Source organism: Callionymus lyra, chromosome 11, assembly GCF_982586985.1.
Source record: "Callionymus lyra chromosome 11, fCalLyr1.hap1.1, whole genome shotgun sequence".
Lineage (NCBI taxonomy): Eukaryota > Metazoa > Chordata > Actinopteri > Syngnathiformes > Callionymidae > Callionymus > Callionymus lyra.
In genome coordinates this window covers 19,804,832-20,076,808 of record NC_141828.1, presented here as the reverse complement: position 1 = coordinate 20,076,808, position 271,977 = coordinate 19,804,832, and the positions used below count along the sequence as shown (strand labels likewise).

The 271,977-nt window shown below is 37.9% G+C and overlaps 12 protein-coding genes across 23 annotated transcripts; 8 read left to right on the top strand and 4 right to left on the bottom strand.

The window, feature by feature from the left end:
* Positions 1-7,451: 7,451 nt before the first annotated feature.
* minpp1a (multiple inositol-polyphosphate phosphatase 1a) lies at positions 7,452-13,466 on the top strand. The gene is made up of 5 exons (XM_087803155.1): positions 7,452-8,121; positions 9,056-9,250; positions 10,687-10,784; positions 11,427-11,557; positions 12,863-13,466. Exons 1-5 carry the CDS (start codon positions 7,533-7,535, stop codon positions 13,224-13,226), a joined length of 1,377 nt encoding a protein of 458 aa, XP_087659281.1. The 5' UTR covers positions 7,452-7,532; the 3' UTR covers positions 13,227-13,466.
* Positions 13,467-15,029: 1,563 nt separating this feature from the next.
* Positions 15,030-28,931, top strand: LOC148069566 (bifunctional 3'-phosphoadenosine 5'-phosphosulfate synthase 2-like). The gene is made up of 12 exons (XM_087803154.1): positions 15,030-15,291; positions 18,400-18,514; positions 19,940-20,175; positions 21,256-21,394; positions 21,543-21,661; positions 25,294-25,407; positions 25,487-25,598; positions 25,676-25,881; positions 26,031-26,166; positions 26,354-26,622; positions 28,090-28,319; positions 28,396-28,931. The coding sequence occupies exons 1-12, from the start codon at positions 15,265-15,267 to the stop codon at positions 28,535-28,537; spliced, it is 1,845 nt and encodes a 614-aa protein (XP_087659280.1). The 5' UTR covers positions 15,030-15,264; the 3' UTR covers positions 28,538-28,931.
* Positions 28,932-30,941: 2,010 nt separating this feature from the next.
* On the top strand, positions 30,942-42,445 carry LOC148069565 (phosphatidylinositol 3,4,5-trisphosphate 3-phosphatase and dual-specificity protein phosphatase PTEN). Of its 2 annotated transcripts, XM_087803152.1 has the most exons (10): positions 30,942-31,690; positions 35,321-35,405; positions 35,526-35,570; positions 35,650-35,693; positions 35,911-36,149; positions 36,987-37,128; positions 39,012-39,080; positions 39,596-39,762; positions 40,963-41,232; positions 41,307-42,445. In XM_087803152.1, the coding sequence occupies exons 1-10, from the start codon at positions 31,612-31,614 to the stop codon at positions 41,490-41,492; spliced, it is 1,326 nt and encodes a 441-aa protein (XP_087659278.1). In that variant the 5' UTR covers positions 30,942-31,611; the 3' UTR covers positions 41,493-42,445. The 2 variants fall into 2 exon arrangements, with proteins under 2 accessions (XP_087659278.1, XP_087659279.1); XM_087803153.1 differs by lacking the exon at positions 39,012-39,080.
* Positions 42,446-66,793: 24,348 nt separating this feature from the next.
* fas (Fas cell surface death receptor) lies at positions 66,794-71,743 on the top strand. The gene is made up of 9 exons (XM_087803147.1): positions 66,794-66,951; positions 67,098-67,204; positions 68,070-68,204; positions 69,533-69,653; positions 69,720-69,790; positions 69,856-69,951; positions 70,361-70,407; positions 70,545-70,563; positions 70,848-71,743. Exons 1-9 carry the CDS (start codon positions 66,881-66,883, stop codon positions 71,123-71,125), a joined length of 945 nt encoding a protein of 314 aa, XP_087659273.1. The 5' UTR covers positions 66,794-66,880; the 3' UTR covers positions 71,126-71,743.
* A 204-nt stretch (positions 71,744-71,947) lies between these two features.
* On the top strand, positions 71,948-76,925 carry itprip (inositol 1,4,5-trisphosphate receptor interacting protein). Its single transcript, XM_087802169.1, has 2 exons — positions 71,948-72,038; positions 74,579-76,925. The coding sequence occupies exon 2, from the start codon at positions 74,638-74,640 to the stop codon at positions 76,234-76,236; it is 1,599 nt and encodes a 532-aa protein (XP_087658295.1). The 5' UTR covers positions 71,948-72,038; positions 74,579-74,637; the 3' UTR covers positions 76,237-76,925.
* Positions 76,926-77,066: 141 nt separating this feature from the next.
* LOC148069562 (glutathione S-transferase omega-1-like) lies at positions 77,067-79,975 on the bottom strand. The gene is made up of 6 exons (XM_087802170.1): positions 79,842-79,975; positions 79,011-79,119; positions 78,709-78,931; positions 78,528-78,629; positions 77,544-77,650; positions 77,067-77,375 (listed from the first exon to the last, which is right to left on the bottom strand). Exons 1-6 carry the CDS (start codon positions 79,867-79,869, stop codon positions 77,225-77,227), a joined length of 720 nt encoding a protein of 239 aa, XP_087658296.1. The 5' UTR covers positions 79,870-79,975; the 3' UTR covers positions 77,067-77,224.
* Positions 79,976-79,977: 2 nt separating this feature from the next.
* Positions 79,978-96,270, top strand: cfap43 (cilia and flagella associated protein 43). 3 transcript variants are annotated; one of them, XM_087802167.1, is made up of 38 exons: positions 79,978-80,164; positions 80,242-80,495; positions 81,356-81,452; positions 81,602-81,769; positions 82,659-82,809; positions 82,882-83,026; positions 83,386-83,468; positions 83,562-83,693; positions 83,765-83,878; positions 83,951-84,028; positions 84,105-84,253; positions 84,692-84,795; positions 84,915-85,064; positions 86,626-86,786; positions 86,872-87,030; positions 87,097-87,227; positions 87,409-87,535; positions 88,194-88,289; positions 88,458-88,535; positions 88,782-88,907; positions 89,219-89,323; positions 89,404-89,520; positions 89,766-89,951; positions 90,237-90,443; positions 90,534-90,623; positions 90,742-90,822; positions 91,662-91,790; positions 91,857-91,976; positions 92,060-92,161; positions 92,311-92,397; positions 92,585-92,673; positions 92,736-92,940; positions 93,113-93,225; positions 93,786-93,945; positions 94,146-94,310; positions 95,701-95,781; positions 95,843-95,996; positions 96,119-96,270. In XM_087802167.1, the coding sequence occupies exons 1-38, from the start codon at positions 80,136-80,138 to the stop codon at positions 96,253-96,255; spliced, it is 4,860 nt and encodes a 1,619-aa protein (XP_087658293.1). In that variant the 5' UTR covers positions 79,978-80,135; the 3' UTR covers positions 96,256-96,270. The 3 variants fall into 3 exon arrangements, with proteins under 3 accessions (XP_087658293.1, XP_087658294.1, XP_087658292.1); XM_087802168.1 differs by having other exon boundaries at positions 79,979-80,164; positions 88,467-88,535; positions 92,054-92,161; XM_087802166.1 differs by having other exon boundaries at positions 79,979-80,164; positions 92,054-92,161.
* A 128-nt stretch (positions 96,271-96,398) lies between these two features.
* Positions 96,399-97,355, bottom strand: sfr1 (SWI5-dependent homologous recombination repair protein 1). The gene is made up of 4 exons (XM_087802171.1): positions 97,235-97,355; positions 97,076-97,175; positions 96,681-96,998; positions 96,399-96,600 (listed from the first exon to the last, which is right to left on the bottom strand). The coding sequence occupies exons 1-4, from the start codon at positions 97,240-97,242 to the stop codon at positions 96,412-96,414; spliced, it is 615 nt and encodes a 204-aa protein (XP_087658297.1). The 5' UTR covers positions 97,243-97,355; the 3' UTR covers positions 96,399-96,411.
* A 4,814-nt stretch (positions 97,356-102,169) lies between these two features.
* col17a1b (collagen, type XVII, alpha 1b) lies at positions 102,170-127,631 on the top strand. Of its 4 annotated transcripts, none has more exons than XM_087803057.1 (53): positions 102,170-102,843; positions 104,785-104,849; positions 108,219-108,266; positions 108,390-108,497; positions 109,961-110,254; positions 110,335-110,391; positions 110,504-110,539; positions 110,633-110,683; positions 112,642-112,779; positions 114,147-114,776; positions 115,917-116,000; positions 116,073-116,135; positions 116,213-116,365; positions 117,578-117,664; positions 117,734-117,778; positions 117,843-117,986; positions 119,249-119,995; positions 120,794-120,832; positions 120,905-120,994; positions 121,064-121,168; positions 121,232-121,294; positions 121,486-121,521; positions 121,580-121,633; positions 121,700-121,735; positions 121,810-121,845; positions 122,142-122,195; positions 122,980-123,042; positions 123,112-123,138; positions 123,220-123,255; positions 123,329-123,364; positions 123,564-123,644; positions 123,720-123,755; positions 123,815-123,889; positions 123,973-124,035; positions 124,110-124,160; positions 124,216-124,275; positions 124,341-124,394; positions 124,460-124,486; positions 124,557-124,601; positions 124,667-124,729; positions 124,789-124,818; positions 124,994-125,098; positions 125,160-125,267; positions 125,335-125,439; positions 125,509-125,634; positions 125,694-125,804; positions 125,869-126,048; positions 126,118-126,255; positions 126,330-126,542; positions 126,600-126,764; positions 126,826-126,906; positions 127,008-127,091; positions 127,157-127,631. In XM_087803057.1, the coding sequence occupies exons 2-53, from the start codon at positions 104,795-104,797 to the stop codon at positions 127,201-127,203; spliced, it is 5,463 nt and encodes a 1,820-aa protein (XP_087659183.1). In that variant the 5' UTR covers positions 102,170-102,843; positions 104,785-104,794; the 3' UTR covers positions 127,204-127,631. The 4 variants fall into 4 exon arrangements, with proteins under 4 accessions (XP_087659183.1, XP_087659182.1, XP_087659184.1 ...); XM_087803056.1 differs by having other exon boundaries at positions 108,219-108,308; XM_087803058.1 differs by lacking the exon at positions 104,785-104,849 and having other exon boundaries at positions 102,171-102,843.
* Positions 127,632-127,642: 11 nt separating this feature from the next.
* On the bottom strand, positions 127,643-146,731 carry slka (STE20-like kinase a). Of its 5 annotated transcripts, none has more exons than XR_015713021.1 (20): positions 146,220-146,731; positions 144,092-144,256; positions 142,939-142,987; positions 141,891-142,040; positions 141,311-141,383; positions 141,038-141,232; positions 140,244-140,325; positions 139,915-140,046; positions 138,724-139,845; positions 138,513-138,643; positions 138,070-138,193; positions 137,566-137,745; positions 134,335-134,427; positions 132,084-132,213; positions 130,993-131,117; positions 130,730-130,924; positions 130,533-130,658; positions 129,446-129,559; positions 128,691-129,384; positions 127,643-128,043 (listed from the first exon to the last, which is right to left on the bottom strand). XR_015713021.1 is itself a non-coding variant. In XM_087803063.1 (20 exons), exons 1-20 carry the CDS (start codon positions 146,367-146,369, stop codon positions 129,238-129,240), a joined length of 3,555 nt encoding a protein of 1,184 aa, XP_087659189.1. In that variant the 5' UTR covers positions 146,370-146,731; the 3' UTR covers positions 127,643-129,237. The 5 variants fall into 5 exon arrangements, 4 of the variants coding, with proteins under 4 accessions (XP_087659189.1, XP_087659186.1, XP_087659187.1 ...); XM_087803063.1 differs by adding an exon at positions 133,925-133,996 and having other exon boundaries at positions 127,643-129,384; XM_087803060.1 differs by having other exon boundaries at positions 127,643-129,384.
* Positions 146,732-147,654: 923 nt separating this feature from the next.
* LOC148069557 (SH3 and PX domain-containing protein 2A-like) lies at positions 147,655-200,744 on the top strand. Of its 2 annotated transcripts, XM_087802265.1 has the most exons (14): positions 147,655-147,851; positions 152,394-152,474; positions 159,628-159,703; positions 160,404-160,480; positions 162,728-162,819; positions 165,759-165,790; positions 176,568-176,696; positions 189,070-189,183; positions 192,485-192,568; positions 195,951-196,068; positions 196,134-196,453; positions 196,623-196,672; positions 196,770-196,889; positions 196,946-200,744. In XM_087802265.1, exons 1-14 carry the CDS (start codon positions 147,780-147,782, stop codon positions 198,842-198,844), a joined length of 3,264 nt encoding a protein of 1,087 aa, XP_087658391.1. In that variant the 5' UTR covers positions 147,655-147,779; the 3' UTR covers positions 198,845-200,744. The 2 variants fall into 2 exon arrangements, with proteins under 2 accessions (XP_087658391.1, XP_087658392.1); XM_087802266.1 differs by lacking the exon at positions 192,485-192,568.
* Positions 200,745-205,856: 5,112 nt separating this feature from the next.
* LOC148069556 (E3 ubiquitin-protein ligase NEURL1-like) lies at positions 205,857-251,794 on the bottom strand. The gene is made up of 6 exons (XM_087802322.1): positions 251,528-251,794; positions 241,047-241,288; positions 239,332-239,653; positions 215,126-215,836; positions 210,541-210,690; positions 205,857-210,425 (listed from the first exon to the last, which is right to left on the bottom strand). The coding sequence occupies exons 1-6, from the start codon at positions 251,559-251,561 to the stop codon at positions 210,181-210,183; spliced, it is 1,704 nt and encodes a 567-aa protein (XP_087658448.1). The 5' UTR covers positions 251,562-251,794; the 3' UTR covers positions 205,857-210,180.
* Positions 251,795-271,977: the final 20,183 nt, after the last annotated feature.

Below are 271,977 nucleotides of genomic sequence, written 5' to 3'. Positions count from 1 at the left end.
TTCCACACATTGTTATCTGGTAGTAAGGGCAGCAGCCAAATGACAACGGATGCATGCACAGCATTATTCTGAAAGGATTTAGAAATTAGATTATTTGTCAAGGGAAACATTCTTTTATTTTTCACTCAATCATGTTTAATTCTATTATAGTACAGTAATTAATTCCTCTGTAATAGTTTTCCGAGAAAAAAGGATGACAGTTACGAACCTGTGAATTCAAGATGGTTGGAAGAAAACCAAACCCAGTATTTAACTTATATCTTTTTAGCCATTGGACCTTTTTGATAAACAGTGATAAGAGCAAAATGATGTGTTCTCTTAAGTGGGGTAATAGAGTGATAGGGTAAGTCTTATCGGGTTGTTCTGATAAATTGGTTGGTTCATTGTTTGCTTAACGCATTGTTGAGATTTTTCACTGACAAAATTAAATTGATCAAAGATAAAATCTCTCCCCTTTTGTGTGGAACCCCTGCTGTCACTGAGCCTGTCTCCACCAAGTGGGCCTTCTTCAAGCCTGTAACTCTGGCTGATATTTCAGCACTTGTGACCAAGATGAAACCCTCCTCTTTCTCGTCCGACGTCCTTCCGTGTAGGCTCTTTATTAAAGTGTTCGTTGTAATTAGCCCCTAGGTAACCTTAATGGTAAACTTCTCCCTTTCCACAGGGGTTTTTCCCTATGCATTTAAACATGCCATTGTGAAGCCTTTACTCAAAAAGCCAGGTTTAGACCCGACTGACCTCAGTCATTTCTGAATCAGAGGACTGTTGTGTGGAGTCCTTCAAGGTTCTGTTTGGTTCTCTATTATTTTGGCTGTACTTGATTCCTCTGGGTCAAATCATTCAGAGATTTACTGAAGTTTCTTACCACATTTTTGCTGATGACATACAGCTCTACTGCTCATTTGATCCAACCGAGCCCCAAAAGCTGAACAGCTTAGTCAATTGTTTGCTAGAAATCAAACAATGGCTGAATGAAAACACTTTGCATCTAAATGTGGACAAAACTGAAACTCTGGTGATTGCTCCTGATGATAAGGTTCCAGGGTTGAGTCAGTACTTGGGTGACTTAGGCCAGTCTGTCAAACTTAGCCTGAGAAACCTGGGTGTTCTATTAGACAAAGACATGTCTCTAGTATAACACTGCAGAAAACTGACCAGAAACTGTTTCCATCATCTGAAAATAATCTCTTAATTTAGGAAAATGATGTCACAACACGATCTGGATTTTATAATCCATGTGTTTGTGTCTTCTCGTTTGGACTATTGTAACAGTTTATTTTCGTGTCTAAACAAGAAGGAGCTGCCTCGCCTGCAGTTGATACAAAACTCTGCAGCGAGAATTCTGACCCTTTCTAGTAGAATTAGTCACTTATTTCCCGATCCTTAAAACTCTTCACTGGCTGCCAGTTTATGTCAGGATAAATTTTAAAATTCTGGTTCTTACTTTCAGAGCTATTCATGGTCAGGCTCCTCCTCAGTGATCTGATCCAGCCTTACACCCCAGCTCGGGCTCTGAGGTCTGTGGATCAGAATCTACTGATGGTTCCTGAACACGCTTCCGGACCAGAGGAGAGAAATCCTTCCAGGCTGTTGCTCCTAAACTTTGGAACGATCTTCCTCTCCCTCTGTGTTTGATGGATCTACTGACTCATTCAAGAAACATCTTAAGACATTGTTATTTGTGCTTTTCCCTGGTTTTCCTGGGACTCCTGTGTTTGTCTTATGTGTCTTGGCCTTTTAAAGTATATATTTTAGCTGTATATTGTTTTTGATTGTTAAAGCGCTTTGTGGTCCTGTCTAGAAAGGCGCTTTAGAAATAACCTTTACTTACTTACTTACTTACTTATTATTCCCTGTGACTTTTGAATGACCTGTTTAGCTATATCTACTCAGCCCTTAGAGGTGTAATGAATATGAATTTTAATCAATCTTGTGCTATCAGTATCTCGAATGATGGAGGTGACATGAGTTATGAGTTATTATTATCGCCAGTTAATGTTAAAAAGCACATTCATGTCACCTCTGTACGTGTCAGTATATAACCCCAAAATAAAAAAAATAAAAAAGATATCCAATGACATGATTACAATTACACTTTAAAAGTTGGTTATCTACATGATGTTAGCATTAACAACATATTGTATAGCTAGTACTTTAAAATATAGCTTTAAAAGTACCCTGACAATGTCGACACTATATTTTGGCTTGTGAGAGGAGAAACAGCTAAATTCGTATTGAATACTATAGTTTTAATTACATACAAAACCTTTTGAACGAGGAAGGCTTGGGTTCAGATTTATTTAGGCTCAAAGGAACAGCATACTGCCCCCTGCTGACCCTTCTGCCTAAACAAGCTCTGAGAGAGAAGCCCCAATCCCTGGCACTGGTTGCTTCCGAGGCATCTGTAGTATCCGCCCCTTCAGAGGATGCCAGTAAATGTTGGCAGTTATCCGGAAATAAAAAAAAAACAGATCTCAACTCCTTTTCTACTGTGCCGCTCCGCTCTGACCCCCTGAGAGTTCACTGATAACGAATTTCCTATCAATGACCACTTCCTTCTAAGTTTCACAACTGTTCTCTGCCTCGTCATTATCAAGCCCTCAAGCCTTAGTTCAGTTTGTGATATCAAAAACATCAATATTGACCAACATTGTAATACTCGCCATCTATAAGAACATATACAGTTCTCAGCTATAAGAACCCCAAACCCTCTCAGCAAACACTCTTTTTCACTCATGAACAAAACACTACAACCACCATCCCTAGTTTTAAACTTCCCCCTAATGTAAAATCTTCGACATCATCCACAAATCCAAACCCATTCACTCTTCACTTTCCTCCGGTATTGTATCATTGTATCTTCGATCTTGGGCCTCTGTTGTACTCATCAGTACATTATGTCACAATAGACTCCGCTTTTGTAACCTCTCGTTCGCTAAAATGTCGTACTTTATAAAGTAATAAGTTCAAAACATGGTCATGATGATTTCAACATTTGAATGAGCGAGGAAAGGTGTTTTTTAAAATGAGTTGCCCTTCAAAAACAGTTAAAAAAATACTTCAATTTAATTTTAATATGTAGCTTAATCTATTTTTAAAGTTTGTAGGTTAACAGAACTATGAGCTTTGGGAAGAATGCTTATAATGTTAGGAAATTCAGGTCAACAATTTCAACTGGACTTTGCTCCACATCTAACTATCGGACAAACAAGGATTTCTAATGTTGGGAAATGAGTATCACTGTTGCTTTTTAGCTCATTCTCTGTCCCGGCAATGCCTTAATTTCTTTTTCCAAGTGTTCCCGTTCCTCATCGACTACTGTTGGTTACTGGATCAAATGACAACCGCTTAAATGTGAAACCACGACTAAAAAACTTAAATCTACATCTCAAATTGCCAAGAAATACATATTTTCAAGATCAAGTTCTTTTATTTGTCAAATATAAATGTATCAAGACATACAGCATAGATGAAATTGTGGTCCTCTCAGACCCACGATCCAAAACATGAAGTAGACAATTAATGCAAAATATGAATTAGACAATGAATTTGACGGCTTTTAAAAGACATGGAACAAGATAAGTAGTCAAGAGGATACAGGGGATATATGAGCAAGTCAAAGTAAGATCCAGACTAAGTGGATAAGATTGTTCAAAAAGGTGTAGCCGTTAACAAACATCTGGCTGTCAGACTGCCCTAGGGGTTCACTCGTGGCTTTCTGAGGAGAATCTTGACTCTGGACTTATAAACTTCATCACTAGCTCCAAACACAGATGCATTATCCGTATATTGTCCTTTCAAGCAGGACTGATGGACCTCTGGAATGTCAAAGGTACACTCTATATGATACTGACTTGTAGATAAAGATCTTAGTCACGCAGTAGATGATAACCGGATGAGTTTTTTGACTCAAGTTTATGCAGCAAGTTCTCACAACCAGTCAGCTGTGGCAGAAGTGGACAAGTTCAAACATGGACCAGCTATTCCCGAAATCCCGAACAACGTTATCTCATATGGTTAGTCAATATCAAAGACTCCCTTATCTAAAGCTATAACACATATGAAGGAGACAAGTTATTGTCAATGGTTACACTTCACTAAGAATCTGATGATAGAATCTATGATAATTTTAGAAAAATGGCTCCTAAAATTCATTAAAAACAAAATATATGAACTGAAAACTAATAGACTCAAGGACTCATTCATTCCTTGGGCTATTAGATCGTACAATTCTGAGTTTGGGGGCAGGAGTGGAGCGAAAGTATCTTGACATTCTGTTCTATGTTAATCTTTGTATCCTTTGTCTTTGTTGTTTTTCTATGATCTATGTTCTTTATCTTTAGACTTAGATTGTGTCATCTTTTAAGGATCGGAGAAATGTGAGTTCTTCTACTAGAGCGGGTCAGAATTCTTCTATGTCTGCCTATGAGCTTGCTATCAAGAGTTTGAACTCACCCTGATCCTGATTTATTGACGTATTGGATGCTCAGGAATTGATTGATGTGACAGACAGACAGACAGACAGACAGACATACAGACAGACAGAGATTTGATGTGGCCATCTGCCTCAGTTTTAAACTAGTTGAGGCAGGTTCATGATAGACTTCAGATTTAACTCAAACCCCATTAAACATTTTTATCATCACAACGATAATATCGTTCGTAACCAGCTTTTGGTGTGATACATTTGTGTCCTCCGCTTCAGTCTGTTCCATGGCGTGTTTAATCCAGTGAGCAAAGCAGCAGAAAGAAGCCTCTGAGTGAACTTTAACAAACCTTTCCACTGTTGTATCAGTTAGCTATCATGTGCTCTTTTCAACTTAGAGGGATTTTTCAAATCTGTCGATAGCTAATGTTTACAGTGGTGATAAGATTACAGGGAATGAGATTTCGCTGGAAAGTGTTGTATCTTTTCTAAAAAACAAATCAAATTTAAGTTAAAAATAGAATTGTTATAATGTTCTCTCGTGAACTAGATCATATTCAAAACTAAAAGTCATCTGTGTTGGCGTAAAGATGGTACTTTCATTGTAAATAGCATGTTTTTTCTACAAACGATGTGTTATGACGTTGAGTGATGTTAGGTGATAAGATTTCTGGAATAAATATTCTAATTAAATATATTTTATCTTTTTATTTGCTTCTGACTGTGAATAGAGTAAGATGTTAGACAGGTTATTAACTATATTTGATATTTTTTCTTTGAAATACAACTTTTGCTGGTTATTTCAATAATCTAAAAATAGGTAAAAGAAATAAAACAACAAAAATGATACAAATAGACAGTAACCTACACAAGGGGTGTGACCACAATAATAATAAAAAAAATCATGTTGTCACAAGACATTTGTCAGGGAGCAGTAATGCACATTTAATGCCCCTTCAAGAATTTGTTTTTTCTGTGACAGTGTTTTGGTTTAAAATAAAATGAGGCAACCAAGACAAATCTGTTCCTTGTATGTGGATACTGATTGAGGGTGGTCACTGAGACGCTGACATTTAGTATCAGGATGTTCTGTTCTATGTTAATCCTTGTATCCTTTGTCTTTGTTATTTTTCTTTGATCTATGTTCAACGAAAATCCTACACAAGTTATATCTAACCATAATCTGCCAACTTTCTTCCGGTTCTCTACAGTTGAGGGGGTGAAGACCTAGGATTGCAATAAGAAATCAACAAGCTTCCCTGAAAAAAGTTGTCAACGTGCTACAATGCCCCTCGTAGATGTGACTTTGAGAGAGAGAGTGTAGCTAAAACCTCAGGAGACCTCCTGAGGGATCAATAAAGTTTTACCTTATCTTACCTTTACCTTAAAACTCTTACTTGTAATAACAGTGCTTCAGATACTGGATATTTTTGATTTTATAAAATAAACAATTGACTATTTAACATTTTTTTATTTAATAATTTATTTTGAGAAATTGTATGTTCGTTAATAAAGAGATAAAATGGTATATTTTGTCGACCAATGGAAATAAATGAATTTAATTTATAGTTCAAAAATGAATGTTCTAAATTCCGTAGCCCTTTAAATATAAAAAATGTTGGTATAACATTGCCACCAGACAATAAACGAGTCCCAAGCTACTTGAACTTTCAGACGATCATCATCACATGACGAAAACCGAAGCCCTGGCCCGTCAATTTAGGTATTGTCCAGTTATATACAGACAATGAGTCAACTCTGTTTCAACATCTGGGCTCTCAAAAACCTCACATTACATCTTAAATTGTACAATTCTGAGTTTGGGGGCAGGAGTCGAGTAAAAGTATCAGGATGTTCTGTTCTATGTTAATCTTTGTATCCTTTGTTTTTGTTATTTTTCATTGATCTATGTTCTTTATCTTTAGACTTAGATTGTATCATCTTGTTATTTCTCTTTATTTCTCTCTCTTATTTTATTTGTATTTATTTTCATGAATAATTGCTCTACTGCTGTGGCTAATTGGAAAAAAAAACAATTTCCCGAAGGAGACCTCTTGAGGGATCAATAAAGTTCTACCTACCTACCTTGAATCCAACCTGTGGTTGCTAATGTCAGCAAAAATGCTGTCTTCCTCTGAAGGCCAAATCAAAACGGCCTGTTTGCCCGGAGTGCTACCCACAAAGTTTGTATATCTCAGATGGCAAAGACATACATCTTATCTTAAGGTGCCTTTCACAGAACAAGCTTCTTAAACAGGCCGTCTCCCCAAGGACGAGCTTACACTGACTCATGATACTCCTGAAAAAAAGCATTTTCTCCGGTAAACGTTCAAAAACCTGTTGTTCTGACCGTCTGAGCATGACAGCATTCCTTTTGAAATCCTGCGACACCAGAAATAACAGTTTGAAAGATTAATGTACGTTTTTTGAGACCCCAGACGTGATCGACAAGATTGGTAAAAAAGTTCAAGTAGTAGTAAATTCAACCTTGAGATATAAGTATATATTATTTAGTTCAAATATATATATATATAAAAAAACGTTAAAAATGCTTCACTGTCTGACCTGACATTACATCCTATAAACTCTTTAAAAAAAATCATTGGTTTGTAAATCATTTTTCATTTGAAAAACCAATTGTTTCCAATTTGCTGTTGTCCACTGGTATTTATTTAAAAACACTTAAATGAGTTTCACATCCACCAAGCACTTAAGTTGATTTTACTTTTATATGTATGCTTCACCAATTGAAAAAGGGACAAATGATTGAACAAATAAGGGAATGACGCTGTTTTCCTAAAAACACAGGCAGAAAAATGACTTTGTTTTTGCTGTTAAATTAATTATTACTGATGTAAAAAAGCACAAGGCTTTAATCCAAATGCCTATTTTCTTATGACAGACACTCTTCAACCTTATATAAATAATAAATGAATAAGGAATAACTACATTATCAACACTTTCAGATTCGGATCGGAATAACATTTGTTACACGGATATAGCGGCGCTTGTTTTTTTTCCTCGTCATCGGACCGCGTCTGTGTAAAACAAAAGCTTTCGGTCCCACATTGGTGACGTCACACACGACGAAAAACAACAACCAAACATGGCCACCTTTTTACGGATTCTCTACTTTGTTTGTTTTGCTTCCGTGGCCGAATCCTCGTTTTGTTTTCGCCAAGATGCGTGTCTCAACGACGATTTTAACATTCCAAAAATCGCTGCACGCTTCAGCACCAAAGTCAGGTACGAGGAAGTCAACCCGTGGCTTTTAACCGACATCCTCGCAGTGAACCGATCCGTCCTGCGTCCGCCATCTGCGCAGTGTCGAGAGATCCATCTGACCGCCGTCATAAGACATGGAACGAGATACCCGACGACCAAAAACGTCGTGAAGATGCAGAATGTGTACGATCTGGTCAAAAATAGCCCCACTGGAAAAGAGAGCTGGCAGCGTGAGATCCAGACGCAGTGGAAGATGTGGTACACCGAAGACATGGACGGTCGCCTGGTCCAGAAGGGTGTGGACGATCACAAACATCTGGCTGTCAGGCTGACCAAGTGGTTCCCCACGCTGCTGTCAGAAGAGAATCTTCGAGCTGGACTCGTCAAATTCATCACCAGCTCCAAACACAGATGCGTCAACAGCACGTTGTCTTTCCAAGCTGGCCTGGTCCAGCTGTGGGATGTCAAAGGTAACTTCTAGATGTTAGGTTAAATTGTTTCTTTTCCAAGTGATCCACAGCAAATAAAGCAATTTTTCAAACAAAGACAAAGGATACAAAGATTAACATAGAACAGAACATCATGATACTTTTACTCCACTCAAGTATTAGACAAAAATTCTCATAAAATACCTGAATATGACTCAGAAGACCTAAACTAAGACGCACGGTTGGATGTTTCGATATTAAAAATGTTACTTTGTTTTGGATTCACATTTTTAGTAACATCTTTTTTTTATTTCATTGTTAGTTTTTTTTTAATATATTTATTTTCACTAACCAATTTAAAATAGTTTTTTATATATAGTTTGTTATAGATTGTTGCTGTGGTGTGTTGAGGTGAGAATGTGTCCAGGAGGAGTTTGAACTCTTTTGTTGGCATGAAGCTGCACTCACTGGTGACAGTTTCTGAGAGGAGATCACTGAACAAACTACTGTCAGTCATGGATGATGACAGTCATCCTCTGAACACTGTCGTCAGTGAGCAGAGAAGCAGAATGTGTGCACGAATGCTCCTTCCCGGGTGCAACACTAATAGACTCAAGGACTCATTCATTCCTAGGGCTATTAAATTGTACAATTCTGAGTTTGGGGGCAGGAGTGGAGTGAAAGTATCAGGATGTTCTGTTCTGTTAGTCTTTGTATCCTTTGTCTTTGTTATTTTTCTATGATCTATGTTCTTTATCTTTAGACTTAGATTGTATCATCTTGTTCTTTCTCTATATTTCTCTTTGTTCTTGTTCTTATTTTTATTTTTATGAATAATTGCTGTATTGCTGTGTCTAATTGGAAAAAAACTATTACATTTTTATCAATAAATTTCCTAACCTAACCTATAAATGTATATAGAATACATGGTCTTAATAATGGTTTATCAATGACGATACAATCTTTTCATCTGCAGATATGGAACTTAACTACACGGTAAATAATGCCCTCATGAGGTTTTTTGAAAAGTGCCCGAAGTTTCTGGAGGAAGTTGACAACAACCCGGCAGCTTTTGAAGAAGTAGAGAAGTTCAAGAAGGGACCTGAGATGACGAGGGTGCTGGAGAAGATTGCTGACCGCCTCAACGTGCCATACAGCAACGTAACTGCTGGTTAGTAGTGTTATTTTTAGATTCAATAAGTTAAAGTAATAAATAAAATACATTTCCCTAATTTTTCACTTCACTCATGTTGACTAAGGGTTGGGATTATTTTCAGAGCAGCTGTTTTTTTTTGTTGACAATAATTTAATCACTTTAAATGTAGTTATAATCGTCTTCATCTTCGTTATAAATTACGCACTTAAAAACATCCAAATACCTCCATACTGCTCTTCTTTAACGACCATCTTGAATCGAAGCATCAACATGAGTATTGTTCGGAAAAACTAAAATAAGCCTATATTTTAATCCTCATGTCGAGGCTTCTATACAAGATGGTCGTTACAGACGAGCAGTATGGAGGTATTTGGATATTTTTTAAGTGTCTTTTTGGGCAAAGTCAACTGAGCTCCAGTCACTACATTAAAATGAACATACATTTTTTTTGTCTATAACTCTTAAAAGGAACAGATTAATCTGAAAATAATCCCAACCATTAGTCGACCTCAAGGTCTGTAGAAAATTAGTGAAATTTGATTTATAAATGGACATTATTATTATTATTTTGAGTGAACTATCTCTTTAAGGAAGAATGATATATGTGCAACACCAGATAACTTTGAAATAAGTCATTGCATCGGTTGTCCAGCAGGGTGCGCCATTACTTAATTTATTTTAAATATTCTGCAAGCAGAAGCAAAGCAGCATTTGTCCAAAAAAATCGTGCGTGTCGTCATCAGTCTCGGTTAATATCAAAACGATGATTATATTAAAAACATTTTTATTCCGTTGTGGTATCCTAGTAAGTTTCAACAAAGAATACATTTTTCTTGTCCTGTTATTCTCTAAACTCGCATATTCATTTATTTATTTTACTTGATTCTAAACCTTTAAAAAAACATGTAGCTGGAACACAAAAACTATCTGTCCTCCCTACACTATGATGATGTGTTTACATTGCCGTTAAAGTACAATAATAAGGTTTCAGTAGGAGTCCATGTAATGTAACGCTTAAAATGTGATTTATTAGGTTTGGAATTAAACCTTACCTTAGGGTGCTCCCTGGTGTCATTTATGTATTCATTTTCTATGCCACTGAATCCCTTATGGGGATTGCGTGAGGGGCTTGGGCCTATCCCAGCTTTGGGCAAGCGGTGGGGGACACCCTGGACAGAACAACAGTCTGTCACAGTGCACACAAAGACACACAACCAAACACAATCACAATCATACCTATGGACAATTTCCCAAAGTTCCCAATCAACCTCTGTATGTTTTCGGACTGTGGGAGGAAATCGGAGTGCCTGGAGTAAACACTCACAACACAGGAGGAACTTATAAACTTTGACCTTCATAAAAAAAGGAATTTATTCTATAATGCTTATTATTAGAGGTTAAAAGAGGTTAACCCTTTTTTTTTTATAACCTTTGATCCTTATATCCTACAGATATGGCTGAAGCTGCATTTTACACCTGTGCTTACGAGTTGGCCATCAAGAATTTGAACTCTCCGTGGTGTCAACTCATTGATGAGGTTGACGCTGAGGTAGGTGCTAATGCTGAAGCTAATCATTGATTATTATTTATTTGAGTTTAGAACGTAAGAGAAATTTAATTCTACTAGAGGAACAGTTATATGGGATTTTCGATTTGTTTGAAAGCCTAATCACAATTCAAGCAGTATGGGAATCATAATGGCTACTATTGTGATGATTTCGCTAGCATAAAGCTATTTTTAATGTGAATGTTTTATTACCATCAATTAACCTGAAGGATTATTTGACCAACATAAAAGTAAGTAAGTAAGTAATTTATATTTATAGAGTGCCTTTCCAGACCAGGGTCACAAAGCGCTTAAACAATCAAAACAATACTCAATAAAATATATACTTAAAAGGTCAAGATAACACCAAGAATAACACAGGAGTTCCAGAAAATCAAGGAAAAGCCTGCACAAATAAAATAAAATAAAAACTGTATTAGTCCTAATGCGCTAAAGGTAGGAAGGTAAAATGTTATTTTGTCTCTTAGTTGGATTCATATTTCAAGCTAAATTCAGGTTAGATGTCTATCTGGAAAAGGGACAATATATATGACCTCTTAACAAAAGGTCTCTGAGGTGCCTTGAAATGTTATACTACAGTAGATGAAAGATAACTTCAGACAAAAAATGTTTTTCATTCAACAGGTAATCGAGTTTGCAAATGACCTAAAACACTTTTGGAAACGGGGTTATGGCCACGAGATCAACAGCAAGTCAAGTTGCATCCTGTTCCACGATATATTCGCTCGTCTGGAGCAGGCCGCGAAAGAAAACAAGTGAGTAATCCTGATTATAAACAAGTATTATGTCTGTATTTTCTGCCTTTTGAATTTCAATTTAGAGTAAAAGATAACAATAGCCATTTCTAATTGCAGATGTAATCTTGTTTAGTTATTGCTAAGGTTTGATTATTATCAAACCTTAGCAATCATGCCACCACAAAACTTCCTCATGTTGTGTTTACAACACTGGCAATAAAGGTTACTGATTCTGATATAGCGTGTCTAGCCTACGGAAATCATTTGCTTTCCTATGAATAAACATTAGATATTAAAGAGGCTTTATTTAAGGGTTAAATGAAAAACTAAATCCACAACTATTTAGAATACAATAGAAGAATAATTTCATACAATGTTTTTTATTAAGGATCAAAAGTGAAATCATTCCATGACATTATAAAAGGTATCTAAAATTGTCTTTATCGTATATTGTTTATTCTGATACAATGTTTAAAGATTCTGAATATAAGTCATAAAAAAACAATATATACATTATTAAAGACACTTATAAATAATGTTTTTGAATGTTCTTTTACAGTGGTCCCTTGTTTGTCGTGGGGTATACGTTCTAAAAATGACCCGCGATAGACGAAATCAGCTCTATTTTATTACAATTTATTACAAATATTATACATGTTTTAAGGCCGTAAAACCCCTAACCACACACTTTAATATAGACTTTTCTCAGACGGGCATTAACTTTTTCTCACAGTTGTCTCTTATTTAAACACTCGTTCAAACAAGTTCAAACTTTCGCAGATTTAAAAAAAAAAAAAAAAACTTTGCTGCGGCAACCCCTCCTTTGTTGAAGTTCTCTGCGGCGTCGCCGACTCCTTTATGCGAGGATAACACGGCGTGCGATGTCCTCCGAAATATTGTTGATGTGGAGAAACTGGTGAGACAACATTCCCTCGATCCATTGCCCAATAGATAAAATATCCAGACGGTTATAGTTGTACAATCAGGACATCGAACACAATGCGCGTACAGGCTGTAAATAAGAAGCATTCAAAATGAAACTAAAAATATATATATATATTCAGTTAACCTGGTGTGTCATGCACTTGCTAGCAATCTTTAAAATAATCTTCTGACTTATTAGCTGAGCAATGATTTGGGTTTCAAGGTTGCAAGTTCATAGCACATTTTTCAAAATTGTCATGATTCACTTCACCTCAAAATACTTAATTTCATATATACCAGTTAAGCAGCTTTTGTGAACCTAATTAAACAAAGCATTTTTCATCAGCAAATGTTGAACTTTCGTTCTTAATCTCATCCGGATGTTTTTGTGTATTTCAGGCTGAATGAGCGCACCAGTGAGGCCGTGACTATCCAGGTCGGTCACGCAGAGACGGTGCTGCCCCTCCTCACCCTCCTCGGATTCTTCAAGGATCGAAACCCTCTCATATCCACCAACTTCGCCACGGAGCGAGATCGTACCTTTCGCTCCAGCTTCATGCTACCATATGCAGCAAACTTGGTATTCGTCCTGTACGACTGTGGAGATGGAGATTTGAGGATACAGGCGATGCTAAACGAGAAGCCCATTCCCTTCCCCGGCTTGGACAGCAGTCTGACAGCCATGCCGACTTTCAGCGATGTCAAAGGTCACTACAGGGAACTGCTAAAGGGTTGTGACTTTGAAACCGTGTGCAAGCTTTGAGAAGGCAAATTTGACCTTAAATTCTTTGATTAAATACCTCTTTAAATAGTTCAACAAAGAGATATGAGATGATAAGTGCCAATTCCTTCAAGCCAAAGATAATGTTGATATTTTAAAAAATTGATGTGTCCACTATTTTCAATTGGATATAATTTAAGCCTTAAATATTTTTCTATTTTTAAATGCTGTTTATGACTTGATAACTACACCTTGTTATCAATAAATCTATTCTAATAAAAACTTTTGTCTATTGTCATCATTTTTTACATTATTCATTAATCTGTCAGATACACCGAATCAATATTACAACAGATCAATGGACCACTTTGGACAGAACGTCGTGGGCTTAAAATGATGTTCATATCTTTTTTTCTGATTTATTTAATGAATTTCTATTCTGAATGGGTTTTTATAAGATTGAGTAAAATAGTGAAGAGAAGAAATTGGCAAAAATCAAGAACTTCATTATTAAATACCTTACAAAAATGTATTATTTGGTTTATAAATATCTTAAGAAAACATAAGAATATCTTAATTTTTTTTGGAAAGCATTTGTTGAACGTAGATAATGAAGGTTAACAGTAGTCTGTTGAATGTGAGAACCTTGGCACCAAAAAGGTATTTCCCACAGTTCACACACTAAGACATAACATCACATCCCTTAAAACCTGTATTATTCAGACATTGTATTTCAGATTATCTCTCATTTGTTTTGTACCGAGTACATAAGCATGCTGTAAACTGAATTGATGCATCTGAATATTTCAAATAAGCCCTAACCATTTATATACTAAGAATAAGAATAGGAGTAACGTGTTTTAAATATAATATGATGATATGATAACGTTTAAATATCGACATCGGATTCTAGATGTATTTTTAGAATTGCACATGTTGTGATAAAAAAAAATTTTTGGTCATTACATGTTGTAAACATGTTATTATCAATAACAAAATAAACAGAAAATAAAATATAATTACATTATTAAAAAGCTAAGGTCATTCAAAATCAAGACAGGATTCCAAATGGATATTATATTTTTGTTGTTTATTTATGATTTATTAAAGTAAAAACATGTTTAATAAAAACATAATAACAACAGCATTAGCTAATAACAATGTTAAGTGTGTAAGGGAAGAATGTAATGGAAGAGACCGCAGTTCACAATTATTATTTTTTTTAAAGAAAGAATTGAATTGATTGTGTAGTTAAAATAGTATCACTATATATCTACAAATAGGGTTGGTCAGATTTGGTTTTTAACTCTTGAGAGAAAGGCTTATACATGTAATTTAAAATATTTTTTCCATGCAAATAATATCCGATCAGAAATTATTATGAGTCAAACTGTTTAAATATCACACTTGTGGCACTTTTTGTACATTGTTTGACAAAAAAAGGGAAGCTATTACTGCTACTATACCTGGGGCAACAAACTAACTGGCCATATCTGAACACTAAACACACACACGTACAAACAAGGGGAGGAAACCTGAGTGCGAAAGTCAACATAACTTAATAAAATTGACTGTAAAACCTCAGTAAAAGCTTCCTTATTGTCATGCTAACTCAATGCTAGCTTGCTAGCTAGTCTTAAGTAACCTTAGGCGAGTAAAATGGAACAGAACTTGCGTGACAGAAGTGATAACAGAGCGAAAAATAAAGGAGAAAGTTTAATAAAAAACTCCCTGAACGCCGCAAAAGTTTTGGCTGGAACGACGTTCGTGTCTCCTCCTCCTCCTCGGGTTCTGCCGGGTTCTCTGCTCGGCCCCGCGGTTTCGTGATGCTCCAGCATTGGCTGGTCCAGTTTATGCAGATCCGCGGGTGTCGGGGGAGGACGGGGGCCGGGTCACAAGAATGCTACGTGTCTTGGAAGTCCCTTTTTAAACCCCCCTTACTCCTGTACACTTTTACCCGAAAGTTTTTTTTTTTTTCAAACTACCATTCAAGCGGCGGAGAGTCCTCCATCCAGAGCCGGCGTTTTGCAGCGGTCAGAGTCCGGAATTCAGCGGTGCAACCGGGGTAGTCTTCGAAAGAATGTCCGGGGTGAAAAAACTTCGCACGGTAAGTAGATGAGGAGATATGAGGAAAAAAGTAGTTGTCATCAGATTGTACACGAATGTTTGACAAGTTTTTCTAACAACAATAACAAGACTATTATGATCAGGGGGAACAAAAACTCATGAAAGATTTGTGATAGAAAGACAAGAAAAGCTTTTTAAAATCTTGACAACTCAACCCAGAACATTTCTTGGGTGTAACCTTATTTTTCTTATACTGTACAAGTTAAACATTCAATGTATATTTAAATACTGAACTAAGTCCAGAGTTCATGTAAGGCAAGAGCACTGGTTTATGCATTATATAAGTTGTTTGTTTTTTAAATACATTACTGGACAAATTGCTTGTTGTGTTTTATCTTATTTCAATCTTTTATTCTGTACTGCCACCACAAAAAAAATCCTATGAAAAGTTTCTAAATCCTAATTCTAAAAGAGTAATTGTACTATAATGTGGTGAAAACCAATGTAAGTGGATCATACCAAACTAGTGAGACACCTTAAAGCAATACATCACAGATAAACCATTGGAATTTTATTGAATAGTTTGTGGAATTGTGAGGAAGAAATTGTTGCTTCATTATTAGACAAGTCTTTCTGGAGAGTTTGTTAACAGTTTAACTATATAATTGGATAGATACTTGAAAGAAATTGTCAACAGATAGAAAACACCCACAAATAAAAGTATCAATTGTTGTTCGTGGCAGGTATGGAACTACACAAAACTATTTCCATAATTTACCAAATTATCCGACATTAAACATTAATATAATAAGCGATATGTTGTTAATTAATTGTATGTATATAAAATTCAATGTAAATGTTAATACTGTAGTAATTAAACTAAGTTACGTTATATTTAAATGGGATTACAGGACAAAAGTAATTTGTCCCATAATGTGGTGAAAACAAAAAACTTTTAGTGGATCATAATCACTGTCTTTGTTAAAACTATTGAAACACATATTAAATATACGCATAGATCATGAATAAACCATTAATTAAGGATGTTCTATTCAAACCTTTGTGATATTGTGATAAAAAATGTATTCTGTACAGCACACATAAAATGTTGTCAAAGTTGTTTTACTAGTGTACTTCTATAGAAAGAAGTTCTTACATTTCAGTACATGGAAAGTCTCACATGAATGAATTCACTAAACTTAAGCTGAATCTGAAACGTTCCTTTTAACATTCATTTGACTCGAACCTGTGTGCCCTGATCCAGGTGTGATGGTTAAAATGTTCTGAATAGATGGGTTGTGTAGTAACTCAGTCGCGTCAATCTTTCTCATTCATTACTTTTCTGCTGGAGGAGAGAAAGAAGTCACTGTTAACTGTGAACAGACTGAAGTTCTGCTGAGCAAGAGCTGGAATAAACTTTTATGGCTGTACTACTGCGTTCCTTATTCTGTTCAGAGGTGAAGTACTGCATTTGCAGAGTCACTTATTGATTCAAAGCCTTCTGTGTAACATTAGTTAGATATTAAATAGTTTGAGTGATTTATTAATCAGACATCAAACACTATTCGACAATAACTATGAATCAGACACACAATCAGAAACAATAAATGAATAAAGCTATAAACGAAGAGTATATCTGTTACATACCATAATAAATGGTATATGATGAGTGAAAACTAGTTGTGTTTGTTTGGAACAGATTCAAATTTTAGTATGAGGACAGGACAAGCCAGAACTAGTTGAGCTATAAACAATTTAACTTTTTGATAAAGTTTTTTGTAACATTTCATATAACTCAGTTTAACTCTACTTTTTTACATGTTTTCTTTAATGATGATAAAAAAAGAGTGTTAACTAATAAAATATTGATAATATTTAGTGTATTAAGAGATGAAACTCCAGCTTTCTCTTGATTTTAAAAAAAGCTTTCGAGCGAAAAAGGATGAAATAGCTGCACTGAGTGGTCATGAAAAAATTCAAATGCCAATAGACTCTTCTTTCTTTTGTACGAGTTGATGAACCAGATAGGACAGAGACTTTTAATAGTTCAAAACTGTCTTTGGATTTGGAGTTAAAAAATAAGACAAATAATAGAAATGAAAATTTCAAATGAAATTAACAATCTGTTACATCATCAGTCCGTCTTGAAGTAGAGCATATTTTGGAGTCGTTTCTAAATCCTAAGTTCTGACATGATCAAAAAAGCCATAGTCCAATATAAAGCTTTTACAAAAGTCACTGATAGTGCCTTAAGGAAGTTTAATTGATCATAGACTTGTAATAGAGCTGCAGTCACACTGTAGAAAAAGGTCAGATCTGTCCTGTGGAAGAATGTTGGACCCGTTGAAAATCATTTTATATATTTTTATAAGGAAACGACATCTACGCACTATCAATAAAGTTATACTAGTTGAACTTTACTCAAATACTGGTGTGCCAAAGTGAGTGAAACGTCTGTGGGTGAAAGTTGGATGTGTTCAAAGAGAAGGGAGTGGATTATCAGGCGTGTAGCACTGTTTAGTCTCTCTATCAATCCCACTAATCCATTTCCAAGAGCTAGTTGAGCCATTTTTATGAAGACATTTCTAACAAGACAAACCCTTTATTTCAATTACATATATTTTTTATAAACCATCTTACAAGATAACGGAGACAGCAGAGAGAAAATGAGAGGGTCTGGCACATGGAATGACTGAAGAGGAATGTTGAGATGAAGGGAGACTGGGTGCAACAGGAGACACCAGCAGCAGCAGTGCCACATCATCCCTGGTCAGCACACTGGCCACATTGTCCAGTCAATCCCGTCCCTTGCTTCATTCCTTCCCAGCCCTCCTTCGCCCGCCCTTCTAAAAGTGAACACAGGCCCTCTTACACTAGCCCACAAATCCTTAGCTTGCTCACTGAGGTAAAAAGATAACTTCAAGGAAACTGAATGGACTCTTCTTGAATTATTTGGGTTTGTAAAATATAGGTTTTAGGAAGTTAGGATCTCAAAGTGTACGGCGTTGATAATTATTTAGTGAAATGCCTTCAGTGGATTGAGCAGGAATAAAGATGTAGCTTCTAGAAGGTCACACCTACAATCTCTTTTTGCGGTTGTCTGGGAGCGCCACTCTCTAGTTTCTAACCTTGCTTTATTGTGTCCCAGGATCTTAACAGGTCCACCAATGTGGTCTATCAGGCCCACCATGTCAGCAGAAGCAAGAGAGGACAGGTCGTGGGCACCAGGGGAGGATTCAGAGGCTGCACCATTTGGCTCACTGGTAAACTTCATCAGACCTTATACTCACCACTGTTTCCGTTTTAATAATGGCTTCTGATTTTGTTGGAGTAAATGGATGAAGGTGCAGATATGTACATTAAACTATTAAAATTAAAGGGCTAGCCTGGTGGATTAGCGACCTGTGCCACAGCCTCACAGAAACATGTTTGTTTCCAGCTTGTGGAAAACCTTGGAGAGAACCTGTCACTGTGTAAATTGAATTAGTGCTTACATGGTCTTTATCTAGTTCTCCCGATTTCCTCTCCCTTTTTTTGCTAACCTCTGAGGAGAGCGCTGGACCCATGAATCAATCATACCATGGGTGGAAATCTTTAAGTAAACAACTTAAAGGGAGGATCAAACTGTCAATAACTGGAGGTTCAAGTCTGATATTGTCATTCTAAGGCTCAAGCTATCTTAATTATCTCTGTGTTTGTCCTCCTTCACCAAACACTCAAATACCTATCATTCATCATCAGCTTTCATTTGTTTTGGAAAAGTCTCTGTATAATTGTTTAGATTTATAATCCCTTTTCTTTATGTTATTTTGAACAATAGCATCTTTATAGGTTTTTCAATCGCTAAAAAGCACTTACCCATACTTCAGATACTTTTCCTAAACTCACAGCGCAGAATGAAATATAACTAGAATAACTAACAAAACACTGGAAATCTGACTCAAAATGAAATCATTTAGTCAAACAATAACACTTGTTCTCACTTCACAAGGTACATGCAAGTCAATCAAAGTACACCAGGTTTCAAAATAGTGACTATTTTTGACATTAAACAAACTGAATAGACTTTCATGTTTTAGTTTTCCAGCTTTTTGCATGCAAAAAAATGCCATCCACCGTTTTAACACTACATTTATTGGTTGGGAACTGTATGTCCACATGTAATGTTCATATTCAAAAGCTTTCCAGTACTAGCAAATCTGTTTTTTTTTGCCTTTACTGTTTACTACAGGAGGTACTGTAGAAATACTGGTTAAAATATAAAAGAACAGAAAAAGCTTAAACCTTCCACCTCCATGCAGAAAATAACTCCTCTATGGGGTTGAGGAAAGGTGAATAGGGTGGAAGGAAGAGACGTACCAGGGTTGGGTGGACTTCAAACCATGTTGTCATAGTTTGCGAATGATGGTAAGCCACATTGTCCCAGGTGATCACGAAGGTCTTCATATTTTCACCCTCCTGATCCTGCTCCTTAACCAGGAGCTGGTGGAGATCATTGAGAAAGGCAAGGAGGCGCTCGGTATATCCCTTTTTCCTCTTACATTCCGTCCACGTCGACGCCAGATGAAATCCTTCCTCATCTATGTATATGAATTCATGAGACGCCTGGTTGGCCCCCGATTCCATAACTCTCTGAAACAAAGTTTATGTCAATCTCATTTTTCTCGCGTCCATTTTCACTCTGTCAGGTCTGTCCGGCGCTGGTAAGACCACCATCGGCTTCGCCCTGGAGGAGTTCCTGGTTTCTCATGCCATTCCCTGCTACTCACTGGATGGAGACAACATCCGACACGGGCTGAACAAGAACTTGGGCTTTTCTGCTGAAGATCGTGAGGAGAACATTCGGCGTATAGCTGAGGTGGCCAAACTGTTTGCAGATGCTGGACTGGTGTGCGTCACCAGTTTCATCTCGCCTTTCAGCAAGGTCAGATCCTAAATGTGATTCTTAGATAGATAGGTAGATAAACTTTAGATCATTTTACTAACTTACTTTAATTTACTGTAAACTCTAGAAAGAATTTAGTAGAGTTTTATACCTGTCAGAAACAACAATTGATACTTGTGTCTATATAATTATAAACTATGTCTTACTGCAATATATAGTAATGGCTGATTGGTTGCTACAATACTGTCTTTAAATAGTACGTCTATGTTTCTATGTCATGAGTCATTGCCAGCCTTGCCTGGGCTGAAAATCATTATGGGGGCTGTTAAGGTCACCATCACTGAGAGGGTTGTTAAGAGGGATGGCGTATCTTATTCATTACAGTTTAAAAGCTTATATAAATGTTGTTAAAGTGATTGTTCACCCCCAAAAAATCACTCATTTTCTACTCACCCTCATGTCGACTAAGGATTGGTCTTATTTTTAGAGTAATGAATTATTTTTAGAGTTAAAGACAAAAAGGTTTGTTCATTTTAATGTAGTGACTTGTGCTCAGTTACCTTCTTCTTCATCTTTGTCCAAAAAACATCTAAATACCTCCATACTGCTCGTCTGTCCCTCTTGTATTTAAGTGCCGACATTGGAAATTGTTCCAAGAAAAATTAAACAAATATATTTTGTTTGTAGCAGAAGCTAAAATCGCTAACATGCTACACAGACAGCATACCTTCCAGGTAACTATCGCGAGCCTTGGTCGACATGAGGGTGAATAGAAAATAAGTGTGATACGAATTTTGGGTGAACTATCCCGTAAAATGAATGGTTGCTGCTTTATGGATTTTGATTAGTTATAAACAAGGGACCACTGTATATATTGTAATTTATTTCATTTAAGTTTTAGTTTGGAAAGGGTTTATTCATTTTCCGATACATAAACGTTACTTAAAAATCAGTTTTTCTGTACTGACCTTGAGCTGCAGTGACTTATCATGTCACATACTATACATCTATTGCCAAACAAAATGTATTTTAAATGGTTGACAAACATTGAAAGTAATGATAAACAAATGGTAAAAGCGAATATGCACGACAACTAACTAATGTGTTGTTTTACTTCAGGACCGGACTGAAGCTCGAACAATCCATGCACGTGCTGGACTTCCATTTTTTGAAGTGTTTGTTCACGCTTCTCTTGAAGTGTGTGAGAGCAGAGACGTGAAAGGACTTTACAAGAAGGCCCGTGCTGGAGAGATCAAAGGTCTGCATCGTTTTTCTTATACATCTGTTCCGTTCTCTAAGTAATGTTAGTCGTGACAAGCCCTTTACTGTTGTCTCGACAATGAAGAGGAAATCTTACACCACGTCAAAGACAATAACGCTTTACCTTGTTGTTGTTGTTGTTGCAGGGTTTACTGGGATCGACTCAGATTACGAGCGCCCTGAGGTTCCTGATCTGGTGCTCAAAACTGGTGAACTCACTGTGAACGAATGTCTTCAACAAGTGTTGGAGCTTCTTCAGGAACAGGTAACCACTCGCATTATGTCCACACAAAGTTCTTCTCTCAAACAGACCCGTGCTAGTTTCCCTTTCATCACATATAGATTAGGAAAAAAAAGAAATGTATGGCACCGTTAGACTTAAGTTTGTATTAATAATCCCTTTTTAAACAACTTGTTGAGGGTGTAAAATCGTTGTGTATTTTAAGGGTTGTAGTGTCTTTTGTGCAACATTAGTAAAGCATAATAAACATCCTGGAGGCAGATTACTACTAGGATGCTGGAGCAGCTCCTTGCCCAGTAAACCATGAGCATATATATGGAGCTGATTGTGTCCAACTACATTTGACATTATTTCATCATTAAAATACAAATTTAAAATATCTAAATCATCAGGTTTGGGAATTTAGATAATTTAGATAAGAGTATTGTTTTTGATTGTTTAAGCGCTTTGTGACCCTGGTCTGGAAAAGAGATCTACAAATAACCTTAACTTATTTACTTAAAAAACAGTTAAATAGAAAACAGAGGCAGGTTAAGTCTTGTTACAGACTAACTACAGATCAAAGTCAATACGAACAATGACGTCAAAAAGCAGTTTCATCAGCTCCACTGCTCACTTCCGTGGAAACTTTTCAACATTTCAAAACTACTGTATATCATAACAGGATCAGTAAGAGTGATGTCACTCTGATCATTGCATCATTCGGACATCTGCTCTCACAAATGGAAGTAAAGCCTTTAGGCAAAACATGTTAGTCTTTGTCATGACAGGCTCTGTGCCACTAAAATGCTTGTCGGTTTTGTTTAATCTGTGTGAGCGTAATTGTTTTTGCTTTCAATGAAATGTCACTAAATAAATAAGTAATAACTTAACTGGATGGTGAATAAAGCTTGTTGTTATAGATATAAATAAATATTTTTATTATGTCAGTGCTGCTCAGTTCTAGGGTCTGGACCCAAAAGGGAGTTTCTGCCCTTTCAAACATTAAGAAAGCTTTTATTTTGAAAGTCATACCTTCTTGTTTTCTTTGTAAAAGCTTGTCATTACAGACAAATAATAAATAAATAAGTAAGTAAAGGTTATTTGTAAAGCGCCTTTCTAGTCCAGGGTCACAAAGCGCTTTAACAATCAAAAACAAAACACAGCTAAAATATATACTTTAAAAGGCCAAGATACATAAGACAAACATGGGAGTCCCAGAAAATCAGGGAAAAGCCTGCAAAAATAAGAATGTCTTAAGATGTTTCTTGAAGGAGTCAGTAGATCCATCAAACACAGAGGGAGAGGAAGATCATTCCAAAGCTTAGGAGAAACAACCTGAAAGGATTTCTCTCCTCTGGTCTGGAACCGTGTTCAGGAACCATCAGTAGATTCTGATCCACAGAACTAAGAGCCCGAGCTGAGGTGTAAGGCTGGATCAGATCACTTACGTAAGGAGGAGCTTGACCATGAATAGATCTGAAAGTAAGAACCAGAATTTTAAAATTGATCCTGAAAGAAACTGGAAGCCAGTGGAGATGTTTTAAGGATCAGAGAAATGTGGGTTATTCTACTAGAGCGGGTCAGAATTCTTACTGCAGAGTTTTGTATTAACTACAGGCGAGACAGCTACTTATTTTTTAGACACGAAAATAAACTTCTAAACGAGAAGACACAAACGCATCGATTATAAACTTCAGCTCGTGTTGCGACATCATTTTCCTAAATTTAGAGATTTTTCTCAGTTGAAGTAAACAGCTTCTGGTCAGTTTTCTGCTGTGTTGAACTAGAGACATGTCTTTATCAAATACAACACCCAGGTTTTTCAAAAGTTCCAAAGAGTGATTGAGAACCCACTGAGCTAGATGCTATCCCTCTATTTGTGGTACTTATTATAACTCAAAATAAAGAGAAAGCTCCAGCAGAGATGAGATTAAAAATGAATAATTCATCTCATGACATTCAGCGTCGGGTGGATCAAACCCGGGATTTCAACACCATCATGCATCAAACCAACACCAGCAGCCCAACACTGACCATGTAAGTGGTCTCTGAACAGATGACGCGAGCCCCTGAAATCACCTGTCATCAATAATTTATTTCCACTAATGAGAAATAAATTTAATATTGATTTCCACTACATGCTTCATGAACATGTAATGGTCTGAGTGCCGAACACAAATCTATATCGTTGCCGGGACGAAGTCAAAGACGGTCAATCATGAATATTTTTCCTGGCAAATGTGTCGATAAAAGGATTGAAAGAAGACGTTTAAATGTGACTTTTTACACCTTTCATTTATTCTTTTCCAATATAAAGATACTCTTTATGTATAAGAAACGTTGTTGCACGTCCTGTATGTTTGTGTTAAACCGTTTAATTGGAGAGAAAAATTGTACAAATAAAGCCTGAATGATTCAACATACTGAGTGCAAACGCCACACGTATAAAGATACATCTGATTTTCGCTGCTCACCGCCAGAAGGCTTTAAAGGCAGCTTTATATGACTGTAAACTTCTCACTGTGTGCTGTAGATAGGGACATCATGTTTGTAGGTCCAAGGAGGTGTTGCCCCTTTCATTGACTTATTTAAAAAATATATTGAACACTGCACATGCATTTCTTAGCTAATGTAAATATCAACACGAAGCATATATATTTTTTTCCATCAATTTCTTTTATTCTTTTCAAACAACAATATACAGACACATACAGTTTCACAATAAAGTCACAAACTAAAAATTAAAATACAAAACAAAAGATTTACAAAAAATTAAAATAAAAACATATATCAAAAATAAAATAAAATGAGGGTGAAATAACATTTACATGAATAGATTCAAGCCCCAGAATATGATGTATCCATCATTTTTGTCCCAATTAACATAAAAAGGAAAATTAATGCTGTCCATTCGAATTATCCCAGGTCACGAAACCTCTTGCTCAGGTACTTCCATCATGTGAGAAATGTCTTTATTAATAAGGAAACTACAGAAGGGGCCCCACACATCATCAAAACATTGCTGTTTACCCTTGATGGTGTATTTGTATATTTTTTCCAGTGGCAGAGTTGATGTTAATTCTAACAACCATCTTCCAATATTTGGCTTGTCCACCTCCTTCCATGCTACTGCAATCACTCTTTTTGCCAACAATAGAGAAATATCAATGAATATTCTGTGTTTCTTTAGGATTGGACAACCAACAGGGTACAAACCTAATAGTAAAAGGTTTAGGTTCCAGATTTAATTTAATTCCCAACATTCCTTCGAGACTCAGTTGTACTTCCTTCCAAAATGTTTCTATTTTGGAGCATTGCCACAAACAGTGGAAGAGTGTGCCTTTTTCAGTTCCACACTTGACACAAACATCTGGGACAGTGCTGTTGAATGTATTAAGTTTGACTGGTGTCAAATAAGTACGCATTAGCCAGTTATATTGCAATTATTTAAGGCGTGTGTTGACCGTTTGTGACTGAGCTTTTGTGCAGGCCCGTTCCCATTCCACATCCGAGATAATGGCCTGTAGGTCTTCTCTCCAAGAATTTAGTCTGCTTGTTGAAGATTCTGGTGACTGAGCAACCAGTTAACACAAAGCATATTTACAGTCAGTTTGAAGAGGAACCATAACAAATTTGCTTTAAAAAAGGACGTCAATATGTGTTATTTTATCTAGAATATTGTGCCGAACGAGATCATGGAGGAGTTGAATGAACTTTTGGTACCAGTGAACAAGCTGGGTCTCGCTGTGGCCGATGCTAAAACTCTGCCCATCATCAGCATTAACAAGGTAACGTTCAGCAAGTTTTATTTTAACCTGATTTATTCATTCATGATGTTCATGTTCTTCCATGTACTTCCTGCCACAGCTGGATCTCCAGTGGGTCCAGGTGTTGTCCGAGGGCTGGGCCAGTCCTCTGAAGGGCTTCATGCGGGAGCGAGAGTACCTGCAGGTCCTACACTTTAATAACCTCTTGGATGGTGAGATAAAGCATATTGGCACATTATTTTAAGACACGTTTGTAACCATTTATATCCCCTTTTTTTAATGACCTAAGATGGAGCCATCAACTTGTCCGTTCCCATCGTTCTGCCTGTGAGCTCTGAGGTAAAGCAGGAGCTGGACGGCTGTGCTGCCGTTGCTCTGGAGTACCAGGGTTCCCGCGTGGCCATCCTTAGGAACCCCGAGTTTTTCCCACATCGCAAGGAGGAGAGATGTGCCAGACAGTGGGGCACCAACTGCCCTCAACATCCATATATCAAGGTATGATCCGAATCAAAGTCATGACCCGATCAACCCAAAGCAAATGTAATCGACTAACATAAGAAAACATATTTCACGTCAAGATATGTAATGACTTCTAACTAGGATAAGCAATTAAACTTAAAATAAATAACTTTAATTTACCACAGATGGTTATGGAAGGAGGCGACTGGCTCGTCGGTGGTGACTTGGAAGTCTTGGAGCGGATCAAGTGGGATGATGGACTGGACCAGTACCGTTTGACTCCTAAAGAACTCAAGCAGAAGTTCAAAGAGATGAATGCAGGTAGAATTACATTTGTTAATGCCAATAAATTAATAAAAATAATTTGAAAATCTGTCTTTAAACGATTTACAATTGGAATTCAATTATAGTCAAAAAAAAATGTTTGAAATATCGGATGAAAATACATTTTTAGACGATGATATTGTGACTTATTTAATGACGGATGTCAATTTCTTTTGTTCCACAGATGCCATATTTGCCTTTCAGCTGCGTAACCCTGTGCACAACGGCCACGCTCTGCTGATGAAAGACACCAAGCGTCGCCTGCTGGAGCGAGGTTACAAGAACCCCGTGCTCCTGCTGCACCCGCTCGGAGGCTGGACCAAAGACGACGACGTTCCTCTCGACTGGAGGATGAAGCAACACGCTGCGGTGCTGGAGGAAGGCGTCCTGGATCCAAAGAACACCCTCGTCGCCATATTTCCCTCGCCTATGATGTACGCGGGACCCACTGAGGCAAGTATCGGAGCCGATCAAAGATGATGAAATCAAGATGAGTTATAACCAGTGGTCGGAGTAACGCGTTGTTAAGTAACACATTACAGTAACTACGTTAGTTTTTGCAGTAACAAGTGCTGATACTAATTACTTTGTCACAAACTGTGATTTGAACAGATTTTACTTCAGCCTTCGTCTTACAGTTCAAATGTCTCACTTGTCAGAGCTACGTATCGAGGTTGATGGTGATCGTGACCTGCTTTGGTTGATCTTTATCATTTTTTATCCATACATTATGATAGATAGATAAACAACTTTCTTTGCACCTCTTTGACATCAATGATGCATTCAATGACAATGGTTTTGCTATGGTGCGTTCAAAAACGTATCATATTTAAAAACCGAAACAATAACACAACTATAACTGAACATTATCACTTTGAAAAAAATGAACACACTGAAAACTGACTTTCTGTCTGTCAGCCCCACAAGCTCTTTTTGTGAAGTTTGTTCGATTAGTTCACTGTTGTCAGCACTTTTACTTTTTTATTTCACAAGTTAGTTATTTTATATAAAACTTTTAGTTTTGTATTGTTTGTTATAATCCTTTAAATGTTGTTAAGTTTTACAGTGTTACTACATTTTATTGTCTTTATTTAATAGGTTTATGGTGAAATAAAAGTGGTGATTTTGTGTGTGTTAAAGTTCCTAGGCAAAAATCTGTATCTGTAATCTGTATTTGCCAAAAAAATGTGATCAATGCAACCTTATTTATTTTGTTTTATTTGTTTTTGTTTATTTCATTTATTGTTCTTACCTTTTCACTGGATTCACTAATAACAGCATCTAAACACTGGCCCGTACACTTGTTTAATTCACTTTGAAAACTAATGAGTAAATTGAAGTTACTGAGTTACTTTTTGTGGTAAATAGTCACTTTGAAAACTAATGAGTAAATTGAAGTTACTGAGTTACTTTTTGTGGTAAATAGTTACTTTGAAAACTATTGAGTAATTTAAAGTAACCGAATGTATTTTCCTAGGAACTTGTTATTTTGAAAAGTAGTAAGTAACTTGGATAATTTCCAAAGAAGTAACTAGTGATGTAACTGAGTTACTTTTTTTAAAAAGTAACTTACCCAACACTGGTATAATTTGTTATAGATATATAGATAGATAAATTTACCAGTAATAATAATAACTTGTTAACTTGTTTCAAAGATATTTCTGAACTGAACTGAACTGAACTGAACTGAACTGAATTAACCTAAGTAGGTGGTAGCAAAAACAATTGAATTTTTTAAACCAAAACACTGCCTAAATTTCATCACTTCCTGTCATAAAGTGACGTTAATTAGAGTTTGCTGGTACATGACCTATGAGAATTAGTTTGAAGATGCAGTAATAACATATTAACATGTCTGACGATCCTTCTACCAAAAGCAATAATACTCCAATAATCACATTTTAACATGGATGGTTGCAGGTTCAGTGGCACTGCAGGGCAAGAATGGTTGCCGGAGCCAACTTCTACATCGTCGGTAGGGACCCAGCTGGCATGCCTCATCCAGAGACCAAACAGGATCTGTATGATCCGACACATGGTAGGAAAGTCCTCACGATGGCCCCCGGGCTCACGTCTGTGGAGATCATCCCCTTCAGGGTCGCCGCGTACAACAAGTCCAAGCAGGCCATGGACTTTTATGAAAAAGAAAAGTGAGCCCTTAATTCAAAATCTTAAAAGAATCATGTTGGTCCTTTTCATAACTCAAGATATTTTTCTTCTTGTCAGACACGACGAGTTCGAGTTCATCTCTGGAACCAAAATGCGAAACATGGCGCGCAGCGGTGAAAACCCTCCGGATGGTTTCATGGCTCCCAAGGCCTGGAGGGTGCTGGTGGATTACTACAGCTCATTGCAGAAGGACAAATAATCTACATGAGAAAACATCAAGTATAGAATCACCTGAAGGAGGATTTTACATAATTTCCTGATTTTCTTTTCCTAGAATTGATTTACATTCTTTACTATGAAAAAGGTTAACACTGTTTTTAAACCTTGTCAAAATTGTGCCTTATCTAATCATTCCACACAAATAAATTGTATAATGCATATTAACTTAATGTATAGTTCTGCAATCAAGCATTGAATTGTTTTTTTCTGTTGATCATTTCAAAGGACATCCCATAAAAGGGAAATCATCTTTATATTTATTTCTCATTTCTATAGGAGGCATAAATACTTAAATGTATACTTTTTATTTGCTTTTCTATGACAACGCAGCCAGTATAGTTCCTGTAACGATGAAATAAAGTAATATACTGTAATACTTCTGTGTCTGTCTGATCAGCCAACAGCTCATTATTTTGATGGACATCTTTTCTAATGTATACAAAGAAATCATTTTCAGGGTCAAGTCGCAAACTACAGAATTAAAAGTGAGTTATTAATTAGTGATTGATTTATAACCCCATTCTGTGTAATGAGTTTGTTATTTTAATGCATTAACCTTTAGATTGTTATATAAAAGGTTGTCTTATTTTTGGCAGAGTTGTGCGGTTGTGCAATGACTCATATTATCTTTTGTCTGTGCAAGGTTCATTCTCAACCACAGGAGGTTAAAAGTTGACAGATTTAGCATTGCAGAGCTTCAATGAGAGATTAATGATGGACTTCCTCTCTAATGTTGGTATAGCCAAAGTAATAACAGATCAACTAGAAATATACATTAAACAATTGAATTAAGAAAAATCACAACTATATTACTGATTGCCATGGTTACACTTTTTCTATTTGTGACCAATACACATTAGATACAAATAAATACAATACAGATGATAACTTGATTAAGTACATTTAAGTAATGCATTTAATTAGTTTTAAGTAAACTATGTCGAGGTAATAAAATGAATACAGGACTATTGGAACATATAAATAAGTGAGCTAGCGTTAATATGTTAATACAGCTTCAATTTAAATAAAAAAATGATTAAATTACAAAAGTATTGTTAAATTAGATACAAAGTTATAAAATATTAAAACGTTATTACTCTAACAAATAAAATGACTAAATACTTAATTTAATTAAATCGTATAAGTAATTTAAAATCGTATCTGAATAATGTTTATATTATGTTTTAATACATCTACACAAAAAAAGCCCTCTATCAATATAAATATCAATTAAATAAATACATGTTGATGAAAGGTTTAGGTCTTACTGTGAGAGGTGAATTAAAAACACGGGATCCAGCGACCTCTAGTGCTGCATTGAGAGGTGTGGACTCAATAATGTTTCAAAACTGTTTAGATTTTTCTTGCTACGATTAAAACGTTTCACTTATTCCTTCGAATTGAAAAAAATACTTAGAAAAATACTTTTAAAAAAACACAAGTAATACTGTATTTACTTTTCATTTAAAATAAAATGTACTATACAACTATTATAATTATAATTATTATAACTGGATATTGAGTCTTTTACAACATAAATCTTCAAAATGTATTAAAAAAATGATTAAATAATCATTTTTACGCAATAATTAATACTTTAATTCGCTTTTGTCATGAAATCGTGAGTCATAGGCGCATTATCAGGTGACTAACAGTTAAAGTCATGATCGATTTTAAGATTCCTATTATGTAATATTTTTTCTTAAAGTCAAATGGATTCAAATCTTTCAATACTTTTTAATTCATATTAGTTTAAAGCTTAAGAAAAACATTAAGAATAGTTCCAACATTAACGTTAATATTACTAAATGTTCAACTACATATTTCAATCATAATCATATGTTTGTGTAATTTAAAGCTTCATTCTAATATGTTTTGTCTAAATATAAGTTGATTTAGTGTCACAATTAACACGAGTGCAATTGAACTAATTACGTCATTTAAATGTGAATGAACGGAGACATGGCGGAGACAATGTGAAAAAATATTAATAATGTATATTTTGTGTAATTGTTTAGATCATCAAATATATTTTTTTGCATTTTGAAAATAATGCGTGTTTGGATATCATTTCACGTTTTTAAAACCGCGTAAAGTGACATGATGTCAGAAACTTCCCTAATTACAGTCACACGTGATCATTTTGACAGAAGGGAGCGACGCATGCAGACTCACATTATCCTTCCGCTGGAAGCAAGAAATACCGCAGGTTCGTACGTTTACGCGCGTCGATCGCAAACAAAACCAACCCGGTGCCGACGACGATGTTAAATAAAATAATCTAAAGGTGCTCGGAGGTTCGCGACGCCCTCGGTTCGGACGAACGGGAGGGACTATATTCTCGCGGCGGCGGGATATTTGTTCTAAAAATCCTAGACTGCTCTACCTTCTTTTTTCCTTCGGTGGAGGCCATGATGGGAGCCTGAGAGTTCAGCTGGAGCGACGGCAGCAAGAAAAGATGATTCCCCGGGACGGAGCTGTCAAACGAATCCACGCATTCCTTTCCTTTGTATAGACCATATACATGTCGGTGGAGCCTGTCACTCTTCAAATGTGTTCTTGGCAATCAGTCGATGACAATGTTGAATCGTTAAGAGGCTTTTGGGTCGAAAACGGAGCTAGCACTAGCTTAGCTAGCGGGGCTAGCCTGGGTTGAAGTGACTTGGATACGAGAGGGGGTTCTGGAACCGGTGAGTTTTCACTTCTCTTTCGGCTGCGACTCCCACCACCGTCCTTTTTTTTTTTTTGGACCGCATTTGACATCGGGGGAGTTTTTAATTTTTTTTATTTTTGACGGGGCGACTGCATGAGTGGGGTTTTTTTGCGAAGCTCTTGGCAAGACCTGAATTGCAGGATTTGGAAAGTGGGGCCTGCACGGAGGAGCGGAGCAAAAAGGCCCGTCTTTATGTTTCAGAGTCTAATCCTGCCCGTCAGTGAGGACCCGACGACTGCGACACACGGCACCGGACAGTCGATATAGACTCGATAACCGTTTTTTTTTTTTTTTTTTTTTTTTTTTTTGGTCCACCTTAAAGACTCCCGTCGCCTGCTGCAATGGCTGCGATTATAAAAGAAATGGTCAGCCGGAACAAAAGGAGATATCAGGAGGATGGCTTCGACCTGGACTTAACATGTATCCTTCCATATTTCAACGTATTTTCTTTCTTTTTTTCAAATCCATTGATCGAATGCATCGATCCCTGGATTCTAAGAGCCGTACAACGGGAGTCATAGACGGAGCATGTTTGAAAAGATGCTGGATCTGTCAAATCACTTCGCTTGAAAATGTCGAATTACAGCTTCCTTTTTTCTCTCACAATGCATAACTAAATATAGCCGTTCCTTTTGTTGCATATCGTTTAAATCAATGGGTGACATTAATACCAGCAAGTGATGACGTCTTACAGCACATGAAAAGAGCATGTTCAATGGTAGAGCCTTGGTGTCCCTATTATTTGAATTGTATGCTTTTGTTGCTACTATTTTCAAATGCACATCTTAGAACTGCCCTATGGTATGGTGCTTAAAATCTTCTGTTGTGTCACTGACAGTTAAATTGGGGGGGAGGCATTCTAATTATTAAATATTTATAATTCTAAATGCTTATCTACAAAATAAGTTCTCATACGCTGCTAGGATGTTGCTAAATAATTTGTCTAAGGTCGTGCAAATATGTTCAGTTCCCTGAGGTAAGCTTGTGTAAGTGCTAAGTATGTAAATACAAGCTATGCTAGTTTATTAAATATGCACGTCTCCCAAAGTTAGCATGTGAATCCAAAATTGAAAGTGGTTTCTAACTGGCGCTTTTTTTTTTTTAAGTCACCCATTTGGTTATCATCTGATGCCGGTAATGGTGGACCTAGATCAATCTTTGTGTGATACTCGCTTGAATTGAAGTGTACTTGTGTATCGAGACAGGTAAACCCAATGTACCGGGAAGGAGAAAAAAAAAAAAGATAAACGTGTGACATCACAGTGTCGACATGTTGCATCAGGATGTGAAACTTCCTTTCCCAGATCATTCGTTTGTGATATTACGATCACAAAAGTGTGTCAGAGAAGAAAATGACAATGCAGTGAAATCCTTATCCTATGGAGAATTTAGCACAAATGGTGCCTTGAATGCATCTATCGAAGTGTTTAAGCTAATACCTTTTTATTTCTGCCGTGTATTAATGCCTAATTTATAGATTTTTCTTCGGTTGCTTCTCAAACTTTTTGGTTACGCACATTTTATTATGTGCGTTTGACTTGTGGATGCTGAAAAGGCATCACTAACATGATCAAATGCTACCAACTTGGTTAACATGTGGTACTTTCTGAGGGCTCTGTGTAGGAAGTTGACAAAGCATTTTCAGGTCTCTGATCTCTTCATGCTTGGGTTGGAAAATCTTGATGAACGTTTTTTGATCATCTGGCAAGATGTCTAAAAACAATATGGTCTTTCTACCGTTATGTAATCCAGTATCTTAGTTCTGGGAATTGCCCTTAAAATAGAGTTGCCCGTGATCTGGTATCGGTGTCGCTGTCTGAGAGCTCCCTCTCCTTCCCTGTCACTACCTCTCGTTTGCTGTTTTTCTTGACTACTCCCACTCTTAATTCTGCCTCCTTTGGCTTGCCCCCTTTCCTCTGCTCCTTTCCTGTCCTCCCCACCCCCTCCTTGCAAGGCACTCGCAGGTTCTCACTCACCCACTTTCCCCCCGCTCTTGCACTCAGTTGTGGATTTGGCGTATGCACAGAGCTGAGGCAGGACTGGCTTTAAAGAAAAAGGCGTTCCTGAAACGGCATTTTTCCCCCCCCCCCTCCTACTTGGACTTCCGTCCGGGGTCTTGAATGTGTATTTCCTCCCAGCTGCAGAGACCAAGCCCCCTATGCCCTGGACTTGGTCTCTCCTGGGACCATTGGAGCTTATAAAAAAAAAAAAAGCTTAGGCCACGTTTGCAGTCCTCTGTTCTAAATTTCTTTTTAATGATCATTTTTGGATTCCATCTACATGTCGGAGGTTAGAACTGTAAAGGTTTTCCGTTCCTCTGTGACGGTTGCTTATTTAGCTAGCTCTTTGTGCAGTTGGTTAATCTTTGCATAACTTAAATGCAGATGTAGCTTTCACCAATAACAGGATGTATGTCGTTGAACTTGTAATCAAAAGCTTCATATCTGACAAAACGTTTGCAACTTCCAATATTTCACAAGCTTGCTCATGACTCGAGTGCACCCAGATCTCCTGTATTTCCATTCTTTGTCTCTTCTTGAGCTGCGTTTTATTTGAGTGTCTCACTTTGATAGAATATTAAGGAAAATACCAACTCGTATGATTGAGGCTACGAAGAAATATAAATATTATTTGAGGCAGATGCTGTTAGACGTTATCAGATTATTACAATTTGGCCCTCAGTTGCTTGACATAACATGTTATTGATCTTTTATGTATATTATTGGCTAGCATGACTAACAATCACAAGCTAAGTAACATTTGCCCTGTGCATCTTGTGACTAGACTTGAATTGTTCCGTGAAGGCCAAGTCTAATGGATTGCAATACTGTTGTATGGAAAGTTTGTGGTGCTACTGAATTGTGTGTCACTTGAGTTATTGGTCACTATGAGACACAAATTTGTCCTTCGAGGGTTTGATGAGTGTTTAGTCTTTGATGTCTCAGAGCTGAGACACATGTGAATACACATGGTCTTGGTACAGTGCACATGCTTTTTTTAAATATTTAATTTGCATTGTCTTACCCCACGCCCGATTTGATTCTAAAGGTTATATAGATGTGTGTAGAAACTTGTGCATTCTGGCAATTGTTCTTGGCTTTTAAATAAGTACCAAATAATTGTCATTTCAAACCTTGAAGTTTGGATTTTAGACATAAAAATTGATTTGACTTCACAAAAGGCTGCTTGGAACCAAACTGCTAAATTAGATCTCACTATTGTTTGAATCTGTGGCGGACGTGTAACAAAGGTCGCCCTTTAGTCAGTGGTTAAAGTGTGAAATCTTGTTCGATGTAAGATACAGGTAGGCGGTTTCATGCGAGCAAGTCTCGAACAACCATTTCATTATTCTTTTTAACCTGCAACATGACGCTTATATTTGCCTTTAAGATCGCAAGACTTGACTGTGTGTAATTGGCTGTTGCACTTAAAAGCAGAAAGAAATGCAGACAATATTGTCCGGCTGGAGATTCTTTTATAGAGGGATCTGGTGGATCAAGCAACTGTTGCATTTAATATGCTGCAGTCATTCAACTTAATTAAAGCTCCATGCATTGGCTCCATAAAGAAAACTATCCAAAACATGTCTCCACTAGAATGAGGGATAATCTGAACATTTTTTTAATTTTTTTTTAATCTTCCTGATCAAACTTTTAGCTCTAAAAATACACCCAGGGCAGGGTGCAGCGACTCTCCTCGCTCAGCCACATGTGGGCCGGCTCGAGCAGGAGCACAGTTACTCTTGTCCTTTCTTCTCACTGTCAAGGCCATCTGTCACAACAACCAATCGCACACACATAAATCAGCCCTCTCTCTTCTGCGCTCTTGTCCACCCACTACTATAACGACACCCTCATATTGACATTGGCAAAAAAAACGTGTTCTCTATCCGCAGCGTACCTCCAAACTTCACGTACTTCCTGTGTCCTGTAATATTTTTGCTAATTTTAGATGTATTTTTTCCAAGGTTCATCTGTTCTTTATAAATGCACAACTTGTTAAATCTTTCTTTGTCCCTGCTGTGTGAATCCTTGACCCTGGTCCCAACAGATATATACCCCAACATCATAGCAATGGGCTTTCCAGCAGAGAGACTTGAGGGAGTGTACAGAAACAATATAGATGATGTAGTACGGTGAGTAAATTTCAGAATTTTGCTCTTATTTGAGCACAAATCAAATTGAAAAAACGTACTAAAAACTTGCCTCAAACTTCCTTCTAATGTTCGTTTTCTCCATTTTTTTCTCTCAACCAGGTTTTTGGATTCAAAACATAAAAACCATTACAAAATCTACAACCTGTAAGTGTTTTCTTTTTCCCTCACTCTGTCCACCAGCTTCCTCTGCTCATCACTGACCACTTTGTTCTTCCCGTTTCAGCTGTGCAGAAAGACACTACGATGCTGCCAAATTTAACTGCAGAGGTACGCCACTTCACACACTCACCAGTTCCTCTGGTGAAAAGTTTTTGTCTGAGTCAAAACACCTGATGACTCACTCCTGTCGTTAAAAAAAAAAATCTGACCAAATGTCCACTTTGTCCTTCTCCCCCGCCCTTCTGTCTGCTGACCCGCTGCCGGCGCCGTCTTCCTGTCGTCGTCTCCTTCCATCTCTGCACGTCTGCATGGCGTCACGCATCAGTTGCACAGTACCCCTTCGAAGACCACAACCCTCCTCAGCTGGAGCTAATTAAACCCTTTTGTGAAGACCTGGACCAGTGGCTCAGCGAGGACGACAATCACGTGGCGGCCATCCACTGTAAGGCGGGGAAGGGCCGCACCGGAGTCATGATCTGCGCTTATCTGCTTCATCGCGGCAAATTCCAGGAGGCCCAAGAAGCACTTGACTTTTACGGTGAAGTCAGGACAAGGGACAAGAAGGTGAGATGCTCTTAGATTGTCTTGTCATATTCTGGAGGTCAGGTTTGAGTTGAATCCAAAGTCGATGCAAAACCTGCGGATAGTTATGACCAATACCTAATGCACTAAACTGTTTGAAAAGAAACCAACTGCAGTCAAATCGACCTCATGGGACGCATTTGAAATGAATTATCCTGCCCCGCTTTGTTTATGTAAGGAGTACCTTGGAGGTGGAGACTTCCGGGATCGATGATGTGTGGTGACAAACCTAAATGCTTGACCAATCACAGCAGAGTGGGCGTGTTATGGTCAACAATATTTCATCTCCAGAAAAACGGTGGTTTTAATGGGCAGGGCTTAAGTACATTTTCTAATGTAAATATTTCAATAAAAACAAAAAGACACATACTGATGAGTACAATAGAGGTCCAAGTTCAGTTTAAGACACACTTAAATCATTACATTAGTTGCCCTTTAAACAAAGGTTATCGGAGGCCAGTATTTCTCAATGAAGTCTGTATTTCCCAGTTATATTTGGCTTTTAAAGAGAGCTTCATAAGTAAAAAAAAAAAACTATAGAAAGACTTGTGTGTTTTAAAGATGCCTTTGTCATAAAGTGTGATCACATACACAAGTTGGTTTTTGTCAAATTTACCTCTTTACCTCCACAGACGGCTTTTGATGCAAGACATTTATCAGAGTGGGTCGGCTCATTGTTAGTCATTACTGTTGTCTCCTAGCAGCTTTTTGTATGTTCTTGTTTGTTAGTTCATAGGTCTTGATGTGAAGTTATCTTCAGAACGGAGCAGCACAGAAGTTGAATCTCTCTAAGATGCTCTGTCTGTGTTTTCTTTCCAGGGAGTAACAATTCCCAGCCAGCGCCGCTATGTCTACTACTACAGCTACCTACTGAAGAACCAGCTTGAATACAAGCCTGTGGCGCTCCTCTTCCACAAAATGGTGTTTGAGACTCTCCCAATGTTCAGCGGGGGCACCTGCAGTGAGTCACTCTCCTGTTCAATTTCAACTTTACTTTTGGACGTAGGCATGTGCAGGAGCTCACTTTCAGCAAGAGTATAGGATGTGCTGTGCAGCGAGGTCGCTCTCTCCCACGCTACAGATCTGTAGAACACAGAAGGTCAAGCTGGTGGAGCTGCTTCGTCCTCAGTTAAAACCCATGTTTTCGCTGTAATATAGAAGGACCTTTTAACTGATATTCTGCTGCTTTCCATTAAGTAATTTGTCAATATTTCTCAAAATAAGGTCGAGCATGCAGTGTAAACAGAATTGGGTTTGTCCTGTGCCACCTGAACATCGTTTCTAAATATGAAGATCACAGAAGTTGCCTCGTGCGAATGAAAAGCACAAGACTACAGCATTTCTAAAGAGTTTTCTAATCTCATGAGGTTAGAGACACTGCAAAGTCAAAGAGGTTATTTGAGTATTTCTTGTGATTATTAGCTTCTGCAGGAGTGTTGCTAGAGCTGACTCACACCACAGAGTAATTACGTGCAGTTCAGACGGTAGAGGACTATGAACCCAGCATTAGGAAAGTGAACAGGAAATGACCATGTCTTTTTTTTGTTCTACTTCCCTGTCAGTTGGACACATGTTTAAGTTGTAACCTTAAATTGCAAACCTAAAATTAAACCTAAAGGTCTTTATTTATTTATTTTCCACATTATTGTGACGGTTGTTTTAATTTTTTCATCATCTTAAATCCATATTGTTTTTAAGTGTGAAATGTACCATAACTTCACTCTTCTGGTATTATTTCTGTGGCTTCTTTTACTTCTAACACCTAACTTTGCTGAATGATCTTTACTCTATTGATTCTTCTCTCTTTCTAACTTCCCCAAAACAGCCCTATTCTGAGTTTGACAACACACACACACACACACACACACACACTGGTCAATATGACGAAAAACAAATGCAATGTCTTTTCCTGACTGATGTACTTGACTAAGTGTTTTAAGGTGACAGTAAGATAATTAAACCATAGTAATCATTTAAGGAGTCCATACAAGTGGAAGGAACATCCAAATCTTTTCAGATTACAAACTGTCCAACAAAGCAAAAACGGCTGACATTTTATGTCCGAGTCAATGGCGACAAATGTTCCTTAATTGTTTTATAGGCCAATATTGGGAAAGTCTTGATGCGTAAAGGTCTTATTTATGTGTTTTCGTTCGCTCTAAAGGTCAAGGACAGCCAAGCTGGAGTTTCACATTCACATTGAGTCTGACCACCGATCTAAAGAAAATGTTTCTAATATTGAACCTTTTTAAAGTGGTTCTGATGTGTCACACACTGCTTAATGAAGACTTAAGTTGTCTCAGGTTGCTAATGCTAACTAAAAAGAATTTGATAAAAGCTCTACCTCAACACTAGTCGTATCTACTATATCTGTGTGTTATCTTGTGTTGGCGTTTAGAGTAGATGAGTAACGGCAACGTCATTTATGTTCCAGTGCAGTAAAATACCTCTACGATGTAGGTTTTTATCCAGGTTTGGCAATGATTCCAGGGAGTGGTAACGGTTATGACTTCCTCTCTTTATTTTGAAGCGTCGGTCATACTCGCTTCTTTATTGTGAAGGGCAACTTAATCACAAGAGCGGCCATTATTTACCCATAATAACCTCACCATAATCCATTAGTTGAGGTCTCGAGCTAAATCAAAGGCAAGGAATAATTTGCAACAACTCGACACACTATTTTATTTAATCCATTACATCCTACATTTCTCAACACAGGTCCATGTCTGCTTAAAACAATGTTTTATAAGATGTTGCGTTCTTGTGTTTGCCTGTCGTGCTGTCAACCCATAGACAGTCCAGCGAAAGACCGTGTTTGTGATCATCTGCTTCTTTCTCTCTAAGGGGACAGTACCGTTAAAAACAGGAGCGAGCCAACCCCTCAGGGCTTCAAGAAAGGGAATTGGCATTGGGGTAAATGAGCTTTTTAATCCTTAATATTTCACACGTTGTTTTGTACACGGTCCCCGAGACCCAGCGGGCAGGAGCCCCATGGCAGGGTTAGGACTAGTTCCTAGGTCTGTGGAGTCACGACCCCACACCACCCACCCTGACGGGAAGAACAAGAAAATGCTAAAAAAGAAAAAGTTTTGGAATGTTACACCGTTTCCAGTGCGTTTTTAGACTGTCTATCAGAATAGGGTCCTTTGGTTCTGGGTGTCTTTGGGTGTTTTTTAATTGTGTGGCCTGCTACCCCCCCCCCTCTAATTCTTAAATTTAATATCCAATGTCTCATTTTAAGGTTTCTAATGCTGCAGTGGAATGTAGTGCTGTTCCTTCGTGTAATAACGCTGGTGTTCTTTCTTTCTTTGTACTTACTCCCTCCTCACACACTCATCTCCTCATGTTGCCCTCCCACAACTTCTCACGCCATCACCCACCCTCCTTTCCCCTCTTTTGTGCAACGTCATGACCCTTTTTTTGAACAGATCCCCAGTTTTTCGTGTACCAACTGAAAGTGAAGATTCACACGTCGAACCCCACTCACACCCGGCGCGAGGACAAGCACATGTTTTTTGAATTCCCTCAGCCGCTGCCGGTTTGTGGAGACATCAAAGTGGAGTTCTTCCATAAACAGAATAAGATGATGAAGAAGGTCAGTTCACTTCTTTTTTCCACAATGCTGTTGTCCATTTCCTGTCGAAATCCAAACACTCGCCACATATTTTACTCTTATTTATTCCCTTGACTAGAACATTTGGTTATTTTAGATCACGGCACCGCAGCAATATACACGAAAATGGCAAATGTATTTGCAGCTATTCATCAGATCTGAGTTCTTAAGGGAGGAAATGTATTACTAATGTTAAGCAAAATGAATTTAATCTCTAAACTGTGCTCTGAAAATTGAGGAACCGGTTGTTATGAATTCACACTTACAAGATCCCATCTTTGGAAACTTCTTGTGTTTTTCATTTTGTGACAAACCGTAGTAATAAAAGGAACACGAGTTGTTCCAATTCTGCACAGGAAGATGCTAAAATAATCGTGTGTTCCTCATAACGACTCGGTTATCTTCTGCCGAACATGTTTTCTCACCATGTGCTGCAGAAAATCAATGTGGTAGTAAGATGTGTCCAGTATTTTTTTGAGAAGTCACTGAGCAGCCAAAACAAAAACTCTGTGGACTTAACAGGGTTCTTTGTAGTTCTCCAAGTGAAAAATAATCAAAAAATGTAAACATTAAAATGTATAAAATTAAAAGTGGTAAAGCTTTTGCAGTATGTGATGGGAGGTGAGCAGTAGGAGTGATTTTCACAAACTAGCACATTTTAATAGACAATATAAAATTATTTCGCTTGTTGACTATGCAAATTCAAACAGTCTGAGGTTGGAATATTTGACTATTGCCACTGATGCATCAGTGTCCCTGTTTGCATTGTTTTATTAGTTATTTTGTTAAGTTAAAATTATCACTACTCAAATCAGCCATAACATAATGACCTGTTAATTCTGAACATCCTCTTTCTGCAACTGAACCTGCTTCTGTTGTTTGTTTTTTTTGGACAAAGAATGAGGAAAATTGTCAATGGGATAATGGAAACGCCAGTAGATGTGTGAGGACGATTGTTATTGTGCTCATCTAACACTTGTTTCACACGGGATGCCATCTGCTGTATCATTTATCCAATTGTTTTCAAATGCTAAAAAAAGATATTGAACATTTAGATCAAGTAAAAGCCAGGCAATGATATTGTGTTAAAATAAAGTATAGGTGGAAATGGGGCCCTTGGCAGAGGTGTGTGCCGTCTGAGTGCTTTTCCAGTGCTTATTGTTTCCTGCTTTCCCCGACCAGGACAAGATGTTCCACTTCTGGGTCAACACCTTCTTCATCCCTGGACCAGAGGAGAGTGCAGACAAGATGGAAAATGGAGCGGTGAACAATGTGGAGAGCCAGCAGGGGGGTCCAGGCCAGGGCCAGCTGCAGAGCGCCGAGTGCAGGGACAGCTGCAGGGAGAGCGGCAGGGAAAGCGACAGGGACTACCTCATCCTGACGCTCACTAAGAACGACCTGGACAAGGCCAACAAAGATAAAGCTAACCGCTACTTCTCGCCAAACTTCAAGGTAAACGTTTCACTGTGGGAATGATGTGATGGGATGGTTGGGCTGGTAGTTGACTTTTTTTTTTTCTATTCCAGGTGAAGTTGTATTTTACGAAAACGGTGGAGGAGCCTTCGAATTCAGAGGCAAGCACTTCGACATCCGTCACCCCGGACGTTAGCGACAATGAGCCAGACCATTACAGATACTCTGACACCACTGACTCTGATCCGGAAAATGAACCTTTTGATGAAGAGCAGCACACACAAATTACAAAAGTGTGAACTCTTTTTAAAGAGGAAGAGAAGAAATTATTCACGAGAAAGAAAAAAGGAGAAAACTTGAATATAAAACTCAAAAGAAGAACCTTTGTCCCTTCCCTCCCCCAGACGGCAATAGAATATCATCATGTCAAATGCCAATTTTAGGGAAAAAAGATAAATATCCTGACCAATATATTGTTTTTTTTCTTTCTTTGTTTTTTTTTTTTTTTTCTTTGGCACGGCCATTTACCATGTGCAAAAGTATTGACACTCTTGCCCCATGGGAGAAGGTGCTGTAGCTATAAAAGGTGTTTTTATATATATATATATACATATGTATATGTATATACATATATACATCCATATATAAACAACTTTGTGTCAAAGACAATGGAAAGAGTACCACAATCAGGAGACGGGAGTTGAAGTGTGGGAGAAGTTAGAATGATACTAGGACTATGCTGCTCCTTCTCCTGTCTAAACCAAGGCCAGTGCTGCAGTCACTTTGTTTCACTCCCTCTCTTCTCCTCTTCCTCCTCCTCTCCCCCCCTCCCCCCTCTTTTCTCTCATCTTTTACTCTCCTATCCCCTCCATCCTCTCCTCCTTTACTGTGAATGCTTCTTGTGCTCTTTGCAGGCTGTCTCACGTGACTTTTGGCCTTTGTGCAGTGCAAACTGCATGCGGGCAGTGGGTTGGGGGTGGGCGGGGTTATGAAGAGGCTGTGATGATGTCTAAAGCATTGCCATTCCTGTTCCCACTGTGTATACGTTAAATTATGCAGAACAAGACACCCCATGTAATTGTTAATGTTTTTTTTATCCTAAGATAATAAAAATATAATACACAAAACAGCAGGGAGACAAGTGTTTGCAATAATGTCAACACTACATTTAAAGGACAATGGTGATTTGCATGTATTGGAATTGGCATCCATCCCTAATAAATGTATGCAATGTTGTCTTTTCTTAAGTAAACTAGCAATCTGTCTCATGCGTGGGGGCGTGTGGGGGGGGATCCCTAGTACATTGAGTCATGTTCTGAAATTACATCAGAGTATTATGTAATATAAGCGCAGCGAGAGAATATAAACGCTCACATTTTCCCTCTCGCCTCATATTTGTGCGGGTCTTTGAATCGTGAACCCATCCTTCCACGCCTTTTCTCACCGAAATTGTTTTCTGCTTTTGGACTTTTTTTGGCTGTCAGGGTTGCATCTTTTGACCAGCCTGGGCTAGAGTTTTTTTTTAAATTGTTTAGTGGCGAGAGGAAAGATGTGCATCGCCTTCTTCAAACCTGACACGGCCTTGAGTTTTTTACACCCGTGAGACGCACATGAGAACGAAGCCACGATGTGGTCGGCTCGAAAAAAACGGCCTGGAGATTGCTTGTGTGAAGAGAAGGTTGTTTGAAGGATGTAAGGGTGGATGTGGAACTGCTGTTCTTCAGTTTATGCTGATGTGGTCGGACTGAAAGTTGTTGAAACTGCTGCCTTTTTGTAGCAAATGTTTCTGCAACTTACTCTTATATGAAAGCTTCATGTGTAGTTGGTAAAAATGGCTGTAGTCGGGGAAGAAATTCAAACCTATAATAATAATTGTGCCTATTTACGTTTTTTAAAATTTAATCGTCCTCGACCAATCTAAGCATTCTCTGCTTGAAGTCAATGTTACTCTGATTTCTCTATGGCTGCTCTTGGGTTTCTCCTGGATTTTTCAACAAGGTAACACAATGTTTATTATGCACTCTGAGCTGTTTCTTGTTTCTTAAAAAAACAAAAAGTCCTGGCACATTATACCCATTGGTTGTGTGTGTTGAAAATGTTAAGGAAAGTCCATTCAAACCCATTTTCTCGCTGTAGAGAAGCATGTGGTGAATTCGCTGTTGCATGTTCTACCACATACTGTATGATTCCAGTGCTGCAGTGGAGGGTCAACATTTGTCTGGAGCTACACTCATCCATACGGCAACAATGATCGGAATTATCAACAGTCTAGGTGACAAATAGGTTTTCGGATCATGAAGACAAATGGATGGTTTGTACTTTGTGATCTGAAACCCATTCGTCACCTAAACTGTGGATAATTCTGACTTTGATCTTATTTCAGCCTACAAAGGATTGTTTTGTCACATTTTGCTGATTCCTTGGATTCTGGTGTTATGGTTATAAAGAGAATTTCGCAAAATTAAATTGGTTTGAGTGCCCAACTTAAGGCCCGGGGCCCAAATCCTGCCCTGCCAATTTACTATATCTGCCAAGTAAGAGATTAAGTGTTTCAGGTTTTTACATGTATACAAGTGCTATATAAAAATGGGACCTGGTACAACGGATATTAATTGGGATTCATGTCTGACGTGGTTTTATATTTTTGCCTGTCATATACAATGTAAATTGCTTAAAGGGCAACTAATGTGAAAATCCAACTTGTGACTCGCTCACATGTTTCAATGTTGAAGTCTTCCTCTCCAAGATGCAGTAAGTCCCTCATCATGACCATGTTTTGAACTTATTACTTTATTAAGTTCTCCCATATCTGAAATTTCGGTGAATGAGAGGTTACGAGAGTGGAGTCTATTAATAAGTAATGATGCCTTCACTCCTTCAGCCAGCTGTAATCCCGCCCACTTTGTTTGTACGAGTCTCTTAGAGGTTGAGACTTCTTGGATTAATGACATGCATTGACAAACCTTGACGTTTGACCAATCACAGAGTGGCTGTGGTTATGGTAAACAAGATTTCATCTCCCAAAATAAAAAGAGTTTTCAGTGGGCGGGGCTTAAGCACATTTTCTAAATTAATATTTCAATGAAAAGAGTTTTGTACAAACAGACACATACTGATGAGTACAATAGAGTCCAACATCTATTATTGACAGACTTAAATCAACACATTAGTTGCCCTTTGACTATTATAGGAAGACTGTGTAATTGTTGACATCTGTGATCTGTGTACCTTATCTTACTTGAGCACCGGCATCTTTAAAGGTCACCACTTCGACATGAACATTGGTCGACTTATGTCCAGACACAGGTGGCTATTGTTTCTTAGAATCACCTATTTTGTAACCCTTCTTGCTGTCATTCTTTGCTCTTCACTCAAACAACCCAAACAGGATTTTTTTGACGGGGAGTGTTTGATGAGGGGGTGAGCTGGGGGGGGTGAAATGTGGTGAAGCAGGTTGTCCTCACGTCTGTGTCGACCGCAGAACTTCCTGCTCTAAAAGGTCAGCCCTCCAAAATAGCAGGTGGATCCTGAGGTAAGGATTGTTATTGAAGGTTCAGCTGAGGGCCCTGAGCCGACTTCAAACAAATGGCAGCGGCTCAGCCGGGTGAGCCCACAGAAGTCAAGAGAGCTAAAATATCTGGCCATTAAGGAGCAAGTGAGGGACTTGCAGCAGCAGGTTCAGGAAGTAGCTGCGCTCTCGCAGGAAGTAACAGGATTAACCAGCATGTCACTGTGATATAGGCTGCGGCTCATCCCAGAGTCTCCTGATAAAGTATGAATTCGTTTTTAAATGTACGGACCATTTTTTTTCCTACAGCAGTTCCACCCCCAGTGGCAGCCCCATCACATAATCCCCTTCTGCTCTATTAAGAGCGTTGCCGTCTCTCTGGTGTTGATAGAGACATCAAAGCGGCGACGAATGAGACGGGCGGCGGTCGCTGGGGCCTCGGCTGTAATTGGCTGAGCTGGAGGAGGAGGAGGGGAGAGGCTGCAGGATGAATAATGAATGCACCGAGCAAAGGCAGCCAGACCCGGAGAGATGCCGGAGCTCTCCCAGGCCTTCGGTGGTGCTCCGCGAGTCTCTCGCCTCAGATCGCCCTCTTTCGCCTCCATCGCATCTAGAATGTTGAATATAAATGCACAGATTTGAGTCCAGGCTGGAGGTTTTCGAGAGACAGCTTTATGCCTCGACGCTTGGATTCTTTTAAAAGTCACTGATGTATTATAAATGCTCTCAAGTACTTCGTCTCGACTTCTTAACTTTTTTTTTGCTTTGATATGAACTTCTTTTTTTGTGGTTTCAAAGCCATATTTGAGTCACTTTATGGGTTTTTTCAAACTTGATATGGGTTTTAATGGTTCATCCATTTGTAGCAGGAGCGAGTGTCAAACTCTGTCACACAACAGTCGGAAATACAATCCAAGGTTTTTCTTTACAACAGGAAATATATGGTCTTATTACAATATCCATTTAGTTCAGACATGTGGGGGCTACATTTGGCGGTTTTGACTATTAATTTGGCCCTCATGGGGTCAACAATTATTTAGAAACTAACAATTTTAATTTGGAATTATTCCTTTTATTAATTATTAGTCTCTAAATATGCAACTTTTGTCCTCTGCCTTTGGTATTTATTGCCCTTAAAAAGAAGTGAACAATAATTTGCTTTTACGTGAGAGTTAAACAATATTAATAAACCTTTATAAAAAAAGAATACAATCATAATTTCAGGGTAATTAGATTGATTTACTTTTCTCTTCTTTTTTCCCTTGATGGCCCCTCAAAAAGTCCACTGTATAAAATGTAGCCACCACTTATTTAGTTCCTGGAGGTGCTAGCTAGCATAACAACATAGCACTTGTTAAACCAAAGCAAAAATTATATTTGGGGAAAAAAAAACTTTTATCTGAGACTAAAATTAAAATAAAATAATTCATAAAAAAATTAACAAGAATAATTGTAGCATATTTAGCATGAATTTTTTACTTTACTGTATAAAATGTAGCCACCACTTATTTAGTTCCTGCAGGCGCTAGCTAGCATAACAACATAGCACTTGTTAAGCCAAAGCAAAAATGATATTTGGGGGAAAAAAAGCTTTTATTTGAGACTAAAATTTAAATAAAAAAACTTTATAAAGTACTATCCAATAATAATTGTAGCATATTAAGCATGAATCTATTACTTTACTGTATAAAATGTAGCCACCACTTATTTAGTTCCTGGAGGTGCTAGCTAGCATAACAACATAGCACTTGTTAAACCAACGCAAAAATTATATTTGGGGAAAAAAAAACTTTTATCTGAGACTAAAATTAAAATAAAATAATTCATAAAAAAATGAACAAGAATAATTGTAGCATATTTAGCATGAATTTTTTACTTTACTGTATAAAATGTAGCCACCACTTATTTAGTTCCTGCAGGCGCTAGCTAGCATAACAACATAGCACTTGTTAAGCCAAAGCAAAAATGATATTTGGGGGAAAAAAAGCTTTTATTTGAGACTAAAATTTAAATAAAAAAACTTTATAAAGTACTATCCAATAATAATTGTAGCATATTAAGCATGAAACTATTACTTTACTGTATAAAATGTAGCCACCACTTATTTAGTTCCTGGAGGCGCTAGCTAGCATAACAACATAGTACTTGTTAAACCAAAGCAAAAATAGATATTTGGGGGGAAAAAATATATTTTTGAGACTAAAATGTACATGCTCAGCAGCAAATTTGAAAAGTTGTTTCACCAACTTCAACGTTTTTTAAAGATTCCCTAAATGTATGTTTCATCTCTGTTGGCTCATCGATTCTTCGGGCCCCTTGACTTTGATTCATCCAGGAACTCTTTGATTTGATGTATTTATAACGGCGAGAAATTGCCTAAATCCAAATGAGTACGTTTTTGTTCTGTAAATCCTTCTGATGGTCCACTTTAAAAAAAAAAAAAAAAAAAGATTTAAGAACAGCATTATGACGGTGTGGGGGGCTCGAGCAGGGGGGTCAGTCTGGCCTACAAAGAGAAGATAAACCCAAGCTGGTAACCCCATTTTCCTTCCATCTGTTGGTAGCAGTAGATCACGACTGCACTCACCAGAACCTGGCAACCCATCCCCCCTTTTTCTCTCCTCCACCCCCCCACACACAGCCCTGGTTCTCTGGCTGACTGCACAGCTGTGTTGCGTTTGGATTAGGCCAAGAATAAAACAGGAAGTAGAAATTAAACAAAAGCTTAAACACACACAAACACACACTCTCGCAGGCACTGTAAGATTCTGACGCTCGCCTCGACACACACACACAAATATGTGTGTACAAAGTCATGGGCTGCCTCCCACAGACTCACAAAAAAGCCAGCGAAGACCACAGGCGAATTATTTCTGTGTGCCTACACTGGAGCTGCACATATGGTGGTTTAACACGCCTCTCTGGTGGTCCGCTCGGTGCCTGATTTGAGGAAAAGCAGCAAATATTCCCGATCTGTTGAACAGCTGGACGGCTTCTGTCACAACACCAGTGGTACAATCATGGAACATGAGAATCTCTCTATCTGTCATCCATCCATCCATCCGTCTGTCTGGCATCCTATCATCCCTCCATCCGTCCACCCATTCATCGGTCTCTCTGTCTATCTATCTTCCCTCTATCCAACTCTATATTCGTCTATCTGGCTGTCTTTCTATCTTCCATCCAACAACTCATCTGTCTTCATATCACCACTCCATCCAACCATACATCCGTCTATCTTTCTGTCTTCCTATCTTCCATCCAATCATTCATCTTTCTCTATATCATCCCTCTATCTAGCCTTACATCCATCTATATGTCTTTCAGTCATTAATCTAACCATCCATTCATCTATCTGTCTTTCTATCATTCCTCCAATCATCCAACCATCTTTCTATCTGTCTTTCTATCATTCATCCAACCATCCATCCATCCATCCATCTATCTGTCTTTCTATCATTCATCTAAACAACCATCCATCTATCTATCTGTCTTTATATCATTCATCCAATCATCCAACCATTTTTCTGCCTTTCTATCATCCATCCATCCATCCATCCATCCATCCATCCATCCATCCATCCATCCATCCATCCATCCATCCATCCATCCATCCATCCATCCATCCATTCATCCATTCATCCATTCATCCATCTGTCTTTCTATCATTCATCCAACCAACCATCCATCTATCTATCTGTCTTTCTATCATTCATCCATCCATCCATCCATCCATCTATCTGTCTTTCTATCATTCATCTAAACAACCATCCATCCATCTATCTGTCTTTCTATCATTCATCAAATCATCCAACCATCTATCTGTCTTTCTATCATTCATCAAATCATCCAACCATCTATCTGTCTTTCTATCATTCATCAAATCATCCAACCATCTATCTGTCTTTCTATCAGTCATCAACCCATCCATCCATCTATCTGTCTTTCTATCATTCATCCAACCATCCATCCATCTATCTGTCTTTCGATCATACACCCAACTCTTTTTGTCTGTCTTTATACCATTCATCCAACCATCCATCCCTCTCTTAGTTCTTTGATCATCCATCCATATCTATTTGTCTATCTGTCTTTCTATCATTCATCCAACCATCCATCCATCTATCTGTCTTTCGATCATCCATCCAACTCTATTTTTCTGTCTTTCTATCATTCATTCATCCATCCATCCATCCATCTCTTAGTTCTTTGATCATCCATCCATATCTTTTTGTCTATCTGTCTTTCTATCAGTCATCCAACCTTTTCTCTGTTCGTCCGTCTGTCTTTCTATCATCCATTAAACCATCTAGTTGTCTATATACCTCCCCCCAATGACCAACCACCCGTCTACCTGTCTGTCCTTCTATCATTTTTCCAACCATCCATCCATCTCTTAGTCTTTCGATCATACACCCAACTCTATTTGTCTGTCTTTATACCATTCATCCAACCATCCATCCATCTCTTAGTTCTTTGATCATCCATCCATATCTATTTGTCTATCTGTCTTTCTATCATTCATCCAACCATCCATCCATCTATCTGTCTTTCTATCATTCATCCAACCACCCATTCATCGCTCTGTATGTCCATCTGTTTTTCAATCATCCATCAAACCATCTATTTGTCTTCATATCATCCCTCCATCGACCAACCATCTGTCGGCCTTTCATCTTTCATATATCGATTTGTTTGTTTTACCCTTTAGTGTTCAACACAACTATAATTTGACATATATTTTCCCAACAATTTTCCATTTTATCATATTCGTATTCCAAATGTTCATACTCATTGTACTCATTGGACTCAATATTTATTTATTTAAATTGCCCTTTGGCTTTCATCTTAACTACTTTCCCAAAATCAAGTTTTATAATATTTATATAATATTTTTTACAACTTACCTCATACATCTTACCTCATATAGGCATCCATTCATTCAGTTCATTCAAATGTTTTATACATGTATAAAAAAATGTTTTTTGTTGACCCAAACTGAAAGTAAAACTCATAAGGAGGGTCTATCTTGGTGGGGAAAAAAACACACTTTAGGGCTTCTCGTCATGAGCTGGACGGACTGTTAGAGAATCTTCGGTAAATGTTTTCAGATGTTTACTGTCAGAACTTGACTCACCTAATGAGTCACACACACTCCTCGCCTGTGTGTTTTTGTTGACATGGGGCATGCGCCGCAGTCTGCTGTGTTTATGTGTGTCCTCGTGAACACGATACACACATGGAAACAGTTACTGTTATGCTGTCACCACCAGCCCCTCCCCGCGTGCAACACACACACACACACACACACACCCACACACACACACACCTACACACACATCAATGCTATATATTGTATTGGAAGGCTGTCAAAATATCTGAAAGCACTAAAAACCAAAGCAAAAAGTCATCTGGTCGCCTCCTGTTGTATGTTATATATAGATTATATGGTTGTATGTTAATGAGCAACATCAATGTGCAGCACATGGAAGTGTGCAGTGGAAATACGCTGCAGGTTATTTGATCAGGTGCAAGAAACCTGAAGAGGATTTTAACCATCTGTCCTAAACTTCATGCAGTCCTAACGTGGAACTTTAAATATATAATTTAGACTTTTTTATTTCTTTTCTCAATAACAATACAATATAATCGTTCATGACAACCACTGCAGATGAATGTACAGGTTTATTTTAGGTTAACAAGCGTCTATTAGACTGTTTATTGGTTGAGCTGAGTGTGTGTGAATCAAATTATGATAAAAAAAAGGTGATGTTACAGACGGGTGTGACGACCAGGATGGTATCAAGCTTTAAAATTTCTGCCCGTATGTGTGTGTGTGTTGGGTGTGCGGCAATCTCGTTTTCAAATTACAACATATTTCATGAGGAAAAACCTGAGTTCCTATTGAAACATCATGTTTGTTGTGTTTGCATAATTGTGTGTTACACAATAGAAGCTACACTTTTTTTTACATACTGTGTAACAAGTGAAGGTTAATCAGATGGATCGTGACTCATACCTTTCGGATCGATGCTACTGATATAAACAACAGATACAAAAATAAATTGAAGCTCACATGTCTGTTTCTTGATTGTTGCCCATCATGTAAAATTGGATTTAAGATGTGAAACAAATCATTGCACATCTTTCATTACTCAAATTCAAAGTTTCCAAAAATAATATTTATAATTGTCTTTTTTGGATTCTTTTTGTGTCAAAAAGTCCACATTTCCTTTGAATATATTTATATTTTCTTTGGTGCTTTTTGTTTTTTTACTTTTTTCACTGAAAAATACTTTATAATAATTATTTATATAATTGTTTTTAGGGCAAACCATCATTGTGTTACATGCATTATATCAAGCTGTTCTTTCCTCTTTTTTTTTTAAATGGTCTCAAAAGGCGTTTCTGAGAAAAATAAACAACCAAAGTAGCAAAAAGAGTGAACTGTATACTTATATTTATTTTATTTGTGGCCTTAATGTGACACAGAAGCACCACAAACCCTAAAATGATTTAATTTCTGCAACTTAACGTGATGATGAGCTCAAGATGTGTGAAGGCTTCCAGGCTTTTTAATATGAAAGGATGTAAAAATTTGCGCCGCTTTAATACAATAAAATGACTATTTTCTCCAGTTTGAGTCAGCGGTGGGTTTGGAAGAGAGCCGGGAAAAGGCGGCGTGCGAAAGTGTCAGGGCGTGTCACAACCATTCACAGATGATTACGGGAAAAGATTCAGTGCACACACACTTTGACACGTATGAGGACAGAAACGTGCAGGAATATTCCTGACAGCTTGAGCCGAGCATCCATGCGTATAGGGTCTGTGGCCCCTATATCCTGCCGGAGCCTGAATGGAGCGTGCACACTTATCAGACTTTACTTTGACAGGCTTTGTTCCCTACCTGACTTTTACTGTGAAATCTTGAAGCTGGCGTAATCCTTCTCCTGAGCCTCCTCCTCACAGTGTCATCAGGAGGGTAATATGAGGCATACGGAGGCTGATGACAGTCCCTAATCCTCGCACTGATAACTGATACCCGTGCACTCCCTCATCCACGTCTCCCCACGAACACGCCGGGAACATGTAAGAAGCTCCGCTCAGCTGAGACTCATTATCCGGAAGACGGATGTAAATATTCTGATGGACAGATATCAGTGTTCGTGGTGATTTTCAGAGGAGGAAAAAGATGGTAAATCACATATTTAAGTTGAGGACTGAAGGCCAGATCTTGTCAGAAACACTTCTTTATTTTATGGCCCTTCGAAGTTAAAGTTGGTTGTTATAGTCAATAGTTTGTTGTACATTGAATGGAAACTTCATCTTTGTAGACCCACGAGTTGTGGTCCAGCTACTAGACCACGCTGTTTTGGTGGTAAACTTGTGCGCCGACATAGTAACCCATGTTGTTTATTTCTCCTAGCAACTTTTAAAAACAAAATTAAATTAAATAGTTGAAATATTTTTATCTCAATCCTAAATTTAAAGGGTAACTAATGTGTTGATTTAAGTGTGTCTTAAATAGATCTTGGACTCTATTGTACTCATCAGTATTGTCTGTTTGTACAAAACTGTCTTTTAATTTAAATATTTACATTAGAAAATGTGTTTAATCTCCGCCCACTGAAAAAAATTTCTGGAGATGAAATCTTGTTTACCATAACCACACCCACTCCGCTGAGATTAGTCAAGCATGGAGGTTTGTCACCACACGTCATCAATCCAGGACGTCTCCACATCCAAAGGGCTCATTGTATAAACAAAGCGGGGCGTGAATACAGGTGGCTGGAGGAGGAGTGAAGTTATTATTACGTCATCGTAACCTCGTAACCTCTCATTTGCCGAGATTTCATATGTGGGAGAACTTTAGAAAGTAACATGTTCAAAACATGGTCATGATGACGAACTTACTGCAACTTCTACATTTAAAATATGTGAGTGAGTCAGGAGAGTTGGGTTTTGACATTAGTTGCCCTTTAACATTTGTCAGCGTAAATGTAAAGTTTATGTTAAATGTTAAATTATCTTTATAACTACCAGTTGACAGTTCCTTTCGTGACCAGCACAAACTATAAATTTCATTCTGACATGAATTTATTCTGTCTATTTGGGTTGGAAAAGTAGGACTTGAAAGGTTTTCGATGGAAGAAAAACAGCTTCGGGGATGCACAAGCAGCTTCAGAAGTGCGAATAGAAAAGTTTTGGCTGAAGAATTTCATCTTCAGGGAATGCCACACAGAGGTACCTTGGTGCTCTAGGAAGCTCGGTGAATTCAATTATTAAACATGTTGTCGAGTACTTTTTTGGGGGAATCTGCCACAGAACAGGACAGTCCACTGAGCTGGCCACATTAATGTGCATTTTCCCAGCATGACCAGCAATAACAACACAAGCATTACCTAATCCTGAGAATGTGTACACACTCCACGGCCTGTTGCCTGTGCTCATCCTGGGAAATTAAAAAATCCTGAAACTTGTGTATGAAGAGTGAAGCACTCGTCTCATCATTCATCCAGGAACTTCTTCTTGACCTTGACGTCACACAACACAAAGCAATTGTCAGAAAGTATTGAAAGATAGATAGATAGATAGATAGATAGATAGATAGATAGATAGATAGATAGATAGATAGATAGATAGATAGATAGATAGATAGATAGATAGATAGATAGATAGATAGATAGATAGATAGATAGATAGATAGATAGATAGATAGATAGATAAATAGATAGATAGATAGATAGATAGATAGATAGATAGATAGATAGATAGATAGATAGATAGATAGATTGAAGTTATAAGAGTCAAAATGGTGGATTGGAGACGCCAAAAGTAGCCTTTTAATCAAGTTAAGTTACAATAAATAAACAGGTGTAAGTTAATGTATTGACTCATGATATTGTGAACTCAGCTATTCCACATCAGGATTTCTCAGTTTAACCATGAATAGTTGTTTTGGAAACTCTCTTGAGATCTCTTTTATAAGTGTACTTCAGACCTGATGTGTAATTGTTGTTATGTTGCGTTTGGATTGTGCATTTTTCATTGCATTTCAATATCTAACTTTCTGAAAAACCTCCTTCATGTTAGGGTAAAAACTTGTTTTTAGAGTTTGAGTCTCTGTAGGAGTGACAGAAGGTGCAAAGAGGAGAACATCACTCTTGTTTTTGCAATGATGCAGAACAAAAGGAAGGTGCAGGGAGAACAGGTAGAAGAATTTAGCTCCTTTATTTTCAGATAAGAGAGATGAAGAAGAGAGTGCATGCAGGGTGGAACAGAACAGAAGCAACCTCTGATGATAAATCCTGAAATACAAAGAATTATTGAGACAGAACACCAGGAAATTAGATTTAAAATGACAATTCTCAGGTAGTTTCAGAAGCAAATAGCTGTCATTAGGTTAAAAGAAAAACATCACGTGCATAAGTAATAATGTCTCCAACTCTACAAAGATTAATCTGTCAATATTTGTCACCAGAGACTTCATAGCCGAGCCCCGAAAAAACCCTCCGATTCAATTGAATTGAGCAATGGTCCGTTTTATTGCCTTTTTTTGCTTTCAAGTTCAACTTCTCATTTGCAAGAGGAAGTGCTCTCGCTTTATTTCTCCTTTCACAAGGGTGCAGTTGAGCTTTTTGGAATGTTTCAGCCCTCAGACTACTTCAATTTATATTGAGATGCTAAAAGCATCAAAGCAGACAATGATTCTGATTAAAGGAGCGAAGGGATGTAGTCCTTCATTTTAATTTGGCTTGTATAAATGATGCTCTTCAACAAACACCCTCGGATAAAGGAAGTAACGCTCCTTCTCAAGGGGTTTGTTAGAAACCCCCACTATCCAGGTACACACAAGCAGAAAGGGGGTTTAAACATTTTCAATATTCTTTAAATTATTACTCGACAAAAACATTTACATAATTTAACAAGATTACGTAATGTTGATAAACTGATCAAAAGTTTTCCAGTTTTGAGTTCATAGATGCATCTGTTTCTACCCATCCAGATTTTTTAGAGACTTTTAATCTTCTTAATGATCCGCATCAGTTTCACACTCTTCTGGCATCCAGTAGATGTTCATATATATGACCTTCTTCTGGCTGATCGTTCTCTGGCGCTCCTAGGTTCTTGTCACCGGGGTAACCTGGTGAAGGTGTGAACAAACAGCAGCTTTTGTCCTGGGACCAAACACAGTTGTCCGTTGTTTATTGAACATGCAAATAAACATTGCGTAAGAGGTGCCATCCCTTTTAACATCCCTCTCAGAAATGGTGACCGGGGTAGTTCCCATAGTACTTTGCTGCCCAGCCAACAAATCAAAGCCGTCAAATTCAAATCTCGCATCATTTTTGCAAAATGCAAATGGCGTATTGTAGCGACCAATCGTTCCTTTATTCATTCATTTTCTACCGCCTTATCTTATCGGGGTCGCGGTGAGACTGGAGCCTATCCCAGTTTCATTGGGCGAGAGGCAGGGGACACCCTGGACAGGACGCCAGTTTGTTTGCAGGGCACACAAAGACAGACAACCATTCACACACACATATACCTATACGGATACGATTTCCCTAAGTTCTGAATCAACCTCTGTATGTTTTTGGACTGTGGGAGGAAACCGCCATCACTAAATAGAGCAGTATGTAGAAAGGCATCATGGGAGTGTTTTGTTTGTACCATAAGTAAGGTGGCTGCGGTAATTACTGCCTCCCACTGAGTTCTTTGGTTGTGTTTAAGATGATCTGCCTCTAAAATAAATGACACGTTTTTTTAAAGTGTTTACATGACACGGAGCTTTGCCTTTCCTGACTATATATTGTGTCAATGTATCGAAACAACACACAACACTTTTTGCAAAAAGAAACTGAAAAGTCAACTGCGACACAGCGTCGTGGAAAACTAGACTCCCTACTTTACTATGTCTTTCTCAGGACCCCACATATCTCCATCATTGGTTCATTTTTTCACACCAAAGTAGGTCTATTTTTAGGTTAAACCCTCAAGAATCCAGATTTCTGGTATTACAGACCATGTGGATTTCAGCGAAGGTGGCGGGTTAGCATGGTCCATCCTCTCATTTAGAGCCTGCCAGTCAACCAGCCACTCAAGCAGCCCCTGAAACCAGCCGGCGAGAGCATTTTAAAGGGCCTGTGATTTGACAGACTCCCGTGAGGGGAGATTGGAGGGGTGGTGGTGGTGGTGGGGGGGATTAGGATTAGCAGCTGTTTCCCCTCAAACACTGGAGAAGATTCGCTCTAGCAGCACCACGCTGATGGCAAATTAATAGATGAATAGAACATGCGAGCGTCGTCTCAGATAATGTGCTAAAGCTCCCACTTTCACGAATAGCAAGGAAGGTGTCCTCTTCCTGAACCCGGCAGAGTGGATCTCCTGTCACACACATACTGAGTAGCAGCGAAGGGAATCGGCGGCATATTGTGGCTGTGAGAAAGGTTTAAAACATCATCACTTTAATCTGGGAGCACAAAGCCAGCTACAGATTACGCCGCTGCCTCTCAAGCGACTCTGATGCAGATCCGGTTTAGATGACCCCTGCTAACACCCTCAGAGACAGGGGCTTTTAACCCCAAACAAACACATGATAGCAAGCAGTCGCCCAAATGACGACAGACGTCGGCGCCCGTGAAACGCACATGCCGGGCCTCGCGGCGAAGACAATAGAGGTTGAGCACATCGGTTTATGTCGGTTCCACTCCCTCTTTAGCCTTTTGAGCCAGAAACCTATCGCCTAAACTGTTGCGTGGCTAACAGGTTTTGGGGGCAGAAGTGACAGTTGCTGGTGTGAGGAGACACACACACAGTCACATGGACGACCCGGAGCGAGGATGATGGAATAAAGGCTGTTTGTAAATCTGACAGATTTATTCACTTCCAAATTCAGTCACTGCAGAACACGTCGTCTTTGGTTATATCGCTGCCTTTCTTTCTTTTTTAACCTTTCCCTTATTGATTGTGTATTGAGAAATAATTATTCTATAATAATATCATAATTATATGAATCAAAATTGACTTTTATTTGTGTGCTATTATTTATATATTTCCATTCAAATATTCATTTTCTGCCTCTTGTTCCCTTGTGGGGGTCGCAGGAGAGCCTATCCCAGTTTCTTCGGGCGAGAGGTTGGGGACACCCTGGACAGGACGTCAGTTTGTCGGTAGGCACGCAAAGACATACACCCACTTATATCTACGGACAATTTCCCCGAGTTCCTAATCCCTCCTAGCGAGGAAGCAAACCTGCAACCTTTTTGCTGTGATGTGATTGCGCTAACAACTGAGCCACCGTGCAGCTAATGTTATTCGACTATTCTAAATTTTAGATCGGACAAAACCAAAAATACACTTGCGGTCAACAAGTATTAACAAATGTATTAAAAGTATTATTGATTATCATTCTTAATAATTAAACTACTTATCTTATCTACTGTTGCACTGCATAATTAGACTTGAGTCGTATTTCCAGTGGGAATCTGAACTTACTTTCACTGATAAGGTTAAAGTGATAGTTCGACCAAAGTTTAAAATGTTTTAGAGTTATAAAAGTACAAACAAATACTTCCGTACTGCTCGTCTGTAAATTGGAATTGTTTTGTCTATATTTTAAGACCATTTTTAGAGGAAGATCCCAGGGTATCAGCATAAATCTTGTGCGTTGATACATGCTATGTGTATCAATGAGGAAATACTTCAGGCAGGAGCTGAGAAAATGAGAGCTTCTTTTAAAAAAAAGAAAAAAAAATGTAGACTTATTTAAGAACATTTCCTCTTATTGATGCCTCGATACAAGATGGACGTCACAGACGTGCAGTCCCCTATAACTAAACCATGAACCCGATGTGGGCCACGAGGCCTTGAGTTTGATTTACATGGTTCGTTCCATTCTCACCATCTATCTTCCTCTCAGTGTTATATAAACAGTTTTAAATTAAATGGGTTAAAACTAGAAATTTTAGTTCAATCTCAAATCATACTGTGTGTGTCAAACTTTCGGTCTGGGAGACAAATCTGACCCACCAACTCATCTCGAGTGGCACCGAGTGATAACATTTTTGTTGTTGTTTTAAAATATCAACACAAGATAAATAAAAAACAAGTCGATACCATTAAGTAACATGACAAAATAATTTTTTGGTTTTAGCTGACATCAAGAATTTGCTGCTGATAGTGAATGTTTTCATTGAACTTTAATGAACTCTTGTTTAAAGCACATTGTTCTGGTTTCTTTTTTACTATCAGGTACTCGATTAATCCTCAATTTCTTGAAGTAAAACAGTGTCTAAAAGTGTCAATGTGTCCATGTGTTTATTTTTTATTGTATGAAGGGAAACATCAACCTAATTTCCTGGTGAGCGAACAAACACTAAACGGTGTAAATGCAAACTAGTCTGGTCTGAAATTGAGCTATTTAGAGTCAGCTTGTGGGTGGATTCTTATATAATTTGCACTCTGGTTGATTTATTTTTAATTACAGACGCTAGATTATTTAACGTTATCGACTGAACTTGAACTCAACCTTTGCGTAAGTGAGGGGTGGACGAGAATAGGAGGAGGGGAGGAATGCGGGGAGAAAAAAAAAGGATGTTAAAGAAGAGCGAGTTGGACAGTGGTTGGCCACAATACACTAGAGGCCGGAAGGATGAGTCAGAGAGGAGTCGCAAAAGGTTGAAGGAAGAAGGTAAAAAATTATGCGCCAGATCTGGAAACTCCTCGCCCAGTTTTTCGCCCCAATGTTTTATAGAGCCGCAAACTAATTGCCCCCCGCACCCCCCGCACTCCACTTAAATCATTTGTGTCTGTATGTGTCGAGCAGATCTTGCAGATTGCTTGTGCTTGACACACTTTACAATGGAAACCACTGAGACCGCACGGAAAATGTCCCCACACCCTTGAGTAACGGTATAAAAGTGTGCGAGTTGGTGAAAGGTGAAGAGAGAAAGAGTGAGCACACCCACGTGTTTCCTGTCTCCAAATAAAGACAAATGCCTCATGCTTGAATTGTTTGCTTGAGAAATCACACCGCGGCCGTCTTCTCATGGTGACTAACATTTCGGAGGCTCAAGCTTGATCGATACCATGCTTGTGCGGAAAAACACAACAGAGAAAAGGGAAATATATACAGTAAAACAGTAGAAATGCACCAGTTTACCATCACAGCTGCACTTAACAAAAGTAAGCTTCACACTTGAAGCTAATTTTACATTCTGTCTCGTTTTTTTTTATCTTGTAACTTCCTCTATATGTTCCACCGTGATGCTGGCTTGTGTTTCAAAACTAACCAAATGTGAATCATCACTTCCTTCCTTTTAATGCACAATGCAACTGCCACGTCTAAACAAAAAAGAAGATGTCTCGCCTGCAGTTAATACAAAACTCTGCAGCGAGAATTCTGACCTGACCTAGTAGAAGAACTCACATTTCTCCGATCCTTAAAACTCTAGCATTGGTTGCCAGTTTCTTTCAGGATCAATTAAAAAAATGCTGGTTCTTATTTTCAGAGTTATTCATGGTCAGGCTTCTCCTTACATCAGTGATCTGATCCAGCCTTACACCCCAGCTCGGGCTCTGAGGTCTGTGGATCAGAATCTACTGATGGTTCCGCGCACACGGTTCAGGACCAGAGGAGAGAAATCCTTCCAGGATGTTGCTCATAAGCTTTGGAACGATATTCTTCTCCCTCTGTGTTTGATGGATCTACTGATTCCTTTAAGAAGCATCTTAAGACATTCTTATTTCTGCAGGCTTTCCCCTGATTTTCTGGGACTCCTGGGTTTTTCTTATGTTGTCTTGGCCTTTTAGAGTTTTAAAATGTTTAGGTATTTTTAAATGTGTATTGCTTTTGATTGTTCAAGAGCCTTGTGACCCTGGTCCAGAGAGGCGCTTCACAAGTAACTATTACTTACTTACTTACGTCAGGAAGTGAGTGCACTTCGCTCTGCGGCCTGCTCGGGTCATGTACACGAGTGTGTGTGTTGGAGGCCCCTGGAAAAAAAAAAAAGCCCTCAACCTTTGGTGCCATCTGTCCGTGACAAGGCAGAAATGCAAATCAGAGGCAGTCAGATAATATGCCACGCTCGCTCTCTCCATTAGAGCAGCCTACAGAAATAAAGTAGGTCAGACAGACCAGCAGCCAGCTGTGTGTGTGTGTGTGTGTGTGTGTGTGTGTGTGTGTAATAAGGCACATGCGCTTCTCTTTGTGTGGGGAGACAGCTATACATGCCAGTGTGTTGGGGGATGGGTTTTCTAGTTAGAGTGTTCATAATATCCTTACTTGTGATGCTGCTCTAGTAACGTCTATGAGAAGAACGGCTTCACTCAGAGGTAAGTGACACGGCCAAGACGCCAGTGACAGAGAAAGGCTCTTATCTGAGGCTGGAATTAGACCACAGTCGCAGCACCGGCGATGGAGAGCGTATTAAACTCTGGAAAAAAACGAACCACCTGGGAGGGTGATGCAACGCAAAGGCAACACTGGCATAATGCAGACAGACGCGTCTTCCTCGCTCGTATCGCTGCGACGCCTCTGAATTATGAATGAAGACGCTCGCACCTCTTCGCGAGAAAAATGAAATTCTTTCTCTTCATGTTCACAATTAAACATTCGTTTCCTCAACGCCTTCAACCAAAGTCACGGTGCTGCCAAAAAAAACACATCATGGGAGAATGCCATTGAACTTCCTCGTGTCTGTGGTTTTGAAGGTGTGCTAGCATATGCTGCACTTTTGACCTCTATTTGGGTTCTTATCGTTGTCTGAACCTCTATTTTACACTAGCTAAAAGGTGAAAATGACTTAAATGTTCAGCGTCCAGGTGGTTTGTTTCCACCAGCGCTGAAATAACCAACCAATTTAGGGTGTGTATTTGCAAGAATCTGGCTATATGATACGTACCACGATTCATGGGCAACGATACAATGAATTGTGATACTGTAGAGACAACCATTTATGTGTAGTAGTGTCCAATAATTTCTTCTGGTATTGCAGAATTTACAGACCACATGACTCTTGACCAAGTCGTAAGTGCTTAAATTTGTTTTGAGACAAACATATGTATAAAAAACTGCTTTAAAGTCGGCTGCATCCTCAGTCAACGACGGGACCTCACGGGATTTCAATGTTCATTTAGCTCCGCTAATCATTTAGTGTCTGTAAGTTGAATTGCAACACAAAAATGAAACAAAAAAACCACATGAATATTTGAATATTTATCGTAAATAAATCAAATTATTCTGAACAATATACACATTATTGAACTATACACCATATTGATAAAGTATTGTGGAAAATAAACATTGCAATATATCTTCATATCAATATTTTCAAATTAATAAAATAAAATAAAAAATAAACTAATAAGTTTTTGGTAAGAGCCACCACAGTATCCATACATTACTGAGTAGCTATTGGAAACGTACTTCCTATAAAAGAGCTAACTGGGAACTCATAAGTCCCTTGTATGGATTTCAAAGGCTTCTGCACACTCGGCAGTAAGTATTGATGAAGGGCTGATGAAGCTTCATAAAGCAGTGTCTTATTACTTTGATAGCATTGTTGTTCAAGACTATTGATTATAGAGATCATAGCGCAGGCTGTGCCATCTAGTGGGCTTTGAAGAGAAGGACAGCGCTTCATGAAGTTTGACTAACCAATCGCTACCGGTAAGAACAAGCAGAAACCAGTAAAAAACGTACGAAACACAACATGCAATGATAACTGAATTTTGGGTCTTCATTTTTTTTGACTGTCTTGTTTCTACAGAACTAAAGTGGAAACCAAAGTCTCCTGACTTACTCCAAATGTTGAATCCTTTCTCTCCAAGATGGAGTAAGTTCCTCATCATGACCATGTTTTGAACTTATTACTTTATAAAGTTGTGCCCCATCTGAAATCTCAGCGAACAAGAGGTTACAAGAGCGTATTTCAACGAGTCCTTTGGAGGTGTATACTTCTGGGATTGATGACTCGTCGTGCAAACCGTTATGTTTGACTAATCCCAGCAGAGTGGGTGTGGTTATGGTAAACAAGATTTTAATCTACAGAAAAATGAAGAGTTTTTAGTGGGCGGGGCTAAAGCTAATTTTCTAACGTAAAAATTTGAATGAAGAGAGAGTTTTGTACACACAGACACATACTGATGAGTACAATAGAGGTCCATTCAAGACACACTCAAATCAACACATAAGTCGTCTTTTAATGTCAGTGTTATTAGCATATATACTACAAATCCCATGACGCACTGCAACAGTTGAGTTCTATAGAAGTCCTGGTTAAACACGGTCAGTTTGTAGAGCTGCCGTAGCTCATCATAAAGTGAAACATACAAAGCTCTGCCATCGTTTGTGAATCCGACCTTCGATGTATTCTCTTTGATAAAAGTCAGGCAAACGACGCTGAATAATGTATCACAGCACATCGTTCTATTTATAATGTTCAAACGCTTCCTTCTGCAGCGAACATTCTCCAGTTTATTTACTCTTCTGACTCATATCGGGCCCAGATCACGGCTCCGGTCACAAGGGACGGTCGATGGTTCTCATTTCCTGCACTTTGCTCCTCATTAACTGGACGACTCCACTCCAAAGAGACCGGCTGTCCTCCTGAGATGTCTGCGGAGCCTCTGCTGTTGTTTTCCCGTCCATGTATACCAACATTCTAGCGCGAGGCCTGTGTCCGCGCTCATGCGAGCGTGAGGCATGAAGCCGAGCTGGAAAGGGGACCTGAAAGAAAAGGTTACGATTTTCCAGGCTGGTGGGCGAGAGATTATAGTGTGTGTTGTTGTTGTTGTGTGCTTTGTTTAGTGTCAAAGTTTGAAACCGTCTGCAGCACAATTACCGCTGTGAGACTGAAGCGGTTTTAAAATGTTCCAAAGGGTGTTCTCAGGTTAAGTTGTAAACTCAGAATGAACGACTCAGATTTGGTCTCTGATGCTAATGTTGAAGTATAAACACATTTATGGGAGTCTATCGTGAAATGATTTGTTTCTCAGAAGCTTAATTTAGGAATGTTTGTTTAATAATAACGTCTTCCTTCAAGCAGCCTGTTGCACAAAATCATCGTGTAACAAGGTAAATCCAACTTTCATTCAAGTATTGCATTTTTAAAAGTATATATTTCTCAAGGAAAAAGAAGTTTCTAATAAAAAATGAACTTTGGCGTCTCCGTAAGACAACAGTTTATTACCAGGATTATTATCTTTTATCCTATTCGCATTTTTTCTCTTTGTTAATTGCTATATGAAACAAAATATTTAGAAATAAAGACTCACACGCACACACACACACACACACACACACACACACACACACACACACACACACACACACACACACACACACACACACACACACACACACACACACACACACACACACACACACACACACACACAGATCTTCATATAAAAGCATTTTTCCACTAGTTTATTGGTTTATTTTTTGAGTAAACTTGTCGGAAACGAGTGTCTTGACAAGAGTCACAGGAAAACGTTTCTTCAGAGAAAATACCATACATTTTCAATACAAAACATCTTTAAGATAGTAATTATCAATAGAACAGAAATCATATAAAATATAATAATTATTTTCATAATTATTTTTACAATATTAATGTATATATATAAAATAATCACAATTATTTTTTATTGTCAGTGATGTGTTCTACCAACTACGAATTTTCTTTGGTAAAGTAGTGGATCATTTTTTAAATATTTATATATTTACTTATATTATATGTATTATAACATTATTATTATTATCTTATTTGAGGCCCGGTAATAATTTCCTTGTGGGGTTGGCGATGACTGCAGTAGTACAAACATGAAACCATTATTTTTTTTCATCCTGAACATAGACAAACATACATTTTAAATATTTACATACTGCAGAAAGTGTGTAACATATGGCTAGTAATCTTTTGTTTTTGAGTCTTATCGTTACTATGAGGCGAAGAAACTGTTGTTGTAGCGGGAAGTTCTTGTTCGGATTGACTGTAGTCTCCTGCCCAAGGGGAGAAGAGAAGACCAGGGTAACAAGGGTGAGATATAATAATGGTTTAGCCTTTCATAAGGTTGCTGCTGACATTAGTGTCTCTAAATACCGCTAATGGCTACATTTATAAATATTGATCTTTAGCCTTTATTTTTAAATGTAATGTAGTATTATGTCCTTGTATATGACTGCATATATTTTTTTAATCACTTTCAATCATATATTTTTGACTAATTAAAAAGAGCTGAATAGAAAAATAGATATTTTGAGTACTTTATCAGAATATTCATAAAAACCGAGTCTCAAAAACTTATTTAGGTACATTCCCAGAAGATGGAATTTCTATAATAAAATACTTTAATACTTTTAATTAGTGAAGATTTAAAGCAATAGTTCCCCCATAATTCAAATTTCAATCATTTTCTACTCACCCTCATGTCGACTAAGGGTTGGGATTATTTTCAGAGTAATTTGTTTCTTTTTATAATTAAAATGTTTGTTCATTTTAATGTAGTGACTGGAATTCAGTCGTCTTCGTCTTTATCTTCGTCCAAAAAGACACTTATAAACAATCCAAATACCTCCATACTGCTCGACTGTAAGAACATGGGGGTATTTGGATGAGCAGGATCTCACTCGGAGTCGTAGGAGGACTGGATTCAGAGAAGACAATAGACGAGAAGTTGCACTGCTTAAGACACAAAAACATGTCAAATCCACTTTCCTTCAACAATCCTGTCATCTGCTTGTTTTCTTTCGAGGGATTTATTCGGTCCCTTCACTCCGTGTCTTACTCAACATAAATGTTCTCCAAAACACTTTGCTTTATTAAATTAACGACCTTGGCCGATGTTTGCACTTTGTAGAAGTCAAATGTGAATCACAGCTCTGGTTTTATGAGAGAAGTTGGGCGGATGACAGCCATAGAAAAGTGACACGTACTGCACAACTTCACCCACAGAGAGTGATGTCATTGAGCGAAAGACGTGTTTTTCATCTGATGAGTTTCAGAATACACTGGATTCATGGGACAGGTAGAGGACAAGACGAGGTGGGTCTATTTCTCATGGAACACAAAGAAGAAACCACGACTACTCTTCCCTTTATATAACTGGGATTCTCGTCAAAATGTTTTGAGAAAAGATTACGATGAACGTATTATGAACATGTTTTATTGATATTTAATTTACTCTGCCAAGGAGTGGCAGATTATTTATTTGGGTACTCGTTAAAAATAGACCTAAAGTAGAAGTCATTAAAATGTTAGTGCCGTTCTGTCATTCTATGTGGATTCACAAAGGATTTAGCATTGGCACTGAATGCTTATTTTTTTCCTGGAAACAGAATCTTGTTTACCATAATCACACCCACTCTGCTGTGATTGGTCAAGCAATAAGGTTTGTCACCGTGGGTCATCAATCCCGGAAGTCTCCACCTCCAAGGGACTTCATGGAGGAGTGAAGCCATTATTACATCATAATGCACTCCGCTTTTGTAACCTCTTGTTCGCTGAGATTTGAGACAGGGGAGAACTTTATAAAGTTCAAACCGTGGTCGTGATGAGGGACTTACTGCATCTTAGAGAGGAAGACTTCAACATTTGAAACATTACAAGTGAGTCAGCGAAGTTTAAAAAACTTAGTTCCCTATCAATATTTGTTTCTATAATTTCACTGTACTGTTCCTCATTTCTGAATTATTTAAGGGGCTCAGTCATCCACGAAGACTCGGTGTAGAGCTGCTTAAAGTAGTTGTGCTGCTTGTGTACGTCGCCGATATTATATCTTCCTCAACATTCTGCAGAGGAAACATCTTGTTAGTAAACGCTGACTGATGTGACTGGGTTTCAATACAGCCTGAGCTCAACTTCCTGTTTTGTAGAGAGCATTTTTGAAGTGTATCGGGGTGAGGTGAGGTAAACCTCCTGACACTGTCAGAACTGGATAAATCAATCCTGTATAAATAAAAACTTTTTCTCCTCCTTTGAGCACTTCAACTTGACGTGTCAGCATTTGCAGATTTTCACTTTCTTTAGTGAGACTTGTCACAGGGCTTGCATTGAAACGTCTACGCTACAGAAGTGAAGCGATTTCTGACTTGAAAGAGCAAAACAAATCGCTTTAGTAAAGCACTTTTAGCCGTCGCATTGGTCCATGATTATGGCCCGAAGGTCCTCATACTTTGGCTCTGTACAGTACAGAAGTGAGGAAGATGACACATTTTCTAAATTACCTGGAATGTTGGCATGCAGTAAAATCGTACCTTTGACCTCATTCAAGTCAACAATGCATCATATTCAAACAAATAAAACCGTGTTCCACCTATATATTTAAGAGACAAGACGTTTCTATTTGTTCAGGCTTTTCCTTGATTTTCTGGAACTCCTTATGTTGTGTTATCAGTTTTATCTTGCCCTTCAAAGTATATGCTTTATTGAATATTGCTTTGATTTTTTAAGCGCCTTGTGACCCTGGTCTGGAAAAGCACTATAAAAATAAAAATTAACTTAAAAACTTACTTACTTACTTACTTACTTACTTACTGTGTCACACCATCTTTATTGTTGCCTCAGTCTGGGTTTCAACCAACTGACTAATGGTAAGAAGAAGGTTAAGATAGTAAAAAAATAGCTTTAATATATTGTTGCGTAAACAAACAAACAAGAAACTACAGTATGTAACAGTATGTAGTCACTAAATATGTTATGAAAATAATGAAATAAACAAATGAAATTGGCGCCAATTTTTAAAAATTTTTAATTGATAGGAATTTTAATTTAAAAAAAATGTATTTACATTTATTCATTTAAGAATCCGTCACAGTGGGGTTGTTTTACATATCGGACAATGGCACCACCTGCTGGGCTTAATAGGAAGAGCGCTTAAATAATTTTATGTTCATAATAAATATACTTCAATAAATAATAAAGTTTCAGCTATAACGTTAATTATAAAGTATGTCTATTAAGTATTAAAATACGTTTTAGATTCAGTAAATTAGTTTTCGTTTCACAGAGAAGCTTAAAAGTTATTTTAACTATTTTACCGGCAGCCAATAGCGACCTCTCTTACTAAGGCCGAGGGAGTTAACATTTTTTGACGTGACCTTCATCGTATCGCTCGTCAGAGATAAGAATTTTCTTCTTAAACTTGAGACATTTACGGGAACAAACTACCTCGATGGCTTCTGATTTTGAAACATCTACACAGTTTTCTTCTGTTTTTGTTGCCTGCTTCTTCCTAACTTCATCGTAAGTCAAGTTTGGTTTCGGTTTCTCTATTTTTGAAGACAGTGAAGTCGCCTTCACCGATGACATTCGTTATATATTCTGTATAAACGCCATTTTCTTCTGTTCGGAGTGAAATAAAAGCAGAATTGTGACGTCGATCTTCTCAGGTGCTGTTGGACGACAGTGTCAGGGAACGAACACGTATGTTTGGACGGAGTTTACCAGATTGAACAGAACATCAATGGCCTCGAGACTTGTTGTCAATGTGCCCCAGGTGAGTGTGGGTGAGGGTTATATCCAATTGATATAGAGTGGATAATTTCTATAATATATATTTATTTAATTCAATATCAGTTAACATCAGTTTTAATATATATGTATGATTTGAATACAATCGTACTCAAAGTTTTAATTCAAGTATAGCACACACAATAAGAGATAAAAAATAAATGGAATTCTGTTTTATATCCTGAAATTTCTAAAGTATATATTTTATTTTTTTGTTAGTTACGTTTTTTTTATTACTGCTATTTTAGTTTCTGGTGTCATTATGTTGTCCTGATATTGTTGTTTTGTTACTGACTTCTACTTATCATTACTATTGTTATTATGGTCATTGATATTGTTGTTGTTGTAGTAGGTGTTGTTGTATAGTGTCATTTTTTAAATTCTGTTAAATATCCAATGTTTTTAGTAAGTAAGTAATTTTTATTTATATAGCGCTTTTCCAGACCAGGGTCACAAAGCGCTTAAACAATCAAAACAATATTCAATAAAGTATATACTTTAAAGGGCAAGATAAAACTGATAACACAACAGGAGTTCCAGATTGTAGTTCTACAAATTGTAGTCAGTTATTGATTCTAAAATGAAGTCTAATGTCTCAGTTTCTGTGACTAATACTCGAAGAGCTTCACATCCTCACAGTTGCCTGGAGTCCACCAGATGTACATACTTAGAGATTAATAATGAACACAGAGGAAGAAAGTCCTCCACATCAAAGAGTAGAAGATGAATAAGTAGATGACTGATGATTGTGATGTTTTAGCTCATTCATAAACAATGACTGTAGTTATAACTTTGTGATATAAATGGTTAATGGTCTTATCATTGTTGTCTGTGACTAAATGTTTGTGTAGGACAGCATCTGATATCTGACTGTACCAAAAGTGCAGCAGATCGTGAGTGTCAAATCTGTGATCGTGGATATTTCAACCCTTTCCCCAATCATGAGCTCAACTGCCATCGCTGTTCTTCCTGCTCTCACCCTAACGGTATTAAATCATCATCATCAACACTATTATCGTGGTCATTATCATGGTCATCATTATTATCGTGGTCATTATCATGGTCATCATTATTATCGTAGTCATTATCATGGTCATCATTATTATCGTGGTCATTATCATGGTCATCATTATTATCGTGGTCATTATCATGGTCATCATCCTCATAATTATCATCGTCATCATCATCATCATCATGACCATCATTATCATTGTGGTCATTATCATTATCACCGTCGCCATCATCGTCATCATTATCATCCTCATCATCGTCATCATCATCATCCTCGTCATTATCATCGTCATCATCATCGTCATCATCATCATCATCATCATCATCACCATGGCCATCATTATTATTGTGGTCACTATCATGGTCATCATCATCATCATTCTCATCGTTATCATCATCATCATCATCGTCATCATCATCATCATCATGGCCATCATTATTATTGTGGTCACTATCATGGTCATCATCATCATCATCCTCATCGTTATCATCATCATCATCATCATGGCCATCATTATTATTGTGGTCACTATCATGGTCATCATCAACATCATCCTCGTCATTATCATCATCATCATCATTATCATCCTCGTCATTATCATCATCATCATAGCCATCATTATTATTGTGTTCATTATCATCTCATCATCATCACTTTCCTCATCATCATCATAATTCTCACCATCATCCTCACCATCATTCTCACCATTCTCATCATCATCCTCCTCTTCCTTATCCTCTTCCTCATCATCATTCTCACCATCATAATCACTATTATAATCATCATCATCCTCATCATCACCATTATTCTCACCATCCGCATCATCATAATCCTCCCCATCATTCTCACATTAATTATCATCATCACCATCATCATTATCATCATCATCATAGCTATTGTTATTATTGTGGTTATTATCATGTCATCATTATCACTGCACATTGTCCTTTTAAAATAAACTGAACCTCATCATCACCATCGTTCTCATCATGGTCATCATCATCATCACCATCATCATCATCATCATCATCATCATCATCATCATCATCATCATCATCATCATCATCATCATCATCATCATCATCATCATCATCACCATCTTTCTCATCATCGTAATCATCATCCTCCTCTTCCTTATCCTCTTCCTCCTCATCATTCTCACCATTATAATCATCACCATCATCATCATCTTTATCTTTATTATCACCATCTTCTTCATCATCATAACCATCCTCATCCTCATCGTCTTCACCATCATCACACCAACATCATCATAATCACTAATATATTTTGATATTTCAGAAAACTTAGAGGAGGAAACCCCCTGCACTCCTGCAAAAGATGCGACGTGTCGCTGTAAGCAGAACCACTTTTGCCGCAGCAAAAAGGAAGAAAAATGTCTTCTCTGTCACCCATGCACAGAGTAGGTTAAACTTTTTCATTCATCTTTTAACTTGGTAAAATGGGTTTTGACCTTCTCTGTGCTCAGGTGTGGATCTGAAGGCATCAAACACAAGTGTTCTTTCCATAATGACACCATTTGCAATGAAAATGCTGGAGGTAATAAAGCAATATTGATTATTTGGATGGTTTCATGAATATCTTAACCCTTTTTTTTTCCACAGGAAGTAACACAACGATTATTGTAGCCGTACTGTTATCTCTTATTGTTGTAGGTGTTTTGGCTTTTGTTGCATACTGGTTGTGGAAGAAAAGACAGAGTAAGTACCACACAAGCGTCACTTTGTATTGGATCAGTCAGATATGATTGACAGTTCTCCAGTGCTTCGATTGCAAGTCCTCAAAACTGACATCACCTGCCTCAACATTCACTTTCGGACTAAATACTGACACATTAATGTTACACACACACATATATAATATCCATGAAATTATCTATAATCACACATGAAAGTAATTGCTGTTCTTGTTTCCCTTTTTGCGTTTCAAAATTCATAATAGAATGGACGAAGGTACATCGGTCCTATCATTTAGCTAAACTAGCATGTCTGCTAGTCAGTTTATTATGTCTATCATTTACATTTACACATACATATTTTGGTTCACATTTATCATGATCCATATTGAGCATGTCTTCTTGTTCATTCTAATCTTTGTTTCTTTCTTCAGTGAAAGGAAAATCTACGTCAAGTCATCCAGAAAGTGGCAATGAAACGGTACACTTTTGTTCAACTTCATTGATAAGGCTAATTCAAACGATCCACTGCATCCACAGAAAGCTAATCCAGATGCCAACTGTTGTATTTTTTAAGTCGTTTTATCTCTAAAATTTGTTCTTGCTCTGTTTTTGTAGGAGATGGAGACATTTATAAGTAAGTAACAAATGTTTACTCAAACTATATTATACATTTTAAAAGGGTCTAAGTCAACAGACTTAAGAAAGTTGAAACAAAACTAAAATTAAGTAATTAAAATGTATTTCACAAGTTATATTTAGAATTGAGACATTAATAATTTATAAAAAAGATATTGGTTAGTTCTCTGAAACCAACTGTTGGTTTAAACATTTTACCTTTTTTCTTCCACCTCTAGATCATATAATTATAAAGTAATAACCTCCAGTAGCAAGAATGATATTTGACATTTTCTATTCCAGATGTGGATCTGAGGAGACACTTACAGGACATCGTGGATGTGCTGGGATGGAGTGACATGCAAGACGTAGCACTGAAGTCTTCTGTCAATCAAACCGTTATCGATTTCTGTAAGAAGGACCACCAAGGTGACAGTCGAGAGCAGACCCGTGAGCTTCTGAAGACCTGGATCGAGCATCAGGGCATGGCAGCGTCGCAGAACCTGATCGAAACTCTTGAGAAGATGAATAAAAGGGGAAAAGTAGAGAAAATAAAAGTGCTGTTGAAGCCCCAGGATTAACTTTGACTTAGAACATTGTGAGGGAATATGTTTACATGGAGGTTCATGAGAAAATCTGAATAGACTAAATAGTCTAAAATACTCTCTTTAAAAATGATGTATTTTGCAAAATGATTTTAATATTGAGTAGCTTTGTGTAAAAAATAAATTGATGGAGGGGTTGTTGTATTTTATAGGAAGTTAATCTTAAATCATTTATTGTGATGATCATCATCAACTTTTTCTTATGTATGTTGGACAATAATTTTGACAGCATTTTAATTAGTATTCAGTATTACAACTGGGCCAAATGGACAAGCTTCTGACTTTGGTATTTTATATTTTTGTATAGCTAGATATTATATATTTGAATTGAAGGTATATTGATGTTTACTTAAACTAGATAGAAGCACAGTCACAACACTTTCAAATCAGACATCAGTATATCACATCAGCTTTTATACAATGACAAAACTGAGCAGTATTTTGACAGTGTGTGTTCAGTTATTAATTTAGGTTCAAAACGCTTTGTTATAAACCACTTATCCTTCCGTTCCTGTATTGATTTGTCTGTTTTCAGTGTTAAAAATGATGCAATAAATGTCATTGTATTCTCATTTTCAAAATAATACAAAACAACTTTTTTTCAATAATTTCCTCACGTACTTAAAGTCCCACGTGGATTGTTCCCCTCACCTACTTCTTTTACTCTTTAATACGTTATTTTATGAACCTTATTGCACAAAGCCTTAAAGGCAAGAATAGGGGTTCCAAGAAGGGGCGTGGTCTGTATCTATGGGCGGGGTTACATAGTCAGGAAGTGACGCTCAACTTTTCCTCGATGTTCCCCCTCGAGTTTGGCAGAGCAATGTTTGAGCACGGATCGACGACATGAAGTTTGTAAAAATGCACGGGATAGCTGGTTCACTTCAAGGTATATATATTTTCAACTTATTCCAGACTGTTATTTATTATTCTAGAGACGATGACGTTTACAAGCGCGCGGGACTCACGACGTCAGAGGTGATGCTCTGTGTTTACGACACGTTCTCATCTGGTTTTCTCCAAAATACTTCGAGAATACAGTATATATTGTCTTATAATGTGGCCAAGATTATGTGTATGAGTTATATATAATGTTTGTTGAGGACAACTTTCCACCAAAACTATTTTGTTGCCAGGGCAACTAAGACGATGACACATCACTCACGTTGAACTACACTAGAGTGTGTTTTCCCATTTAGTCGTTTTATTTTTTATTATATTTAAGATTGTGAAAAAAAAACTCTTATAAAAAGCTTTTAATTATGTTAGCTGTAATTAATCCAAGGGATTTTTTTTCATGACCATTACTCATTTTATTAATTCCGTTGTATATATATATATATATATATATATATATATATATATATATATATTTTTTTTTTAAGTAATCGTAGTACTTTTTAAACAATTTTAGATTTGTGAGTAAATAAATGTATTTTATATATCCAAATTAAAGTAAATGAGTTGTACTATTGCTGCCCGAGAGCCGCCATTACCGTTGGAATTTATTTTATTATTATTATTATTATTATTTAGTTGTTAATTATTTCCTAAAAAATAGAATAGTAATTATTTTTGGAACGCTGTATTTAATTGCACATTTAATTGCACAAATCAATTATTACATGTTTTGTATTATGAATTTGTCAAAATGATTGGTTAAAATATCATCAAAAAAACCCGAAATGACTTGTTGTTTTTTTGTGTTTGTTGATAGAAAATAATGAATCATTTACTCCATGTTGACAGCTTGTCATAAGGTCTAATAATTGACGAGTGTCTGCGTGTTTGCTTGGAAGTGAAACATACTGGAGAAGGTCCAGCTGAGTAAGTCATGGGACATTTTCCTGGCTCCTTCACCAACACTGTGCTCCTGGCACGTGCAATTTTGGTTTCATTTATTCCCCTGAAGACATTCTGAAACATTACCAGAGCTTTCCGCTGTAGCCACAGTCTTACGTGATTTCCCCTTTTTTCAAACTCTTCAATCTGCTGCAACAACAGACTTTCTTTAAACCAGAGGAGTTTTCTCAATCAACATGTATAATAACTGTTTTACTTTTTTAATGGTTAGGAAAGTCAAATCTAGTCTTTTGCTTCCTTCCTGATGTGTTGCAGAGTCTGATACTGGGTGTGTGCGTCATTCAGTGGAGCGCCAAATATAGAATGACACCCTGCTTCCTCTGATGGGTGGAGTGCTTTAAGAACAAGAGCTTACATACGTGCTATATTTCCATACTGACCAGAGGCTTCAACCTTCACTGAGTCAGAATGAAAATATTTTAATCATCTATGAGCACATAGTCTGCAGAAGTAAAAGTTTGTTCAAGTTTTAGTTCGACTTTCCAGTGTTCTTTAGGTGTTTCCGGGATTCTCTGAAAGGAAGATGCATTGTTCAGAAGCCCAAGGTTGCAAAAGAAGGATGTAGTTCTGTTTTTTTGACAATTGGATAAACAGTCTTACTTTTAAGGTCCATAGTGAAGAGGACAGTATTGGACTTTTAGCAGATGAAACACTCCTTTTTCCTACAACAGGTTCAGACTTTCCGCTCCAATGGGCTCTCTGGAAGATTTTGCCACCTAGTGTGAAACACAGTGTTTCGAAAACCCAGGTTTTCTTTGTAGTTGTTGTTAAAAATGGATGCACACTATTTTTTACTGATCATTTCTGCTTTAACTATAATCAATCATAAATAAACTATGGTCTTCAATGCGCAACTTTGAGTTGGCAAAGACTGAAGACTACAGTTGCGTTTATTTCCATAATGTAGAGTACTCTGAGTACTTTTTGAAGCTTCTAGGACAGAGCTAGGCGAAGTGTGTTTTGGCCCTTTGACTATATTTATGTGGCCCTCATGAGCTGAAAGATTAGGCGTAAATTTACTATTTAATTTTGTGTTTATTTCTATAATTCATTACTAGTCTCAAAATATGTCTTTAGGGTTTAATTCTTTCAGACTATTGCCCTATTGTAATTTTTATATACTAGAGTATTTTTTGGCCCTCAAAATATTTTGTGAATAAAAAATGGAATCAGATTCCTTTTTTTTTTATAAAGAAGGGATTTAAAGATAATGTATCAATTTCAGCATGCTCAGCCTCCTTTTTTTTTCACTCCTTTATTTTCGCTTGATGGCCCCTGAAAACGGCCATTGTATAAAATGAGGCCCCTAAGAAAATGGAATTGTACATCACAGTTGAATGAAAAACAGACACAACAAGAGCCTTGTTTGTTAACTTATGCATATGTGTACTGCGGCGTGACAGTAATTTTACGAGTTAAATTTTACACTGTTGCAATAACACTATACTAACTGTAGGGGGAACCTGAAGCGATTATTTAAAATCTCCCATAGTGCATTAGACTACAAGATATTTTTTCTTGACACATTCTTGACTAATATTATAATATGTTTTTTTCTTGTTTCAGGTTTTGTACTGCCATGTACATCTTCAACGTTTTTAAGCACAGAGGCCTGAAGACCCACAATGCAGGGGGCCATCGCCCGGGTGGGCATGGTCGTGGTTGCCGCCATACTCAACCATCCACTTCTCTTCCCAAACGAGAACACCACACTTCAGGACCAGGACGAGGAGCTGATCTCTCGCATGCAGGAGTACGAGGAGCGGCTGGAGCATCAGCATGCCAAGCTGGAGTCGGAGCTTCTACAGTTGGAGGCCAAACAGGTCCATGACGACGACGACGACGACGACGACTATAGTTGGTACCTTTGGAGCGCCGTGTCCTTCGTCATATTTTTCCTCATTGAAATGTGCCGGGTGGAGATCGCAGACGCGGAGGTCCAGACGTCCGAGGACGACGACTTGTTTACAGTTTGCGGGAGTGACGGCACAATGGTGCTCGATAAGAACATCCTGAGCACCTTCTTCGACGACTGCTCGTACACCTCGGGCCAGAGAGCTCAGGAGTTCGTCGAAGGGTTCGCAGATGACATGCTGGAGTCCATGAGGAGCGTGTGCGACCGAGACACGGACATGGAGGTCGGGGATTTTCTAGGCATCGGCAGCGTCTTCGAGTCACGGACGGTGTCCAAGTCCCTGACCTTTGATCTCATCGTGCCGTTCTGGCCCCCCGACGGGTTCGGCTTTCAGTTCCACCTGTGGTCCGATCCAACCCGGGACACTCCCCGCGACCTGCCGGCCTGCGGCGTGATCGAAGTGACCAGCGAAGAGGAGTGTCTCTGCGGTTCTGCCGACATGGGTGATGACATGCTGTGTCTTCTGCACAAGGAGAAAAAACCCGGTCCCCTGGTGGACCCCAGTCCCGATAAACTCCTTTGTACCAAGAACACTGCGTACCTGTCCAAGGACCAGGTCCTGAAGTGGTTTCAGATCTCCATCACAAAAGCCTGGGGGCGCATCTCGCACAAATACGACTTCGAGGTGTCCTTTAGAAACCTGGATGCAGCCGGCGCTTTAACGATCCGGTTTCCTTTAGGGAAGGTGGTCATGATGAACGTCATCCCTGCCGTGCAGTTGGAGGATACGGACGCCTTCTTCGTCTGCCATTTCCCTTCGGATTGTAGCTCTTTACCAGACCCTTACTGGCCCGTCTCCTTCGGCATCTACGAGAGGAATTTGCTCAATCATTTTGCCAAACATTTGCCACAACATTCCTGTCACCTGCACTGTCTTCAGATTCTCACGTTCCTTCACAGAAAACAAACTGGACTCACCGGCGAATGCCCTTTGACCAGCTACCACTGGAAAACCGCGGTTATGCACCTTCTGCTAAGTCGTCAACCATCCAACTGGGACCTTAACAACACGGAGCGACGTCTGCGGGATGTTCTCTCCTTTATGTGGCGGAGTCTTCGTGAGAAAAAACTCCATCATGTTCTGATCGGGAACCGAAAAGTGCCGGAAGATCTCCGGGTCCCTGAGGCGATTCAAAAGGCTCAGCCTGTGAATCTGTTCCGGTCTCTGGTGCTTCATGGAGACCTTCACGCCGCAGCGCTGAGGCACCTACAGGAGATGGTGAAGAACTCGACCGTGCTTCTTCAGGAGTTTGCTCCTCTGTACTCGAGTGTGAGTTTACGACATCGTCTGGATCAGAATCTAGATTAATCGGACACTTCCTGGACCAAATCCCAGCTTCCTGTTTCCTGGCGAAGCAAGTAATCATATTCTTCAGCCACTAACATGACTTTTAATTATATTTAAAATTATTTTACTATTTCGTTGGTGTGATTATGACAAAATGCAAAACATCACAATGTTCAATTACTTCAGGTTAGTAAGCAAGTAAGTAAGTAATTTTTATTTATATAGCGCTTTTCCAGACCAGGGTCACAAAGCGCTTAAACAATCAAAACAATATTCAATAAAGTATATACTTTAAAGGTCAAGATAAAACTGAGAACACAACAGGAGTAGACAGATTTACGAGTATGACGATTGATGCCTAAATTATATGACATTTATTAATAGCATATCAAGTACTTATAACTATTTGTATCTCAATAGTTGTCCCAAATATATTTTTTCATTAGGATTTACTGTATGTTACATTAGGAAACCATTGACATGCTGTTGAACTCATTAGCAGTGCAACAGAAACAGAAATGTCTTTAAATAGCTTTAAAGTATTTAATTTGTTTATGTTCCCATTTCTCCTCCTATTACTTCCCGAAACAGACGTTGCACTTTTCTTAATGTGCTGTTACGGATAAATGGCAGCTATTTCTATGCCTTTGATATTGAAATATTTAAGTGTTACATTTTGACAAGAACGTGGGAGATCAGGTATTATATATATATTTTTAAATTAAAACGCCTCAAGTGTTAAACACAATATCCAAAGCACTGATTTTTGTATGAACCCAATACTATGGTATTATTTCAAATATTAAATATTTTTTGTATTATTAAGTGTTATGGGAAATGAAAAAGACAACTAGGTCTTAGATGTTTTATTTTGACAAGGTCACAATGAACCACATTTATATTCTTTTAAGACACAAAAGCAGTAACTCAAAGTTTTTCCCCTTACATTTACGTTGCTGAATGTTTAAAATTGCCAGAAAGAAATTCAGTGTACAAGGGTGATGTGTCTCTACAGGCCGTAGTCGTAGTCGGCCTTTCCACCGAGCCAGCTGTCGACGAACCCCTGGAGAAGCTCGTCGGAGTGCATGGTGTCTTTGACGGCAGGCACTTCCTTCATGCTCTTGATCCACTTTCTCAGCCCAGGAGTTTTAACCAGGAATCTGCCATGACAAAGGGAATCAAACTGCTCAACACGTTTGTTTTCAATGACTCCCTGCAGTGTATTGTACAGCTCAACAAATTAAACATTGTATTTTTTATCTTGACCTTATGATAAGGAAGTCATTAATAAAGTATTATTTTTTTAATGTCCATCTTTGTCTACTCACTGTGTAAGTCCAAAGGATTTTTCTCTTTCAAACCAAGGCCACATCATGTAATCGATCATGCCCACGCGGTCTCCTGCAAAGAACTCCGTCTTCTTTTCCACCAGGTCCTGAAAAGCAAAACGGAGTTTAACCTGTGTTCGACAGAGCACTTTTTTTCAGGGTTCTCATAATTTAATCTTACGTTTTTGGTACCATTTCCTACGTTTAGGGACAATTTTTACCAAAAGGAAATACCGTTTCCTGCACAAAGTACACCCTGGTTTATACTGCATTTAGCCATCAAGAACAATATTGGCAATACAATTGTTTTATTAATTAACACTTATTAATTAAACTGAATTATGTTTTTCTTTATTTCATTTAATAATTCAATCTTTATTTATCCACATCTGTCTGTACATTTTTTGAATAACAGTAAATCAATTTTAATAAAAGTTTTGGGATTTGAAATTAATGTAAAATCTCAAGTATGATGAAAATTTAATTAAACAAAGAAAAAACAAAACAATTAAGGCCTAATTTATAGATTAGGGAATTCAATACTTTTTAAATATTCTGACTTAAGGTACGTGAGAACTAGATTTATGGCATGATCATTCTGACAGTTCATTTTTTAACCTAATAAAGAGAAAAACAACGATCATGTGATTAAAAAGGGAACGTTTTTCTACATGTTAGTCTTAAAAAATGAGATAATCCTAGGCCTAAGGTATTTTCTTCATCTCGCCACATCGATATTATTAATTCTTACTAATATTTATATTTATACTTTTTCTATACATCTCTCTGCTGTATTTTTTAACAGTTGCCGAGTAACGGAATTTCGTTGCCAGTTTCACTGCTGTGTTTTCTGTGCAATGACAATAAAAGCAAGTCTAAAGTCTAAAGTCTAAATGGAGGACATACTGTATATACCATTTTCCTTCTTGACGTCAATTTATAGCTTAAAGTGACAGGTTTGGGAGAGACATTGCACTAACCAACCTTTTCGAACGCCTCTAACTTCTTCTCCAGATCCACCTCCATTTCAGAAACATTGTCACCCTTTTTCCGGCCCATTGCAATCTTGTAGAACAACTGGACCACCTGGTATTAAAAGATACAAATGCTTGTCACAATAAAAATTCTACTTTTATATTTGTGTAAAAGCAGAACGTCGATATACCTTTGAGTAGTGCTCCAGCATCATCTTCTGCAATGCTTTCCCCAGTGGACAGGTGGGATAGAGGTTTTCACCTCCATACTGCTCGTCCAGGTACTCACAGGTGATTGGAGATTCATATATGATGTCTTCATTGTCCGTCTCCAGAACTGGTACCATTCCCAAAGGATTCTTCTTCAAAAACCATTCTGGTTTTTCGGCCAAATTAATGTTGATGACTTCGTGCCTAGATAAAAGACATCAATACAATGAACCACCAGAAAGTAACAAGCTCAGAGAGATGTGATAGAAAAATGTTACTGTACTTGATTCCCTTGGCTTTCAGCACCAATCTTGCTCTTTCAGCGTAAGGACAGAACCTCATGCTGTAGACTCGGATGAGACCTTTAGGAACACGGCAAGGTGCAGGTGAACCTAAAAAAAACATGAACAATTTATATATTATTATATACACACTACCTGGTCAATCTGCCGGTCATGTTACTTTTGCATATAAATATAAACTAACATATTTTAAAGCCATTTATGTTTAGCAATTTCTCCTCCTTTACCAATATATGTTGGCGGTAAATGCTGCTTTGATTCATATGCAAGTTGTTGTATTTTAGATTATTTATATATTTATTTGATTCGTTTTTCAGTGTCGGGCCAAAATGAGAGATTTTAAGTAAAGATATTATATATATATATACTGTATATATATAAATTAGAAACAAAGAAAAAACGACTCCTAACGTATTCATTGTCGAATAAATCCATACAGTATGTACAGTAATTCAAATAATTCAAACTTTATTTACAAATCGATCCCAACAAAAATATTTTATCAAATGCACAAATTAAAATATATCGAATCATTAAATATTTGAAATAAAAATAAAAACAAATATATTTAATGATAAATTCGGGATACAATTAAATAAGGATTTTTCTTTTTAGCGCGAGTTTATAACCTTCAGCTTCCGGTTTGACGACGACGGCGCAGGTGAGGAAAAGGTTCAACATTTTTTTTTTTTCTCGACGAATTACTTTAAAATATTAAATAAAACAAGTTTTAAAAGCCAGACATGCACAGTAACAGCTGCGTCGCTGACAGGAGACGATATGTATATTATAAAAAATAAGTAACATTTTACCTTTGGCGAGGCACTTCTCTGAAGCCATCTCTGCAGTGACGTCTTTTACGAGTCGTTGAGAAAAGAGAAAAGTCGAAGTGACTCTAGAAACGCCTTGTGCTTCATATAAGTATCTTTTTTTTTATTATTTCCGGAATCAAACCTTCGCTCAAGTCGACCAATGAAATTGAAACAGGCGGAGTCTGGAGAGTGTTGTGGTCTCCAAGGAGACAAACAACCCCCTCCTCCATCTCTTCTCTAACGCTCTATTTACTGTTTAAAAACGTCGTTAAATGTCAGTTTTGTTTGATAAAAATGGAAAAGACTGGAAGTTTAGAAATAAGGTATGACATTTTTCATGATTTTATGATACCCCTGAGATGCAAACACGACTTAAATATGTTCTTATTATCATTTCCAGGTGGATACAAGGCTCTACGAATCAAAAAATTGAGTTTGTTGACGACAAAACTATATGTTATTTATGTGGAAGTCACGTTTGTTTTCTCAATTTGGAGACGAGGCAGCGGAGTGTGCTTGAGAGCCCTGGAAGAGGTGCTGGTGCTTTGACTACAAGTGGCATCAGTGGTATCTTTGCTTTTGCTGAGTTAAAATTCCAGCCCTGCATCTTCATCTATTCATTCCACGATCTCAAACTCAAACAACAACTGAAAGGTAAAACAACGATCTTCCTCTCTCTTTGCGCTTGATGGATCTACTGAGTCCTTCAAGAAACATCTTAAGACATTTTTATTTGTGCAGGCTTTTCCTTGATTTTCTGGAACTCCTGTGTTGTTCTCGGTGTTATCTTGACCTTTAAAATATACATTTTATTAAATATAGTTTTGATTGTTTAAGCGCTTTGTGACCCTGGTCTGGAAAAGCGCTATATAAATACAAATGACTTACTTACTTACTTACAATGTTATTGATGGCAAGTTTAAACAACTACAAGTGTCAAATCAAATTTAAGATTTTATTAAAAAAAAACTTTAATATATTAATAAATAATGTTAGATTGGGTTAAGTTTTATTATACTTAATAAAATAAATGTTGGACAAGCAAAGTGCTAAATGAGGATGAAAAGAAGGTATAACAAGGTGCTCAAGACCAAGGAGACTTGCAGAGACTATCAGTGCATATAAAAAAAGATGAACAATGAGAACAATACTAACACCAAATAGATAAAACAATTATCATCCATCATACAAAATCCATAGAGACCAAATAGAAATTCTCAAATTTAAATCCAAACAAAACAGAAATAGATTTGTTCATGCAAGTTAAGTCAAGTAACTTTCCCATTATACATATTAAACATACTCTAAACATACATTTAGAACCATAAAGACATTTACAACTTAATATATACAAGTATTAGCATATTAAAATATAAAATATATTGTCAAAATTAAATATTTTTCAAGAAACAAAACACTCTTACTTAGAGCTTTCAGTAGATTGTCATTTGTGACATTTTTCTTCTTTAAAGAAAGTGTAAACATTTATTAAAAGCAAATTTTCTACTTCTCAGGAGGCGCCATATTGAATTACTCATTGTTAGCTTTAAGTGATGGAGGACCTTATCTGGCTGCTTGTTCCTCAGCGCCTGACTTTACAGTCACTATATGGTAAGAAGCTTCAACATATTACTGTGAAAATATATATGTATTAATAGTAATGTATTACTTTTAATAAATATATTTGTGTCAAGTTAAAATTCCAATGTTGAGTTTACTAATGTTCTGATTACTAATGTCACGATGACTTTGCATTATAGGAACTGGGAAAATGCAGAGTCACTATGCAGGCACACACAAAGCGGCAGCGACATCGTGTCATTGGTGTTCAACCCTTTGAACTGGTTTCAGTTCTGTGTTCTGGGCGCGTCGTTCATCACAGTCTGGAATATTGAAAAGAGTGTAAACACCCACATACTCAAACCCAGGTAGAACAAACATCGGAAAACTGAGATAAAAGGTGTTGATTACAGTCGACTGCCATCCAACCTTATTGTCGAAACCATTGTAGAGAAATAAACATTTATATCTCCTCCTTGAAAAGACATCCCATTAGAAACTAACATTTAAATGTAAATAGCAAGAGCTGTTAAGAGGTAAAAACATAAGGCAGAAACAAGTTGGGAAGTTAGATTCCCACATCTACTGTGACTGTTCATCAAGCCAAAAGTGAGAAGGGACTTATAAATGATTTTATATTATCGGAAAACTTAACATTAAGCAATAAAGAAGGACATTTTAAATTAAGCTTAAGCTATAATTTATATATAATTCCCCATTTTTTTTATTTAAATATCCTCTAGAAAGAGAAAACCTCTTTAAAATCTAATTTGTTTAACAAAAATGCTGTACTGAAACCCCCAAAAATCCCATGTTGTGTTTAGAACACTGGCAATAGAAGTTTCTGATTCTGGAAAAAAAAAAAATCTAATGCAAACAATGTTAAGTAGATAAAATAAATCTGAGTAAGCTATTGTTTGTTTATTGTATATTATTTAGTTTTAAATACATTCATTTTAGAAAAATGGGGTGGGGGTCCTTAAACAAAGTGATTTAATGACCATAATTTCCCTGTATCAGCCTTAAAAGGTTAAAGATACTTACTTCAACACAGCGAGGGAGATTTATGTTTGAACCCTGGGTATGTAAATCCAGCAAACCTCTATGTAAATATTGTGCTATTTCCATAAGTGTTTACATGTCTGCTAAACATTTGAAAATATTTCATCTGATATCTTGTAGGGATCAAAATGATCGGTCAAATCAGTATTTACACTAAGAATTACATAACCTGTTATTTCACGTGTCATCTCGCAGTGTTGTACAACTTCCTGAGGCAGATGGATCGTTTGTTGAAAGCAAGTTTCCTTCCTCTCGAAACGACAACATGGACTTCACCTACTTTGGACCAGACATGTCACCATCATCCATAGCAGGGGTTTCTAGAGATGACTCACAGAGTATTTGTGTACGTTTTTTAAAACAATATCATTTGACGTCTTTTGGAGGGAAATAATTGCTGTGTCATGTGTTTGCCTAGACCGAGCTCTCCTCCAAGTCCAGACTCACTCCTGTCTCCATCTGCTGGACAGCCTCGTCTGAGCTGTACGTGGGATGCATGGAAGGTTTCCTGCTGCTTGTTGATTCAGAATTCCTCACTGTGTCCCTCATCTTTAACCCCTCGAGTAAGCACACCTTCTCATTTAAATGCAGTGTTTTGATTGGAAGATGAGGGAAATAAATATTTTAATCTCATCTGGTCCATCTAACACAATCATACACAAACAATTAGATTTTTTCCTCATGTATAAAAACAAGATTTAGGAGATAGAAGACTGTTCTTATCATCTGTGCATCCATTTTCAGACTTTCTCAAACAAATATTTTCTTTCAATTAATTTAATTTAAAACAATTGTTTTGGTTCTTGATTGACTTTATTGTTGCGATGAGTAAAAATATTATTGTTGTCAATTTCTGGTAATTTATATTTTGGTTTACTGAATAAAGTTGTAGTTAATCTTTAATATTATTCTCATTATTTAGGTCCCGATGTAAATCCTGAATTGAAGCAGTGCAGTTTCCAAGCCTTATCTCTGCACAGAAATGGTTTAATTTCTCTTGGGAAGGTAAGTCAACAGAGAGATTGATATTATTTGATGATAAGAGGTTGGGATGCAGCTTGAGATATTTCTTATTTGCAAACTAAATGCGTCTTTCAGGACAACAAGGTGCACCGTCTGACCATTAAAGGATCTCAGGTTACTATCGCACAAACATGGGAGTTTGAAACTCCTATCTCGACCCTTGCCTTCTCCCCTGATTATGAAACTCTGCTCTTGGCTTCCAGCTTGGTGAGAAAATAAATGATTTGTGATTATAAGGCAGTAAATTATTAAACAATATGCAAACCTCTCGTCCACAGGGACAAATATACACAACCAACACAGGCCAGTCGGAGGTTGTGAAAGTGCTGGATGTTCTCAGAGGAAACTTTTTGGCAGCTGCTTTTTTGCAGTCCAATGAGAATATTTGTGTGGTAACTTATTTTTATCACTTGACATTTATATCTCAACCATAATTTACTCTCATATAAAGTTTATGCTCATAGTCGGTGAGGAAAGTGGGACGACTTCAGCTGTGGTCTGCAGATGGAATTTGTCTAAGTTCTCTGTCGCTCAATGTTCAGGTCAAAACATCCTTCATTATTTTTTTTTAAATATGTCCTTGAAATATTAAGATATTAAAAGTCTACTTGTCTTCAGGTGACAAGTCTAGCATGTTGTCCTATCGCAACATATGCAGCAGTGGGTACTGCTTCAGGACACGTCTTGCTGATAGACCTCAATGACCTTCAGCGGCCACGTTTGGTTCACAAGATTCGTTTGTATATTTCTCCAGTGCATCACATAATGCAAGTATTCTCCATCACTTGTTCATCAAAAGCAATGGTCAAGTCGTTACTGCCGTGTCATGTGACTAACAGGTAGAAAAGAAAACATGGAATCCCTAAAAGCACTTCGCTAGTAAATGTCATAGCTATTAATAACTTAAGAAGTGATTATTAAGAAAAGATGGAATCTATATATCGGCTCTTGAATGAAACTCTTATGAGCCTTTTTTTCTTCTTTATATTTGTCAAAACAAATTAACTACAAGTTTTACCACACATTCAAATCAACAAGAAACTAAAGTAAAAAGCTGCTATAATCCCTCCTTGTTGATGTGTTTTAAATGTATATTTAACCTCAACTCAAGTGGAATCTTCAAAGGAAATGTAGCTTTGTTAGAAAGTTTGGTGGTTAAAATATCTTAGTAGGTTTTTAAATAGGATTTCATTTCATATTTGCAGCTTTGATCAAACAGGCCACTTCCTGCTGACTGCAGCCAAGGAGCCAAATGTTTTTGTGCTAAATGCAAAAGCATCACGTACGTTTTCAGTCATCGGATATGCAGGTACACGGCACGAAACTCTTTCAAAGCTGTTCTCAAAGTATGAGAAAGTGCACCATTTTGATGCAAAGATAAAAGAAGGATAAATTATGTTGTTAACTACATGATTTATGTGCTTCTAGTTGTTGCCGGACCAGTTCTGTCATTGTCTGCTCGATGCTTTCCTGAGCATGGGCGGGTAGAAGTTCTCACTCTATGTAGTGGAGAGGAAAGCAAAACTCAGGAGAGCAGCTTTCTTACATTGTTCACTCTGTCAACCAGAGTCATTTCAGGTAAATATTAAAACTTCTTTCAGTTTAATAAAGGTCTGACTCATATCTCATTCAAAATACAAATTTACATCTACAGTTATCTTTATTATAACTTTGTATTATGCATGTTGGAGATTGATTATTATTCAACATATGTCATGAAATATTATAGTTCATAGTTCAATACTTCCTTGCATCTTTAAGGATTAATTAAAGTGTTTTAGTAAGTAAGTAAGTAATAGTTTTTTGTAAAGCGCCTTTCTAGACCAGGTTCACAAAGCGCTTTAACAATCATAATACAATTCACAGTTAAATTATATACTTTAAAAGATCAAGATACATAAGACAAACACAGGAGTTCCAGAAAATCATGGAAAAGCCTGCACAAATAAGGTTTGGTCAAGAATTTTGTAGATCTATATCTATAAAGGGCACTTGAGTCAGCTTGGTTACGCTTGGTTACGCTCTCAAAGGTGCTACATTGAGCTTATATGACAGCAATGAACGGCTCTGTGACAGATTCTTTGTTTTTGGCCTTATTTGTTCGCCAAAAACGGTCATGACCATACTACTTAACTGTTATTAGTGCTACAATAGCATCATCTTCTTCAACTCATTCCAAGGAAGATTTGAAACTATTACGAGCTCTGTAGTTCAAAATGTAAGCATTAAGCCATTTAGAAGTCAGAGGTCCTCCAAAGTTTTTGTCCTTCTTTTGGCCCTTAACAACTTCTATGTAACTTTTCCTAATCCATCGCACTTGGCAGAAAATCGACCCTAGCATGTTTAATGAAAGAAAAATATATTAAATATTATATACTTATATACAGTACTTTGCCTAGTAATGTAGTTCATTTCTGCCTTCTATTATTTAATATTACAATCAGATCTTGAATATATAAGGGGCATCATTTATCAGATTAAATGCCAATAAATAAATGGCAAAACCTTTAAATACGAGTCTTATAATTCTCCCTTTCCTGTCTATACTAAAGCTTAGACAATTATTTGACCGTTTACATGATACAATACAACAGAGACAATTATGTTGACAGTGACAAAGAAAGTGCACTGTCATCATTTATCTTCAAGGGTTGCTTCTTTTATCATGATGAATGGTTTTAACGACGCTTCACAAAAAAGCCAGTAGAACCTGAAAAGATTGCAACGGTTGAGATGTTGCCTCCCCTGCAAGTCACGCGTGATCAGATGACAACTAGACATGACTTGGCACAAAAATATGAAATGGCATCGGAGATGCATGGTGAAATAATAGATCGCACTCTCTTCCATGCTCCCTTGTTTTAAGGCCATCTATATTTCTCCTCCACTTTTAGATCAACAGCCAATAAAATATTTTGACATGTGTATATATATATATATATATATATATATATATATATATACACAGTTTAATTTATATTCAAGCCATATTATATTTATTAACTTGTTGATCTCCTTAATGACAATATTTATATATTGTAAGTATTTATATTGTTTAATAAACCTACACAAGGTGTAAACCATACCTGCTGTCATTCCAACATGCAAACCTTTGAGCTTCTTCTCTTCTTCCATGCAGGCTCTGTTAGAGTAGATCGACATGGTCGCCTTCCTGATGACGTATTGAACGTGTCGAACTACGAACTACCTCATCCTGTTTGCTCCTGTGTCCTTGGAGTCAATTCAGTTTTTGCTTATTGTCACTGTAGGAGAACACTTCAGTTTTTTCAGCTTCCACAGGTTTGGTTCTTGTCAGCTCAATTATCAATTCATTAAATTAAACTAGAGGTTGAAGTGTTGTGACGCTCTGCATTTACTTTCCCAGGAAACACAAAGCAGCGATCAGACGGTTGTGCTGGAGCTAACAAAGGAAGTGAAAGGTCAACCCCTGGGCCCAGCCACACTTGTACTTTCCCATGACCATGTGTGGTTAGCCTCGTTGGGCAGAGACGGCCTGCTGCAAATCAGCGAAACCTCCTCACTGGTATCTTTTAATAAGGGATCTTTAACTTTATTCAAGACTTTCATTTTGACATGTTTACATTTACAGGATCATCATGTGGACAAGCAGTGTCACTCCAGTCATCTCGAAGGGATTCAAAGTGTTTGTTTTTCAATGGATAGTCAGTCACTTCTCACTGCTGGCTTTAAAGATGGTTGCCTCGTCTGCTCTGAGTTCAGGTATTACACAGTGTGCAGAGATGAGCAGTAGAGGGCGCTGTTACTTTCACTATGACTCACGTCTGATTTAGTCCTGAAAACAAATGATTGTTATGACATTTTTCTCAAACATACAGTATGTCAAGTGATCAGTCATTTTTCTGATCTCCCTTTGTTTCCTGTTATCAAATGTTATGTTTAGATTTAACGAAGAACAAGCAGATGAAAAAAAATCCAACAAATTGAAAGAGCAATTCAGCGCAGAAGACTCTGTGATCATTGGTCTGCCTGAGTGGAAGTCTTTAGTTAATATGCAAGACAGCAGTCGGGTGAGTTTAAATATGTTCTCATATCATATTCCATTCAACACTGTCCCTACTTTACAAGCTCATCCGCAGCTCAATGTAATACACAAGAGATGCTGTTGTGTGGTTGAAGATGAGTCAGTGTCACATACTTCAGATTAGTCGAGTGTTTGTATAATGTAGCTCAGGAGAAAACAAGTTTATTTAGAGCCTTTTTGTTGATCTGAAATAAACACATGCCGAACTTCACGTGGCATCAATTTAATCACATTCAATTTAATTAATAAATATACAAATTATTTATTATTTAATTTTGATTTTGGTGCACTCAGGTTTCTTCCATTGCATTGTAAGATTGAGGGTTTTATCTGCTCCTAAAAAAGTGTTTATTATTGTAGCATTAAAATGAACAGCTTGATTTTTTTCTATTTTCATCTATAAAATAACTTAAACAGATAAAACTTAAACTTTAATATTACTAAAATAATTACACAAATAATGACGTTTTGCTTTTTTGGCTTTAAATTTTCACTAATTTATAATTTCCTCTTTTTTTAAAGCACATGGGCCAAATCTTAATTGAATGCAAATTCATTTTTTGCAGTCCACAACTTGGTTGAATGAGAATCAGAGTAGATTACTGTACTTGTTGATGTGGTGACCTATAAAGATTTCATCATAGATGCGCAAGAAAGAAGTGAGTGTGGATGTTACAGAGCATGACGACAGCGGTGATTCACATTCAAACCTCACCTGGCTGGAAAGTAGACACAATCTGGTCAGTACATTTAAAAAACAATGTCTTGAAAATTATTTTGTTTGTCAGTTAAATGATTGAACCTTAAAAACAAGTTAACTACTGTAAAAATGTCACAATTTCTCATTCTCAAAAACTATGACACGGTTCAGTAAGTAGAGGAAGCTTTAATCTTCTTGTTGACTTTAGATCTTACAGGAGGAGGATCAAAATTATTCCCTGAAAAAGGAAAACCTCAGGGAAAGACTCCAAGAGTTGCATGACGCAGTAAGTTGAAATAATTTGATTTAACAATGTTTACTTGGAAATATCCTGCAGAGAAACTGAATTTCCAGAGACAGAAAGATCGTCACAAACATTCTAACAAACCAACATCCCAATGTAAACACATGTTTCATAAATGAGTGTGACTCACATAATTACACCTTGCATGACCAGAGTCAGCCTTTTTTAGCTTAGATTTTTTAGCTTGATTTTGGACAATTTATTTAAAGCACTCATCTGAACTTGCAGGTCCAGGATATGATCAGTGAAAATGAGAATGTTCCTCAAATGGAAAGAATGGATCTTCTGCAGTTCAACTTAGATGTCAATGGTCAGAAGAAGGTGGAAGCACTTTTGGAAGAAGAAGTCGATCAGGTAGTTCTTACTAATGATAAGGTTGATGAGGTGAGTGAAGACATTGTATCATGAAACAGTGTTTACATTTTAAAAGGCCACTAGATGGCACTACATTTGAAAATAATGCCAGGTTTTTTATTGAATTAGGGGATAAGAGCCCAAGATTAAAAAGTAGAAAGTTACAAAAAAGATACACTGTATCATGATACGTGATGTGTAGTATTCACTACACAGTTGTTTAATGAGGCCTCATCAAGCCATCACTATTTCTTACGTTTGTAAGGGAAATAATGTTTAATGTTCATAAAAACACCGTTGATATATTGCAGGTGAAAACTAATATAAAGCAGCAAATTCAAGAAAGAGATAATCTGTGTGCAGACCTGAAGCGAGAACTCTGGGATTCCATGATGGTGAAACGTCGAGCTGTCAGGGTACAATGACACACTTAAAATCTGAAATGATATTTGATGAATATGAATTAAAATGAATTATTGTTAATGAAACCCTGCAGTCTTTTCACTCTGATCACGAAGTGAAGAACTTTGCTCTCAGAGAGCCAACAAAGGCAGAGTTGGAGGATCTTCGTCGAGTTGAAGTTATGAGATCGCTAGAAAAAGCTTACATTACGGTAAGAAACTACACTTAAAGTCTTTATTCAGTTTTATTGCAACGCCAAATTTAGTTGATTAATGTTTTAGATTAGACACCTACATGGCTTCTTAAAATATTAGTTATATTAAAGCTTGTATAGATTATATTATATTACAAGTAAAACAAACATTGAGTCATTGAAGCTGTGCCCAGAAAAAGTAAAAGTGATGTTATTAGTGAGATGGAAATTACAATTTCAACTTTTTATTTTTCGACTTTCAGAAACGGAAGAGTCACCAACAGAAAAATGACAACACCACCGACGAGAGTTCTAAAAAACAAGAAGAAAGAAGAGACGTGTTCGCGAGCAGCTACTCTGCTCAGCTGGAATGTTCTCACCCGGACTTGTATGATCAGTTCAGCGTATTAACCACAGACCAGAAGATCAATCAGATGGTTCTGCTGCAGGTGGGAACAACTGATCAGAGGTGTCAGTCCAAATGATTTATTGGACTGATATGTGTTTATTTAGTTATATGTAAAAATAGAATGTTAAGTTGTTCATACTAACGCAAAGTGATGGTTTATCTTCTTACAGATTTAGCTACAGTCTGTCCCGTAGATCTGACTACACCAATATACAAATATTTTAAATGTTTTCATTCATAGAAAAAGCTCAGACTGCTTGTTTTCCCTCCCTCGCAACAACAAGACAATGTCTTAGTGAAAATATTTTTCAACTTTCATTTGCAGGATGTGATACACAAAGTTAAGACAGCTTTCAACAATGAATTTGAATGCGTGCACAGACAGAAGGTGCAGCAAATCAACCATGTTAGAGACAGGAACAGGCAAATTAGGGAGATCATGGCGGAACTGGAGTTAAAAGAGGACCTTTGGGAGCCTGTGTTGACCGTCAGTGAGATTCCCGAGAGATTGTTCACTGTGGAGGATTCTGAGGTAACAACTGTCTCATAATGGCTACATAAGCAAACACATGATTGGAAAGAAAAAATGTTAAATTGTATTAACTTTTTTTATTTTGTTTAGATAGAAACAGTAAAGATTCTGAGCCCTGAGGAGCAAAGACAGGAAGAGGAGAGGAAGAGGCAGGAGGAGCAGAAACGTTTGACTGCAGAGGTTTGCTGATAATGGGCCTTCCTTTTTTTTTTTGCGTCTGTTTTTTTTAAACCTCCAAACAAAGTTGTATCCTGTGGATACAAAGCACAAGTCAAATGAACCATAATGTTTCTTTCAGAGTGATGGGTCCAGAGATAGGGCTCTTGAAGTCATGATGGCTGGAGTTCTGGAAGTTAAAACGCAGGGTTTCCTTAAACTGGTGAGTCAAAATTAAAAAATCTGAAGGAAATTAACTACTTAACTTCCCATAAGAACACATACATAGAAGAAATAAAGTTCAACTACCATCAAAGTTATTCACTTTCACAACTTCTTCTGAAGAACGTGAAAAAAACTTGGAAAGATAATCATTTTCTCTTTTTTTTTTAATCTATATTCCAGGTAGTAACTATAGAGTCTGTTTATGTTTCTTATTATTTATGATTTATTAAACAATCGTTACTGACTATACTATGGAGACATTAACTGTGAAAAGTAACTATTATAATAATCAAAACTGTATATAAAATGTGAATCTTTTTTTATCTTTAAAATGTAGGTAATAAATGTAAACTAATTGAGAAAGAATAGGTTCAGTGCATTGATTAAATAATAAGTAATAATTAAATCGTAATACTCATTCAATTAAGAGATAAAAACTTGATTCCATGTAATATAATCTTAAATTTATCAAATTTCTCAGATTAATTTAGAGCTAAAACAAGATTAAGTATTTAGATGGGAACCCAATTTGTGAACACAAATTAATTATATATAAAATAAAGTTAATATAAATTTGTGAAAAGATTAAGTGTCAAAGCTAAAATAAATGTTAATGTTAATGTTAAAGAAAAAAGAAAAAGGGGACAAAAAATCTCATTGTTTTTATTTTAATTTGAAGAAAAACTATTCTTTGACCTTGTTAAGTGTAAAAATTAATGAATTTGTCAACTTCCCTTCAATTTCATCCCGAGCTAAATTCTTTCACATTTTCCGTGTCAATTAAATTGTAGGAGCCATTGTGACGGCTCCATAGTTTCTTTTGAATCTACTCCACAGGAAATACCTCCGCCTGAGTTTGTTTTGACCAAACCTGACGTCCACTGGAGTGAAGAGGAGAAAAAGGTCTATAAAGAGTTTGAAAGGAAAACTCAAGTACTGTGCGAAGAGAAGGAGAAATACAAAAAGGTAGAGCAGCAAACTGATAGAACATGAATGAAAAAAACTAATTAATGAATGTGTGTGTCATTGCAGTGTCTTGAGACGGAGATGAAGAAGCTTCAGGCATCCACCGCTGACGCCGCTGAGAAGTTTGACAGAAGCTTGAAAAAGCTCTTTGAGATGAAAATTAAATGTCAAATGGCTGTTTATCAGGTGAGCTGGTGAAAGTACGTAACAACGCTCTTTTGTTAATAACAGCTAAGACACCTGTATCCTGTTTAACTTGGCAGGAGCAGCTCAAAATAATATGTCTCAAGCATTCAATCTATATTGATGGAGTGATGAGAGCATATGAAGTGGAGCTCACGCAGAAACTGGAACAAGTTCTGGCACAAAAGGTTAAAAAGACAACTTCTAATTATCTATGACACATAAGTGAATATTGTATTTAATTTGATTGCTTAAACAAGAATAAACACGTTCAACACAAATTTGGCTTCTGTAAAATATTATATAAAATCCTATAAATCAAAATATCTTCTGCCAGGAAAAATTGGGAAGCATCCTGAGTAAACACCAAGAAGAAGTGGAATTGTTTCGTGAATCATATGAAAGCCTGCTGGCTGAGGACAGGGTGAGTCAAATGGGGGATTATTTTGTGTGTTATCTTATATCATTCTTCTATTCTGTACTGCTACTACAAACGATTCATCTTTTAAAATCTATCCCCTTGTTTGGAGTTGGACAACTTTGGGGCAAGTACTGAAATTCAGTTGTGAGATCAGATTTTAAGATGATTTTACTCTAATCTTTCTTTTAAGATCCTTGACAAAGACTTTAGAAAAGAGTTTTTGGATTTGCCAAGACTTGTTGTCGACCATCTTTATAAACTGTTCAAAAAGAGACCGAGGTTTGTCAAAGATACTGGTACAAACTGTTAGGATAAACTGACAATGTTCCATCTCTGCACAGGGTTCAGAAATTAAGGACTGAAAACTGCTCCAAACCACTCAGAGAGCCGACTCTGTGTGCATCTCAAGGCCCTGATGCATTCGACAAAATTCTAAAGGCGATGGATGAGCTGGATGCTAAGGAGAATATGCCAGAAGGCTTGAACCCGTCAATCTGGGAGAGATTTTGTCTTGTGCGCCGGGCTAAAGCAGCCAGTGAGCAAAAGGTAACTTGAGGACAAAGACAGTTCAACACTGAAGATCTTACATTTGTAGGAGTGAAACGGCAACAGACAAAGTCTTTTACTCCAGTCCACGCACATGCTAACTAAATAAAAGCATTCCATTGAATCTGAGCTTTTGTTTTCCCTTTTGATGTTGTTTTTTGGATCCTGGCAGGTCAGAGTAAACGCTCTAACGATGGCAGAGATGCAAGCGTTCCTGCAAAAGAGGAATGAAGAAAATGTGATTGCTCAGCAACAGATCCAAACACTTAACAGTGAGCTTGAAAGGTAATAACGCTTCAAATTGTTTTGATGTTTTTGCTTTGTTGCAAGTAAGAATACAGTAGTAAGTATCGAATAAAAGGTTGAAACAACATCAAAATAGCATTAGCTTTAATAATTAAATATAAAGAAAACACATCTACATGGTTTCATGAAACAATCTGCATTATTATATCACTACAGAAATAATGCATAGTTGTAGACCTTATAACCCTTGTGTTATCTCAGGGTCAAGGTGACCCAAAGGCCTGAAATGTGTTTGTGGTATCCCCTGTGTTGTCTCTGGGCCTTGTGAACATATCTTCTAAAGATGAGACCAATCAGTTATTTTAAAGTAATACAACCTTCAAATGGTTTGTCAATTACATTTTTTTGCCCCATTACTTCGCATTTTTTAATGTTAGAATACTATTTGTGTTTTATAAGTTACAATTGTATCCTTTAAAATAAATATGTGTATGTATATGTATATGTATGTATATATATATATATATATATATATATATATAAAGAAGATAAATAGACGGCTGGATGCATACATGTTGTTCAACTTAACTTTCTTGCAGTTTACAAAAGACAAGAAATGTGCTCCAGATGGACACAATGGTCCAGGCCTTACTTAAACAAGGCCAGGTGGAGGTCTCCATCACAGAACTGGCCCCGGACTACAGAGATGCTGTTCTTCTCCACAGGAGTGTTGTTGAGGACCTCAACAGAAGCATCCAGGTCAGCTTGAGTCATTTTCAAATCAAATCATTAAGAACATTCAGGAGTGAAAAACTAGAACATTAGTGATGTAAATATGAAAATAATACACATATATGAGCAGATTCATGTGACATTAGGTTATGTACTGAGAATGATGTTTCAGTTTGATCCTAAATCTCGTTGTGTTTAATGAAAAAGTGTGTATTCATCACAATCAGACACTAGGTGAACAGAAAATTGCCACCATGGAGGAAACTAAAGAACTCCGCAAAGGCCTGATCAAAATGGAGTGGGAAAACAAGAAGAGGAGGATGCAGATAGAGGATTTGAAGAACAAGTCGAGGGACATTCAGATGCTTCGCCTCACAGAAGACCAAAAAGAGGTGATTGTCTCTACACCGTCCTTTGCGTGCAGAGAGCAGGTAACATCTGCTTTCAGGTTAACAGGGTGAACTTGTCATCATTTCAAGACGGTAGTACAGGTATTTCACTTTGGCAGCGTCAGGTGTTTTTCAGGCAGATAATTGAAGCCAGAGTTTAAAGAAAAAAAACCTCAAGCAAATAACTCCAAACACATTTTCCAAACAGACGCAACACTAAAATAATACAAGTGTTTCATGCAGTCATTATATATTGCCTGTCAGATCCAAGGCCCGGGGGTCAAATCCAGACTTTTGAGTCATGTAATGAGACCTGTGAGATTAAAGAATGTAAATCAACGAAGATTTATGTTCTTGTTGACCAATGAAGATCATGCTGTAAAATATAACCAAATGACAGATAATTCATGTAATCGATTATAATAATATATAATAATACATAAGGAACCCCATTATAATTGAATACTTGATGGAGGAAAACAATAAAACAATTGGGAAATGTTTGTGCTTCAGCTTTTTTTTATAATGAGGCAACATGTTTGCAAACAAACACTCAGATAATTACTCAAGTTTTATCAGGCTCTCGTTGAGTGTGTCAATTTTAGCAGGTTCGCTAAAAATTATATAGTCTGTTCTATAACCAGGGACTCAATAGGTTAAAATGCTTGAACTTCTTTTTTTCTGTGAACCACCACACTGGAAAACAACTTAATAGTTTCTTTATCTACAGTACATCTTAAACCTAATTCTACATCTACTACAGTTCTGGATTTATTTTTACAAGGAGTGGTTAGATGAAGTTTCCAGGTATTGTTTCAGATTTCTATTGGCAAAGGAAAATGGGAAGATCCAGTGCCAAGGATATAAACAGTATTATTAGTCATGAAATGTTTATGCCAAGTTTCCTTTTTTTTTAACATCTTTTTTACTTATCTTCATCGTAGTCATGTTAAAGGTGTAATCTGTGAGCTGGTTGCTGAAGGACCCATTAAGAAGATTTTGAAATAAAAGTTTGAACCCTCATCCAATGAGACATTTACGATCAGAAACTCCTGTGTTGATCCACAAAACATCTTTCTGAGGCACAGATGTTTCTTCAGCAAATATGCTATAACTTACTGGTGGAATTTGTGAAACAACTGCTCCTAGAGTAAAATCTTCCCGCATCGAAGTGTATTTATATACCCAACTGGAAACAAGGGGTACTTGTGATTAGAACGTTTCATCAAGTTGCATTCCACAAAAAAAAGAAAAAAAGTAGAGTAGCATGTACAAACTAGTTAAACTGTACTAATAAAACATTTACTACTAGAAGCTGGGGAAAAGAAACTGCCATGTTAAATGGAACAACAGCAAACATTTATTTCACACGCTCTTCTCTTTCTTTTTCCAGTATCTCAACAAAATTGACCGTGACAGTCGAGTGTCTAAGCAAGTCTCCACGCTGAAAAAAACCATAGAGTTCCACAAAAAGGTGAAATAAGACTCTAACCAAAACATTTATTGTATTTAATGTCAATGTTTGCTCATTTCAGGCTCATTTGAAAGCGGTTGACAAACGCCGACTGAGAATCAAAAAGCTCAACATGCAGGCAAGGAAGAAAGCCGAGGAGAACGCAGAGTTAGATCAACAGATACAAAACATGGAGGCGACTCTTTCAGAACTGAATCACGTCTGTGAAATGACAGGTATGTATATGGGGAACATATATTCTTTAACTTTACAGTAACCAAAATCTCATAATAGTAGCAAACTTTGGTTGTATTCTTAAATAACAGACTGATTATTTCTCCTTCGCATGTTTTGTCAGCTTTTGATGACGTCAATTCTACTGGAAAAAAAGAGCCATCAAGACAGACACTGAAGGGGATTCCCAAGGTTCAGATGGCGAAACTGCCTTTTCAGATTGGAATGGTGGACGCCAGCATGAATTTTCATTTGCTTTAACAACACATCTTTAGTTTTTTAACATAACAATAATGAACTGTGCATTCAACATGAACTTTCACTCTTAAATAAACTGTCACACAAAACAATGTGCTCAGTAAAAGTGCCGTTTTAAAATGTTTTTTTCCCCCTCAAACTTAAAGATATGTTTGAAGGTTATGTAGTGAAGTCCCCCGACGCTCGGTCAAAGTGCAGAAAATGGGGATCCAAACCAAAAAGATCCAAGAGGTCAGACAGCTCGGCTTTTTCTCCATTTATCGGGACGTGTGATTGCAGCTCGTACATGGCAGCCTGTGCACAACTTCGCCACTTGTCAATCAAGGTTTGCAGCTGCGTTAAATCATTCTAGAGGGAGAGAGAGAAGAGAAAATAAAATGTATTGCCTCAGAAATGTTTTCACTCGTCAGCATTTTCTCTTGAAATACCTTCGATCGGTACATTTTAACCATCTTGAGTCTGCGCAGAGTCTCCGTCTTGTCCTTGACCTCACGGTGGAGCTGCTCACGTCGACAAGTTGAGTTTTGTTCTTGAGGAATCTCCACAGATGACCCTTCTTTACTTGACTGTGCCATGTTGCTTTCTGCATCCTCAAGAGACATGATCGATGAAGACTTGTTGCCGTTCTCCGACTCTTTGGTATCCTGTCCATCTAATTCATCGACACAAAGACGCTTGGCCACAGAGGATGGAGCGATAAAGGAGCGCCTGGTTCTCTTCAGTCTTTCCTTTAGTGAGTTACTTAGCTACAAAATATTGAGACACACGTTTTAAATTATAAGATTACAAATATATACGTTTTAAATAGAGATAAACACATTACCTTCTCTTTATGTTCACGTTGACTTTGTTGCTCAGGTGAAAAACACACATTCTTTACTTTGGCATCAGGTGTGACCTCCATTATTTCACTCGTGTATTGACTGTAAACGCAACATTAGCTTAACATCGCATCACTGTTTGTAAACGTAAATCGACGCACCCACGCATAGACTCTACAGAAAAGTGAAGAAACGGTCTTGAAAGGCTATAAATTGTTTAACATGTAAGAAGAAAAATGGTTTTGTCGTGAAAACTTATCTGCAGCGAGGACAAAGTTTTGTTTTTCCGCATTCGGTGAGTCAAGAACCCCTCCAAAGCCTGTGATTGGATGCGAGGCGTGTGACGTCACCGGTAGAGCATGATGGGAGTCGCTGTTTTTGCAACTATACTACAGTTTTAAACTGCAGGTATGTGTTAAAAATGTATATAATTATATATTTAGTTTAAAATGTCTTTTCGCGAATATTTAGTATATTAATTTAGTGTTTTATTATTTTTACTGAGGCTTGGACGGTTAATTAAATATAACTTTATTTAGAGATTAATTGTATAACATTTTTCTAAATTATCTTTTTTATCTTTACACTTAGTGAGCGTTTTAGCGCGGGGCCCTCACATACATATTAAATATGTCCAATACTATAGTTTACTTACTTACTTACAATGTAACTCTATTTTACACATTTGACAAAACCTTGTCCATTTTTAAGGCCCATCAATATTTGAAAAAACCTCTGGTTAGAATCTCATTATTTTTGTACTATCTATGTGACATTGTTAAAGGGGTCTAGCCGTGGTATTTTTGTTTGTTGATATCCAATTTCAGCAGAGAATCTCTTTCAGTGACTGGTGTTTGTCCAGCTGGGTAACTGTTTTACTCTTGTTACCAGGGTTGAGTCATATCAGGAAGATGACTCACTTTTATTTTTATACCTTCCCGACTCATTTTTTTTGGGAAGTTAGTCTCGTGGTTAGTGCTGATATGACACAATTTAAAAATGCGGTTTGCAAAGAGAAAGTGGCGAAATAGCGCTGACTGACCAGACGTGAATTTGTCGGTCTGATGTTACACACTCAGGTGGAGATTGTGCTGCTGGGTGGTGGAAATTCAACGTGGTTAACTGGGGTAATTACTACATATGAGTCAGCAAAGGCTTTTTTTTTACTGCAATTGCTAAAGTAATTTTTGTTTGGATACATACAGTATGCTCTCTTAAAAAAAAACAGCTGCGGTTATGAGAGTGTGTGAAATCGTTGCCCACACACAAAGGTACCTCCTGTTCTGTTTTCTGAGATTCCAGCCGAACACATGTGTGATCAGGGCCGGGTCTAGACAGGCATGTATGAGGGGGCAGCCACAGATCTTGAGGGGGCATTGTGCTGTTACTTACTTACGTACATGTAAGTTTGAGGGGGCACAACATTTATTTGAGGGGGCCAGGCCCCCTCTTGCCCCTGCCTAGACCCGGCCCTGTGTGTGATGCCCATCTTGGCTTCGTTTCTCAGTGGAACTAGTTCAAAAATTCCAACGTTTTATAACCAAAGTGTCAAGTTATTTTTTTTCCAACCGTATGGTGCGCCACTTTGAAACACCCTGTACAATAAATACAGCTCTACTTTCGTTAAGAGTTCCAACAGAGCTGTAACAGGCCAGTTTATGACCTTTAAGAGCATTTTTACACACGGAGTTCCTTCTTTGGGAAGCTTTATTTTCTCGTCGGAAAAACTGAAGGGCACTGAGATGATACGTCTGTACAAGGACGAAGACACGAAGGCTCTAACACCACCCTTATTTAGACATAAAGAGGTCGCGTTGTTTTCAATGTTGAAAATTTTCATTCTCATTGTATTGTATCTATTTCTGCATCTATATTACCTGGTGCTTGACCATGAAGCAAAAGCGGAAGAAACAAATGAATAGTTATCATTATTTCCCTCAAGGCCAGTTACTCCCCTTGTCTTTTAGCTTCTTTTTCGTTCATGGGCCAAGAACAGATCATCCAAAAGAAATATCCTGTGAGTGTACGCAGTGTTCATAAACAGCCCAGAGATAAAGTAAAAACAGGAAATGACTACAATAAAAAGACTGAGAAAAGTTCAGATTCTTTTTGTTAGACTAGAAGATGAATTCAAGTGGTATGCTTTGTAAACAAATTGAGTTTATTATTGTAAAGTTAAATACTTCTGATCAAATGCTGATCCAGATGTTTGCTGAAGAATTTGAGATGTCAAAGCTTTCACTGATGTGTTTAGACGTCACTTAATCTCCATGAAGTCATGAGTAGGAGTCGAGATGATTAGATGATTTCAAAACGGCGGCTGTCTTGTTTACACACATCATGGGATTATCAGTGGGAACGACGTTCGGAGCTGGGCGAGGGGAAAGCCCATAAAGCCAGTCAACATTTCTCACAATCCGTTATTCACTCTTTGCACAGGGATGTGAGCGCAGCTATTTCTTCTCCCTCCTCGGAGCCATTTGCTTTCCATAATCTTGGCAGATCAGAGTCATGAGTCACATCGGGTGGGTGGATGTCTTGGCTGGGGCGTGGTGGGTGAGGGATCGGACTGCCACTTAAGTCTGCCAGAGACTGAATAAAAGCGTCTAATTTGGTTAAATACAGCATCTCGTCAAACGACTGGATCGCCAATTTCTAGCTTGTGTTTTAGCATTGTGCAACGTCGATGTTCCTCTATTCAAGGCCTGTTTGCATGTCGAGGACAATATTGGGAGCCTACTTTACGACCACCTATCGCTCAGCGTCTAGCGTTCATAAATTGACAGCATCTATCTTGGATCTTGGTCTAGAGTGAAGGGACAGTTCTGAAAATCTGTTGTTGTTAGCCAGTAGGTAGGGCTGTCATATTTAATTTTATCTTTGAAGGAAGTCCAGTAAAGAAGGGGGTTCCGGACAGACTTTAAACTATGCAGACGGAGATAAGAATCAAGAATCTTCATTCTGATTCATCCAGGCATGAGTCAGTCAGATCAGGGGTCCAAAACATTTTTTCACTGGTTTAACGTCGGCATTATATTTATGATGAACTTTAAGATAAAAACGCTTAAAATAAAATGGCAAAAGTTAATTAAAATTACATCTCAGCTTAATGCTGACTCAACAGGTGCCTGCACCGGTTTCCCTCCAACAAGATAATGTCGTATAACATTTGTGTGTCACTCATTTTTACTAGTTAACAGGTTTACTTTATAGTAAACTTGACTGAAACAAGCATCGTGTTGTTTCAATAGTCACAGGTTAACGTTACTTTAGAGAAAAGCTCGTCTTTTTTCAGAATAAAACACATTTCAGACATCAATCCAACAGAAATTATATATTTTATATATATTAAACTGTAGATCCCAGGGGCCCCATTTAATCTTTGTATTTTTAAGTCCCATATTAGTTCACAATGAAACATACATTTTAAAGATATTTTTACAAGCAAATGTATTAATATACTTTACATAAATAATATTTAACAATAGATGTTTCTACAGATATTAACATTTACAAAGAATATTTCAATATGTTGTAGTTAAAATTCGATGATATTAAATGATTGTAACGAAATACACTTTGTCTTCTTTATATATATATATATATATATATATATATATATATATATATCATGCTTTGGCTTAATTAGACTTGTTGAAATCTGTTTTCTGATCTTGTTTTTGCTCATATTGCTTTAAATTTTATTTTCAAATTATTTTCTTCATCTTTTCTTTGTACTCATAATGTGGTTAACTTCTGTAGTAATGTCACTTTTCACTGTGCAGTTATAACCATTTTACTCACAACTTAAAACCCACCTGTTGAAACTAGCTTAACCATTGTTATCTGATCAATATCTGATTATTTTTGAATCTGTGTCATTGTGTTTTATAATAAATCAAAGTATTGTTACTTGTACTTTGCTGTTAAAATCTAGCTATTTCATCTCCTCATCTTCATCTCCTCATCTTTAATCCTTTACTCAATCAAGCCAGTAAATCTTCTCATGATAAATATCTTGTGACACATATTTGGGCTGCTCTGTTCTGTAATATGGTAATAATGAAGCTTTTGGCCAAAAGACGAGAGATAACCTTGAAGCCCTTTTTTTTCATCACCTGACTGCATTTATCTCAAATTAGTTGTCAGACATCATTGTAGAGATATTCTCCTGAGCAAAGATACATTAATGTGTGTTGTACAAAACGAACTTTGTTCCTGACTCACTCACATATGAATCTTTCTCTCCAAGATATAGTAAGTCTCTCATGATGTTTTGAACTTTATAAAGTTCTCCCCCGTTTGAAATCTCGGCAAACGAGAGGTTACAAGAGCAGAGTCCATTATGACGTATTAATGGATTCACTCCTCCCCCAGCCAGCTGTAATCATGCCGTGCTTTGTTTATACAATGAGTCCCTTGGATTGATGATGTGAGGTTATAGATTTCGATGCTTGACCAATCGCAGCGGAGTGGGCGTGGTTATGATAAACAAGATTTAATCTCCAGAAAAGAAAGTGTTTTCAGTGGGCGGGAAGGTGCAGGCTTTTCCCTGATTTTCTGGGACTCCTGTGTTTGTCTTATGTGTCCTTGACCTTTTAAAGTATATATTTTAACTGTGTATTGTTTTTGAATGTTAAAGCACTTTATGTCCCTGGTCCAGAAAGGAGCTTTGTAAATTACTTACTTACTTACTGACTCCTTCAAGAAACATCTTAAGACATTTTTATTTGTTCAGGCTTTTCCTTGATTTTCTGGAACTCCTGTTGTGTTATCAGTTTTATCTTGATCTTTAAAGTATATACTTTATTGAATATTGTTTTAATTGTTTAAGCGCTTTGTGACCCTGGTCTGGAAAAGCGCTATATAAATAAAAATTACTTACTTACTTACTTAAAATAGAGGCCCAAGATCTATTCAAATCAACACATTAGTTTGCCTTTAAACAGAGGATTGCACAATCCTGCTGTTATTTAAATCTTCATTTTAAAACAACACTTTTATTTAAATTCATAAATACAGTGGAAGTTTCCTTCATCATACAATTAATTTATTTTCATTTATGGATTTCAATGCATAAAAAAATGACCAGAAATATGATTAGAAAAAGAAGAAGAAAAAAACATTGTTCAAAAGCACGTGTAGTTTGCTGGAAATAGATTGTTTAAAATCCCTGATTTAAAGTTCTAACATGTCAAACTGTCCACTACTCCCTCAAACAGTAGGTGGTTTTAAAAACGCCTCATAAAAACAGCAGCAGGATAGGTTGGAGGTGAGGCGTTCGAGTGTAACGTCCAGATGTGTTCCAACTGCTGCAGAATACTCCCCTGCACAGGAGGGGAAAGTACATTAAAAAAATAGCTAAAAAAATAAAACAGTTTAAAGGAGGCAAAACAAAAGAAAATCCCTCCTCCTAGATCGACCCACCACTTCCCAAACACTTTGGAGTGACTCCAGCAGTGCCAGAGCTCATCCCACCCCCGCCGTCGACAGATCAGACTTTTTTTTTCTTCCTCTATCTCCTTCAAACTTTCTTCTCCTCCACCTGTGGACCATCCACGGTTCTGGTGGGCGCGGCTCGGGCGGAAGCCCACACCTCTGACTTGACTTTCTGAGAGAAAGTTTAGAGATTCGGCACAAAGGGAGCGAGGAGTTTTTGGTAAATCCCACCGCGCAGCGTCACTTGAACGCATCACTCTCCCCCGCGGACGGAGATCACTTCAGTCCATCTCTGGAGTTTTTAAACTTCTGGTCGCCTTCTTAAAAACAGGTATGGATCTCTTAAAAGTTACATTTACTTTGTTTTTAAATGTAATGTTGATATCTGATCTCATGTGTACCTCTTTCTCTATGGATTTTTTGAAGACGGTGTGTTTGGGGTTGTTATGGGAAATAACTTTATTTCTTATTTCAATGTGTCAAATACTAAAGTGCTGTTATAAAGTCAGTGTGTTACCGGGATCTGTGGGTAGTTTTACATGCTGGGCTATTTACAACAGTCTAAATATACAGCAGGACCTGACCTAGCTGTCTGCTTTAGGTGACATCAGGCTTTTAAGTTATATTTACTTTTCAGATCAGTTGCTATGATGGGGAACCTTGAGAAACTTCGGGTCAAACTAACCCTACTTTTTTTTTTTTTTCAAATCAATGCAGACAAAACTTCTGCTGTACAGTGATGTTGAACGTCTGGCTGTAAGGGTGTGGTGACAAGATGATGTTCAAAAGCTTTGTTGTGATTGTGTATCCGCTTTTGTTCCCAAGAGAAGACCAAGTCTATTGATCTGAGCTGCTGGGATTTTATAATTTGTGTGCTTGCCTTTTGTGTATTTTCACTTGAACACAGGACTTTTGAATTCAACCAGGAGACAAATGGCTGCACAGTTAAAACACCGAAGAAAGAAGTACTTCTAAATAAAGTTCATTCAAAAAGTTTAACGGAAAATAAACAGCAGGGTTTTGCTAAATTTCCTTATTACTATTTGAATATGTCCTTCATAAGCATATACATAGTGATTTAAAATAATAATAATAAATCATTTAATAACTCTCAAAGTTGTTTTAGTTTCAAAGTAAAAACTCCAGTTTAATATAACTATAATAGAATAGAATAGAATAGAAAATGTTTATTCATCCCCAGAGGGGAAACACACTTTTACAACAGCAGCACAATTGAAAAGAAAGTGCAAGGAAAAAAAGAAATAATAAAAGAGATAATAAAATAAAACTATCTTAAAAATATACAAATTATGTACAATATCAGAAAATGAACACTATTAACAAAATAAAATAAAATAAAATAAAATAAAATAAAAATAAAATAAGAACAAAAAATAAAAACACACGAGAAGAAAAAACTAATAATAATCTTATTTTTATGATCGTGTATTTTTTTATTCTATTTATATTTATTTATATTATATAAGATGACTTGTCAAAAAGCGGTCATGTCCAGGAAGAAAACATTAAATATAAAGCAAACTAGATGATTAATACCAAATGTATTTTACAATATTATTATTTAAATAAAAATGTTATAGTTTATATATGATATATTTAAAACAAATTCAGTTAGTTTCCTCATAATCGTCCGCTGGTAACATTTTTGATGTATTAATCTTAACTATATTTTAAAAGGAGTAAATTTATTATTTTCTTAAAAAACGTTTTTTATCTTAAATGTTATTGTGTAATAAATGTGGATCAAGGATCAAGTTTGGAAAAAGAGGAACTCTGAGAAAATGGTTCTGTGGTGCAATCAGAATCTCGGACATTAAAAACATTTGCTAATAATGTTAAAATTAAATTAAAGCTGTTTATAAACAAGTAACAACTTTGTTTTGTTTTTATATGTCCTCCACTGACGCACTGGGGGAAATCGTTTTCCAAATGAAACCCCTTATTCTTCTGGTTTATCCCAAAAACCTTTAATTATAAAATGTAATTTTATAAAACTATAAATCAAAGCTATTTAATCATGTTTTCTGTCACGATTCTGTTGATAAACATTGAGCGTGTTTGTCTCATGCATTATTTCCTGTCGTCTGCTTCTGAAAACTACTCAAGGGAAATTAATCCGTTAAATGTAATCATGTGATATTTTCAGACTCTTTGGTATGAGATTGATGATGAGTCATGTATCCAGACAACAATTTGAATGTTTTTGGTTTGAGTGGAGACACACACGACCAACTGTTTATCATCTCGGCAGATAAGATGGTATGGACGAGTTAACAAGAGAGATGGACTTCTCACAAACCTTCTCAGAGCAAAAGGGTGAGACCTCTGTGTTTGTGTGTCTAAAATAATGTTTGTAGTGGGCAGTGATGACCTGATTCTAATCCACCATTTTTTTGAATTTCTAAGTATTTCATTGTGAATAGACTTGAAATCAGAAATAAAAAATATGATCCGCCAGCCGTTCCATGTCACATGATACTGTCTATTAGTGGTGTTAGAAAGTATTGATATGAAGTTATATCACAATATTCTTTTTCACGATACTGTATTGATATTCCACAGCACTGTATCAATTGTTAAAAAGTATATTTTATATATATATATATATATATATATATATATTTCATTATTAATACTTTTTAAAACATCTTGTTTTCGTTCTGGGCTTGCAAATCATATTTAATGTCTTACCATAGTTTGTTAATGGTTTACAGATCAATAATGTGTCTGTAAAATAGAATCTTTCCATAATTTACAATTATCATGAAAATTTTCACGGCGTTTGTTCATTTTTCTGTTGCAATTACGCTTCCAGCCGCTAGCAGTCAATCTGTCCTACTTTGCTTAATGAATATTGAAATTCCGCGAGATCCCGGCAATGACTGAGGACGAGAGGATACAGTGGACTCCACCAGCTTTTTTAAAGCTAATGTTTTGGACATATTTTGATTTGTGGTCTGTAAATTCTGCAACACCAGATTCAAGCGCTCGGACAATACTACAAATATATACCCTTGTTCCTACAATATTTTTTAATGTTACCCCAGTATCATGATACGTGTCGTATCACCAATCTCTTGCCAACACACACCCCTACCCTCTATATCTGATTATTGTTATTCATCAGCAGGTTAACTTCCACATTCAGACGTGGATATATTTACAAGATAACAAGACATGATTTGCTTTTCCTTGGTCGTGCTTGGCTCTCCTCCGCAGGGGCTTTCTCACCCACTAATGACACAGCATGCCTTGACCAGTCCTCACGTCTATTTCTGTATACAATTCTGAGCTTTACTTCCAGGTGTCACAATAAGTCACCCTCTGGTTTTAACGCCATCTGCCAAATCTGAATTTAACTTGAACATGTCTTGAGTGGTTCAGTGGCACAGGAGGGAGAAGTGTCTATAACCAGCTTTAAACTGTTGATAGAAAATTAAATATTAACGTAAAATCCTCTTTAAGACTCTTAGCGGTTCAGCTTGTTTTGTTGTTAGGAAACATTGGGAGCTGATCCAAAGTGAAATCCCCCCCATTAACTTAAGTCGCACCCATGAAGACACAGAAGTCCATAAAAGTATTGGTGGCCCAGAGGAAGTGGGGGAGTAGATCACTGTTACTGGATGATGACCTGCGTGTCAAGGAAAGAAGCGATGAGTAGTTCTGCAAACATCTATGCCGTACTTCTGTTCTGTCTGCTTAAATCATCTTGTGGTCCTGCTGTGAGGGCCTCGTTCTTTATTCAATAGTCCAGGATGTTGTTGGCAGCAGCCACTGTCACAAGTTCACATCTCTGGACAATTTAGTCAAATATCTTGAGGTGTTGACACTTGACGACTTGTTCAGATACTGTTGCTGTATTTAGAAGATGTGCCGAAAGGCTTCAGAAGTATGTGTCTGGAATTTATTATCAGACTTTTTAAACAATGCTCTGATGCTGTTATATATCAAAACAGAAAATATGTATTGTTGTCCAGATTACAACTGGATTTAAAAGTATTTTAGATGTATGTGAGATGTCAGTGAAATGAGGATCTTAAACCTCTGACAAGAATGTTGATGTTGACCTATAATTAAAAGATAAGAAACAGAAGTAATGGAAGTGGATCAAACGATTAACAAGTCAAACTGATGAAGGACATTTTTTTCCCACATGCTGTTCACATGGCAGGAGTAAAAGAACACTCAACACACATCATGTGGACATGACATGCATAAGTAAACACATGAAACATATAAATGAACACATTACGATCACATAAATGATCAGTTATTTAAGGTAAGTATTAACAAATAATAATGATAACATAATAGGTTATCATACGTTCACGTGACAAACATGTCTACATGTCTACATACTGTACATAAATGATCAAAGGACATAGCTTAAAAAAACATAAATAATAATAAGGTCATTGATAAATAAATAATATAATTTTAAATAGGCAGTACATATTCTTCTCAGTGAAATATCAAAGTATGAAAAAGGGGAAGATTTAAAAAGAACTGAAGGTACCAGCAAACTTTTATATTTATCCTCCATTGTTTTCTACAATTCCACATTTGTACATGTATGACGCATACAAAACTAAAACTTTGTATAAGTCGAAGTGTTCGAAAATTCACTACAGCTAAAAAATTTGATTGTAGTTGAAATTCTAAGATTCTACATGAATGATTATACAGAGCAAACATGTTTTAAATGGGTAGTTTTTTTAGCTATATATAAACGAATAGATATACTGAGACTAAAGGACAAGATGAGATTCAAACAAATAAATACATAATAGTAATTTTCTTTTTAAAAGGTGTTAAAACATTTTGGTCAATATTATCGTTGAATTTCAAAATTCACTCATTTACTCATCCCCATGTCGACTAAGGGTTGGGATTATTTTCAGAGTAATCCATATGTTTTGTGAGATATAGGACTGCATGACGGTCACAAAAGCACTCATTTACTTTGTCTAAAAAGACAGTGAAAAACATCCAAATACCTCCATACTGCTCGTCTGTAACGTCCCTCTTGTATTGAAGCCTTGACATGATGAATTAATTCGAAAAAAAACAACCAAGTCTATATCTTAAACTTGTTTTTAGCAGAAACTAAAAGGCTAACATGCTACACAGACAGGAAAAACTCTGGTTAAATATTTTATTTCAGTTCATGATCATCAAATGAACACACTTTTTTGTCTATAACTCCAAAAATAAACAGACTACTTATAATCCCAACTGGTCGACATGAGGGTGAGTAGAAAATGAGTGAATTTGAAATTTGGGTGAGCTATCGCTTAAGGAGGAGGAACCGACCAGTTATTGACAGATCGGTTTCAATCTCTTCAGGGGCATTAAAACATCCCATAATGAAGAAAGGTCAAACTGTGCACTTAAGAGTCCCTAGGTAAGGCCCTCTAAATAGACTGAACAAGAATGTTTCTGGGGGATCGACACCATCCTGATGGTATTTAAACAACCTGGCAACCCAGCCAGTTTATTATCTATGTATTTATCATGATGTCGGTGTACTGTAAATCAGTAAAATCATCAGTGCACGTTTCACTCACCACTCCAATGTCGCAGCTGTTTAGAAGCCTTAGACGGCATTAACACTGGAGTGATATCAAGGCACAGTTGCTGCATCACATCCATGAGACGATTAATGATTTCCATCTCGTCCATCAGTTGTGACAGAGACGAGGTCCTCGGGAAGGCTGGCTTCTCTACCACCAAGTGAGTCTGCTGCTATTGTCCCTCCGACCAAACCACCCCGCGGTAATTACAGCCCCGCGATCGCGGAGAAAGCATGAGTAACAACTTCTGTTTGTTTTGTCTTGTGTGTCTTCTGGTTGCTAGAGGGAACCGCCGGATCAAATCACAGGAATATGTCCAGTGGTGCCGGAGGGCTGGGCCTGGAGAAGAATGTCTTAACCCAGAGCAGCGGAGGAACTTACTTCTCCTCATGTGAGGGCAAATTTCCACTTCAACACATCTGCTGAGGTTTAGGCTCCTAATGTTGTAAATGAGTTCCAGACTCGCAAAAGGAACATTCCATCGCCACCATAGTGATAATCTCATTTTATAATCTTTTAAAATGAATCAACTCATTTTTACTGTTGTTTAGTTGATCAAATACTACCTGAAACACACACTGTTCCCTTGTATCATCTCTGAATGTTTCATATTTAAACTTAATATAAAGTAAATCTTATCAGATATTTAATTGTCATTATTAGTTCGTCATATATACGTATATAGATTAAGATGGAAGGCAAAAAAAGTTAATTTTATTTATTTTAAGATATTACCGAAACACTAGCGGTATCTTTTAAACTAATTTTGAAAAGTTCATGACTCATTATGTAAGAGAAATATTTTCTTTTATTCAGATACATGGAGAATTTGTCTATAATAAACAAATCATGTTTTTTACAACATGGAAAGAAATTTATTTTTAAAAAAGCAATTCAATAAAAACCCGCTTTAGCCGTGGATTTCATTGTGATCTGTTAAGTGTAAGACATAATTGAAGCGTTTATTGGTACAGTCAAAACAAGGTTGTGGGTTAGAATCCTGTCTTGGATGCTCTGACTGAGGGATATTTTTGACCGTGGGAAGATTTCTTCACACTGTGAAATGGATACGCTTCACATTAAGTTGTATATATGAAAATAGACTATCTGAAAATAAAAGAGCAAATTAAATTGATACGTTAGAATTCATCTTATATTAGATTTGTCATTATATAGCATATTTATTTTATTCTACAGTGTTGACATCAATCTGTTTAGAGCATTAAATTATAAATTAATAAGATAAATATATATATATATATATATTTATATTCAAGGATATAAAGATGAGTCGGCAAAATCTTTTTTAACCCTTGATGCCCGAAAACAAATGTGTTTGTGGTATCCCTTGTGTTGTCTCTGTTTCAAGGTGAACAACCTCCAACAAGGGATACCACAAACACAATTGTTTTCAGGCCTCTGGGTCACTTTGAACCTGAAAAATAGATTTCCTCGAGATATTTTTACAATCGTTATATAATCGTTACAATCTGAAATTTTGAAACAATGTTCATTCTATTATTACATTCATCTACAAAGTTCAAAGTTGTCACAACTTGCACCAGTTTGTTGTGACTTCCTTTGCACCATCTGACAATTATTATTCTGTTTTTCTGGACCAAAAGCTTCTTCGTTCATCAGCCAGAACCAAACACCACCCAAATCTCACTAATTCCCCTACCATCGAATTCAAAGAGCGGAAATAGACTCATAAAACCGGACTCGTGATTTTTGGCTCCTTCTGACTCACACACCCTCATTGTTGTCTTTGGATCACAGCTTGAAATGCAGAATTAAGGTTTTTTTTCGGAAAAACAGGAAAATGGACCAAAAAAAAGATGTTTTTGACCCCAGCTTCTGTAGGTGTGAACACCAGCAGCTACAGCTCGTCCTCCGGGGTGTACGTTGGCGGGGAGTCGTCGGGGGGAGGCGATGGCGGCGGGGGCAGCAGCTACTTGGACGCAGAAGGCTACGGCAGCGGGAGCGGCGCCGGAGGCGGCATCAGTTACGTGGCCAGCTCCGTGTCCAAGGTCAAGTCCGCCTCGTCGGGCGGCGCCAGGAGAACGCAGGCCTCGGGCTCGTCGGGAGGCCTTTCGCCAGGGTTCCGGGATCGGAAGCAGATAACCAGTCGTTCTGGAGGCTACGAGGGTGAGCTGATGAAAACCTGTGCCAGGAACAGAAGGTACCAGCCCGACGTTTATATTTCCATTGTCTTCTCCTCTTTCCAGGGAGTTCCAGTGCAAATTCCTCCCCAGAATTCTCACGCAAAGATTATGGAAACTATTGTAAGGCTGAAATTTATTGCATTATTCAGTCTTTGCTCCATAAAAACGCTCATTGTGTGTGTGTGTGTGTGTGTGCACGTGTTTCCCTTCTTCTTTGTCTGTTTCCTCTCAGGCTCCAGCAGCAGCCGAGGGCGGAGCGAGAGCAGAGGTATCAACTCATTTCCCGCCTCTGCCTTTTGTCCTCCCCTTTTGAAAACATCTTTTTTTTATTAATTAACCCATTTTCTCTCCTCGTTCTCAGACAGCGACATTCGAGTGCGGCTTCAGAGCGCCTCCCCTTCGGCTTCCAGATGTAAGAACCCCCGATTGTTACGCAATCTCCTCGTAAAAAGAAACAAAAGCACCTTTATTTGAGTCGACTGCTGCCAGAATCTTTTCAGATCCAGAAGCAGCTTCAGCCTCTATTTACAATCTACCATCTTCTGTCACATGACCTTTTTATGAAATCCTGATTTGAAACATGTGTTTCCCAGAGAGAAGAAGGAACTCTGAGAGTTGTGTTCAGTGGCTGGTTTGAGAGGGAAAAAAAAAAAGTCCTGGTCTGTGGTGGCACGTATGACTCATAGTTGTTGGCCAAAGTGTTCAACAGGTTTAAATGTCGCGCACTCATGTGCGCCCCCTGCTGAAACAAATCAGTAACTCAAGTTCAATTCAAAAAAACAACCCAAAAAAATGTTTTTGAAGTTTTGCTCTTTGTTGTGGTGGGAGGATGTGTTTAATGGGGGAATTTAATTCTAGCTGCGACAGAAACATCAGAGGCAATTTGGGGTTCAGAGTCTTACTCATGGACGACACAACACGACTCCGCAGGTATTCTGAAGTTTGAGCTGCATTGGCAACTGCAACCCTTTACTAAACATGCGTTACATGGCAGCTGTCTTTTGTTACTAGGGATAAAGAAAAAAAAAACTACATTCCTCTTGTAATCCCAACTCGGCTGGTGTCAGATAACCAGGATCATAAATGGATTAAGGACTATATATCCTCCTAAAACTCAATGGAAGTCCAATTACCAGCAACAATACATATGTCTATACAACATGCTAACAACTTGAACGTTTAAAGATGAATAATCCAAACTAGCCAGCATTTTATCATCTAGGATTATCTACTCAAAAGAAAACAAAAGTTGAGGATTACGCTAGTATGTTTGTTCAAGATCTAAATGAATGAAGCTACTAACTGTGGAGTACTCCTGTAGCAATATCACAGATTTTTTTCCACACAAAGTGTAAGAATGTTCAGCAGCATCAGAGACATTCGTCTGTTTTGCAGTTATTTAAATGATTACTCTATTACTTAACATCCTAAAAATAAAAATTTAAATAGCAGCAGCTGCCCCACTTGGCTCAAATAATTTCACGGTAACTGGGTGTCAGATTACTGAATTTAAGAAAGGATTAAGTATGTTTGTAGCTGAGAATATAAGTAAGTAAGTAAGTAATTTTTATTTGTTATTGTTATTTATATAGCACTTTTCCAGACCAGGGTCACAAAGCGCTTAAATAATCAAAACAATATTCAATAAAGTATATACTTTAAAGATGAAGATAAAACTGATACACAACAGGATAATATACTGATAACAATCCTGTAAGAATTCTAAACTATTTCAGGAAATGTATCTTGAGAATCATAGTTGGAGTAAATGTATAATAACAATTATATATTGAAATTGTACCAGATTATTTATTACGCTCAAGTAGTTTTTAATAAAATATTATCTAACCATGAGTCAAGTTTAACAAGCTATGTTTGCTGTGCATGAAAAGAGTGAGCAGGCCTTGTGGTGATATTTTTGTAAAGGTGTTGTTTGAAGTGTTGCTGATGGTTTTCTTTGTGGGATTTTGATCTTGAGGAATGAGATTAAGGATTAAGAAGATTAATGGGACGCACCCTTGGTCTCACCTTTAAAAACTATAATAGTGTTTTCCCAACGTGGCCGTTTGTATTGTTATTGTATTGTATTTATATTGTATAGTACGTTTTAAATAAATAATTTGAATACATATATAAATATAAGATGATTTCTAATTTGAATTTGGCAGCTAACATATTATTGAAATGAATGAATGAAAGGCGTCTGTTATCTGCATGTTTTCTGGTGTGCAGTGGGAAACCAGACACCTCTTGAACTTGCCATGGCCATGAAATGTGAACCCTAAAACTTAAAGGGGACAGTACAGGAAGTGACCTTTGACCCCCCCGGGCTTGTGGAGAAATGGCAGCATTGACTTTGACTCTGCTCAGGGGCCGAGCTGGAAGATGTGAAGAAGCTTCTGAAAGGACGATCAAACAGCGTCAGTCCCACCCGCTCCTCCGCCTCACTGCCGGTTCCAAAGAAGATCAGCGTGGAACCCAAAACCATCTCTGTGGGCACCCAGTCAGGTAGTCATGTTACAAGCACACACACACAGATACACACACACAGACACACAGTGTACATGCGCAGACTTGTTGTCTCCCCTCAGTGATATACGGGTCGGAGTGACATGAGCTACTACTGCATGGAAAGGCATCCACACTCCATGGTGGATTTTTTTTTTTCAACGATGCCCAGCACATTCCATCATCAATCTGCTTTATATCGTACCAGAATTACACATCTGGCAACACATCTGTTTGGCTGTTTGGTGTTTGCGTTCCCAGATGTAGAACGGAATCGTACATCTTTTATATCACGCAGAGGGTTTGGCTTTTCTGCTCCCAGGAAATGTGAGGAGTTATGTTCCTCTGGTCTGTGAGTCACATGTTTTTATCATGTGCTGGATGGTATTCAGAGCGTCTTTTCATCTCCGCCTGGTATCAGATAGAAGCTGGCAAAGATTTCAATTGTGTGCGAGCAAAAACTAATGTAAAAACCCAACTCTCCTGACTCACTCGCATGTTTCAAATGTTGAAGTCTTTCTCTAAAAAATTCAGTAAGTCCCTCATCATGACCATGTTTTAAACTTATTACTTTATAAAGTTCTCCCCCGTCTGAAATCCTGGCGAACGAAAGGTTACGAGTGTGGAGTCCATATTGACGTAATAATGGCTGTAATCACGCCCTGCTTTGTTTATACAACGAGTCCCTTGGCGGTGTAGACTTCCAGGATTGATGACGGGCGGTGACAAACCTTGTTGTTTGACCAATCACAGGAGAGAGGATGTGGTTATTGATCACGATTCATTCTCAGTAAAAAAACAAGTTTTTTTCAGTGATGGAGGTTATTTTCTAATGTAAATATTTCAATGAATAGAGAGTTTTGTACAAACAGACACATACTGATGAGTACAATAGAGTCCAACATCTATTTAAGACACACTTAAATCAACACATTAGTTTTCCTTTAAATAACAAGGACAAACACACACAAATATTTTATTATTAATATTTCAACGTTTTGCAATCATATTATATTGAACTTGTATTATATTATATCAATGAAGTTTTATTTAATCTAATATAAGTAAAATATATATGACAGAAAAATGTCGAAATAATAATAAAACATTTAAACGCATGTGTCAAAAGCAAGATTTATCGTCCTTCAATATTCTGATGTTACAGTGTCAGCATGTATTAAACTTGATTTTATGTTTGATTTGCGTTAACTTCAATGTAAATGTGAATATTGTGTTACAGTTTAGCATTTTCATCTTGTAGCAATTAGCTTCTTGGAAGCCGTAGGTTCGAACTCACTCATGTCACAATGTTTCTCAAGATTTTCCAGAGAGAGCAAAAACATAACATTCTCTCTCTCTGTCTGCAGTGACTTCAGCGTTTGACACTGGTACCAGATCAGCTGGTTTCAACACCATCGACTCGTACGGCGTCTACGATAACACTGGCCCAGTACAGTTTGATGCCGGAACCAAAGGCACCCAGTATGGTGGTGTCATCATCACGTCGGTGCAGCACGGCGTCAAGTCGGGCCCGTACGGCGGCAGCCTTAAGGCCGGACAGTACAGCACTGGACTGAGCCCGGGTCAGTACGATACTGGTCTCAGGTCTGGACAGTACAGCACCAGTTTGGGCTCAAGCCACTACGATATGGGAGCCAGGTCCGTGCAGTACGGCACTGGCGTGGGCTCAAGTCAGTACGATGGCACCGTCAAGTCCGGCCAGTATGAGACCGGGATGAAGTCGGGCCAATATGGAGGAAGTCTGAAAGTGGGGCAGTACAGCAGCGGCTTGACTTCTGGAGTCCAGGCTGCCAGTCTCAGATCAGTCCAGTTGGACTCTGCGCACGATGCTATGCTTCCAAACTTCTCGTGGTCCACGCTGCCGTCCAACTCCAACACTGTCGTGGCCGGCAACACCGGCAGCAGCTACACATACCAGAGCAACAACATGGGGACTTCAGTGCATCCTGGCCCAGGCTCACCCCCGTCCCTGTCAGGTGAGGTTTGAGCTGAAAAAATGTTATATACATACATCAAACAAATGTTTAATATCAGTTGTTTGATGCTGTATCATGATACAGTGTCTTCATTTTGAAAGGCCACTAGATGGCACTCTCTGCATTATAATCTTTTTCTCTACTGATTCTATCAAACCTGGCATCATTTTCAAACGGAGAGTGCCATCTAGTGGCCTTTAAAAATGAAGACACATCATGATACAGTGATGGGTTGATGATGCAGGTAATGATCGAGTCGTAAAAACAAACAACAGGGGACATCTGGGGCCCTTTGACCATATTTATGTGGCCCTCATGAACCCAGAGTGAAGCTGTGATCGTATATTCTTGAGAACAAGCAGTTTAAAAAAAAAAGTATATTTATTTATCTGTAATTATTTTACCTTTTTTCCATTATGAGGACATAAACAATTGTCATTCAGTACTTATTAATCTCTAAATATATAACTTTTTTTGTTTTAAAATAATATGAAAGAATATCGTCATCATTTATATTAATTTTGAATACAGTTTTTATTTTATTTCACACATCCATGTTTTGCCAATTATTTTTTAATGTAAATGTTTAAAGTATTAACAATGGAATATTATACAATGAAATACTAATTTTGTTGTATAATTTCGTAATAACAATTTAATTTATCCTTTAATCCTTGAATTCAATTGTTTCTATATTGAAAGGTAACATTTTCTACTTGTTTTTTTTTTTTAAATATTATAGAATTATTTTTCTAAATAATAGTTAAAAGGCTATGAATTGAAAAAAACATTTAGAATATTTATTTAACAATTATTGGAGTTCGATTTCAAAACTAAGTAACATTTATATACATACATTTGTTATATTATTTTTCAATAAAAGTGTTATGCTTAAAAAAAAAGAAAAAGTATTGATATTTTTTATTCAAAAATTCAATATTCTGATGACGGTGATATAATAGTCATAGTAATACTACTATAATACTATAGCTTCTTGTTGCTTTAAAAACTACTACAATACAATATTTAATATATTTTTGTTTTCCATATTTTATCCTTTTACTACTGAATCTTTTAAAATAATTTCTCTTCATCAAGTTTTACGGTGGTCCTTAACCAGTTCATGATCTCTTTCTGCAGTTTACGGCTTCCAGAACAATCTGGCGCCCGTCTCTGGTCAGCTGTTAGGCAGCAGTGGAGCCGGGGCTCAAACACAATCGGGAGGTGAGTCTCATGATGGTTTAAGAGAGTGAATGCATCCATCATAGATATGTCACAGCTGTCTTGGAATTCCAGCTTTCGGAGTTCAGAAAAACACGTCCAGTGCGGTCGGAGTCAGCGCCTCAGCAGTGTCCACAGGTGCGCAGCATGAGGGGCCACGATGTTTTACCTTATTCTGGATCCAGCCGTGATGAACAGACTTTGTGTGTCGACAGCCACCAGATCTCAAGCAGACGAGGGGTACAAGAAGGACTACATGTACGTGAGCTCGGACAAGGAGAACGTCTCCACCAGGAGGGAAGGAGAAGGCTTCATCTTAGCCAAGGACAGCGGCAAGCAGTTCAGCGGCGGCGTTCAACTGGGATCAGGTACTGAACACAGGATCTCTGGACAATCTTCTAACAGTGACCTGAACAGCTCCTGTGATGCTTTGCCGCCCAGCCAACCAATCACGTTTGTCAATCACTTTTGACTTGGCAACAAAGGCATAGAAAATAAAATACAGTATCGTAGCGAGCAATCAGCCGCCGCCTTACTTACCTACCAAATAGAGCAGTGTGTAGAAAGGCATCATGGGAGTTCACTGTTTTGTCACAGAGGTGCAGTTATTACATCCTAACACTCATTTCTGTGGTTGCGCTGTACAATAAACAACTTTTTTGTAACAGAGTGAACAATGACAAGGAATTTTGCTTAAAACAATATAGTCCAATATACAGTATAATGTCCAAATAAAAAATCTCCAAGGCCACTGAAGGTGAAAATATTACATAATTGGATTAAAAGTGTCTTAGGTGAACCCCTTATAGATCAGACATTGTACCCTCGGGTACCATCAAAGTATTCTGTGGGCGTGTTCTGAAAATATTTTGTGTTAAATAAACCATCGAATGACGCTTTCAATCTGGCAAAATCATTGGTAATAAACAAACAAAATCACCAAAATGGTAGGTCACCCCTGACATACAGTAGATGCCTATATTTTATTTAATATACAGACCTGAAATAATTTAGAGACAAACTGATGTATGTCATCTTTTTTCAGAGGAGACTAGTTATTGACTAGTTAACATATATACGTTACCTTTTTACCTGGCATTTGACCCACGTGACGATTAACATTTTAAACTTATTTTATTAATGTTTTTAAATATTATTATTAATGTTTTATTATTATTAATTATTTATATGACATTTCATGGCAATGTATCTTTTTTATTTGCATTTATTGTATTTTATTTAAAAAACCTTGTGTTATGACCCACAGACAACACAAGAGTTAATCTTTTTTATTATTTGATTTCTTTATTCTGCACTGACACCACAACAAATCCCTGTGTTGCGTTTACAACACTGGCAATACAAGTTTCTGATTATAAAATGGAGCGAATACTTACAAAGGGAGTCATTAAATTAGTCATTAAAACACAGATATTCAAGCCATAAAAATAAAATGGACAAATAGTGTATGTGTATTTTACGGGGAAAAGGTTTATAGTTCTCTATCAAATTGTCAGAACCTAAATCCATTAAATGAGACAATAGCAAACATGTTTTCCTAAATACGATGATATTCCCAGGCTCAGTATCCGGAGACTCCATCAAGAAGGAGAAGCTGATCTCGGCCTACACTGAGGCGTCGCAGCTGAAGACGGGCGGCGGTTACTGTGAGTGAGGAGACGTGATCAGACTTGGATTCAGGAACCTCTAAAATAATGAATCTGACTTTTTTCTAGATGGATCTTCAGGAGTCATGATGAAAGACAAAGCCACTTACGCAGGTATTTCTAGATCCTTCTAAATGTTTGTGATTAAATGGTTCACTGTGTTTCTCTCTGTGCTCAGAGATACACAGAGACAGTGGATTGTTCGGCGGAGGAGGATTCTGCTGCTGCTCCGATGCCTGTTGCTCCTGGTGGAAGTGGCTTCTGGGACTTCTGCTGCTCGGTCTTCTGCTGCTCGGACTCTTGTTCGGACTCATCGCGTTAGGTGAGTCTTTGTACTGGGAAACAAAAGTATGTTTTTGCTGGTACAGGACACGTCATTGCAGTTCCTGGAGGTGTTGTTGACCCTTATCTTCGCTCCACTCCCAAGAAACCTGATACTGAACGCTTTTCATTCACCGTCACCCAGACATTTTTACTTGCTGACATCATAGACCTCCGAGTGTGTTGTTCTCACAGCAAGAGTCTTGTCCCAGTGGCTTCATTAAATACATCGTTTTCTTGTCCATTTAACTCAAAGCTGCCGGGGGACAAATCTGGCTGCCAACTCATTTTGCAAGAGCATAAAAAATGTATAACTTGTATAACCATTTTTTTTTGCCAGCAGATACACAATAGATTTCTTTTATATCAAGCAGAGACAACAAATGTGAAAGTTTTCATCTAGAAGCCACATGAATGCTACAATTAAGATCATATTTATGATAAAAATGTACCTGAAATTGGACTAAATAACATAAATATTTGATTGTGTATGGATTACTTCATTCTGTCTTCTGTTAAACAAGCCACGTCTGTTACAAATGTAACTTATCCCAGATATGTCGTTTTTTAGAGGATGACTCGCTCATTGATAAGGAAAGAAATATAAGTTTCATTTTGTTCAGCCTGTGAATCAGATTGTTGTGAACATTTTCTCTCCCTGTGAGTTTTTCAATCTTGATCCGGTATAGCTAAAGGTACATTTGTTTAAAGATTAGAAAAATAAATGGTTATGAGTTTAATTTAAGAGCGGATGTTTGTTATCGTTTGTCCATGTTTTTAAATAATAGCCTCTTAAGTTCTTATAACAATAGCTATGACATTCTACTGACAAAAACTATGCTTTTAGGCATTCCATGCATCAGCTGAAACGTTTCAGGACATGACTCATGACATTAATTTGAGCAAGAAAAGACTAATTTCAGTCATATAAAAGCGTTACTATGAACGATGGAACATATTAGGATCTGGCTCCTCCTACTGTTAGAACAGCGCAATTACAACAGTGTGGTGAAATCCATAATATCTCCAGCCACTGTCAGCATTACTGAAGGAGAGAAACGCTCTTTATTGGTTGTTGTTCTCTTGCTGGAAACTTCTAAAAAGTTCTCAAGCCATAATGGAAATGAATAAAACCGCCGTCTCCAACTTGCTGCAGAAGAGATTATCTGGTCTAGAAAGGCGCTATATAAATAGAGATTATTATTATTATTATTATTATTATAAACGGGAGGTTTTGACTGTGAAATGTTCCTTCTGTTCCAGCTGAAGACGTGAGAAGTCTGAAAAAGCGTGTGGCCTCTCTGGAGTCCACGTCCTCCGTCTACTCTGCTGTATCTTCTGAAAGGAACTTCTACATGGGCGGAAAAGGAAACGGGGGCACTGATATAAACCTGATCACTGGCGGAGGCGGCACTGCGGGAACAGGTACAGGAGTAATCTTGGCTGGTGGAGGAGGCACGGGTTCCAGTGGAGGCGCAGGAACAGGATTCGTGGCAGGCGGTGGTGGTGGTGGTGCCGGTGGTGCCGGTGGTGCCGGGGGCTCAGATTCCAGAGCTGGAGCCGGAACTGGGGTTTTCGTAGCCGGTGGTGGAGGATCTTATGGAACGAACAACATCGACATCATTACTGGCACAGGAGCGGGTGGTGCCACAGATGTGGGTCTTGGGGTCGCTGGTGCAGGTGGCGGTGGCGCTGGCGGTACCAGCAGTGGTGGTACCAGCAGTGGCGGCACCAGCAGTGGTGGCAGCAGCAGCACCAGTGGAGGATCTAGTAGTGGGTCAAGCAGCACCAGCATTCGGACCAGCAGCTCAGAAAGTACCAGTTTCAGTGGTAGTGCTGGATCTGCTGGTGCCGGAGGGTCTAGAGGTGCCAGTGGGTCTGGTGGTACCACGTTCATCAGTGTAACTGGTCATGGGACAGATGGAAGTGGAGGATACATAAACACGGCGGACCTTCAAGTATTCCTTCACCGGATGATGAAATCAGAAATGCAGTCTCAGGCATTCAGAGGTAAAAACAAACTTACAGATATATGAAGTATAATCTAAAGTATCTATTGACACTGTTTACAAAAGACAACGTGTCAGGAGGTATAATGTGTAGCCATCTGTAGCCAGGAATTCCAATCTGTACTAGTATGATTACAGATCCTACTAGTACGGATTGGAATTCCAATCTGTACTAGTAGGATCTGTAATCATACTAGTACATTGTATGTACTAGTACAATCTAGTACAATCTAGCACATATTTGAATTCCAATCTGTACTAGAGTGTACTAGATTGTACTAGTACAGATTGCAATTCCTATCATAGATTTGAATTCCAATCTGTACTAGTATGATTCCAGATCATACTAGTTACCGAAATCAAAATGTTATGTTACGTTATTAAAAAGAACACTTTTAATACAAATCACAGAAATTACATTTTAATTAAATCATTAAATTATATTTAATTAATACAAAAAAGTCTTAATTTAATAAACGAGAGTTAATGTAACTGGTTACTTTTCCACCTCTAAAAGAAGACTAATAACTGTCCAATTCAATGACAAATATTATCTAACATGAATATTCCAGCAGAGGGCGACAAAGCTAAATTGAATCAGAACAGCGGTGCCTTCAAGTGCACGTGTATCTCAGGTTGAGAAACACACAACTGAATCAAACCTTTAATTTGATCCCACACATTAAACTTAAGAAGTTTTCTAAGGAAATATATCTGTAAAAGATAAAACTTAAATGGACATAAACTCACTCACAGTAAATAACTTGATTTAAGCCAATTTAATTTTTTGTTTCAACAGCATTTCTAGCATCTGAACGAGGACTACCTGGACCTAAAGGTACGGTTTACTATTTGTTTATCAAATCAGAAATATTCGCTTGTTATAAAACAAAATATTTACCTGTCTCAGGTGATAATGGACATCCGGGAACAGCAGGTCCTCCTGGTCCGATCGGGCATGAAGGCCCTGAAGGTCAAAAGGGTCAAAAGGGCAGTCAAGGTAAAAAAGAAAACGACTAAATTGATGTGAAATTAAGACAAAGAAGTTGACAAGATATTTTCCAAACAGGTGATCACGGACGGGAGGGACCACCAGGTCTCCGAGGTCGTGAGGGGACCACGGGTCCCAGAGGTGACCCGGGACCCTCGGGTGTTGGAATCAAAGGAGACAGAGGTGCCAGGGTTTAAAAAATCTGCAGCAGTAGGTCCTCATTTTATTGAATGATTTTCTGTCCAGGATCTCAAGGAGATGTCGGACCTCAAGGTTCTATCGGACCCGTCGGTCTCGCCGGCCAAAAAGGTAAATACAAAGATTTTTTTTATGAATGATTTTGCACAGTCAGCACTTTCCCTTTATTGATGAGGAAGAAAACATCCCATAATACTCCCACCACAATCCTACAATGTGAGGGTGTCTTGGTTGAAACTCAATAAAGGGATTAAGGGCAAGAAACTGAAAGAATATCTTTCATCCGTTTTGTTTTTTTCCAGGTGAACCCGGAGTCGCCGGAGTCTCAGGAACACCAGGTGAGTTGGTGTCGTCCGTGGAGTAGAAATAAAGTGTTTCAACCTCGTATCATTCCAGGTCAACCAGGATCTCAGGGTTTCCGCGGCGAAGCCGGAGCGCCGGGACAGAAAGGTCAGTGATGATGATTCTTCACTCGTGGTGATGCATGACTCAGATGTCCGCGACTGTTCCCTGCAGGTGACCGAGGACTGGCCGGAGCTCATGGCGTTAAAGGTTTATATTTTCATTCAAGCGCTAGTTAACGTGCTCCTGCGTGATTATAAACGACTGTGGCTCGTTTTTTTTAGGTGAAGCAGGGGATAAAGGGCTCAGAGGAGGCCCAGGTTTGTCATCAATATGTCACTATCTTCTTTCAGCACGTGAACCTCCTCAATATATCTTTCCCTATAACCAGCTTTGAGTTCTCTACCTTAACCTTAGCTACTGCTATCTTCACCCATGGCTATACTCCGGGTACTCCTTTCTTCTTCTCCCTCCACATAGCCCACATTTCCTTCCTTCTTTTTCCTGATGCACTCCAACTGACCACCTTTTTTTTTTCCTTTTCCGTCAGCACTTTTCTTCTACTCTTATTTCCTTCTTCAATATGTCACAATTTAACACCTGTGTTACTATTCAGGTGATCCTGGATCACCTGGTCCTGCTGGAGAGAAAGGATCAAAGGGGTCGACAGGTGAGTGACAAGATACAATGTACGCAAATATATATATATGTATTTATATATATCAACGGGTTTGGACAGAATCCAACTGTGACCAAACATGTCATCAGCCAGAAAGTAGTGATGATCTGGTAAAGCTTCATGAAACAGTGTCATGTTGTTTAGAGGTCAGTAGGTGGCGCCATCAGTTTAAAAAGTATGTGATGTTTCATTAGAACAGCTGTTCAAAACAAAGGAAAATAGTGCAGACGCCGCCATCTAGTGGGCTCTGAAAATAATGACTGAATTATTGTTATTTAAATATATTTAAATAGTTTGTTTTTAGTTTGGGGATTTAACGCTGAGTTTCTGGACATGGATTTAACTCAAGGAATTAAACAGAGACAGATTAGTAGTTCACAACTTTCAGTAACCCCCCATTTTATAGATACAAACATGAATATATAATCATCATGTTTATGTTAATGATTTATTATATTGATTAAGATACACAAAATCAAATAATTCGTAAAATAAATTATTGTTTTAAGTAATAGCAATTTTTTTTTTTTCATCAAAATTACGACGACTCAGTTGGATCGTTATGATTCTTCAGCACCATCTTGCGGTAGTTAAAGAGAATGACACAAAATGGCGGAAAATTGGCTCATATTAGAGTCAGACAGGAACAATTAAAGGTTTACCGTAAATTAAATATCATGTAATTTAAAGGAATAATGCATGAAAATGGATTAAAAAATGGCCTTTTATCACACCAAATAAAATATTGTTTTTTTTCAACTTCAATCAAATTAAGGTGATCAAGGACCTCTTGGAATTCGGGGTCCGCCCGGCACACATGGAGACACTGGAATTCCAGGTAAAGCTTTGCCAACATTCCCGCCTTGTTCTACGCAAACAGGAATCTGAGTTAACTTGTGTTTAACAGGGAAAGCTGGGCTTCAAGGGCCTCCAGGTAAAACCACTTTTTTTTGGTCTTGTCAATAAAGTCTGATTTATTTCTACTGTATTAATCTCTTTGACTTTACGATTGAAGGAATTCCTGGCAATCCTGGACAACCTGGTCCTAAAGGTACTGTCTTCTCATATCAGGTTCATCACTGATCGAATGAAATAAACTCATCATAAAACTACATTTTTCTCAGGTGAGATGGGCCAGGCCGGTCGAATCATCAACGCAGGTAATTCAGAAATAAAATGAATATTGAGATCTCACTAACGGCTGTGTTGCCTTGGCAACGTGGGATTTTCCAACTACCATTAAATATAATGTTAGAAGCTCCCATTTTAGCAGCTGTTCCTGCCTGTTTTGTCTTAATTTCTGCTTTTTTTTACATTCAAATCTTTTAGTCTTTAACCGTTTATTCTTTTGTTTTTCAGCCGGTCTTTCTAGTGTTGGAATCCCAGGACCACCAGGGCCGTCAGGACCTCCGGGACCTGCAGGACCTCCAGGTCTATCAGGTCAGATCTTCGTCCACTCATTTCATTGAGTTGGGAAGTCGTTAGTTTTTTTTTCTCACCTGGTTCTCTCCTCAGGTCCCATCGGTCCTGCAGGTCACCCCGGCCAGCCAGGTGAGTTGTCATTACTCAACTCGGTCCCGTCCAGACTCATCAAGCTTTTCTGTTCGAAGGTCTTAAAGGGGACCAGGGCGACTCGGGAATATCATCGTCCACGTCCGAGCGCTTCAGCTCCACCAGTGCTCAGAGTGAGTTTCAATCGTTCGTGTTCGACATCACTTCTTCTAGATCCATACAGGTCAATGAAACCTTCTTGATTCTTCTACTGCAGGGTATGGTTCCGGGGTAGGAGTAGCAGGTCCACCAGGCCCGCCCGGTCCACCTGGACGTCCAGGTAAGTGAAGAAAATCTTAAATCTGACTCAAAATTTTAGATTAAAAACGCAATCCTAACTGAAGAACATTTTAGGAGATTCAAGACAAGGACCGCCTGGACCTCCAGGGCCCCCCGGTCAGACCGGTAAGATTTATTTTACCACGAAATATCAAACACACGCCTCACTGTCCCGTTCTAGGTTATGGAAGACCAGGACCTAAAGGAGATAAGGGAGACTCTAGCTTCACATCTAGTTCCGGTATAACTAAAAAAAAATGGTTGAACCGATTGTTGAACCAGATTTTAAAACCTTGTCCTTCTTAGGCAGCACCGTCTACACTGGACCTCCGGGACCACCAGGGCCACAGGGACCTACAGGTATTTCGACTTCGAGGTCAATGTATATCTTTCGAATAATCACGTTAAAATCATGGCTGTTTCAGGTTCTCAAGGACCAAGAGGTTACCAAGGTAACGACTCCTACACAACTGACCGACCCTGACGACAATCACGGTTTATTAAGTTTTCCGTTTGTTTTAGGTGAACAAGGTCCGCCCGGAACACCAGGAAGATTGACAGGCTCTGGTACATTTGAATCCAACATCTTTCCTAAGAAATATTACTTCTTTGACCGTCTTTCTCTCCAATAGTTTCAACATATTCTGGAGGAGTTCAAGGACCTCCAGGACCCCCCGGACCACCAGGAGTCAAAGGTAACTACAAATCAGGAAATGCATTGTTTGTCAAAACTAATATTTTTTTCATTCATCAGGAGATCCTGGTATTCCCGGCTCTTCCCGAGGTAATTTCAAATCAAAATATAAATTTGTGCAAATGAGGGTTGGGGGCCCTTAAATTGTATTTATGTGGCCCTTTTTACTGATGACATTGTCTCATTAAAACCTACTAAAATTGGAGTATAAAAGGAAATTGAAATCACCCACCCCTGAATCAGAACATAACTTTCTTCTCTTCAGTGATCTCAGGTCCACCAGGCCCTCAGGGACCCCCTGGTCTTCCAGGTCAGACGGGTTCCTTCTCCTCCTCGACTGAGATGCGCCAGTATATCACAGACTACATCAGTGAGTCTCACTAGAAAGGTTGAAACTCGGGAACGATTGTTTTAAAACCGGATTTCCACAGGTAGAAGCAGACAAGGATTACCCGGACCTCCGGGACCACCCGGCCCACCAGGAACCCTCTCGGGCTCCATTGATGAAATCTCTGTTCGGGTCGTTGCGTACCTGCAGCGTGAGTCGATAGATACTGAACCACAGGACGCTTGACTTGTTCTGAACTATCTTTTCTTCTATTTTAGGCTCTGGTTCAAGCTTGAACCTCGGCATCCAGGGACCCCCCGGACCACCTGGTCCTCCTGGTTCTGGAGCCATGACCATCAACGCCCTCATCACCATGCTGCAGAGTCAGTCTACGAACAACTTTCTGTCCTCAAATGACTTTACGTGCTCATGTCTGTTGCCATGTTGTCCAGGAGATGACGTGAGGAGATACTTGACGGGACCACCAGGACCGCCCGGACCTCCTGGGGCTTCAGGGTCAATCTCAAGGACCTACAATGTGGAGGAAGTCGCAACTTACGTCTTCAAGATCATGACTGGTAGGACCCTAACTTGAAGATTTAAGAGGCCGTTAATCCAACCTTTGTTTCATTTGTAGACAGGGGAATAGCCCGAGGTCCACCAGGGCCACCTGGACTTCCTGGAACACCTGGTTCTGGAGGCAGTGCTCATGCCACGGCTGTGATCGACTACACGGTGCTGATAAGAAGTGAGATGTTATCTCAACACTGCGCTCCGAGATGGATTCACTAAGTCACCAATCTCTCCATCAGATCCAGAATTCCAATCCTGGATGACTTCTGCCGTTCAACAAGGCCACCAGGGTCCTCCAGGAGTACCCGGACAAGCAGGCCCACCTGGACCTCCTGGGCCCCCGGGGGCGTCTACAGCCACCGTTATTGGATCCGGAGGTCGCGGCTACAGTCTAGAGGAGGTCCAGCGTTACCTGCAGAGTAAGTTGTGACGTCATAGCTCTGCTCGATATCCAAGCTTTGCCATGTTGACGCTGCCATGTCTTCCAGGTTCCAGCTTCAGGGGCCTGCAAGGACCTCCCGGCCCTCCTGGACCACAGGGACCATCAGGTGGTTACGGTGGAACGATCACATACACGGGAAGCTCTCGTGACGCCATCCGAGCCGAACTCCACGACTACTTGAGCAGTAAGCCGGGGCCGGAGTCGTGGGATCGTCGCCCCTTTACTGGACCAGAACTGACGGACTTCTCTGTACGTCAGGTGACAGTGTTCGGAGAGTCTTCACGGGACCCCAGGGACCGCAAGGACAGAAAGGAGAGCCCGGTGAGTCGGGGTCGATCCAGACCTACACCCAGAGCCGAAGCTACTCGCAAGGCGACTCTCAGTCCAGCAGTCAGCGGATCAACGCTGGCGAGTTCTCTGGGACGCTGGACTTCTCCAGCGTGGCTCTGAAGGTCACAGACTACATCAAGAGTGAGTCCCCAGCTCCGGAAACCAACCGAACACCACATTAATTAAACTCTCCTCTAGACCAAGGCCTCTTGCAAGACTACTTAATCGATGGTCCGTGGCGGGATCAAGTCCGCGCAGTCCAAGGTCCGGCTGGTCCACCAGGACCCCCGGGGCCGCCCGGCTACAACAGAGTCATCGGCTCTTATGGCAACGTGACCGCTGACCTCATGCAGTTCTTCAAACGTGAGTCGTTCTGCTCTTGTTGACCACATTCCTTCACTCACACTCACGTCCTGCTCTACAGTCCACGGGACAGTCATCGGGCCTCCAGGAATACCAGGACAAAAAGGCGACAGAGGATACCCAGGACCCAGAGGAGAGAAAGGTACTCAACTATCTCACTTATCGGCAATCTATTGCAAAAAAATGTAAAGGACCCAGATTTGACCCCTGAGGAACGCCACTCAAATGTTTTTAATGATTCAGGTGATCCAGGAAGTCCGGGACTACCAGGTCTGCCTGGATCCTACACCATCCAAATACCCCAGCGAGTGCAGAAGAGAGACACAGGTAAGGCACTGGTCTAGTCTGTCATGACATAGACTAACTCTTTCACCGTTTGTGTCCTTTTGCAGGAAGAAAAAGTCTACGGCACCAGCAGAACCAGAACAGTGGCGGCTAATGTGCTCTATAGTCCGACTTCAACAAGCTTGTATGAAATATAAGCAGCTTTACATGCATCAGTCTTTACCTAACCAGCTTCAATAGACTTCTTTTTAGCTGCTGGTCAGTTCAAGACCGACTTTCAGTGTCAAACCTTTCTCACGAGACGCTTTAACGGAGAGAAAGTTTGTCCACAATTTGTTTTTTAAGAAGATGAGATTTTAAATGTCCTTTTAAAAGTCTGGTGTATTTTTTAATGATATTGTCGTGTCGTGTTGTGAGTCCAAAGCTGCAAAACCGTCATCGAAAAAGAGAAATTATCGAAAATATAATCCAGTTTTATCATTTGAAAGTGCACTTAAGTGTTTGTGTGTTTGTGTTCCTGGAAATTGTGTCACACTTTTTGAAAGAAATAAAACAAATCTATTTTTTTTGGACCCAAGAGTACAGACGAGTAATACGGTTGATGTTTTTATTGAAGTACAAGACAGCGTTTCATACATGTATCATGGAGTTGAGACTAAAACAGGAAGTGATAACGTAATAAAAATATGTTCAATCTTGAGTGTCGACAAATAAAAATAAAAAAAACGGCGTCTGTGAGAAGCTTGGACACGGACACAGCAGGAAATCATCATCTTACAGCATGTGGTTCCAAACAGCATCAGAAATATACATTTATAAAATCATCTTAAAATATCTGTAAATAAAGCTAAAATTTATTTTTCAAAATGCATCAGCTGCATATTCGTGTTAGCGCGCGTAAACTAAAACGGTCGCAAGGTTTATGTACAACACTGAATTATGTAATAACACAATCATTGTGTAGACATGCAGCTGCAGAGTTTGTATTAAACACCTTTTCACTGTGTGTTGATATGCGAGTGGTTTCTGAGAATCGCGAGTCATGAAGCTGCTTATGTGCGATTGTAGCCGTTAAACCTAAACACTGAACCACCTCAGTGTCGTTACTACACAACGTCATTATTGGAGTGTTTACAAGAAGTGTGTTATTACACAATGCATTGTCGCCTTTGTTGTGTTTCTTTTCATTGTTTTGTGTTGGTGTAACTGTGTTTCTCTTTGGGTTGGTATGTTTCTCTGTTAGGGTGACGTGTGTGTTCTTATGTGATTCTGTGTTGGGGTGGTATAAGTGTGTATCTATTTGGGTTGGCATTCATCTGTGTTGGGGTTGTGTTTTGCTTTTTTGGAGTGTTTTTCCGTGTTCGGTTTTCTGTGTGTGTGTCTCTATTGGGGTGGTGTGAGTGACTTTTTGTATTGGGGTGTTGTGAGTGCATTTTGTGTTGGGGTGGCGTGAGTGTGTTTCTATTTGGGTTGGCATACATCTGTGTTGGGGTTGTGTTTTGCTTTTTTGGAGTGTTTTTCCGTGTTAGGTTTTCTGTGTGTGTGTCTCTATTGGGGTGGTGTGCGTGATTTTTTGTATTGGGGTGTTGTGAGTGCATTTCTGTGTTGGGGTGGTGTGAGTGTATTTCTATTTGGGATGGCATGTGTCCGGTTGGGGTTGTGTTTTTTCTTTTTGTGGAGTGGTGTGAGTGCATGTCTGTGCTGTGATTATCTGTGTGAGTGTGTGTGTGTGTGTGTGTGTGTGTGTGTGTGTGTGTGTGTGTGTGTGTGTGTGTGTGTGTGTGTGTGTGTGTGTGTGTGTGTGTCGGGGTGGTATTTGTGTGTTTTCTCACACAGTCATTTGCATGTTTAACTACATTCCACTTGTTTCTGTTTGAGGACTTCAAACAATGAGCTCAGAGGACGACACAGCGAGACACTACATTTCCCAGGAGCCACCTCTGTCTCATTCGGCGTCATGAACTGCCGTCGCCATCTTGTGGTGAGCGATCGTAATGACATCAGGGAAAAAGCGTTAAGATTAGCAACCAAACGAGGCACTGTTGATCATTTAAAAACAAACAAATAAACTTCCCGCGTGATTGGCTTTTATAATCTGGAACAAACATAAAAGTGCATAACGTCCGTCGGTCAGGGAGAGTCTTTAGGCCTTTACTCACGTCACTGGAGTAGATGACGCTCCAGCAGACTAGACACCTGAGTTGTGCAGGTTGGGGATGGGGTAGAACTTGGACACTCGGCTCTGGGTGGTCGGGTTAAGGCATTCAGACTCGCCGCTCATCTTAAAGAAGACCTCCTGCTCCTGCTGCTTCCGGGTGAACTCCTCCTCCAGGGCCTGCAGGGGGCAGCAGAGTCAAGCCTCTGTGTGTAGACCAAGCAGGACTTCAGGGGTTTACCTTCTTCCTGGGCCGCAGCTTCTCCCTCCATTCCTTCATCTCCTGAGCGTGTTCGTCGTCCAGCTCCTTCAGCTTCTGAGTCTCGTGCTCGATCAGCAGGTGACACTTCTCGTTCTGCAACACACGCCAGTGTCAGTCTATGTATGTACAATGTTTTTATGACATGTTTACACTTACACATGTTTCTACGTTGTCATGATACGTTGACACTACGTGTTTATATGTTGTCATGACATGTTTAAACTGTATGTTTATATTTCATAATGACATGTTTAAACTGTATGTTTATATTTGAAATGACATGTTTACACTTCATGTTTCTATGTTGTCATGATACGTTGACACTACGTGTTTATATGTTGTCATGACATGTTTAAACTGTATGTTTATATTTCATAATGACATGTTTAAACTGTATGTTTATATTTGAAATGACATGTTTACACTTCATGTTTCTATGTTGTCATGATACGTTGACACTACGTGTTTATATGTTGTCATGACATGTTTAAACTGTATGTTTATATTTGTCATGACATGTTTACACTTCATGTTTCTATGTTGTCATGATACGTTGACACTACGTGTTTATATGTTGTCATGACATGTTTAAACTGTATGTTTATATTTCATAATGACATGTTTAAACTGTATGTTTATATTTGAAATGACATGTTTACACTTCATGTTTCTATGTTGTCATGATATGTTGACACTACATGTTTGTATGTTGTCATGACATGTTTACACAAAATGTTTATATTTCGTCATGACATGTTTACACTAAATGTTTATATCTCGTCATGACATGTTTGAACTGAATGTTTAAATTTCGTCATGACATGTTTACACTACATGTTTATATGTCGTCATAACATGTTTAAAACTGCATATTCATATGTTGTCATGACATATTTCTATGTTGTCATATCATATTAACACGTTTATATGTTGTCATGACATGTTTAAACTGCATGTTAATGTGTTGTCATGACATGTTTACACAAGGCCTTGACCACGACTCCCTGCACACGACAGGAAGGTTCACAACTTTAAACTGTTGTCATTTTGTCTGCACGTGTGTTACCTGAAGCTGCTGCAGCTCACGGATGTTGGAGTCACATTGCAGCTGCAGGTCTCTCATCTGGTTCTCATGTTTCTGGTGCTGATGGAGTCTCTCGCTCTTCTGCCTCTTGTCCTCCTGAGCGCCGAACTGGACCACAAAAAAACGATGTGAAGATGACACCTGAGGCTCTTAAATGGTGCGACTGAATTCTTGTGTACCTGCTTGATCCGCTCGCGCTCGTTCTCCGGAGTGACGATGGCGGTGGCGTTGATGCGAAGGCTCTTCTTGAACATGGCCATGCGGGTCTTGGCCTCGCCCCGCTGGATCTTTGGGAGACGCACCCTCTCCTGGGTTTGTTTGTTCTTCATCTCCTCCACCAGTCGCTGGTTGTAGCGCTGCATCTGCTCCATTTCCTGACACACACACACACACACACACACACAAGTCAGTCCTAGCTCGACCAGACTCCGACTCTTCTCACCTTCTCGTGTCTCTTCAGCAGCTGGTGTCTCTGCATGAAATACTGGTCCTTCAGCTGCTGCTTGAGCTGCTGGTGCTTCTCCTGCAGGTGGCGCTCTTCCAGCTCCCACATGGCTGCTTCCCGAGCTGCACGAACAGAAGGCGTGTGGAAGCACACGAGGCGCTGATGAGTGTTATTGTGACGGACACGTCGTGACTCGTCTCCTCAGACGTGTCCCAGTTCAAAGAATCATGTGAGTGAGTTCACATCTTTCTACCGAACCGTTTCCATCTTTCAATTCATATTTCACACCTCAGGTTTACATCTTTAATTATCTCAGACTTATTATGATCCTTATTTTACATGAATAAATGTACAACAACTAAAGTGTCCACGATTTGACGTATATTAAAGGTTTGTTTTCTGAACAGAGATCATTGAACTTGGATTCTTAGTCGTATTCTGTGCTGGTACATTCCACTGTTAGCAAATAGCATAGCAAGTAAGATATTTTTGGTTTATAATTAGCCTCATTTAAAAAAAATCGAATTAAACTAACACCATTTCACTAACAGATCGAACCAGCCTGCTTCGGATCTTGGCTCCTGGGAGTGTTTGACTGATGTTGTTTGATTTCTACAGCAGTTAAAGACACGCTGTCTATGTAATAGCCAGAACATGCAAACCTCAGGCAATCTCTGTGTCAAAAACTAGATCACAAATCCAGATAATCGTATGTATTTTCATTCATTAGACAGAGACTGACTGTACATTTAAAAAAACATATTTAATATGTGCCTTAAGAAGTCTAAGCTTTGAATTCATAGGTTAATTGTATATGTATTTTATATTTATATGTATAAATAATTTTGAACTAATTGATACTTTTTTTTTAAATGACCAACATGCAGGATGTATAAAGACACTTAAGCATGTATTGTGTAACACTTTTACACAACATATAAAACATGAAGAGTTTTGATTCTAAAAAATAATAATAATAATGCGACTAGTAACCAATTCAAACGTGCTTTCGTTAGCGTCAGTAAAGAGGAGCGAACACAAAAATGCAAGTCTTGTAGAATGATGTTTTGATTGATTGCGTGTCATACCTCTCATCAGCTGCTGCTTGTGGTTCAGACAGTCTCGCTCTATCGTGGCGATCTCCATTTTGTGCTGCTGGATGATCTTCTTCAGAGCTCCGTCCAGCTCCTGCTGCTGCTTCTGCAGGAACTCCTGCTCCTGTGGAGGCCACGCAGAGGAGCGACGGTGAGACCGAGGGAGGGTGGACTCAAGTCTTAAGTGGATTACATCGACAGATCACATCACTGCACGTCAAGAGAGTCAACGGTAAAGAGAGAGAGACTAGAGGTCGATGTGCGACAACATCCACATTGAAAACACCCTGTTGGTGAATTCAACACTCAACAGATTCACTTTGGCAAGAATGAAACATAGAAACACAGATAAAGTCCTGCTGACATGTTGATCCTGGAGAGCTACACCGGAAAGACAAAAATCGCACCATTGACTCTACTTGTCACAGAAACAAAAACAACTTGCTAGGCGTTTATTTATTTAACATCAGATGTTTACGTTCGACTTGTTTTGAGGATTGCAAGTCAACAAACTCACCTTTTCAGATAAACACCAGTTTAGCAGTTTTTCTTTACATTAGAATCAATGAACGACTTACATTACCAACATTCTGGAATAGCAATTATTTAACTAAGGGTTCGTCCCATTAATCTCCTTTATCCTTAATCTCTTTCAGTAAAATCTTTGCTACAGAGCGTAAACTGTACTAATACTCAAAAGTTTAGGAATAAGGATAAAGAAATAATTTAAAAAAAAGAAACAGCCAGAGATACTGATACAAGAATAAGTGGTTGAAAATGAAAATGAAGGATTAATCGAGATCCAAAAGTCACATGTCGTAATCTTTCTAGCAGTAGTTTAAAAATGCAACAACGTCAAAATTACATCCTAACGTCTCACTAGTCACATTTAAAAAAGTAGGTCCTCGGGGGGTCTAAAGTGAGAGGATAGTCAAAATAGTGGTTTCGAAAGAAAGAATATCGAACTCTGGTTCTTTTGTGTCACCAACCTTCAGTAGCACATGTATACAAGTATTGAAACATGCTTCTTCTTTCAGTGCAAAGTTTTGATACCTATGTGTGATCAATAATGGGTGGATTTTTCTGAAGAAAGCCTAATTGTTAATAGTGAGAAAGGCAGTGAACATCCTTGATGATTGATTTGTCACTTGTTAGCAAGTTTTGTTTTGCACTGGAAATTCTTTTTTTTTTTTCTTCAGGATGAAGCTATTGAAAGATGTTACTCAAAATGTGTACCATTTGTAATGTCATGATCTTTTTTTTTTGAATTTGTCTTATAACATTGGTATTGAGAAAGCAATAGTTCAGGAAGCGATAACGAAGTAAAGTTATCGGTATCGAATAGTTTGCCCAGTCCTAATGAGGGCATTAAAATAACTGATGATCATAATATATCTGCACTCTGAAACCTATTAGGATTTAAAATATCTGTGAAAAGGCAAAATCAAGACCTTTTTTCATTTTGAACTCCAATTCCACTCAGTTTTTCAAATGAAAAGTCCTACAACTGCTAGTGATATTGTATGCATGCGTTTCCCACTCAGTTTTTCACATTAAAAGTCCTACAACTGCTAATTATATTATATGCATGGACTGGTGATCTGACGTCGTTTCTAAGCCAGATGACGTGGCATATTTGTGAAGCGCAAACAGAAGAGCCAAGAAGAGAGATCACGACACAGCACGGCAACACTCAAAGAAACACCCATGACGACATGGATCCTGAGACGCCACAGACATCCTGCCACTTTGCACACTTCTAGTCAGAGAAACAAAGCACGGTGGTGTGAGGGGATGAGGCGTGGTGGTGGGTGGTGCTTGGGGGGGGGACTTACATCCTGCATCTGAGCGTTGAAGAGTGCACACGAGGACAACTGAAAAGACTGAATCATAACCTGGGCCACTGCCTGCGGGGAAGAGCACACACTCGCCCGGATCAGCCACAGGGAGCACACATCAGGCTGAGGGTGGTACACACACACACACTTCACAGAAGAGGGGGGCTGCTTCCATTTTAATGACACGGTGTCGAGTTTGAGTCGTGCAGCACATTCTGAATTAATGTCACGAGGAAATCCACAAATTGTTGTTAGTCTGTGGCTCATGCCCGACAGCCAGTTCAACCCTGCAGTTCTCTACTCATGCCGCTTCAAAGAGTTTTCACGGACACACACATGTTGTGAAACAAAGGCTGAGTCAGAGGGAGAGAGAGACAAAAGAGTGAAGGGAGGAGGTGATGGTTTACCTCGGCCGTTTTGAGGAGCGACAGGTCCTTCTTTACACTTTTCATGAGCTCTTTTCTCATGTGTTTGGGGGACTGGTCGACTTCCTGTTTGGCCTAGAGTGTTTTTTTTTGTTGCACACGTGTTTACTGCTGAAACCCTGAGAGGCACGCTTGCTATTATTGTACCAGACATGCACGGCCCAGTTTGAGAGGAGAGGAAGAGCACCCAGAATCAGACTCAAAAGTATGCATGCTTGATATTCATGACATGTCGAGTTGATTGCCGACAGCAGGGCTGCACAATAAAGAGCTAAGTGATCATTTTATACTGATAAAGAAACTACGCCATCTCTTTCTTATATAATCATAATCATGGATGTTGAGGTTTGAAGCGTGTTATTCATTATGTTATATTTCTATTCTGATATTTAAACACATAAATAAATAAGATTTGCACAGTGGCTGGTTTCGTTTACATGCCAGTAATAAAAATATGAACATCATCGTTTAAATGCATTTTATTTCCTTTTTTGTATTTAGGTATGTTATAAATCAAATCTGTTCCTTTTTACAGACTATATTTCTTAACACATAAGAATATAAAAACTACATTATTTATAATAACATAAATAAATACATTTAAAATTTAAATACGACCCTCAACATCATTAAGACTGAAGGTGAAACGGGAATTACAGAAAAAAAAATCAGTTTAAAAAAAAGTTACAGTGATAACCTTTTTTTTCTATTATACAATCACTTTGAAGTCACTCAAAATACTTTACTAACTAGTAATAACTAGATTAATTGACATCATCACATTAAATGTCCTCTGTCTGTGAGCAGAATAATGTAGACAAACTGCTCTTAATTTAAATAATGTTGATGATGGGACAAAGTACGGTCTGTAATACCATTTGGATCTAATAATCTTTTGAAGGATTTGTCACTATCCTTTTGGTGATGCTTCTGCCACCTGCTGTCACATTTAGGCAATTTACATTTGAGCGTTATAAATATAAAAAAGCTAAAACAGTTTTAAAGCTTATTATACAGTTAAACAGATGTAGGACAGTTATATTGGGTGAAAATAATAACATGGATGGGAATTAATGGTGATATAGATATTCTTTTTCATTTAAAATATGGGTGGGAATGAGCCGTTTGACAGAGGTCTCTAAATATTACAGATGTCTAACATACATGTCTCAGTTATTAAAGTGTTCCTGCTGTAAATAAATCACAGCTGATGAAAACAGATTAATCTTAAATGTTAAAAGCATGAAATACAACACACCGTAAATTTCAACAGAAGAGATGCATTATGGGTGGTGTTTTTGTATGAGCTTGTGCCTTTCTAAAACTAAATATTCATAAAATAAATATAAAAGTCATTAAAAATGAAAAATATATATTTTAGTGACACTGTTTCTTTTAAGATTTTAGACGCACAGCAGTGTATTATTTATAAAAATCTCATGAAGCATTTCATAAACAGATTTTACTGAAATAAAAAAATAGAAATGTATTTATATTTCAAGGAAACAAGTGGATTTTTCTTCTTCCTACATATTAATCAACATGTATTGTCGTTGATACTGTGCAGCCCTGGTAGAGGAACGATAAGGAAAGTAAAAAAGGTAAAAGATTCATAGTTCTCCTGAATTCGTTCACATTCGTCCAGCAGCCAGAGAGAAGATTATCAGCGCAGACAGAGTGACTGATCTGGAATCAGCTTGCAGCTATCAGCTCTTATTTTAAGACCTTTGAATGATGGCTGCATTCCTCGTCAGTCACTCTGTTCAAAAATACACCTTAAATCAGTGCCCAACACCTCTTCATAGAATCTTCCCAAATCAACCACCATTTATGCAAGGCACACACACTCACACAAGGGGACATGGTTATTCAAATACATCAACAGTTTAAATACACAATAAACATTTGATTCACAATTATTCTGAGTAACCACGACAAGAGTGCTGCGATAGAGCAAAAGACAAAAAACACATGTGTAAAGGAAACGTGTTTGGTAGAATTTTGTTTGCTCGTTTCAGACACTACAGTCATTATAAATAGGTCAATAGTTAATAGTTATGCATCAATTAAAGTGATGTAGGATGATTGTGTTTTATTGAACAAGTGACAAGGTTCTTGAACGTACCAATGTGGTGAGAGGATTGTCATTTATTTACCATGTTAGTAACAGTATCGAGCGTTAGTGAATACTGACTAGATGCAGTCAAGTGTGCTTGTGTGCTCCATTTTATATTGGATATTCTAAACTAAAGTAATGCATTTGACATATTTTATCAGGTTTGTCGGATCATTGAAGAGGAAATAGCCTATTAACAATACTAAACAGAAAGGTTTATATATTTAATTTAATGTATTCATTGGCTGCTAAGAAAACATTTCCTCACACATGTCTTTCTGAAAGCTTCATTAAAGGGCAACTAACGAATTTAACCTCTTGTACTCATCGATTATGATTATGATCGTGTTTGTGCAAAACTCTTTAAATTACATTATAAAAGAAATTATAAAAAGTCCCACCCACTGCAAAAACTTCAATTTTCCGGAGATTAAATCTTGTTTACCCTGATACACACCAACTCTGCTGTGATTGGTCAAGCAACGCAGTTTGTCACCGCACCTCATCAATCCCTGAAGTCTCCGCCTCTAAGGGACTTGTTGTATAAACAAAGCGGGGCATGATTACAGCTGGCTGGAGGGGGAGTGAAGGCTATATTACGTCATAATAGACTCCACTCTCGTTCGCTGAGATTTCAGACGGGGGAGAACTTTATAAATTGGTAACTTTAAAACATGGTCGTGATGAGGGACTTACTGCATCTTGGAGAGGAAGACTTCAACATTTGAAACAAGTGAAGTCAGGAAAGTTTTTTTTTTTTACATTAGTTGCCCTTTAACTGATACGAACACATCGAAAACACCCTTTAATCCGCCCAGAAAGCAGAAAGGAAAAAGCCACTCAAAGCCTATTTCTCTTATTTTGTTATGTAGATAAACAAGCTCAGCAACACACAAGGAGAGGAATCATGGAAACAAAAACATCTTGAACGCAGCATGTGCCGTCATTAACACAAGAAAAGCAGCAGAGCTCGCCCAAGTGTGAAAAATGCCTGACACAACACAGACCAAGAGACATTAAGCAGATTATTGCTCCAAAAAGCAGCAGTTCAGCCCCTACAAACAACCCGATTTCAAAAGTAATGATCATGCATGTACCTCTTTTTTGCGATTCTTCAGCATGTTCTGGAACTTCGACAGCTCCTTGTCCTGGTCGCCTTTGATGCGTTTGGCTTCATCCCGGAGGCGGCTGGTGTGATCCTGCTCCAGTCGCTCGATGGTCTGCTTCTGCTTCTTCTCCAGGTTCTCAACCTCTTGATCATATTGTCTTTTCTTCGCCTGGTTACCACATTCGCAAAATTAAGGGGCATGAATTTAGATGTACTTTTGGCTAATACAAATATTTCATACCTCATTTTAAACTAGATTTAACAGATCTTCTCACAATTGTTTCTTATATTGCGTTTGATTTATTTATGTAAAAATAAATCTTCATTGTACTATATTATTTTTTAAAAGCTGGAGCCAAATGTGTAAATTACAACAACAGCCATTAGTGAAGCCCAATTCCTGCCAGCCTCAGCTCCATCATATTTATATCGTCTTTTGTTTCCAGGACTGACTTGAAACAAAACTGTGGTATGAACTGGCAGAGTGACTCACGGTGGTTTCCTGTTCAAACCGCCGACAGATCTGCTCTCTCTGCTGCTGCAGCTTGTTACTGAGTTGTTGCTGAGCTCGCTGCTCCTCTTTTTGCAGGAGGCGCAGCTCCCTCAGCTCCTGCCGCCTGCAGACAATACAAAAGGAGGAAAATGAAAAAAAAAACTATCACCAATCAACTATCGGGTTTAATGCTCATACACAACAGATAAAATCCATCTTAAACGAATGTTTCATTATGTTGATTTGTACTGATGACAGGATAAATAATAGTGTCATTATTTTCTTGAGTGTTCATAGTTCTAATTTAAAAGCACAATGTTCCGTGGACACTGCCAGATTGGAAATGGCTAGGCACTGTGGGATTGCAGGGCTATAAATGGAAAGAATTAGGGCACTCTCTAAACTTGGATCATTAACAACAGTGGAATTTAAAACCGACCCACCTCAGGAACCTCATCTCCTCACTTTTGGCATCGTTGTCAGTGACAATCTTTGATGTGGTCACACTGACTTCTACTCCGTCCACCATAAACTTACGAGTCTTCTTCAGGGTCTTCTTGTGGCGTCTGGCTTCCTGAAAGAAAAATATTAACTTATTTATCAGAATTCTTTGAAATCCGAATGGTGCCAACAGATCACCACTGACAGACCTACCTGTACAGACAAGGAGCCCCCCTCTCTGCTCTTGGACAGGAAGCTGGATATGGACAGATTGAGGTCGAGGCTGTTGCTATCAGCGGCAGAGCTGCTGCCAGAGTCTGAGTCTTTCTCGACATCTCGTTTAATCACAGCTGGACTTTCCTGCTCCGTCTTCATGTCGGATTCACTTTCCGGCTCAGAAACGGACTTCTGGACTGTGCTCTCCTCCTCCTTCTCATCTTCCTTCACAGGGACATCCACAGCAGGAATCACTTGATCCAAAACCTCAGAGGCGTCTTTGGCTTCATCACACACTCCATTCGTGGACTCGGTTGGTACTCGATCAGAAACAACCTCCTCCTTGGCCTGATTCTCTGGCACAGCCTCTTCTGCTTCCTCTGACTTTTGGTCATTCGTCCCACTTTTCTGGTCTGTCTCAGCATCCAACTTGACTGCAACTTCAGTTGTAGACTCGTCCAACTCAGACTTCTTTTCCGTTTCTCCGTTAACCTTTACTTGTTCATCAACTTCCTTTGATTCAGATTCCTTAATGTCATCAGCGACTACAACTACATCTGCAACATTAATAGTTTCTGATACCGCATCTTCTTTCTCCTCCTGTTCCGATTGGGACTTTTCCAGTTCCTTCTCTGGCTGCTCGACTGTTTCTTTTGTTTCTTGCTCCACTTCAGGCACCTGCATGTTCGACTCACTTGCTTCTTCCCCAGAGGCAACTTCTTCTATTGGTTTTATAACTTCCAAATCTTGTGGTGTCTCACTTTCTTCTTGCTTCTTTTCCTCATCCATTGCAGGGACTTGGGACGAGGCAGTCATGCCTTCAACTTCACCGTTTTCTTGTGGAGCGTCTGCAGGTGGGACGGAATCTTTGGGAGACTCGATCAGCCCCGAGGCCAGGTCTTCATTACTGGCGTCAGACACCTCGTTGAGTTTCTGCTCCTCGTTCTTGTCCACATCACTCGTCCCCAGTCCTTCATCTGAGAGCTTATCGGAGATCCCGTCCTCGGCCTCCGTCTTTTCTTTGACAGACTCCAGTGTTGATGCAGCTGCCGGAACTTTGTCGTCCTCTGAACTGGTCACACTTGCATCTGATGGTGCCCGCTTGTGTCCAGGAGTGGCCTGATGCAGCAAACAGAATCAATGAAACGGCTCAAAAATAAGATGTAGAATTAATTTACGATTGCTTACCGCAGGCGTGTCGGGCTCCTCGTCATCTTCTTCCTCTTTGCTGTCCTCAATTTCTTCAGTGACCTCAGCCTTTGCCTCGGCAATGAGCTCCCGGAGAGGTTTACTGTCCGTTACACTGATCACAAATGGATGCTGGCCAGGCAGAGAAGACAACAATGAGATTAACAAAAAGCTAATTCTGGTACCCACAGTCTCAGTTAATGCAAAGAAATCTCTTTACTTACCTGAGCTTGTTTTTAAATATATATTTTGATATATTAAAATTGCCATCCGGTTAGGATAGAATAAAGAACCATGAAGGGAACTCTGGGGAGAGGTCAAATACATACCTGGAGAAGTTGTGCTATACTCCATCTATTGTCCACATTCTTATCAAGACATTTCCGCAGGAAGTCGTTGAACTCATGTGACCTTGAGGAGAATATCAAGAAAGCAGTTTTTGTTATGTGGGACTTCACTGTCAAACACTATGTAGAGTGAATTAGAAAGAGTAACAATCCAAGCAATGTTTCAAAACCAAAGGCCTCAAGGCCAAATCTGGTACTTAAGTCATTTTATGAGCCCCACAACAGATGTAAATAGTCCGAGTTGACTTAAACAAGCCAATACAAAATAACAACATGACTAATTATAGGATGCTTGATCTGGAACATGAAGGTGACATTATTTTTTTACAGACCCTTGACCCTTGGTTCTGGTGCATGTTTAACTTTGTTGCCTAAAATGACTCTTATAGCCCAACAGCAGACCAATTATTATTTATTAAAATCTCTAACTCAACACTTTAGTCAACTGGGCCAGTGGTCTTCAACCACTAAATACACACAGAAAGAAAAAATAATTTATATAATTTCAGTTCAATTGCTTTTTACAGTCTGATGGTGTTTTGCTTTGAAAAAAGGTCGCATTGACGTAACATTAGCCTTAGACTGAAAGACTGAAAGAAGCATCTTGTCAGACAAGTTTACTCAAAAGATTTTTTTCTTTTTTTAAATATGCGACTTGCACACAACATCTTTAACAATTAAAATCGTTAGGGCCTGTGACTTGGTCTGTGTGCTGGAGTGAGACACCCCTGATCCGAACATTCCAGTGAACATCAAACTCATTATCAGATACTCACCATCGAGACGGCTGCATGAGAGTGGGTGGCTCAGACTTGGCTATTTTCAGCAACACCCTCATGGGATTCATCTCGTGGTTGGGTGGCTCGATTTCGGCCAGCTCTATCAGGGTGACCCCGAGGGACCAGATGTCGGCCTTGTAGTCGTACGGGCGGTCCTTGGAAGTTTCGCACATCACAACCTCTGGTGCCATCCTGCAGAGAAAAGGAGTGTAAGGGTTTGTGAGATTGTGCATTAACATCAGATTGTACTTAGTCTAATGTGTGACTCACCAGTATGGAGTACCAATGAATGAATCTCGCCTTTGTAATGTCTTGGTATTTTTAGCAGATACCCCGAAGTCAGCTAAAATTAGAAATTAGTGTAAATAAAATCATGAAAATGGATTTTTGTCACTTCATGTAAAGTTATTATGTTTACACATATAATAATACTTAACAACAATAACATTTGCTCATCAAACCTCACTTAAAAATAATAGTGATTGTAATATACAATTATAAATCTAGTATTTCATTTCTCTTCCTGTAATCACGTGAATTAAAAACATACATAATTGTTTCTGAAAAAGAAACAATTATGCAAAGAGGCACAACTAGTTTCAATCCATCATTTCCTCTAATACCACTTGATAATTCCCGTTTACCAGGTCCAACGTTGACCCCCAGCCCACGGACAGTGATTCATCACAACAGCAGCTAAGGATTTCACAGTAGCAGCATTTTTCAAATGTTACACAACACTTTGCGTCATTGATGCCAGCACATAAAAGTACAAGAAAAACACCATTATATTTTTTAGCTTAAGCATCTCTCAGTCAGGAGTGACCTTAAATGACCTTTTACCACTTACCGAGTTTCACATCTCCCTCCAAGGAAAGAAGGATGTTTCCAGCTTTGAGGTCTCTGTGGATGACTTTAATGTCATGCAGGTAGCTTAAGGCCTCCAGGGTCTGCCGGCACACTGCACGGATTTGGGGTTCGGTCAGGGGTCTCTCCAGTTCTACGACACAAAAACGGCACTGAGTCATGCTTTCTACGAGATCATGCGGTGCAAGTCTAACTATTCAGCCTTCAGCACAACTTAGTTGCCAATAGCGACTGAATGACAACACTCCACCCGTGCAAACGCCAGCATGTATGACTGGAAGTCTGTTGGAGGACATTTGTTATGGTTGAGTCACACAGCAGAGAAGCGCACGAGCTGGAATGTTGTCTACAGACCACGAAAATGAAAACTTTTAACTTTTAGATATCATATTTTGCTCAAGATTCAGAACAGTCAGGAGAAAATTGTTTGACCAAAAGCTGAATTTATTGTGTTTGTGTTAAAATAACAAACTATCTCCAAAGTCTGAGCCATTATGTTTTTGACGAAAACTTGTGCCATTGTCGTATGATGACAACAATGCTATAATTTGGGATTTGATGTTGTGAAATATTTGCGTTCCAGGATTGTAATTGGTGATTTAAAAGATGGTAGAGCGACCTTCTTCATATGTTTTCGAAAGGTAAATTAGTCTTTGTATTGAAATCTTATAAAAGGCAGATTTTCACCTCCTTCTGTCTGCGCTACATCAATATGAATGATGCACACTCTTCTGGTTGCCTATAGCAACAACACATCTATGATTGGAAATCTTTAAGAGGAAATGTGCTACGGTTGAGTCACATTTCAGTTATAATAGTTCACACATAACAAGGGTGTTCCTTAAACCTCCAAAATAACATAAAGGAGCAACAGGCTTCATAACTGGACAAACCACTCACTTAATATCATAATAATTACACTTAAGCAACGTCTAAACCAAATGAGGAAAAGTGGAAAAAACAGCAGCAGGGAACATGAAGGGTTGGAACTTAGGAGCAAGCACAAGTTTTTTTGGTTTCAGCAAACTCACCAAGCATGATGGCATCCACTGCACCACCCGCGCAGAACTCAATGAGAATCTGCAATGGCAAATGGACAAAATTTAAACCATATGTCGCCTCCACTGTAGTAGAAGTTGATACAGCAAAAGAGAAAACGTGTGTGGTTAGGTTATGTAGACAAAATAAAAAATAAAGGGCCAGGGGATGTTTATCAACATACAAATGTGTTCAGTTACAGTGACGAACCACAATGAATGTATCAATTTCAACATGAATCAATATGTTTCAGATCCACACAGCAATAATAACGTGAGGTCATTTTTGCTGGCTTACCAGAGCTTTGTAATCGACATTGTCATTTGTAAATGTTGAATTTAAACAACGATATTGGCTTGCAGCACGTTTCTCAGAAGCCCCTGGTGTCAAATGATTGTTTAAAATCAATCAGAGCTACAAGAGATCACTACAGTCAATACGATGGATTTACTACAATCTTAAAAGGCCTTCACTTTTACGGTATTTGCATTCATATAAATATAAAAAAAACAACCAAGATATTTATAAAATTTTAGATCCTATACAGTGGCAACTTAATTCATTATTCTTGTGCATACAAATTATATCAATTCATTAGTGAACATTGTTTGTTAATTCTTCAAACTAAAGGCGGTTACACTTTTATCACGCAGCTAAATAAAGGCCACAGGGATTATCTGCATGCAGCACTGAATAATTTACACACACTTTCTCCAGCCTCCAAAAGCTCTCCATTATCTACTATAGATGTGGCCAGTCCACAGGAGAGGGTCACATGATACCACCTGCTAAGACTTGAAGGATGGGAGAGGCCAATTCTTGCACCCAGGGAGAGATACACTTACAAGATGCACTTTGAAACCTGGCTAGACCAATTCAACTTGATTAGTGATTTACAGTTAAAAGCGGGCAATAAAACCAGTCGGAATTGTACCACATCTGCTGACGTATAAATGTGTACAGCAGTGTATTCAAACACTGTATTCTTTCAGGGTGTGTGAATCACACAGCGGAGTAGAACTCAAAGTTGTAAATGGTTCACGGTGGTGCGTGACTAGATGGCAGCGCTTGTCGCTCTGAATTCAAATCACAAGCAACAAGAAACGAAAAAAAAAAAAAGTTACATCACCGAAAGTGCGTACTTACCCACAGCTTCCCTTCAAAGTAAAAGGCATCTAGCAGTTTCACAATGTGATGATGGTTGCATGAGGCCAAGATCTCTATCTCCACCATGTAGTCTTCCAACTCATCCTCCGTTTTTGTGTCGATGACTTTGGCCGCAGCAAGCGTCTTATTCTGTCTGTTTTGTGCCTAAAAAAAACAATGGGTAATGTAGAGAGGGCTCGGACAATACACATTTATTAGAAGAATGTGGGAGAACAAATGCAGGGAACTTCAAAAGTTTACGCTGTACATTTAAATTCAACTGGAACAATCAGTTTGGTTTATCAAGAGTGAAAATTTCAGAGCCAAAGGAATTATAACACAAAAGAATGTTGAGCTAATATAGCTTCGCCTGACATAACTTCCTGTTAAGCCTTCGCTTTCTACAATCTAGTCCACACAGATCTGTTAGTAACTCACTTCCTCTTCTTGCTTTCCTCTTTTTTTTGTCTTACCTACTCTGAAAATTGCACCATAAAAAATAAAATGCAAAAAATAAAATTATATGGTTGAAAATGTGGAAGATCTATCAATATTGTTGGATCAACTTAGATTCAGACACATAGTATAAAGTATGATGGTAAACATTGTAGGTGGAAAGGAAATGTCAGCCTCAATGTGTAGGATGAACCTTTATAGTCCAAGGGCAGAGTTAAACGGAAAAGAAAAGGGAGTTATGAGTTGAATACCGTCAAGTACGTCATACGCTATGTGTACTCTTTGGACCTGGCACAAATCCACACAGACACACACCCTGTTCTCATCTCTTTGAAGTGATAACCGTCTGTTTATTTGTTTAGACTCCCTCAATGAAGTCACTTGTATTTGCTTTGAAGTGGTGTAAAACACAATGATATGACGATAATTTATTAAAATTAAAAGTGAGAAGAAAATGGTTTGACTTTTATTTCAGGTAAGTGCATGAAGAATGATAAATAAACTACACTATGAAGGAATCAGTTGGAGATCAGATATTTCTTGGATCAAAATATTTGCCAAATTTGACTGTTAGTTGTCTTTACAGAAAACTAGTAGCGTTTGTTGCTTTGGGTTCATTCTGGAAAATATTCTAGCTTGATTGATAAAAAAGATTCCAGGAAGAAAAGAGATAAAATGGATCATATCTACGTAGTTGTGGATACAGTATTTCTGAAATAAGTGTTCAGCAGTGCTAGACCCTGCGAGCAAATACTTTTGTATAATTGCAATTTGTATGAACATTATCATTGTTGTCCACAAATCCAGAATAATATATTGGGTGAACCTAAAAACTGTGCATCAGCAAAAATAATCCAAGGTAATTTTCTTCTTGCAGATTTCATCACATACACCAGTGTCCTTGAAATAATCATAGGTTCAGGTCAGGAATCCAAGCCCATGTGTTCATGACAATATTATCTGATGAATGTTACTTGATATCTAAATAGGACTTGAGTCGACACATTTGATCTAGAATAACTCCCGGGGTTAAGATCCTGCAGCATTGATTATCTACTACCATTCAAGTGTAATATATCATTTCATACAACATTTTCGGTCAACTCAGAAGGGTCACATGATTCCTTATCTGAAGAAGGAAATGTGACTTTTTTTTCTGAGAGTAGTAAAGGACTATGTGTCAACCAAATGATTTCATGCTTTCATTTTCACAGTTCGCGCAAACTTGTCAGCAATAGTTGTACAACCAGATATTCCATGATGACTATTATTAAACCAGTGTGCAACAAAATCTTAAACAAATCAAACCTTTGCACACATGGATGTTAGAAAGTGAAATGACAGTCATCATCCTTATATTGCAGGATGCTTAAATGAATAATAATGATAGTTATTACTTTGTAATAATATATTGTGTGACCATATTGTCAAACTCATAGGTTAACGCCTTAAAACGAAGAGTAATAAAGTTTTTAACGTGTGAACATGAAGTGACACACACTGGATGTTATTCAGGACTACAACAACCACACCTACTGCAACCGATTGTAATAATAAAACGACATGACAGCGACTTATGAAAACAAAACTGGGCGTTAAAGACTTTAGTAAATACTTTGATATCATGCCAGTCAACTGCCACAAACCAACATTGTTTGCATCAATTATTTACCTTAAACACTTTTCCAAAGGCTCCATCTCCAAGTTCTCCTATGATCTCCCAAAATTCCTCGGGGTTCACGTCTCTGTGTACATGTTCGTACTGCTTCTTCTTCCTATCGGGCCCGAGCTTAAAGATCTTGCGAAAATTGAAAAAGGACATTTTTCTTTCCTTTTCGGTTACAGTTCCGCCAAAGCGACGTAGCGGCTCCTCCTGACTGGAAGCTACCGGAGTGACATGACTGTCGACGGAGGTGCTAATGTCGCCATTCCACTCCGAGGATGTCAATATTAACTTGACGGCAGTTATTACCAGTCATACCGTAGCTAGCGATGCTCGGGGGGTTCAGTAAGTAGTTCGTCTTATCCTCCCTCTCCGCGTCGGACTCTTAGAAAAAGAAATAAAAAGAGAAGCTGACTAACAAAACATGGAGTTTAACGTTAGCATGAGAGGGTTAGCTTTGCAAAACAAGTCAATCGGAAGGAGCTCGTGGCTCAGTTAGCTGACCACTGAAGTTAGCGGACCAGCGTCAAGTGGACCAAAGTTATGCTCGCAGCCGGAAGCGAGCGTTTCAAAATAAAACGCGGAACCCACGCCACATTTGGATTTAGCCTGTATAATGGACACATACGCCTTTATTCTGTGACGACTTTAAAAAACCTTTTCCGGACACGCTATTTCAATTGGCGAAAGCCATCCGTTTTAAAACTCCGACAACTCAACGTATTCGTTTTATTTTGGAGAAACAGATCTTGCCGTATTTGCATTGTGGAACTTGATTCACCTGATTGGCTGTATCGGTTTCCTGAATCTCCTCCGGCAGGACGCACTTCGCCTTCACTGCGCATGCTCGTGACGTAAACCTATCTCATTATAATAATAACAACTTTACTTACTCTTTTTTATTATTATAATTGTTGCGATACGAACTGTTTTAGTTAAAAGTTCAGGGCAAGTCAATATAATATTTGAAGAAAGAAACAAGTAGGTGTAATGTAGGGATTCATGTACTTAGACAAAATTAAAATTGAAGTCAAAAAATTTAAGTAAGTAAGTAAGTATGAGTTAAATTGTTATTTTAATGTACCTGAGGACGTTATATACAACAGGTTTAAGTTTATAATAGTTCATCAAGTCTCCACGTGAAGGAGCTCCAACCACCAGGTGGCAGCACATACGTATGTTTTGGAAAGAGGCGCTGGTCCATTTAAAAGAAGAAACAATCAACTATTCTTGTGCAACAATTATATTAAACCATAAATGTTCGAGTTGAAAAAGGTTTGCATGAACTCGAAGTACATTTAATCGCCACAATCGTGTTACTTTTGGCGACTTTTGGAGCCGCCGTCGTGCACATGGTCCAGCCCTCCTGTGGGAGGAGAAGAAGTCCACTTTTATTGCGTTGTCATGTTTTACAAGGAGTTCAGAAGCGCTCGGTCGCTGCATGGATGCTCCTGGGGGAAAAAAAGAGTTTCTGTCACTTTTAAACACTTGGATCACTTTTTTTTAAAAGTCTATTTAATTGATGTAGTGTCCATGGGTAGCATTTAAAACGGAAGGAAATCTGTGAAGATGCAGCTCCGAACGGTGCTGGACGTGAACGTTGTGGATGTTCAGAAGAGGAGGAATCCCTCCAAACACTATGTGAGTTTGGACTCGTATTTATTCTAGGTTTCAAGTGTCTTTTTGTCTTGGTTTGATAGTTGCTCTGCTAAATGTCCTACTTTGTTTTGTTGTATTGACCTATCAGTTCATTATGCACTAAAATACTTAAAAATTTCTTCATAGTTCTTACCTAATAAACTATAGATTAAGGCAATTTAAATTAATGCATTTTAAAATATGTTTATATTGCGAAAATAACAGTTTTAATTCCAGCCTTAATCATTTTTGGGTTACTTTTTAGGCTTTGAATCCAATAAATCAACCTAGATGTGAGACGTATTGCATTTAATTACAAAAACAAAAATCCATGTTTTTTTTTTAATACTCTTCCTAAATTGTTGATGTAAACATACTTATTATCGAATGCCAATGTATTCTGTGACTGTGTGGTGTTTTAAGGTCTTATAGCACACAGAACCCTGGACACACACATCCTGCTTGGGAAACATCCAAAGAAGGTCACCGGTTCAAGTCCTAAGCAGAAGCTTGAACCCCCTCAACTTTTCATTCGTGTGTTCAACAGCAACAGCTGAAGTCACGACCTCAAAGCTGTGCCATTCTCTACCTAATTTACATCCCTACTTCGTGTGAACAATACCAACACTCTGAAATAATTAAAAACATTCTCAAAACAAAAAAAACAACTGTGGAGAGAGCTAGTTGTTTTTATCCAGAGAGTGGTTTATGGTGGTCTCGGTTATTTTTCTCTACACTCCACGAAAAACAAAAAAAACAGTTGGATTCTTCAGAACTCTCTCTTTTGATAGAGAACAGAATGTCATGGCTGCAGCCATAAAACACATTCCAAATGTACTAAAAGATGTTTGTTCGCCTCCAAGATTGAAGTGGTCCCTTTGAACTCAAACTTTGCTTTGAAAGCCATCTTGAGACACATGTAAGAGAAAATCCACACACCACTACAGTCAATTTGACATATTTTTTTCCCAAATGGAAGATGTTTGTATGTTTGTTCAGGCCACTTGCTGTGACTCAGTCACAGCAAGCAAGTTTTCAAGCAAGTATATAAATAAGACAAGGGATATGTTCCTGCAACAGTATCAGATATTTGACTACAAATGTGACATTTGTTTCCAGAGGCCTTTAGCTCCAACAATGTAAGTTCTATTGAAATTAAATGACTATTATATTTTGAAATAATGTACAACACCAAATGCATGAATAACAGAACCAGTGTCCATAAAACGCCTACAGAATAATGCCACCGTTGAATAAATCCATTATTATTTGTGATTGATTGATAAACTTCTAAGCTAGACTTACCTTTAAAATGTGTTTATTTTTTCAGGACTTCATTGTGTATCTTATGGTTATTATGTGAATTTCAGAATATCAGAAAATCCCTGCAAATGTCAATATACCTATGACTTATTTTGTCCAAATATCTTCCTTAAAAATTAGAGGAAAGGTCACAAGTGAAACCGTGTTTCTAGTTTCATACCATCCTGTTAATGGAAATGGTATTTCATGATGACCGTGGCCTTGGCCATCCTCAGCAGGATGATGCACCTGCCACAAATGGAAACCTTTTGGAAAAGGAAGGATGAACATAAGTTCAGCATGTTGACACATTGCAGTCCAACATCTGTCCTTCCATCCACATACAAGTACAAGTCAGTAATTAAAGCTGTTGTTAGTAAGTTTTATTTGTAAAGCGCCTTTCACAGACAAGGTCACAAGGCGCTTAAACAACAAAACAGTACACAGTTAAAAGTACATACAAGTTTAGGCAACTAAATAATACATACATGGGCAAAGTGTGGCCCGGGATGGCACAAGCGGCCCACTTTAAATGGCCCTTGCAACATCTAAGTCAAATTATAATACTGATAAGAAAGTTAAGCCTCATCTATGAATGTTTTCTGGCTCCAAATTAAATGTTTTTGCTCATAATCTAGTTGACAACATTGTTACCACTTAAAAAAACACTTTTATTTATCAATTTACATTGAAAATATGTATATAAAATGAAATTATGTACAATCAAATAACCTTCTAACTTGGTTTTTTATCATATCAAAGCTATTTTTCATTTTATATCTTTATGTTGGAGTCTTTGGTCACATGTATGCATGTGTTTTTTGGTAAAATGTAGTGGTTAGCGTTATAAATCCCCTGACTTGACAATGTGAAGTGCCACGAGACTCTTCTCAGCTGGGCTGCAAAAAAAATCAATTAGTCCATCAGGTAAAATTGGATTAATTAACCTGAGAGTTGGGATCAATTGCATGATCCGTCTCCAGCTGAGGGGAGTCTCTAGCCGGAGGGCACGGATAATCCCCGGGGATCTGGGGCCGGAGGTTAGGGAAGTCCCCAAGAGAAAAGGAGAGGAGGGGGAAAAAAAAGAATTAAATCTCATTATCTATGAGCTAAGCAACTGGAAATGCTTATCCGGTCTGCCAGAGGAAAGAAGCAACCCTTTGTCTTTAGTCCCCTCTGAGCAAGTTAAACTTCCTTCCAGGGGTTGCTGTGCACTTGAACCTGGCTGCTAATCCGTGTTTACACACAATGATGTAAGGAGACCGTTGAATAAATGAAATGTATTCCCAGTTCACTAGTACAAGTATCTTTATGCTTAGTCACAGATCCTCTTTCTTTTTTGGAATGGGATTTCATTGTTATGCAAACCCCACTGTCAGTTCCAGTAAGAGACAGCAGTCATGCAGCGTTTTAGTCACAAGTCCCAACAATGGCCGAGTAAGTGTTTGCTTAACCAGTGTTTTTCCACCCTTCAATTGCCCTTCAAGTATATGTTAAGGTAACAACTAACGTGGAGTTTCCAACAAATGTTGTGACTCAACAATGATGTTGATGACTAAACAGTCATTTTTGGGAATTCTAAATTAACATGAAGAAGTGACGATGTGAAGATATTATTGTTGGCAAACAAAAGTATTGTTGCATTAAGAGTGACCTACTCACCACATTGTTAGTCACTTTTTAGTCATGGCACATATTTTATGTTAGAAAAAATATAAAATACATAAACATTCTCTGTTCTCAATCATTTTTACATCAATATAAACTAGATCTCTCGTTTTTGTCCAAATAACTTTCAAAGTGATGATTGAGCATAAACAAGGGCAAGTTATAATCAAATATACTCTGCTTCTTGAGCATAAATGAGTCAAAATATGCATGGGCAGCAGTATTTCTGTGTAGACCACATGCGCCAAACTTATCCACGCTGTTGCATCGCTATCAATTGCAGTGTTTACAAAATCTTTGGTATCAAGACTTGCCACTTTTAGCCAGTGTTTGCATATGTGCCGGTGTCTGATACAGTCGGAAAACAGACAATTTTCCACAACACCCATTTTCATGGCACAGTCGTTGGTAATCACTGCATTAAACCTTAATACAATAAACAAGTAAAGCACTCAAAAAGTGCATTTTTCCGCCAAGGAACTAATTGGAATTTGATTTGAACAACCAGCTGGTTTTCCATTGGCTTCAGTGACCACATACTATCAGATTTTTTAGTTTCCCACCTTAAAACGACTCACTCGTGACTAAGAAATCAGTCACCGGCGTTCTTCTTCAGGCAGGGCACAAACCTAACCACGGTCTCTGTTCTTGTGAGCATATTTCCCAATAACTAGTGACTGTTCACATCCTGCCGCCGGGTACAATTTTAGCCTATAATTAACTTACTCAATGGTCTATTGAATTATTGGTATCAGCCTAGATAGATCATGCAAATCTAGTTGTTATCAAGTAGAAGTCTACTTCATCAAGGCAAAAATGTTACACACAAACAATAAACAGGTTTCCTCGCGATTAAAAGCTGAGATAGTGTTTATGGGGATTTTGATTATATTTCTCTTCCTTGTAATTTAGGTTAAGAGTAATTTTATTAACATAATTAAAGAGATAACCTTTTCCTGCCATCTGTCATCGCAAACGCAGTTTTCTGCAATTAATGTTTACACCCACAAGTCTTTAACTACTTACTCTTCCTCCTGCATCACCAGCACATGTGGGAACAGTTCCTCTGTAAACAATCAGCCCCATGTGTCTGAATAGAACAGCGTTTTTATGCAGCCATCTGTTTCCGAGAAAAGTTGTTTTGTTGCACATTTATTGTTATTTTTTTTAACTGGGGGAAACTCTATCGGATTTTGTTTTGTTGCGTAGATTTTTCCCTTTCTTCTCTAGTGTAATACATTGTTAACGAAATGGAAATACTCGTTTCTTTTCCAGAAAATACCTTGTAATATGTCTTTCACAACAAATGAATTAGTGGAATGCTTTCATGCCCATCTATAAACGGAAGCAGCGTATTTTAAAACTGCTTGTAATGACTTGAAATCCATTGGGCCGACCATTAACCCCCGATGGCTGACAAACGCACCAACCTTAAATGAGTTTGTTTGACCTTTTAATGGCCTTCTAAAGTTAAGACTGAGGGGAATGCACTTAGGCTTAATAGAGCTGCAGTGCTGCTGTGGTTTGTTTGACAAAGTGACTTTGTCCCTAATGTGTTTGGTCTTGTCTTTCTAGGTGTATCTTATCAACGTCTCCTACTCTGACTCCACTTCACATGTTATCTACAGGAGATACAGTAAATTCTTTGACCTGCAGGTATGTAGCACTTCTTGAATTTGTTTTGACTGTAGATAGAAGATCTCAAAGATATCAGAAGATGTTGCATATGTTAATCCTACTTTTTATTGTAGACTATCTCTGTTTTAAATGACCACAATAATACAAAACCTCAGAAAACCCTTTGTTTGCCCCTAATTCATCTAAAAATCCCATTTACATTTGTTTTAAATCAACTTAAATGCTAGCCTGAATGTAGTGGCCTGTTTTGATCTGCCCCTTATCGGCGATCATACGGCTCCAAATATAAAAGGGTGATCTAAAGATGATCATATAAAATAAGTAGTTGGGATTTCACATGAATTTAACTTGTTTTTAGCCTTTTTGTTGATCACATTGATGCTGCTCTGTAGATGCTTGGATTTTTGGCTCCAACAACTTTCTCCTAGTTCTCACAAGCAAGTGATTTATTTGTTTAAAGAAACTGCAATAACAGTAAAGGACCACTGGGACGTTGCTTCGTTTATTTCAGAAATAAACACACTTATTAAACACGATAGAAATTACTCTGCACAATAAAATGCATTTATAGACGTGGTTCTCTATTCCTGTTCCAGAGGCTAGTACTGTCCACCTACATAAGTTATTTGGCATCACAAAATATTTTTTAAAATACTTTATTTCTGTTCTATTGATTGCAATGTTTTCTGTTTTTAAAAACCTGTAATCTTGTGAGAATGAGTGAGACACAATCTCTATATAATTTTTTTCAAACTGTTTTTTTTTTTTTTTGGAGTTTGGTCTGTTGTATTGTATTGTAGTGTAAGTACTATTTCGGTCCGCCTGATGGATGACGTCAAACTCAAATTACTTTTCAAAAACGTTTTAATTTAGTAAACAGAACTTTAACTGAGCGATTGAAAACGTCAACATTTATGCTAACGAAAAGAACACCTTTGTCAATCGGATCATTTTCCAAGCATCCGTCCGTCACTTCCTGTTCTGAAAACTTTCACCCTAACGGAATGTGTCCGGACTAAATGTGACGATAATGCTGATTTTGTTACTTGTTACTGTACAATGCAATATAAACATTCACGTAAATAACATGGATTACCAAATAAATAGCTGTTCTAAGTACGAAATGAAAACTAGTGAAATGTATTGATTACTCGTAAGTTTAATACGAGCTACAGAGATTTCCTCAGTTGTAGGGTGAAAGCATCGTGTGTCGTTTAGATTTTGATAATATTCATGTTTTGTGTGATCCGAGGTGTCCTCTAATCCCTCGAAATTTCGTTCACTCGTGAAAAAAGCTTATAAAAAGACGCTGGGGTTTGCGACGTGTAACGTCATCATGTGGAAAGTGCCTGGAGTGCCCTGAATTATTAGACGCTGGTATTGAGCAATAACTTGAACATCTTACGAAAGACTTTTTCCATCCCAATTTTTTTTTTTACATTTTTAATTTGTTAGTGAGAATCAATTTTGTTCCAGGGTGATTTGGGATTCAAATCTAGCCCATTTCTCATGAAGAGCTCTGAAGATTTGAGAGACGACCAAGAGAACAGCTGGCTTTCATTTGTTTATGAATCTTGTGTCATAAATGTAAGCGTTTGTACTTTTCCTACTGTAGTGGCGTTTAAAAATATGTGGAATAACATGCTCACGCAGCCATAGCGAGATAAGATTATAAAGTATAAAAGACGACCTCACCAACACTGTGACGGCAGTGACCACGTTGGAGCGCCGGCTCTTTGTTCTTCAGTCTCTTGATAATAGTGAGGAAACTTCTGTCCTCGTCTGCCTGAAAGAAACCGAGTTTCTCTTTTCACTCTGTAAACATTAATCTTGCTCATGGATCCCTGGTGTAGGTGTTGTTTTTGGGTGGTGGGGCTCTGCGAAGAAAAACAGTCTGCAGCTGTACATGCAAAAAAGGGTGAGATAGGAATACTGTTTTTTAAATGAAAAAAAAATATCATAAAAACGATTCAATTGGATCATTTATTTCGATTTTGTGAAACAAGGCAGCAGTCACTTCCAAAAAAGATATTTTAACTTTAAAAAAGGTGACTCATCTCAATACATTTAAGTCAATAGCTACTTGATTGTCTTCATTATTTTAGTACAGAAATTGTTCAAAACCAAGTACTCATTGATATAAAATTAGTATTTGTACCTTTTTGATGGAGTAACATGGAAATATGACTGATTTAAAGTCGAAAAAGAGCGAATAGTTGTAGTCCCACAGATGCATCTAAAATAAGTGGCTGGTTTTCTGTCTGCCACTGACACCTACATCGTCCAAATATTTTATTTTTTTCAGAAGCACAATTGCTGCTTTTATGCTCCTTAAATGCTGGCTAGGAAGAACTTGAAATGCTTTCAGCCTGACAAAGTATCCTCATGATCTCATCCAAGAAACAAAAGACAAGTCAGATTAAAAAAAAAAAAAACCCTATTCATACCATAAAATGTAACACTACTTTATTACAAAGAAAATTCCAGATGTTCTGATGGCGTTCTTAACGTTGTCTTCTTAGAGATTTTGGGAGATTTGGGAAAACTGCATTAGCACAATTTCTATTCTTATATAATTTAAAGCAAAATCGGGTTTATTTGCCTAAATAGGTTGCTTTTGGTTAAAGAATATCAGACATGGGTGACAGTGCTCTATATTTTTGGAACCTTGACATGCAAAGTTTAGTCTGAGTGCATCTGAATTATATGGTTTGCGCCCAACTGCAAACACATTCCTATTATTATAGCGGTATGCAATGATCCAGTGAACTCTCTGCATCTGGTTGTATAAATGAGTTCATAAAAAGTTTCTGATTCTGGTAAATAGCTTTTATTACATTTATTATAAAAACAACCTAGAGTATGTGTCTATTTAGAATAAAGGTGGTGAACAATTTAAATGTTTGTTGTAGTAATTCAATTTAAACATCACCTAAAAAGTGATATCTCAGGCTTTCAACTTGCATAACTGTCAATACGGCCACCCAAGGTTTTTTTTCCTGGAGGACTGAACAAATATTAGTCAGATTCACTGGTATAGCCCCGGCACACTCGTACAGATTTGAACAGATTTCTCAGTGGAATATATGATTTATTTGGGGTCTTATCCAAGGAAAGGTTTCCTATGCCAAAACTATGCGGCACAAGGCTGCAGTGATGAGTTCACTGAGAGGAAGTGAGACGAAGATGGAGCAATGTTTGAGTGTGCGTTACAAGGGCAAGTGTCCAGTTAGAAAACAAGTCTGAAGGTTATTCTCTAATAATTAAAAGGCTATTTTGGGAGTTCTGTTAATCCTTTTGAGTGCAAGGCCAATTCAAAACCCTATCCTGGCGATCAGTGAGGGTGAGACTATCTGAAACAGGGGTCTTAAACTCAACAAACAGGCAGATCCAGAGGTCAATACTAGTGTAGACTGGGACCGGATAAATCTGATGTCATATTTTGTTGTTTAATAATTTATGGATCTTTGGGTGGTTTGGGCCATTTTAACCAAAATTTATTTGATCTATCTGTTCCAACTTAACAATATAATCAAAGCTATATATATATATATGTATGTATGTGTATATGTATACAGTGTATGTGATAACATTTGAGGTGATTAACTTGTTCCTTAACCATCTGATGTTGAAAAAAAGTTATTTGCTGTGCCTGCATTCATAAAAACCTACAAATGGAGGGCTGCAGAATATCATGTCAGAGGCTGAAAATGACCCATGGTACGTAATTTTGAGATCCCTGATCTAGACAGAAAGATTGTAACACACCTGGAAATTGCACTTATTAATTGTATGCAAAATGGTTCAATCTCAAATTGAAAAACAAAGATCCTTTTTCTATTTTACCTATTGTAAAATAAAAGTTTAAATCTTGGTGAAAAGGACAAAAGCACTAAATTATACAGATCAACACATCACTCCCTTATCTTATTTAGTATCATAGAACACTGCTGAGTTGTATCTCTATGGAGGTATCCAAGCAGCACATGTTCGACATCAGCATGTTTGGTCAGTGTGTCAGACAGAGTTTACCCTCGGAGAGAAGCAACTAAGGTTTTTTCTCTCTTCCACACCCTTTCAGCCACAGTGGACCGAACACACGAGTGCGTGCATTCCAGAGGAGAATTTGTGGAGTTTGCAAGTTGGCCTTGCTTTTCCTTCTGCAAATATTGTAATCGCAACAAGCCTTTGTTCAAAACAAACTAACTTTTACAGATGATTCCATAAAAGCGTCAGCTGCACCATAATCCATATGTAGTAAACAACTTTAAAGTTCATGTCCACACGTCAGGCCGAGGTGGAAGCAGATTCTTCGCCCACATGGGCATTCTTCCAAACTCCTCCTCTTTGAGATTCTTTCAGCAGCAGCTTCTTTGTTTCTTAGAGAATTGTCTCTTTGTGTGTTTATGTCTTCCCACCGCCAACAGTTGAACTAAATTGACCCATCATGGTCTTCATCAATACAGTCTATCAGTCTATAGAAATGTGTGTGTCCAGTATTAAATGACAATAAACTTCTCTCTTCCTTTTTCAATATGCTAAGGTGGTGGAAAGCAAAATTGTTGGTTTCGTCCAAGTTCAGACTATGATTAACATATAGTCCATTTTATTTCTCCTCTGTTCTGGACGCACCATTGTAGATTTTTGCTCTTTCAAGGCTTCCAAGTAAAATGGAACTTTATAAAAGTTCGGTTTGAGTTGAGTGACTAACACACCTGCTCTTGCAGTTGTAAGTGGATCCATACAAGCCCCTCAGGATGATGTCACCGTTGTTTTTGGATGAGGAATCTCAGATTCCAGCTGAGGTTGTTTTTGTTAAAGGTGTTGAGTGAACACTCCCATCATTGAGGGAGAATACAGCTTCGTCCTACTGGGAAAATGGATGAGAAACACAATACCCGAGACATTTTCTTTGTTAGACAAACTGACCCACTAAAACAAAAAAGGAAGATGCAATGGATATTCAGGCTTTATTTATAAAAAACAAAGTATATTAAATGAGGTAGATAAGCTTGGTGATAGTTTTTTGTCTTTTAAATACTGATTTAATGGTTATGATTGTGACACTTTAATTTATTATTTATTTTATATATTGATTATTTTGCAATGTTATTATTAAATTTATTAGTGTTTGTAATGTATTTATGCATATTTAAGAATAAAGAAGAGTAATTATGAATGTCTAAAGCTATTTGTATTTAATGTTAATTTGTCCTTTTTATATTTAAAAAAATCAGAGTAGAGTAAGTAAGTAAGTAAGTAAGTAATATATATTTATATAGCGCTTTTCGAGACCAGGGTCACAAAGCGCTTTAACAATCAAAACAATACTCAAAACAGTACATACTTCAAAGATCAAGACAACACCGAGAACAACACAGGAGTTCGAGAAATTCAAGGAAAAGCCTGCACAAATAGAAACGTCTTAAGATGTTTCTTAAAGGAGTCAGTAGACTCCATCAAGCGCAAAGAGAGAGGAAGATTGTTCCAAAGCTTAGGAGCAACAGCCTGAAAAGATTTCTCTCCTCTGGTCCTGAGCCGTGTGCGTGGAACCATAAGTAGATTCTGATCCACAGGATGTAAGGATGTAGAGGGAGAAACGTCAATGACTAAGTTGATATAAAAACTCCTGGAGCTACAAATTCAGAAGAAATCCAGACCATGTGATAAGAATATTGGTTTTATCTTCATCATCATTTCTGAAAGGCTAAAAATAGAACTCATGACTTCTTTGACATTTGCATGAACAGAAAAACCATACTTGTAAACATGCTTTTGTCCATTTTGGCCCACAAGCTAGTTGTGGTCAACCAGTACTATTTTCTCCACTCAGCATTCTGCCGAACGTTTTACGCTGAGTGTTGGCTTTAGAAGGCCGACAATATTGTCTTCACTCTTTGAAGGAAAACCATTTCTCCTGAGCTGCCTGTATTTTTTAGAGTGAGTGGGTGAACGCTGGTCTCGGAGAATAGCTCGATGCTGAAACGACGAAACCACAAGAAGAGAAACCGCTTTCTGCTGGCCCAGAAAGAGCCGGTCCAGCTCTGAACTGGGTTTTTCCACCTGGTGATTTCTGGCTTTGACTGGACCAGGATGTTCTTGCCTCCCATCCCCTCCCTGTTGTTAATGCTTGACACTTAAGTTTGACTGTGACACATCTGGAGCAAAGCAAAACGAGCTAAAGACACATTAGTGGTATCACCCTGGGAAGGTCTTTTGTTGAATTATTCAGAGAGGGGAACACTTAAATCCATTATCCTTACCACTGACCAACCTTGACACGAAACACATTTTCATTTCAAGTTTTGATTATTACTTTAAGAAAAGGCATGAATCCAATGGATGAAAAAGAATGTTTTAAATAGTAACTTTACTAGATCGGATCATTTTTTTAATTTTGACTTTTCTTTAATCACCATTTACAGTTGAAAGATCTTAATTCAACATTAGTTTCAATGAAATGCATGCAGATTTGCAGCCGATAATTACTTTCTTTTAACTGAATGTTTCTAGCAAAACAAAAATTCAAAACAACTTGGGCAAATCTAAAAAACAAAATCAGCTACCAGGTATAAAAAAAACAGATACTGAGTTTGCGATCTTAAATGGCACAGTTGGTTTAAAACTCGAAATACAAAATGTAACATTTTTCTAGTAAAAATGCTTCATAGATGAATCACAAAAAGAGTGGGTCCTTTGCTGTTTCTATATTATAGGCTGTTACAGGAAGAAGATGACATTAGCATGATGTCATCATCCATCTCCATAAAGCTTTCTTTGTTCCCATTTCCCACCATTTACCCTATTTTATAACGAACATCTTCCTTATGCCCTCACATCTCGACAAAGGATCGGATGGCTGCTAATGTGTGACTTTTTGATGAAGTTTTTTTCTTCCTCTGGATAAGTGTGGCTGATGTAAAACTGTGTGTTGCTCCGACGATCAAAGTAACTCATTTCACGACACAGTAGCTTCTCACACGAGGCGTAATTACAGCAGCGATTGAAGCCGTGTACCATGACCAGTCCTTTCTTTGAAAATCTGTCGGCTTTTTTTGTGTGTTTGTTCCATTTACCTTCCCATGATGATAAGAAAAAATAAATAATTTTAATGATCTGGAGGAGGAAAATCACGGGTTGTGAATTCTAACATTCTTTTCCTTCTTCACAGATGAGAATCCTGGATAAATTCCCAATAGAAGGAGGGCAGAAGGATCCGAAAAAGCGGATCATTCCATTTCTACCAGGTGATTTATATGATTTGCCTCATGTTTTTTTTTACAGAGATGTTTAGTGTTCGAGGCAGAGGCTCAGCAGAGTGGGATCTTTCTAATCTGATAAAGTGATTGTGGGTCAAACCGGCAGAAGGAAGTCAAGAGATCCTTTGTTAGTCAAGCTCTGCTGCTCAAGTCTGACTGCTGGTGTTTTGATCTCTCTGTCGGCCGTAAGAAACCCCCGACACACACCAAAGGCTCACTTCTTCACTGTTTATGTACATTTTGACTTAGAATTTGACCCAAAGAGAATGAACCCTTTACCTTTATTCCATTCCCACTTCCGGCATGAATCTGGATTCAAGAGAGAGAAATTATGATCAGGTTCAAGACTCCATATGAGTAGAATAGAGAGGGAGTTTGAGATGCCACTATCTGATCAATAATCTGTTGTTTCTAACCTTGCACCATTTTAGTGAAACACTTCTTCATACAACTTTATTAAACAGCAACTAATGTTTGATGTAAGTGTTTCTTAAATTGGTCTTGGACCTCTAAAAAAGTCGGAATCTTCTAATGACAACCTTGATCTTTACTTTACTTTTGATGTAGTTGTTTTTATTCATCTGACACTATTGTATAATTCATTTATTCAGCAACTCAGCAGTCATTTGAGCTATAACTAGTCAACTTTGGCTTAAAATTTCAAAAGATTCTTTCATTTTTGTTGAAGGTAAAGTCTTGTTTCGGCGAAGTCATATCCGAGATGTTGCCGTGAGACGACTGAAGCACTTGGACAACTATTGCAAAGTAAGAGACAATCTGGAATCATTGCATGTTGTGTTTTAAATGGCCTCCTCTACTAATTACATATTTGCAAGTCTCAATTGTATTATTTACACTTTTACAAATGGGTTAAAATTGATGTAATCTCACATGTGTTCTGATTTAAACTGTTACAGTATATCATTATACAATAAAGTTAAGTTTTTATGTTTATGACATTTTTAAAATGTTTTAATATGCTGATGAACTAGAAAAATAATAACACTTTTTTTTCAAGAATTCACTTTGTCAATAGTTAGTTATGGAGCCTCCCACATGACATGGTTAAAATTCATAGCTAGCTTGCTAGAGCATGCGATTCAGGACCACAAGTCCTGAGTTTGATCCCTGACTTGGCATTCTCATTTTTACGTGGTTATTTTTGAAAACCTATTGTGGCGGCTGCAGTAGCAGACTATGTTTCTTTCTTTTCGTTCACAGTTGAGGCATATCTATATATATATTTTTTGCATTAGCCATAATTAAAGACAATATTTTGAGAAAAAACTAAACATAGAAAAACTCAGAGTAATCGGTAACTCATTTTTTTTCAATCATCATTTAAAATCTCTCATATATGACACCAGAGAGTGTATTCTGACGAAGTAGTACCTCAGTATTTTATGCTTTGTTGGATTAGAGGAGAGATATTACAGACCATGATGTTGTCAAGGCCTGTTTAAGTGTCTTTTTCTTCTAAGTAAGTAAGTAATATTTATTTATATAGCGCTTAAGGAATTCAGAATATACATTAAACTTGGTTAGAAGCACGTACAAAAAATTCTACCCTCAAAATGTTGGGGTTTCAGTTGGTAACCCTTAACAAAGGTTTTATGTGCACATGTAATAACATCTGGGTAAACGAACCAAGCGCACCTTCACTAGAAACCGAACCCTGTATACATTAACTTGGATGGAAAGATAGATAAAACTTTATTGATCCCACTGGAGATCTCCTTTGGGAAATTGTTTTTCCAGTCATCACACAGCGACACGGATGATAGATGAATAAAAAACAAGAACAAGAACAAAGTTTCTATAAAAGAAAGTGCAAGATGACACAATCTAAGTCTAAAGATAAAGAACATGGATCAAAGAAAAAATAACAAAGACAAAGGATACAAGATTAACATGGAATATCATCTTTTCGCTCAACTCCTGCCCCCAAACTCTGAATTAAACAGACTAATAGCAGCAAGTCCCTGAGTCTATTAGTGATGCATCTGGGAAGGAGCATTCGTGCACTCCATCTGAAGTATTTCACAATAAAATAATCAGCAAATAGTGTATCTCCTATACAATGTAGTCTGTTATAGTTGTGTATAAATATTCCGATTTAACAAATACAATGCAATATATCTCTTCTATTCTAACAAATTGTAGAAAAACTAAGGTAGTACATTCTTTAGAATAAACTCTTGGGTGTCAATAATGTGAGAGTATAAATCATTTTTCAAAGGTTCCTTAAATAATATCTCTTATTATGGCCAAAATATATAAATAATGCGTTAACATAAAGAAGTCATGGGAGTACAAGTTTACTTCTCTAGCAGTAACACAAAATAACAAATAAAGGAATAAGTAAAAATGAAAATGCCATATGACGACTCGTAAAAATTAACAATTTGTGAACAATTTGTGGTATGATAGTTTAGAATTATCATTATAATTTCTGAATGCCAGTCTTGCATCGTGTTTGACAGGCACTGTTTTTGAAACAGTATCTTAAGGCCCCTCATACGTTGGACTGTTTGTAGTTTTAGACGGCAACATTTATCTCCGGGTCCCAGCCTCAACAGGAAAGGAACCGCTCTATCTGCACCGGTCATTTCCTGTCACAAATGTAAATAGGCCGCTGATGAAGGAAGCGAGGGAAATGGAGGGCAGCGAGAGGTGAAGTCCAGAAAGCAGAAAAAGAAGCCGTATGGATGGTTACCTGACTCTTCACTGTGATTCTAAGAGAGGGAATGTAGGGCAGGTGAGCTGCCAAGTGTGGCAGCCGGTTCGAGTTAGAAGAACTTAACTTTGTATGCCGTGAAGGAGAGAAGCTAACAGACACACCCAACCTACTGAGGACAGTTTTCCTCTATAAGAATGTTTCTTATAACCATCTAACATTCTTCTGGATACAGAGTTGAATCTTTACCTTATCTGTCTCAGGGTCCAACAACATACTTCACATAACTGCTCATCAGAAACATGCATTTTCACCAAACCTTCTGTCTCCCACAGGCCCTTCTGAAACTTCCCTCCCCCATCTCCACGAGTGAGGAGGTTCTGAAGTTCTTTGAAACCAATGCAGAAGATCTCAACCCCCCCAACGAGTGAGTTCAATTCAAATAATGAACGTTTGTTTAAATCATGGCCAAATCTGGCCTATGGAATCATTTTAAATGACCCGCCATAGGGTTGGATAGAAGTAGATTAATGTAAATATTATGACCTACAAAGAGACCAGTGTTTAAGATAAGAAAAGGAAAATGTATTTCATATATCGACAATAATACCAGGACTTCCAGTACCGGTAAACCTCTTGTTGAAGGATGGGATTTCGTTGGGAGCGTTCAATGCTAATTTGGATGGATTCTGCCTTCGGAGAATGAAAAGATCTTTTTTTTTTTCGGCTTGGAACATGGATTGTTTAAATATTTCTGTCCCTAGTGTATTTGAGTTTGACATGAGTGCCTTCAGCATTTGACCCTGTCCTGATAATTCTATTGAGATCAACATTTATGTAGTTGAACTCATCATACTTTATATATTTACATTTCAGATGAAACATATGTTATCTTTTTATCTTATTACATGACATCTGATACAACCAAACTAAAGATCTTGCACGGATGTTTGCCCGGAAACGCTGCCTTTAATTAATAATGATTTCTTTGAGGTGACATCTGATCCCAGAACTAATGCCGAGAGGATCAGAGGTGTCACTAGAGTTCAGGGAAGTTGAGGACTCACAGCAGAGGAGGATCCTGTCTCGCTCGTTTGTCATTCTCTCTTCAAAACAATCTCGATGGGATCTTATCCGTCACCTCTGACTGTTCTCTGTCCATGTTTTAACCTTTTTTTTTAAACTTTAAAACAGAATCATCCTGGCAGGGAAAAACCTCAAAGCTCCTTCTAGACGGTTCAATGATAATCCCATTTCAAAGAAAGATGCTCCTCCTCTTGTATCGGGTAGTCGTAAATTGAGAAGCATGGTCTTTCCAGACCACTTCAGAAGACATTTAAGGATGATGTTTAAGCTGCATGTCCTCCCTGTTGGCAAACCATTGTCATAAATAATGCTGCCTCTGGAAAATCTCATTGCATCATAAGTAGATTAAGTAAGGTTTATTTTATTTAAAATATCTGCTTTTCCGTCACATGATGTTGAAACTTAAGTCCGACCATGTATAGGTCAGGGAGTGGGAAAGATGTTTTTGTTATTTTTTGAGAGCTTTGTGCTTTGATTTTATGTTACTGAAAAAAAAAATGGCAATGATAGGTCTGACATTCAGCATAAAATCCTGCAGAATTAGTATAATCATAATCATAATAATGATGGAAACTTTTATTCACCAGTAATACTTGAAAGTTAAAAAAAAAGAGGCCCCTTGAATACGTATCTTTTTCTGCCCTCTAGTGGTCACACATGAGAAATGAAGATCATTATTTTTATTATAAGCTGTTCTAGGGGTTGCCAGTAGAGGGAGCTGTAGTTTCATCCTAGAATTTTAGGTCCTTTTTATTTCTTTACACGTAAAATGTGGTACCTATTTTAAGACACGATCCTCACATATTACCCAATACACACACCCACACACGCACACCCACACACATTTATTCTGTTCTTCATGTCTCACCTGAGAGGGATAGAAACGTCATCTCAAATTTACATATGGACAGAGAATTTGGGGCTCAGCAGGGGGGACTCTGCAGCTGAAGAAGAGCAGAATGAACCTTAAAATGTGAAGTGTCATCATTTTGCTCCTAAACTTACCCGGTCACAGTAACGTTGTGACTTTGACGGATGATCAAAGTAAAAAACGGAGAGTTCATTTTTCAAAAAGCCTCTCTGACAGTCCCTGGATTTCATGTGTGCTGATTGGAATACATTCCCTTCCCTGTCCACAGATTTATTTTATCCTTCCATATGCATGACCCTGCAAATGACCTTCCTCGAAAGAGACGTTTTCCAAATACATCCGTCTATCATTTCACAGATTAAGGCGGATCCGCATGTTTAGCACTCGTCCATGCCGGTTTGATTATGAACTCCATAACTTTCATGTCACTTGTGTCTTTAAACATCTCCTTAAAACACGGAGCAGAGTCTTAAACATGTTTCAATGTTTGGGGAAAAGCTTCTTCTCCTTCACAGCTATTAAGAGTTTAATAGGTGGAAACTGCACAGAGCCAGGACTGTGAAGCTTCCCTGGGGAAGAATATTATTCCTGCTCTGGGCTGTAGCGGTCACAAGCAAACAGGACGGGTCAGACTGCTGTAATATGACGTACAGACAGAAGCTTTGTGCTGTCTTTGACTGTCCCTCAGAGGTCGATCCTCCTCAAACCCCATTACATCTAACCTCAGTATTTAAAGGGATTTCAGATGAATAATATTAATAAAAAATAACCACTATTATTAGTATGATAATAGGATAAGTTCATTTTAATTCAAAATTTTGTTAATCTTGTAACAATTTACTTGTAAAATTTTTAATTTTTAATTTATTTGTTCTTGAAAATTAGACATTTATAATACATCAATTTCTTTTTATTTATTCTTCATTGTTTTAAACTAATATTGTTTAAATTGTTACCTTGTTTTTTCAGCCTAATATTGAATTTACTTTTTTACTTTTTATTTTGTTTTGAACTTTTAACACATCTTTTATTTTTTGGTTCACGTTAATATTCCTAAATTACAACAACACCTTTATAACTTTTATTTTGTAAAATTGTAATGTGTTTGTACTTTACTTTTGTTGCATATTTGATTTAGCAGTTTAAAAAACCTTTATAACATTAAAACAAATGCATAAGGCTTGATTCTGTGAAGCTTTTTTCGCGTTAGTCAGCTTCTATGTATATTTTAGAACCCACTCTGCCTCCCTCCCCATGTCCATGGGTCACGTCCAGCACACATTCTCTTCAAGGGTTTGGCTGGCATGGTTGCCCACCATATCTGAGTGGTCACTGAACGAGCTTTAACCCGTCCGGATCTTGTCGTGAAACTCACTGACTATGCCTCTCTGGTGTTGCTTCTTTTTCAGAGACTGTGGCGGCTCTGGCAGACGAAAGTCAGGTAAGAAAATGACACTCAATGTCTTATTTAAAATTCTTTTATGTAGAAACATTGGATCAGGTTTTGAGGAACTTAATTGTGCTGAAGCTCCGGTGAGAGACTTTTGTGTTTCATCTTTTAAATTGAGTTTGATGACATTTTTGGAGAGATTGAAGTGTAGATGGAGGGAGGGGCTCGGCTGAGTGGCGTAGGAGGAAGTGGGACGAGTATCAGAGAACAGCTGTGTGGAGTTTTTTACAAATGCTGTCTTGGAATACCCACATGCATTTCTCAATTATGTCATGCAGTTGCACTGTCGGTTCTCCTGCTATCGCAGGAGAGACATAAACTTCAAGGCTGTTGGCCAGTTTTGGAGAAAAGAAATGAAAAAAAAAATGACCCCAAACTAATTTCATTATGTGTTCCATTATGGTATTGAGGATTTACGCAACTGAAATTTCCAGCTTCCCAGACTCATGGAAAAATGAGTCTGAAATCATCATGTGACTGTGTTAACACCTCACACTTTATAGGCCATAATTCCAGCTATTATGTTTTTAACTTTTTGTGACATAGCAAGACTGAATGAACAACATAAAAAAAGAAGTATATTTTATGGTTTTATAGTAAAGTTTAGACATAGTTCCAGCCCAAACTATTTTCCGTTACTTTTCTCATACGTGACATCGACGTTCTGCCAGCCAACTTATTTAATGTGGCCCGCAGGAGATTAAAAGAAATGAAATTGGATGAAAAAAAAGAAAATAATTTAAAGTGCATACAAAACTAGGTCACCTCCAACGTCAATGTGTTTCCTCGCATGAAGATCTGAAATACCCACAATAAATCTGTTTTTCTCAATAAATGATGAGGATTAAATGGAAGACTGGAAGGCAGATGTGTGGAGAAAAAGTTTCTTATGTTATAAAGGGAAGTTCAAGGACGAAGATTGACATATTGTGACTCTAAACGCAGAAATGTTCCTTTTCTTTTTCAAGGAGGATCAATCACAGATCACTCAATAAAAGGAATCTGTATTTCATAACAAAAGTAGTTTCAAATTCTGATTAACATGCAAATATTTACTGTTTTTTTTATTTATGGATTGCAATTAAATTTAGGACCACTATTCGGCAGTGATGACTGAGGACGAGAGGATACAATCAACCCATGTTTTGCTATGTTTTGGTTTTAAAAAAAGGGAAAGTAGTTACGACTTCATTAAGAGTCTGTAAATTCTGCAACTCCAGAGTCAAATACTCGGACAATACTACAACTATAGCCTTGTTCCTACAGTATCGCAATAGATTGCAATATATTGTATTGTTGCTTTTGTACCGTGAGATATGTATCACCAGATTCTTGCCACTCGGGAATAATAGTGATAATATTTTATACTTTTTTCTGATTTTATTTTCATGCATGCATCTGTTTTTTATTATCGAGGGACCGGCAGAAAATAATCAATTAAAAAAGGTCGGTGTCGTGACAGTGGAAAGTTGCTAGTGCAAGTATGTGTGTGTCTGCAGCTGCCGTTATATGTCATCATGACATTTCCCCGGTCACATGACAAAGGCCGAAAAGTCCTGGCTGTAGCTGCCAACATTCTTCAAAAGCAGAAAACATAGAAAAGAAGTTGTGGCCGCCGGAGTAAGGTTACCTCGGTATTGATCCATCCATCACTGAGGTCCACGCTCAAGGCCGCCAGTGGTCGTCGCTGATGAGAGATGAATGTTTCTCTTCTAAAGAGCGCAGCAGATAAAGTCATGCGAGCCTGTGGTGAATTTGTGCTGCAGTTGCATCTTAGGGTTTCCATAATTACACGGTGCTGGTCCATCAGCTGAGCCCCTTCCCTAAACAGCGGAATAATTGGCTTCACTACGGAGCTGAACGCGGTAAGAAGTTCAACCAGGTTTCCGTTTACCTGCCACCATGACGGATGCTCTGATTTCAAATGAAACCCAACGATGGATGGTCACAGTCGGAGTTGATGAAACGCACCCGATCGACATCTTAAATCTCCGACATGATGAGTGTGATGTCATCGTTTTATCTGCAACATCGCACTTATTCGTCTTATTTACGCGTTAATTGCAGCACTACATTACTGTCATCTTATCGCTCTCTATGAATGACTCGTGTTGAATTTGTTGATTTAATTATCTCTTAAATAGATCTTGGACCTCTATTTTACTCATCAGTATGTGTCAGTTTCTAAAAAACTCTCTTTTCATTGAAATATTTACATTAGAAAATATGCTTAAGCCCTGACCGCAGAAAACACTTGTTTTTTCTAATCATAAAATCTTGTTTACTATAAACCACACCCACTCTGTGGGTCAAGCATCAAGTTTTGTCACTGGCTGGAGGAGTGAAGCCATTACTTCATAATGAACTCCGCTCTCGTAACCTCTTGTTTTGTCGTGATTTCAGACGGGGGAGAACTTTATAAAGTAATGAGTTCAAAACATGGTCATGATGAGAGACTTACTGCATCTTGGAGAGAAAGACTTCAACATTTGAAACATGTGAGTGAGTCAGGAAAGTTGGGTTTTGACATTAGTTGCCCTTTAATAGATATTCATTTAAAACAATTTAAATAAATAACGGCCGGGAAGGGAAAAAGAAAACCTAAATCAAAATAGAATGAAAACAAAAGCTAGACATTGATAGTTGTCATCACATCTACTGCTTATTTAAATGAGTGTTCACTAAAGCCAGCATTGAAAACATACTTGATCGGGTTCCAGCTTTAAATATGAACTTGGCTGAAGATTTCGTTTTTAAGAAAATAATCTATAAATAATCATCATATGTTGTCATCAGGCCACGACCACACTAGAGAGCAAAACATCATTTGATGAATTGTAATGTGAAGACTCCATTATAAGAAAAGATAAGATAATAATAGCTGTTTTGTCATACAGAAGGATAGATGTAAGGTTTGAGGATTTATATACACCCCCAGAATACAAACTTCATTTATACTTTTTATCTGCTGTAAGGTCTTCAATAATTGCAGTGCATTGTGGGACTTGTAGTGAGCAGTTGGGTGCATTTTTACAAACAGGCCAACTATTATTGATATCTTGACGTAATTATAAATATCATTTAGCTTTACATTTCTGGGTGACTTTAAGGTCACATTTATTTGACAAGAGCGAACAACTTCAGGTCTGGTCAGGATGTATACAATTGCTTATTTTACGGTAAATGAGAGGTTTAATGATAAACAATATTATTCTGTGATGGTGGGTGTCTGTTGTTTGAGATGATCAGTGTCCAGTGTGGACTTTGGGAAGTGTGATGTGCAGGGGGAGTGAGTGGGAGTGAAGAGAAACTCAGTGCTCGGGGGTGTAGTCATGTGAAAAGCAGATGGAGTGGAGAGAAGGTCTACGTGGCAAGTGGAAACCATTTCAGTGTTCACCATGGACTGAGGGAGTGTGTTTATATGTGCTGCCTTGCTGTCTTTATTTGAGCTGCAGGTCTCGGGAGACCTATAGGGTGTGTGTGTGTGTGTGTGTGTGTGTGTGTGTGGGGGTGTGTGTGTAGGTGTGTGTGTGTGTACATGAGGTGATGTCTTTGTGGGTGTTTGCACACTCCATGTGGGCTCGCATGTGTGTGTTTGAGGACGCACAGGGGTTAACCAGTGCACGGATTAGTTGAAGAGGTCCGTGCGTTTGTTTGTGTTTGCAGATGGATACGATTTTAAATTGGCAGAGGAAATCATTAAGGCAACTGAGTACTCATTCAACAACAAAAGACCATTTTAGCAGTTTCAATGGACACTCATTGACGGATGGGGCTTTTAAGATAGACTCCTATACAGCGATGAGCCCCGCAGGAGCAGAAAGATGGATTTTGTTGCTATAAAACCCCATGAATCACTTTTAATTTATGTCCTTGCTACTGTGAGAGGTGACATTTATATGTGGAAACTGTGGAGCCTTTATTATTCAGTGTATGGTAACCCACATGTGTCATATAGGGACTAGCATAAATATTAATTTGAACTGACCTTTCTGTAACATCTACTGACCACATCAGAGTCGACCGCAAATGTTCAAGTCAACTCCTACAGTGTCAACAGTCAAAACAAGTGTCACAAGGTTGTATTTTCGGTAGTTCAGACGATCCTACTTCTTCAGAAGTATCTGAGCCAGCTTTATTTGTTCAGGACCAGTCTCAACACTTTGAGCTATAGTATCTGACCATATGGGTCTGCCTTCACTCCTGACATACATCTCATGAATCATTGCGGCTCATAAGTGTAAGTCCAGTGTGGAGTATTTTCTTCTAAAGGCAGCGTTTGATAGTCTGGAAACGCTCTACACGAGCTGCAGTTTTCATGGCAACAAACTGTGTCAGCAGGTGGTCCAAACATTTAGCTTATTTTTCACCAGTCTCATCTTTAGAAGTGAAACAGACCTTGATTAGATGCATGGATGGATGGATGGATACTTTATTGATCCCCAGAAGAGAAATTATTTTGTCCAGCAGCAATAACGCGTCCATCCATACAAACATTTATAAATACCTGAAAAACCATCAAATAAAAAAAATATATACATACAAAAAGACCTAAAGAATAATTCAAAAGTTGCCTGTAAAAAGTGCATGTCAAACATGAGCGAGAGATCTGTTGTAACATCTAATAGCAGAAGGAACAAAGGACATCTTTAAACGTTCCGTTCTGCAGTGCATGGAGAGGAGCCTGTTGCTGAGGTTACTTTTCTGAGCAAAGTCTCCAGATGCTCTGCATAAGAGCCTTCATCCTTTTCTTCAGCACTGCTCCCATAGAATCCATATCTTTCCCCATCAACCAAATATATTTACCAAGATGACCTAACATTTCTCCTGGTCCTGGGATCTTTTGCGGCAACTAGTGACGTCATATTATGAATAGTCACATATCAGTATTTTTGCAATAGTCTATATGCTGATATTGTCATTAGTATTTTTCTATTCCAACATCAAAAGATACAATTACAAAGATACAAAGTAAAAAAATACATTTTAGGCAACATCACACATCTGTCTTGAACTACCTACTTTTTTTTTGTGAAGCCCCACTTTTGTTTACACAAATTTACATTGTCCGATAAGAGAATACCTCCGTTTAAGTTAATCTGACGGAACAGAAAATAAATTATCAGGCTTTTATTGTTAGAGGAAAAAAACAATACTAACGTATATGTTTATGCTATGAGGTTTCATTGAACAGTTCTGTTTTTTTTAGCTCAGTATGTGCGGCTCTTATTTAAAAGATTATAAAGATTAAATGTTTGTTTGAATAAGTGATTCAGCTTTTAAGGAGAGATCGTCTAATGGCCTTCCAAAATAACGACACTTTTTCATGAAACAGCCCATCAATAATACAAAAATCATCCATCCATCCATTGTCTAGCGATTAGTCCCTTACGGGCTTGTGGTAAAATAAATTCTCAATAATAAATTGTAACCTTCATCGTCATTAGAATAGATTTTCAGATTTTCTGTCATTTCATTCATTCATGCTAAATTAAAACATGAAAACACACACACACACACATACAGCTTTAAATGTTGTTGCTATTGGTTAATCCTGTTTTTGAAAATGAATTTCAAAATCAAACCATTCAATAGTTCCAAGAATTATTTTGCATTATAAAACAAGGTTTTTATGGGAAAATCAAAAATGTAGAACCCAATCCAAAACCTAATAAATACAAATGTGCAACTTCTTAACCGACAACTTCAAAACAAAGCATCCAATGAAACCGGCGATGACTTGCGCTTCATGATTTGATATTGAAAGTGAATTAAATCTAACTGTCAGCACATTTTTATAGTCAACACTTTATATTCAGTAAACATGCCATTACATTCTTATGTTGCATTTTCAGTTTGTTTGTTAGTTACAAAGTATAATCAGAAATCTACCAGATGTTGAGGAAAATGTAGTATTTTCTAATAAATTACATAATGTGTCCAACTTTTGAATTGTGACAATACATGATGAGACGTAAAGCATTTGTTTGTGGATTTCCTGGACTCCCCCGAGGCCCGCATACTGATTCACTGACATGAATACATCTGTAGTACATTCACCACGAGTATCTCTCTCGGTTCCAGCTGCACATCTGCTGTCCATGAGCCAAAGAAACGCTCTCTCCTTGCCAAAGCTTAACCCAATTCAGAGCCAATGATCGAAATTACGGCACCAAAGATGCATCCAGTAAACTTGCAAGCGAGTAACCCCCACCGCCCCCCTCCTCCGAAGTCATAAATCTGTCGTTAACAAATCCTCCATATAAACATACATATTTGACCCTATGTTTCCTCCTGCCGCGATGAATCATTGCAAAGTTCTAGACTGTCATCATCGTTGGATGGAGCCGATGAAGGCTGGGAGAGGACGGGTGTGGTGGAGGGGGGTGTGTTGGATTCAGTCTGGACACTTGGGAATTGAAGGGAGGGAGAAGGAAGCACATGGATAAATCCAAGTGTGGAGAGACATAAACATAAAGTCTCTAATAGGGCGTAAGCCAAGAACCTAATGCTTTTCTTTACAAAGCTCATAAATGCGTAACATCTCCACTCTGTTTACTTTTATATCGGCCATATAATTTCACACGTACATGTCTATAAATCATCACTTACTCTGAGCACCCAAGTTATAGTGTTACTCAGTGCTGCTTCATTAAGTTTTACATATAAACCTACAATTTACCTCTGCCGTTACAGCCCGTTTGACATCATGTTCGACCCTCACTAAAGTTATCGACCATGCTGCATTTAATTCTTGCATGAAAGGTCTATTAGTACTGATGACACCGGCTCTCCAGACGCCTCTTAGAGTGAACTAGAACTTTCTTATTAAAATACACAAACAATGAAAAAATTCTGATGCAGGCTTTTTTTCACAATGCAACAATCTCTTTACCTTTCCCTCAGTCTTTATTGTACTTTATTAAGTTTATGCTTAACTGTTTCTTTTACCTGTGTAACACACAGAAGACATTGCCGAACAAATGAAATAATTTTCAGGGTGTTTTATTATCATAGTTTTAAACAAATACTAGCAACTCTCAATAATGATAATAATCAGTTACATACTGAGACTTTTATAAGTCCAAGTTGGGTTTATTTGATCGAGTTGAGGGTCTGTCCAGATGAGTATCAGATTAATCATCAAACTGTGATTATAACTTTAAATAAAAGCTTTAATTTATTCAAAGGGCAACTTGCATGAAAACCCAACTTTCCTGACTTGCTCGAAAATGTTCAAATTTCCTCCGGGAGACTTCCGGGATTGATGACACCCAGTGACAAACATCAATGCTTGACCAATCACAGCAGAGTGGGCGTGTTATGGGAAACGAGATTTCGTTTCCTGAAAAACAGTGTTTTCAGTGGGCAGGTCTTAAACAGATTTTGTAATGTAAATATTTCAATGAAAAGAGAGTTTTTTTTACAAACGGAGAAATACTGATGAGTGCAATAGTACAAGATCAATTTAAGAGACACTTAAATCATCACATTAGTTGCTCTATAAGTCCTCTTCTGATCGTAAATTAATTAAAAAGTCATATGTAGTTTGTTTAGTCAATGAGTGAATTGTAACTCAAAGTACATGTGTTCAAAAGTTTTATTATACTTTATGAATCTGTGATGACAACACAGATACAGTGAGAGAGAACCAGTCTCTTTTTTTTTATCATGATACAGTGTCATATAGTTTAGGCCACTAGAGGTCACTCTCTGATTTATAATATTTGGCTGTTACTTACTAGTTCTATGACACCTACCATTGTTTTTCAAAGTAAGAGTGCCATTTAGTGGCCTTTCAAAATGAAAGAAGTTGATACAGTGTCATCACTACACAGCTGTTTCATGATGCCCTATTGTTCCATCAATACTGGTTGGTCAGAATTCCTGCTGCTTGTTGTCAATCTGGTAAATCCCACTTGTGACGTCTTTAGATGCCTTTAATGGTGTTCAGTACCAAAGGGGTTCCTGGCTTTTTTTGTACTACTGCTTTTTTTTCCCGATACAGTATCTCTTTGTAAACCTCTGTGGTCTACAAATGGGTCACAATCACTTCACTCCTGGTCCCAAATATATAGAGTGAAGTGAACCTTCATAAATCAAGTCCGTCCTCATAAAATGCAGTGATAAAAGTAGGGATAAAAACGCTGTAATTCAATTTTTCAATTCTTTGCTTTGATTTAAAACAGGCTTCTCAGTCTGACTGCTGTAATCCAGTGTCAGACATTTTGGCTGTGAGTTTACCTCCATGCTTTATAAAAGCACGATCGGACTGTTGCTGGTGTTATTGCTGCTAATATTTGAAGAAATCCCATTTACCATGAGGATTCAATTAGGTTTCATTTTGTCAAGTCACAAAAGATAATGCATGTATGTAAGAAATGCTATTTCCAAGTGATTTTTTTTAGAATATTTGTGATGAATATTAATGAAAATAGTATTATACGTGTACACGAGTGAACATTGGTACATGAATATAATCTTTGTACGTTATTATTATTACAATAGTTTATATTCTGTAGTTTATTGTGGTGAGCTCTAGATCATCGACACTTTGCACACGAATACAGAGACATGACAAATGAGCCACTGTTGTTTGTGTTTTAAAAGTTTTATACGGAAAAGTGAATTCTTCAAGGATATGAAACGTTACTTGCCAGCCTCCATCTTTCCCTCAAAGAATATGATGAGCTGCCATATGTTGTAAAATGCTGCCGCCTCAGGTAGCAAATCTGACTTTCTTTAAGAGAAGGTGGGTCGTTAGAACTTTGAGCCAAAACAGGGAAAGGTTGCAGCTTCCAGTATTCCACATCTTTTTAGAATTAAAAGACCTGCAAAGAAAAGGCTTTTACCTAGATTTAATGATTTTGTTTCTTCTCGGTCAGACCCTGAATCCTTAAATGCATACTTTTATTAGATTACCTTTACTTTAATTTGTATTTTTTCCTCATTTTTATTAGTTTAATTGGCTTTGTGATTCCACAGCCATATTTAAGGCATTTAAAAGGTGAAATCACCGAAATGGCATCCAAGAATATTAGAAGAAATAATTAGGGTCAACTTTAAAAAAAAAATTTCAATGCTTTCATGTGTAAGCAGTGAGTCTTGACTCCAGTTCTTGTTTTAATATCGGCATTTAAAGGGATTACGTGTTACAATTATAATCTTCTAAAGCATGGGTCACCAACATGATGCCCACAGACACCAAATAAGTTGCCCTTGGGCCGGTTAAGCATTATAGGCTTATTAGCAGTTTTGAAATGTTTAGTCTCCCTCTCAAAGATGCAGTAAATCCCACATCATGGGACTTTATCAAGTTTCCCCCTCTCTGAAATCTTGGCAAATGAGCGGTTATAGGAGCGGAGTCCATTATGATTTATTAATGGGCTTTGATACTCCTGCAACAGCAAAGAACACCTGCTTCTTTGCTGCTTAAGTCGCTTGGAGGTGGGGACTTCTGGGATTAATGACGTATGGTGACAAACCTCAATGCTTGACCAATCACAGCAGAGTGGGCGTAGTTCGGGTAAACAAGATTTAATCTCCAAACAAATAAAGCGTTATCAGTGGGCGGGGCTTAGGCACATTTTCTATTATAAATATTTCAAGGAAAAGGGAGTTTTGTACAAACGGACACATACTAATGTGTACAATAGAAGTCTAAGATCTATTTAAGACAAACTTAAATCAACTGATTAGTGGCAGTTTAAGTTTCTTTTTTTGTTTCCTTTCTTGTTCCCATATTGGTTATTATTAAAATCATAAATGTGATTAGTGTTTTATAGAAATATAATTTATCATCCATAATAATATGTAAGTATTTATTAGGTTTTTTAAAAGTGTGTAATACTCTGATGGTAGCCCTTTGGGACACACACTGCCCTTGGAGTACCTCCCAGTTGCAAAAAGGTTGGTGACCCCTTTCCAAACAAAAACAAAGACCATATTGTATTAATACGTTTTTTTTTTTCCTAGACCTCAAAGTTAAATTATTGTCCACTTAAAATGAAACTGCCAAAGCGGCGCTTGGAAATAAATAAATAACGCTGTGTCATTACCATGTTAATGTGTAGTTATAATTTAAAGTGTGTAAAAGTAAATTCAAACTAAGTCACTGCTGGAACTCCAAGGGTTAACCACGTGAAAGACTTTCTATTCGCTGAGCTGCACGCCGGAGTCAGAGCTCTAGTGTTTCATGTAGACGGAGGGCCATGCCTCTGAGCACAACTCCAGCCCCTTCATCTGTTTCTATTTAAGACCTCTGGTGCCGACTTATGATTGGTGTACACAACCCCCTACTCTTCCTCCAGCTCCAGCCCCAGCTGAGGAGAAGGAGGCTTTTTAGCAGATGGTTTATTTTCCAAGGGAAACCATTTCTTTCTCCCACTCTACTGTCCTCAGCTCACTTTTCTGTCACTTCTTCAGCTCTTTTTTCGAACCCAAAGGCCTTTAGTGACTGTCCTTGCTGGCTTTGCTGACCTAGATTTGACAGGCTCTGACTATCAGGATGAGGTCAACTCTGTGAGACGGGATGAAAGTTTGCTGTTGGATCGTCGTCTAGCATCTCTCTCGGCCCTTGGTGCCGGGCTGGCGGGAGATGCATCTCTATGGCCAGGCTCTTGGGAAGATGCACTGAACACCGTGAACATTGTGATTGGCTGAGCTCTGCAGAAATATTGGCCTATGGCACAACGAGCGCCCGGCAGCCGCTCCCGAGGACCTATGGCTGGCAGTTGGCTGACGGCATGTTTTTTTCCTTCAACCCCAGGACTGGACGCCTCGGACCCGATGCTTCTGGAACAATATGTGGTGGTGGCAAACTATGAGAAACAGGAGCCGGCCGAGATCAGCCTGCAAGCGGGCGAGGTGGTCGACGTGATCGAGAAGAGCGAGAGTGGTGAGTTTTCAAAACAAAAGCTTCTTAAGATATTGTTTTCATGATGCCATACCCTTCGCCTTATCTTACCTCCTTTGTCCACAATCCTTCAAGCCCCATCTGGAGGCTGAGTTTGGCCCGCAGTCACCCCTGTTTTCCCACTGTTGGTTTAGGCCAAAGGCCAGAATGTTGCCTGTAGCAGGAGGAATGTCTTCCAGACTCGTATTAATTATTCCACCTACGGAAAAGCAAGCAAGTCGTGAGGGATTCGCAAATGCCATCTGCAGAGTCGTTAGTCAGCTGTTTAACCTCTAGGAAAGTTTACTAGATAGTGCTGAGATCATGTCTTAGGCTTTGGCCAAGTATTGAAACTGTTAGTCAGCTCAAAGGGGTTCACATCAGAAATAATATCATTTTTTATTCTTGTTGAAAGAGCATGTACATGTATTTTACAAAACAAACAATTCTCGTTACTGCTTATAAAATAATTGATGATGGAAAATCAGTGTCACAAATAAACAATTTTTCAGTATTTTTAGGAAAACTAACTGCTGCAGTGCATCATGGGACACTTGAAGATTATCGTATGCTAAATTGAATGTAATAAAAAATCATATGTTCCATCGATTTTGAATGGGACACCAAGGTACCAAAGCTTTTCCACCTGAGAAAGGTTGAAAAAATAAAATTCAATCAAATTTCACTCATTTTCAATCACCCTCATGTCGAGTGTTGGGATTATTTTAGTAATCCATCTCCTTTTGGAGTTATAGGCAAAACAGTATGTTCATTTGTTGCTTAAAAATATCCAAATACCTCAATACTTTTTTTCTGTCTTCTCTTGTCCCAGAGTAGACAGTTGTCTGGAAGCTTTCGCCATATTTAGTAGTTTTTCAGTCTGTGTAGCATATTAGCCTTTTAGCCTCTGCTACAAACAAGCTTAAAATATGGACATAAATATTGTGTATTTTTATTCAAACAAAGACTTCAATACAAGATTGATGTTACAGATGAGCAGTCTGTTTGGACCGTCAAATGAAAATATATTTCCACTGTATATATATATACTGTATATATTTCAGATGTATTACTAACTGGATTATGCTATGATGCTAGGACAGGAAATTGCTGTTGCTTGTATGTTTGGTCAATAATACTACATTCTATTCAGCATCTCGGCGTATTCAAAAATGAGAAGGACCTTTAGAGTGAAGGCGTGTAATTGGGTTTGACGTCCAGCTTTAATGGTGTGCTGAGACAGTAAAACATTAATGGGACTCATGTGTTCTTCAGAGGGAAAAGTGCTTGAAGAGGAAACGTTGACCAGGGAGGCAGGTTGACTTGGGTTTCAAGTGTGTGTGTGTGTGTGTGTGTGTGTGTGTGTGTGTGTGTTGGAGAATTCCATGTTGGCCTAAAGGAAGAAGGTCTATGGAGGAGGACAACTTTGATGTGTCACGTTTCCCACCCTGAGGTCCATGTATTTGTTTTAACTCGTGCTCCAGTAGGACTTTAACACGATGGGGAGCCACAGCAAGGCGGATATCCCAAAAACCTTGAAGTCCTCTTATATACGAGTGCTATTTCATTGGTGCATGTTGGAACCCAGATTCTCCCAAGTCTTGTGCTTTTAAGTTGAGCCCCCCGTACTTTCTTAGCATAACAGTTCGCTGTTGATGATCCATGGAGTATTTCAATCCCTGGAACTGCTGGTTTTCAGGTCTCCAGCTTTCATATAATATTATGTTTCCAAAGTTGTTTTCCTTTTTGAGTCATTGTGTGACTTAGCGGGTGACTGCCCACTATTATTTTAGTAACTTTGAAAACCTTAGAAGTTATATTTTGACGAGTTTATGATATCTTTGTCCACCTACCTGAAAGATAACTTGTTATTTTCGTAAGAGTACAACTATTTATTAAAGTCACATTTTTAACATCACAACCGGAAAAATCTAATTCAAAGAGATTGCAAAATCCTTCCCACTTTCAACACATTTTTTTTTTGATATTCTAGTTTGTAACAGATGATAGCATAAACAAGTTTTGCACTTTGGAAGATTCTGACAGAACCATATTATAAATAATGTTATTGCCAAACCACTACTGTGTCTGAACGAAAAGTTCAGATTGCTCAAAGTATTCTGATATTTAAAAATTAATAATATAACTTTATTATAATTTAAACTTTTGGTTTTAACTGAAAACTTAATATTTTATGAGGTGGAGGAGCTGCTCATTTTTAGTTTGAACTCGCTTTAAGGGTAATTAAGCTTTTAGACGATCCATTAAAAACAGAAGAAGTCGTAAAATGTGCCCTTCTGATGATTTAATTATGTAAAATGTCACGTTTGAAATCCCATTATCATAAAATATCTACCTTTTCTGTGCTCTATTAAGAGACTTACTTTCATATTGCTTTTTTTCATACATATAAATATAGTTTGTACCACTTGAGCATAGGATGTTTTCAAATGCTTTAGATCAATTACAAGGACAAGGGAAATGGAAGCAAAGTCTGTGTAATGAAGAACAGTTATTTTGGACTGTCTGACTGTTTTAAAAATAGACCTGAACCCACAGCCAAACTTGTTGGCATTAGATGGTCTTTTCTTGAATCATGGATTCCAGTGTGTGTAACTTTTATAAAAGTTACTTGTAGTCTTGTTGTCTGTTCAGCCAGAAGGATTCAATTTCTGCTGCTCAAGAGGCTTTAGGGATAAACATTTTACTTTTTTCATTTCCAGTCCTGGATTGTTGAATGGAAAAATGGACATTTTGAACTTCCTTTTGTAAATCTAGTATAATTTAGTTAAAGATAAGTTTGGGTGATGAGTTTCCAACCCCACCGAGTCCCCAGCTGCATTATTTAGGCTTTACCTTACCTTGGATTAGGTAATCTGTGTATGCAGACCATGAATCTAGGTCAGACATATAAGAAAGTTGAACTTTCCATTTTTCCTACTTGCTGACTCAAGCCAGGACTGTTTTTCCACGGAAATGACTTGAAGACATAATTTATGTCAAAGTCTTCTCAGGTTCTTACTGTACTGTTGGTTCTGATTCCTTAAATAACAGTTTGTGTTTTTATTCTCAAAGACATATATGTAGCAAACATGTTAAAGAGTTGACAGTATTCAGAATGATTCGGTTAATGGTGTCTCAAATATTTCCATGCTTTTCACTGGTTCTAATCATTATCACAGGTCTTTAATTTGTCTATGTAATGAGAGTTTGACAAGAGATTATGTGATCCAAAGCCAGAACAAGTAGCACAGGAGACCGTCGGAGAAAATGGAAAAAGTAATTTCCTGCCAAAGTTAGCGGTTCAGAGGTTGGTTGGTTCAGTGTAATGGCTTAATGGATCCTGCAGGATGCCTCCTGGGTTTACAACAAGATGTTTCAGACAACGATCTTATCTCCGCTCAAAGGTTTGATCTTTTCCCCGTTCATTTCATGGTACTGGTTCTTCGAGGGCAGAAGGAACGATGTTGTTGTCCAGTCCAGCAGAGCCAATCCAACACCCCCCACCCCCCCTGGACCTGCCCACTTTCAACATGTCTCCTTTCCAAGTCCGGCCGTTATGAATTACATAGTAACGTTGAGCCCATGAAACCCCCTGGCATCAGTGATGTACAGTGTGTGTTACATTGCTCTTTTCCACCCACATCATTTAAGCAGGGTGGAGTCCAGAAAGAACCTTCACACTGCTCTCTAGCAATGTCTTAATGCCATATTTAAAAAAAAACAAAAAACTTTTCGTCCAGTTTATAAAATGTAGTACACAAATAGTCAGCAATGTCTCTCAACTTCATTTAACTCAAAAATATACTGAGGCTTGAATGAATGATTGAATGATGCTTTACATGATCAATTTAGATGGCAAGTAGGTAAACAAACCTATTCCGATATTTGTATTAAAAATAACTGAAAAATCGTCAGGTAATGACCCATAAAATCATCTAGCGCTGAAAGAGACAGATGGACGGTGTTCATTAATAGATTGACCAAGTAGCGGGTCTCTTTTTAGTGCTTAAAAATATGAAGCCCTCAAGTTCTCAAGTAGTTTCACAGATATGGTCATTAAAGAATTATTAACTAATAAAATACTCTTACAAACTAAAAACTTATGTGTTTATTTAGGTTTGTCCTAAATGGATCTTGGACCTCTATTGTACGCAATATGTGTCTGTTTGTACAAAACTCTCTTTTCATTGAAATATTTTTCTGGAGATAAAATCTTGTTTACCATAACCACACCCACTCTGATGTGATTGGTCTACCGGAAGAGGAGTGAAGCCATTATTAAGTCATAATGGAATCCTCTCTTGAAACCCCTTGTTCGCCTAGATTTAAGACAAGGGGAGAACTTTATAAAGGAATAAGTTCAAAACATGGTCATGATGTGAGACTTACTGCATCTTGGAGAGGAAGATTCAACATCTGAAACATGCGAGTGAGTCAGGAGAGTTGGGTTTTCACATTAGTTTCCCTTTAAATATTTATTAGCTTAGAAAATAATCTAAATATCCAGTCTGCTTGGGAAAATCACTCTCAAAATCTCTTCATTAATGTATGCATCCTCATGTTTACAAATACAAATTACTTACTTACTTACTATAATTAAAACAGTATTTGTAGCATCAAACCTTTCTTTGGTTTTTTAGAAAGTTAATAAATAATATATACATTCCGAAATTATTTAAATTCAACTCATTAGGTAGATAATTTCTATATGTGAATTGTTTCAATTAATAGGCACGTAAAACACCCACCATGTTCCTCCTGCAGTGGATCCATCAGCTTCTTTCCTAAAGCCAAAAGTTCATTCAGGCTCCTTTTAACCTCATAACTCTGTTTGAAAACTCTGTTTGGTATTTGCAGCTTCAGCAGAACCCAGGATTCTTATATTAAGGATGAAAAACCCATAACTCTTGTCCGTGGACCACTAATGTCATGATCCAGAAGTCTTGCCAAGTGTCAAATATCTTTTTTTTTTTTTCCAACCGAGAGGTAGAAGACACAGATGGAAGACACATTATCCTCTCGCAGAATCCTCTGCACGTTTCTAAGCCGACTACAGGAAGAATTACAGGCATCAAGTAAAATAGAATCTTAACTGTGCGACGTGTGTAGTCTTAAGAATAGATGATACAACCGGAGCCAGAAATCAGCTCATGAAACTGAAAGGTGCCTTTTTTTTCGTGTGTGAAAAGCAGGCTTTCATAGACTGAACGGTCACTGTGTCTCCGAATCAGTGGGAACACAAACTGCAGGCCTTCGTAGTAGACCATAAGACGACCCTTTCACAGGCACTGAAGGTAGTTCCTTAGGTCAACATTCCATCTTTGAAAGTCTTTCTGTGTCGTTTTAACACCACCCCCCCACACCCCCCCGTTACCAGAGCCACCCAGGTAATTGAAACCCAGTGTTTTCTAGAACCTGGAAGTGTGCTAATGCAGTCCCCCTGACGTGTTGATACTGGATCTACTGTTAATAAATACAGAAGCTGGAAATGAATGGAGTTTTCTCGGGACCCACTCAACAGTGGTGTCATATATCCACAGGACTGCTGAGCCAATGCATTCCTTTTCATTTCAGGGTTTTTACAGAAAAAAAAGTCTGCTGTTGCTGTGGAATCTTAGCTTTACTTATCCACTCAAGACTTGTTTGTTGGTTCTTCCAAAGCTTGGTTTTCATGAGGTTCTGGTCCGTACTGCCACTCTGAAATAATACAGTCTGCGGTGTGAAACATAAACTCACACTTGAGCGAATACTGTTTGTCCTTGTAAACCGTAGGTCACCTCTTGGGTTATGGCCAACGTTGACCCTCTGTGAAGCAGACTGTATTTATGTGGCCCTCATGAGCTGAGAATGATATGATTGAGCTGATAATGTGTCTGACGGCTCGATTACAATCTGACTGTTCGTCCGTAAAAATGTACTCACTTGAAACTGAAGTTGTACGAAGCAAGTATGGCAAACTTCTTCCTTAACAAGCATAATATTTTAAGAACTATTTGCGTCATATTAAATATAAAAGCCTATGGTAGGCCACAAAACAGTATTTATTGGCAAAGGAAATGTATCAAGGGCTGATCAGTGGATTTATATTTAATAATATGCTGATCAATGCTCTAGTAAAATGGGCTTTTTTAAGATGTTATTGATATTTATCTCAGGATTTGTAAAATTAATCACACCACTGTTTAAAGGGGAGTATTCACTATGGTCTAATGAAGTTTCATGAAGCAGTGTCATATTGTTTAGAGGTCAGTAGGTGGCGTCATCGGTTAAAAACTGATGTGATGTTCCATTGGAACAGTTGTTCAAAACAAAGGAAAATAGTGCAGAGATGTCTGTGTAGTGTGCTTTTTGGAAATAATGACACTGCTTTATGAAGCTTCATCAGACCCTGGACAAAATACTGCAGTTATTTTTTGGACCTTGGATTAATAATTAAGTTAGGAGAATAAAGTTCTATCATAAACACAAGTTAACAATAACATTAAACTTAAAACCCATAGTAGTTTTTTGTTGATTTATGTCATTTTTTATTCTGCTGTATACAGGATAACCCGTATTTGTTTGTTACAGTTTTGACTATCTATCTTTTTTGTTCAAAATGTTATGTTTCAAAGTAAAAGATGCTCTTTCAAAATCCCATAACTCGGATGATATTATTTAAACTTGGGCGTGTTGTTTATTTCCATCCTAATTAGAAGGTTCTGTAAAAATTAGTTTGATTGATTGTTTGGAGAAACTCATTTATTTACCAAGATGTGTCTTCCATTTTAAAAATCTGATTACAATTATTGATTCAGTTTTCACCTCCCTACATGTGTTTGAGACGTAATGACTTCTCTGAGTCCAGATCAACACCAGAGCTGTTGCTGCTTCGTGTGACATTTCCTTTATGATCAAACTGGTTTATGCTTTCAAAGAGATAATTGTTTATCTCTTGGAAGTTCCTCCAGTTGTGATTTCTGCCTGGATATCTTCACATCATCAATCTTGAAGTGGTTTTCTTCCACTCTTTGACACACACATCTGAAAGCACTGGTTAGATAACTTGGCGAGGACCTGCGGCAAAAAAAACATTTGGGAATATCCTGCAGAAAAAAAAAGTGCACTCTGCAACAAACATGGTCAATGAGGTGTGTGTCAGTGTGACTGTCAAGTGTGAAGAAGTCTGCTTGACCCGAACAGATCTGAAACATATGTTGGAGATTCTTTTAGGTTTCGGGGCTTCAGGAATTGATGGTTTAAGTGTGACATTCTCAGATCTGATTGATGTGCCGAAATAATTTTGTCCACATACTGTAGGAACGATCTCCCTCCTCTACCCAAAAACTGTATAAGTTCAGTTTCTGGTTGCAGCTGACAATCTGTTGTTGATTACTGTAAACTGGAGCGAGGGTCTTAAAGCTGATGCACTTTCCAGATGGCAGGTAGGGAAACAAACAGTTCGGTGAGCTACCATTTTAGAACGGTGTGTAAGAATATATGGTAAGTGACACAACAGCGATGGCTACATGAGAAGAAATTTCCCGTCGCGCATTTCTCACACACTCCGATCTCAGAAGCATTTTTTACATCTGGCTGTGGTAACAGACGAGCTCTATCAGCTGCAGTGATTTTATTTTTCCACAATAATTGTTGTTCCAAACCGTGTTGGATACTTTTTATTAAAGCTGACGTCGTTTTTCGAATGGTTCAAATACTTAAGTAGAAGCAGAGTTGCGTACTTTTCCGATAGATGTGTGGAAAAGTCATTGATCATCATCAATCATGTGACGAAGTGACAGAAAAGAAAACATGGAATGCCAAAAAGAACTGTTTTTGTCAGTACAATGTCATAGCTATCAGCGTAGGAACTCTGTACGATAGAATGTCTAGATATGAGATCTTAAATTAAACTCTTGTCATTTTATATTTTAATTGCATGTCTTAGATAGGAAAGGTTTACATTCTCTCAGTGCACTAACTTTTAACAGAATGTCAAGACAAATGTTTCCTCCCAGTCTTCTCATCCGTAAGCTCAAGTTTGACATGTGTGGCTGAATCCACTTGTGAGGTTGTGTTACAAGAGAGCGCCACCACAGACCTGTGGCTTCAGCTATTGTCCGAAGTGACTGCTGACTCTCAAAAAACTATACTGTTTTTTTCTGCACATTTCACCCCATTTTCAACTACAAAACTGACATTCAAAAGAATACATGTCGAATTAAAACCACATACAATGATGCACAAGTAGATAAAGTAGCAGCCAAGAAGGTTATAATCAGTGGAATAAGTACACACATGTGTGGTACAAAATACATTAAGTGATGTACATTTAAACTCTGGCCTCATCCTTATCTGCACATATAATTCTTTCCTAACAGATTCAGGGAGGAGTCACTTCCTACAATCTTGTATACATTTTCCCTCAGTTACGTTTACAGAGTTTTTGAAACCTGATAAGGAGTGGATGAATGTGTATAATCATTGCTGCAAGATACTGTTTTCTGAGTCATTTCTTTAAATCAGTTTTTGATGGTAGCCAGATGATTCAAAAAATGATATTAGCCAGGAAAACTGTAACCCTTTTAGTTGAGATTTCCAACTCACATCTTTGTCATCACTGCGATGGGTCAACTGGCAAGTCATCTATGAACATTTGGTACAAATTTATGTTCCTTTTTAGAGTTATAGACAAAAATGTTTGTTCATTTTAATGTAGCGACTAGAGTTCAGTTGTCTATGTCTTCATCTTCATCCAAAAAGACACTTTAAAGCATCCAAATACCTCCATGCTGCTCGTCTGTAATGACCATCCTCTATTGAAGCCTTTACAAAGGGAATTCTTTGAAAAAACTTAAACAAGTCTATATGTTAAGCTTGTTTGTAGCAGAAGCTTAAAGGCTAACATGCTACACAGACAGGAAACACTCCAGGTAAATATGCCGAGGACTACTTTGGAAACACTTGCGATATTTACCCGGAAAATTACTTTTTTTCCAGAAAAAATCCTCATATGGAGTCTTCAACACCATTTGATGTGTACACAAGAGGTCAAATATGTTAACAAGAATTGTTATCTACTGTGATGGTTTTCACTAATTTCATTGAAAGATCCTTCATGTATCACATTTTCTTTCCGAGCCTGTTTATTTCTTTTCCTTCTGATATTATGTCGTTATAATTGTTAAAATCTGTCTTTGGATAAACACTCGTTTCCTTTTGAAATGAGAGTTGATCTAGATTGCAATTGCTTCCAAAAGTGCAGTCATCACCTCATTTCTAGATCACTGGACTCAGCCTAAGCACCTGCCACATGGTTGATGGTAGAAAATCCAGCTCTCAACTTCAATGAGCTCATATATTTACTCAGGCCTGTAGAAGTGACAACACATCCTTGCTGCCGAAACTCAGACGTTGAGCCAAGTTCTCGCCATCTAAGAGCATTCCAGCTCGTCTGTCTCATGCTTGTTTAGCCAACGTGTCAGTGTGATGAAGGGAAAATGACATTAAGCCCACATTGGTGTGAAAATGGCAGTTGCAGCTGTAGGGATTCTTTATTTATTTTTTAAATAAATTGCCAGAGAAGTTCTTGGTCTTTGTGCCAAAGTCACCTATCCAGCAGAAGTGGAACAAAACTATATTTAGGATGTAGGTATGTTTTTGAAGCTCTGGTTTGATGTTTAAGAGGGCCCAAAAGCTGCCTCAAGTACTCCACATGTTCAGCAGTTGTTAACAGCCTGTTTGGTTCTGAGCAGGTGTACGGAAGGTTTTAAAGGCTTTTGGCTGGAAAACATCTGGTATCTTCAATCAAATGTTGTGAGAGCAGAGAGAGTTGGTGTAGAAACAATGTTGAATAGTAGAATGGCCACCCTAAAGGGTGATATCATGCCAAAATCGCTGCGAATAGAATCTGTACTCTGACAAAAATCACCATATGTTATTCTATTTAAATTAAATTAAATACATATAAAACAATTTAATATAAACTTCTGCTTTTTCTAACAGTCCTTCCTTAGCATGTAGAAACTTGGCAATTTAGTTTTCGTATGTTTTTATTTTTTGTTTTGTTTTGTACTTTGAAAGTTATCTTATTTCACATTGATGCAAACAGTTAAAGAAAGCATGAAAAGGCATTTAAATAGATCATATGGAAAACCTTATCAGAGATAAATTAATAACAGTTAAGACACTGGCGTTCCTCCAGGCAGCGGCCTCTCTCCCCTGCAGCTCAGTCTGTTTCTGTTACCTGAGTCAATCTTCTTAAATCTGGCTACGATTCAAAAGATCATAAATTCCTCATTTTCCTCTTTGCGTTGTCTGTGAAGCATCTGGAAAAGTAGCTCGGTCTGAGAAATGAACTTATGTTAGGAGGTTGATGTTTCTGGCCATTAATGATTATTTGTTTGCAGTTCAAACAAGATATTGTTGCTCTAGGATTCAACTGATCTACTGCGTGTTCATCTGTCCACATCTCTGTTGAACAAACTCATTTAGCTCAGTCTGATTTATTGATATAGGCTCAGTCAGATACCACGCTCTTTATGTGAGCACTGAGACGATTACACGGCTTGTTACATCCTTGAGTCTCGGCCAATGTGGCGGACGCAGCCAAACGCTGACAACAGAAATGTGCTCGGAGCCAAACTCTGACTGTACATTTGTTGTTGCTGTGTAATGTAGCAGAGGCATTGAGAGAAGCTATAGTTTCTTAGACGCATCAGAAGTGTGCCCTATGCACCAAAAACCTGTTTTTTCTATTTTGAATTTTATTTTACAATAGAAGTTTGAACCATCTGTGAAAGTACCATGGAACCATCCAATCCTCTTTATAGGTACTCCAGGCAGCTGTCGCCGTATCATATTTCCGTTACCACAACAAATACCAGATGTGTGGCGCACCCCTTATAGGGCGAGTTTTGTGCCAGTGTTGCCACTTAGATGCCTGACATAGTGCTGTATGGTGTCATCGTGTGTTGTGACTTAAATGAGGGAACCAGTGATACATGTTGGCTAAAAGCTGCCTGATGATGATACTATAGTCTCTTGTTACAGTGTGCTTAGGATATTTTCTTTTTCTGTCATTCCTTTTTGTAAAATCTATAAGAGATCATCTCATTTTATATCCTTGAATCCTTGAAAATTATCACTATAGTGATAGTTCAACCAAAATTATAATTTTCTACTCATAAATTTCAAAATGTTAGTTCATTTTGAGTGACTGGAGCTCAGTTGTCTTCTTCTTCATCTTCGTCCAAAGAGACAAACTTTAAAACATCCAAATACCTCCATACTGTTCGTCTGTAACGTCCCTCTTGTATCGAAGCCTCAACATTAGAAAAAAAATATATCCATTTTGAAATTAAAAATGAAAGCTCAAGATTTTTTTATTTTACTTGTGAGTTCTCATTCAACAAAGAAACAGAAAACTAATCTTAAACAGACAACAACTTTAAGTTTGGTTTCCCAAAGATACCTTTAGAAATAAAGTCTATTTTCAACATCTTTAAAACAATTCTCAAACATATGAAGAGCTCAAATCAGACTTAGTTTTAACTTGCGGTCAATTTCCTGCTACATGAATTTGAAATATGGAAGTCGCTTCAATTTACATGAAAAAAAACTAAAAAAAGTTTAAGCGGAAAAAGCACGACCACTAGAACTCTGAATCACATACAGGTCATTGGTCCAATACCAAACAAAGGGACATAAAGGGCCCTGGTTGTCAAATTCTTCTTGCCGGGGAGCTGAGGGTAACCCTAAAGCTATGTTCAATGTAGGCACCAGACTACTGAGCTCATGAGTCCTTCAATGAATCCCGACCCTTATGAGTATTACTGAAGAGGATTCGTGTTTTACTGAAATTAGTTTTAGTTTATTATTTTTGAAATAGCTTCTGAATCCACATCAAACTGTGATCGCCTTCCTTTATCCCATTAAATCCGGCGCTGTGTTGTGGTTTCAATCATGTAAGGCAAACACACATTTTACCACTTTTTCAAATATTTAGATAAAGCCAGTCTCTGTAGATCAGTAAAGCCAAAAGTCTGGTCCAGATCTGGGATATCTCTAGCGTTTTTACAAAACAATTGAGGGTCGACCTCTAAATAAACGTTATTCAACCTTTTTTTCCTTTTCTTTTTCACTATTTTTCTTTAAAAAAAAGTTTTAAACTAATTAAACAATACCTGCTAAAAGAACCAAAGGTGTTTTTTTAAGGGACACAAAGAACGTTATCTTTACTTTTAGAACTCACTAGGTGGCGACCTTAGTTCAATGATAATGATGATAAATTAGGGATTTAGAGCCATATAAAGGGTACTGTTTCAAGAAACCTCATCATTAATCTGCATGTGTTCATGTCCTCTCAACTGATGGTTGACCTTGTTGTCCACAGGTTGGTGGTTCATCAGCACCGCGGAGGAGCAGGGTTGGGTCCCGGCTACTTATCTAAACTCAAACAGTGGCACCCGAGACGACCTGGAACTCGGCGCCTCGAAAACTGGGGAAGGTAAATCATGAGAAGCTCTGCTGCCGCCCACCGCTGTAGAACAAACAAACACACTTTGTCTCAGGACCCACACACAGATTCCACCTCTGTGATCTGTGACGGGACGCAGCAAAGTTTCCTCGCTTTAATCAGAACTTTTCCTGCCCGTCCAAAGCAAGCATGAACAGAGTGTGGATTCAGACCTCGGTAAATAGAAAGGAGGCGTCCCGGGAGAGGCCGGACCACAAGCGGAGGTGCAGCAGTTGACGCACACTGAGTCTCTGTGGAGCAGACGTACAGTAGAGTTACTTGACCACCATCAGGCCGGAGACACGTGTCTTTTTCAGCGATGATGAAGTCCAACATCAGTTATTTATTAGCTGGTGATAAACATGCAGCTCTTCAAACCTAATGAAACATGACGGAAAAAAAGGCTACAATGTAATCTTTATTAGTAAATCATTTCAGCTCGAGTTCTTTCAGTAAAACATACATAATTACTGTGTAAACATTCTAATTTTTATTTTGAACCGGTTCCAGTCATCTGTAAACATCCTAACTCAAAACATGTCAAAACATGTCAACACATGTCAACACATTTTCATAAAATGTTTGTGATGATCTGTAGTTTAATGTGCATTTTGGAAGGTTTTGCTACATACTTGTGTGGCTTCTCATTGTATCTGTTCATGCACTGAGATCTGATCAAAACTAGCGAAACATTTATAGCGAAGACTTTATAAAAGACAATCGATTCTCTATAATAACTATACATTCATGGTACCATGTTGATTGATGCCGAAATGGTTAAAGAGCAAATAGGTGATCATGATCATGTTTTGAACTTATTACTTTATAAAGTTCTCCCCCGTCTGAAATGTCAGCGAATGTGCGGTTACAAGAGAGAAGTCCATTATGATGTAATAACTCCTTCAGCCAGCTGTAATCTCGCCTGCTTTGTTTATAGAACGAGTCCCTTGGAGGTGGAGACTTCCGGGACAGAGCTTGAGCGCATATTCTAATGTATATATTTCAATAAAAAGAGAGTTTTGTACAAACAGACACATACTGATGAGTACAGTGGACTCCAAGATCTATTTAAGAAACACTTAAATCAACACTTTAGTTGCTCTTTGAGAACTGTTTTTACCGTGAGCCAATACAATACTTAAATCAATAAATGTTCTTTATTAGTTAAAACAATTTGCAGATTAATTAGATCAGTTTAACTGTATGTTCCACCGGTGACTATCAAGTTTATTTGAGTTGATTGACAGAATCTGTGGAGTGATCAGGATTACGATATATATATATATATATATATATAACACTCCCTTTTTTACCTTTAAGTTAAAATGTAATTAATTTAAAAAAAAAAAACAAGCCAAAACTGATTATTTGAAATCTATGTTGGAGCGTAGACTGTTGCAGTGCATCATAGAACCCGACAGAAGTAAATATATTAAAACTTTTTTTTTATTTTCCTATTATTATGGTCCCTTGTGTTATCTCAGGGTCAAGTTGACCCGAAGGCCTGAAAACAAATGTGTTTGTGGTATCTTCAGAATAAAAAGACGAGACGCCACCATCACATTTGTTTTCGGGGCTCCGGCTCACCTTGACCCTTATATAACACATGGATTAAAGAAAATTACAAAGTTTCATTTTTTAAATTAAATATATACTGTATATTGGCTGGTCAAATCATCATTCCAGTGCATTCTCCTTCACCTTTTACAAGTTCTGGACGCAGTAAAATGTGATGCTGCGTTGTTATTATGGACCCCACAAACCGGAGGCATGGAAATAATCACATTGTTTATTAAACCACCCTCTGGACTTTCCGACACCCGGGCCAAAACATTTTATAATAATTGTGTGCTGACACAATGGGAGTCAGTATTCGTGTGCTGCTGCGAGGTTTATGATTTAATGATGCAGCAGAATGTCTGCGCATTATTTTTACCTCCTGTATGGACTTGAGGGAGCAGGATGCTATCAGACCACACACACACACACACACAGACGCACACATACCAGAATGTAAACATCACACAGACAGTCACAACAGACCTGCCTGTGCTGATGGTGATAGCAGCAGTCTTGGGGAACCTGTCAGTTTAATAAGTGTTTGTATGTGTAGTCGGTCACAGGAATGGCATGACACTCGTAAAAACACATCTTCTTCTTGTCAGCTGTGTCCAGACAGGTAAAAAAAAACGTACATATTTTCCAGATAATTGGAGAGGGCAAGTAGTTCAAGATGTGATCTGACAAAAGCACCTGGTCCGGGTTAAAACTGGGTCACCAAAGATATAAAAATAGACTTATTGGTTTATAAACAGCTTTGTTTTTTCATGATGAATAAGTTTTCCGATAACTGTTTTTCTGCTCATCCTCAGCAGTTGTTGATAAATGAGCCGACAAACACAGTCGTCATTCTCAGCTGCTCATTATCTGACAGCAATGTGCGTCCCAGATGCTGCACGAGGGACGAGGGAAACCGTCATCATAATTACAAGCCACAGACACCATGTCTCGGTTTAACACTTCCTCTCCTCCACTCGTCCAGCAGCTTAACCTCGACTGTTGTTTTGCTTCATGTGTCCTCTTTTCATCGTTGCATCTCTGCCAATCATGTGCTACACAACCTCAGAACAATCTCACAAGCCACAAGGAAGTAGTCAGTAGAATATCGCATGAAACATTAATTTTATTTAATATAAAGCTGAAAATAACTTTGAAGAATACATATTAATAAGATATAAAATGTTGTGTATACATATACAGTATATGTATAAATAATATGTATAAATATGCTTTATCACAAAAATATATATATATATATATATTTTAATTAGAACAAAATGGCAAAAATGTAATATTTTAACCCTGATAGCTGCATTGGCAGAGTATTTGGTAGGATATTATGAAAAGTAATACCATAAAGGTGGCCAAAAGATGGTCACACCTCACTAAAATGTAATTTAATTTAATGTAGATTATTGTTGCCAAATATGCTTCAGAAGTTGTTTTAAAACTGCCACGTCTGATAACTCATAATGGTTTCTCTATGGAGCCTCAATCGCCTGAATTTACCTTCCAAAGCTCATCTGTTCTGTCGTTATCATCCTGATCTTGATGTTCTTCTCTGGAATGTCAAATTCGTCCAGAAATGTGGATCCAACAACCAGGATTTTTCCTGAGCTTGTGTAGCAGATCAAAGGCAGACTCATTCATGTCATTTGTGTGTAACATTTGTGTGTAACGTTTCTCTCATTAATCCCCTCCTCATTGTCCGCTCATCGTTTGTGTCCGTCAGTTACTAAGCGACATAAGTCTCACCTGAAGCGACTGGACCGGAGATGGACGCTGGGCGGGGTCATCAGCCGGCAGCAGAGCCGAGGTGAAACGATTCAGCAACACCTTCATCCACTCACTTGCTTTATGGTCACTCTTCCTTTTCATACACTCAAACGTCAACATTCTTGTCTTGTTGTCATCGTTTCAGCCAATCATGAGCTTCAACTAACCACTAACTGAAGTGTTGTTTTGATTCCGATCTTCTCTGGAGTCTTCCGAAATATGTCTATTGTTTTATAAGTTGGTGTAAGATCACAGAAAATGAGAATTTCTTAACCTCCAAAAAGTTTTTTTTCTGATTTAGAAGGTGTAAGAAAATGTTTGGTTAAAATTTATGGAAGTTATTATGCAACAATGAGGAGAATTTACACACAATTTAAAAGACGAGAAAATTGATTCCTTTTTAAACGTCTGTGTGTATGTGTAATTGTGCATCAATGGCTGCAGTTATTTTAATGAGTAGACATTGGGTATGTGATGGAACAAGGGTCAAGTTCAACAATATATAAATTGTTTATTATTATATGAACAACAAACCTGTAACCTGATGATCTAAACTAAAAATAATTATATTAACTTTAAATTATACAATGAACATTTACCAAATAAGGAAATATGTTCATACTATGGAATTATTAACTACTATTATTACTATTTATAAAGTCAATTTTAAACAATTTTATACAATACTGCTATAGTGTAAAAAGGTATTAAGTCGGATTAATAATAAATAAAGACAAAACAGAGTTATTATTTCATTTCTCTATAATATATTATCATATAAAAAGAGGAAACATAATACAAAGTAGAAAATCCTTTAAGCCCAAACACAATGTGAAATAGCAATAAATACTTCAGATGTGAAGTAAAATAAATAAATAAATAAATGAAAGGGATTCTTCTCTAAAGCCCTGTTGATCATCAGAGCGATGACGAGCGATACTGTGGGGACATGTTTTCTTCGACGGAGAAAAAAAACAAAACACGTTTTATCTCCATCCAAAGCTGAATTACACTTCATAAATAAGCCAGAGTGTTTCAGATATAACAAAACACAACATGCCAAAAACAATCTGCTCCGAATTACAGTTCGAACTCAGCCATCAATAACCTGTCGCTCGGCCAGCAGGATAATGTTTGTGCTGCTTTCAAGAAACATTCATGGGTCTAACTTAAGATTAGGGCAATCTTATTAAATAGGTGGCAGATAAGGACACACTTCTGTCATCCTACTGCTCACGCTATCAGAGGGGGAGTCGTGACGGGAGAGAAAGCCGATAGGTGCTTAAGTTCATCCCAAAAACTTGAGCTTGGCAGGAGCGCTCTGCGGCGTGGAAGTGTTTCCACACAAGGACTCACAGGGCTCAGTCGAATCCTGCTTTGTGTTCTTTCTCCTCGGTATTAAAAAAAATATTGTGCTGACTGGACAAGAATACTTTTATAACTGTGATGCTGGCGATGCTCGTCGAGGTTTACGTCAAATCAGAATCAGACTTTCCCTGTTTTTGCACAACTGGAAGTGCTGAAGGATCATTTTTCTTCCAACATTTAAACAAAAGCAAAACCCATCTGCAAAATATTTAAATAATTTAGTCGTAATCTAGTGTTTTGAAGACTAAGTCTTCATAGAGCTGTGTGTTGGCAGGAATCTGGTGATACCTATCACGATGCAGGGGCAACAATACGATATATTTTAATGGGTTGTAATACTTTAGGAACAATGAATTATCGTCTGAATACTTGACTCTGGTGTTGCAGAATTTACAGTCCACATGACTCTTAATTAAGTTGTCTCTGCTTTCATATGTTTGAATCCAAAATATGTTCAAACTCCAGCTTTAAAAGCTGCTGCAGTCGACTGTATCCTCTAGTCCTCAGTCATCGCTTGGATCTTGCAGGATTTCAATGTTCATCTAGCTGCGGAGGACATAATTACTGCTGCCACCTAGAGGCCAAAAGTTTAATTGCAACCGAAAAACGAGCATGGTCAAATATTGATACAATATCATAGAAAATAATATTTTGATATATTTCACTTATATTTCTTACAGCTTCTTCGGTTTTTATCTACAGAGATAACGGGGACTGACAAGGGTTTGCTCAACCTGGTATTTTGACTCATGAACCAGATAAGGAAATAAACATGTTTATGTTCACCTTGTTTCCACAAAGGTTTAACAAGAGAATAAAACAAACGCCTCTTTTCCTCCGAGGCTCTTGTGTTTGGACAAGAAAAATGACCTTAATGACAGGAATTTTTAGTTTTGCCCTCGTGTTGACATATAAATCAGCATGGAGCCTCAGCCCTCCATTATCTGCTGAGTCGGTGGATATTTACAGCCACAGGGCTCGGTCAGGACACTGACTCACCTCCTGCAGACGTCACGGTATTCAGCTCTAACAGTCTTGGACACATTGTTGGATGTAAACATCTTCCAAGAGCGAGGCGGGTCACTTGAGGACGGAGCCAGTCCCAGCTGAGGTTGCACAACATTCTCATCTATTTGGACGACTTTTCCGACGTTCAAACATCTCAGCTCCGAAGACACAAAAATAAATGGAAACATGATGCTTTGCCGGAGCAGAGTCTTCTCGTGTCACATGAGGGAAATCAGAAAGTTTTCAAGTCGACAACTTCATGTTGAGCGTCAACAAAATACCTTGATAAATATTCACAGCATTCACTTTTCTGACATGTTTCACAAGTTTGATTTCTCCCATCTTAGACTGTGACTCTGACTCAACTTCTTAAGTGCATTTCTCTATATTTACATCAATAACCTCTGACTAGCGACTTAGGATCTTATTAAATAATTCAATCTTAACTCACTTTATCATTTAATAAACTCAAATATTCTTAGAGTTTAAAATGTCATTTACTATTATTAAATTCTCACAATTTTAATTTGTGACTGAAATAGAAACAATTGGATATTATATCAACTAATCTGTTCGGCTGTAAATTTCCCTGACTAATCACTGAATATAGATTTAAATTTAGTCATATTACTCATTTTTTAGTCTAACTACAAGTCAATTTAATTATATTGCTCTATATGTTGTCTTGATATCTAAATATTTAATTAAATCTCAAAATATTGACTTATTTTATCAACTTTTTCTCATTAGAATCTCAAACTTTTATCCAAGTATATCAATATTTTGACTTTTGATACCGTTATTCTCCTTTTTTCTTTTCATAATCCGTCAATATTTAGAAGTAGCATTACATTATTTTCACTTCATTTTCTATATTTCTTGTCTAAATATTGGAACTTGCTAGCGGAATATTTCTGAAAATATTTAGGGTTTTGAGTTTTATTTTGACTGAATGATTCCATGCCTGGGTAATAGATTTTGGAAAGACAATTTATGGTTATTAGGGCTCATTATAAAGATTTATATAACATAATTTTGTTCCTCAGAGGAGAAGTATGTGGCGGTGCAGCCGTACGCCAGCCAGGGCAAAGATGAGATGACGTTCGAGAAGGGAGCAATCGTTGAGGTGATCCAGAAGAACCTGGAGGGCTGGTGGTTCATCAGGTAGGTTTGACGGTAGATGGGTGGAGCCGTCGTGGTGTTGACTTACGTGTTGAATGCACCCACAGGTACCAGGATAAGGAGGGCTGGGCTCCGGCCTCTTACCTGAAAAAGATGAAGGACGATCTCGCGCCTAGAAAAAAACCCGCCGCCGGTCCAGTCGAGATCATCGGCAACATCATGGAGATCAGCAACCTGCTCAACAAGAAGAGCGAGAAGGATGCTCCGTCAGAAGAAGTGTCGGAGAGCCCCCAGGTGGCCAGGAAGGAGATCAGTCTGCCGATCCCTCGGGCCGATGCTAGTCCTGCTGGCTCAGGGCCGGAAGGAAAAGCCAAAGTAGAACAACCTTCCCCAGTAGCTCGCATCGCACCGCACAGAGTGGAGATCGGTGAGTTTGACTCACGGAGAATGACTTCTTTGTTATAGCAAAACTAACTGGGAAATCTCCAAGCTAACATTGAGCTACATTTGCACCTTCAGATTTAACTAGAAACACAAGACAAAACACAAAAACGTAGTCAGTATAACATCAATTTTGTTTATTTTGTCCTCTTAAGGTTCACCTGTTCTGAGGCAAAAACCTCCTCCTCGCAGAGATGCTACTCTGGTATGTTTACTTCAATGCTAACATCTACTAATTCCCTTGCAGTACCTATCTCAACATGAACAATTCAGTTGTTAAAACACATTTGTTGTCTCTGCAGGGGCTGCAGCTTCCCTCTCCACCAGAGCCCCCTACGGTCGAAGCAGAGTACTACACCATTGCAGAATTCCAGTCTTGCATATCTGATGGCATCAGTTTCAATGGAGGACAGAAAGCAGAGGTAAGTGTTTCGATATTTTTATTCACTATACATATTTACCATTTATCCTCGTACAGGTGATCGAGAAGAACTCCGGTGGATGGTGGTATGTCCAGATCGGTGAGCGGGAGGGATGGGCTCCATGTTCTTTCATCGATAAACGCAAAAAGCCCAACCTGAATCGCAGAACCAGCACATTGTGCCGCCCGAAGGTTCCACCTCCGGCCCCTCCTGTCAAAAAGACGGACTCGGTGGAAACCGCTCCCCCCAGCAGCCCTGGGTCTGAAGCTCCGGAGTCACCGGCGTCTTCAGGGAGACCCGTGTACGAAGAGCCCGAGTATGACGTTCCCGCCATTGGCGATCTGGATTTGGAGTCTGAGTTCGAGTTCTTACGAGGTGAAGCATCCTTGGTTGACGGGAAGATTGAGGACGCTTGCTCGGAGAAAGGGTCCTTCTTGTCCTCCAAGCCTTCCCCGGCATCTTCACTCCACAGCGCCTCGTTCAGGATGGGAGAGTCTTCTGAGGACGGCCATGAGGGGGAGGTTGAAGAGGAGTGCATCTACGAGAACGATGGCTTCCGACCCTTCAGAGAGACCCCTGAGCGTCAGCCCAGCAGGGAGTCTAATTCTTCAAAGACGGAACCTGAGAAGTCAGTGAATCCCAAATCAGGTGGTTGGAGATCTGCGGGTAACAAGCTCAAGATCGCCTTAAACGGCAGCTCCCCGTCAACCAAAGCTGAAGATGGGTCTAGTCCTAAATCCGCCTCTGCTGAGTCCACCCCAGACCTGATTAGACCAAAGAAAGACCAGGAGGACAGCAAAGCACCTCTGGTAGCAAGGTCTTCTTCTAAATTGAAGCCAGTGGTCAGGCCTAAACCACAAATGGCCAAGACGTCCAGTGCAGAGAAGATGGACATCAGCACCTTGAGGAGACAGTTGAGACCCACAGGGCAGCTTAAGAATGGCAAAGCCAAAGGCGAGGACTCTGAGACCGCCTCCGTCATCTCCTCAGAGGATTCCTTCTCCTCTCAGAGCACCTCGTCCGATTTCTCATCCATCTACTCCAAAGGCAGCCGGGGAGACTCTGACCTAGAGGGCTGTGTTGTTTACCGCACAACAGATCTTTACGAGAAGGTCCAGGACTCTGAGATCAGCTTCCCTGCAGGAGTCGAGGTGGAGGTGGTGGAGAAGCAGGAGAGCGGTTGGTGGTACATCCGCTGGGGTGATGCTGAGGGTTGGGCTCCCACCTACTACCTTGAAGCTGTCCGAGCACAAGAAGACGTTGCTGGGTCAGAGTCTGATGGAACCCCGACCAGACTCGGTAGCCTAAGTAAGTCCAACAGCCTTGAGAAGAACGAACAAAGAGTCCAAGTCATGAACAACATCAACCAGAGCCTGAAGAAGGTCACCCCGCCTATCCCATCCAAGCCGCCGGGAGGACTATCCAAACCCAACTTCTTCTCCTCGAGAAAGCAATCCAGCGCCAAACAGCAGCAGGTGGTCCGTCCTCAGTCCGTCTTCATATCGGCCCCCATCAGGGACAGTCCAAGTCCAGGTAGCTCTCTCAGAAGGAACGAATCGTTGAACTCCTCCGACCAACCACGAGCCAGCCCCACGGTGCGTCGTAACGCCTCGTTTGGTGCCGTGACCCGAAGCCTCGCACCGAACAACATAACCCTACCCATCAGGACCAGGTCTGGCACCGGGAGCTCAGAATCGCTGGGCCTCGGCTCGGCAAACATGTTCCACGTGTCCGCTGTGAAAGCCAAACCGCACATCATCCACAACAACCTGAGAGAGATCTACGTCTCGATCGCAGATTACCACGGCGACGAAGAAACAATGGGGTTCCCCGAGGGGACGAGTCTGGAGGTTCTCGAGAGAAACCCAAACGGCTGGTGGTACTGCAAGGTTCTGGACAATGGCCGGCCCAGGAAAGGTTGGGTTCCTTCCAATTACCTTGAGAAGAAGCACTAACCCTCATGTGTGGAGCTGGATGAACTCTGCACTCCTGACTTTCTGGACTCAATTTGGTACCTTTTGGAAAACAGCCAAAACCCCAAAACTAGTTTACAGCCATGTAACGATGTAAGAGCGTAATAGATATTTCATGTTGTGTCTTTCTAAGTTTGTGATGTCATTTCTTTAAAAAACCCTTTGAAGATTGTTGCATGTTTAATTATTAATGACAACGCCTTGAGCAGTTAACGTTTGCCTTGAATATTATCTGTTTCCAAAGCTACTATGTCTGATGCCACCTGTATACGGAACCGTTATTACATGTTTCTGAACGATGTTTGAGCATAATGAGCGACTTTCAGTCATCAAAGAAAACATTTCAATAAGGTCTGAGAACTCTTTAAATCCAACATATGTTGCCATTTTTTTTTTTTTAGAAAGTTTGGACCTAGAGGTCTTGTTCACGAGTGAGAGGATGGAGAATGAATAGAATAAATGTGAGGTTCGGGATCTTTCTCTTCACCTGGTACCATCGTTTTTGTTAGAAATCCTTGAAATGTTTTAGTTTCGCAGCTGCACAGAATATCTAAACTCGCAGATACAAGAGAGAATTTTTCACTCGCATTATACTAAGGACTGCCCAGAATCAAAATTAGGTGGTAAAATTGGAATATATCACTTTATCTGACGGATACATTTTGAAGTTGATTATGAATATATGTATATATATTTTTTAAACTGGAAAGGAAGTTAAGAGGAAACTACATCCATCATTGGTCCACACCAAGATGGAGTTGTAAAAGTAGATTGGTCTGGAAAAGCGCTATATAAATACAAATTACTTACTTACTTACTTAAAAGCCTTTGAGACTAAGACTAAGATAGTTTCTAACATGGATACAATAAGTGAATTTAACGTCTTTGTATTTTTCTATGGGTTATTGTCATTTCCCTGTTTTTCTAGTCCATCACCCCGAAAATGTACTGAGTGATGTTCATTCAGCAACAAGTTATTTTTTAAGGATATGCAGATGACATCTATATTTTCTCTACCCCACAAACAGGATGTGTACTGCATCATTTTCAATGGTTTACAATGGTTCTGTTTACATGTCCGACACTTTACATCGCTGTTTCTGTAGAACAGCAGAATATCTGATAGATAAATTTCTTGGAAGTAATACGTGAAACTCGGGAGCTCAGAGTAGAGTAACTGCAAGTTATATTCTGTAAGGATCCGTCGATTCCAAAAGAAAAATCAAGATCAGTTTTTTTTTTTATGGTGGGCGTCAGAGGTGGGATGTCGTTCAGGAGCTTGAGATGTACGGGTGTGAAATCGTTGTGAAGAGTAGACGGCAATATTGTATGTTGGGTCATATTTCAAAATTGTAGAAGAAAAAATGTATTCAAAATAAATGTAAGAAAATGTGAAACAACAACTTAATACGTACGTTTATCATAAGAACTTCTGACATTGTGCTCAAGAGTATTCAGACATGTACAAATAATTGTAGTGTAAAGTGGCATTGGATTTAAAATGGTGCTGTTTGTTTGCATGTTTTGTTTTTTTTACATTTTTTAATCTTTATATTGTCACTTTTGTGAAATATTTTACACATTTATTTTGTAACAAAATCCAAACCAAACAACTCATCAGCAAAGATCGTACTTTCTTTCTTAAACGCTATAACAAGTCCTATTGTTGTTTAACTTTAGCAACTTTTCCAAGTTAAACTGTATTTATTCATTTCCTTAAAACAATCTCAATATGTAATTATTATTTGCATTCCTTCTTTATACCTGTCGTTTTCCCGAGTAATCATTTGAGTCCGCTCGTCCAATAACCATTAAGAATTTCTGCTGGGCAGTAAATTTGTCTTCACGTTGCAGTATTAAAGAGATGCTAACTATGTTCAAGTGCCGGAGAATGAATAAATGCACTTTCAAACAATCTTGTTTTTTATTTCATTAGGGGAAATGTTGTTTCTGCTACAGCGTCACAACAAGACAGCCTTCCAGTTCGATCCAGATGTTCCACCACGAGTCAATTCTGGTGTGGATGTGCTGTTTCCTTTGTGTACACAAGTTTCCTCCTGCTGTCTATTAACAGAGATTTTGTCACTTGGTGACACAAAAATTGTCTATAGGTTTGAGTGGTTGTGTGTCCTATTTTGGACTGGTGACTTCAACCCAGCGTGATTAACTGATTAAACCTATAGTGCAACCTGTGGAGGGCAGAGCATGCATGAAGTAGAATAGAGATTGTATATGATGATTTAGATTAAAGGGCAACTAATGTGTTGATTTAAGTGTGTCTTAAATTAATCTTGGACCTCTATTGTACTCATCAGTATGTGTCTGTTTGTACAAAACTCACTTTTCATTAGACTATTCACATTAAAAAAAGACCTTAAACTCCGCCCACTGAAAACACTACCAACTCTGCTGTGATTGGTCAAACATCGAGGCTTGTCATGCAGCTTAATCAATCCAGGAAGTCTCCACCTGCAAGGGTATTGTGTAAACAAAGAATCAAGTGCTGTGTCTCAAATCGCATACTAGCGTACTAAAAGTTAGTATTTTTAGTACGTTAGTGCGTCTCAATTCTTAGTATGCGAAATTTAGTGCGCCATCCACACTAAATTGGCATACTAACACGCCCACAAAACTGAGCATGGTTCGATGGACACTAACCACACTAAACGTCCGCCATCTTAATGACGTTTAAAACGGAAGTTACGTCATATATAAATGCATATATATTCATATACTTACAGGTGCATTTTCAGCAGCAGTAGGAGGATAAACACGTCTTCGCTGCTGATACCAGCTTAAATATCTTGCGAATATTTTGATTCTCATATTTTTGCTTTATTTCTTTTTCCAAACTTGCAAAACGTGCTGCCAGCAGGTGGCGATAGCGTTCAAACAGCTGGTTGAAACATCATTAAATAGAAGTAGAAGAAGAAGCTGTCATGTGATTTCCGGTTAGTGTGTAGCAGCCGTGTTTGATTTGAGACATACTATCTGTGGAGAATTTGCGTACTAGTTAGTACGTACACTAAACTGATGCATACTAACTTCTAGCATACTAACAGTAGTATGCGATTTGAGACACAGCAAAGGTGTTGCTGTAGGAGAAGTGAAGGAATTATAATGACTTAATAGACTCCGCTCTCGTGACCTATCGTTCTGCGATACTTTACACGTGGAAGAATTTATAAAGTAATTACTTCAAAACATGGCCATGATGAGGGACTTAGGAGGAAGTCTTCCATAATGAGTGATGAAGCTTCATGAACCTCTGAAGCCTTCCATCCGAGTAGTCGGTCCTTGGGCCAAAGCTTTATGCGGCTTAATTTGCTCTACTGCGCCACCAAGTGGACAATAAATGTAGAGCTCTGACATCATTTGTGCTTAAATTATTCTGATAATTAACAAAAAACTTTTCTTGAATTCTTCTTGAATGATGCGTCCCTTAAGTCAATACTTCTGCCATTATGGAAATGAATGCAACTGCCACCTCCAAGTGCCATGCAAAGCCAAATAAGCCATATAAAAAACATACTTATTGCTGCTGAACTACTGTATTTCACCATGTTTGAACTTGCTATCGAGTCTTTACGACCTTTATATAAGGCTAACTATATCTGTTGCAGGAGTGTGATTATCTGCTGTGTTAATTGGAAGTTAATGTGGCGTATAATCAACAATAGCAAGAGATGTCTTCGCAGGTGATAATTACTCTGTTGGTTTATTAAAGCTCTGCTGCCTTCACCGGGCAAACACTTTAGTAACTTCAGGTAACAAACCTGTCAGAATGAAAACACTCCCTACTTCGTAGCGGCTCAGTTCAAGTGCCGGCAGCGGCAGAATCAGCAAGACGAGCAAAGATACCCTCGATGTGACTGGAAATGTTTAGACATGTTTGGATTTCTCGAATCACCGTCAACAACAGAAGGTCGGTTTACTGGTCCGGTTTTACGGGCTCGCTCGACAAATTGAAACAGATGGGAGTTCTTCTGCAGTTTGCTGACACTCACAGGTTTTTGGAAGATAAAGAAAGTACTTAAAGCTCGGTTCTGTTGGACTCATTCATGAATCAATGATGCTAAGAAATAGAAGCTTGCACAAACAGTACGTGACTAGAATGAGAGGCGTCTAGTCCATCCCAGACATGTTTTGTTAATACTTCATTCATTCATTGTCTACCGCTTTATCCCTTACTAGGGACGCAGGGAGACTGGAGCCTATCCCGTTATCATAGGGCGAGAGGCAGGGGACACCCTGGACAGGACACCAGTCTGTCCCAGGGCACACAAAGACAGACCACCATTCACACACACTCTCATACCTATTGACAATAGCCCAAAGTTATCAATCCACCTCTGTATGTTTTTGAACTGTGGGAGGAAACCGGAGTGCCCAGAGTAAAACCATGCAACACTGGGAGAACATACAAACTCCACAAAGAAAGGCCTGGAATCGAACCAGCAACCTTCTTGCTCGGAAGCGACCGCGCTAACCACTCCGTGCGCCTTTGTTTTGTTAATACTTTTATAGTTATATTTCAATTTTATTTTTTATATAACACATTTTGTATATTTGCACAGCCTTTTTTAATAATTACACATTGTAATATCCCTACAACAGATCAATTTTCTCTTTTTTTTTGTCCTTGTTTGCTTACATTTTCTTTTATTGTTTTTAGTTTTAACATTATATTCAAATTATTTTCCCTCATTGTCCCTGATAAACAGCCCCTCTTGGCAGTGACGGTGTAAAGAAAATGTCAAGTGGTCGACACTGTTAATATTATGATACAATGGAATGTAGTTAGTTATTGTTAATAATAATTATTATTAATTATTTTATTATTAATATTTCATCGCATGGTATTGTCTCTTTCTATTTTTAATTTAATGTATTTCATTACTCTCTTAACATTTCATTCGTTTATTCACTACTGCCTCCACAAAAAACTTCAGTGTTGTGTTTACAATTAACATTCTGATTCAGTAGATAGAGTCCCGGCACTCACCACTGGGTGGCAGCAGAGCTCAGCGTGTTGTCCTCTGACAGACTAAAAAAACCTTCTGACTTCTCAATGAATCAAGACAATAATTACAATCAAAAGTGACTCTGATCACTTGATTCATTATGGAGCTTTTAATTCTTGATTGTCTCTGAAAACTAAATTGGTATAAGAAGGTTAATTTTTTGGAGAAGCATTTGGAGTAAGCATGTGAAAAACACACCTGAGTCAGGTTCAACTGGAGGTCTTCATGGAAAGTTGACTTGAGTGAGATGGAGCTGCCTCACGTCACTTCCTGCCGCCTGGTTCTTGTCGTGAGGCTGGTTCGAGGTGACGCTGCATTAGAATCCAGGCTCAGTAAATAACTGATGATGTTCAAAACCCGGGCCAGGACCACATACCTCAGATCCAAACACGTTCTCCTGGAGTTATAGTCGTTTACTAAAAGCTCTTTGTTATTCCTCTAGTAGACGATGTTAAACAAGAGAACTCACCTCGACCCCTTTTTTTGAGTCGGAACAGCTTGATGCGTTGTTTCCAGCAACACATGAAGCTTTTATCTTTTTTTAGTTGTTGCACTAAACACCTCGTAACCACATAGTCAAGTGAAGAACATGCATCAACACATAATATTACTTTATTATTGCACATAATAAAGTATCAGTTGTTCTGTGCCCCAAAATTCACTTGTTTTTTTTATCACCCACCAAGAGTTGGGATTATTTTCTGAGTAATCTGTTCATTTTTAAAGTTATAGACAAAAATGTTTGTTCATTTTAATGTAGCGACTGGTACCTCCATACTGTTTGTCTATAACGTCCCTCTTGTGTTGAAGCATCAAAAATATTTTTAGCTTGTTTGTAGCCAAAGCTAAAATGCTAACACACTAAGATACTATTTCGGTCCGGGAACCTTATACTTGACGACCGCAAACCTCTTTTTAAAAGCTTTTTTTATGAGTGAACGGAACTTGAACTGAGCGATTAGAAAACACTTGTACCACACGTTAATTATTTATATAAACAAAAAGACCCATGTGACTTTCACGCCGACTGAATGTGCCCGGGCTACTACGCCGCGGATTGGCTGAACCGTGCCCCATGGTCATTTTTATTAGTATTTAATACATTTCAACAGTTTTATAATCAGAACGGCTATCTGTTTCAGTATTTCCAGTTTGTCACTTGAATGTTCATATTGCAGTGTACGGTTAAAATTGTGTGATCTAAGTCAAACCCGTTCAGCCAATCAGAGGCGCCGTCACACCAGGAAGTGACAAATGGACGGATGCTTGGAAAATGATCCGGTGTCATACATGGTCTTACTTTTATAATGTTTAAGAAAGTCTCCTTCAGCCACTGTTAAAGTCCTGCTAAAAAATAAGAACGTTTTAGAAATATGATGGTAACCCATAGCGGCAACCTGTAGAGGGCAGAGCATGCATGAAGTAGAATAAAACGAAATATATAAATACCATCACATAAATAGGTGCTGGTATCTTTTCAACTGTTTTGACTAGATTTATTCTATTTAAACTTCAATTGTTTTAAACTATTTAAATCACATTTAAAGGTGAGTAGTAGTGTAAGGTAAGGTAAAACTTTATTAATCCCTCAGGAGATCTCCTTCGGGAAATTGTTTAAGATCGTATTCATATTCGTGTGTGCGAGTAACAGCAGATGTTAAAACTTGTCTAGTGTCAATTTTAATTTTTCAGGTATAATCATGATTGACGCTGCTTTTAAATGAGCAATTTGTGCTGTTTATCTCCATGTATTACACACAGAAGATGATGACACACACGTTGTCATTTATAATCTCGTGAGTCTGTTTAGTCTAGGGGTTAATATGGAACTAACTACTTGTTCTTGTTCAAACTGGATTTTAAAGCTACTCTTCCAGAAACATAATTATGAGAATATCTTCCAGTTGCAGCTGTAAAAGCAGAGAATGAAAAGCAGCCATTAAAACAGAAATAAATGATGACCACATGGATGTGAAGGAAAATTCGGACTTTATTGAACAAACGCAACAACATTATCAAATCTAAGCATTTAATATAGAAGAAAAAGAGAAATCCTGACCCAGTTTGTTATTGAATGAAATGGTTTTGTCCTTTAAAAGTAACTCGACGATCAGTTTTATTTGGTCACATGTGTTTGTTACAAATTACCACAAAGTCTGTACTTTACTCAAGAGAATATGCTTATATTTCTTGCAAGAGGTTATGAAATGGAGGCCATTTCACAGAATAAATAAGGTTCTATATTCCAAGGTAAGGATGATGATCCCAGTAAGTTAGCTAGGTAGCTAAGCTAGCATCACACTGTAGATACACAGAAGCTCTCGAGGGAGGCAGCTAGCATGGCTATTTTCCAGAGTACAAACATTTGCTTGCAATGTTAGAGTCGAAAAAAAAATAAAAAGACCTTAATGACAATAAAATATATACAACAATCAAAATACAAGATCAACAGCAACAACTCTGAATAGTAGGTCTTGCGAAATAAATACACCTCACCGTTTAGTTTTAGCAAACAACACCGCCATTTTGTATCAAAAAGGACTCACAACACGTCACTTGCCAGGCCATATTTGGTCAACATTTGAAAACAAAAGCAAAGTAGAAATGTCCAAAGTCGCAGCACTCATGAAACACGATAGAATTCCAGTATTATTAACATGTGTCTGAAATCATCACAGATTTTTTTATAACAGAAATCCTTCCCTTGATGCGCAGATATGACAATATATGCAGTGACACGTACAACTACAAGTTGTTTACGTTACGATAAGAGGAAATCATTTGGATTCTAGTCTGATTTTAAATTGATATTTCCACTAGTGATACTCATTAAAGTGCAGGTGAAGTTTGAACCAACTAATTTAGTGAAATATAACAGGATATTTATTTCAATTGCAGTAACCTAATCATTCATAAATGTCATGATTTTCATTCGTTCTAAGCCAGAGGAAGTGAAGACATTCTCCAAGCATGGCTGTTATGTAGTCATTTTAAAGTGGAGGTTTCAGGATCACATACTGCTCGAAAACCACTCAACTCCGACTAAGTGCCTCGTAGGTGTGTGGACGCGGAGCTTTCGGATGTGAACAGACCGGAAAACATCATGTTTGGAGGTTTTTAGAATGAAGAACTCATGGTGGAGTTCAGTGGACTCTCATGACCTCACACTGCTGCCACTGAAATGTGATTAATGTCATCATCAGCTTTAATCTCCGGCAGAAACGACAATAACTGACGATACTTGGCACATGAAATACGTCGAGAATATAGTCGCTTAAGGGATGATATTAGAAGTCTGAGACGATCACGTTTTACAGAGTGGTGAATGAAAGAGCAAATTAAAGGGGCCAAAAGTATTTACAGTTGCATGTAATACACCATGAGCATGTTGAATATAAGATAATTGGGCAGTGAGTCCACGACCATGAATACCATTATGCACTACAACAGTCCAAGATCTTCTGACATGTGCTGATGTAATCTTGAGTTAAAGTGTGTAAAAGAGTCGGTTCTCCCAAAATTCAAATGTCCCTCATTTTTTACTCACCCTCTTGTTGAATAAGGGTTGGGATTATTTTCAGAGTAACCTGTTCCTTTTTAGAGTTATAGACAAAAATGTTTGTTCATTTTAATGTAGTGACTGGACCTCAGTTGTCTTCGTCTTTATCTTCGTCCAAAAAGACACTTAAAAACATCCAAATACCTCCTTACTGCTCGTCTGTAACGTCCATCTTGTATGGAAACCTCGACATGAGAAAGTGTTTAGCAAAAAACTTCAACAAGACTATATTTTAGGACCGTTGGCAGCAGAAGTTTAAACAATAACATACTACACAATCAGGAAATGTGCCAGGTAAATGTCTACACTACTGTCTACTGGGCGGCCTTGCGATATTTACCCGGAGTACTTCTTGTTTGTTAAGCATATATTTGTTAAAAACTTTGCTACAAACAGTCTTAGAATATATAATTGTTTACGTTTTTCCGAAAAATGTCCTCTCGTTGAGCTTGATCTTGTAATACAAGATGGACGTTACAGACGAGCAGTATGGAGGTACTTTGGAGGTAAGTTTTTGGACGAAGACGAAGACAACTGAGCTCCAGTCTCTACATTAAAATGAACAAACATTTTTCCTATAACTCTAAAAAGGAATAGTTTACTCTGAAAATAATCCCAACTCTTAGTCGACTTGAGGGTGAGTAGAAATATAAGTATAGTTTGGGTGAACTATGAAGTTCCTTGTGGTCATTTCTGAAAGTGAATGGTCGATATTTCCAACCAGACTTGTTTGATCCTCCTCGTTGAAAGAGGGAATGTTGGATGAAATGGATTTTTAAAAAAGCATCACCGAGCTCAAATGGAATTCTCACTAACAAGGATCTTGTGAAACAAGTCTACAAAAACAACATTTCCCCCCCCCACACAATTAGCCGCCCTTGATGAAGTATTTGTTTCTTTAAAAATCACGAACGGAAACTTTGAACCGCGAACGTCTTAAAGTTCTCGGGCTGCTATCTCAGCCTTGAAAATGACTTGGTGAAATTTCCACGAGTCCAAAACAAACAATAAACAGATGAAAATGGCTTCTTAACAAGTCAAAGATGAAGGCGTCACATTAGTGGAGATGTCCTTGGAGTTTGCTTTTAACCAAAGTACTGATATGCAAATACATTTCCTGGACACTTAGAGAAGGAAGGAGACTGTGTCTGCACTCCATCATCACTGTTCTAACGTTGAAGTTGCGACAGGAGGCAAAACGCATCTGTGACTGATTGTCTTTTTATGACTTTTCTCTTATAATGAAGAAGTTCGTCCCCTCATGTGCTCTTTGTTTTCATTAAAAAATACTTGACTACCCGCAAATCCTTATGTGGGTGTCACGACTTCTACCAGGAAGTGGGACACCCGATGTGTCACAGATAATGTGTCTCACTAAAAAACGTGTTTATACTTCTGTTTTAAGAGCTGTTTTTTTTTTTTTTCCTCCCGGAGTTTTTGGCCGTCACGAGGCTCCGGTTCCGGGGAGGCCCCAGATGTAGGTGTTTGCAAGGGATGTAGTTAGGATGTCGCACTGATGAGGACCGTCCACCAGGGAGGACGAGGTGTCGGACACAGGATGCGCTGAATGATTATAGTACGCCCTGAGAATGCTTGTTATTTTTCTCCGGAAGAGATCTTGTTATTTGGAAGAATCCAGTACAGAACGAATAAATACAGAATCTGTTTTACCATATTGTCACATACGCGGTGCAAAATATTTTTTGAAATGTATCGATATATATTTTTAATTTTTAAGACCTAAATTTGTGTGTTTGTTTTCTGTTTTAATGAGTAATTAATATATTGATAGCTTATAGATGTAGCATTCGTGTTAGCCTATTATGCTATTTCTTATTCTTACCTTCCTCCCTTCTTCACATACTCTTTCTCCTTTTACAGTGTCAACTAGGTTCAATCCACAGTCTTTTTCTTTGCAGTTCTTTACGTTATATTTCTATAGTATATATATTTTAATGATCTTTTTTGTTTGTTTGTATTCTACTTCATTTTTTAGGGGATAAGTTGTAGAAGTAATTTAATTAATCGTCCGATAAAATTAACTTTTTGATGTTCTACATATATTTTGGTTTACAGTGTTTTCATTTTTTTCAGCCATATATACGTATTCCCCCTAACGATGTATACACAATTATTTAGTCAATTAAATACATATCAGTTGAGCTTCAGTTCAGCGATAATTTAATTAAATTCCCTGATAATATAATTTCTACCGCAATTCTTTCCCCTTTTTTCCTCAAACTTCCTGCAATATTTTATCTATAAATATGAGTATATAACACATGTCACAGTTCTTATCTTTTACGATTGAATTTAAGAGAAAATAAACTAATTAGAAAACATTTGACTAGTTACTCTTTTTTCATATACGTCTTAAAATGGCCATGAATTCTGTGAATGATAATTAAAGGTTGACTTAACCTGTATTAGTGCAAAGATCACAACTTAAACTTCTTCATCTCTTCATCTCACATGTCAACACAGGCTTCATGTTTCTTTCTTCATTCCTTGTGTTATTAATAAATCATTTCATTAATAATAACGAAATAAGATTGTTTAGTGTTGCGATGTTGTTGGATGTACAATAACCAGGCGTTTGTCGGCTCATATAAACAGAAGAAATACGCATTAGTACCTTATTCCCATTGAGCCCAAAAAAGTCCGACAACACCTCCAGGATCGAGTCCGAAAACTGTCCTTGAGAGTACCTGAGACGTGACACCTGATCCTGGAGCTCACGTGCTCCTGTAGGTCTTGATGATGTCTTTGATGGAGCTCCTGCAGATGGGGCAGCAGGCGTTGGACATCTTCTTCAGCTTGAGTCCGCAGGTGTAGCAGAGACACATGTGTCCGCAGGCGTACAGCACCGTGTCCACCATGTTCTCGTAGCAAATGGCGCACTCGTCGCTGAGCGAGGTGGAGCGGGACAGGAAGTTGGGCGACTCCGGGAGGCTGGAGAACGGAGAGCTGGGCGTCGTCCCTGAGAAGACGACAGAAGATGGAACAGAAGTTTAGTTACAAAAACATAACAATAACTTGGATTCTTCTAAATCTAAGTTCCTGATGAAACTCTCTGGACAAAAGGGTGAACGAACCTGTAGAAGTCAGAGCCGTGTGGTTGGAGCTGAGGTTGATGGTAAATGCTTTGTCCTTGTTTGGGTCGGTGGGGCCGCAGCAAAGCATTGTGGGAGAGATGGGGGAGCATGGGGACGACGGGCTTCGCTGGTCTGAGTTTGGAGATGAGCCTGACGAGAGAGGAGCGTCACAAATTAGTTTGTCCTGTTTGTAGTTTTCATAATTCACTCTAGTGTTAACTTTGATACTAATTATGTTTGTGCTAAAAACTATTTTATAAAATTTTGTTATTTCAGTTTTGGTGACTCGTAATGTGCTAGCGACGCCAACAACACAAACATCTTTAAAGTGCTACTAATGTATTGATTTAAGTGTGCCTTAAAAAGATCTTGGACTTTATTGTATCATCCGTTTGTGTCTGTTTGTACAAAACTCTCTCTTCATTGAAACATTTACATTAGAAAATATGCTAAAGTCCCGCCCACTGAAAACACTGTTTCTCGAGATAAAATATTTTTGTTTGTCACGTGTGTTATATCCCAGAAGTCTCCACCTCCAAGGGACTCGTTGTATAAACAAAGCGGGCATAATAAAGCAGGCTGGAGAAGAAGTGAAGCCATTATTACGTCATAATGGACTTCGCTCTTGTAACCTCTCGTTCGCCAAGATTTCAGACGGGGGAGAACTTTATAAAGTAATAAGTGCAAAACATTGTCACGATGAAGGACTAACTTCAACGTTTGAAACATGTAAGTGAGTCAAAAACGTTTCTGACCTGTTTGACATCAGTTTGCCTTTTAGCCTCAAGGAATTAAGATTCTTGATTAATTTGGCAGCAGTCAGCATTATGAGATAGAAGGTTGACTCACCAACGGTAGCACAAGTCTGGACCTGAACACTGAAATAGAAGCTTGCTCTTAACTTATTAACTATTGGCCAACCAGGTAAGCACTCATCTAAGAGTATAATATATTTGATCAATATAGTTAGATATATTTTTGAGTGTTTGGCACTGGCGCTACAGAACTTACTTGCTTAGACTCATCAACTAGTGATCTCCTGATAAAGCTTCATGAAGCAGTGTCATTATATCAGAGTCCACTAGATGGCGGACTCTGCACTATTTTCCTTTGTTTCGGACAACATCATTTGTAAACTGATGGCGCCACCTACTGACCTCTACACAACCTGACACTGCTTCATGAAGCTTCATCAGCCAATCAACATTCAAATGTCTTATTTTTCAACATTTTCTGTTTAAAAAAAATGGAAATATGTTTTTTGCTCAGAGATAATCATTGTTCTTTACAAATTTATTTGGAAGATCATTTCAAACTTCAAATGTTCACGTGGCCCTGTGACATTGACAGGTTAAATTTCTATTTCCAATAAGAGACTGACGGTAACACAAACGTAGAGCGACAGAATGACAGAATATGAATTTATGTACGACACGTCCTCAAAAGCCTGACACTATGTCCTCATCTATCTCAGCAGTCGTGGCGGCTTCAAAATAACAGCCCGAACCACTGTTGATAGCTCACTCTGACCCTCAAAGTCCTTATAAGCTGTATGAAAATTATTTTTAGACGGTAATGGCAGGTATGAGTTTGTGATCCTGACGAGCCGCGAGCGAGCCAGGAGTACGTCCTGACATTCATCCCCTAAATGACGAGATGAAAATTGACGGGGACAAAGTGACCATGTGAGAAACGACGCCATCCCATCTGCTCGGCTTCACAGGTCTGACAGCGACCGGCCACAGCAGATTGTCACTTGCATCAGTGGCTAAGTGTCTCCATGGCAACGCGGCGGCGTGAATCTGCTGCGTGTGGGCGAGCAGACACGTCACAGCTGGAGTGGCTAATGACTTGGAGAACATTCACTCTCCGGAGTATCGGGAGTGGAATTGAGATGTGAGGGCGGGTGAGAAAATGAAGGAGCAGAGCGACGGGCCGTGGGACGCTGTGTTCAGGGAGTGGACCGTGGGTGGGAAATCTCAGCTTCCTCAATCTTCGTCTATTAATATTTTAATAATGTACATGAGTGTTGTTACAGAGAGGTTTTTGATACGTGCTTTAAGATAAGAAACGCTTTAGTCCATAGTGATGGGCTGATGAAGCTTCATGAAACAGTGTTGTGTTGTTTAGAGGTCAGTAGGTGGCGCCATCAGTTTGAAAACGATGTAATGTTTCATTGGGAAAGTTGTTCAAAACAAAGGAAACTAGTGCAGAGACCGCCATCTAGTGGACTCTGAAAAAAATGACACTGCTTCATGAAGCTTTATCAGATCAATTCTAGTATTCAATCTTGTCATCATCAAAGAGACGAACATGAATTACTTTGTAATAAACAAACAACGTGTTGCTATTTCGTCTGATGTGCGCGAAATTCATCCCAATAAGTTATATTTTATTGATCAAAAGAACTAAAAATGTGGATAAGTTGCCACAATTTTAGATTCAACACTGACTAAAACCCTAAAAAATGGTCAAACTTTTCTTTATAAATGTTGATAAATAATTGTGAAATTCCACACATAAAAAAAGGAAACGCTGAATAATAGGGAAGCGTATAAGACTTGTTTTTGCTCGAGAGAGAGTCTCACGTTATAAGGCTAAAAATAGCTTTTAATAATTAAAAGGGAAACTTTTGTTTTTTATAAAGTTTTTCCAACAATAGACCAAGGCTAAGCTTTGGTGGCTTCTATGATTAAATGTGTCATCCATGACCAATATACTGTAGTTTAAGGGCTAATATTTGCCTGAACACTACTTTGTTTATGCTTAACAAACACTAACTTAGAAAAAGAGGCAAATAATCAACATTTAATGTTCGTTGGAACTTAAATACCAGATTATGTACGCGTTACTGGTAGGTGTGTAAACTTGTCAAACAGGCATAACTCATACGCTGCATACTCAATGATAAAGGAAATAAAGTAGAAAAAAAAGCTACATTTTAAATTTCATATTTTATGATCTAAATCGATGAGGTTTTTTTTAATGAATAATGAAATATTCTATGTTCTTATTAAACATGACTAAGAACATTAGATTTACATTCAATCATTTACAGCACTTTAATTACCAGTGCACACATTTGTTTTAGACATTGTTTAAGGGCTCATAAAATGGACCCATTTCTTAGAATGAGCCATCAGTAACATATGGAGGTCCTAATGTAAATAAGGAGCTTGTGTTGACGCTATTAAAGGTTCCTTTATACTAAAGATGTCACAGCAGACGGATGTTTCGACTGAGACCGTCATTAAGACAGAGAGTCACGTGCAGAGATCGTAAAGAGCAAAGTCGTCTGTCTACTTTTGTCTGAGATTCTCTTTTAAATGACATAAAAAGCAAGAATTGGTGGTTTGTTTTCAAGTCTTGCTGCTTTTTGAAGACTTGCAAAAGAGTGGAAATCATTGTTGACAAAGCTGATCCTTGTAGAACAACAAAAGCAACATTTATATGCAAATTTGTCAACAAACAGGTGGATGTTAACACAAACAGCAAAGCAGCTCAGCAAAAGAAAGCGTTTTAAAACTAAAAGTATTCGACCTATGGAGTTCAAAGAGTTTTTATCCTTTCATCTTAAACTCATGATCTTTTTCTTTTCTTCCCTGATCTTTTGTTGTTTGCAACAAAATAAAAACAGGTGTGTTTTTTTGTATTTTGTTTCATATGATGAACCCTCCATCGCTACAGTTCTCAACCAAAGTGGGTGCTGTTGCTTAAAAACCAAGCAAACCGAGTAAAGCTGTGAGAATTGTTGCCAGTTTTGTGCCTGAACGAGTTCGTCGAACGATAGTTCATGACCGTACATGAACTAGAACGTAGTGTATTTTGCCTGGTGAATGCTTCGGTGAGCGCGTTCATTCAGGTGTCTGTGAACTGTCTCCGTTCATCTTTGTTTGGTAGGTTGATTTCTACAGAGCCTTACAGACAGTAACAACATTCAAAATACCAGGACCGCGAACGCACCACTGTTACTGTGGACTGAATAGACAGAAATGCTGCTCGGATTCAAACCTGGTTCTTTAGGGTTCAAAATAATATGCTTGGATCATGAACTCTTCAGGTATTTAATTAAAACATCTTTTTTAGTTATGAGTGTGTGTTTATGGTTGTGTGTCTTTGTGTTCCCTGCGACAGACTGGGGTCCTGTCCAGGGTGTCCCCTGCTTCTCGTCTGCTGAAGCTGGGATAGGCTCCAGCCCCCCCCGGCAACACCCATAAAATATTAAGATTAAATTAAGTTTATGAATAAATATTTTCTTCTGTATTTCACAACAACACATACAGTTACTCTATTGTTTTTACAACACTGACAATACATTTTTTTCCTGATATGACAATTAAATAATTTGAAAAAGGTTTAATAATTGGGGACTCTGGTTATACATATATAATAAGAGATTGTAGAAACATATAAATATTTAAAGAATCTGGTGAACTAGTTCCTTATTGGAGTGGTAGACTTATGGACACTTTGAATTATAAACTATGAACTGAACCAGTTCATTTTAAAATTGGTTAACTGAAGTTTGAACTAGTTCACATAGAAAGTTGACTTTCCCAACACTGGTTATAGCATATAGACCCACCTAGAATCCTGAGTTGGTTGAGGGAGCTGTGAAGACTGAAGAACACCCAGAGAGGCCTGGAGTTGTCCACACACAGCTGCATCCCTGCACTGATGCCGTTGTGGCTCACGATGACCTCCCCCTCGGAGTTCACCACGAACCCCAAGATGTCGCCGCTCTGAAGAGGCACCGCCACGCGACAAACGGCCCAGAACTCCTTGCGGTCCACGAGAGACTCCGGGTTGGACGGCAGGTCGCTGGGCTTGAGCGCCGCGGGGTTGCAGGAGGTGACGCCGTAGGAGAGGCAGCCGGGCCGGGCCACGCCGGCGTTGACCTTGACGAAGACGGTCTCCGAGGAACACACCGGTCGACTGGTGAAGGCCAAAGTTCGGTCGTCACCGCGCTGGTGGTGGTCTCTTCGCGCCACCGTGTATTTGTCCAACATGGTGACGTGAACGCCGTGGACGGAGTGGAAGTGCAGGTCCGTGTCCATATGGCTTGGTAGCAGAGAGCACTGCTGGGAGTTCTGGGAGTTCTGAGGAACATGGCAGGAAGAAGAACTCAAAGACTGCTCCTCCTCTTCGGTCTCTAGATTCCTCTCTTGTTGCTGCTGGCTCAGATCACACAGGCTGATGGAGAGACGAGGGTCTTCTCTGCTCTGCTGGACGGAGTAGAGTCTTCTGACCGTGAAGGGACGAGTGTGAACGTAATCTGGACTGATCATCTCACTGTCTGTGGAGAGAATCCAAGTATTAGCAGCTAATAATCCTTACATTTTCCATAATACAGATTGATCTTATATTTGACGTCCTTTGTTGAATTTTTACACAGAACAAACTGTGAACATAAATACGATTATAAAAGAAAATACATCTGAAAAAAAGTTTTTTCGATTAAAATACAAGGGAATAAAATGTCTTCTTTTTGCAAGTAGTTAAACATTTTGGTTGTATTTAACCTGGTATAAATGTTTTGTTTTTTTCCTCAGCCATGAAAACATTATTGCATTACAATTAAAACTGTAATCGTGACATAATGTGATTATTTCATTCAATGCAGCTTTTATATTACAACTTTCAGACTTTTTCCTGATTATATTTCACATTTTATTTCATGTCATATTATACTGGGATAAACAATAATAACAATATTGTGATGTGATACTCGTTTTAGTTAATTCATATGTATTTCACCAAACCCATCATGAAAACCTTAATTAATTAAACAATTCATATTTTTGGAATCAATTGAGATCGTTTATTTTCATACTTTTCATGATTTACTTCTTTCAAATTGTCATTATTCTTTTGAAGCATGGTTTAAATCATGGTTGATTATACGACACTGGTTAGTAAAGGAGTGTTTTAAAGCCGCAGCACATAAGATTTCAATCATGTAACCACAACTGTAAAGGCTTCCCCTTTTAAATTCCTGAAAAGATCCAAACGTTTCTTAAAAATACTGTTCAAGATCACCCTTTTTTTCATGTACTATCCCTGGTGGTAAAAAATCACATTACATTGTAAACAAGAACGGTTGAAGCAGCAACTTTAGCCATAAGGCATGTTTAGTGTATTTTAAAATACAATGACGAGAAAAAAAATCAACATTAGAATTACGACTCTTGAAGTAACAGTACAGGAAACCGCAATGATAAGAATGAGTAACTGCAGAAGTCTGCGTATCCTATCTGTTGAATATCGCATTAATTGTTCAAAAGATCATTTCTTGAAAGCATTCTGCAGACTCTGCTTCGCTGCAGGCAGATCTTTGTTAACCCATAATGCAGTTTAGCGAAAGCAAGGCGAGCTTGTTAGTGCAGTGGTCTGGAGGCAAACTCAATAACAGTGACGACATTAAATCAAAACTCCATTTAGTATTCTCCACATGTGCAATCGTGCTTTGTTTTATATTCACCTCAAGTACATGAACCCATCAGTGTAAACACATTGTAGATTCTGTCTCCTCTAATTTAAAACATGTTCCTCCTAATGTAATCTCTGCGTGGAGAAAGGAGCGTGTGGAAGTACAACACGGACAAACACTCCTTCTTTATGCTCTGAATCAGACCATGGAGCTGCAGGCCTGCGGGCCACATTACACTACTCATTATACTGCATATACTGACATTATATTATTGGAATTATCGGGAAGGGACACTGCTCTGGTTCTCTTGGATCTAACATTAGCCTTTGACCTTTGATCACCATTTTCCTAGTGAGAAGACTGAGGGATGAAGTGGGACTGTCTGGGTCTGTGTTACAGTGCTTTGTTAAAGGCTTTCTGGGCGCAGTTTTAGTGTATCTGCCAATCAAATAAGGTCTGAATCAACGGATCTGTTGTGTGGAGTCCCTCAAGGTTCTGTGTGCGTCCTTTATTATTTTTGCTGTACTTGATTCCCCTGGGTGAAATCAGTCGGAGATTTCCTGATGTTTCTTACCACATTTTTGCTGATGACATCCAGCTCTACTGCTCTTTTGATCCAACTGAGCCCCAGAGGCTGAACAGCTTAGTCAATTGTTTGCTAGAAATCAAACAATGGCTGAGTGAAAACACTTTGCACTTAAATGTGGACGAAACTGTAATTCTGGTTATTGGGCCTGATGATAAGATTCCAGGGTTAAGTCAGTACTTGGGTGACTTGGGTCAGGTCTGTCAAATGAGCCTGAGAAACCTGGGTGTTGTATTTGACAGAAACATGTCTCTAGTGCAAAACTGCAGAAAACTGACCAGAAACTGTTTCCTTCAACTGAGAAAATCTCTAAACTTAGGAAAATTACGTCACAAGACGATCTGGAGCTTATAATCAATGTGTTTGTGTCTTCTCGTTTAGACAATTGTAACAGTTTATTTTTGTGTCTAAACAAGAAGGATCTGTCTCGCCTGCAGCTAATACAAAACTCTGCAGCAAGAATTCAGAGCAGCTCTAGTAGAAGAACTCAGATTTCTCCGATCCTTAAAACTCTTGGATCGGCTGCAAGTTTCTTTCAGGATAACATTTTTAAATTCTGGTTTTTACTTTCAGATCTATTCATGGTCAGGCTCCTCCTTACATCAGTGATGTGATCCAGCCTTACAGCCCAGCTCGGGCTCTGAGGTCTGTGGATCAGAATCTACTGACGGTTCCACACACACGGTTCAGGACTAGAGGAGAGAAATCCTTGCAGGCTTTTGCTCCTAAGCTTTGCAACGATCTTCCTCTCTCTTTGTGTTTGGATGTTTGGATCTACTGACTCTTTCAAGAAGCATCTTAAGACATTTTTAATTGTGCAGGATCCTGTGTTTGTCTTATGTGTCTTTATCTTTTAAGTATATATTTTAACTGTGTATTGTTTGTGATTGTTTAAGTGCTTTAGGACCGTGGTCTAGAAAGGCACTCTAGAAATAACCATTACCTACATACTTACACTTATACAGGTTTATGTAACATTGAACTAAAGGCGATGGACATGTAGCTGAAGAAGACCATAAAAACGTCCTCCCACTCTGTCTACAGTGAGATTTGTCTTCAGCTAAAACCAGCACAGGTGCTTGAAGGCATGGGTCAAAGTTCAATTTTCTGTTGAAGAGACATACAGTACCAGAGATGTTATTGACTCAGTGATGTAGTTAAACAATTCCCCACTGTTGCACTGCAGCTTCTAGACAAGTTGACTGGAGAAAAGAGATGAAAGTAGAAACAAAAGGCAACCAAGAGTCAAGAAGACATGTTCAAAGGGAGACCTGTAGCACCGCTTGACGGAAAATTCCCCTTCAGTTAGATTGTATCTCAAACGATTCCTCTGGAGTAAATAATCAGATTTTCTTTTTTAAATTCTCTCCAAAACGGTTCCGAGAAATATCCCCGGGATTACAGTGACGGGTTACCATACTTACCACGGAGCACATCAATCTGTTGTGAATGCAACAGGTATTTTAGTGGAGCTTACAAGAAAAGCTTTTGGTCACATCGTACCTCTCACATATTATTTTGGGAACAGCAGTCGAGAGAAGGATTGCAAATCCTAGGAACTCTTAAAAGTTTTCCCATTGTGTAAGTAGGAAGACGGATCTGGGATCTTTATATACAGTACAGGTCAAAAGTTTGGACAGCTTTTCATTCAAAGTGTTTTCTTTATTTTCATGACTATTTAGATTAGTGCTCCCCATACTAAGCTCCCCTGAACAACACCAGAGCCTCATTTTGATTCATTTTTTAGGGGGTAAATTATTTTTTTAGAGTAGCTAAATAAAGATCAAGGCTGTTTTTTATATATATTCTTCAACCATCTCCTTTTTTTTTTGCTCACTAAGGTCTGGTTTCAAATATATCAACATTTTAGGGCCTAAAGTAATATGACTTTACTATATTTGGTTATTATATTTTTGTGGCTTTTTCTTGTGAAGAATTCCGAGAGTGTTATTTGTTTTTTATTTATTCCACAAATGGTAATTTTATTTATTTTCTGCCTTTTTTTTCCTGGTGAAGAATCCAGAAAAGGGTCATTTGGTGATCTGTGGCTTTCTTGAAAACTACATTTGTACATTTAGGCACCCCTGTGATGGTTCTTTTTTGTTACAAACTGCCCCCAATTAGAGAAGGGAAAAGTTACGCGGCCCTCACAGGAAAAAGTTTGGTGACCCCTGGTTTAGATTATTGATTATCCTTCATGGTTTCAAGGCATCGAAACCATGAAGGAATTAGAATTATGGATTCAAAAAACAAATTTGAAATAACTGAAAACATGGCTTATACCTAGTTTCTGAAAAGTAGACTTAGCTTTTTCATTTGCTGTTTATCAAATCAAAGAAGGGCCCTGCGTTACAGTACACTGTAAGACAGTGCACTAACTTGTCCAGTGCTCAAATTCCCATAGGGTAGTACTGTCTCAAACTGTCTACACACACTACACACAGAAATTACTCGACAGCTTCTTCCTCTAATACTTTTTAGCGCTGATTGCAACCAGCCATTAAAACCGTATCGCTGACACAGCGCTTTTTTGACAAATTGAAATAAGTTAATAAGTTGTGTTTCATTTTGTTATTACTGTTGTTGTGTTGTTTTATGGTAAAATTAGCTAGTAGCTTCCGTTTAGCGTCATCTACGTCACTAAGATGGCGTTAATGGTGGAAAGTGTTCATAGATCCACACTAAATTATCTGGCTATTTGAGTGCACCAATTGAGTGCTCATTATGCACTACATTTTTGCTCACTGCTCATTGGGACGCACTTGTGCACTCAAAATATTAAGTGTAAGGGCAGAAGTGCACGATTTGGGACACACCCCAGAATACAAGAGGTAGTCACCTGACATGGTTTTCACTTCACAGGTGGGTCTTGTCTGGGTTACATTCGGGTATTTATTTACTTTACATGAGTTGTGTTGTGCAGAAGTCAGGTTGAAAGACAGGCTTATTTGACGACTGTTAGAATTCATATATATTTATTATAAAAAGAACCAATCAACGAGAATAGAAACAAGGGACATTCATTACTTTAAAAAATGTAGGTCAGCCAGACCAGAGAAATGCAAAAAGCCTGTTAGGTTGACTGTACCGTCTGGACTGTACTTGAATTTTAGATTTGGCCGATAACATATCTTAAACCGTTTTAAAATCGACCTCAACTGTTGCATGGAGTCTATCAAAACGTGAGCGCGTCTTCTAGTGCTCAGCTCTTAACTCTTGCTTATTTACATAGTGACCTCCAGTTGGGTCACGTGTTAGCATGTCTAGCTAAGCCTCTCTGGAGCGCCGAGAGTGGAAGGCATCCTGAAAGTGCATCACATGTCCGTCCTCGTCGTCTCCCGCGCTCATAAATACCCTTTTCTAATTCTGCCGACTGTAAAATAGCAGCCACATGGGATCATCGTCGCAAGACCAACAACAATGCCGTGTGTGTTTGTGTGTAGACAGTTGGTCGCAAACATCGGCCGCAGTGTCGCTTTCTCTGGGATGTTCGCCAAATTTAACACAAGCTAAAATTAGCCTGATTGGACATCTGAGTCGAGGATGATGGCTTAATCCACCAGGGTTTTCCCTCTTGGGAAGCAGGCGGGGAGCGATGGGGCGCGAGGAACGAGGACAGGGTGAAAAATAGGGTGAGCGTGGACGCTCTGGAAGAGGGAATACCTCGCCAGCTTTATCACACAAAGGCAGCGCATCTCCGGCCAGACGCTGATAAACTGCTTGAACTCAATTACTTCCTCAGTCAAGAGTGCCCCCAAGCAAGCATGAGACCCATAAGAATAGCAGTCTTATCGCCCCGAAAGGTAAAGTTAGCCGACTTGGGGACACAAGAGATAACTTGTTTTCTCGCTGTTACAATTTCCTGTAGTCGTTGTTTGGGACGTGGTCAGAAGTGAACAGGGACCTGAGTAACCAAACATGAATGCCTACAATAACAAAATGGATCTCAACATTTGCAGAGTTGTTTATTTTTATTCTAATCTAGGTATAAAAAAACATTAGAGGGGAATGTTCCTCTGATATATAACTGATCCTTTTGTTGGTGTGTAGTCCGGAGCCAAGTCAAATAATGACTGGATAATAATCAGTCCTGTTAGGGAGGAAGTCAACGACCAAGACAAACACTTTAAGATTAATATTCAAGATGCAACCAGCCGGAGCAATCATGATTATTGCCTTTTGTAGTTGAAACATAGAGAGAAAACACCCATGTGTCATATACTTCATTTAGCATGACAAATGAGAAGAGCACAAATACAGCTCAGATTTCTGCCAAGCAGCTCATTTTCAACTCAAAACAGATCGATTACAGCAGCATGCCAGGTAAATGGTTGCATTAACTTCTGTCTGAACAGCGAAGTGTTCCTTTAAAACAAAACAACCTTTAAAAGGAGGATAATCAATAATAATAACTCGAAATAATATAAGTTCAGAACTAATCTAAACTTCAAAAATCAGCATTTCTCCATGTGTTTTCTGTGTATTACTTCCTCAAGTGATGGACTTTTCAGTTATAGTGAATAGTATTAATAGTATTCATTTCAGTATTTTTTGCAACCAGACAGATGGATAACAAAAGGGTTACAGTAAGATATAATGTCTATAATAGTAGCATTATGGCTTTGAAAAAAGTAGATAAAAAAAACAATTAAATAAAGTTGAAGAGAATTTAGAACAATGTTGTCATGTTGAATTCATATCTAGATATTTTTTTACAGAGCTAATATCTCTAGAGCGACACTGAAATCAGCAACAAACAAAAAAGACCTAAAACTACGACATGAAGTAACAATATCCACAAACAAAATGTCTCGCCAAGTTTAACACAAACACGGCCCATAAAAACATCCAACGCCTTTTTTAAAAGGTCTTTATAAGAACCTGTTTCCCTGTTGATTGATCTAAATGCCAGTCTTGCTCAAACAGGTACAGACTAGCTTTTCATGCCTTCAATAATGTCAGGATGATCAAACATGGCTTTTATTCAAACTGCTAATCGTATCTCAGTTCTCCAGAGGCTCTTCAATGGAACATAATGAGAATTAATGATACGTTTGAAACGTGAAAGTTCAAGTGTTTGAAGCCTCTGGATTTCAGCAGAAGCTCTAAATCGACTTCTTTTGCAGGAGAACAAGGAGATACTGATTAAGTGCTCAGCTGTATTGGACACGTAAATAAAGTCCTTTCTGTGTCGCTGGAGCGAGAGCCCCTCAGAGAGAAGTGTAAACAAAAGGAACACAATCCAGACTGACAGCTCTCTTCAGGGTCAGCACTTGACCCCTCTGCTTCTGCTTTCATTAGGAGACAATCTCGACCTCTCGTTGAACGTTAATACGTCGCGGAATGTTAAGAACACACGCCCACAGCAGAGTGCGCGGTATAAACATCTCTGTGTGTTTTGGGTTTACCCTCAGTGATAAAAAACGGAATATCCCAACTGGAAAAACCTGTTCCTTGCAAATTCAACATGGCGGATATGAGTGAAAAAAGTAGTCAGTTTAACTGCCAAAGCAAACAGTAAAGCTCCACCTGATCCTACAACAGATCTACCTCTGTTCCTTTTATAGACCTAAACTGGAAAGATGTCCATCCTGCAAGAGTTCAGTTTACTCCTTAACCCACTGGAACCGGATTAGGAGGCTTTCGGGGTCGGCCGTACAAGGTCGGCTGCAGCAGTTGTGCATGCATGTGTTAAAGGATTTACATAGAGTATCCCGGCCCACGGGGGTCGATTCGGGCCACTGTACGGAACGAGAGAGTGAAGTCATTGTCATGAGAAAGGAAGTTGAGAGGAGGGCCGTCCAAAAATGTAGCGTGCTTATCAAAGATTGAAACAAGAGGGAGCTCCGGGGGTGATGAGCTATTTAAGAGCGTCTCCAGTGAAGATACGCTTGTAAGAATAACTGGACTCTGTGTGGACTCTCGGTCATCATGACATACTATACATCCGTTGTTTTTTTGATCCTCATACTTTAAATGCACACTTCTACTTGGCAAAATACAATAATTGCACCTTGTAACTCTGCTACAAAATACATAAAAAATATGCTTTGTGTTTATGATTGTGTGTTCCTTTTGGGGTTTTCTTTCCTTTAACCTTAAACAGATTCATATTAAGAGTTTTTTTTATATAATCCAAAGAAATCAACTAACACACGAGACATTATAATGATTTATATAAAGTGTCAAGCCATTTTTAAATGACCTGCAACAGCTTTAAATATCTGTAAAAGGGCCAAAATTCAGTTTAATGCTCATTTAAAGTATATTAAAAAAAGTATATTATAACAATTTCCAGAAAGCATAGACTTCAAATAAAGATATTTTTGAGAAATAATAAAAAATAGGAACAAGTACAATAGATGAGGAATGGGGAAAGCAGGTTTCCATTTTTGCTCTAAGGAGAATAAAAAAATGTTTTTTGCTGACTCGGCCTGACGGAGGATAAATCATGCATTTTGACAATAACAACAAAGATGTTATAACACAGTGGTTCCGCAACTCCTTGTCCGGGGACTGATACCGTTACTAGAACGCATGAAAATTTAAAATAATTTACATAATTTCTGTTCCGTTGATAACCGTCTTAAATGTGTTTTGTTTCGAAAATAGATGGTATTTCTACTGAAGTAACATTAGTCTGTGACTTGTTTAAGTTTACTCAAAAAATAAGGCTGTAAAAAAAATGTTTTATGAAGGTCGGTCCGTGAATATAATGCCCACATTAAACCTGTCCACTGTGGGGACCCCTGCTTTAAAAAGAAATTGCGTTTTTGTTTGGCGACTAGGTTGAAACTCTGGCATTCTTATTTTAAACCTCAACACTATCATTTATTTTTCCCTTGCTTATTGTTTAACTATGCCAACATTTCACCTTAAAACTACATTAATAGAAATTATTTTAACTATTTATGGTTTATACCCTTGTGTTACCTCTGGGTCAAGGTGACCCGGTGGCCCGAAAAAACAAATGTGTTTGTGGTATCCCTTGTGTTATCTCTGGGTCAAGGTGAACGACCTCCATCACTCGTATGTATTGCTGGAATCCAAGGAGGTCGTTCACCTTGACCCGGGGACAACACAAGGGATATACAAACACATTTGTTTTCGTGTCACCTTGACCCACACAAGGGTTAATGTCCACACCGTCCCAGTTTCTCTCTTGAGCCGTTCGGAAAATGCCCCCCTGAGAGTGAAATGGCACCAGGATAAATATAATGCTTTGATATCTGATATTTCACGTTCTTTTCTAGGTTCACAAGTTGTTTATTCGACACATCATCATCATTGAGTCTGTGATTTGGTGCCAGGTATTTTCGGAGGTCTGGACCTCAACCATGGAAAGGAAATTGATCCTGATGCGACGAATAACAAGAGTGACGCGACACTAAACACCTCGAGGGAGTCACAAGGACACCAGGCGTTAATGAGCCAAATTGAAACCTTATATCATTGTACACTAATTTTCCCACGTAACCTTTCGACTAGATGTGATGTTTTTTTGGGCTCTTGTATCTATGTAGACACGTTTTTCTAATTAAAAATAAATGTTCTTGTTTTGGTCAGTGATTAAGACGACACATCTGCCAGACAAACAAAGCAAAGCTCACTCATCTGACTGTTGTTAGATTTCTCTCTGAAGGTCTCCCCCTGCTCAGCCCAGTGCCCGAAACCTGACAAGCTCCATTACATTTTCCTTTTTTTTGATTCACTGCGAATCTGTTAGTCGCCGTTTGCGGTGATTAAAGCGCTCTGAAGCTCATCAGCATGTCCAGAAGCTCTCATATGGACCTGCAGAGTTCTATCCAAACATGAAACATGGCATCTCTTGACACTAATCCTTCAGTGATGACAACAAGCTTGTAAACAATGCTTTAAAGACATCAATTGAAAATAGAATGCAGCAAAGTACTGTACATACACTCAAACATTTATATTGTTTATTATTTTGTCTGTTATTTTTTGTGGCTTCGACCGAAATGCTTCGCTAGTACCGAGATTTGTAATATGCTTTCTTTTAGTAGTAGTTAAGGTATCGGTATGGACGATGTTTGATTGATACCCAGTCCTTTTTATATAAAATAATTATTATTATTGTAATTGTATTATGTAATATTTTACTAAAATCCAAACAAAGGTATATAACAATGCTTTAATGACATGCTTTTTTGGCTGTTGATGCTTCTTAGCATTCGGCTAGCTTTAGGTTAAATTGCTGTCGTTCTTTTAAAGCGTCAATAATACGTATATATATATATCTTTTTACTAATTCATATACATATGTATATATAAGATCAATAGTTTTATCTATCTATATTAAACTTTTTTTGTGTTCATGGAAGTGTGATTAAATCATAGTTGCAAGAACTCTGCTGGTTATTTAAAATTATGAATATTTCTTTAGCTAAATGACGTTAATAAACGTTATAACGGACAGACTGGATCAAAATTAAACTGAGAATTTGTTCATATTTGTGTGTTTTTATTTTGAATATGAAAATAGTTTTCAAGAAGTATTAGTAAATTAGGATCAATTTAGATTATTTTCCCAATATTAATAGCATCAAGTTAACTGGCTTTTTTCTGATATCATGAATTTGTACATTGACTTCAACCCCTATTAAAATAATTAAGATGTATATTAAAATAAGTAAGATGTATATCAAAAGAAATAAGATGTATATAAATGTTTTTTTGTCTGTATAAGGCACTCGTTAAACCTGTAAAATATATTTCATCTAGAAACCCTTGCTTCAGTGAAGGGCACAGGCAGAACAAAAAAACACATACAATAGTTTTTGTGTAATAAAACAGGTTGAAATAGAACAAAGTGATGAGCTGGAAATCATATGATCCAGAAAGAAAAGGCTTTGAGCGCTTCAGATCATTGGGCAACATTTTCACCCGTCTTTAATCGCAATATTGCTTTTGTAAAAGATCAAAAGTCTAATCTTCAAAAGTGCACACATTGTACAAAGACTGTTACAAGTGAAAAAATGTCCTTACTCACAGGAGCAATTCAAATCAAGCGCACTCCAAGCGAGCATTCCAGAGTAGCCATGTCATCAAACAGATGTTATATTTCCCATGATGCCTTTGTGCGACCATTGAGGCTGTCGTGGCCATTTTCCCGAGAACACAAAAGGTCGTTTTCTTTCAGTTCACAACCCTTTAGGCAGTAAACCTCTGATCTCACGAGAAGGGAAAATAGTTATTTTGTGTCTCAGTCTCTTAGTCTTTTTGTTAAGTAAGTAAATAAGTAAGGCTTGAGACCCTCTTTATATCTTTGCACTTAACTTTGAGAAATGTTTGATAGCAATATTGCTTAAAATAAACAACACAACTTGAGACCACTGCAATGACACATCGCTGTCAATAATCCCCAATAAGACTAAGGGTAGTGTAATTGTAAATATTGTTTATAATGCAAAAACAAAAGTAATAAAAAAAGAGTCTTTCAATCTGCTGTGAGTGGAATTTAAAGGAAGGTTACTCATGATACTACAATTGATATTTGTTCCATTTTGTGTTCTTGTGTGAATAGTTGAGAAAGTAGGCTATATTTAAAGCGGTTTTAGGGTAACTAATGTGTTGATTTAAGTGTGTCTTAAATAGATGTTGGACTCTAGTGTACTCATCAGTACAGAAAACTCTCTTTCTATTGAAATATTTACATTAGAAATTACAATTGCATTTAAATCCACTGAAAGAATGTTGTTTTCTATAGAGCTAAAATCTTTTTACCACATCCACTCTGCTATGATTGGTGAAAGATCAAGGTTTGTCCTGGCCTGTTATCCATCCCGGAAGTCTCCACCTTTAAGGGACTTGTTGTATAAACAAAGCCTGGTGTGATTACAGCTGGTTGGAGGGGGAGTAAAGCCATTCTCTCCTCATAATGGACTCTCATAACCTCTCGTTCGGCCATATTTCAGACGGGGTAGAACTTTATAAAGTAATAACTTCAGAACATGGAGAGGATGACTTTAATTTAAAAAAACAAAGAAGTGAGTCAGGAGAGTTGGGTTTTCACATTAGTCTCCTTTAACATATTTGTCATATTATCAAATAGATGTCTTCAAAAACCTTTTCAAATAAGGAACAAATCCCATGTTTCAGAAAGCTCTACAGTAAATATTGAAAAATTATTTCAGATACCCTCAAAAGTTTGAAAGTGTATTGTACACAATGAAATTTGTCTGAGAAACATCCATCATGCTCTTTGAAAAGTTAAGAGCTGGACCATAATGGCCTCCAGGACCGACAGTAATGTTGGGAGCTTTATTAGCCTCCTGGAGGACACCTTGGTGCAGGATTCATAATTTTGGGGAGAGGACTTGGAAGTGTCTATTATCAAGTGAAAATATCCAGTCCTCTGACAAGTCGAACATTTCTGAAGATTAATCTGAGAGATTAGCATATAGAGAGGTAATATAGCATGAAAGAGGGAGCAGACAAGAGTGAAATGGAGGGACAGTGTGTAGCAAGATTCATGGGTTACTGTAATTCTGCCAAAAAAAAAAGAAATAAAAAAAATCACTCAATGTTTATAATATGGAGACATTAGCGTCTTGTTGCTTTTCTCACTCAGCGCTCTTGTTTTCGTCTTTGCCTTTGGCAGCAGACTGACGTTTGACAGATGACTTTGCATAGTGTTATTACCATCCTGGATTTTCAGCTTATTGTTGTTGGGAGGATTATGGACGTATGCAGCGAAGCGGAAGTCAAACACAATCGCACAATGCCGATTTGTAGTACTTTGGGGTAATTACACCCTTCATGCATATCGCGCCGCCTCCATCAATCAAAATTACCGGAATAGTTTAGCTCCTCTGAGTGCTCTAATAAAACCCCAGACACAACTGAGACGTCATCTCAATATGTTTTTTAAAGATTTACAAGTTAACTTCTTCTTCTCCGATAAAATTCCGACACATCCTTCAATTCTGCCTGAACAGTCAGATTTATCTCTCTGACCTCACTACATTTAAAAAAAAACAAAAAACGTTGGAATCCAAACGGCAAAATCTCGTCAAACAAAATCCCCATTACTGGTGTTGACAAGTCAAACAATAAGCAGGATCTGAAAGCGAGTGAGGTGCTCCGATACTGAACCAAAAATAGACACAAAGAAAGGAAAGTGCAGCACAATCGTGGCGTATATACAAAATAGAGAGGTTGAGTTGCCTGCAGCTATCTCTTCATCTGCTGACAAAACAGGTAGGAGTCAAACCAACAGCCTTTTTTCCAACCGCTGAGAGACACACTTCAGTTGGAAAAATTGTTCATAGCAAGTTTTCCTCTGGAGGCAAATCTTTCATAGCGAGCAGCAGGAAAAAGCGTTGATGCGCTTGTGGTTAGTCAACGTGATAGTTCACCCAGATTTCACCAATTTTCCTTCTGACCCTACCGTCGACTAAGGGTTGAGATTATTTTCAGAGCAATCTGTTACTTTTACGAGTTATAAGCAAAAATCAATGTTCATTTTAATGAAGTCAGTCATTTAGCCAGTCTAGTGGAGGCTCTTGTAATATTTATTCCTGAAAAAAATCCTCATGTTGAGGCTTCAATACAACATGGATGTTACAGACGAACAGTTTGGAGGTATTTAGATGTTTTTAAGTGTCTTTTTGGAAGAAGATGAAGACGAAGACAACTGAGCTCCAGTCGCTACATTAAAATGAACAAACATTTTCGTCTATAACTTCCTAAAAGGAACAGATTACTCGGAAAATAATCCCAACCCTTAGTCGACATGAGGGTGAGTAGAAAATGAGTGAATTTAGATTTAGAGTTTAAATTGAATAATTATGATGTTTAATTGTTGGTCCAACCAGTTCCAATCCTGAAGATATGTATTTAAAGCATGTTTTTGCCTCTGCTTATATTCTACAATTTGAATATTTAGCTTCAAGCTTTGTTACTGTTGTAGTGAGACTGTTTTACTATCAGTGATCTACTGACTTCTCTGGCTTGTGTCCAGCGTATGTCAATTCACTATTTGAATGGACCTGCCCAAGGATCAAATGAACTGAGTCACTAAGCTCCTTTAAGTCTACTAAAATACCACTTAAATTAAGTGGCTTTGGCTTGTCTATTTGACCTACTTTGACAATATTTAACTTACAGTACCTCGTGAGGTTGAGTCAAATGTTGTCTTAATTCTCATGTGAAGTTCACTTTGTTGAGTTTGAAGGGCAACTAATGTATTGAGGTTTGTCACCAAGCGTCATATATCCTGGAAGTCTCCACCTCCAAGAGACTCTTTGTATAAAAACAGATGGGAGTGATTACGAAATAATCCCTCTCGTAACTTGTCATTCGTTGAGATTTCAGATGGGGAATAACTTAAAAAAGTGTTAAGTTTAAAACATTGTCATGATGAGAGACCTACTGCATCTTGGAGAGGAAGACTTCAACATTTGAAACATGTGATCTACAACTAGTCTTGTTGTAAGAATCCATGTAAAATGTACATTTTTCTAACTTCCTGCTGTTTCCCTGAATGTATTCTTGTTCATTGATGTCTGCTGAAGCATCATAAAAAACTCAATAAATCCAAATCAAGCCAGTTTGTGCCGAAAGAAGCCCTCCAGTTGTTTTTTTCATTTACCGTATCCACAGATTTCTTTTTCACAAATTGATTTTGTTCAGGTCATACACCCTCTGTTATCATTAACCTTCTCACACAATTTCTTAAAAAAGAATATTGATAGTAAATGCAAATCTACTATCATTTAAACTTCAACATTTTTATTTTATAATTTACATTTTGTCCAATAAAAAGAGCCTGATTCAGCACTAAATTGTAACCCTGATACTGCCTGAAAAAAAACAATACTTCAAATATGTATAGACAAAGCCAAAAACCCTTTCCAGAAGAAAATAATGACACAAAGGCCACAACTCAGAGCAGGTTTGTCTCAAAAGAGGAAATATGTTGTTGACATTTAAAGGCCAGTGGATATAAAAAGTGCTTTAAGCTCTGAAGTCACGTCCAGACTTATTATTGATCAGCTTCACCACAGAGCGCAAAATGCACCTTTGAAATAATAATAAAAAGGGAATTTATCTCTGCTTTAAAAGGTTTGTTAGATTCTAATTACACATCCTACTAGAATTTCACCCTTAATTAACACTATATGGTCATTCATTTAGAGTTGTTTCTTTATATATTGTTATATTATCACAATAGTTTAAATAAAACAAATGCTTCGGGGGAAACACTATGATTAACGATACAGCCACTATTACCTAAATCAGATTTGTCAAACTCAAGCTATTTTTTTTTAAGTTGCCCAAGCTTAGAGACAAAATGTAATGCTGGTGCAGAAAGAAATAAGATATGTAAATGAAAATCTGGAAATTTAAAATAAATCAAGAAAAGTGATGCAGATTAGACTAGTCTGTTTCTCTTTGGCTATAAAGTGAGTTAAATATGAAACAGAAAAAGAGTAGTTTGTATTTTTTAACTAGATTAAAAGATAGATTTGTATAAAAAATACTGCTCATAAATGATCAGTTGAAGACTTTATACTCTAAAGAGAATGACTTTAACCAGGTCTGCCCAATTTCAAAAAATGTCAAGTGGCGGGAAAATGTAGATGTATATGATTACGTCTTCCATTTCATGACAGCTGTGGCGTCATAAACCTGTCATCTTTGAAAAGGCCATATGACTAAGACGGTTGAAATATGATTATTAAATTATTTAAAAAAAAAAAGTCTACTTTATTTTGTGGGATAATAACTCACATTCTTTATAAGATCTCTGGCAGTCATTGATAGAAATGTATTGATTTATAGCATCATTAACCTGTCCCCGTTGACAATGACATGTATGCAAAACAGCTAAATTATTATGTTTTAATTGTCATTTTCTGGATGGATGGATAAACTGAATGACAAACGTGCATTTTAAATTTGGAAATGAGGAATTACAAGGCAGACTAAGCTGATTCAATGCTCTTACTTTGAAAGTGTATTTCCTACTACTTGTTGGTGTTTTAGGAAATGATCTCAACGTGAAGTTGGTGATAACTTGTTGCTGAAAGTAAAGCAATTATTCGGATGCTTTTTCAATTTAAGTGCGGCTCATGATGGGAGAAACTACGAATAGCTTGACTGACGAATGATGTCAGTGCTGTTGTGTTAAAATGTTATTATAAGTTAAAATGACCTGATGTCTCTGTGTTGTGTGTAGAAGTGCTCTAACGAAAATATCTTGCTTGGTTAAGATTGCAGTGTGCCTTCCGTGGTTGGACAGATTAACAAAAAAAGGGCCAAAGTTTATTATCATGAAATAAATGAATATAGAGTATTGACCTGGTAAATATAAGCTTGATCAATGTCAAGTGTGTCGTGAGAATGGCTCAAGTTGCGAGACTGTCACTCAAACCTTAACTGTGATGATCAAGGTCTTTTTTTTAATCTTTTATAAAGAAGCATGAAAGTGATTTGTGGGACATGCCAGGACTAATATCTTTCCCGCCCGACATATATTTAGGCCAATGATATTAAAGATCACCTTGTCTCGCGGTGCCTCTCGAACTGTTGTCTCTGTCTCTCGAGGTGGAAACACTTGTGACATCCCGCCTGGTGTCTGCTCGCCTCCAGCACCGTGATGCTCCACAACGCTAATATATCGCAAAGTCGTGTAGCGAGATGATTGATGTCACCGCCGTCGTCTTAATCACCTGAGAGCGACACAGCCGCGCCGCAATCTGTCAGACATTTTGGATTTTCTCTAATGACTAGAGTGAGACGGGCTGCAGATGATGTTAGCTGACGCCGGTCTAACGGATCACTAGCGCTCTGGCAGTGATTAAGTGACTCATCTGCATCCAGTCAACAAACTCCCACTGGAGGATCTTGCATCCATCAAAAGATAGTGTTGGCTTCTCTTGCTTATCTAACTTGGAGAACATCCATCATACCTGTTGGGGACGATGGATGATGCCGGCTTGTTCCAGAGCTCAACCGGTGAACAAAGTTTGCTGCTGTACATAATGAGAATATTTTGATGTAGCATCCCGCCTTCCAAACAATAAACCTGTCCCATGTGTATTTCACTTTAAACCAAATTTGTTTCCCATTTATGATTTACCAAAATACATCCGCCCAACAATCAGAGGTACAAAACTAATCTGTCCCTTACAGTAAGTTAAAGTGATAGTTCAGACGATAATTCAATTTCACTCATTTTCTACTCACCCTCATGTCGACTAAGGGTTGGGATTATTAGTGAGTAAAAGTTCCTTTTTAGAGTAATAGACAAAGATGTGTGTTCATTTTAATGTAGCAACTTATTATTCTGATTATTTATACATATATATAAATCAGTGAGTGTATGACACCTGTCAATCATTTGTATCAGATTCACCCATAAATGCATGACCAGGAATGCTCCATACAAAACAAAATGGCATGTAGTTAAAGGGCAACTAATGTGAAAAGCCATTTTTCTTTCATGTTTCAAATGTTGAAGTCTTCCTCTCCAAAATGCAGTAAGTCCCTCATCATGACCATGTTTTTTAATTTATAAAGTTCTCCCCCGTCTGAAATCTCAGCGAATGAGAGCTTACGAGAGTTGAGTCCATTATGACGTAATAATGGCTTCACTTCTTCTCCAGCCAGCTGTAATCATGCCCGCTTTGTTTATACAACGAGTCCCTTAGCGGTGGAGACTGCTGGGATTTATGATGCGCAGTGACAAACCTCAATGCTTGACCAATCCGGCAGAGTGGGAGTGGTTATTGTTAACAAGGTATTATCCCTTTCAGTGGGCGGGGCTTAAGCACATTTTCTAATGTCAATATTTCAATGCAAAGACCGTTTTGTACAAACAAACATATTGATGAATACAATAGAGTCCAACATCTATTTAAGTCACACTTACATCAACACATTAGTTGCCCTTCAAATACCTGTTTTTCTTGGAAATACAACAGCTATGAATAAAGCTTGAGGAACTTAAGAACACACATGTTTTGATCATAGACTTAAAGAAGCATTTCCAGTGCCGAACAGCTAACCTACATAACACCACAGATGCTGCGCAGCAAAGCATAAAAAGTCGAGCCGGGCACTTTTATTGATGGCTGCAGCACTCGCGCGGTGATGTAAGACGTCTTTCGTAAACTGCATGTCCTGCATTGTTGGTCCGAGCTAGCCTGAGGCACCGTCAGAGTCCTGCTTCGTACTCTTACGCAACAGCATCTCGGCTTTCAGTCATCCTGCTGATCTCGGGATCACCTGTGACTCAGTATGTGCTGACCGAGCTGAGCCAAAGTCTCCAGATGAAAGCATCCGCCGCTCTCGAATTAGAACCTTCGAGCAACAAGAAAGGAGTTTGAGGGACGTAACTCAGGGGAGGCGGCACAGTTGCGATGGCAGCGTTGCATTTCGGCTTTGATGAAAGATTCATACGACATGTAAGGCCCGGAATATTGAACACAGTGGGTGGGCGGGCGGCAGGATGAATAAGCCCAGTTTAACTAATAAGTTCTATCATCATTAGTCATTGATTATTAATTAGAGTGTTGGTATTTTAATGCAGAGTTTAATATCATTAAGGAGAGTTTGTGTCTTTAGGGCTTACTTAATAATGAGAACTTTACCCTCCTGACACCCCAATGTTTCCCATATACAAATCATGACAGAAAAAATAAAAGGTAGTCAAACGGATGTATTATCGTTAAGTCTATGCATATTTTGAAGTCATGTAATACATTTTTAAATCAGGTTTTTGTCTTCATTTTATTCTTAATTTGAATGTTAGGTACAATGTATTATTATTATCATTATTATTATTACAACTAAAATTCTTATTTTTACAAATATGAGCTTAATTTAAAAGCTAAAGTTTCTCATCTTCAACATGAAACAAATAACGTATTTTTTAATCCCTTCGACATTTGACATGGCTCCTTGTTAATAAAAACTTAAGTACGTACATTAATAAACACACTGCTTTTAGGCATTCCATGGTTTCTTTTCAGCACATGGTACACACATGTACTGTATCTTTATCTTTAGACTTAGATTGTGTCATCTTGTTCTTTTTCTTTATTTCTCTTTGTTCTTGTTCTTATTTTATTTTTATTTATTTTTTATCAGAGCATTCATGGTTGTGTGTTCTGTAACCATTAAGATTTAAAGATTTGTCAATTTCTTCTATTTGTTTAAATAGAATATGTTTAATAAACTTAAGTTAATGTAGGTGTTGATATAAATGATATAAATACTAGCTTTACGCCATATAAACCCAGATATCTCTTTTAATTAAATTAAATTACAGTTTATTTAAAGTTACAAGTCATAACACACTTTACAGTTTACTAACTACACTATATATATATGACTTCCTTTTAACAGGCAGAAACCTTGAGCAGAACAAGACTCGGTGTGAGTGGCCTTCTGCTGTGCCAGGCTGGGAGAGTGAAATAAAACAGGGGGATGACGATTAAAGAAGACAATATGTGAATTTTGTTTGTTTGTGAACATGATAAAATTAGCTCCTTAGAGGAGGTATGTTCTCTTATAGTGCTTTAATGGTTATAGCGGCTTTTGTGAAGTTTCGGTCGACTAACTTTTCCCTGGAATTGGACCAAAGAATACAATTAAAAATAAGTACTTCATAGTTCATAGTTCTTAAGATTGGATGAATATTCTGCTATTGATAACATGATTAAATATATCTGGAAAAAGTTCATAGCATCTGTTACAATCAGTCAACAATCTACTCTCTGGTTGTTTGTCGAAGAAGAATAGCGTCAGGGACGAGTGCTGACCACTGCGTCGGCCTCTTTTACATTTAATCCATGAAATATTTAGAGCACAGCAGTTATTCCAAACAGGACATGATCACATGTTGCTTTAAATACAGGAGTGACAGCTGAGTCATCTGACAAGGAAGGTCGCAGCAGCTTTCAGGAAAGTCGCTTGTTTTTAGGGGAAAGCACATTTCAACCTTCTCTGTCTCAACTGAGAAAAATGCCTTTTTTTTTTCTCTTTTTTTTTTTCCAAACACCAGTCTGGGCTGCTTATCTGGAAGCGAAATCAAGGTCACTCAAGCGAGCTATTCCCTCCACTTCACAAAGCTTATTCACAGCTCCGTGCTCCATTTGTTTCCTCCACTAAAAACAACTGGTAATTCCCACCTGGAGATTGTGTGATAATTTCACAACAGGTGAAATCTGGCTCAGTCAGCTGGAGCAGCATTAGCTCCAGTCCCTGATCTGACCGTCATTAGGAGTGGAAAAAAAAACGCAGCCTTCTGGTGGATGAAACGTGGTGCCAACTCAAAGCACCAGGCTTTGATGAGTCCGCCTGTGGTAGGGGGGAACGCAGTCGACTGCCAACTCGACACCATAGAGATCCACGTAACTCTTGATTGACGACTCTCTCGGAAAGCAAAGTGATTCAGCGGAGAAATAAATGTTGCTAATCATTGACACATCTGCTTATCTCAGGGTTGAACATAATTGCTGCGTCTTAATCACCATTTCAATTTGATGAAGTTCATGGAGAAGTTTGAGTCATTCCCCTTACAACTCATATTTCCTCTCACAGTGAGACCACTAGATTGCAGTATGTACACTCTTACTTCGTAGAATCCATCCGACGCTTATAGAACGGAGGTTGAGCCGGCAGCTTTGGGGGAGTCGAGGTCCCAGTTGAGTGCCGGATCACACTGGGGCACCTAATAAATATAGGGGACCTCTTGCGTCGCCTATATTTAATGGTGTGTTCCACTTTCAAAACTCATAGAGGGATGAAATAACACCCAAGTCAGCCGTTGCTCGAGTTTCAATTGCATCCCGGATGAATAGCTTCAAAGGAATAAGTGTGTCCCTAACATCCTATATGTATTCCCACGCCGGGGACTGAATTCTAAACTAGATATCCTGCAGTTCTTCTGTCAAAATATATGATAGCAACAATATGTTACACTCAAGTTGACGTTTGATATTAGATAAAAAATGTTTTTTTTTGCAAAATGGGAATTCCATGTACTGTATGTCTGGTGTATGTGTGTTCACCAACCTGAAAGCATGTTTAATTTCCCGGAAAACAATAAACAAACTTCTTGTTCTCACAAAATTGTATTTTCAGTTCAAACACTTTAAAGGGCAACTCATTATTAAACCCAACTCTCCTGACTCACTCACAAGTCCTCCTCTACAAGATGCAGTAAGTCCCTCATCATGACCATGTTTTCAACTTATTACTTAATAGTTCTCCCACGTCTTAAATCTCAGCGAATGAGAGGTTACGCGAGCGGAAGCCGATTATCATGTAATCATGGACTTCACTCCTCCTACAGCCAGCTGTAATCACGCTCTACTTTATTTATACAACAAGTCCCTTGGAGGTGGAGACTTCCAGGGTTAATGACATGCAGTGACAAACCTCAATGCATGGTTATGTTAAACACAATTTGATCTTCAGAAAAACTAGTATTTAATACCAGTTTACGCTGGTCCAAAACCTTTATCACAGTTTTTAGGAACCAATATAATGTTACAATGTTCAATAATTCATCTGAAAAATAATAATCATTTTTGTTTGTGCTTGAAATAGAACAAAGTGTTGTCTTTTTTTTATTCCTACTTAATTTTAAAGTGCAACTAATGTGAGGTTCTACCCCGTCTGAACTCTCGCAAACAAGGGGTTACGAGAGCAGAGTTCATTATGACATAATAATGGTCTTCATTCCTCCTCCAATCAGCTGTAATCACGCCCCGCTTTGTTTGTACAACGACTCCCTTGGAGGGGGAGACTTCTGGGATTGATATTTAGTGACACATCTTGAAAATAAGATAGTAAAACAAGATTTATATCCAGAAAAGATCATTGTTTAGGGAGGCGGAGCTTAAGCACATTTTCTAATATAAATATTTCAATGAAAGAGTTTTGTACAAACAGACACATACTGATGAGTAAAATAGAGTCCAACATCTATTTAAGACACACTTAAATCAACACTTTACGACTTGTGAAAAGTGTAATAAAGTAAATCCAATCAGAAGTTGAGCTTCTGTGTTTAAAGTGATCTCAGGGCTAGACTGAGTGAGCAGAAAAGGTGAGAAAATTACATTTTATTCACACCACCATCCATTTATTTACCGAGTGACTTTTTCAATGTTGTCTATTCATTCCGGTGCATTCCAAAGAGTATTTTGTATAAGAAAGTTTCATTCATTGGTTGTGTGAGAGTGTAAGAAACTAGAGGAACCTCTCCTGCCTCTCTGTTGAGGATGAACTATTATTAACTGCATCACTGACTACAAAAAAGGTGTGTCATGTCCACATGTTGAGGATCACTCAAACACAAGTGACACAACGGCGGTCACTTGAAGTGGACGTCAGACTTGGATCTCGGAAGTGAGACATTCCACGGCCCTTGACTGTCTTTCGAAATAAAAAAACAAAACAGACGTGCCATTACCTGACATCATCCCTCCTCTTGTTTGCCCTGAATAAGGGTGACCAACACACGACCACTTGTGCTTCGACAAGAGCCGCCGCTACTCATGGCGGCCCGGGCCAGTGAACCCAAGATAGCGGCACTATGGCGCTGGATACCACATGGCCCATCAACAGATAGCACGCCTCTTGCTGTCAACCACGCCACCAGAAACAAGGTTAAATGGCCCTATCTCCACAAAATAGGAGCCTAATCTATTTTTATTAAAAGAGCTGACAGCTTGTATTCCGGGACGAGACTGAGCGCAGTTGTTGGAAATTATTATAAATCGACACAAGAAGTTCTGTTTTCTTTCGGGAAAAAAAAACAAATGGAGGCAGCTGTGTGTGATGCATGACACAATTCATAAAAGTACCAGTTTATCAAGTGTAATTGAAAACACAAGCAATATTCCGCTAATGGCTACACGGACCTGCTTTTGCTCTTTGATCTCAGAAAGTCTTAAAGATAGTTCCCTCAGCTGGCGATAATGTATTTCATTCATTTATGACTTTGATCCTGGTCATAATAAAAGAAAAAACAAAAAAACTTTGGTCATTAGTTTTCAGGGTTGCTCAGACTGGAAGACAGAGTCACTCAGTGTAGTACTGACAACACATGAACACAAACTCGCTAAATAAGATGGATTACACTGAATAAAAACCCTTGTTTCTTTCTTAAAACTTTGGTACTAGCAGCTCAGTAACAGTAATACATACGCTTTATATTATTTTGAGTAATTAGGAATAAAAACGCTGGATTTAAGAAAAAGAAAATGTAAAATTCTACATAACCTTCTAGCCAGGAGAAACTTTTAACCTTTAATGCCCTTGAGAAACAGAAATTAAGTCAAATAAAGTTGTATTATTTCTTCTAAACAATGCTGCATTTTCTACAGGTTGAAGATCATATTTGTAAATATATTACATCCATTTTGTCATTGACAATATTCCCTAAGTAAATCTTACTTTTATCACTTTAAATTGTATTAAGTTGTGACTTCTTCGATCCATCTCTTATTACCAAACTGTTCAGCCCAAGCCTGATGGGACGAGCTGTCGATAATATTTCTTATAAAATCTCCAGAAAAATAGTCTCATCAAATATTATCATGAAATTGAAAGACGTGCCAGAGCTTGGGTCATTTCTCAAATAGAACGATTTTTTTCTTTCATTCGACCACTGCGGCAGCTTCATTTGTTGCCACTTACCTTCACTCCCTCAATCCCACTTCCCAGAAATATCCTGAATTCAGAAAGCGTCACCGTTTCTCAGAAGTTCACGACCAAACGCAGCGTGACTCACCGAGCAGCTGGATGCCCCTGGTGAGCCCGTAGACGTCGATGAGAGCCCATAAAGGTTCCGAGGCCTGGACTCCGCTGAAGAACAGCATGGGGCTGGACTCGTTGATCCTGTAGAACACGCGACCTTTCTTGTCCACCCAGAAGGAGACGATGTTCCCCTCGTTTGACAGCTCCTCCGGCAGGGCCTTGGCCCAGAAGCCGCTCTGCAAGACCAGATCGGGGCAGGCGTACTTGGGCAGCGTGTCGGGATTGATCCTGGAGGGGTCTTTGGACGTGAAACCAATACGCAGAGCTCCACTCCAGCAGCTCTGCTTCTTTGTGATCTGCAGAGGACAGACGGACACACTTGAAACACGCATTTGTAGCACGTCTTCCAACTGTTGTGTTTATTTCTTAAGCCAGAAGTGTTACATTGATAGGTTGCCTTTCGATAATCGTTAAATTAAGTCATGTTTCAATGTCATCTACACGTTTTAATGATTTACAGAATTATATTTAGAATAAGTTGGCATTTTGTAACAAAAATCTTCATTAGTTTAACTATAATAATGATACTTTATGCTCTCAAAAACGTATAATTTGTTATGGGGTCAATTTTATTTTGGTTTTATTTTGGTCTCTCACTTCCTGTTCTCTCCTCTTCCATTTCCTGCAGTCAACTAATAGCACACAGCTGGACCTTGTCAGCGATCAAGATGCCAACTTCAACCATCTGAGTCCAGACCTGTGTCCCAGATCAAAGATTTTCCTTTCGCTGGTGCGTAGTCGTTTCTCTTGCTTCTTTTTTCTGTGGATTATTCATTTGGATGTTTGTGTTTTGCCTTTTTTGCCCAAGTACCCGAGTGCTTTAGTTAATTCCTTTAAGTGAGTGTTTTGACTTGTGTTTTCTCTTTCCTTTTGTTCCCCCGTTTTATTTCCCGGTTTGATGGACACTTTGTTTTTTGGGCATTTGGACAATTAGAGATTTTGGACTCTGGTTTTCTTTGTATAAGTATTTGTATTGCTCTGACTTGTTATTTATTAAATTTGTCTTTTTTTCCTTTTTTTTAACCATATATACTATTTATTTTTTCTCCCTCTTCATAAAGTGATAATTCTTAAAAAAAAATTTAAAACATTTTTAACGGTAGGAAATCAAATAATATTATGAAAAGAGTAATGCTGTGAAATTTGTCTGTTCAGTGGTTTTAAGGATTATTCTCTATTAAAAGATAGTTTTTTTTGCCTGAGGTGGGAACATTCGTACAAATCAAATAAGAGACATTCTTATAAAATACTATAATTGTAGTATAATTTATTTTGATGGATTTCTCTCCGAACAAACACAAAAAAGTCATTTCTTCCACAGCTAGAAGCTGCTACACTACGAAGACCCGAAAGCAAAATGGGTTGCATTACTGTAACTTTTTAAGTGTGTGAGCACATAATGTGACTGCGTTTCACAAGCCGCCACTTCTTGGTCCAGTTCTAAAAGTTTGCATCACTCTCTCAATTTCCAGACATGGAGGGACTTTTGGATGAAGTGGGAGCTGGTTCTGAGCTGCAGATTGAGCCCACACAAAGAGAGGGAGCCAAGATAGCGAGAAAACTAAACAATGGAGCGAAAGATGTGGGATGAAGAAAGAAACAGTGAGAAAATTGAAAACAGCAAAAATAAAGCAACGTTCGGATGAAAAGGGAAGAAAACAAAGAGTCCTGAATGAGCGTCGTCCTCACCTTTAGGCGAACCTGTTCATAAACGGCCACCGGTCTGTTGCCGAAGGTGATGGCGTTGCAGAAGCTGCCGTGTCTCTTGACCGTCCTCTGGGACATGTCCATGACGATCTGCGAGCCCTTGGTGCTGGGATGGAAGAGCAGCGGGAAGGATGAGAGACCCACACATGGCTGGATGGGAAGACAGCGTTTCTGCTTGTGGTGACATCGGCTGGACGCGGCAGGGAAAGGCGCGTTTATGGAATCTAGGGTTGAGAAAGGAAAAGAGCAAAATTGAGGTCAACTTAAAATGCATCTTTATCACAGCATTTTAAGGACCATCTACCCCACCTTTTACAGTCATAATTAGAATTAAATGGGAAGAAATATAGAAGTAGATCAGTGCCATCACAATATTGAATGGTTGAATTTAACATTTCATATTTTTTAAATGTATTTTTTTTAACCATTTTATATTTTCGTTTAATAATTTAATTCAATATTTTAATTATTTCCAAACTGATTCCAAAAAAAATTACACATGGAGTTTGAAATTGTAATTCCAATATTTCCAAAATACACTTTATAGGTTCAATATTTTTAATTTCATGGCGTTTCAAATTCAGAGTAAATACCAGCCAGTGCGTCAATGTTGTCACCTGATCGTCTCTGCGTCACATGATTGGATGAACGTTCAAGTAGGTTTAATCTTGTTATACCAGCTTTTATATTGAATTTGAAAGTCTTCAAACTGTTTTTATATTGAATTTAAAGGCTCCAAATTAAAAAAAAGAAAATTGAATCTATTCATTATTATTATTGGAATTAGAATATCCAACTCAAAATGTTGTTGTTTTTTTATTCAGTTATTCAAAAGCAAAAAACAATTCAACTATACAATTAAAATAAATTCAACATTTTAATATATAAATGATTGAGCAATCAGTAAAAAAAATATTTTTAGATGCCCAAACATCCCAAAGTCATAGATCAAGGATTGTCAAAGGTATCTATGAATCCTAACGGACGTTTCTAAATAGTTATTTTCAATAAAATAACAATAAACATGTTTATCTTATCTTAAATAAAAAATGTTCATGTCATCTGTGATTAATCATTCAAATATGTTCAAATCATTTCTTACACAATCCACAATTTGTTGCAGAGCAAGTTCCCAAAATAAAGACCCATCAGAGAATGAGTGAGTCACAAGTTTCTGCATTTTTCCCACGACAAGAACTATCTTCCCACTGTTGATGTCTCCAACACACCTAAAAGACATTTGTTTTTCATCATTTTTCCTTCTTCTGTGAGATCAGAGAGGAATTTTTCACTCCCTTTTCATTAACAGGACTTCTTCTCATTCCGGTCTCTTTGGGTCTTGACGCCAAGGTCAGTGTGGTGTTCGGGAGGACGTTTGTTTCCAGACATTGGGTTCTCATTAAATGTCCAGGAAGATGACTTGGAGTTGATTGATGGCGAGGAGAAAATGTCATCATGCGTGTCCTCTGCACGGTGACATTTCAAGGTTTTTCCTGGGTAATCTACCAATCCGGAAGACGGGAACCCAAATGAATTATTCAGTCACTATTGACTTATTTAAACATCTAAGTATAGAAATTGCATTGAGGTCACATGGCAGCTCTGTGGCCTTAAACATGCCCAGCTCTTCAAATAGCATATCATGTTTGTTTTTTTAAATTCTGACAGAACATATGCAAAGTTTTTTTTTCTTTCTTTTTATCATAATTTAAATAAAAGAACATTTTAAAACATTTGATGTTTATTATTTAGTTATGAATACACCTTAATCCAACACTATATTTGTTTTCTAGTATATTTATCTTTTTTTCAGATTGTATTTTCCTTTATATAATCAAAAATCTCATTTTTCTACTATTATTCTTTTGGTTTAGTCATATTCAAGTGTTATGTCATTGTCGTATATCAAGTGAACACAATCAGTTATTTTCACTGATAACAAGAACTAGTTTCCTGTTGTTTTTGTTTCCAACACTCCTATGAGACACTTGTTTTTCATTATTGTTTCCTCCTCCTTCCATGGAAATCAGAGGAATTTTTTACTCCTTTTCATGAGCAAAAATAATTGCTAATATATATCGATTTTTTTCTTCTCCTTTTAATTGAAATATATAACATTTGATTCATTATTATCTAGTTATTTAACAATATATTGGTACTGTATCTATTGTTTTTTCTGGTGAACTTTGCTTTGCAAATGATATTTTCCTTTATATAATCCCACACTCTTTTCTATTATTTTATTGGTTTAGTCATATTCAAGTATTATGTTATTGTGGTTTATTACGTGAACACAATAATTTATGTTCACTGACCTGCTCAACAACAGGTCAGTATTTTAATAAATTGCCTCAGAAGCTCATGTTAATGAATATTGAGTGATCTTGAGAGGTTACAATGTTTAAATTGGGAAGAATACCAAGTGTCAGGAGTGTTAACAAATAATCATTTTAACTCTAAAGGTTTTTTAAATGGTTTGTTTGGATTCCCAACGTATGAAAAAACATGAGCTATAAATGTATTTTGGATTGATATTCATCAAGGCAACAATCGTCTATTCAACCAACACTGAGTCCTTCTTCCTCTACAACAACGGCCTTTAATAAAGTGGTGACAAGTCTTCGACCATATTGCCACCGTTATGTCATGTCGTGCGTTGCGTCTCCGGGAAATACAAAAAAGGATTGTCCAGAGTTCCTCAGCAGACACTGCTCAATAGACGTTCGTGTGACGTCACAAAACGGTATGTGGTCAAAACCTTGAGACACCACAACGATTCATCTTGTGTCCCACGGGACAAATATAGCTCATGAGAAAACTCAGAGATTCAGATAAAATGAAGGAATTTGATGATGAGTAAATTGGCGTTTAAATTGATGCAAAAACCACCATTCAACTACTTTTCAAGTACAACTATAATACTGAAATATAACTATGTAAAAGGCATATATTTAATATTAATCATTGTTTTTATTATTTTGTAAACAGGAAGTGTATTTTTCCAAGTATACATTTTCTCTATATTCACATTTCAGAGGCATAATATGAACAACTAGTATCTACATTGTTATTTATTTTCTCTAAGTAGTCATTTTAGGATTTTAAATATCATTGATATCATTGAGAATTAAGTATTATTTACACACAACCCAGTATAAACCATTGGAAAATGGTCCGTCCAGTTTGAGCAAAACAAATTGTGATAATCATCCAACCAGTCTCTTTCCTCTTATCATTTCTTAACATCTTTTTCTTAATTTTTATCTCATGGTTTGTTACAAACGGACAGTTTAGTCCCCGATAAATCCATTTCTTAGTGGTGTAATAAAAGTGTTTTTATCAAATATTTTACCGCGAAGCTTCGTCCCCAGAAGACAGAGGTCTTTCGAGGTAAACCTTTGAGTGATATCTAATACATTTGATATGTATCATTGGCTCCGAGGACTGTAGCCTCAGCCTCCGCGAAACCAGCGAGCGAGGGATAACTTGGGAGGAGAAGAATTTAGTTTGGCACAAAAAGGGATCAGTTGATCGGCTCAGGAGGGACGGACGTAAGGATGCGACACACATCAATCACGGGAGTCTTTGAGTGGTAGAAGCAACACTTTGAGAGTCAAAAGAAGCAGAGCTGGAGGCGGATGCACTGTCAACATCAATTATCCGGCTGGAGGTCACAGAGGTCAACAAACTTCACAGCGGGATTAGCCTAAGGAAGTGATGAGATCTGTCCCGAAATGCTGAGAGCTCTCCGGGTGCCATCGCGGCTGTCATGGCTGAGATGTTTTAATATTGCATGAAAGACTGTGTTCAAGCTGAATATATATCCACGAAAACCCGACCCAGTCAGATTAGGTTAATATGTACCTTCGTCGGTAACACTTTAGAAAAGATATTACGTTTATAAGCCACTTATTTATATGTGTATTAACAGAAAGTGAGTCAATTTTTAACCATCATAAAGTACTAACCTTGTTCATTGTGACTATATTTTACCCTTAATAGTATGATATTAAGAATTTCACTTTGAACAACACCTTAATTACTGATTATAAACAGCTAATAAAGATGTAATTAAAGAATAAGTTTGGTTACACTAGCTTCTCTGTATTACCATTCATTCGGTATAAGTACCACGAGGGAAGTAATTCACTATTAATAATAGTCTTTAATGTACAAAAAAAAATCACAACCAACAAAGTATCAAGGTCATTTTTATTAATCAAAAATTAATATTTGTAATTGTGAATACTATTCTAAAGTGGCAGCATGTTCGTACTAGTATTTGACAGATATAAGAGTCAAAAAGTGTCCGTTCTACTAGGGCAAATTACTACTGTACTACTACTACTACTGTAGCTAAGGGGCACTTATCTACAATAGTATTAACAGCATCCTAATAACAATACATATTCACAATTACAAACACTTATTTTCGGAGATTAGGATGCTATTGCTACTAGTACAGTTTTGCTTTTTTACTGCAAAAGTATTATTAATAGTGAATTATTTCTCTGGTATGCACAGTCACAGTGAACAAGGTGAGTAAGTACTTTATAATGGTTAATGAGTGAATCATGTGTTGTTATTACATATAAATAAGTAGCTTGTTAATAGCTGTTCCCTAAAGTGTTAGCTCATCGTCAATAAACAACTTGTTCATGTGTATTAGCAGCATATTAACCAGTTATGAAGTAGTAAATTACCTTTAAGCATCAGGTTTAGTATAACTGTATTCAATATAAGTAAGAGTAAGCTCTTAATACAAGTTAATCGGTTAATGAATGGGAAAAAGGTTTTCCTGTGTAAACATGTCTCAGTTGATCTTTTTTTCTAGTGAGTATCTTGATGCTATTTTCACAGTAAAATGTAAAACATGCACTTTTACTAGACCAAGAATACATTATTTACTCTACATACTTTCAATTTTTAGAGTCTAAAATGAGTCTTGTTTTGTAAAAAATAAATGGGTAGAGTCACTCAGACATCTCTTGACACGTCAAGACACTTGTCTCAGGCTTTAAATAAAACCCATCATTCATTGAGGTTCTTTGCAAAGAGGAAAAGGCAAACTTAGGAGCCATAAGATGAGCTTGTCTCGTCTTGAAAATTAATTAGAAACTGGTTTGTGGTGCAGAAATGGTTGAGAACCCGAGCACTTGGCTTAACTTTTCCGACTACACGAAAGAACTGGAACATTCCTCGTCCGACATACGAGGATCGTGTTTCATTTCGTGGTGTTAGTTTTCACATCGGGACAAGGAAGTCAAGGTGAGACGGTCGCTCGGTAGACTTTCCCTTTAGTGAAATTCGATCATGACATAAGTGGCAAGGAAGGGAAAGGGAGGCTTTGTCGGTACAAGTCGGGATGATTAAGATTGCGCTTCGTTGAGTTTTTAAAAAAGCTGACACGGGTGTCGACACAGAGCAGAGACGCTCGAGCGATGAGGATGTTGTTTATCATATACTGCTGCGATATGTAAACAGTCCCATGGTTTAGTGTGAATAAACACCTATTGGGAACATTTCTACACCTTCATGCAGTGTGAAGGAACATCTTAAGTATACTGAGGATCTGGAAAAGATATTCCTAAATGAGTTCGGTATTTAAGTCACTTTAATAGTCCACCATCATTCCTTCTCTTCTACTGCATCTTTTATTAGTGATTAAAAGCATCATGGGAATTTTAGGCACGAGGAACATTTTCATATATGCGGCCCACTCTTTATCAGGATCAATCGGGGCAGAAACATGTGACTCGTTCTCTGTTTAGGGAGCTCAAGATCTCGAGCATCAACACATGCTAAACTGTTGCCAGAATTGGACGATTTATCAAATTCAATCTTCGGTACTTTCTCCACCACATGTCCTGCTTACAGATAAAAGCGTATTGTCACGAGTTGTTTGTCTTGCTCAAAGGCATTTTGGCAGTTCGGATAAAGAATGTAGTTTCTGTTGAACTAAAGGTGTGTGTTTTATACACGATGGGAAGGAATATGTATGAGTAAAAGGGGGATAACTGGTTTGAAAAGCTTTGATTGTTGCAGTGCATTGTGGTGCTTGTATTAGTGTTGAGGTTCTCGGTGCAGACCGGCTGTACCATAGTTTATCTAGAGCTCCGTGAGGCCTGTGAATCCCTTGACAGGCCTGCTTATATTGTAGACTAGATGGGACAGAAATAAAACGGTGAAAATTATGTGGTAATTACCGCTCATTTCCAAATGGACAGTTGCCAGTTCCATCAAAATAAAGGAAACACAACGAGACTCCAGTTGCATTCTTACAGCCGGATGTTTGCCTAAAACCAGAACCAGGTCACTGAGTAATCAACAGCATCTGATGCTAAAAAAGCTTCTTCAACTGAAGCCAAAATAAACAATAAACACTGTATCCCTTCATGATGAGTTTACGATGTGCCAAAATAAAAACTTGTTATCTGTCATATGAGATGCTCAAAGTTGAATTCCTTCATCCATATACTTTAACAAACGAGGCCAGACGGTACAGTTATTTCTGCCATGTATTGTCATGCTTCCTTTTGTATAATCACTTCCTGTTTTCTTCCTTGTCTCCAGGTGTTCGACCAGTGGGAAAGATCAATGTTATTCATGTGTATGGTAATTGGCCGCATTTTCTTATTATTTTATTCAGTGTTTTCCTTGGATTTTTTATCTTTTCTTCTGTCCCCAGTGCCTAAGTTTAGTTGTTGTTTGTTCCTGCGAGTGTTTTGACCTCCTTATTTTCTTTTTTCTTTTGTGATCTCTTTCGTTTTCCTGTTTTATTCCCCGGTTCAGTGGACACACTTTTGGAGATTCTGTGAGATATCGGACTCCTAGTGTGTATGTGATTGTGGACTCTTTTTGCTTGTGTGGGTGGAAAAATAAATAAAAATCGATACACCGATATAAATCGATAACTTTGTTCATGTTATCATATCACTATTCAACAGCACTATATCGATTTTTTTGGTTTAAAATATTTATATATATATATATATGTATATATGTCTCTTTTTATCATAGTTATATGATGGTTTATATTTCAAAAAAGCATGTGTAAAATAAAATACAATGAAACTTACATTGAACATGCAAATACTCGCACAATCATTCAGAATTACAATAAGAAAACTTAGTATTATTATATATTATATATTCAGTATATTATACTCAGTTTGCTGCCGGTGTTGCTAATACAACATAGGAATTATTTTTGTGGTGTCAGTTCAGAATAACAGAATGAAATAAGATAACAGAACCAGGCACCGAGGAAGCCATTCTGCAGCCTAATTAATGTTGGTGTTACAATTGAATTTCCATCAGTTAGATGGCAACATTCGTTACGTCTTCAGCAGATAAAGAAACAATGAAAACATCCCCAAACGAAAATCGAGGACAGTATACAGCAGGCCCCAGCTGCTTTTGAAAAAGCAAAACTTTGGACATTTTTGGGATTTCATCTTCATCATCATCAATCATCTTAACTGAAACAAACTGAAGTCAACTCAAAAGCAAAAAACATAATATTCACTCTCTTGTACATTCCTTGTTCTCTTTCTTCACCACACGACACAATCAACTGCCATTTTTTTTTAATGCTGGGAGACCAGTGCTGTGTCTCAAATCGCATACTAATCTTAGTATGCTAGAAGTTAGTATGCATCAGTTTAGTATGCATACTAACTAGTACGCAAATTCTCCGCAGATAGTATGTCTCAAATCAAACCCTGAAGCTACACACTAACCGGAAATCACATGACAGCTTCTTCTTCTACTTCTATTTAACGATGTTTCAAGCAGCTGTTTGATCACTATCGCCGACACCTGCTGGCAGCACGTATTGCAACTTTGGAAAAAGAAATAAAGAAAAAATATGAGAATCTAAATAATCGCGAGATATTTAAGCTGGTATCAGCAGCGAAGACGTGTTTATCCTCCTACTGCTGCTGAAAATACACATTTAAGTATATGCATATATATGCATTTATATATGACGTAACTTCCGTTTAAAACGTCACTAAAATGGCAGCTGTTTAGTATGGTTAGTGTCCATCGAACCATGCTAGTTTTGTGGGCGTGTTAGTATGCCAATTTAGTATGCATGGCGCACTAAATTTCGCATACTAAGAATTGAGACACACTAACGTACTAAAAATACTAACTTTTAGTACGCTAGTATGCGATTTGAGACACAGCACAGGAGCAGAATCCACCTGGACTGAACCAAACCACAGGGGAACTCCAATTTGTAACATGAAAAGATTAACATACATAACATAAACTTTTGTTTAATCAAAACATGTCAATTACACCAACTTTCATGCAAACATCTGCAGTTGTTGTTTTTCATTTAAATAAAATGCCTTTGTGTATTTACACGTTTGGCTTTAGCTATTTTATTTAATTTGTGGATTTCAATTCGATAAAAAGGAAATGTTTATAAAATAAATTATACTGAATAATAGACATGTTAAAGTTCTCCTGTTTGCTGTCGCTAGTTTATCAGAATCAGACTTTATTGACAATAATGTAAGAACAAAACGGGGGTTTCTCTGGCTTTTATTCCAGCTAGTGAAGTAGATACTGTTGGATTTAATCGCAAGATTAGTTGAGTGAAACGGGGGAAAAAAAACCCCTTTAACATCAAAGATCCGTGTCGTCTCAACAATACCTCCATACATGCTTGCGTCCATACATTAAGTCCAGTGACTTGGAGCAAATATGTGGTATTGACTGTTGTAAATGAGTTGCTCGCTCTGACCTTGGTTCCAGCTCTTGAGCTCAATCTTTAGGCCCGATGACTTTCCACTGAAGAAAGGTTTAATCTCCGTGGCCGTTGTTGAACGGAGAGAAGCGAGACCTACATATTTGAGCCGGACAGACGTCCACCAGTTTGACGGAGATTAGAGATTTACAGTCCCATGTCCTCCACAAAGCGCGTCCTGTCAGCTGGCCAAGAATTTCTAGTAGTAACAACATTGTTATTCTACACCCCATCACAAGGTGAACACTGGGAGGGAATTATGGGTAAAATACACTGGAGTCTTTTGGTCTATCTGATGACTAGGTAGTGGAGAAAATTCCATTAACCCACTGGAGATAAACACATGTTTATGATTGATGTCATTTGAGATAAAATGCACTGAAAACCGTTTAACTTGTGCAGGAAATGTTTCTGCACAAATTGACATTTAATGTTGTGCATTTGTTAACGCGCACCCACACTGCTTCTCGGTTACGTCACGCATCCTCACACACCCACACTTTGGCATCAATCCACGTGTCCACCAGTGGGTGCTCGACTATTTCCTTCCGCCAGAAGTGAAACCAAAATAAAACAAACGGTTCAAAGACTGAATAAAGATGAGAAATGGATTCTGAGCTGTCTGTTGTTTGTTTGGCATCTTGCGGATGGATTCAACTCTCGCTTTTGTGAAAGAGCTTGAAACTTGACCTTCTATGTAGAGCGTTTCATTTGTGCTTGAACTTACTTTCATCAGTTCTGAACCGTTTGGATGCAAATCTCTTCATCTATTGTCAGACATGGGGAGGAAACGCTTATGAAAAAACACTTGGTTTCAAAAATAAACAAGGTATTTAAAGAACATCAAAGGAACCAAATTAAAAACGTATTTATAAAGAGTTAGCATGACCACAGTAATTAGCCATCCTTGTTATGCAAGTAACTAAAGGTTATTTGTAAAGCGCCTTTCTAGACCAAGACTGGATCAGATCACTGATGGAAGGAGGAGCCTGGCTATGAATAGTTGAAAGTAAGAATCATAATTTTAAATTGATCCTGAAAGAAACTGTCAGCCAGTGAAGAGTTTTAAGGATTGGGGAAATGTGAGTTCTTCTACAAGAGCCGGTCAGAATATATTCACCATCCATAATCATTTTATTGCTTAATAACACAATAAAAATAAATTGTTAGGTTTTTCAGTTTTTGCTGCTAATGCTTATTAGATAATAAGCTGCAATTGTGCATTTCTGATTTAAGTTTAAAAAAAAAGAAAAAAGAATACAACTTTATATCTCGGCACAGTTTAAGAGTAGTTTTCATAGTACTAATATACAAATATAGAATGATATAAACATTTAAATAAAGTAAACAAAGTGTAATACTGCCACCTAGAAAAAGTATATTTCACCTTAAAACACTTGTTGGCGCCGCAACTGAAGTTCTGAAACTTTATTGAATATGAATGAGGGAGCATTTATAAAACCTTGGATTTTTATTGTATGTCCATCAATCGAAATGCAACTAAAATAAGAAAAGAAAAAGGCTGAATAACAAAGTTTGGATTTTTTTGTTTTCTAACTTGTCCAAATAATTTAACTGAATAGAATCATGTGCAGCCGATTTATTTAATTCAATGGCGTTTATAAATATAAACCATCTTTTTTAAATTCAAGTTTGACATTTAAACTAGTGCATGGAAGCGACATATGGTGCTGGTTCTTACCGTAGAAGGTGTTCCTGGTGATCTGACCTCCCATGGCTGAATGCAAGGTGAGGTGCGTTCACGTCCCCCTTCGAACTACCGGTGGATTTTCAAGTTGCGCCGCGGCGACATCTCAACACTGAAGCGGATCCTTCCGTCCAAATCCTCGTTGAATGTCAGCAGCAGCAGGAGGAGGAAGATGAAGATGAGGAGGAGGAGGAGGATGATGTCCAAACACACAGAGACATGAAGCCGCAGAGAAGACAGATCGTCCAGTCCGAGCAGACACGCTGCAATTAACATAGAAGGTGGTGATGGAGGAGGAGCTTCACTGCCGACACTCAACACACAGAGCAACACACACCGACACACTTTATTATACTCTTATTATACCGGTGTTATTACTAGTAGTATCATCATTAGAATACACTATACACAGTCATTATTGTACATTCAATACAAACTGTTGTGTAGGTCAACAAATAAAGCGGTAAAAGAAGTAGTTACAATATTTAAAATAATTATTGTGAATTGTGTGAAACAAACTTTGAAAGACATGTTTTACATTTTCGGGAAGTGGATAGTGTTTTTTTTTAGGTCATGTTTATAATGATACTAATAAAAAAAAAAACAATAACAAGTTGAATGGCAAGTAAAATACAATGACAAATTGTCATTATCGGTAAAGAGTACCATTGTGAAAAATGAAATTATAGATATGAGTTTGTTTTATTGATTTAAACAAATTGAAAACAATTAAAAATATATAATTGATAAAAAATACTATGTATAATTAAATATATATATATTTGTTTCTATTTGATTTATTTATGTTTTATGTTGCACTATATATATTTAACCCTTGTGTTATCTCTGGGTCAAGGTGACCCAAATGTGTATGAGGCACTAATGTGTTTCTGGTGTTTGTAGTATCCCTTGTATCTTTGGGTCACCTTGACCCTGATATTAAACGAGGTATATTTATATATTAATCTCATTTTTCTGCAATATGTTTGCAGTTATTCAAAGTTATTACATTCGGGACTTTTTCTTTTTTTTTTACTTTGTGTTTCCACCTTTACTTAATGATCTTTGCTCTCTTTGTAATCATCTGTATTTTTGTAGTTTAAATTAACCCTTAATTCACACGCTAATACAATACATCTTGTGGTCAAGGCTTAATACAAATGCAAACAATTATAGAGAATAATTAATAAGCAGTATGTATATATATATATATAGATACAGATACAGATATTTTTTCTTTTCAATAATTGATTTTTTTCTTTGAGCTATTATTCAACTTGTTTACAAGTCTAGATACAAAACCTTCATGTTATAAAAGTAGTACCTCAAAGCTAAACGAGCTGTGACTAATAAAGAAATAAATGATTTCATTTAGTCAGTACCATGAGTCACATCCCACGTTTAAACAAAGCTAATGAACCTTGTGTCAATCTTCAAAACCCATTAATACAATTGAACTAGACCAGCTATGATGAACCGGCTGAGTAATCGAATAACTGAATCAATATTTAAACTTGCAATCTTCGCAGGAATGAAAAGATAACACTACATTTCAAATGCATGCAACTATGCATTTATATGTATTTATTTATATGAAATTAATCTTTAATAGCTTAAGCTTGGCCTTTAAAAACCTGCAGACTTATAGTTGGAATTGAACACAATTCACTTGGTTCAGATGATCCAGGAACTGACCACGTCTTTGTTCAACTCCTCGTTTTTAGCGCTTGCACAATGTTGGCCGACGGAACCGTGAGACCCCGCGTTGGCTTCAGTAGCATCAGCTATATTCTCCCTGTTTACACAAACTGATTGCGGCGAACTCCGGTGTCTGAAAGCAATTTCCAACAAGGCTGAAACCATACGACTGAGGTTTTTTTTTTTTTTTATCCTACATTTTCACAACGTTTGATTTGTCAAACAAATCGGAGAGAAGTTTATGGCTCCGACCCTGCAGCTCACGGTCACAATTAATAAACCCTGACATGTCATCTGATCACTGGGCCGTCACTATTGATTGGATTTAAAAATGGTTCATGTTGATGTTCGGGTCTGTAGGGCCATATGAGAAACCATGGTGTGTTTGACTTATTTACTGAAGGATTAAAAAAAACAGCATGATGTTGTTGATGCGCCACCACATTTATCACTTTTAATAAATATCAGCAGGATATTTTGGAGGTTTTAAACAGTGGGGAGTTAATGTTGCAGCTGTGTTTCATAAACAGTGTTTTTATTGAAGCTGGCGCCTGTATTTTAATTAACCTTATGAAAATCTACATTATATCACAGGTATGCAAAATAAATGGTATGCATCGATTTGTATAAGCAGCCTTGTTGATGTGGTTGTGTGTGTGTGTATCATTTGACTAGCCGACAGAAAGCACCTTTTTTTGACGTACCTATTAATGTAAGTGGTTCTCATCAAGAAAAAAAGGAAATTCTAGATTTTATGAGCCATATTTGTCAAAAGAAATGTAGCTTTAGTAGTTTAGTTGCACCAGACAATCAACAAAATGTTGAAGAAAAAAAGCTTCTATTATCATTTTTGTACACTTGACTGTATATTCATGACTTAGAAAACATTATTTCTTTTAACATGTTGAGCAGAATCTTCCATAAAAATAATACTTAATACTAAGATGATAGACGTCTTAAACATTAAATGAAGGAGTAAAGAATAGTGTCATAATTTTACATATTTTTGTTTGTTTATATTTTGACTCCTTTAAGAAACATCTTAAGACGTTTCTATTTGTTCAGTCTTTTCCTTGATTTTCTGGAATTCCTGTTGTGTTATCAGTTTTATCTTGATCTTTAAAATATATACTTTATTGAATATTGTTTTGATTGTTTAAGCGCTTTGTGACCCTGGTCTGGAAAAGCGCTATACAAATAAGAATGACTTACTTACTTACTTACTTAAAAGTACAACGTGATATGTTGAGTTAAGACGAAAGCCTTAGAGATCATATAGCATCATAGAGCAAATGCTCTTCTCAAAAGTGATTCATGTAAAAATTACACAATCTGTGCAGCGAGAATCAAACCATTAAAAAAATTATAGGACATCAGCATGTTCAGACTTGCTTGAATCATGGAGAGATGACCTTTGTTGCCATCTTGGTGCATCAGGTTTCTTTAGAAAAGCATTGTTCGGTAAATTTAAAAAAAGAAATAAAATGGCATAAAAAGGGACGTAGTAACGAAAACACAAATATTTATAGTGCAAACATGTGTAGACATTGATCAACATCAGAGGAAATCTACACACCTTTTCTCCTGTAGGCGTCACAGAAGTTGTTGTTTTCACTACGCAAGCTGTAGAAGTCCACTGTCGCACACTCGGTACAGGTGCTCGACGTACGGCTGGAGTACTCACAGAAATACTTCTATATTTTCATTGTTTCCCTACATCCAGGTGACCTCATCAGTTTCATAAACAGACACCTTACACCCCAGCTCGGGCTCTGAGGTCTGTGGATCAGAATCTACTGATGGTTCCTCGGCACACGGTTTCAGGACCAGAGGAGAGAAATCCTTCCAAACTGTTGCTCCTAAGCTTTGGAACGATCTTTATCTCTCTCTGTGTTTGATGAAGTCTACTGACTCCTTCAATAAACATCTTATCTTATTTTTATTTGTGCAGGTTGTTCCTTGATTTTCAGGAATTCCTGTGTTTTTCTCGGTTCTCTTGACCTTTTAAGCATTTGTTTTATTGAGTGTTGTTATGATTGTTTATTCGCTTTGTGACCCTGGTCTGGAAAAGCGATCTATAAATATAAATGACTTACTTCTATGCTGACTTTCATATCTCATCGTAATGTGGCTTTGATGATTCATTACATTTAAAGTAACACGCTCTTTTAACATGTGCAAAGTCTACTGGAATATATAGAACATAGTTTTGATATATTCAAAATTAACATGGACATCATCGCTCCATTAAAAACATACAGAAATAAAAAGAGAAAATGAAGGAAAAATATTAAGAGAATTGGCAAAAATGTTGGAGAGTGAGATGGCCATATAGAATGTAATAAAGAACTTGAGCAATAAGAAACACTACAAGAACCCGAAAAGAGAAAAAACCACAATTTTCTGATTTGGACACACAGGATTGAACAGTACACTTTTAAAAATAAAGATGCACAGGTTGGGAAATTGTGAAAACCCAGAAATGTTATAGATGTATAGTGTAATATGGTGAAGAGAGGGAAACATAAACTAGTGATTAAAGGAAGTTGAAGATTATTTTAATTCCAGCGAAAAATGTTTAAATTTGGTACTGCATTATTTGTAAAGAAATTTGTAAATGCGGAGAAAAAGTTCTAATAGCCTATTTATTTACGTAGTATTAAATGAGAATAAATTACATTTTGATACACACTCCAAACCAGTAGGTGGCGGTAATGCACCAATAGGTTATATTGTTATATATACCACCATAAAGAAGAAAAAGGTTCCTGTTACTTGTTACAAAAGACTCTGGAAATGAATAGCTTTGTTTAAATTGTTGTAACAAGTTGTAACTTGTAATGAAAAGTAAGAGGAAAAGGTACAAAATAAAACGGTTGCTGTCAGAAACAATTCTAAATCAGTTTCATGGTTTTACTCTGAGCTCATCGAGGCCATAAAAAAATTCAGTAAAAGTGCCATATGGGGCCCTTGGGTTTCGCCAAGATCTGTGTCATGGACATGGATGAAGTGTCTCTGACCCATAATGTTCCTCCTCCATCCATAATGGACATCGTCATGGTGACCAACTGTTAGGTAAGAATACTAACTCGGAGCTGAAACAGAACAGACACCAGATTTAGTTCAAAGTCATAAGTATTTACTTGTATACAAGTGAGAAAGTACACAATTCTTACAAGGTTGGCATGTCTGAATTATTTCTGAGGCACCAAATGTTAAGATTGCTGTTATATCTACATCCACCTTCCATAAGCTGTGAATTATTTTACTCCAAAGGTTCTATTCAACAACACACTTGGATGATAAGTACCCTCAAGGTCACAGGTGGCGTTTACATTTTAGAGTCCAGTTCCTGACACCGAGACAAAAATCCCCCACATTCCTTTCTCACACATAAAGCAGACAAACAATATCACCATTGATTGAAGTAAATTTGATAAACATCCTTTCATTCAACACTTTTCCATCATTTCTTTTTATCAATAATTACAAATCCTAGAACGATAGTTCCAAATATTTCATCGTCCAAATACTTGACTTTTCAGTAATGGAGCCGTTATTCGTGCTTCTTCTTCGTTTAAGGCGTCGTCATATGGTTCCGTCCACTAGAAAAGATCTACTGTGTTTGGCAGTTGTCAAGCGTTCAGAGAGACGTTAGGACAAGGTCTATCCTTAAACTGCGACATCCTTAGTGGACAAACTTTTCCTAAGGTAGTCGATGGTAGGGATGGTCACATAGCGTGGAGCATCTGCAGCATCCTAGAAGAATGAAACGTAGCACTGTGACAAGAACTGACAAAAATATTCTCTTCATATAACCTCCCTACTACCAAACCACTTGATAAAGGCATCAGAAAACCAGTCAGTCGTCCCACTGGCCTTCTTCAGTTCTTCAGAGAATGCCTTCAAACCTTGGAGCCCCCTAGTGATGGATCCATTAGGTGCAACCCTATTGGTACTTAGTGTTGTTTCTTCTTTGGAGTCCTTAGCATGTGATGTCTTCCTTCTTCCACAACAACAAGAAACATGAGGGCTGATAACGCCAGTAGCTTGTTCTTCTTCCTGCTATCCAGGAATTCTCTTTCGCGTAAATACAACAACGACCCTTCTTGACTACTTTCTCAAAACAATGACAAACGACAGCTTGCTCTGTTTGTTATGGTCAAATAGTTAGGTTCATTTCGGTTTTCGCTGTTTTGTGGCGTCAACACAGATGAGCGCCGCACGCTGTCATGGGGGAGCATTACGTCTCGCTCATGGGCAGAATGTACACTACAGTCGACTTCAATGATGGTCCTGGCAATTATATCCGTCTTTTAGTTCTAAATGCCATTTTTTTCTACTTTTTTATATACAGCGTCAACTATTTCTAGTGCCGTATACAATACCAAGGACAAGTTCAATCAGTGCAAACTGTCCTGTCATTCTTTCAGGAAGGATTGGTCTTAACTTCAAATCTCCTCTTAGCCAAAATAGATCCGTGAGTGATGTGTTCATTTCCTTGGTGCATTCAAAGTTTTTACAAATGACTGCTGAGTTTACTCTTGTACCATTCTACAACCACTAGATGGAGATATTTTCTTCACAGGGAACAAAGGACTATTACAAGGTGTGTCATTGCATGAAATGATGACTCCTTTTTTAATAAGTCTGCGATTAATACCTTTTTCAGCAGCTGGTTTTAACGGATATTGCTTTTGACAAGGTCTGTGGTCTGAATTCTAAGTTATCTCAACAAGTAGGGCTCCCTACCTAGTATTTGAGCTGCTGTGGCTCTTGTTGTCCAGGACAATGAAACTTTACTGTATCAGCCACATCTGCTCACTCCATACATATCAGGTACTGACAACTGCACGCTTCAAATAGCACTAGCTATATGGTCCAGTTCCTTTCAACTTGAATCCTCTTGTTGCCATAGTGACACATGGGGCAAATTTTCATCTAGGTTCAGTCCTTTAGCTTCTTCAGTTAACATTACTGTTGCTTATGCATAACCTTGATCTGTCCAGACAAGGTCTTTTGAAACAACTTTAATGGCACATGTTTTTCTATGATCATTAGAAGATCTATTGTTACTTATGTTGGACCTGAGTCCAGTAAAAAAAATCAGTTCAGGATTCATGCTTTCTTGATGAACTGCTACTGTCTCAAACCATAGTTTTATCATGACGTGTCTTCCCAGTGGATTAAATGTAACAACATCTCATAGCACTACTGAGTTCATGATGGTTTTATCCGTCACTGGATCATAAATTTCTACTTCTTTAGATCATGATCTTGATTCAACTGTGGTCACACCATTAGCTTATACTACTACTTTCTGTTACTTTTTGGAATCTCTAAACTTTCTTGTAGTCTCATCCCTGTTCTCAACAACTTGTTCTTCAATCTCATCATTTTATCACTGAGTTGCAATGCAGAGTTGACTAAATTCTGTATAGTTTCAGACTCTTCTTCATCAATGGTTGGTCATGCAGTAGTATTTTGCTCACAATATGTTGCCATGTGTCCCGGTTTGTGGCAAATAGTAAGTTAGTAATTATTATTTGTAAAGCACCTTTCTCAAACCAGGGTCACAAAGTGCTTAAATAAAAAACATTACACATTACATTACATTACATTGCAGCCAGTTTAGAGTTTTAAGGATCTGGAAAATGTGAGTTCTCCTACTAGAGCGGGTCAGAATTCTCGCTGCAGAGTTTTGTATTAACTGCAGGCAAGACAATAAAAAGAACACTCCCATATTTTCCTTTCCCTCTATTTTAATATCTCCCATGAGAGGAGTTGCACCTAAATATACCACCGCTTTTGGCTAAATAAAAAAATCTGTTCATCATAATCAGTTCCCACAACAAATAATTTGATTGATGAATTCCTTCATTTTATTTATCACATTTTCTCTGCATGTTTAGCATAGTCAAGGACTTGATTGATAGTGGAGTTCAGGGTGTTTTTTTTTCCACAAAGTTTCTGATTTCAATTATTGCAGCCTCTAAGAAAACCAAGTTTCAGCTGCTGAGTGTATGGATTCTCTCAGAGTATTAATAGATTTACTGTATTAATGTCACCAAGTTATTTTTAATCAAATGTAGCTTTAAATCTATCAAACCACTGTTCAACCAGTTCAGCTTTCTCTGAAGTCAATTTGCTTGTCGTCTGGTTTGTGCAGAGATTCTGTCCATAAGATTATTTACTTACTAATAATAAAAAAAAGAATATTTTCCAATGCCATCCAGCCCAAGAGTGTGCAGCTCCTTCCATGTTTGGAGCTGGATCTCTGGCAGCTGCAGGAGTCTGGTGGGGTCTGCTGGCGTCTGGCCTCTCGGAACATCTTGACTTCCTCAATAGCGGCAACACTCGTGCTTTCTTTAGGGATGCCGTTTCTGAACAAAAACACCATTCAGCTCACAGTTTGGACTCTTGCCGCCGAGGCCATATGCAAAACATTACAAAGGAACACCAGATTATCGTTAGGTCCTCCAGAGAGGGGCGTCGGCTGAAAATGGAGAACGGATTTATATCAACATTGCAATGAAAAGGTTGGAGGAAAACCATAACTATCAGAGCTGACATTGTTCTTTTGTTACTTATTTGATGATGAATCACTTTAGCTAGTTTTGAGACTTTTAGAACAGTTATCTAAAACTGACAGTTCCTGAAATGCATGTCAAAATAAAGGCTTTATATTAATTGTTATACCTTTTATTCATCACACACACTGAGGAAATACTTTTGACTTTCAACAGTTTTTTTTTTTTTTACATTTCTACTTGTTTGATATATTTTCACTTATTTATTTTCACCTCATCATATAGCCCAAACCCCCCAAATATTATTTTTTCTCCCATTATATTTTTAACTAAAACTATAAGAATATTTTTGAATGAAAACGTTTTTATTGAAGCATTTTGCTTGAACTGAAATATGTTTTTTTAAATACTCCTTTTAAATAATAAAGGAACAAATCTACCTTCATACTCTTATTTTATCAACCAAATATTACAACAAGTATTCTTGTGTCTATTGAGTCTTTTTTAATACATGTTTACCAAAAACTGGCGAATTTTGTGTCTGGTCTGTTTTTTCGAAATAAGTGTTATTTATACAAGTATATTTAAAAGGAAAAATGGATCCAAAAAAAACTTTTTTTTTTTACATTTACACTTGTTTGATAAAGTTTATTTTGAATCCACGATGGTCAAAACTTGGGGGCATTTATGTTTAATCGTTTGTTTTACGTACGAAAGTACGTACAAATGTTTAAAATAATAAAATTGATGTCCTTGACACTACACTTAAGAATTGCATTTTAACACCGCCGTGTAACGCGTCTAAGTTCTGACTATTACAAAGACATTGTTTTCTTTAAGTTACAAAAAGTGCTAAGTGATACATTAAAAATGACTTCCGTTTTTAATTTTCGTTGAATTATTACTTAAACAATCACGTCAGCTTAACCATTAAAATGTACTCTGTTATTTTATTGACAAAATAATCCAAACTTAATGATAAACTTGTTAGCTTAGTTGCTTGAAGTCTGTAAATTACCCATTAAATATGAGATCTATAAATCATAATTTTCCTAATCCATTGTATGAAGTCATTTTGAAAATGCACTCTTGCACAACTTGTATTCTGGCTTCTCGCTTCACATGCCTCATGGATCTTTCTGCAAATATTTTTTAGAATTTTGGGGGGAATCTGAGTAACAATCTTGGACTGCCTGGTCCCCTGGAGTGATGAAAACATTTTCTAAAACTCATATTCAAACCCAGAAAGTCAGCAGAGGTTCATGTTTAACAATATTTTTCTTTATCTAATAGCAGTCAATGTTAATATAACAGTGTGGTCATGTGACTAAGAGCTGACTCAAGATAAATGCTTCTCATCTCAACAAGCTTAATGGCTGAGCTGCAGAACGTTGGCTCATGCTGGTCATTTTTCTTTTTCAATTCTGCAGTCTTTGAGATTCAAAAGTTATTTTTAAAGACAGGATCAAACCTGAGTCACCATTTTTTACAAACAATCCCCTATCTATGACTCTTTGTGTTGATGATGAAATCTGTCTTGTCATGTTGTGGCTCAGAAGGAGATAATTAGTGTATAAATCATCAAACTTGTCGACGGAGACGTCCCTCCACTTTTCTTTTGTCTCAGCTTCTGTTTAACTAATGGACGCAACGCTTTGCTGACGAAGAGCTAACGTAAGCGAGACGACGTTGACATGAAGGAGTGTTGCTTCATCTCCTGTCAGAGGAGGAAGAATCGTGTCGATGTTCTTTACATGGCTTGTAGTATCTCATTTTTCATGGAAATATTTACATTAGAAAATGTACTTGAGCCCTGCCCACTGAAAACACTTTGTTTTTCTGGAGATGAAATCGTATTTACCATAACCACATCCACTCTGCTGTGATTGGTCATGCATCAAGGTTTGTCACTGTGTGTCATCAATCCTGGAAATCTCCATCTTCAAGGGACTTGTTGTATAAACAAAGCGGGCATGATTACAGCTGGAGAAGAAGTGAAGACATTATTCATCTAGCCGTCTTCGCTCTCGTAACCTCTTGTTTGCCGAGTTCAAAACTTGGTCATGATAAGAGACTTAATGCATCTTGGAGAGGAAGACTTCAACATTTGAAACATGTGAGTGAGTCAGGAGAGTTGGGTTTTAACATTAGTTGACCTTTAAGAAAAATACTTAATTGATCCTACAAATGATTTGTAAGTACATGACATCAAGGGAGAACACAATATTAATAATGGTACTGCTGTTTTTAACTGTATAATAATCATAAATCAATAGATATGGGGATATTTTCTGTTTCAGTAGTACGTATATACTCGTCATGATCAACCATTTCCTTCATAATTCAATTAATAAAACCAAGAAAAATCACCATCTGACAACCTCATTATACTATGCTCTGAAAAGTCGTTTTCTCAAAAGCGGTTACAAGGCAAAAATGTCTGCAAGGACGCGGTAGGCCAGGACAAAATGAGTGGCTTCTGGAAAGAGAAACTAAATAAATCAAGCATCACCTCCAGCCTGACATGAGGAGACATGACCCACGAGGCTAGCTTGGCCAAATCAAGTGACATTAATGATGTCGGAAGTGAGCGGCCAACTCAAGTACACAAGATTTTGGGAAAAATAAATGTTGCAAATAATAATTACCTGAAAAGACAAGGTTATTAATCTTGTAACATTTGATCAAGAAATGTGTTTTAAATAAAACATAATCCAACGGTAATTCTAATAAGATTATATTCTAAAATATTGAAAAATTAAATATCCTTGAAAAAACCTACATATAAATGTAAAGTATCTGGATTTTTAATGCATCTCAATAGCCTGAAATCAAGGATTTACGCGTTCACTATGTAGTCAATTGTAGTAAAAGTTGTGGGAACCTTTTCTGAGTTTCCCTTGGGGAGGGTCTCAAGGCGTGAACTGAGCAGATGAGAAGATAAAACCTGATAATGAGGAGTTTCCCCATCTGGGTTGGGATTGTTAATCTCTTTAGAAGCACATCGATTTTTTTCATCTCCAATCTTTATTGTGGGAAAACGTGATGGACGAGCTGGTGCCGCGCGCGACTCTCAGCCTTGGAATAAATGTACCGTCACGTATGATTATTGACAATGGCGTCACTTAATGGCTTCCTAAAGACGCTTGCAGAGGCGGAAACTAGATCATACCGCAGTCTTTTCATCTTCCAAACAAACGAGTTCAATGACAATCCCCTTAAAAGGTTGACTCTTGTGGTCAGTTGAGGATGTTATCCTTCACTCATCACTGTGGAAATACACATAGTCTGTCCTCTGAGGCGGTACAGGTATTCGTCGGCACGACAATTCTCAGAGGAGACCCTATAGAAGTCTATTTTGTGTCTCCTCCTCGTCTGCCTTTCTCCTGTGTCCTGCTGCCCGTGACCCACAAATCGATCCCAGCCACAATGAAGCGTGTCTCGATTCCTAAAAAGCATCATTTGTGGACGCTGTTCTTTTCTCCTGGTGGCCATAAACCAAAATAAAAGCACTATATTTTATGATTTAATTCACTATTGTGTGGAAGTCAAATGCTAGTTTTCTAATATCTTTAAAAAGATAATCTTGTCTTTGCCGTTTCCTTTGAGGGAGAACGAAATGTCCTTGACTTAGACTTAAAGCAAAGGGCCACGTGCAGCCATTTGACTGTTTTTGCAGCCATTTGACTGTTTTTGGTCATTGTAAGTAGTAATGGTCAGATGAAGCTTCATGAAGCACTATCATGTTGTTTAGAGGTCAGTAGGTGGCGCCAAACCTTTTAAATATGATGTGATGTTTCAATAGAACAGTTGTTTAAAACAAAAGAAAATAGTGCAGAGAATGCCATCTAGTGGACTCTGAAGATAATGACACTGCTTCATGAAGCTTCATCAGACCAATAATGAAAATGTTTCTTCAAATTTTAAGAATCTTTACTTCATATATTATTTATAATAATAACAAATAAAATGTTCCATGTACAACATGAATGTAAAGAGCATTTTGGACAATATTACTATTTTATAGTTATATTTGCATGTTCTGCACATATTTATTTATGATTTATATTTAAAAAGAAAATGCATGTTGGATAAAATAATATAAATTAAAATAAAAAAATTAAAAAAATTGCATTTTAATGTTCATACTAATCATAAACATAGATTATCTTGAATATTTCTTTTTCATAGAGTCAACAACTCAAAAGTTTGTCAAAATAAAACTCCTGTTTATGTTGTTGTGAGGCTCACACGACACTGTGGTTGCCAACGTTTTTCAATTGAAATCAATCAGTCTGTGGTTCAGAAAAGCATGTGACCTGAAGTGACTTCATCTTTCTTTTCCTTGATTTTCTTTTCCTCTGGCTTTCATTGTTGGTGTTTAAAAGATGCTGTAGCAGATTAACAGTTGATCAAGCTGTTCTTTTGGATAAACAAGATATTATTGGTCAGATGACCCGGAGATAACACAAGGGATACCAAAAACGCATTTTAAATTTCAGTTTTACTAGAACAGTGAGTCTTTACTACAGCCATCACTACTTCTGACGCCCGTGTAACATGAACAAAGGCAGAGGGTCTGAAGGTTTTAACTATTGTTATGTTTTTGTGCGAGGTACGACTGGGAACGCCCGCTCAGCAGATGTTTACCAGCTTGTTTCGGCAAAAAACCCGAGCACTGAGGCAGAAACTTTTAATACATGTAAAGGAACCGGGTCCAGCGAAAAGTCTCATTCTGGCTGCGCTGAGCTGTTACGGTCCTCTGGCTCCGTACGAGCGATGTGAAAAAGTGAAACGAGAACCTTCTGGAGACGACCTCAAACCACGTCAGCCCTGCGGTGCGATGATGCAATCCAGCTGTTTACAGTCCTTCTACTGTTGTTAACACAGAATTATAAACTGTTTACTCGCTCGCCAATATAGAGCCAGTAAAGCAAGTCCAGCTTGTTGGAATGTGAGCCGGGGCAGCGTAAACCAGCCATGAATAAGGAGGGTTTGTTACCAACAGTGACAGTTGTGATCAATAAATAGAGAAGGTGGTCCATGCAGCGGAGATGTAGGTCATACTTGAGCTGCCCGACAATAATACATAATGATGTAATGACACTCGAGACCTTCTCGCTAACAATGGCAACATACATTTGCCTGTTCAAGGTTATGTAACGTAAAGTGTTTATAGACATATGTACATATATATACACACTTGTATAATACTTTTGGCTGAACTCCATGTTTCAATAATGACTCGTTTAATCATTCTTACCTCACTCTGAACCATCTTCCAACTGAATTACTGACAGAAATTACTTCATAATGTATAACATAAAAAGGACTACTTTGATATGTATATTTTTTCATTTTTATTTTTATAATCTGGTTTCTGGTACAAAACACATCATTATTGTATTTAATCTAAAGCGGATTTTTTTAGTTACTAAGCGATAAAGCACAATAAAAACAGATGTGTATGTGTGACGATACTAACTTACAATACCACCTAAAAAAAACAATAAAATATGTGTTATGTTAAGATGATGCATCTGTATTTTGAAATAAATTTTGACAAAAATAATTATATAAAATATAGTTGATTGTAATATAAGTATCGAGTGTTAAAGATAAATAAATACACTACCTCTAAAATTTAAATATAAATGACAGTGGGACATTTAACATATTGACACTCATTTAACGTTTTTTTTATTTTTATTTTACAGTTATATCTGCATGTTCTGCAAATATTTCTATATGATTCTTATTCTAAGAAAATGCATGGTGGATCAAACAATATTAAGTATAATAATGTTTTTTTTTCTTTAATGTTCATAATTAATAATCATAAATCATTATCTTGAATATTACTTTATCTATACTAAGAGAGAAACAACTAAGGAACTAATAAAGTTTGGTTAAGAACCAGTTTTTGTTGGCTTGAGGCTTAAATTTGACAGTTACAGTTATATTTGCATTTTCTCTTTTTTTAATTTCAAGTCAATTTTCAATGACTTGAACGAATACGGTTTTACAAAATAAAACGTTATATCACCGTTTATGTGGGGGTGAGGCTACAACTACATGTGAAAAATCGTGTCTTCTAAAGAAATGTGACAAAACAATCCCAGATGTAAAAGAAAAACGAAAATCTCAATGATTGAAAAATTATGTAAGTCGTGCTTTTTGTGCTTAACTCATTGTTTTTGAGTGTTTAAGATAATTAACCCTTGTGTTATCTCAGGGTCAATGTTACCCGAAGGCCCCCAAAACAAAGCGTTTGTGGTATCCCTTGTGTTGTCTCCACCACTGTATATGTATTTCTGGAAGCGAGGAAGGTCATTCACCTTGACCCAGAGACAACACAAGGGATACTATATTATTAAAGTATGAATCAGAAGTCGAGATAATTTAAAATATTATTAAAAAAACAACAAAAAAATATTCATTTTTCCCTTCTGGCCTCATGAGAGCTCGACACATTCAGACGAGTGACCCACTTTCTGCAGAAGAACATATTTGATATATTGTATAAAATATTTATTATTCTACCTCAAATATTTCTGCTTCACCCGGAAAATGTTTATCTCTATAATATGATTCTCCTCGTAATGATATTTGTTATTCCACTGTGTGTGTTTCTCACACAAAACACATCCCAGACACTCTTCTATGCTGTGTATACAAGCCCTTAGTACTTGGACGATCTGATACTATTCAGTTGAAAATAAGACGTATTTACAACTGAGTACTATCAGATCGTCCAATTTCCAACGGCTTGTATACACAGCGTGGAAGATGTGTATTAAATCAAAATAGACAGAGAAATGCAAGCGAAGGATTGATGGAGCGAGATAGTTGACATGCTTACTGAAAGAAGACAGTGGCTCAGAAAATACAAGAAAAAATGTAAACACATAATATTAAATATCTTCAACCGTTTGTATGAATGTTTTTTTCATGTTCGTGGCCGAGTTAATTTCATCTGAGCCAGCTCTGACTCTCAAGAAAGCATCTGTTATTCGATTACCCGGATTTTTTTCTATAATATATAATATATCTATGATCTATAATCTCAGTAATTTCTAAATGTTGTGGTTATTTTTTCTTAATTTAAACATACACTGAACATTATGCATAAACAAAAAATTCATTCTTAAACATTAAAAGAAAAGTTCCAACAAGGATTTTTTTTTCTATCCCAGGAGCTGAACCACTTCCTCGTAAGATTTACAACTGGGAGGAAACCATGGGGCAGATCCAGGACTTCTGTATTTCCCTGGAAGAGCTTGAAAAGTATTCCAAGGATGAGAGAGTCTGGACCTCTTTGCTCTGGCTGCTGCCCCCCCGACCCGACTTGAAGACAGGTAAGACATGAATATATATATCTTTTAAAGATACAATACACAAAAGAGAGAGAAAAAAAGAGAAAAGAAAGGTTGAATAAATAATATGTTTGAGACAAAATATCTTGAACAAGAAAGTTCAAGTATTTTTTGATCTAAGGTAAGGTAAAGGTAAGGTAAAACTTTATTAAAAAATGTTTTTTTTCCAATAGCCAGCAATTTTTCATAAACAATAAAAAAGAATACATAAAAAATAAAATATGACTATTATAATTGACATCACTGTGACTTCACTCACTAAAGTTTAAATATGATGCTCTTTTAAAATAAAACACAACTACAAGAAAAAGATCCGACTTGTGTAAAGTGACTCATTGATAACCACAAGGATTGGTTACGATATTGACTTTCAGCTCATTGAAGATCCGCGGCGGTCGACCTCAGGCGACTCCTGACGTCTGCCAAGATATTCAAATAAAAACGTTTGTTCTACAATTCGTTTCCTCACCTACAACAAAGGCAAAGGCAGGCTGTGACAAGGAAGCTCCTCCTTTTTTACCCGTCGTCGTTGGAGGATCTGCTCGAGGATCTGCTGGGAGTAAACATCACAGGATGAAAAGCATGTTTGTCTAGACACGCCCTTAATGTCGTGAGATGAGCTGGTTTTTGCAAATAGAATGAAAATGACTTTAACGTAAAATGAAAAGAGCTTGTTTCTCTTCTTCTTTTATTGAGCTGTATTACAATTCTGACCCAAGGGCCTGTAAACAAATGTGTTTCTGATATACCTTGTGTTATCACTGGTTCAAGGTGACCCGAAAGCCTGAAAACAAATGTTTTTTGTGGTATCCCTTCCGTTATTTTTGGGTCAAGGTGACCCGAAGCCTCAATACAAATGTGTTTGTTGTGTCCCTTGTGTTATCTCTGGGTCAAAATGACCTGAAAGCCTGAAAACAAATGTGATTGTGGTATCCCTTGTGTTGTCTCTGGGACAAAGTGACCCGAAGGCCTGACAAACAAATTTGCTTGTGGTATTCCTTGTGTTATCTCTGGGTCAAAGGACCTGAAGGCCTGAAACAAATGTGCTTAGTGGTATTCCTTGTGTTGTCTGTGTGACAAAGTGACCCAAAGGCCTGAAAACAAATTTGCTTGTGGTATTCCTTGTGTTATCACTGGTTTAAAGTGACCTTAAGGTCTAAAAACAAATGTGTTTGTGGTATCCCTTGTGTTCTTTGGGTCAAGGTGATTGTATACGTTAAAAAGAATCCCCACGATTAAATAAAAATCTTCTCAAAAATCTTCAAAATTAAAACAACTTCTTCGAATCTACTTAAATGGAAATAATACATATTGATGGATATTTAAATTTTTAAAGCAACAACTATAGTTCAGCATCCTTGATCTTCTTGCCAAACTAATAATTCATCTTTTAATTTGTTTTATTTGTATTTATTTGTTAGTACTGTGGCAAATGACACTTAGTCTGTATGTGTGTGAGAGTTTGTATCTTCATATGGTCTTTGTGATGGACTGGCAGCCTGTCCAGAGTCACCCCAAGTAGCTGGGATAGCTATCAGTTTGAACCTGTGACAGGAGAAAGTAGAAGAAAAATTCAACTATTTTTTAATTTTATTTATCTTTTTTTTCATTATTAGTCTCTGTGATATCTTATATATGGTCCACCAGATCATTTCTCTTTTATTCATGTTAAAATATGACTGTAATATAAAATATATTATTAATGTAATATTAATTGTTCAAATTATTCAATAAATCAATAATACTTTTCCTGCTCCTATTTCGTTTTTGTTCATCATTATCCATGTATTATTTTAACAATTTATTTACACTCTAAAAGTTCTTATTTTTCAACAAAACATTTTTGTTAACATTGCAGTTTCAAAACTTTTTGTCCTCGTCTGACCTGCACCGGATCCAAATAACACGATGACGATGTTTCCACTCGACATAAATTTCAGGGGGAAGCAGCAGCATGAAGTTGAGGCTAATGGAGAACACACACACGTGATAACACACACGTGAACACACACACACACACGCACACAAAACAAGCGTGCCATCTCTGCGACAGGTTTACAAGAGCTCCGGTACACAAACCATCACCGAGGTTCTGCTGGTGAATATTGCTGGAAAGTCCTTTTTTATAAGAAGGAGACGTTTATTGCGACGCAGGATTTACACCCGAGCCAGGCGTGTGTGTGAGGACGGCCAGCGAGTGTGTCAACAAGTTGGCGAAGTCGGCGGCTGTAGCTGTGACTCATCAAGACTCTGTGACAGAAACAAACTATTTCGCCAGATGTTTCTTGATTCAGCCATACTTCATGCAGTATTCCTTGAACAGATTTATACCTGAATCACCCTCTAAATATCACGTTTGTTGGATGTGCACTTACCTTTAGTAGTACCAGAGTTTCCCCTTTTGTTTGTCTTGCAGGTAACTCCCTGTTTATCTTTTACTTCATCCAGTCATCTAGTGATCACTACTACCATTTTGTCAGGTTTTAAGATAGTTTTTTTTTACTTTAAACTGTACGCTCTTCTCTTCTCTCTCCATCTCCCGTCTTCACTTCACACTGAGTCTGGTTCTGCTTGAGGTTTCTGCCTGTGAAAGGAAATTTTTCCTCGCCACTGTCCCTCAATGAGATTGGCTGGTACCAGTTTTTCTCTTCTCTTACATAGTGTTACTGAAACTGTAAAGTTTCTTGAGATAAACCTGCTAAGATTTAACAATTCAATTAATAAAATAGTTGTTTTCATCATGGTCATCCAATTGACCTTGAGTTACGATCATTGAAGTGTAAATGCTCAGAACAGTTGGTGAGATCTTGACTCCGGACGTCCCCATGATGCATCACTGAAGTCCGTACAGTACGTTCCACGGAAAAGGGCTTTTATTTCCAAAGCTGCTGTGCATAACCAGATGAGCGATGCTTCCCTGCTTGCTATTGATTCCTGCTTGTCACAAACAGATGCTCTGGCGCAGGCTGTGACTCACAATCATATTAACTGACAACAAGGTGAAGGCCGTGTTACTCCTGAATGACAGCTGCACCGCTCTGGATACAAATGAGCTCGTGTCTCTTCATGTCTCCTCTCTTGTCCTCCCTTCACACCTGCTCTGGAGTCATTTTGTGGTTTTTATCTTCGATCTTATTGTTCATTTTTAAATTCTATACGTCTTATGTTTATACTTGTATATTCTTGTGTGTATTATGGGATGTCATTTGAAGCTGTGCAGAACCTCCTCGACCAGATTTCCAGGCTGTTCTGCCTGTTGTCTCAGATCTTTCCAAACAGATGCTCCATCAAATCCTTTTATATTTGGCTGAGCAACTCCACTTGTACGTCGTCATGCAGGCCATCATGCACACGCACGTACTCACACACGCACGTACTCACACAAACGCAAACTTACAAAACACGCACTTACACACAGAAGCACCTAGACATGTGCACCCACACACAAACAAGCACAAAACGCATGCACACAACACACATACACCCACCCACATGCAATAGCATGCACATTTATTAGCAAACACACACACACACACATTTAGTGATGCCCTTATTCAAAAACACACATGCACAAACAGACACATGCATAAACACACACGCAATCACATCCTCACACTTTTATTAACACACACACATTTTTTAACGCACACAAACACAAACATGCTAACACACATTTATTGAAACACGCATCCACAAACACAGATTTATTGATGCACGAACATGCACGCACAAACAGACACATGCACAAACACACACGCAAACACACACATTTTTTAACACACACACACACACAAATGCACAAACACGCACATGTACCTGCACACACAAATGCCCAAACACACACAAACACATTTATTTACACACGCACGACCACACACACACCTACACACACATTTATTAACACACACAAACACACACATACGCACAAACACACACACATACGCACAAACACACACACAGAATTTTATGACCACACACACAAACAGGCTAACACATATTTATTGACACACACAAACACTCTGACACATATTTATCAACACGCACAAACACACACAACTACACACCCATTTATTAACAGACGCACAAACACGCTAACACATATTTATCAACACGCACACAAACATGCCAACACACATTTTTTTAACACACATACGTCCACATCCACATCCACACATTTTTTAACAGAAATGTATTAACACACACACACATGCACAAACACACACATTTATTAACACAATCACACATGCACACACACACAATTATTAACACACACACACACATGTTACTGACTCAATGCCTCATCTTCAACTCCGGGGTCTCGGGGTACATATTCATCATTGTGGGGCACCTTAGAAATGCTTCCAAGACACACAGAAGCAAAACCTTTATCACACACACACACATACCTCTGCGGATAATTTGAAGTTTTGAATTCAAGGAAACTTCCCTCTGGTCAAAACTCTACTAATCTTGTGGGAGACATGGAGGCCGAGTGCGTCTGAGTTATGGTGTCATGACTGTCCTCGCCCGGCTCGCTGTAAATGCCAACGCTCAGAGGACGTATCTTGGGATGCACCGTCGATGCTCAAGTAGTCGTCGTGCCCTCTCCTGGTTACTCGAGCTCCAAAGTTCTGAGCCTGCTCTTGGCTCAGCTCTTTACCCCCCCCTCGGACTAACACATGGCTAATGAGTAGTGATGCTTTGGTCAATGGAGGTTCTGAAGTGCAGGTTCTGTAGGTTCTGTTGCAACAATCCGCTCCAGCCCGTATATCAGCTGCTGTGTGTGTGTGTGTGTGTGTGTAAGACCTTTTTAACATCACGCTCCGACTGTATCCTCGAC

Coding starts and splice junctions, on each gene's coding strand:
- minpp1a (XM_087803155.1), top strand. CDS start 7,533: ATGGCCACCTTTTTACGGATTCTCTACTTTGTTTGTTTTGCTTCCGTG. Junction 9,251..10,686: donor ATACAGCAACGTAACTGCTG/GTTAGTAGTGTT, acceptor TATATCCTACAG/ATATGGCTGAAGCTGCATTT. Junction 11,558..12,862: donor CAGGCCGCGAAAGAAAACAA/GTGAGTAATCCT, acceptor TGTGTATTTCAG/GCTGAATGAGCGCACCAGTG.
- LOC148069566 (XM_087803154.1), top strand. CDS start 15,265: ATGTCCGGGGTGAAAAAACTTCGCACG. Junction 18,515..19,939: donor CTGCACCATTTGGCTCACTG/GTAAACTTCATC, acceptor TCACTCTGTCAG/GTCTGTCCGGCGCTGGTAAG. Junction 26,623..28,089: donor TGTACGCGGGACCCACTGAG/GCAAGTATCGGA, acceptor GGATGGTTGCAG/GTTCAGTGGCACTGCAGGGC.
- LOC148069565 (XM_087803152.1), top strand. CDS start 31,612: ATGGCTGCGATTATAAAAGAAATGGTCAGCCGGAACAAAAGGAGATAT. Junction 37,129..39,011: donor GTTCAGCGGGGGCACCTGCA/GTGAGTCACTCT, acceptor TTTCTCTCTAAG/GGGACAGTACCGTTAAAAAC. Junction 39,081..39,595: donor GAAAGGGAATTGGCATTGGG/GTAAATGAGCTT, acceptor TTTTTTGAACAG/ATCCCCAGTTTTTCGTGTAC.
- fas (XM_087803147.1), top strand. CDS start 66,881: ATGGCTTCTGATTTTGAAACATCTACACAGTTTTCTTCTGTTTTTGTT. Junction 67,205..68,069: donor TTGTTGTCAATGTGCCCCAG/GTGAGTGTGGGT, acceptor ATGTTTGTGTAG/GACAGCATCTGATATCTGAC. Junction 69,952..70,360: donor GTTGTGGAAGAAAAGACAGA/GTAAGTACCACA, acceptor TTCTTTCTTCAG/TGAAAGGAAAATCTACGTCA.
- itprip (XM_087802169.1), top strand. CDS start 74,638: ATGCAGGGGGCCATCGCCCGGGTGGGCATGGTCGTGGTTGCCGCCATA.
- LOC148069562 (XM_087802170.1), bottom strand. CDS start 79,869: ATGGCTTCAGAGAAGTGCCTCGCCAAAG. Junction 79,120..79,841: donor AGAGAAGTGCCTCGCCAAAG/GTAAAATGTTAC, acceptor TGTTTTTTTTAG/GTTCACCTGCACCTTGCCGT. Junction 77,376..77,543: donor AAATCCTTTGGACTTACACA/GTGAGTAGACAA, acceptor TTGTCATGGCAG/ATTCCTGGTTAAAACTCCTG.
- cfap43 (XM_087802166.1), top strand. CDS start 80,136: ATGGAAAAGACTGGAAGTTTAGAAATAAG. Junction 93,226..93,785: donor CTTAACAGTGAGCTTGAAAG/GTAATAACGCTT, acceptor ACTTTCTTGCAG/TTTACAAAAGACAAGAAATG. Junction 95,782..95,842: donor CCATAGAGTTCCACAAAAAG/GTGAAATAAGAC, acceptor TGCTCATTTCAG/GCTCATTTGAAAGCGGTTGA.
- sfr1 (XM_087802171.1), bottom strand. Junction 96,999..97,075: donor AACGTGAACATAAAGAGAAG/GTAATGTGTTTA, acceptor AATATTTTGTAG/CTAAGTAACTCACTAAAGGA. Junction 96,601..96,680: donor TTAAAATGTACCGATCGAAG/GTATTTCAAGAG, acceptor CTCTCCCTCTAG/AATGATTTAACGCAGCTGCA.
- col17a1b (XM_087803056.1), top strand. CDS start 104,795: ATGGACGAGTTAACAAGAGAGATGGACTTCTCACAAACCTTCTCAGAG. Junction 104,850..108,218: donor AACCTTCTCAGAGCAAAAGG/GTGAGACCTCTG, acceptor CTCGTCCATCAG/TTGTGACAGAGACGAGGTCC. Junction 108,309..108,389: donor TCCGACCAAACCACCCCGCG/GTAATTACAGCC, acceptor TCTGGTTGCTAG/AGGGAACCGCCGGATCAAAT.
- slka (XM_087803063.1), bottom strand. CDS start 146,369: ATGTCCTTTTTCAATTTTCGCAAGATCTTTAAGCTCGGGCCCGATAGG. Junction 142,041..142,938: donor AGTGGATGCCATCATGCTTG/GTGAGTTTGCTG, acceptor TTTGTGTCGTAG/AACTGGAGAGACCCCTGACC. Junction 132,214..133,924: donor TCAACGCTCAGATGCAGGAT/GTAAGTCCCCCC, acceptor TGGCCTCCACAG/GAGCAGGAGTTCCTGCAGAA.
- LOC148069557 (XM_087802265.1), top strand. CDS start 147,780: ATGCAGCTCCGAACGGTGCTGGACGTGAACGTTGTGGATGTTCAGAAG. Junction 152,475..159,627: donor GTAAATTCTTTGACCTGCAG/GTATGTAGCACT, acceptor CCTTCTTCACAG/ATGAGAATCCTGGATAAATT. Junction 159,704..160,403: donor GATCATTCCATTTCTACCAG/GTGATTTATATG, acceptor TTTTTGTTGAAG/GTAAAGTCTTGTTTCGGCGA.
- LOC148069556 (XM_087802322.1), bottom strand. CDS start 251,561: ATGGGAGGTCAGATCACCAGGAACACCTTCTACG. Junction 215,837..239,331: donor CAGGGGCATCCAGCTGCTCG/GTGAGTCACGCT, acceptor TTCTCTCCACAG/ACAGTGAGATGATCAGTCCA. Junction 210,691..215,125: donor CAACCAACTCAGGATTCTAG/GTGGGTCTATAT, acceptor CTCTCTCGTCAG/GCTCATCTCCAAACTCAGAC.